We start from the raw sequence: 278,868 nt of genomic DNA on the forward strand, positions 1-278,868 counted from the left end.
CACTTTGTCTCATGTTATTAATTCTTGTTGTCTGAATGCAGTTTTTCCGTTAGTTCTGAAAATTCTTACCCAGTTTAGTTTTATGATCTTAAAGATATCGGAATCCTGTGCTCATCAAAAGTCCTTTTTGTGAATCTCCTTGAAGCTAAAACACAGTTGCAAGAGCATCAGGATAATAACTGCAATGACAAAAGACTCAAAAAATGGCCATGGTTAAATGTCTGACAACAGTCCCCTAAAATGTAGTTGACAAGGAAATGTGGTTATTTTTGTGACACACAACATTTAAATCAGTAAAATATCAAATAATGACATTATACCAGGACATAGTAAAACTTTAGGAATTTTAGGTGGCTTAGTCGGTTGGGCATCCAACTTCAGCTCAGGTCATGATCTCAGTCTGTGAGTTCAAGCCCCGCATCCGGCTCTACACTGACAGCTCAGAGCCTGGAGCCTGCTTCAGATTCCATCTCCCTCTTTCTCTGCCCCTCCCCAGCTCACACTCTGTCTCTCTCTCAAAAATAAAATAAAAACATAAAAAAAATTTTTTTTAACTTTAGGAATTTTATATAATGCAACAGCATTTACCCACACGATATAACATAAGGTTTATCATCATTTGTTTGACAATACTTCCCATGTAACTTAACAAACCAAATAAGCCTAACTAGTCAAAAAAACTTCATTTAGAATTTGTATTTGGGGGAAAGTTTGTTGAAAACCTCAGAAGGTTCTAAAGCATTTTCTTAAACAGGATTAGAGATTATTACAAAACTTAAACCTTAATTAATCTGTTTAACATAAGTGGCCATAAGAGATTCTAAAAGCAAATACAGATTACATAGTTGTTATCAAAATTTAGCTCTTTTAATATTGAGAAGTTTTAAATTTCTTAGTCAAAAATTAAAAAAAAACTAATGAAGACAGAACATAGAACTTTGTTTTTTCTGGGCAGATAAAGAGAAAAAACTTTGCTGATAATTTCTTATCAAGAGCAGGCCACCAATCCAAGAAAACTTAGTCCTTTTAACAGAGAGAAAAACCAAATTCCAATCTTGTACTAGTATGTATTTATTTATGTATGTATTTATTTGTTTATGCTAGTGTACTTTTAAAATTCATTCATTCCATGTGGTCCTGACCACATGTAAAATTCTTTTCCGAAGATTCTCCTTCACAAACCTTTTATAATTTTCTTTTTTTCATTTTGATTTGTCCTAAGTTTTCCCTCTAAATAACCAGCCTCATTTCAGAGCAAAATTACTTTTTTTCCCTCAAGAAAAATGTATCCTCATTCCTTATACCTTTCTTATAAATCTCCCATTTTCCTACATTCAGAGTTACTTTTGTATCATTTTCAAGTCTCAATCACATTTATCAGAATTTTAATTCTTAAAACCTTCAGTCTCCAGTGAAAACTAAGTCTCTTAGTCCTCTTTTATAAAACAAATCTAATCACAAGGTGCCATTAATTAGTCATTTTCCATTTGCCAATTAGAACACAGCCAGTTTTGTCCAAATATACCCAAAGCAGCAGCAATAACTAAACCAAATGAAGCCCAGAGTACCTCTATGGTCATTGATTCCTCACAAAATTGGGGGCTTCACTTATTGAACCAAATGGCTTTCTAGCTTCTGGTTGTTTAGTCTTCCAACTGGCTTTCTCTAACTGTGTGCCCAAGAAAACTAATTCAGACATGTCCAAAGAATCCCATTTGGGCCATCTGAGACTCAGGTTATCCTTAGTTAAAATTTTCCATATTTTAAGTAAGCACTTGCCAGTAGAGGCTCCATGCATGTTGTACATAGAAGGGTCATCAGACACTTCTGCTAGGCTTGCAACCACCTGAAAGCACCGTTTGGCCTGAAAAAGCAAGGGTTCCCTTCTCTTTGGAGCTGAGTGATTCAGTCTCTCATATTTCTAGCCAGAAAAATTTACTCAAGCCTTATATTGATAACATCAAGTAGCATACTGCCAAACTAAAATAACCAACCCATCGACTCTGACCCCTCTAGGTTACTCCTGCCTGGACAACATTAGCTGAACATCTCAAACAAACAGCTCAAATAAAATTCAGGACCATTAACTCCAGTTGCGGAGGTCCGGATACCATAACTCACCCAATACACATGCGAGGTGCTGAGAACTTGGAGAGGAACAAAGGGCCCGTGCTGGTAGAGGGCCGAGTTCCAGGGGACCTCCAGGTGATCTCACAAGAGTTGCTCTGATATCCTGCTGACTGCGCCAAAAAATGTTGATGCAAATTGAACAAACCTTTTAGAATTTCTAAAAGAAGAGAAAGAGTTTTATTTGAGCCCAAGTTAGGACAGCTGCCCAGGATATACAATCTTCACAAAGAAGATAGTGCTCTGGCACAGGCACATTTGGGACAGGATCATGTACATCTTCTACATTAAAAAGTTACAAATCATTAGACAAAAGACATTTCAGAAAGTGCAGACCATATTCTAACCTTCTAGCATATGCAAAGCTGTATGACTTTAATCTTTGGGGATCCAGGGAGGTTTTCTTCCATTTTCTCATCTGTATGTTTGGAAGGCTCCTTTTTAATTCTTTTTAAACAAATCAGATGTACAATGTGTGCTCAGGGCAGAAATGAAGCCCATACCCTGAGATTTTGCCAAGTCATTTTGACCTTAGTAAATGTTAAAGTATAGCTTCCCTGGGAGCCCAGGAGCAGGACCTACAAACATTAAAAGTTGAAAATTTCCTTTATTTTATTACCTTTAATCCAGGAACTTGCAATAAGCCAACACCTGAGGTCTTAGCAATGACAACAAATTTTTCCTGCTATGCTTTCTGATAAATCACCACCTCCTCAACCAATTCAACAACGGGGAAGTAAATCATTGGCAGAAGATCAACACCAAACACAAAAATTCCAAAAAAAAAAAAAAAAAAAAAAAAATTCCAGAAGCTCATCCCTTTACTAAGTTCCCCCAAATGCAGAGACTTGGGGAACATAAGGGGTTTTTGCAATCTACCAGGTGACCCACACACTAATCCTGCCTACTTATGATCTATCAGGAGGGTTATAAGGCAAGCATTTCACCTGGAAGAAACATACAGCACAACCCTGGAACTGGCAGAGCATGTGCCTGGGCAGTCTGCTTCAGTCGAAATCATGGGCAGAGACTTGGGAAGGTTTCTTCACTAGACACCCCTGTAAACTGATTCTAACCTTGCAAACACAAGGTTTGATTAAAAGAAAAGGAAAGCCATCACCACAAATACGCAATGGACAAATCCCAGTAGTCCAAGGACCTGGTGATCTGGAATGGGAATTGATTCCCAGTTTCAGTTAAGTCAGTTCAGGAAGGATGCTTTTGCCCTGAGGTTCCCCTTGTGGTATGTGAACTTCTGGCAGTCTCAGGAGATCAGCTTTATCACCCTCCATGGATGCGGCAGCCCCCACGTCTTCCATGATCCCGTCCCTCTCCTGCTGTCTGCTTCCCAACGCCCCTGGCATGAGCACCTAGTAATCCTTTATGGAGCCATCCTCTGCTGAGGGAGTCACGTATCCTCAGCTCAGAACCTTCTCTCAGCCATCAACAGGTAACCTCAGTTCCCCCTGGATGCTCTAGTGTGAACAGAGAGGTCCCCTCCAGAGCAGGCTTTGGATTCTGACTCAGGTCCTACATCCAGGAAGGTAAAGCTGTCCCACTCGTCTATGGCTTCTGGTTTTCTGTGTGTCCCCAGCTCCCCAGGACAGCTTTCTAGGTCTCCATGCACACCTTCTTCCTTTGGAACTGAGTTTATTCTCCAGACCTCATCAATTCTTGGTTCAGGGTGGCTTGGCCTGTTTCCAGGGTTCCCTAGCATTGGATAGATTGGTTTTCTTTCCTTACAAAAGGCAGGGCAGAGCAGAGCTCCTGCTCCCCACTCTGGAGTAAGTAGAGGGCTCCATTTGGGGGGAGTGATACATTTCTAGTGTCTGTATCTCAGGTACTCACATAACCGAGTGCCTTCTGACTGCTTGCACAGTGACCAAAATCACTGAACAACTGGTTGAGGCAGAGATCAGGAAGTAGCTGGTAGTCTTTGTCACAAAGATGAAAGTGAGCCTTGGTGATGCACTGAAATCCTAAGCATGAAAAGTAGGACCTGTCTGACCAAGAACCAAGTAGAGGTTATGATGGACAGAGCACTGAGCTTAGAGTCATGCCTCTACCTGCCCCAGGCTTAGTGCATCAGGAAGTCCCAGCTCTGCCTGGAGCCTCATCTCTCTTGTGCGGTGTGGAAAATAAATGACCTCAGGCTCAGGGTGAGGATGAAAGGGCTCTCTGTAAGGCAAAGAAGCAACTTGCACTTTCCACCATGGTAAAGAAGGGAAAAATAGAACACTATTACTGTGGATGGTATTTGGACTCCCTGATGACAAATATTAAGTTGTTGGTTGCAGATGAATGAAATCTATTTCCCAGTAAACATTTAAGAAGGAAAGCCTCAGCCCGTGTGAGGGGGAGAAAGCACGTGCAGAAACCAGCAGTCAGTCACTGGGACCTGGGGCCTTTTAGAGCCACAGCCTGAGGTCCTTTCTAAGTCTTTCTGAGTAGGCCTCCTGTCACCTGAGTCACTCTACCAGAAACCTCCCAGAGCCCCCATATCCTTCCCTTCAGTCTTCTCTCTTCCTTTTTGAGCAGAACTGCCTTTCCTTCCTCCTGTTGCCCTTTCTGCCGTGTCTGGCCTGTGCCACACTAACCTTCTGTGTTTGTGGTCAGGTGCCCCAGCTGCAGCTCCCAATCAGACTCCACAGATCCCTAGAGGCTCCAAGGACGGACTTCAGGAACCCCTGAAGCCTGGGGCCATAGCTCATATCAGTAGCTTTACTCTGGATGCTACTTATCCATAGCTTCTCCTACAAGTCACCTACATGTCTCTGCTCTTTGACCCTCTGTGACATTACCTCAGTTCAAAATCCCTCCAAATATCTTCACCACACAATTCAGGCCTTCTCCAGCCAGCCAAGCAGCCCCTGGGGACCCCAGTATAGATATCTGAGTAGACATGTACAAAAAGCTATTTATCTTTGAAGAGTGGATGGGTCTGAACACACAGGTGACAGCCACATGTGTTCCAGATAGCGTCTACTTTCCTAGGAGTTTCTACCACTGTGAGAGATGCTTTCATTTTCTCCGTTACAATGTAAGCCAGACTTGGTTCAGTCCCATGGGCTATGAAGCTTGGTATTTGCTGCTAAGTAATAAGACCTTAGGAAATGTGGATTGGTGTAGACCCAAATAAATGAGCAGGATGGGGGTGGGGGGACTCTGAATCCAGAGTTCTTTGCATTTTACAATGCTGTTCTTTGGATGTTTGGAACTAAGCACCAAAAAATAAAATAAAATAAAATGTAGTACAAGGAAAAAACCCACAGAACTGTAGCAGAACTTTCCCCAACCTTCTAGCCTTATGGATAACTTCTGATAACTCAACTGTAATAGTTCAATGTTTGGGCCTAAACTCCCTCTCCATAAAGGACTCACTGTATGAGAAGGAAAAGTTAAAGGAATTTTTAACAATCAATGTTTGTTGAATTGAATTACACATGAAAAGCACACTTCTCAATTCTGTAGCTTCTTTCAACTCTGATTTACTGTAAGAAGGGAAATACTCAAGCCCACAATACTTGTCCTATTTACTTGGAACTTTGGAGACCACAGTTCCGGTTTTTAACTTATTTGTTAAGCAAGGGAGACTGATAAATGTGTTAAAGCATTCAGTTCTCAAGAGGACAAAACTAATACACACAGTCCTATCTTATCAACAGTGCTAATTCCTTTCACCACTGTTGTGAGACTGGAACAAAGACTGGAGTGTTGGGTTTACATGAATAGTGAGGAGATAGCTGGACAGAGCCAGTGCACAGCAGAGAGAGAAATAATCTATAGCCCACCTCTTGGGAACCCATGGGAGAACAACCGAAGCACATTAAGGAGTGATATTATCAATATTAAGTCTTGAAAACAAATTTTTTTATTAAAAAATCGGTGAGTCCGTGCCAGAGAAGTTCCCTTTGTCTCATCGCGATATTTTAAACCATTCTGCATTTTTTAAGAAAATTGTTCTAGCTTTGTGTTTCTGGAGATAATGCTTTTTGTTCTCTACTCAGTTGTACTAATTAAACATGCTTCTGTTTACAAACCTTACTTGGCCATCAAGAATGTGTTTCTGGGCTCCTTCAGGAAATTACTGTATTTGCACAGTAATTTCCCCCCTTTTAAAACTTATTTGCAATTAAAAGAAAGGGTAGGAATAAGGCAGGGAAGGAGAGAAAATAATTGTTCTCAGTGAAACAATTTCAAGCTAAAGAATCTGAGTCGCAAGAAGCCTGCAGCAAACAGTGGACCAGTCTGAGAGTGGAGGACCTGAAGGCATTTTGATATTACACTCTCTAAGTCAGTATTTTGTTTCTTCTTCCTGCTAATGACCTGGGAGCCATCTATGCCCAGTGTTCACATGGCACGGGAACTCTATGAAGAATGAGTGGCCATGAGAATCAGCATTCCCAATATGGCTGAAAGAAACTGTTCTGGACTGAATGTTTGTGCCCCCACCCACCACACTAAAATTCATATGATACCAGTCTTAATCCCCCTGTGATGGTACTTGGAGGCGGGGCCTTCAGAGGGAATTAGGTTAACTGAGGTTAAGAAGTTGGCATCCTTTAAGAGAGGAAGATGAGATCTCTCTCTCTCCCTCTCCATGAGCTTGCACCAAGGAAAAACCATATGAGGACATGGCAAGAAGGCAGGATATATATAAACCAGAAGGAGGATCCTCACCAGGAACCTAACCTGCACCTTGATCTTGGATTTCGCAGTGTCCAGAACTGTGAACAGTAAAAGTCTTCTGATTAGGTTACCAGTGCACAGTATCTTGTTACAGCAGCTTACTGAGACAGAAACCTCAGAGTAAGCTTCTCTCTGATTCCCTTCCGTATATTTTCATAAGAATCTGTTTTGAGCCATAAGTGAGGTTGGAACTTCTCTTAAGATTTGAAGAATTGAAACCAGGCCTCCAATGGGGAAAGGACAACTTCATTTGCAACAGAACCCATAATGGGTGAAATTGTCCTCCTTGCCTGAGACCTCTCTGCTTTCCCTTCCTTTTGTCCTTCCACACAGCTCTTTTGTTTGTTTTTTTTTTTAATGTTACTTATTTATTTTGAGAGAGAGAGAGAAAAAAGAGAGCATGAGTGGGGAAGGACAGCAGGACGAGGGAGAGAGAGAATTCCAAGTAGCTTGGCATGGAGCTCGATCCCAGGAACCATGAGATCATGATCTGAGCCAAAATCAAGAATCAGCCACTTAACCAACTGAGCCACCCAGGCACCCCCATACCTCTTGTTTGTCCTCTTGATATACCTTCTGTCTTTAAATGGAGACCCCCTGGTTCCCTTTCTCAGTGCCTAACAGTACCACCATGTGACCAGTACTCAAGTTAGGAAAGCAAGGAGCCATTCTTAACTCTTCCCTTGCTTACCCTCTCTTGTACAAGCTATGTAAGTCCTCCAAGGAGCAGATACCAGGACAAGATTAATTGTACAAGAAGTTATTTGTGTATGTGTCTGTGTGAGAGAAAATAGGAAGGGAACTGTGTGAGGCTGGAAAGCTGGAAAAATCCCAGTAGGAGTCTGAAAAGCTTGGGTGGAAGTGTCCTAGGCTGATGGCTGTCCTTGTCTTTGACACTTTCACTAGTGTCATCAGGGAATCCTCAGAGCACTCAGCCATTAGAGGAGAGCTATGTCTCCCAGGAATGGGTCTACTTCAGGATTCTTGTGACATCAGTCACTGGAAGCCCATGGGAAAAGTGGCCTGGACACAACTCAGCAGTGCATTTCACAGAGCAATAGCTGGGCCTTGGTCAGTTATACTTCCTCTGGTTGGAGGTCTGTGAGGCACATCCTCATGGCTGCCACAGTGCACCCCATGAGCTGCACAGATCTACTTCTCACATAGTTTCGGGGAGCAGTGCTTCCATGGTTTCCACAGGCCTCTCTTCCTGGGGGTGGGAAGGAACTAATAACAAGAGGTTAGAGAGATGAACTACAGCCCCTGTCACTGTAGTTGACCTCAGGGCTACAACTTGTCCACTCCCCCTCCAACATCCATTCCGAATTCCCTTCACCCTCAAACATCATCTTGTCACATCTTGGTAACTTAGCTTGTTGGGCAACTCATGATTCTGTAGTGCCTGAATCCTGACAGTCATATCCTTTCTCAGTTCAAGGTTGCAGCACTGTCTGTTCACAGTTACAATGGGCAAAAGAGGACCAGGAGGCCCCAAAGTGGATCTCTTACTTTCCATACATACCATATTCCATCCTGCTGCTAGTGTATAAAAGCAGCCTGACCTCCTCCTGCTGGTCAGGGTCAATTATCTCCACCAACATAACTGTTCCTTTTAAGTTGCTGGTCCCTGGGCAAAGGAAGCCCAGCGCCTTGCAGCAGTCTATAATTCAGTGACACCCTTGCAGTATCACCTGGCAAGAACCTGTCCTATCTGGGATCAGAACCTCCAACACTGAAGAGCCCAAAGTTGCAATGACAGCACAAAACCCTCTGACAGGTCATTAGGAATGGTGACCAGTGGAGCCACTCCTATATACACCTCTTGATTCGTAGATCCATGGACTCTTCCTCTCCAGAACAGAGCACCATATACTGGTCTCTGACTGATATAATTATACTGTGTTTTGAAGGATGGCACCTCATTCTCTCCGTGTTTTTCCAAGCTAGCATTTCATCTGTGCCTTTGGAAGACTGTTCCACAAATCTCCCTCAGGATGGTGCAATATGTGATACAACCAATAGATCCTATGGTGATGGACCAACTCCGACACCTCCTTCACTGTAAAGTGAGTCCCCTGGTCAAAAGCTGTGGTGTGTGACATTCCATGCTTGTGGATGAGGCATTCCATAAACCCAGATAGTGCTATAACTGAAGATTTGCAGGCAAGAAAGGCAAACTCCTATCTGGAACAGTCATTCCTGTGGGGACGAACCATTGGCTTGTCCAATGCGAGGGGCCTGATATAATCAACCAACTGGGCACCAAACAGCCAGTTGGTCTCCTCAAGAAATAGTGCCATATCAAGGACTCAGTGTTGATCTCTGTTGCTGACAAGCTGAACAAACAGAGACAGCAGTAGCTAGATCAGTCTTGGGAAGTGGGGGTCAATGCCGTTGGACCAATACAGAACCTCTATGTTTGCCACCATAGTCATTTCATTCATGTGCCTAGCATGCCAGTATTGGGCTAGTGACCAATCACTAGACTGTCAGCAGTTCACCAGTGTTCCTGTGGGGTATCTCACTGTTGCTTTAGTTTGCACTTCTCTGATAACTGATGAGTTGAGAATTTCTTCACATATGTTAGCTGTTTGTTTTCCTCTTCTGTAAGTTGCTTTTTCATGTGCTTTGCTCATTTTACTGTTGGGTTCTCTGCCTTTTTCTTGTAAAATCTATAAATTCCTTATAGAATCTAGATATTAGTCTCATGTTGGTTTTAAACACTGCAACTTTGTTTTCCCAATATGTCATCTGGATTATTTTGTCTTTGGTATCTTCTGTCTAACAAATATTCTTGGTTTGATGCAATAAATACAACAGTTCTTCTGTTGAATGATTTGTGTTTGGGAGATCCTATCGAAGAAGACTCTCCTCATTCCTTAGTCACAAAGATATTCTCCTACATCTTTTTTCTCTTTCTCCTTAGAATTTCATAGCTCACATTAAGTTTATTATCCATTTTCTTTGTTCATGGTGAGATGTGAAGAATGATTTTTCTTTTTCCTTGTAGTGAACCAGTTTCCCCAACATCATCTGCAACACTGTTCATGCTTTTGTCATGGTGTTGTCATATCAACACTATCATATAGCAAGTTACCATATGGATGCCCCCATATTTCTGTCTCTGAGTTTTCTCTTTTGTTCCAGTGGTCTATTATTCTGTTCCTGTATCTGTACTTCTTTTTTTTTTTTAATTTTTTTAACGTTTATTTATTTTTGAGACAGAGAGACACAGAGCATGAACGGGGAGGGTCAGAGAGAGGGAGGCACAGAATCTGAAACAGGCTCCAGGCTCTGAGCTGTCAGCACAGAGCCCGACGCGGGGCTCGAACTCCCGGACCGCGAGATCATGACCTGAGCGGAAGTCGGCCGCTTAACCGACTGAGCCACCCAGGCACCCCGGGGATATCTGTACTTCTTAAATTCCATTGGCTTTTTAGGTAGGTCTTAATCTGTGGTAGGTATTGAAGGACCCACTCCCTTCTCTGATTTTCCCACATGCCTTTGGAGCAGTTGCACTGACAGGACAGAATGACCAGAGAAGCGATGATTAAATGCTTGTCCCTAGAACGGTACGATAGAAATGGAAAGATAAAAAACAGGTCAAAAGTTGTGGCTGGATGGCACATATTCTTGGGAAAATTTTTAAAGGAAAAGGAAGAGAAGGAAGAGGATGGAGAAAAGAAAGATACAGCCACAGCTTTCCAGGGAAAAACTGAAGAAGAATTTAAATTATATAGGAGGAAAAAAGACAAACTATTAGTGGAAATGATAGTCTAAAAGAAATCCATGATGTGGTAAGAACATAAATGTCTCAAGAAATTTCAGCAGGACTCTGGAAAAATGGCAACAGCCGCATAATTTTTGAATCTCTCAATCCCCACATAAAGCAGAAGGAACAACTAAATTGTTAAACCAAAATCCCACATGTACATTTACAACACAACTAGGTGAGAAGTATCCCATAAATCTCAAATATAAGTGGAGGGCAACAATCCACCAACAGCCCCAAGAACTCCACGGTCTCAGTTTTTGTGCTGGAGAAAGCAGAGAGAAGCAACCAGGTCCGAGAGCGGGAGAAACTCAAAGTATCCACCAGATATTTGCTGGGATGTAGCAGCACCAAGACTGGGAGGGCTTCATCCAGTAGTGGGTGAGGGCAAGGGACCCTAGTAAAACCCAAAAGGCCTGGAATAGCCTGAGCCTCTGTGAGCTCTGGAAATTGAACAACCAGACTTCCTCTCCACACAGAGCCTCACACTGAGGAGATACCAAGAGGAATGGAAACAAAATTGTACGAGTAAAGAATTCCACTTTAAGAAAGGCAGAGTACCAGAATCCTGTTTCTTAGCTGAAACAAAAAAACAAACAAAAACATAGCCAAAAAATACACAAAATGCACAAAAATGCATAACAAAAATAGACAAAATATGAAACAATGGTTTTCAGGATACTGTGCATCAAGCAATGCACAGTAATCCCTGAAAGATGGGAAACAGGCAAGGTGAGCCCTCTGGTTGCCACAGCTTCCTGTCGCAGGAGAATTTCAAGGCCTCAGTGTAGGAAACGAGGAGCCCAGGCAGAACCCAGACTTCTTGCACTGAAAAGACAAGCTGAGATTCTAGGTAGATTGAGGTAAGCAGAGTGCTGGAGAGGAGAGAGCTTCACAGAGTAAAAACTCTGAAGACCTACAGAGTCATCCTTGAGAATTCAGCAGAGAAATAATCAGAGCAAATGTGTGAGAAAATAATCTGAGGTTAGAGAAAAAGCACTGGCAGGAATTAGAGGAAGTATACCTGGGTCACACAGGACCAGAAATAGTGCCTGTTCCCACCAGTCAGGCTGAAAAACCTCCTGATTCATAGGATATTGAGTAGAGAACTCAGAAGGCTCTTGTCTCAGTATTGGGAGAAAAAATTAGCCCTTACACTAACACATCTCTGATACTGCCTAACAATCTTGAAAGCAAGACCTAAAAGCATCAAGTAACTTAGCTGAGTCCCAAAACAAGTCCAAGAATATTTATAGGAAAACAAAAATATCCAGCACAAAATTCACAATGTCTCACATCTGATTGAAAATTACCAAGCATGCAAAGGAGCAAAAAGATAACCAATAATGAAAAGGAAAAAAAACTCAATCAATTAAAACCAACCCAGAACTGAGATGTGTTAGAATTAGCAAACAAAGATATTAAAACAGTTACTTTTAAAATACTATGTATGTTCAAGACAGTTAAGAAGAGATGTGGAAGGATAAAAGAGACCCCAGTGAAACTTCTAGGATGAAACTACAATATCAAGATGAAAAATTTATTGATGGGATTAGTGACAGATTGGGCATTGCACAAGAAAAGAATGTCCTTGACATACCAATAGAAATGTTGAAGACATAATGGCAGAAACTAGCCGAAGTGAAGCACAGAGAAAAAAAGAATCTTTAAAAATGAACAGAGTATCAAGCGAGTTATGCAATAACTTCAAGTGCCTAATATATTGGTAATTGAAGTCCCCCAGAGGACAGATAATGGAGACAGAGAAAATAGTTGGAAAAATAATAGCCAAAATGTTTCCAAATTTGATGGAAATTATAAAGCCACAGATTCAAAAGCTCAGCTAACCCCAGGAACAGAAACAAGAAGAAAACTACCCCTAGGCCCATCATAACCAAATTGCTCAGATCCAGGAGAAGGAGAAAATACTAAAGGCAGTCAGAGAAAAAAAAAACAAAAAACAAAAAACTCATTACATAGAAGAACCAAGATAAGAATGATCCCAATTTCTTGTCAGAAACAATGGGAAAAGAAACAGTAAAGTAACGTGTTAAAGTACTCAACCACAGGGGCGCCTGGGTAGCTCAGTCAGTGAAGCATCTGAATCTTGGTTTCGTCTCAAGTCATGATATCATGGTTCATGAGGTCAAGCCCCACATTGGGATCCGTGCTGCCGGTGCAGAGCCTGCTTGGGATTCTCTCTTGCTCTCTCCCTCTCTCTCTCTCTCCTCTCTCTGCCTCTCTCTCAAAATAAATAAAAATTGAGAAAAAAAGAATTAAAATAATAAATAAAAATAAAGTACTCAAGCACAAAATAAAAACAAAACAAACACCTTTAAGCCTAGAATTCTATCCCCAGTGAAAATATCTCTCAATATTGAAAGCAAAATAAAGTTGTGTGTGTGTGTGTGTGTGTGTGTGTGTGTGTTTTGGTTATACAGAAGCTGAAAGAATTAATTACCTCCTAGGACCTGCACTACAAGAAATGTTAAATGAGGTCCTTGAGGCAGAAGAAAGCTATACCAGGAAATCTGGTACAAGGGAAGAAAGAATATCAAAAATAGTAACAACAGGGGACCCCTGGCTGGCTCACCCTGAATAGCGTGTAACTCTTGATCTCAGAGACTTGAGTTCAAGGCCTACATTGGGCACAGACATTACTAAAACAATAAATAAACTTTAAAAAATAGGGGTGCCTGGGTGGCTCAGTCGATTAGCCCTCCAACTTCAAGCCCTCAGTTCATGATCTCGCGGTCCATGAGTTCAAGCCCTGCGTCGGGCTCTGTGCTGACCGCTCATAGCCTGGAGCCTGTTTCGGATTCTGGGTCTCCCTCTCTCTCTGACCCTCCCCCATTCATGCTCTGTCTCTGTCTGTCTCAAAAATAAATAAACATTAAAAAATTAAAAAAAATAAATACATAAATGTATTTTAAACATGGTAATGACATGGATAAATACAAGTACTCTTCTGATTATTTCGACCCCTTTAAAATATAAGTCACTGTTTAAATAAAAATCAAAATAATATACTGTGGAGTTTGTAACATACACAAAAATAAAACATATGGTGAAATGGCATGAAGGCTGAAGAGGAAGCCATGTGAGTATATGATGTATGGTTCTTACACTATACGTGCAGTGGTATACTACCGCCTGAAGGTATGCTGTCATAATTAAAAGATTGTTGGTTCACAACCCTCTGGGGAGCATTCCAGGTGTAACCTGAAATTGGCCCCCAAATGCAGAGGGCAGGGAGAGCAAAGGAAGAGGCCATTCCAGGTTGTTATGTGGCAGTTTTGATAAGCAAAGGGAACTTACGTATAAGGCTTACCTTGGGCTGCTGCAATGCCAGGGGATCCCGGAATCTGCCTGCCACGTATTAAAAATTTATATGGAGGGAGGCCTTCCCTGGGTATAGTCACTTATACTGTACAGGTATTCTCAACACCATATCATTATCTCAAATCTATGTCCTTGGAGCAGCCACTGGGTGTGGGAAAAGCAAGCAAACCCACATTCCAAGGACACAGGAGGAGGTGAGGCACTTCCAATCACCTGGGTCCAGCTCACAGGTCAACTGGCGGTCAGGTCTTTTCGATGACCTTCCCCAAGAAAGATGTATACTAGAAACCCTAAAGCATCCACTAAAACAACAACAAAGTTGATGGCTAATAACCCAACCGAGGAGTTAAAATCAATCATTAAAAATATTCAATTCATCTAAAAGAACCAGAAAAGGAAGAAAAGGGGGACAAAATACAGATGGGAGAAATAGAGAAAAATTGTAAGAGGAGAGACTTAAATTCACCACATCAATAGTCAAAAACCCAAATGGGGAAAATCACATATATGCAAAAAACTGACTATTCTGAGTACTTGTATTACTCTGAGGTATGTGTGTATTAGAGATTAAAGTAAATGAGTGATTATAGGAGATTATAATTCTACTGTACCTTAGGTCCTTGAAATCAAAATTTCCAGTATAAGATAGGAGATATCATGTAATATAGAAGAGGTTGGGTAAAACAGCCTGTAGTCCTGCATTTTAATTGGAAATTTCAGTATGAACTCATGAAGTATTTTGGGGTGTGTGTGTTGGGGGGGGGGTGTTTACGTGTCTGTGTGTGTATATTTTTCCTAACTCTGTCCACTGAAGAAGTCTAGAAACAATGACCAATCCAGCAGCAATTAGCAGTCCTTGTACCCAGGTTGTGGTTTTGAAATATCATGTCTCACTAAGAGAAACAAGGACTTTTGGGGGGAAATGCTTCATTCCATGCCAGGGCAGAAAAAAGTACAATCAAGAATATTCTCACACTAGATAAAGAAAGCTACTAGATAATTTTCGTGTGAAAATTATTCAGAAACCAACGTGAAGGGGTTTCTACTGAACAAAATAGAACACTGTTAGCTTTAAAAGGCCAAAGTGGGACTGATTGAAACTCTTCAAATATGTTTAAATCCATAGGTTGCTAATTATTTAAAAAAAAAAACTGATTAGCCAGTTTTGGATTGTAATAGGGATTCAATTCACTATCTGAAAACTTGCAAGAGAAAGAATCAAATATTTATCCTATATTTCCCACATAAAATTGCACTATTGGTTATTGACTATAAAAACAGAATTCTTATAAAATACTCCATCTTACAAGTGTATATACAGTATCTCAAATAATAAATGAAAAATGAGTTATTGAATTAGAATATCATTATTTTGGGGGTGCCTGGGTTGGCTCAGTCAGTTGAGCATCTGACTATTGATTTTAGCTCAGGTCATGATCTCACAGTTCATGAGACTGAGCACCACGTCGGGTTCCGTATGCTGATGAAACGGAGCCTGCTTGGGATTCTCTCTTTCTTTATTTCTCTCTGCCCCCTCCCTGCTCATACACCCCCTCCTCAAAATAAATTAAAAACTTAAAATGAAAAGAATATCATTATTTTGCAACTCTCAGTAAACTAATCGTTCTAGACCCTGGGCATCAAAAGCTGCTAATATTACAAAAAGAAAGAACTAGACATCGTGTGCCTCCTGATGAAGGAACATAGCACCACCTATAGTCTTTTCAGAGGGATTTTATCTAAGTCTGATAAAGCATCTGGCTCCAGCTGCCAGTTTGCAGGAAATACAGAGGATAGAGGAATGTGTTCAACTCTTTCACCAAAAGCAAAATCTAAACTGTGGAAAGCTGCATATCAAAAGTCCTGAGGTCATAATCTAAAAAGGTATAAAGAAAAAAAAATAAATGCCCTTCAGGAGGGGCATCCTGAAGATTAAAAGATCCTTTAAAGACATTGTAATTTTTTTAAAAGGATAAGACTAAACTATAGTGTCTAGGATTGCCCACAAGTGAAAAGCTATAATGAAACACAAGAAAAGTGATTGCTATAAAAGACAGGATAATGGATACTTTTGGAGGAAGAGAGAGCCTGAAGATCAGAATGGGGCATTTAAATGGTCTTTATGGGGTAAATGGCAACTTTCTAACAACCTAGGTGATCCTGGATCAAAGGATCATAAACAACCTAATGTTCATCAGAAGGGATTGGTTTAACAAATTAAGATATTTTTAAGGGCACCTGGGTGGCTTAGTCGGTTAAGTGTCTGACTTAGGTTCAGGTCATGATCTCCCAGTTCGTGAGTTCAAGTCCCGCGTCGGGCTCTGTGCTGACAGCTCAGAGCCTGGAGCCTGCTTCAGATTTTGTGGCTCCCTCTTTCTGCCCCTCCCCTGCTCGTGCTCTCTCTCTCTTTCTCAAAGAATAAATAAACATTAAAAAAATTTTTTAAAGATATTTTTTTGGAATGCAAGCTGGTGCAGCCATTCTGGAAAACAGTATGGAGTTTCCTCAAAAAACTAAAAATAGAACTACCCTACGACCCAGCAATTGAAGTACTAGGCATTTATCCACGGGATACAGGTGTGCTGTTTCAAAGGGACACATGCACCCCCATGTTTATAGCAGCACTAGCAACAATAGCCAAAGTATGGAAAGAGCCCAAATGTCCATCGATGGATGAATGGATAAAGAAATGTGGTATATACACACAATGGAGTATTACTCAGCAATCAAAAAGAATGAAATCTTGCCATTTGCAACTACATGGATAGAACTGGAGAGTATTATGCTAAGTGAAATTAGTCAGAGAAACAAAAATCATATGACTTCACTCATATGAGGACTTTAGGAGACAAAACAGATGAACATAAGGGAAGGGAAACAAAAATATATAAAAACAGGGAGGGGGACAAAACAAAAGAGACTCATAAATATGGAGACAAAATGAGGGTTACTGGAGGGGTTGTGGGAGGGGGGATGGGCTAAATGGGTAAGAGGCATTAAGGAATCTACTCCTGAAATCATGGTTTCACTATATGGTAACTAATTTCGATGTAAATTTTAAAAAATAAAAAATAAAATTTAAAAAAAAATCAAAGAATATATTTGTATACAGTGAAACAATATGCATTAATAAAAAACAAGGAAGATTTTTATATATGGACATGGAATCATCTCCAATATATTAAGTGGGGGGAAAAAACAGTGAATAAGAAAATGTGTGGATTGCCACTATCTTTCTCAAAAAGAGGAGAAAAAGAAATTCAACTGATAACGTTGGTTGACCCTAGGGAGGGGAACTGGCTAAATGGCAGACAGAGACAGGACGGAGATCTTCATGTTATTGGATGTATCTTGTGTTATTGGAATTCTGTACCATGTGAATATGTAACCAATTCCCAAAAAATTAAATTTAAGGAAGAACAATTGTGTACCCCAACAATGACTGATGAACACAGATTTATGAAGAGAGTTCAGAAGTTTAATACATTAATGAGGAATTTGTGAAATCACTAGGAACTTCACACTTTGATGTTGATCCACAGACAAGTCCAAAGTTGGACAAAGGAAAGCAACGGAAATGTTTTGGAATTCTTTGAGATATGCGTTGAGATATTAAAAATAAAGATAGAGAGCACATCAATATTTCACAATGCTTTTTCTTGTTACCATACTTTTATATACTTTCAGGGACTGATTTTGAATCATCTTCATCATATCACTACTATAATTTATATTAAATTTAACTTTCCAGATTTAAATTACCAGGATTGGGGTTCATGTTTTCTCCTCGGTGGTTTGTGGTCACTGGTACTAGCTGATGGGCAACAATCACCACCTTTACAATGTTAAGCTATCACATCCAGAATCCTGGACTGTTTCTCATTTATTTAAATACTAATTCTTTCCCTTAATACAGTTTTAATTTTCCCTTTATTGAAGTCTGTGCATTTTTGATAAATTAATTTACAGAAACATTTTTATTTTTGTTGTTGTTGCATTGTTGTTCTGTATTATATTTTTCTTACTGGTTATTGCTATTTTAGAAAAATGCTACTGATTTTTAAGGTTCTCTTTGTATCTGGCAAACTTTCGTTGACCTTGTTTATGTCTGTGAATCTTTTTATTTTGCTTTTCCCTTTTTGTTTTTTAATTTTTTTTTCAACTTTTTAAATTTATTTTTGGGACAGAGAGAGACAGAGCATGAACAGGGGAGGGGTAGAGAGAGAGGGAGACACAGAATCGGAAACAGGCTCCAGGCTCTGAGCCATCAGCCCAGAGCCCGACGCGGGGCTCGAACTCACGGACCGCGAGATCGTGACCTGGCTGAAGTCGGACGCTTAACCGACTGCGCCACCCAGGCGCCCCGCTTTTTCCCTTTTTTATGAGTGATCTACATGTAGATGGCCTGCAAATAATGATGTTTCCTTTCCACTCTTGATATCTCTTATTTTCTTATTTTATAGCTTTGACCAAGGCCTCCAGTATTATATTAAACAATAGCTGTGAATCAAATGTCCCCTTGATTTGCTCCTATAGTACTATATTCCTCTCGTTTATCACACTGTAATAGTTGGGATTTCTTAATTATTGAGGTATTATTTTATTAATATTAATTTCCCTCATTGTACTATAAACTCCATGAAAGCTGGAATTATACCTGATTTTTCTCACCATTGTTTCCCTGGCATAGTGCCTGGGATGCATTTATCTCAATAAATATTTCTTGAATGAATAAATGAATGGCCTAAGCTGATAAATAAGAATTAAAGGAAATCATAATAGATAAGGGCCATAATTTTCTTATCTTGCCTTTTCCTCCCCTATTCCAATTACAAGCTCATTAACAGTCGGGAGCATATGTATCAGTCAGGGTATTTTGGTTGCAAGCACCAAAACTCTGGCTGGCTGAATTAAACAAGAGGGGAATTTACCATAAGGAGATAAGGTGATGGGGATTAGAAGATGAAAGGAATCCTGAAACCCTATGCTTCGAAAAGAGCAACTCTGAGGGTGTAAAATAGATAATAGAAACTACTCAACAGTCCTGTCAGAGTGCCACTGCTGGAACTAATGAGCACCAACGATTTTCATCTTTTTATCTCTTTGATCAAGGGGTGCCTGGGTGGCTCAGCAAGTTAAGCATCTGACTTTGGATTTTGGCTCAGGTCATGATCCCAGGGTCATGGGATAGTGAGCCCTATGTTTAGCCCTATGCTGAGTGTGGAATCGGCTTACTCTCTCTTCCCTTCTGCCCCTCTCCCTCGCTTATGCTTTCTCTCTCTAAAAATAAAAATTTTTTTAAAAAATTTAAAAAAGTGGCATAACTAGGTCTCTATAAAGAGTTCTTTATATTTTGTGAAAATATGCCCCTTGTCTGTGTTATGAGTTGCAAATATGTTCTTCCAGTTTGTCATTTGTCTTTTAACATTGTTTTTGGTGTTTTGTTTGTCATGCAAAAGTTATCTATTTTTGTATAGAGTCAAAATGTATCAGTCTTTCCTTTTTACCATGTCTGGATTTTGAGATACAGTTACAAAGGCTTTCCTCAATTCCAGATTATGAGAACATTTACCCAGGTTTTCATATGGTATTTATATGTTTTCATTCTGCACATTTATATCTTTGGTCTATTTGGAGTTTATGTATAGTATATAACATATATTACATAATATATGTAAATATTATAAAACTTTATATATCAATATATATTAATATATATAACAAGGGATTTTTATATTATATATAAATAATAATATTTTTATATAGTTTATCTATTTTTATAGTTTCTATCTCTTATCTTTTCTCTATCGGTATATCTGTGTGTGTGTGTGTGTGTGTCTCTATCTCTCTCTATTCTCTATCTATCCCTCACGGGTGTTTTGCTTCCATGGCATCCAATCCCTCTCTTTTTTTAAACACCCCTTTTTTTTCCTCAGTGTTAGGATGCCACTGAAATCATATACTAACATTTCATATGTTTGGGCCTACTGCCAGTCTTTCTGTTCCAGTGGTCTGTCCATTCATGAACCAATACACATTGCTTTAATTATAGGTTTTATATTATGTTTTAACAGCTCATAGGCTAGCATAATCTATTGTTCTTTTGGGGGATATTCCTGTCTGTTCTAAATTATTTATCCACATGAACTTTAAAAGTAACTTGCCTAGCTCTAGAAAAAGAAACAAAAAATAAAAGCATGTGCTGATATTTGATTGGGGTCATGTTAAATTTATGTATTAACTTAGGAAGGATTGGCATCTTTAAAATGTTGGGTTTACCTATCGAAGAATAAGAGAGGTTTCCGTTAGTTCAAGTCTAATTTTGCATTTTTGTGTGTATTTTAAGGTTTTCCTCATTACAGGTTTTGTACATTTGTTATTATTTCTTTTTGATATTGTTTGTATTGCACCAGTCAATGGTAATTGTGTATGTGAAACCTATTGCTTTGTAGGTCAATTTTTATCTTATTACTTTGCTGTATTAGTTTTAATTTTGATTTTCCTGTTTTCCACCTAAATGTTCAGTTCATCTCTATATAGCTGTCTCTTCCTTTGCAATCTTGATTTCCCTCACTGTTCTCTTTCATCTGTTTTGTTTTTGTTTTGTTTTGTTTTTTTTGTAAATTTGTATTTATTTTGACAGAGAGAGCTTGCACACAAGCCGGGAGGGGCAGAGAGAAAGGGAGAGAGAGAACCCCAAGCCGCCTTCTTGCTGTCAGCAAAGAGCCTGAAAGTGCTCATGAACCAGGAAGTCATGACCTGAGCTGAGATCAAGTCAGGCACTTAACCGACTAAGCCACCCAGGTGCCCCTTTGGTCTAATTGTTTTGCTCTTTACACCAACACAATGTTAAAATGTAACGGAGGTAGTAGGGATCCTGTCTTTTTCCTTGACCTTCTGCTTACTTTCCCTTGATGAGAACACTTACAGTGTTTCCCCATGAAACAAGATGTTAGATTTTACTTTTCACAAAATCAGAAATGGGTTGGAAGTTTGCCAAAGGCCTTTTCATCATCAATGGAGATAATCATGATGTTTGTTCTTAGATCTATCACTGTGTGAGTTATATCAACACATTTCCTATACTGAACCATTTTTGTATCAGTCATGCTTAAAATGCGCTATAAAATTGTTTGCTAATGTTTTGTTTAGGACTTTCGGCAGCAATAGTCATATGTGGGGTGTTTTTGTTTGCAATTATCAGATTTAGGTATCATTGCCATAGTTGCTTCATAAAAAGAAAAACTAAACGTCCCTTTATTTTTCTACATTTGTAGAGTTTACCTAACATTAGGGATTATCTGGCCTTTAGAAGATTTGGTACTGTTCCTCCTGAACCATCTGAGCCACTGCTTTTTCATGGGAGTTGATCCTTTGAGAACTTTATCTATTCCTTCTGTGGAATTTTTTTCACTTTCTACCTCTAATAGGATGAATTTCAGTAAATTCTAATTTCCTAGGAAAGTAATCATTTATCAAATTTATCTGTACCCAGTTATGAGAGTAACCCCATATTTACTTGAATACCCTGTTTTACTGGTTACTTACCTCTTTTATTTTTTTGGCATTTGTACTTTCATGATTAGACAAGCTAGAGGACTTTTTTTTATTATTATTTACTTTGAGAACCATCATTAATGAACTCTGTTATTTTATACATAATTAATTTCTGCTTTTATCTTTATTAAACAATCTCTAGCAGATCAAATTCAACAGCATATAAAAAGAATAATTCACCATGATCAAGTGGGATTCATTCCTGGGCTGCAGGTTTGGTTCAATATTCACAAAGTAATCAATGTGATACAACACATTAATAAAAGAAAGAAAAGAACCATATGATCCTGTCAATAGATGCAGAAAAAGAATTTGACAAAATACAGGATCGTTTCTTAATAAAACCCTCAAGAAAGTTGGGATAGAAGGAACATACTTAAACATCATAAAAGCCATTTATGAAAAGCCAAGAGCTAATATCATCCTCAATGGGGAAACACTGAGCAGCTTCCCCCCTGAGATCAGGAGCACAACAGGGATGTCCACTCTCACCACTGTGTTTAACATAGTGTTGGAAGTCCTAGCATCAGCAATCAGACAACAAAATGAAATCAAAGGCATCAAAATTGGCAAAAGATGAAGTCAAACTTCACTTTTCGCAGATGACATGATACTCTACATGGAAAATGTGACAGACTCCACCAAAGTCTGCTAGAACTGATACATGAATTCAGCACAGTCGCAGGGTACAAAAATCAATGTACAGAAATCGGTTGCATTTTTATACACCAATAATGAAGCAACAGAAAGAGAAATAAAGAAATGGATCCCATTCACAATTGCACCAAGAACCATAAAATAGCTAGGAATAAACCCAACCAAAGATGTAAAAGATCTTCATGCTGAAAACATAGACAGCTTATGAAGGAAATTGAAGAAGACACAAAGAATGGAAAAACATTCCATGCTTATAGAGTGGAAGAATGAATACTGTTAAATGTCAATACTACTGAAAGCAATCTACACATTTAATGCCATACCAATCAAAATTGCACCAGCATTCTTCTCAAAGCTAGAACAAACAATCCTAAAATTTGTATGGAACCACAAAAGACTCCAAATAGCCAAAGTAATATTGAAGAAGAAAACTAGAGGGAAGCATCACAATCCCAGGCTTTAGCCTGTACTACAAAGCTGTAATCAACAAGACAGCATGGTATTGGCATATAACAGACACATGAACCAATGAAACAGCATAGAGAACCCAGAAGGGGCCCCACAAATGTATGGTGAACTAATCTTTGACAAAACTGGAAAGACAATCCAATGGATAGAAGACAGTCTCTTTACAAAGGGTGCTGCGAGAACTGAACAGCAACATGATGAAGAATAAACTAGACCACTTTCTAACACATTTAAAAAAATAAACTCAAAATGGATAAGGACCTGAACATGAGACAGGAAACCATCAAACCCTAGAGGAGAAAGCAGGGAAAAAACCTCTGACTTCAGCCACAGCAATTTCTTACTCGACACATCTCCAAAGGCAAGGGAATTAAAAGAAAAAAATGAACTATTGGGACCTCATCAAGATAAAAAGCTTCTGCACGGCAAACAATTAACAAAAACTAAAAGGCAACCAACGGCATGGGAAAAATGGTATTTGCAAGTGGGCACATTGGATAAAGGGCTAGTATCCAAAATCTATAATGAACTCACCAAACTCCACACCCGAAAAACAAATAATCCAGTGAAGAAATGGGAAGAAAAGAATGGATGCTGTTCTACCGAAGACATCCAGATGGCCAATAGACACATGAAAAGATGCTCAACATCACTCCTCATCAGGGAAAAAACAAATTAAAACCACATTGAGATACCACCTCACGCCAGTCAGAGTGGCTAAAATGAACAAATCAGGAGACTATAGACGCTGGAGAGGATGTGGAGAAACGGGAGCCTCTTGCACTGTTGGTGGGAATGCAAACTGGTGCAGCCGCTCTGGAAAACAGTGTGGAGGTCCCTCAAAAAATTAAAAAATAGATCTACCCTATGACCCAGCAATAGCACTGCTGAGAATTTACCCAAGGGATACAGGAGTGCCAATGCATAGGGGCACTTGTACCCAATGTTTTATAGCAGCACTTTCAACAATAGCCAAATTATGAAAAAAGCCCAAATGTCCATCCACTGACGAATGGATAAAGAAGATGTGGTTTATATATACAATGGAATTCTACTTGGCAATGAGAAAGAATGAAATCTGGTAATTTGCAGCAATGTGATGGAACTGGGGGTATTATGCTAAGTGAATTAAGTCAGGCAGAGAAAGGACGATACCATATGTTTTCACTCATATGTGGATCCTGAGAAACTTAACAGAAGACGGGACGGGAAGGAGGAAAATAGTTACAGAGAGGGAGCAGGCAAACTATGAGACTTAAATACTGAGAACAAACTAGGGTGGATGGAGAGTAGGGGAGAGGGGAAAGTGGGTGATGGGCATTGAGGAGGGCACCTGTTGGGATGAGCACCAGGTGTTGTATGGAAACCAATTTGACAATAAAATTACATTAAAAAAATAATTTCTGGGGGGGAAAAACCTAAATGTCAGAACTATGGGATTCCATTAAATCAGTGATGAGGAAAATCTTTTGAAACTAAATGAAAACTAAATAAGTATTCAACTTAAAAAGGGAAAGAAAATGGATGGCAATAAAGAGAAATTGCTCCACGTTCTTCAAGTCAGAGGCTGACAAGATGGAAGCCAGTTGCTACAGCATTCTCCTAGGTTAATGACCCCTGGATTTGGACTGCTGTGGGATGACATCCCAGAATAGTTTTTTGGATTCATGACTCCTCATCCAAAGTGCAGGGTAACCATCTCCTCAGGTGATCCAGACATTTTAACCAAAAGACAGGATGGAGGGATAGTTTTTCCATGTGGATCTTTAAAAATACTTTAGTACTAGGGTGCCCGGGTGGCTCAGTCATTCAAGTGTCCGACTCGTGGTTTCAGCTCAGGTCATGATCTCAACACTTCGTGAGACAGAGCTCCACTTAGAGCTCTGCACTCACAGCACAGAGCCTGCTTGGGATTCTCTTTCTTTTTTTTGCCTCTCCCCTGCTTGCATGCATGTGCTCTCTCTCTCTCTCTCTCTCAGAATAAACATTAAAAATAAAATACTCTATTACTAACAAGCCACATGATCCAGCACGAGGGGCAGCATTTGTGCAATTCAATCCCTGATAGTAATTAATACTAAGATGAACTGTGTCAAAAATGACCTGTACAGTTACTATAGTCACCTTAAAATTAAAGCTAAAGCTAAACTATGCCAAAATCAACAAGGTTATATTCATCTCAACAATTAAATGTAAAACTTTATGTTTACCAATGTTTAGTATTTAAAGTAAGTTTATTTCCTGAAACCTTACCTACCATCTTCAATTTCAATTATATTTGACAGACATTAAGAGCAGACCAGGGAAAATATTTATAATAAATAAAATGAAAGCATACAAAATCGTACATGCAACAATGACTTTGCAAACAAAATATAAAGATGCCATATTTTATACACAAAAATATTCACAGTGGTAGTAACTCCTCAAAGGTAGAAATTCCGGTCTTACTCATCTTTATAGTGCCATTTTACAGAAAAGTGCCTGGTACAGAGTAGGTATCCCGTGAGTGTTTCCTGAAAATAATGAAAGTGAATGGTATAACGCCTTCAAAAAAAAAGGTACTCAATCAAGTAAATATATAAAATTTAATATTTTTATCTGAATATACAAAGGACTAAAGACAAAGTCAATACCTAACTAAAATTCTCTCATGTAACTTCATTATGACAAAGTTAAGTCTTGAGTGTCAAAAATCCAACTCTAAAAATATTGGTCTTAAAAATCACATATCTACATATAATACTAAGTAAATTGTCTTATGCTGCATCGTCATCATCCAACTGCAGCATAGATGGCTTGATTCCTCCTCTTAATTTTCTTTCTTTGTTCAGGTTCATGTTCGTCACTCAGCCTCTTCAGGGGCAACTCGGTTAAGTCCTTTCCATCCTCCGACTCCAGAGCCTCACCAGGCTTCCCCTCTCTGCCATCTGGGGAACCCAATGTATCATCAGAAGATACAGTCATGGAACCTGGCAAGATCCTGACATCAGAGAAGCTTGCAGAGAAGTCAGAAGCTTGATCAGAAGAAGGCTCTACAGACGGTGTGTTCATGTCACTGTGTGTACTTACGATACTATCCTCATCCTCCTCTTCTTCATCTAGCATTATTTTCATCTGGATTATAGAGGACAGGGCGACGTGTCTGTGTTATATTCACTACGGTCTTCACCAGAGTCATTACTCTCCAGGTCCTCCTGTTCTTCATATTCACCACACAAGTGATGTTCTTCCTTGGCCTTCTGCAGGCCTGACGTTTATGTCAGTGATGCCAAGCTGGGCACAAAATTCAGTAGTTTGGGGATTGATCCTATGCACCAACTGCATTTGTGTCTGTGGCCTGCTAGGGTCATAACAAGCAGCTGTTACGCTGAAGTTACATGGAAACTCTGAGGTCATGATTCAGTATTTCCAATACTTTGTTCATAGCTTCTTCTGTTGCACTATAATCCCACCTACAAAAGTCCAAAACGATAGCTTTTTACATTTATCAGCCTCAGACAACAAATGGTTAAGATCTAACTGTGGGACTTCAGGTGTAAGGATAAAATCTAAACCACATATAAAAATTCCGTTTAATAAAATTACAGTTAATTTACCAAAGGACCATTTTGAAATAAAAACAATTCTTAGAAAAGCTCTTCTTGGGGTGCCTGGGTGGCTTAGTTGGTTAAGCATCCAAATCTTGGTTTTAGCTCCAGTCACAATCTCATGGTTCATGAGTTCGAGTCCCATGTCATCGGGCTCTGTGCGACAGCTTGGGATTCTCTCACTCTTCTTCTCTCTGCCCCTACCCCATTCTCACTTGCGGTCTCTCTCTCTCTCTCTCTCAAAATAAATAAATAAAATTTTAAAAAAAGAAAAAGAAAAAAGCTGTTCTTAACTCAACACTCTAAAATAAGCATTATTTACTTTAATGTGTGAACCAAATCATCACCACATTATAGTTTTACACACGCTTTATGTGCTAATTTGGGTTGGGTACTCAATAGCCCATTTTCTTACATCCCTTAGATGGAAAATTTGTAGTTTTCCATACCAGTCAGTAACCCTTGAATTATTCTGACACTCATTAACAATAATTCCCTGATTTAAGAAAAAAAAAAAAAAGGTGGAGGGGACAAAAAATCGTGCATGCACCAGAGAGAGCAAACCCCTAAATGTCAGACCTTACCTTGTATGCAGGCCGTTATTTTCAGGGCATATTCCATAGGCGCCCCGTCACATTAATAAGATCATCAGTAGCCCTTAGAACAGTGAGCCACTCAATATCATACTCTAAGTACTCAGAAGCACTGGGTGTCATGTTCTATTTCTATTACCTATAGGAAGAAATTGATAATTTTAAGAAAAACATTTCTATTTTTAATATGCTAAGAATTTCAGTATAACAATAAAATTTAAAAGGAATTTAATTTAGTAGCTTAAAACACTAATGTAACGTATTCCAAATTCTCACAATACATAAATTATAAAGAGCACAAATAAATTCTGAAGGAAAAATTAATTTTTTTTTAATCATTGGAAGAGCAAAACTATATTGCAAAGTTATTTCATTTTTCTTTTTACCTGAAGAAAGTCTCTATGTGGTAAGCATTTGTCCAAGGCTAAAAATTTTGTTGCTTTGGCCGTCTGTTCTTTATCCTTGGCCTACAAATATGAACCATAATTTTAAAAAGAATGTTAAAATTTTTTTTTAATGTTTACTTATTTTTGAGAGAGAGACAGACAGAGTATGAGCAGATAAAGAGCAGAGAGAGAGGGAGACACATAATCCAAAGCAGGCTCCAGGCTATGAGCTGACAGCACAGAAACGCTACACAGGGCTCGAACCCGCGAGCCATGAGATCATGACCTGAGCCGAAGTTGGCCACTTAACTGACTGAGCCACCCAGGCAGCCCAGAAAGAATGTTAATCATCACAGTAATTCATACACAGAATAGGATGGAAAAATCTTTATTAACATACCCCTAAGTTATGTGTCAAAGCAACAACTGTCACTTTTCCAAAATAAGTTAGTTCTCCAACCACTTGTGTAATAACGGGCAATGCACTTAAACTCTCTGGGCTTCAACTTCCTTACAAAAGTCAAGCAGACACTAATGCTGATGATAATGCCAGTGCTAAATCAAAGTATATAATGCAAAGGCTAAGATAACAGAAGAGCTGAAAAGTAATCTGGCAGAGCTAAAACTATATAACTTTTAAAAGAAATTATAAGGAAAAATCTTTATAAACTTGGGTTAGGCAAAGATTTCTTAGATACAACACCAAAAGTGATGGGATACATTCACAGAATGAAATATTATTCAACAATAAAAATGAAAGAAATACTAATATTTGCCACACGAATGAACCTCAAAAACACACAAACAAAAGAAACCACGTGCCAATGACTATAGACTTTGATCCCACTTATATGAATTTCAAAGAGGGCAAATCCACAGAGACACAGAGCAGATTAGTGCCTGGGGCTGAGAGCGGGAACAAAGACTGACAGCAAACAGCACAGCAAACAGGCACAAGACATCTTTTGGGGTGCTGGAAATGTTCTACAACTGGGCTATGTGCTGTTTGCTCTGGAAACCTCTGGAACTCTGGATATATGCTAAAACTCACTGAATTGTACATTTAAATAGATGAATTTATGACATGTAAATTATATTCCAAGTAAGCTATTTTTTTTTTTTAACGTTTATTTATTTTTGAGACAGAGAGAGGCAGAGCATGAACGGGGGAGGGTCAGAGAGAGAGGGAGACACAGAATCGGAAGCAGGCTCTAGGCTCTGGGCCATCATCAGCCCGGAGCCCGACGTGGGGCTCGAACTCACGGACCGTGAGATCGTGACCTGAGCTGAAGTTGGACGCTTAACCGATTGAGCCACCCAGGCGCCCCCCAAGTAAGCTATTTTGTAAAAATTGAATTGGCAGAAAAGAAACATGGGCAGGGGGTGATGGACCACAACATGAAGGTCATATTGGATGAAGTACAAAAGTGACTCACTGAGAACAGTAAGGCCCACGTAGGAAAAAGGACAGGAAGCAGCTATGGGACACCCTGCTGTGGGCCAGGTTTCAGCCCAATGGTGGTGATGGACTGAGAGGTGAAGGCACAGAGAGTGCAGGCAGATCTTGGCAGTGGGGCAGTTCTGAGAGAAAAGGTGATCTTTGGTGTTGGTAAAGGGGCTGAAAGAGACCACTGGCAAAGGCAGTCGAGGTTGAGGAGCTAATTAAAAGGGACTGAACATATTCATTCAGAGACAGAACTCCCCGAGGCTGACAACTCAAGATGGAATGGGGGGAAAGAACCAAAGCTGATGGTTCAGTAAAAATCCAGGCCCTAGGATTTTGGGCATGTCATGAGCCCTAGGAGATGGGAGAGAATAACAAAGATGTAGAAAAGGTGACTGATCTGAATGGATAACTTGGACATTTAAAGAGGATAATCACCTTGGCAGTGGTCCAAAGGAAGAGAAAAGGAGTAACCTTGCCTCTTTCTCCCAATGAAACTGGGGAGTGAGGATAAGCCCACAACAGAAAGGGCCCACAGGAATGTTCCCAAACAGAATTTTCCAAACTGTACTTGAAGAACATCATTAAAGTGCACTTCCACCACGAAAAGAGTATGGTCAAGTTCAAGAAGCACTGCACCCCACACTACACTCACTCTTGGAGAAAGACGACGCCCATCAGCACATTAAAGACTCTCAAAAATTCTATAGAAGACTTCGAGAAGGATTTCTAACCTTGTTAAACCCAGCGTTTTCTAAATGTTTTCCCTATGGAATACTTTAGGTGGAAAGTCAGTCAGAATGGGAGGGGAAAAGTAATAAACAACTATCTCCATAAAAGCCTAAGTTGAAAATCTCTATTTATTCTCTACCTTTCATCAAGCACTATCACCCATGCAGCTACCCAAGGAAAATTCTGGAAGTCCCCCTCTATCACCAAATCCTGATGATTCTGCCTCCAAAATCTCTCTGGAAATCGCGTTCTCTGTGTTCCCTCCCTGCCACAGACTAGAACCTCATCTTATGCTTAAATAGCCTCTCTGCCTCCCATTTTACATTACTATGATCCATACACAAAAATGCTACCAAACTAATCTTTCTAAAATCAAAGTCTGGTTTCACTACTCCCCAACTTTCCCCATTACCTTCTGGTTAAAATCCAAACTCCAGAACATGGCCCAGCAGGCAGTTAGGATGTCCTTCCAGCCTCATCTCTCCCTTCGCCTCAGCTGCAGGGACTGCTGCAGCCCCCAGCGCGCCACGCATTCAGACCTCTAGCCTTGGCACACACTGGGCTCCCTACCTACACTGCCCTCATATTCTACTGCTTCCTGGCATAATCAATTCCTTTGGAAAACCTTCTCAATCTCTTCACCTCTGTGTCTACATCCCCAATTCACCAGAGTCTGGTGTAGGCACTTCCACAGCATCATGGCACTTTTCATCACAAACTTATTACTATCACTAATCACTAATAATAATACTTATTGCCTGCTTGTCTCTTCCCTGCCCAATGGATATGGAGTTACTCGCAAAAGCAAAGTTATCTTTGAGCTCTTTCTCTAAATTTACAACTGTGCCAACAGTGCCTTAGCCTACAGATATTGCTAAGTGTTTGTCAAATCAAAGAATGTTCTGGTTTCTACCTGATGCTGCATCAAGGCTGCAAACTTCACATGAAGGTGTGCGGAAAACCAGTAGGTAGGTTTTAAGTGCTCTAGAAGCTCTGAGGCAGCAGGACTTCCCAATGTGTTATTTTCCACTTCTTGTCGGAAAAAGATTTAGTCTTGAGAAGTTGCTTCTTATCTCCATAATGATATATGCTTCTTGGCCAATCGTGAGATAAGAATATGTCCATAGGTTGCTTCAGCTTTAACAGAAAAAGAAAGAAAACCCAAAAACAGATTAGCCAAAAGCAATCCCCTACACTTTCTCTCCACCACCACACAATTATTTAACCGCTTAGATCTTTAGATTTCTATGTAATTCATTCTAAGCAAACTTTAAGAAGGTCACAGAAATACTAAGAAATGCTAAACTCCTCACTCATGTAAGCAAGGAGAAAAAGCTTTCTCTCTACCTCACAAATCATCCTTATATTCCATGGCAAGGCAGGTCAACAGAGACATACTTTGATCTAACTGCCAACTAGCCATGGTCTTTAATATACGGTTTCTGAATATACAATAACCATTATTCTTGTCACTTTAGTAAAGGAACTGTTTTAAGATACAGAGAGACACAGATTTCATGAGATCTCTGATGTAAATAATATAGTAAAACCCAAAGATAAATCCCTTCTTTTTTTCTAATGGACTCATAGAGCATACACGTAAAAAATGATGTTTGCTACATAAATTATACTAGAGGTATTCAAGGTAGCTGGTGTCTTCATGGGGAGGCTACAAAATATACTCCATACATTACACATCCCCAGCACCTTCAAGTAATCGGCAACAAAACTTGGAAAACTAAATTAAAATAATTTATGTATTCAAGACAATACAAGATAAAGGATACGAATAATCGCTGAATAACTGATTCGGGCAGTAAGTGTGATGAAAATTCAGAGAAGAGTGATGGCTTTAAACTAGAAAACTGGTATCTAAGCTGGGTCATCAAACACTGGTAGGACTGAGATGGGTGAAAGGGAAAAAGGATTCAAGGTAGGGACCTGTTATGAGTAGGACATTAAAGAAACGCCCACGAGCATCCTTAAGCTCCTGCAGAGGCTGTAGGGCATGGTGGGAAGGGTCTGACAGCTTCAGGCGACGCCACCACCTAACTCCTAGGGAATTCCCTGGAAGGCTGCTTACCTATCTGAGCCTTGATCTCTCATCCTTAACGTGACAAAGTTAGAGTAATACTTACTGCACAGAATTGTGTGGCGATTACATGAAATGTCATGTGTGATAACTGCTTAGCCCAGTGTCAGGCATTTAATGGGTTCTCAAACAAAAACCTAGTGTCAGCTACTCTCTAGTTAAGCCAGTGTTCCAATACCACTTTCACAATTTTACCACATTCTCTATCTTCCTTACCATTATTTATTCCCTACTTAATACCATTATTTAAAATGAAATATTCTAGGGCGCCTGGGTGGCTCAGTCGGTTGAGTGTCCGACTTCGGCTCAGGTCATGATCTCACAGTCTGTGAGTTCGAGCCCCGCATCGGGCTCTGTGCTGATGGCTCAGAGCCTGGAGCCTGCTTTGGATTCTGTGTCTCCCTCTCTCTCTGCCCCTCCCCTGTTCATGCTCTGTCTCTCTCTGTCTCAAAATAAATAAAAACATTAAGAAAAAAAAATTTTTTTTAATAAAAAAATAAAAAAAAATAAAATGAAATATTCTAATATTTTCTTTAAAGTATCACTTTATTCCAACATATATTCTTTACCCTTATTCTAAGTAGTAATATACACAGTCATAGATTAAATGTTCTATTTTATTATTACTTCCTAAAATAAATGCATAACATTAGAATAAAAAAAAATGTTCATCTGTGAACCTCCTAAAAGCAACTCAAGATCCAAACTTTAGAAATACTGAAGTATCCTATACTGAAATATTTCTTGAAAGTGGTATACCAAAATGATCAAAACACATTTTGGTACAGAATGACTTTAACTAATTTTTTCAAGTATGCTGCAATGTAATTTTTACATACCTGTTTTAATTTATAGACTTCAATATTTCTCACATGGTATATACTCCTTATTGTAGCTGGATTATAAGGAGGGCACTCAAAATGACCTTGAATTAAAGAAGAGAAATAAGCTATATTCAACTCCCTTAAATACGGCAAATACAAATAACATACACACACTTTTCCAAAACGGAGGTCTGTCATTACCGTTTTGGTTCTTAAAAATTCTATGAAAACACTGCTCTTAAAAGGCTGGTATTAAAAAAAAAAAAAATGTTGGTATTTTCTACTAATGAGTGATCACTAACTATAAATCTAAATAATTGAGGGGCTTATGATTTTTTAAATTAAATTATAATTTGGAATATGTTGTTTATTCATATAGTTTAAAATTTAAGAGATATCATCAGAAAGGAATAAAAAGTAACCAGTGATGCCCAGGGCTGGGGTGGGAGGCAGGGATTAACTACAAAACTTTTGGGGAATACTAGAAATGTTTTAAATCTGGATGGTTGCACAACCCTACATAAATTTACCAAAATCACGACATTGTATACTTACAATAGTATGTAAGTTTTACCTCAACAAAGCTGATAAAACAATGGGAGGCAGGGATCCTCCTATTCCTACTAACTACTAACACTACCTAGAGGCAACTCAAGTTAATCAGGTTTTAGTATTTTATTCCAGGGACATCATCTATGCATTTAATACACAAACTTCTTTACCCTGTCTTTGTTTTTTACACAAATAGCAGCATAGTTGAAACATGTTCTATGCCTTGTTTTGTTTTGTTTTTCACTTAACTTGGAGTTCTTTGTGTATCAGTTACACATAGAGTTGCTTTCTTCTACTTTTTTAAAAAATTAGCTTCATAGCATTGCACTGTATAGTTTTTATCATGATAGAGTTATGTTAGAGTTAATTACTTCGTACCTTTTGCCATTACAACAAGGCTGAAATAATAAATGTGTACACATCATCTTGCATGTGTGGAATATATCTGTACATTAATTCCTGAAGTAGAACTCCTGGGTCAGAGTACTTTTATAATTTCCACAGATTACCAGCTGTCCTCCAAAGAGTGGAGGACAGTTTGCATTCACACCTGCCGTGAAGGAGACAACCTATTTTTGTACTCCCCTGCCAATAGTTTAGAATCATGGGGAGCAGGGCAGCAGGGAACAGATCTGTGATTTAACAGTTACACAGAGGATGTAAGTTTTAGCTGCCAACTTAATTCATAAAATTTTGAAATCAATGTGAACTCAAGCTATTCCTTTAAGATCAATTTTTTTTTAATTTTTTTTAACGTTTATTTATTTTTGAGACAGAGAGAGACAGAGCATGAACGGGGGAGGGGCAGAGAGAGAGGGAGACACAGAATCGGAAACAGGCTCTAGGCTCCGAGCTGTCAGCACAGAGCCTGACGCGGGGCTCGAACTCACGGACCGCGAGATCGTGACCTGAGCTGAAGTCGGCTGCTCAACCGACTGAGCCACCCAGGCGCCCCTAAGATCAATTTTTTCAGATACAATGGAATAAATGAGTGCACTGCCATATGCTTCTATAATAGAATACTATTCACAAATTAAAATGAATGTATCAACATGGATTTCAAAAACACATTAAACAATGAAACAAGTTGCAGAAATATACACACAAAATGATACATTCATATGAAATTTAAAACATGCTACATTGTACACTGTTTAAAGCTGTTACCTATCTGGTAATGACATAATCAAGCAAATAACAAACACCAAATTCAGAAGAGTGACTCGTGGTAAGGAAAGGGAAGGATAAAAGGAGAATAGGACTGAGAACAGATAAACTATGAGCTCTGACTGAATCTGTACTATTTCTTTAAAATCCTGACTGGGGTGCCTGGGTGGCTCAGTCTGTTAAGCGTCAGACTCTTGATTTTAGTTCAGGTCATGATCTCATGGTTGTGAGATCGAGCCCCACATGGATCCTGCTTGAGATTCTATCTCTCCCTCTCCCTCTGCTCCACCCCTGCTCACACATTCTCTCGCTCTCTCAAAAAATAAATAAAACAAAATAAAATCGTAACTAAAAGTGGCGAAACGCTAAGACTTGAAAAAACTAGATGGTGGATACAGAGGTAATTTGTTCTAGTACTCTCAAACTTTTCATATGTATAAAATAAAGTAGTCAGTTCGGGGTGACTTGGTGGCTCAGTCGGTTAAGCATCCGACTTCAGTCAGCACAGGTCATGATCTCGCAGTCCATGGGTTCAAGCCCCACGTCAGACTCTGTACTGACAGCTCAGAGCCTGGAGGCTGCTTCAGATTCTGTGTCTCCTTCTCTCTCTGCCACTCCCCAACTCACACTCTGTCTGTCTCAAAAATAAACATACATTAAAAACAATTTTTTTTGAAAGTAGTCAGTTCAGAGAAAAAATTCCATGAAAAGGTCAAACTATATATTATGCTTAAGTTAGTCTGAAGATGCAAGTTCTAAAATTTAAGAACAATTCTCAGAACAATACCTTTTCGATAGTCATGAGATTTAAAGATACCAGAGATTCCACCAATCCTTACACCTCGGTATTTTACTACACCAGCCAAACCTGAAAAAGTACACAGTTAAATAAAATTACCATAGGCAGAAGCAATCTCTTTACTAACTAAAAGAACAGTTTAAAGGCGTAGAACTCCATGCAGTCCTAAAATTATTTGAAAATTAAATATCAAGATGAAGTTACTCTTTCACATAGCAATATGCCAACAATATAAGAGGCAGACTAGGGATGAAAGGCCTAGAAGCAGATCAGGGAAGATACTAAGCAGAAAGGAAGGGCCAATGAGATTAGGTATGTTAAGAGAAAAATAGACATAATTTGGTACTTAGTCAAATATTACAGTGGGCTGGCAGGGAAATAAGGAAAAGTGTCTTATGATCGATTTATAGGTTATACATCTGAAAGTCAACAGGTATAAAGTATAAATAACCTGCAGTTTCTATATTTTATTTCTGATTGATCATCTTCAAACATCTTTTCATAATATTACAGTTGTCAAAAGATCAATCAGTAATGAAGTAGATAAATTATATTTCTGAAGTTATCATGTCATCATTAGAGCTGAAAACATTTAAGCGAAGAAAAGAATGGACTAAATAGTCTAACAGGACTAAAATTGAACCTGAATCTAATCCAGTTGTAAATCTAAACACAGATTACAGGTAATGCAGAGGATAAAAGGAACACGTTAAACAATATAAGGAATTCCAATCAGCTAAATCCAGAACACAGGAAATTCTACAAGAAAAAGTTCCGATTTTCTGCAACAAATAACAAGCATGGGTAGGAGAGAAAAGGGACACTTACAGCCTAAGAGACTTCAGAATCATGACAAGCAAATGAAATGTACAGGCCTCATTTGGATTCTATTTGAACAAGTCAAACAAAGTAAAACAAACATCTTTGTGATAATCACAGAAATCTGAACATGAACTAAGCAATAAATAATGAGGAATTACAGTTACTTAAGTAAAAGTTTAGAGGGGAGTGGGGTTGAAATAAGGACGGCAGAATAATAGTTGTTGAAACTGGTTAACACGTACAGAGATTCATTATACTATTCTCTATTCTTCTGTATGTTTAACAATTTCCACCATAATAAGTTTGAGTTTTCTCAATCAACAGAAAGAGTAAGAAAAAATAAAGGGATTGCAAACAGTACATAAGGCCTTTGCATTTTTTACTATGTTTTATTATCTATATTGCTTAAAATACTAGAAGCATGGACATATTTTCATAATTACCTACTTAAATTAATCATTCTAATTACAGTTTCATGATTAACTATTTAAATTATGAGACATTTCGCAAACACCATATATCTCAAGATGCTGCCTGTTATACAAATCCTGACAGGCACTTCCATTACAAACAAAGCAAGAAATTACCCAGAACACATACCTAAATAATAAATGTTTGGCGCTACCCAGCCACCATAGGGTAACTCTTGCAAATGATTTGAGGCTTCATGGTTTCCCCCAATGAAAATTGTGAGAACTGGGGCCTTTTTTTCACCGGAGTAATACCTAGAACGTAAGAGTAAAGTTGTCAGTTGGCATAGCAGAAATCAAGCATAGAGAAAAGCAATTAGGCATGCCCATGCAATCGGGCATAGCAGAAAAGCAAAATAAGGCCCAAAGGAGATATTTGAGCTCATTATAAAAAATTAAAAAGCTCTTTCTAAATGAATTGCCTATACTTGTTCTTAAGAATGAAGGTCTGCCACCTTGGGTTTAAAGCCAGTGTACGCTCAATGAACTTTGTCAGTTCTTAACCTTAGCTTCTAGAACGCGGACGAGCACAGAGGAGGCGTCCAATAAAAACTCTTGCATCAGTAAATAGACTAGTCCCAGAGTCCTATCAAGTGCAAGGTAGATTACCCTGTCAGCTTCTTCCTCCAGGTTTTCCCCTCAGGCTTCGATCCCTTCCGAAACAGATAAGACAGGTGAAAGGAAAAGAGAAAAGTGACATTTACGAAGCACCAGTTCCTAGACACAGCGTGAACAAAGAAGGTAAGTAAGGGAGACAGCGAGTCAGTGGCAGGGGGAATTCGAATCCAGTCCGGGTTCTCTCCCACTCACTCACTGCCGGCTGGTCACGCCTCGCACCGCTGGGTCTGAGGCCCGGACCTCGCTGCTCACCTGTAGAAGGTCTGCATGTGGCGGTACTTGGGCGGCACGGCCATGCAACGCAGGTCGGCCTCGTTGCGCACCGCCTGGAAGTCGCCGCAGCACAGCAAAAGGTCTATCGGCCCGGGGCCGCGCTTCTCCGCCAGCGCCAGCGTCTCATAGATCTTGTCCAGCTCGCCGTGGCAGCAGCCGGCCACAGCCACCCGCATCCTGCCGGCCGGAGACGGGGAGCGCTGCCCGCAAGCCCCTAGACCAGACCCAGCCTAGGCCGGCGAGCCAGGAGCAGACTGAACGCTCAGCTCCCGCCAACACTAACTGAGCACACGCCTCGCAGAGACGCCTGAAATAGAACCCACTTCCGGCTTCCAAATCTCGCGAGAGAGGATGGAGCAGGGCAAGAATTCCAGGATTTGAGACAGCTTTCAAATTGACTCGAGCTCTGTCTGTCTTCTTGGGTGTTTCAGTTTTAGCAGTCTGACAGATGATAAAAATCAAAACCAGAATAGTTTTGTTTTGTTTTTTAACACAGAAGTAGTAGTTCAGTTTGATAAAATTAAGCCAAACTAAAAAAGTGAGCCGGTGCGATTGGCTAATTCCTACGACGAACCTGTCAACGCAAAGATAATTGCCTAAGAGCAAATAAGAAATTAAAAGATTTTTGGAAAAAAAAAAAAACACATCAAACTGAAAATAACTTTTAAATAAAACTTAAAAACTTACTGACTATTTTAAAATTATCCCACCGAAGGGTTTCTAAAATTATCAGTTGTTGTTTTTTTTTTTAAAGGAGCAGGGGACTCTTATTTTCCTACCAAATAGGTGTTTGCATAACTAGACTGCGAGCTCAATGAAAGCAGAAGAATGTCTCGAAAACATCCAGGAGGGAAAAGAACGAAACTGACAGTTGAAAAATGAGTGGCCAAGACAGAAATAAGCAAATCAGTAACACCAAACACGTCTGGCAAATTTAACAAGAAAAGTAATCTAATCAAGATAATACAAAGAGTGGGGCGCCTGGCTGGTTCAGCGGTTGGAGCACGACTTTTGATCTTGACGTTGTGAGTTCTAGACCCAGGTGGGGTCTTAAAAATAAAATATTTTTTGCCTCAGAGAGGGCACCAAAAAAATAAAATAAAATAAAATAAATAAATAAATAAATAAATAAAAATAATTTTTTTAAAAAAGATAACAGTGACAAATCCAACTCTCATTTTAAAAAATTGCATAAAATAACATTTTAGGAACAAGGACACCAGAATTAATTAAAAATTAAGCAGATGATGTAAACAGAACCATGATAATAATACTGGAAAATTTAAATCCATTGAAGGACATTGTACTCAGAGTGAATTACAGGCAATTTCTTTCAAATTTACAAGATATAACTTTCATGATATTTAAACTGATCAAGAGAGAAGAAAATTATGGAAATCTAGTATTTCTAATTGTTTTTTTAATATTTTGTCTTCCTTCTGATTTGGATTTTTGAAATACATAAGAAGAGATGCTTTTGCAGTACTGCAAAGTTTAACTTTTTCCATTTATCTTTATTTTTTTAAGTTTATTTATTTTTGAGAGAAAGAGAGAGAGAAAGTGGGGGGGGGGGGGGCAGAGAGGGAGACAGAGAGAATCCCAAGCAGTCTCCACATAGTCTGTATGAAGCCCAATCCCACCTGAGCCTAAATCAGATGTTTAACCTACTGAGCCATGCAGGCATCCTTTTCCATTATTTTTAAGCTACAGGAATTGTCTTTTTCTGGATATTCTTTTCTTGCATTTAAAATATTTTATTTTAATTGAGGTCTAAATAAAGTAACATGAACAAATTGCATGAACATGCATTTTTACATGTGTAATTACCCATATAACCACCACCCATATCAAGATATAAAATATTTCCAGTACTCAGAAAGGCTCCCTTGTACTTCCTCACAAGCCCCTATCCCCAAAAGAAAAGCACTATTCTAACTTCTATCAACATAGATCAGCTTTGCTTGTTCGGTTTTTTTTTTTCTAATTCCAGTATAGTTAACATAGTGTTATAACACTTTCAAGTGTACAATATAATGATTCAATAATTCTATACATTATTCAGTGCTCATCATACATGTACTCTTTTTTTAATGTTTATTTGTTTTTGAGAGAGACAGAGGGAACACATGCACAGGAGTGGGGGAGGGGCAGAGAGAGAGGGACGGAGAGAATCCCAAGCAGGTCAAGAGATCATGACCTGAACTGAAATCAAGAGTCGGAGCCATCGAGGTTCCTCCATCATAAGTGTACTCTCTTAATCCTCATCATCTGGTTTACCTTTGCTTTGTTTTCAAACTTCATACAAATGTCTCTCTCTATATATGCGCTTAATTTAATGTCTGTGTGATTCATCCATAAATCTATATTATAGATTTATAATAGCATGCTGTTTCTTATTGCTGTGTAGTATTCCATTGTGAACACACCATCATTTACTTACCTATTTTCCTGCTGAAAGACAATTAGGTTGTTTCTAATTTGGAGCTATTGTAAGTAAAACCACCATGCACATTCTTGTAAAAGTCTTTTGGTGGACATAGCACTGCTTTCTCTTGGATTATTTCCAGGAATATAATTTCTGGGTATAGACTAGATATGTTTAGATTTAATAGGTCAGTTTCCAAAATGGATATGCCAGTTTACACTTTCCTGAGTAATATAAGACCATTCCAATTATCCCATATGCTCAACAGCCTTGGTATTGTCTGTCTGTTACATTTTAGCCATTTTGTTAGGCATACAATGGTATCTCCTTATAAGTGCCATGCAGAGTTTACAAGAAAATTTTAATGTATCAGTCAATTTGAATTTTCTTCTTTTGTGACCAATAGGAAACAATAACTTAATGCCATAACATTCAAACACTAGTGGTCAAAGAAAGAAATAGAAGATAATGAATAAGGATGAAGAAGTGTATTGTGGCTCAGCTCCTGTTTCCAACCCACACCCCATTTCTAGAGGCCATACCAGTGAGTCACCAAACTTTAGAATTCTCACTGACTTTCTTAAATGCAGAGAGAATCAAATTTAAGAGATATTCTCACCTCCCCTCCCCATTTTAAATGAGGAAAAACAGGAACATTGTTAGAGAAAAATGGATGGGGTGAACAATGAAGATAATTCTTTTTACAAATGTGAAAGGCCACTCATTGAACAGACAGGTACCCTCAAAATGTGTGTGTAGTCCCATGAGGAAAACAGACAGGTAGGTCTCAGATTTGCTGGAAAAGAAATTCCTTGGTTCTATCAGAGCAAAGACAGCATCTAGATAGAAGCACCCAGCAATGAGCAAGATGAAAAGAGACACCACATGTCGACAATGGAAACATGCTAAAAAGAGCATAACCTGGGGTGAGGCTCAGCATGTATTCATTTAAACTTCTTAGGGGCAACCAGATCTTGGTTTCTTTTTTATTTTTTTTTAATGTTTATTTACGAGAGAGAGAGAGAGAGAGAGAGAGAGACAGAGACGAGTGGGGGAGGGGCAGGGAGAGGGAGACACAGAATCTGAAGCAGGCTCCAGGCTCTGAGCTGTCAGCACAGAGCTGGACGCAAGGCTTGAACTCACAGACCTCAAGATCATGACCTGAGCTCAAGTCCGATGCTTAACCAACTGAGCCACCCAGGCGACCCTAGACCTTGGTTTCTAAAAAGCATTCTCCTCTAAAAGAAATCAAGTCTGCTTGTTGAAGTCGTTGATTCCAAGGCAAAAAAGGTACAAAATGAGAATGGATCATCTTGTGCAAGAAAGCAAGGATGTGTTCAAAGAATCTCAGATATCACGAGACATCAATTGAAGTTTTGCCACTGGCCAAATCTGAAACAATGTCAGCATGAAAATGCAAAATCATAGTAACAGACTATAGGCCACTGAATAAAGTAGGAATCTATTACAGTTGACCCTTGAACAATGTGGGGGTTAGGGGCAGAGACTCCTGCACAGTGAAAAACCCATGTATAACTTTTGATCCCCCTAAAACTTAACTGCTAAGAGCCTACTGTTGACTGGAAGACTTACTGATAACATAAACAGTTAATTAACACATATTTTGTGTTTTACATGTATTGCATAGTATATTCTTACAATAAGTAGACTAGAGAAAAGAAAACATTAAGAAAATCATAAGGAAGAGAAAACATATTTACAGTACTGTACTGTGAAAAAAATCCATGTGTAAGTGGACCCACACAATTCAAACCTGTGTCGTTCAAGGGTCAACTGTGTTCTATATCAATATAAATAAGTAATTGGGGAAATAGGGATTTTACATAAGAAAGCATTACATTATCCTCATTATTATCTTTTCAAGCAAGAATCTTCAATGGATGCTAAAACCACTGGGTAAAACTTTAGAGAGTAATGGGATACTTACATAGTTTCAATGTATCTATTATTTGAGACTACTTATATAGTCTCAAAGTATCTTTCCAAAACATACTCATTATAATACAAACAAAAATAAGAATTTTACACTAGAGAAATCTGGCAGACGTCACTTTAACAGAATGATCAAAGTTAATCTCATTAGGAATGAACCAATCTACATCAAGTGCCTCCTGATAGGACATATATTATTTCTGTGATATTCCTGCTAAAAATGCATAACCTGAATCTAATCTTGAAAAATAGCGGACAGGGGCGCGTGGGTGGCTCAGTCGGTTAAGCGTCCAACTTTGGCTCAGGTCCAATCTCATGGTTCGTGGGTTCAAGCCCTGCATCAGGCTCTGTGGTAACAGCTTGGAGCCTGGAGCTTGCTTCAGATTCTGGGTCTCCCTCTCTCTCTGCCCCTTCCCCGCTCACGCTGTCTCTCTTTCAAAAATAAACATTAAAAAAATCATTAAAAAATAAAAATAGCAGACAAATTGAAATTGAGAAAGACAATTGAAAAATAACTGGTTTGTCTTTTTAAAAAATATGCTCATGAAATAAAGGACAAACTGAGAGAGATTAAAAATTAAAGACTGAATTCATAAATATGGTGCTATAAAACATATTAGCAGGTCAATTGGCAAAATATAAATACGGTCTGTAAATTCAATAGTCTTGCATCAGAATTAATTTCCTGGTTTTGATAATTTTACTGTGGCTGTATAAGGAAATTCTTTGTTTTTAGGAAACTTACATATTATAGTTAGAGATATGGATACAGATATAGATATATTTAGGAATAAAGGAACACCATTTCTGCCACTTACTCATATGTATAACATATATTGTGTATGATAGGTATATTATATATATATATGCACTTTCCCTGCTCTCTGTGTATCTTTAGTTTCTACCCATCCACGTATTGCAGGGGCTAGAACTAAGAAACTATATTTCTTAGACTCCTTTGCCAGCTGAGGTCTGGATTCCATTTTGCAAATGAGAACATCTGAGTGAAATTAGAAGGGTGAAGAAAAGTAAAAACTCTTTCTATTGTCTTCTGGCTCTAGCCATGGCAGTGGTAGCTCAGCACCTCAAGCTCCTTCAGTGCTAGTGAACTTCCTACTGTTCCTGATCTGAAGTAAGATATGTTTCCTCCCCCACCCCCCATGCATTTTTAGCCCTTCCAAAAACGTTGTGATCTTTTTGCTTAAAAGACCTAGAATCGGTTCTATTTTCCTATGTGTTATACCAGCCAAGGTGTCATTCAAGTGAAAGGCAACAAACAGATGTTTTCAACCATAAAAGAACTCCAAGGAAACGATACCATGGGGGCCCCTTTTGAAGAAAAAAAAAATTATTTGAAAATGAAATCCAGACAAATGAGTTGGATAAAAATAAAGAACACAGGAAGAACCATGTTTAAATGATGGATGATTAAAAATAGAGCAGCTTGAGGGGATAGGAAATGCTGAGGTGGGGAGTACGGTACTTCGTGAATATAGTGTGGTTCTGGAAGACCATGTTGATAGGGCAAGATGGAGTAGAAGACTTTGTGATGTAAGGGAGTGAGCTATGGAGATATCTGGGCAATGAGTTCTCAAATCTGTTTATAATTTTTTTAATGTTTATTTTTGAAACAGAGAGAGACAGAGACAGAGTGTGAGCAAGGGAGGGGCAGAGAGGGAGACAAACAGTCCAAAGCAGGCTCCAGGCTCTGAGCTGTCAGCCCAGAGCCCAACATGGGGCTCGAACCCACGAATAGCAAGATCATGACCTGAGACAAAGTCAGACACTTAATTGAATGAGCCACCAGGTGCCCCTCAAGTCTGTTTATAAATAAAACATGACAAACATCAAGAAAAACATCCATCCTTGCTATCTCTATCTTGTAATTGAACTAGATGATTATGGCATTTACCACCACCTGGTGGCAGCACACTCAATTAGAAAACTAAGAAGGGAGCAGGTCTGTGGTGGTAAAACTAAACTGAAGAGACACAAACACCACAAAAGAATAAAAGTTCTGTGGTGTTTCTAGCCTCTGAATCTTAAATTTGTCATACACTTCATTGGACTTCCTGATTTCATTAAAAAAAAAACCACTAAGTAATATCTCTTGTTTACAAGTTTGGATAACTTCCAGTTTCCATTCATGTATTGTAAATGGTAAAAAGATCAGACTTACTTGTTACATTCACATCTTCATTTTCAAACACATCTGCCTAACATGGTCGCCATCGTTCAGGGTGGAGGTGTCTTTTTGTTACCGATATTTATTTTTTTATTTTTGAGGGAGAGAGAGAGTACACGAGCAGGGAAGGGGGAGTGAGAGAATCCCAAGCAGGTTCTGTGCTGTCAGCACAGAGCCCTACTCAGGGCTCAATCTCACGAACTGTGAGATCATGACCCTATCCAAAATCAAGAGTTGGATGCCCAACGGACCAAGCCACACAGGTGCCCCCAAAATAAATACATTTAAAAACATTATTCTCTAAATGAGTTCCTTTTTCATTGTTAAAGAAAAATAATTGCTTAATCCATAGCTACTCAATTTTTTTACATTTAAATTCCTCACTGTGTATTTATTTCCTGAGAACAAGGGCATTCTCTTTGTAACAAAAGTACAATACTCAAAGTCAGAACGTTAGCAATGATACATCATCTACAGATTTTGTTCAAATCTTGCCAAATTTCCCATTGATATCCTTTGTAGCAAGAGGGGGAAACGTGTTCTGGTTTTTTTTTTCCTCATCCAGAATTTAATTCCAGATCACAAATTGCATTTGGTTGTCATGTCACTTTACTTTTCTTTAATCTAGAACAATTATTTAGCTTTTCTTTGTCTTTCGAGACAATTTTAAAAGATGTGGGTGTGTTGTTTTGTGGAATGTCCCTCAATTAGGGTTTGTCTGATGATTCCTCATGATTACACTCATACATTTTTGGCAGGAATACCATGGAAGTGATGTTGTATCCTTATTAGTGCATCTTATCATGGTGTCTATTTATCCCATTAGTGATGATATTAATTTCGGTCCCTTGAATGAACTGATGTCTACCAAGTTTCTCTACTATCATGAGCAACTTGTGGGAAGATACTTTGAGACTGAATATCCTGTTTTTCATTATGTTTTCCCCAATTAGTTTAAGCACCCATTGATGATTCTTGCTTCAAACAATTTTAACTCATATGGCTGTCATGTGGTAGCTTTCAAATTCCACCATTTTTTTCTATATTTGTCAGTTGGAATTCTAGAACCATAATTTGGTTATAAAAAGAACATTTTTTTTTTAATTTTTTTTCAACTTTTTTTTTTTTTAATTTATTTTTGAGACAGAGAGAGACAGAGCATGAATGGGGGAGGGGCAGAGAAAGAGGGAATCAGAATCCAAAGCAGGCTCCAGGCTGAGTAGTCAGCATAGAGCTCCACACAGGGCTTGAACCCACAACCTGTAAGATTAGGACCTGAGCCCAAGTCGGACCCTCAACCGACTGAGTCACCCAGACCCCCAATACATCTTCTCTTTTTGATCCAATTAAAGAATCTCCTCTGTTTTCAAATCTTTCTTAAAGGTTCTTCTAAATTCCTTCTGAGGCCACTTTTTGTTTTACATCTATCTTGCTATACTTAATGCTTTCCTCTTTTTGCATAGGTTTGCTTCTACTTTCAAAAATATGTCTTTCTCTATCCTGGCAGTTGTACTTAGATATTTATAAATCCTTTTCAGATTTCCTTCTGGTTACTTTTTATTTTGTATTTCTATTTTTGTTTATTAAATTCACACTTTGTTGTCATTATTTTTTCCAAAATTAATTCTTCTCTGAGATAAGAGCTATGGGAGAATGAGGAAAATTTCATTCCTGTTTGTAGGTAAGTCAGTGTGGATATTTCCCTCTCCTCACCACAGTGCCCAAGTTACCTGTTTTGTTGTTGCTGTTATGTGGAAGCTAAATCGAAATTTCTTATTACCCCTCAGTTTCTACTCATTAATTGGCTTTGACGAGTGTACCTAAGGTTATTTAGCAGCAAAATTTGAACTAGAAATGAGATTCCTGGTCCTCAAGCTTAGAGGTTTGCTAATCAACACTTCCTTCCCATAAATTGGCCACGCCAGTCTTCTGGAAAACAATAGGAAAGCCTGAGTAGCAAAGGTGTTGCATGTTTGAATCACATTCCCTAGCTTCTCTCCACTTTGATTTCAGCCACAGTTGTAATGATGGTTTTGCTGCAAGCTCAGATTAATACTGTTTGTATCTCACCCCAAAAGTAAGCCCACAGATTCTGCTTTTCTATACCAGGTTAAGGAAGACCTCACTGTTCTGTGAAATCCAGGACAGTTAACAGCCCAGGGAAGCCCTCAACCAATACAGGATGGGAAGTGGTGGATAAATGCTCCAACCTCAAGAGGGAAATCCAGGGGAGCATTCTGTATGTTTTTCAGAATTCCTCAAGGAGTAAGCAGCGACTTCAATAATGGATCCTTATATTGACTTTTCCTTCTTTCTTTTCTTACTCTGCCTGACCCATCAATCCTGTTCTCTGGAAACACTTCCTGAATAAACTACCTGTACCCAAATCACCGTCCCAGGATTTGTCCTTAGTGTTCAAACTAAGTAAAAATTCATTCACTAAGCATTTACTAAGTGACTATTCTATGCTAGGTAGTGAGATAAAAGACCTAGTAGATAAAATTTCTAATACCTGCCCGAAGTGCATAATGGGGAGACAAATAAGTAAACAATCACAAAAAATTACAATATATTGTTGGAGATGCTATGCTAGTGGCAAGAACAGTGATGCATAAAAGCATGGGGGAGGGGTCACTTAACTGATACCTGGGGAAGGGGCTTCCTGGAGGATATATTACTTAAGTTAATGGATGAAGCATGAATAATACACAGCTATCACAACTGTATATGATACAAATATCAGCTGAAAATTCAATTGATACTTTTGTATGCTCTGTGCAAGGGTTATGCTCTGCTCTGCAGTGGTATGTAGTATATGACATGATTTTAGGTGGTGGATGGACATTTATACTTTTTTGTAGTTATTATGTTAATAAGGACTAGAATAAAATAAGTAGCAAAAAAATTTGATTTTACAGAGTATTATGGTTTAGGATGAAGCTAAAACTATTTAATGAATTGAAACTGACCTTAAAGAAAAATATTGAGTGAATAATAACATCTTGGTGCAGATTGACAAAGATTGCATGGGTGGTATACTGATTACTGAAGTTTGGGAAATATTACAAAAGGAAAAGTCTAAAACGAAATTCCTGCTTTCCAGAAACTCAACAGATTCTTTGGAAACACAAAACCATGAACAAGGATGATTAGGGCTACAATAAATTGGGAAACCAAATACAGATTTCCCCCTCTATCCAAAATTAAAGTGTTCTTATTAAAATTTTCTAAGTCAAAATGGCATAAAGAAGCAATTAACATTAATTTATATGGAAACATTTTTGAGCATTCCCAGACCTGAAAAACAACCTCTCTTAGGCATTTCTGATACCTTTCTCAGGCTCCCACAGCCTGATAGTGCCAGGCCAGGTCTGTTTGGTTTCTGTTGGCCTTTCTGCAGAGGGTGCCTATCTTGCTAACAGATGCACAAAACAAATGCAGATAAAGCACAAATGCTCACAGACGCAGTTCAAAATTATGGGCTTTGATACTGAGATATTCAGTGTAGTTCCTGGGGGAAAGAGCTTGGGGATGCCACTCTCCCCTGCTGTCTAGGGTTGAGGGCTGCCTTTATTAGGGCCCTGCAAAAACAAACTCTGACTTCTATTTTTACTTACTACCTTTTTTCATAAAAGTGAACATCCTCTTTGGATTTCTTTGGTTAGCAAAAGTAGGTTCTAATGTAGGGTTTTTCTGAAAGCAAAGGGGAACTTTGGCTTAAGGGGAACTTTCTAAAAAAGGGGGATACCTAAACAGGAAGAAGATAGGAAAGCAGCGAGGAGCAAAGTGAAAAGGCTAGAGGCTACAAGATCAGTCGGAAGGCTATTGCTCTAGTCCAGGGGAGAGGTAGTAACAGCTTGAATGAGGGAGTGGCTATAAAAATGGAAAAAAGAAAAGTAATGAAAAAGGCTCATTGCAACCATTCTATGAAAACCTTACTGGTTACAGGCAGCAGGAAGGTGAAAACTGTCAAGTCGAGGGCAGTTTTGTAGACACACACACATGAGCGGAGTGGGAAAACTGAACTAATCAGAAAATATAATTAGAAGCATATTTTTATTTGGAGAATTTTTAATTTTTATTTGAAGAATTTTAGTGTTAATTCTTCAGATATTTGTCCCCATTTTTTTTTTTTTTCTATTTGACTCAGAGGCTGGGGAAATACTAACACATATATAACACTTTCTACATTGAAGGCATGTTGAAAAAGCTTTAGTTGTCCGACCTCATAACTCTTATTTTACAGAAGAGAAAGCTGAAGCATAGGGAGGTTAAGTAACTTGCTGGAGATAATGCAGATGATAAATAGCAAAGATTAAACCCAGGCGTTCTGGTTCTAGAGTATCTTTTAACATCACACCAGAATAAACGGGTCGGGTAGATTACGCCGAAGACCTGGTTCTGAGACCACAGTCCCTCCATGTGTAAAATGGCGATAATAACAACGCTAGAAGTCTGGTGCAAAGGAGTGAGATAATGAATGTGAATGTGAACTTCAAATTACGTACGTGACTACACAAAGTAGTTTATCAGAATATGAATACGAGAGCTCCCGCGTTGTAACGAATCAACCGCGAAGTTTGCAGCGCCAGAGCGAGGCCCCGCCCCTGTGGCTCCGCCCACCGCGAGCGGCAGGTGGGGCTGGCAGATCTTCTTTGCGCATGCGGAAAGTGCTGCCTGCTCCCACCTCTAACCCAGGCTGAGAGTAGCTGCTGTTTCTGAGAGGACGATTCGAGGGGAGGCCCCTGGCGCGGTTTTCTTTGCCTCTCCCTTCCGCAGGCCCTGGCTGTACTTTAACTGTGCCTAGAGCGTGGTACGTTCTCGTCTACCTACCTGACTTTCTGCAGAAGGCGCCTGTCGTTGGCCTAATAGTTCCCTGTCGAAAGTGCCGGCCCCCGCGCCGGCACCGGCCGCAGCCGGGTGGGAAGGCTCAAGATGGCGTGCCTGTTGGAGACCCCAATCCGCATGAGCGTCCTCTCGGTGAGTGACCGCCGCAGCCGCCCGCCAGCTCGAGAGCTCGGGCCGGCCCGCAGCATTCACCCCAAACGCGGAGTGCCTCCTGGACACCACTCCTTGGGGTGGCTTCCCGGCTTATCTTTGGGCCGCGGAGAGAGAGGGTGGGCGGGCGGAATAGACCGGACCCCGACCAAGCCAGAAACGTCTCCAACTCCGGGAGCTCCCACCGCTGCCGTTTCTCAGGTGGCCTCTGGCGGACAGGGTGGTTGGGCGTACGGGCTGCTGGCCCGGTGGCGCGGCTTGGTCTTTGCCAGGTGCTTCACTGAGCCTTCCTCTCAGCTTGCCGCTTCTCCGGGGCCGAGCGCTCTACCCTGTGAGGCGCCCGGCTTGCCGCTGGCCTGGGAACAAGCGCCCATTTAGCCCCCCGTGGCTTTGGCTAGAGGAGGTGCAGGCACCTTGGCCCCCATAGCCTGAGAACGGCCAGGCCAGGTCTGTTTGGCTTCTGTCGCGTCCCGGCACGGGCTAGAGCTGCTTGCTTCTTGGCAACGGGGATTTCATACCAGCTGCAACATATTCTAGCTTATGTAGTTGCCTAAGCCCCTTTTCTCCGCTTTGCTTTGGAGGTCGCAGCTCAGGGTGTAGAGGAACCTGTGCCTGGCATTACTTTTTCCTTAAAGGGGAGTCAAACTTGGGGGGGGGGGATAAAACTTTCATACTATTGGAAGAAGGAAACGTATTGATCCGCCAGGAAGTAATACCTAGTTGTTAGGGGTTTTTTTGTTTTTTTGTTTGTTTGTTTTTATTTTTTCAAGTTAAAATCCAAAATACAACTTTCACCTTTCACTGTGTTGCTCTTGAGAACCAGGACCGGGAGTGAAAGTTGCTGAGGGATAACTTCAAAGGGTTTTACAATTTAGAGCTGTCCAACTCAGAATAGTCACTTTACCAATGGTCCATTTGCTGCTGTTGGAAATAGGCAAAGAATGGTTGGCTATCTTTTAGACTTGTGGAAGCTGATATTGAGAGGGTGGTTGAATTACAGATTACTTGGCTTGTCAGGTTCCTAGAATCTGTGACCCCAACTGGTTTCTTTATTCTTCTCTGACTTCTCCCTCAGAGACACTGGCCTATCTGGAAGCACTTAGGATCTTTGCTATGATTGAGGGTTGGAACCTTGTGGCATACTGCAACCTAGATAATTTGGTGGAGGGCTGTCACCAAATTTGTCCCTTGACTAATTTTAGCAGTCTTTTTCCTTATTTCATACTGCATTTTGGGGAAACACTGTTCATCTAAGCACTGAATAAGATTAGCCTGTTACTCTACCTCTAATACCCAGGAATGTTTTGTGGGAGAGCAGGTGAATGACTTTTCCCTAATTATGTTTTTTTTTCTTTTTTACGTATTCATTATTTGTGGCGCCTGTGTGGCTCAGTTGGTTAAGCATCTGACGTTGGCTCAGGTTATGATCTCATAGTTGGTGAGTTCAAGCCCCGGTCAGACTCTCTTCTGTCAGTGAGCCCACTTCAGATCCTCTGTCTCTCTCTGCCCCTTCCCTGCTATCTGTCTCAAAAATAAATAAACTTGAAAAAAAATTTTATTTATTTATTTTGAAAGAGAGAATGCACACTCAAGCAGGGGCAAGGCAGGGAGAGGGAATCCTGAGCAGGCTCCACGCTGTCAGTGCGGAGCTGGCCGAGGGCCTCAAGCCAACTAACGGTGAGATCTGAGCTGAAATTAAGAGCTGGAAGCCTAACCCACTGAGCCACCCAGGCACCCCTCCATCATTATGTTTTTTTTCTTTTTTTTTGAAGTATGCCTCTCAACTGCCCTTAATTCCCTTTAATTATCTTTTCTAGCCTTCATTTCACCTGAAGCTTCTTTAGTTTTTGTGCATTGTCAACTTGTGTAGTGCATACAGTGGAAATTTTTCATTTGTTTCACTCCCTCACTAAAGAGTATTTCCTGTTTAGTTTTTTAAAAAAATGTTTGTTTATTTTTGAGACGGAGATAGCATGCATGGGGGAGGGGCAGAGAGAGAGAGGGAAACAGAATTTCAAGCAGGCTCCACGCTGTAAGGGCAGAGCCTGTCTCAGGCCTGAAACCCATCAACTGTGAGATCATGATCTGAGCTGAAGTCGGATGCTCAACTGAGCCACCTTGGCGCCCCTATGCAGAAACTTCTTGAAGAGTATTCCCTACTCATAGTGGGGATTTGCTTTAGTTCTAATCTCATTAAGGGCTTATTTATTTATTTTTAAAGTTTTTTCACCGTTTCCAAAGTCTTGTCTGTCAGTTCATCAGTTATAGAGCCTTGGGAAATCAGACCCCATTATGGCACCACCTTTTGAAATAGTGCAGGTGGAACAGGAAATACTAATCACTAATTATCTTGAAAATAATTTATTTCTTTCATAGGCTGCTTACTGTGCACCAGTTATGTACAACACTCTGTAGTGTATATGTCTAGGGAATGCAAGGATGAGATCAGATATGCCCTCAGGGATCTCATGGTCCAAATGACTCCGTGGCTTGATAAACGTAATTCAAGCAAGGGCAGTTCAATGGCTTTAAGGGTTTCATTCAAGGCCCTATATACCTTCTTCTCTATGAGAGATCTCATTCACTCTTAAAACCTTAACTGTAATCAACTCACATATTACATTGCCAACCTTGACTTTTCTCCACCTGTTGTCACATCTTCAATTGTGTGGATGTTACCTAAGATTTCTAACAACGCACATTCCCTTCTAAGAGAACTTAATTATCACTTTGCATTTCTGTTTATGGTACTTTATTTCATCACTCACCGTTAAACCTTTTGAATCATCTTTGGCCCTTCCCCTTCCATGTCCGTTTATCTAATCAGTCCTTAAGGTCTGTTGGCTCTTAGTGTTTCACACATCTGTCTGTTCCCATGGCCACCCTCTCATATCATTTTGTGACTGCATTACTACAATGTCCTCAAAACTATTCTTACTGCCTCTTAGGCGTTACCCTTTCAGTTCAAATCCATTCTCCACAGTAATTTTCCTATAGAAGACATTGGACACACTGCTTTCCTGTTTCAGTTCTTTAGTGGGTTCCTATTGCCGAAAGGCTGATAATCCTATTCAGCTTTAAATGTAAGATTCCATATCCTCTGCATGAACCTTCTGTCCCATATAAACTGGCTTTTTCAAATTGAAGTGATCTTGGGTTCTTCCAAACCCAGTAACCCTTAATGTCTTCCTGGTTGTTTGTACATATGAATTATAGCATAGTATGCTTTTATTCATGTAATATATTCTGAGCTTCTGTCATTTGCTAGGTATGGCATTGGGTTTGGGAATGCAGTGGTGAGCTGCAGACCTGTCTCTGCCCTTAGGAAAATTTACCCTAATGGGGAAAATAGATGCCAAATCATTACACAGTTCTTTGATAGTGAATGGTGATTAGTGTTATGAATGAAAAACATAGGGTGCTGTATGGGCATGTGGTAGGGGAACCTGATCTATTGTAGAGGACATCGAGGAGAGGTAGGGAGGATTTCTCTGAAGAAGTGACAATGAACTAAAAGTTCAAGGATGGTTAAGAACGAACTAGAAAAACAAAAGAGCAAGTTCCGGGCAAAGGCCCTGGGGCTTTTAACAATTGTTCTATCTTGTCTTCTTAGTAAATTAATTCAGAGGTAAATGCTTGACCTTTTCTTTTTCTTAAGACCACTCCTATTTATAGCACTATGTCTTGCATATAATAGGCATTCAGTAAATGGTAGAACTATGTTTCGGGAAATTGAACAAACTCTTCAGTTGTCTTTCTTTTTTTTTAAAAAAATTTTTTTTTTCAACGTTTATTTATTTTTGGGACAGAGAGAGACAGAGCATGAACGGGGGAGGGGCAGAGAGAGAGGGAGACACAGAATCGGAAACAGGCTCCAGGCTCTGAGCGGTCAGCACAGAGCCCGACGCGGGGCTCGAACTCACGGACCGCGAGATCGTGACCTGGCTGAAGTCGGACGCTTAACCGACTGCGCCACCCAGGCGCCCCTTCAGTTGTCTTTCTAGGGTGCACCATGATCATCCCTATCCATCTTTGGTTTGCACTTAGCATTACAACATCACCCTTTGCAACAAATTTATAAATTCTCCCATGTTTCCCAAACTCTTGGATGGTTTTGCATTGATTGGATTGTTTAAAACTTTTAATTCTGACGTATAGATTCACGGAAGTTGCAGAGATAGTATGCTGTGTACACTTTACCCAGTTTCCCCTATTGTTTACATTTTATATAACTGTAGTACAGTATCAAAACCAGGAAGTTGATACTGATATATGTTTAGTTCTGTATCATTTTATCATATGTATATAGTGTAGCCATTACCACAGTCAAGATACAGAACTAGTCTATCATCACAAAAATCTCCCTTTTGCTACCTCACACCTACCCACACCCCCTGCCTGCTATCTCTAACCTCTGGTGACCATTAATTTCCATACCTGTGATTTTGTCATGTTCTATAATAATTGGCTTTTGTCATACAACATAATGCCCTTGAGATCGATCCAAGTTGTGACAGTAGTTTGTTCCTTTTTACTGCTAAGTAGTATTCCATGGTATGGATGTCACAGTTTAGCTACTAACCTATTCGACGTTTTGGTTATTTCCAGTTTTGGACTATTATAACCTGCAGTGAACAATCATGTTCAGGTTTTTACTTATTTTTTTACATTTATTTATTTTTTGAGAGACGTAGAGAGAGCACAAGTTGGGGAGGGGCAGAGAGAGAAGGAGACACAGAATCTGAAGCAGGCTCCAGGCTCTGAGCTGTCAGCACAGAGCCCGACATGGGGCTCGAACTCACAAACTGTGAGATCATGACCTGAGCTGAAGTCAGACGCTCAACTGACTGAGCCACCCAGGCGCCCCAATGTTCAGGTTTTTATGTGGACATAACTTTTTGTATCTCTGAGATTAATGCCCAGGAGTGCAATTGCTAAGTTGTATAGTAAATATATGTTCTCAAAGAAACTGACACTTTTCTAGAGTGGATGTACAATTTTACATTCCCAACAGTAAGGTACGAGAGACTCTTTGCACCCTTACTAGCATTTGGTATTGTTATTTTTTGTTTTAGCTGTTATAAATAGATGTCTAGTGATAATTCGTCATGGTCTTAATTTGCTTTTGTGTAATGACAAATAGTGTCAAAAATATTTTCATTATGTGCCATCCATATTCTATTGAAATATGAAGAAATATTTTAGTGAAATATTTCTTCATGTCCTTTTTGCCCACTTCTTAATCAGGCTGGTTTTTGACTGGTGAGTTTAGAAAGCTCTTTATAGATTCTAGATATAAGTCCTTTGTCAAATAGGTGCTTTGCAGATATTTTCTCCCAAGTCTGTAGTTTATCTTTTCATTTTCCTTTTTTTTTTTTTTTTTTAATGTTTATTGATTTTGAGAAAGAGGGAGCAGGTGTGTGCGCATACGAGCTAGGGAGGAACAGAGAGAAAGAATCTGAAACAGGCTCTGCACTGTTTGTACAGAGCCCGATACGGGGCTTGAACTCATGAACCATGGAGATCGTGACCTGAGCTTAACAAGTCAGATGCCTAACTTAATAAGCCACCCAGGTGCCCCTATCTTTTCATCCTCTTAACCATAGGTTAAAAAATGAACTTTGATCTCAACTTCAAACCTTATACAGAAATTAATTCAAAATGGATCATAGATTGTAAAACATAATTAATTTTGTTTTAAAATAAAACATAATTACCATTAATTGTAAAACATAAAATGAAACTTTTAGAATAAACAAGAGAAAATCTGCAGAACCTTGGGCTTGGTGAAGAAGTTTTAGATCTAACACCAAACACACGACCTGTTTAAAATTTTTTTAATTAAAAATTGAGTCCAATTAGTAATTGGACTTAACCGAAATGCAAATTTATGCTTTGTGAAAGACTCTGTTAAGAGGATGATTGCATTTTATTTTGGTCACTTCGTAATGATTTGAGAGGAAAGATAATAAAATGCCATTGAATAACATTGTAGGCTGCTATAGACAGCTAAGGCATCTATTTTAGTTGTCTTCTTCACAATGTTTTCCTAGTGCCATTATGCCTTCTTGACCAACGGCTGGTAGAAGTGTACAGGGTAGCCCAAGTCTGAGTATTCCTTGATTTGGTTCTGTTCTTGATAATTATAAACAATTGATTTGCTCTCTTACATGGGCAACTGACAATAGGAAAGATTTTTATGTGAAGGTAAGCCTGGCTATACTATAGGCATGAATTTGGCCTCTCTTGGTTTTTAGTAATAAAAGCAAAGTAAAATCTGGTCAGCACATTTTGAAGTTTGCCATTAATTCACTCCACAAAGCACCAGAAAGCTCAGGGTATGTCAGAAGGTGGTCAGTCCCAAAAGGAATTTAACAGGATGAACTTCTAAATCTTTAGTGGCAATGTATGAAGAATGCAGATGCTCATTTGTATGTTTCTGGGCATCTTGTATCTTTAAGGAAAGATTGCCACCTGAATTCAGTGAGTGCTCAAGAAGTCTTTTGAACTTAACCAAGAGTTAGAACACCTTTGTGTAGGGTCTTTCTATTTCACTTGGAGATCTAGCCTTCCTGTCTCCTCCCATTTTCATTAAGAGTTTTAAAATAGTGCCAAGAGCCAGGAATTTCAGTGGTTTTGACTTGTATCTTTTTTATTTCTGATTTGGCGATTGTTTTGCCGTACCATCTGTAATATTGGCTTCTGGGTAAAGATAGGGAGTTATTGACAAAGGAAAAGTCTTGTTAGCTTTTGGAAACCAGAGAACAGCGGTCTTCACTAAGCAGTGGTGCTATGATCCCTGGGACTATTTAGATGGGAGTGAAAGGAATTCCAAATAAGAGTTGTTTTGTAGAAACAGCCTCCAGTTGTCACTTTGATAAAGGAAAAACTGTTTTGACTTCCTTCTATAAAATTAGAAGAATAACGAGTTAGCTACATTCTCCAGTATATTCATAATACAGTTATTGGAGGAGGGGGAATGATAAGAGTATTATGCTGCCTCATGAAAATGAAAAGTTGTGGAGGCAGTAGGAAGAGTTTACAGTGTATAGGGTCTACTAATATTTCGTGGTCATTACCACCTGCAAAATTATTATAGAACACATGTTTCTTTTGCTTCAGGAGTATTTTAAGAATTTATTAGGCTTCCAAAAAGTTGTTGGTGAATGATAAGGTAAGGGAAGTGAGGAAAAGAGTCATGATTATAATCAAACGTGATTGACAGGACTTTTACCTTTACAATTAGGTGGTATCATCTACTGAGGATTAGGAGAGGAACATGTTAGGGGAGTATGGAGGAGAAATAAGTTTCATTTTAGATCTGCTGAGTTTGCTTTTTTTTCTGGACATCTCTTTAGAGGTGTGCAATAGGCAGTTGGATATTCTGGAGTGTTTTCTATACCAGGCAATTCTCCAGTTCTCTATGGACACCAGCTGGGTGTTGTACAATTTAACTGAATTCTGACACTACCTACCTAAAAATAGTGTCAGATCCCGCAGGTAAAAGGCTCAGTCTTACAAGACTGCCCCACCTGAGACACCAGTTGCAAGTCCAGGTTTTTTTGTGCCTCTGACCAACCAGCTATAAATCTGATGTTCTTACAACACCCTCCTTTAAAAAAAAAAAAAAATTTTAACGTTTATTCATTGTTGAGAAAGACAGAGTGTGAGTGGGGGAGGGGCAGAGAGTGAGGGAGACACAGAATCTGAAGCAGGCTCCAGGCTCTGAGCTGTCAGCACAGAGCCCAACATTGGGCTCGAACCCACGAACCAGAAGATCATGACCTGAGCCAAAGTCAGACACATAACCTACTGAGCCACCCAGGCACCTCAACCCTCCTTGGTTTTAGAATGGTTCACAAAGCTCAGGAAAATATTAACTTTTGTTTGCCAGTTTATTATAAAGGATACAGGTGAACAGCCAGATGATGAGGCACATAGGGCAAGATCCAGATGTGTCCCAAATGCAGTAACTTCTGTCCCCATGTAATTGGGGTACGCCACTTTCCTGGCACATGGATGCATTCCCCAGCCCAGATGCTCATCAAATTTTATTCAAGTGTTTTTATAGAACTTTAATCTCCAGCACCCCCACCCCGACTGCCACCCCCTGCCACTCCACCACCACCACCATTTTCCCCCTTCCCAGAGATTGCTGGGTAGGACTAGAAGTTCCAGCCCTGTAATCATATGGTCTCTCTGGTTACCAGTCTCATCCTGAGGCTCTCTTGGGGCCCTAGCCTAATCGTTCATTAGCATAAACTCAGGTGTGCTCAAAGGGGGATCCTTATGAATAACCACAGACACTCTTACCACTTAAGGAATCCCAAGGATTTTAGTAGCTTTGTGCCAGGAACTGGGGCAAAGACCAAATATATTTGTTACATCACAAACATAAAAATCTAGTGCTTAAACCTGGGGTGATCATTATTTGGGAATCATTACCATATTGATCAGTGGTTCTTAACCTTTTAAGGATAGGAGAATCAACACCCTCTTCCCCAGAAAAACCTGCATCTGTCTAAAGAAGCACATAATTTCAAGTGGTTTATGATTCTCTGAAACTAGCTCACACATCAGTCTTGTAATATTTCCTTTTTTTTTCTTTTTTACTGATCCCAAAGTCCATCACAAACATATATGGCAAAATTTAAAGGTCATTTATATTCATTTTTGAATGGTAAAAATTGTAATAATAGTAAGGTTTTAAAACTCATATAAAGTATCATGTGGCATGTGGGGACTTGGCTTGGAAGAACCATAATCTTTTGCCCAGAGTATGCCAGTGATCTTCTATAAGTACACCATCTCCACAGGATGGGTTTTGTATAGCAGATGAAGTAGCAGGCCTGGGAGAAAAGGGTAGGTTAGCTGGAGATCCATGCTGGGACAAAGTAAGGCACTTGGGGGTCTGGGCACAGGCAAAGTGGAATAGACAGAGATTACAAGTGGCCCATGATACTAGCCTGATTGTCACAGGCCACTGTGTGGATGATGGGTCAGACAGATCCTTAATGGTACTATTTAGTAGGAAGGCTAATGCACCAATTGTTGTAAGTGGTGGGCTGCATCTGAGTCAAGCACCATGGATAGCTCCGAGGCACTGGTGTTCTGTCTCTAAAACTCTAAAGCAAATAAGCCCTTTTTAAAAATCAGGAGACAGCCTGTGTGGACAGTAACACTTACAAGGTGTACCATGAAAGATGGTTACCCAGGATCTCTAAGCCATTATATTATTTCAATCTTGAATAACAACTTACAATATTCTTATGGTCCAGGACACTGCAACCATGACTGAATAGCCTTACTCTGTTATGTCAAGATTGAGAAGCATTTTAATAAATCTAGTGGATTTCCTGGGCTATTTTATCATCTTGGGAGGCATCTAAATGAACCTCAGCCAACCCAGAGTATCTCAGTCTTTGTAAAACCCCTCACAACCTTTGTCATTCCTATGCCCCAGAGATGGTTTTGCTTCCTTGGACTTCCAGATGAGGCTGTTCGTACCATAGATCTTTACTTAGTTCCTTTACTCTCTCTGGAAGGGTCTCCTCTTGGCTCCCGGTCTTCAGACATTCCCATCTACTTTGAAGAGTAAACGAATAGAATTTAGTAGTTAGAAGGAACCTTAAAGATCATCCAGACCCAAATAAGTCCTTGTGATTTGACCATACTTTAAAAGGATAAACTGTGCAGTACCTGATTAGAAAGAAGCATGAATGCTAAATTGCTTCCATTTCTTGTGACCACCAAAGCATGTTTATAGCAATTGTTGATATTATACAAGAGCTATAATAATATTTTATTACATTAAAAACTCACCACAGAAAAAATAAAGACTACTTTTCATATCCCTTTTAATATAACTGTGCTCTGGTTTTTGAATTATGAAAAAAAAATCCCTCTTTGTGTGAGTGTAAAATTACAGAGTCTTTGTGGAAGAAATCTGTAGATAATCTTTAGTTCATTCTTACCATTTTTTTTTAATTGGGGAAACTGAGAACTAGAGAGGCAGACTGTGCACTGTCATATGCTCTTATATAAAGTGTCAGAGCCAAATTTCCAAATACCCAATTTAAGACAGAAAAAAACTGTACAGTCTTACACATTTTAAAATTTTATTTTCAAAATCTGGGCATGGACTTATTTACTATTTATCTTAAAGTGTTTTCTTAACATGTAAAGTCCTATTTTGAGTCTTAATTATTGAGAGTTGAGGGTTGCCTCTTATCCAAGTAGATTAAGTTAAAAATGAAGTATTTAAGTATTTTCATGATTGAGTTTGTGAAATTAAAGCAGATTATATTCTAGGAGTCTCAGTTGTCATAATTATGTTACGTTCTACACAGATAGGACCCAGCCAAACTAGATTTCTCATCTGGGGGGAGAGAAATGCTGCGAACCTCTAGAAACACCAAAGTATGAATCCCATGATTAAAAAAAATAAATAAAATAAAAATAGTTGCAAAAATACTATATGACAGGTGTGAAAGAATTTGGATGAGAATCTCATTGAGTTCTAATGGGGCCAGAGGTTTACCAGAATTCAAAAATTAAAAGAAAACAACAACAAAACACCAAAATCTTTTTAAATAGTACTTGGGCTTTTTCTTCTTTTTTTTTTTTTTTTTTTTTTTTTTTTTTTTTTGATTTGGAGGTAAGTGGGAATTTTGGGATACATGGGAAGGGCATGATACCCATTTGCAAGGAAAAGGTCAGTCTTTGTTGATGATTTTCTTTCTTCTTCTTCTTCTTTTTTTTTTTTTTTTTTTTTTTTTGTATTGGCCCAGATGGACAGATTTTTTGCTCTCAAAATTAGGAAAGAATTGTCTATTTTTTTTTTAATGTGACTTTCTGCAATGATCCTTTTTTGGTAAAGTTCCTAACAAGACAAAGTACAACCTTTTCCTTATTCATATGGGAAAATGATTGTACTGTAAAATACAGAACATATTTTGTGTTTATATGCAAAATTGAGTTAGATTCTAGACTCCGATTTTTTTTAAAGCTGATTTATTTATTTTGATAGAGTGAGAGAGAGAACAGTGGAGAGGCAGACAGGAAGAGAGAATCCGAAGCAGGCTCCATGCTGTCAGCATAGAGCCCAACATGGGTCTGGAACTCTTGAACAGTGAGATCATGAACTGAGCTGAAATCAAGAGTCGGCCGCTTAACTGACTAAGACACCCAGGGACCCCTCAGATAATTAATTTTTAAAATTTTGTTTTGCCTACATGACTGCACAGTGGAAAGTCTTTTGGATGTGGGTCCATTGCCCCACACATTGCAGAACATCCAGCCAGCATCTTGAGTCCTTGCCTACTAGATATCAGTGACACCTGTTGTCATTTTGACAGCCAAAATCACTTACATGGATTTATAAAATGTATCTTAGGGAATAGTGCTGTTCCTGTTTAGAACTGCAGAGAACATGGGACTTTTTGAGTGGTGTGTGTATCTCCCTCTTTTTCTCCTGCCCTTTTTCCTCCCACCTGCTTGTGAGAGTGTATAGTATAAGGACATGGAAATAAAATGTGCTATTAAACATTTTCCCCCATATTGTGTATAGTCCTCTAATCTGTATCACTTATTTATTACATTCTTTGCTTTTTATCTTTCTCCCCTTGCTGAAGCTCTGCAAAGGTGAGTTTGGGGAGGTGTGTCTTTGTTTATTGCCTAGAAGAAAAGTGCCTGCATAGTTGTTTAAATATTTGTTGACTGAATTAAAGGGTGCAACTTCAGCTTTGTTTTGAATTCCCAAGTGTATACTATATCATAATACTAAATTGCATTTTTCGAACACACCATGTTCTCTTGTGCGTGTATTGTGCTCTCCACCTAGAGTTCTTGTATTATTTTGCTAGGTGAAAAGGGAGGAAAAAAAGACTAGTTTTTCAGATTAATCATCCTCACTGCTTAGACATCACCTCCCATTCCACCCCTAACTTCAGTACTTCAGTTAATTATATCTTCAACTTTATCTTGTATCCACTTATTGCACTGATCCTGTAAGTTACACTCGTAAGTTACATATATGTTTCTTTTCTGTACTGTGAATGCCTTTTGGGTAAGGGACTCTGTTTTATCTATTACCAGCACCTAGCATAATGCAAGGGTAAATTGAATATTTCATATATTGGATTTCAGCCTGAAATAGGTTTTAAATGGGATCTTTATGGAATTCAAACATCCTATATTTTTAGTTGTGTTTCTTTGATTTCTCCCCCAAACCAAGATTTATCCTTACAGTGCTGAATGATGAAGATTATGAAAGCAATTTTATCTTGAAGTTCCTGGTAGTTTGTGGGATAATTGAGATGTTAAATTTGATTGGCAGTTACTAGGGTTTTGTTTGTTTTGTTGGCAATTACTAGTTTAAACATTCATATGTTAGGGATCAGAATTTCCCTTTGAGAATCGTTACGTTTTAATTTCTAAAGATCACGTGATTTAAATGAGAAAATAGATATGAAATATTTTGTAAACTGTAACATAAACAAATAACAGGTATTATAAAATACTTATTTCCCTTTTTCTTCTGGGTTGGTTGTATGGGAGAAAGAACACTGTAAATTGATTACTTCTTGAACTATGTATTGGTTTTCTTAACTGTTATATTCTCTCTGAGTCCATCATAACACTTAAAGTTATCATGGAAGATTATTACAGATTATTACTTTTATACATTTTAATGGTTTTTAAAAATCTCAAATAATGAAAGTTTAGATTTTTAAGTTTAGCACTCAGATGCCTATTTCTTGCTGAGTACTTAGCGTGCTCTGGGAAAAAGGCATCAGGTAAAAGATATGTTTGAAAAGAAAAGAAAAAGGGTATCTTTGGATAGTTAGACTTTAATCATGAAGATAAATAATCAAGAGAATCATTAGTATACTTGTTAAAGCAATTATCTTTTTTTATATGAAAATAGAATTTCCCTGAAATCTTATTTGTGTGGTACCTTTACATTTGTTTCACACTCTGAGCTATGTCGTAATGTCACCATTTTATAATTGAAGAAATGGTCTCAAATTTTTATTTTTGCCCAAGTCATAAGGCTAGTAAGTAGTAGAATGAGGACTCAAACCCAAGTCTTCAAATGCCAGATCATTTGTTCTTCCTGCCACACAATGCTTGAGTATGTTAGAAATAAAGAACATTATATTTTAATGAAATGTACATACAGCAAGACTTTAATGAACAAAATAAAATAGCTTGATATTTTCTTATTAACACTGTTAGTCTTCATTGTTTAATAAACTCCTTGTTTTACTTCAAGTTGTAAAACAGCAGTGGAACAATTTTATTTCTCTTAATTTTTAAGTTAAATCCCGTATGTGGTAAGTCTGGAATTTAGTAATTCGACATTCAAAACCCTTCCTTAAGAATTTTTTTTTTCCAAGTGACGGGGATTTATATTTATTTATTAAGGCATAATTGGCATACAGTATTAATATTACTTTTTGGTGTACAACATAGCGTTTTGACATTTCTATGCATTGTGAAATGGTCACTACAATATGTCTAGTTACCATCTGTCACCTAACAAAATTAATACAGTGTTATTGACTCTATTTCCCATGATCTGTACTGTACATTACATCCCATGACATATGTTTTATTACTGAAACTGTGTATTTATTGATTCCCCTTAGCCATGTGGTCCCCTGTCTCCTCCCCCCCACCCCCCCGCCCCTGCCATTAATGTATGCTCTGTATCTGTGAGTCTTGGTTTTATTTTGTTTTGTTTCATTTTTTAGATTCCACATATAAGTGAAAACATGCAGTATTTGTCTTTCTCTGACTTCTCTCAGCATAATACCTTCAAGGTCCATCCATGTTGTCACAAATGCCATGATTTCATTCTCATTTGTGGCTGAGTAATATTCCATAGTATATATAGTTGACCCTTGAACAACATGAGGGTTGGGACACAACTGCCATGCAGTCAAAAATCCACATATAACTTTTGACTCCCCACAGACTTAATTACTACTAGTATAGTTTTGACCAGAAGACTTACTGATAACATCAACAGCCAAATATCACATGTATTGTATATATTATATACTGTATTCTTATAATAAAGTAAGCTTGAAAAAAATATTAAAATCATAAGGAAGAAAATACATTTATAGTACCTTAAATCTGCACATAAGCAGACCTATGAAGTTTAAACCTTTGTTGTTTAAGGGTCAGTTATATATACTACATCTTCTTTATCCATTCGTACATTAATGGACACTTAGTTTTTTTTCATACCTTGGCTATTGTAAATAATGGTGCAGTGAACATAGGGGTGCACATATCTTTCTGAATTAGTGTTTATATTTTCTTCAGCTAGATACCCAGTAGTGGAATTGCTGTATTATGTGGTAGCTCTAATTTTAGTTTTTTGAGGAACCTTTATACTGTTTTTCCATTGTGGATGCACCAATTTACATTCCCATCTGTACACAAGGATTCCCTCTCTCCACATCCTTGCCAACGCTGGTTATTTCTTGTTTTTTATTCTAGCCATTCTGATAGCTGTAAGGTGATATCTCATTTTAGTTTTGATTTGCCATTCCTTGATGATTAATGATTTTGAGTATCTTTTCATAATGCCTGTTGTCCATCGTGTGTATTCTTAGGAAAATACCGATTCAGATTCTCTGCTCATTTTTTAATTGGATTTTTTTTGTTACGGGATTGTATGAGTTCTTTGTATGTATTGGCTGTTAACCTTTGATAGAATATATGATTTGCAAATATCTTCTCATTTAGTAGGTTGCCTTTTTGTTTCCTTTGCTGTGTAGAAGCTTTTTAGGATGATGTATTCATATATGTTTATTGTTGATTTTTTTTCTGTTGCCTTTGGAGTCAGATATAAAAAATATTGCTAAGACCATTGTCAAGGAGCTTAACCACCTATGTTTTCTTCTAGGAGTTTTATGGTTTTAGGTTGTACATTTGAGTTTTTAATCTATTTGGAGTTGTTTTTATGTATACAGTAAAATAGTGTTCCATTTTTTTTTAATAGTGGTCCATTTTTATTATTTTGTATTGTAGCTGTTCAGTTTTCCCAACATGATTTGTTGAAGAGACTGTCCTTTCCCACTGTATATTCTTGACTCTTTGTTAGAAGTTAATTGACCACATAGAATTGGGTTTATTTCTGGGCTCTTTTCTGTTGATACATGTGTCTGTTTTTGTGCTGTTACCGTACTGTGTTGATTACTAAAGCTTTGTCGTATAATTTGAAACCAGGGAACATGATAACTCTTAGTTTCCCTTCCCGCCCCCCCCCCCAGGTTGTTTTGGCTCTTTGGGGTCTTTTGTGGTTCCATACAAAATTTAGAATTATTTGTTGTAGTTCTATGAAAAATGTCCTTGGAATTTTGAGAGATTGAATTGAACCTGTAGATTGCTTTGGGTAATATGGATATTTTAACAATATTGATTTTTCCACTTGATGAGCACAGAATACTTGTATCTTCAGTTTCTTTCATCTATGCCTTAAAGTTTTCATTCTTTTTTGATGCACTTATGATTGGGATTGTTTTCTTTCTGATAGTTCATTATTTTTATTACTTTTATCCCACAAGTTCACTGAATTCATTTATTAGTTTTAATAGTTTATTAGTGGAATCTATGGATTTTCTATATATAGTATCATATTGCCTGCAAGTAGTGACAGTTTTGATTTTTTCTTTCTAATATTATGCCTTTTATTTCTGTTTCTTGCCTAATTGCTGTGACTAAGACTTCCAGTACAATGTTGAATACAAGTGGAAAGAATTGGCTGTTTGTTCTGTTCCTGATCTTAGTGGAAAAGCTTTCAGCTTTTCACCACTGAGTATGATCTTAGCTGTGGGTTTGTCATGTATCGCCTTTAGTATTTTTGAAGCATGTTTCCTATATAACCAATATTAGAGGTTTTTTTGTTTTTTTTTTTAAATAAATGGATGTTGGATTTTGTCAAATGTTTTTTTGCATATATTGAGATGGTCATGTAATTTTTATCTTTAATTTTAATATGTATGACATTAATTATTGGATGTTGAACCATTCTTGCATCTCTGGAGTAAATCCCATTTGATCATGATGTATAATCCTTTTAATATATTGTAGAGTTTGGTTGGGTAATATTTTGTTGAGGATTATTGCATCTGTGTTCATCAGGGATGTTGGGCCTGTAATTTTCTTTTTTTGGGGTGTCCTTATCCAGATTTGGTATCAGGGTAATGTTGGTCTCATAAAATGGGTTTGGAAGCTTTTCCTCCTCTTGAGTTTTTTGGAAGAGTTTGAGAAGAATCATATTAAATCTTTGAGTTAAATCTTCTCAAATTCACCAGTAAAGCTCTCTGGTCATGGACTTTTGTTTGTTGGGAGGTTTTTGATTATTAATTGAATGTTCTTATTAGTAATCAGTCTATTCTGCTTTTCTATTTCTTCATGATTCAGTCTTGGAATATTTTAAATTTCTAGAAGTTTATCCATTTCTTCTGTGTTTAATTTGTTGGCATATAATTGTTCATAGTAGTCCCATGATTTTGTGTTTCTGTGGTATCAGTTGTAACTTGGCTTCTTTTCATTTCTAATTTCATTTGAATTTCTCTCTTTTTTTCTTGGTGTGTCCAACTAAAAGTGTGTCCATTTTGTTTATCGTTTTGAAGACCTGTTTCTTAATTTTGTCAACCTTTTCTATTGTCTTTTAGTCTTTGTTTCATTCATTTCCACTCTGATCTTTATTATTTCCTTCCTTCTGCTAACTTTGGGCTTTGTTCTTTTTCTAGTTCCTTTAGTATAAAGTTATTTATTTGAGATTCTCTTGTTTCTTGAGGTGGACCTGTATTGTTATGAACTTCTCTCTTAGAACCGCTTTTGCTGCATCTGATTGATTTTGATATGTTGTATTTCTGTTTACATTTGTCTCTAGGTATTTTTTATTACTTCTATGACCCAATAGTTGTTCAGTGACATGTTTAATCTCTATGTATTTGTAGTTCTTCCAGTTTTTTTCTTCTAATTGATTTCTAGTTTCATACCATTGTGGTCAGAAAGATGCTTTACATATAATTTCAGTCTTCCTGAAATTGAGTCTTGTATTGTAGCCTAACGTGAGCTATCTTGAAGTATGTTCATGTGCACTTGAATGTATATTCTGCTGCTTTGGGATGGAATATTCTGTATATGTCTATTAAGTCCATCTGGTCTAATATGTCATTCAGGACCAATGTTTTCTTACTGATTCTCTGGATGATCAATCCATTGATTTAAGGCAAGGGGAGGGGGTGTTAAAATCCCCTATTTGTATTGTTTTGCTATCTTTTTCTCCTTTTATTTATATTTGTATGTATTTTGGAGCTTCTCTGTTGGGTGAATATATATTTATAAATGGTGTATCTTCTTGTTGGATTGACCTCTTTATTATTTTGTAGTGCCTCTTTTTGTCCCTTATTACAGTCTTTGTTTTGAAGTCTATTTTGTCTAATAAGAGAATCACTACACTGGTTTTCTTTTTCTATTTGCATGGAATATCTTTTTCCATTCCTTCACTTTCAGTCTCTGTGTGTTTTTGTCCTTCTGGATTGAGTCGTTTGTTGGCAAGGTATGGATGTGTCCTTTAAAAAAAAAAAATCTATATAGCCACTCTATGTCTTTTGGTTGGAGAATTTAGTCCATTTACATTTAAAGTAATTATTGATAGGTATGTACTTTTTGCCATTTTGTTCATTGTTTTCTGGCTGTGTTTTAGTTCTTCTCTGTCCTTGTTTCTTTTTCTCTTTTCCCTTGTGGTTTGATGACTTTCTTTAGTGTTCAGATTTCTTTCTTATTTTGTGCATTAAAAATTTTTTTTTAATGTTTTATTTATTTTTGAGAGAGGGAGAGGGAACACAATTGGGGTAGGGTCAGATAAAGAGGGAGAGAGAGGATCCAAAGCAGGCTCTGCACTGACAGTAGAGAGCCCAATGCTGGCCCAAACGCACAAACTGCAAGATCACAACCTGAGTCAAAGCCATATACTCACCTAAGCCACCCAGGTGCCCCCTCATTTTGTGTGTTTACCGTAAGTTTTTTGCTTTGTGGTTACCGTGAAATTCACACATATTGTCTTGGGTATGTAATAGTCTATTTTAAGTTAATAGCAACTTAAATTTGAATACATTACAAAACTATAATTTTATTTTCTCTCACCGTACATTTTATGCCCCTTTTTACATCTTTTTATTTTAGTATCTCTTGACTAATTATTGTAGTTTTAGTTAATTTTACCAATTTTTATCTTAACCATCTTAGTTTTATAAGTGATTAATCCACTACTGTTACTATATGTTTATTTACCTTTTTCAGTAAGAATTTTTAGTTTTGTATGTTTTCTTGTTATTAGTGTCATTTTTTCTTAGCTTAAAGAAGTCTCTTTAATTTCTTGTAAGGATGGTTTAATAGTGATAAACTCTTTTTGCTTTTGTTTGTTTGGAAAACTGTCCTTCAAATGTGAATGGTAATCTTGCTGGGTATTCTTGGTTGGAGGTTTTTATCCTTTCAGCCCTTTGACTATATCAAGCCACTCCCTTTTGGTTTACAAAGTTTCTGCTGTGAAATCTGATAGCCTATGGGATTTCTCTTGAACATAGCAATTTGTTTTTCTCCTGCTGCTTTTAAGATTCTCTTTTGGGACACCTCTGTGGCTCATTCGGTTGATCAACTCTTGATTTGGGCTCAGGTCACGATCTCACATTGTGGGATCAAGCCCCACTCTGGGCTGAGAGCTGGGCATGGACCCTACTTCGAGTTTCTCTCTCTCGCCTTCCCCTGCTCATGCTCCTTTTGTCTCTCAAAAACAAAAAGGAAAAAAGATTCTTTATTTCTAACTTCTGATATTTTAATTATAATATGTCTTAGTGTGGCTGTCTTTGGGTTCATTTTCTTTGGAACTCTCTAGACTTTCTGGACCTGGATGTCTGTTTCCTTGTTTAGGGGAATTTTCAGCCATTATTTCTTCAAGTAAGTTTTCTGTGTCTTTATCTGTATTTTCTTCTTCTTGGACTTCCTATAATGCAAATGTTATTCTACTTGATGTTGTTCCAGAGATCCCTTATTTTCATTTTTTAAGATTATTTTTCTTTTGGCTGCTCTGTTTGGGTGAGTTCCATTGATTTATCTTCCAGCTCACTGATGTGTACTTCTACTTCATCCAGTCTGCTGTTTGCACCTCTCCAGTGTGTTTTTCAGTTCAGTTATTGTATTCTTTAGCCCTGTGACTTTTCTTTGGTGCTTTGGCTTTGTTGAAGTTCTCACTATGTTCATCCATTCTTCCAAGTTCCATGAACATTTTTATGACCATTATTTTGAATTCCTTATCCAGGTGGATTCCTTGCCTCCATATCATTAAGGTCTTGTTCTGAGGTTTTGTCGTCTTTTGTTGGGAACATATTTCTCTGTTTCCTCATTTTGTTTGATTATCTGCGCTTGTTTCTGTCAGGCAAAACAGCTACCTTTCTCAGTCTTGAAGGAGTGGTTTTATGTAGGTTCTGATCCTTATCCTTCAACCTTGATTAGCTCTTGGTTGTCTCTTGTACTTTTGTGATTGTTTAAACTGCCTGATTTATTCTTGATAAGCCCCGTTATTGAGGATGTGCCAAGACCTGTGAGCAATCCAAGAGAAGGAATCTCTTTTAGCACCTAGTTTCAGGCTGATTGGAAGCCAGACCTTCAGGCAGCAGTTTTTCAACTGTGCAAATATATGCAGTCCTGTGGGGCTACATTTGTAGTTCCTGTGGACCTCCAAACCATAGGATCTAGAGGTGTCCCTAGGGCAACAGTTGCAAAAGTCTGGGCTCCAGGCAAGTGTATAAACTCATTACTGGGGAGTTTTGCTGAGCCCAAGGCTCAGGTGGTGGACAAGTATGTTGTCTCCCTGGGAGTGCCTTTTTAGCCTCTAGTGTGTGGGAAATTTGATGCCTGGCCTTCAGGCTGAAGCTCTATGCCAAGCAAATAGGCTTTTTTCACATGAAGAGTGTTGTATTTGTCTTCTTTCTGTCTCTGCAGTGTCCTGGGGGTGGTGGCCTGCCAGGAGCTCTCTATCCAGTTGTATAGTCCTGTGCAGCTCTGGAAAGCCACCCTTCTTGGTCATCAGGGCCAGGCAATGAGATGTTCCCTGTGTGGATTGTGTGTCCGCTGGCTTCAGCAAGGCAGCTGGAGAGTGTGGCAGCTGGGTGGGGCAGACTGAAAGGCTTCAGAGAGGCAGCAGAAAAATGTCTTCTGTGATTACCCATAGGCTTCAGCAGTGCTGTGAGAAAGTGCCTTGTCTGTGTCTTATTCAGAAGGGTAATTAGAGACTGTTTTAGTTTGCCTTTTCAGGATTGTCTGGCCAGTTTTCTGAGGTATCTCTAAGTTTTTCTTCTTAGGTACTACTAAAGAAGGATTAAAAGTAGGATGATCGTACAGCCTACTTTGTTTCTAGCGCTCTTCATTTATGTTTGTTACTTTGTGATAACGAGTAATAGTGCTCTCGTTCACTGTTTAAAATTATCCTATTTTGGATGAAAAAATTGAAGGTGTATTATTTATTGTAGTGTGTAACAAATTACCCTGAAACTTAGCTGCTTAAAACTTATATTCATTATCTCACAACTTCTGTAGGTCAGGAATTCAGGTGTGGCTTAGTCAGTACCTCTGCCCCAAAGTTTCTTGAGAGGTTGCAGTCAGGGTGTTAGGAGGAACCATGTTTTACCTGAAGGCTCAACTGAGGGAGGATCTATTTCCAAGCTCACTCACATGGTTATTGGCAGGATTTAGTTCCATGTGGGCAGTTGCAGTTCCTTGCTGGCCGACGGCTAGGGGCTTCCTGCAGTTCCATTCCATGTGAGCCTCTCCATAGCACAGCATGGCACAGCACACACACACACACACCCCCAACTCTGAAATGACATCCCGTCACCTCCACTGCATTCTGTTGGCTAGAATCAAGTTACTAAGTCCAGTCTTCACTCAAGGGAACACATTTCACAGGGTTTGAATACCGGGAGGTAGGTATCATTGGGGGCCATCTTAGAGGCTGTCTGTCATAATAGGTCACCCTAATAAAAGGGAGATTGCTTTCCTTAGTACTTCTCCATAATGGAATGCAACTTATTACCTGTTTCTGTTTTTGTTTTCCTACAAAAAGAAATTTGCTTCAGGCTTCTCTTTCTTTTTAATGATTAATACCTGTTTGTACACACGGTGGATTCAACTCTTCTTAGAATTAACTCTGATTCACAAATTTGGTATCTACAAACTTTCTGCTAAAGGTACCCATGTACCTTTTCATGTAATATAATTTCAGGGAGTGCTAGTAAGTATAAAATGCAACAGGGGTTTTATATATACATTTGTAGTAGCTTTACTGCAGCTTTGAATGCATAAAATGAGTTCAGATCCAGCTTTTAAGGACTTGTTAGGTCATTTGTTTGAAGCCTTGTGCCAAATCGCGGAGGTCACAGTCTGACCCTGGCTAGCTTTGCTCTCCTTTATGGGCACAGACTGTATCCTGAGCTTTAGTTGGCTGCTTGGCACATTCACTCGGTCAGTTGGAGGAATGGAAGATTCACCATGTGTTTAGCTACCGGAAGTTACAGGAAGCAATTTAAAAGGGCATTGGTGTTTTGAATTGAAAGTGAAGTCACATCTTGAAAGGACAGGACATCAGAAACCCTCCTAATCCTCTTATCTCTATGGGCAGGAGGGAAGAAGGAACCCCAGTGCTTCTCCTATTTCTGGAGTAAATAAGGAGTGCCCAGATCAAACTGTCCCTCCCTGCACTGTTGTTGGCAAGAATGAAGAAGAGCCCCAAAGCTCTTTCCACTCCTCCCCAGTATCAGCCACACTTCTTTTTCCCTTGAGATCATCAGGATTAAGCTCTTTATATCTGTTTACATTAACTACCACAAAAAGTCCAGGTGTCTAGGGTCATTCCGTATGCCCATATAATTGTCTTTTTAGTTTTCTATCCACATCCCTTGGTCTTTCTCCTGCTGCTTCTCTGAACATTTCTTTCATCTTTTTTGTTTAGACTGACCTGGGAGTTCCTCTGGTGACACTTTTTCCCAGCTTTCTTTTGTAAACTTCAGCTGGTGGCTGTTTTTCCTTCCATGTCTTTGATATCCCTCTATTTCTAGAGATGGATATAGACTTGCTCCTCATTGCTCTTTTCAGACCCCTGTCTTTCCCTTTTCTCTAAATAGTCCTGATCTGTATCTTCTCTGACTCTACCTTGTTGTGCATCTATAGGCTCATTCTCCTTCATTTCTTTAAGATTTAGCTCGTAGCTCACGGTCACTTTCTCTAGAACTACTTGTGTGATGATTTATGGAAATATGAAAATTTCATTGCCTATGTAGATAATTTTTATTAAGCTGTAGGCTTCCCCAATGACCATATCCTCCATCCTGCCTTGAGGTACTTGTTCCCATGGCCATTTCCTAGACCTTGACTTGATAACTAAAGTTCGTCCATAATCTCAATTTCGGGTATCCTAGCCACCACCTTCTGTCCTTCCAAGCCACTCCTTCCACTGCACCATTGTCAACAATCCTTGAGTCCATTTGTTATCTAGAGTCTGTTAGTCCTACCATTCTTTCACTGGCCTTCAGTAGATCCATCATTACAATCACAACTTTGTATATATCTTCAACTCAGCTGACCCCTTCCCCTAGCTTTGTCATCCTTGTGTGATGAAATTCCAACCCTGGTTAAATTCAGCTCTATTTTTCATGCCTACTTCTGTACATTTTAATGTTGCTGGGGAAAAAAGAGCCATGCTGACTGGTCATACTTTAAATTCATAATTATGAACCTCAAGAAGGTTAGTGCTGCCTGGCAATCCTGGTACATTTTCCTGGCCCATTCGGTTTCTTATTCCTCCTTTCTTCAAACCACCCATGTCCCCACCCACTCTCACCATTTTTTACTCTCAAAAAATAGGAGTAATTAGAGACCATGTCCACAAGCGCTCACTGCCATATCCATCTTCTTAATTCTCTCTAGTTATTATACGTTCCATGTTCTACTTGGTCAGTAAATCTTGTTCCCTCTCAATTATTCATGAACATTGCTCCAAAAGTTCTCCTGCTGCCTCATTGCAGCATATTTTTTCTCTATTAAAAAAGTTTCCAGGGACGCCTGAGTGGTTCAGTTGGTTGAGTGTCCTACTTCATTCAGCTCAGGTCATGATCTCACAGTTCGTGGGGTTGAGCCCCACATTGGGCTCTATGCAGACAGCTCAGGGCCTGGAGCCTGCTTTGGATTCTCTGTCTCCTTCTCTCAGTGCCCCTCCCTGGCTGATGCTCTGTCTCTCTTTCTCAAAAATAAACATTAAAAATGTTTAAATTAAAAAAGATTTTTCATCAGTGAATAACTATGCTCTAATTAATTCCATCTTTAAAAAAAAATGGTCTCCTGACTCCACTTCTCCCTCTAGCTACTAGTCTGTTTCTTCACTCTCCTTTGCAAAATGACACTCCTTGAAAGAGTTGTATTTTCTCTAATTCCTCTTTTCCTGTTTTCCTTTATGCCCTCTTCAAGTGGTCATTGGCTTCACCAGTCTGCCTCTACTGCTCTTATCAAGGTTGCTGATGACTTCCATGTTTTTGTATCAGGCCCTAGTCATCATCTTATGCTGTACTTTATTCATATGTGGGATATTTGATTACTTTCTCCTTGAAACATTCTCTCATTTGGGGAATTCTTCTTGATCCAGGTGCTCCAGCATTCACTCTTCTGACCTTGCTTCTTTATCCATGGTAAAGTGAACTCCCTTAGTGAACTCATCCCATTAACAGGCTGGCACTTCCCTGATTTGTATCTCTAGCCCACTACTCTCTGCTAAATTCTAGATTCCTATATCCAGCTGCCAACTTGACATTCTCATTTGGATGGCTAATAAAATTCTCAAACCTAACATATTCAAAACTGAATTTTTGGTTTTCTCAAATCTGCATCACTTACAGCCGTACTTAGCTCATTAATTGACACCTCAAATCTTTCTGGATACTCTGGCAAAAAACCTTAAATGTTACTCTTGGCTCCTCTCTTCTTTCATAGCCCATATCTATTCTGACAGCATATCCAATTTGATAGTCATTTCAACTTCAACATTTATCTGGAATCTGAGTGAACTTTACTACCTTCAAAACTCTTGTCCTAGTCCAGGCTACCATCATCTCTCTGAAATAACAGCATTTCTGATACTGAAACAGCCTCCCACTTGTCTCCCTGCTTTTGTCCTCCATCCCCTTCCATGCATTTGTCTGTTTCTAAGATTGCAACCAGAGTGATCCATTTACTTATTTTTTTATTTATTATTATTTTTTAATGTTTATTTTTGAGAGAAGGACAGAGACAGAGTGTGAGTGGGGGAGGGGCAGAGAGAGAAGGAGACACAGAATCTGAAGCAGACTCCAGGCTTTGAGCTGTCAGCACAGAGCCCGATGTGGAGCTCGAACCCATGAACTGCGAGATCATGACCTGAGCCGAAGTCAGAGGCTTAACTGACTAAGCCACTCAGACACCCCCAGAGTGATCCTTTTAAAACAAGTCAGTTCATGTCTCTCTTTTCCCAAAACTCTAATGGCGTCCCAATTCAAACCATAAAAAGCAAAATCCTTACAATGACTAACAGGGCTCTATCCCAGCCCTATCCAGTGGAAAACTAATTTAAGCTACACATATAATTTTAAAGTTTTTAGCAGCCATGCTCTAGAAGTAAAAAGAAAAAATTAATGTATCTAACTTAAACCAATGTATTAAAATTTTATTTCAAAACACAACATAAGGAATTATTAATTAAATTATTTTACTTTTTTATCTCAAGTCTTCAAAATCTGGTGTGTATTTTATACAATTTGGATGCCAAATTTTGATTGGAAATACTTGATTGGCATTTCGGTTTCATACAGTTTACAGTTAAACAAGTAGATATACATACCCAAGTAGTTCCAGACATTCTTAAAAGTTTCCTAATAACCGAATCCAGTCTTGGTTTTAAAATTTTACATATTAATTAATTAAAGTTAAAAAATTTAAAATTCAGGGTACCTGAATGGCTCAGCATCCAACTCAATTTTGGCTCAGGTCATGATCTCAGTGTTGTGGGATTGAGCCCCACATTTGGCTCCTTGCTGAGCATGGAGCACACTTAAGATTCTCTCTCTCTCTCTGCCCCTCCTCCCCGCCCCCCCCCCCAGAAAAAGAAATTTAAAGTTCAGTTCTTAGCCAAATTTCAGATGTTCAATAGCCACATGAGGCCAGTGGCCATCATATTGGACAGTGTAGCTCTTTACCATCTGGCCCCTCTTCTCTGAACTTATTTTGTGTGGCTTTCTCCTTCACTCATTCTGCGCCAACCTATAATGGCCTCCTGTTGTTTGATCACAGAAGATACTTTCAATTTCAGAGCCTTTGCATTTGGCATTCTCTGCCTGAACAGCTTCACCCCTGGGTGGCTACATGACTTACTCCTTCATCTTCTTCAGGTCTTTGCTCAAATATCACCTTCTTAGAGAAGCTTTCCCTGGCCAGTTTGTTTACTATCTTTATCAATTGCCTTCTTTCCCAAATTCTTAAATTTCCAGGTTGCTTTTTGAAAGAGAAGAGGGCTGAAAGGGGAGAGGTGCCTAGTCTATAAAGGGAAGCAGTAAAATAAAAGAACTGTCCCATAAAGACAAATCAATGAATATGTTAGGCAAAAGCACAGAGTAAAATTGAATTTGTGACTATATCCCCTTAGCTCACTGCTACCTAGTTAGCTCAGAGGATTGTTTTGTGTGTGTGTGTGTGTACATGCCTGACACCCTTCTCGATTACAAGCCCCTTAAATGCAAGGTTCTGCTGTAACATCCTTTTGTGTCTTCTTTGGCACCTAGCTTAGAACTGTGACCAAAAGACAATCTGTACTCCAATTATGGGCCACCTGTTGGTTAGCCTTTTGTGTTTTACATTCTTGATGTCATCTATCCTCCCTTCTTTCTCACTGCTAGCAACTGGTATGTACTTGCTAATGGTATATATGTGTTGGCTTCATATGCACTATGACTGTGTTGGGACACTGATTCTTTCTTCCCTTGTCTTATTTGTTTGACAAAACTAACTCCTCTAAGAAGCCTTCATCACAGATTCTCCTAGTTTACTAAACTCCCTCCTCAGTGCTGCCTATATATGTTTCTACTTCTGTTTTATATTCTAGTAGGGAATATAAAGGTGTAAACACAATTGCAGTAGAGAATTAATTCTTGAGGGCAGGAACCATGCCATGCTAAATTTAAAATCTTCAATGCCTTCCTCAGTGCCTTGCATGTAGCAGGTATTCAGTGCTTATAAAATTGAATGAACCAGGTACAGAGTAGTAAAGAGAGTTGCTGTTCGTGGGTGAAACTTAAGTTTTTTAAGATACAAGTCTTAAACCCAAGCACCTTTTCCAAACCACATTGAAAGGCAAGAGATCCAGAGCTGTGAGAGAGAACGTGAAGAGGAACAGTAAAACTGAAGATCAGCCCCTGGATAGAAGGGAAACTAAGGGTCTGAGGTACTCAGAAGGACTTAAAATGTTGGAAACCCAGGGAAGCACATATGTTCAAGTGGAGTGACAAAACTCATTGTTTATATTATGGGAATACTATTTTGAGTTTTACTCTGGATTTTGCTCTTGATATATTATTTTTTGATGTATTTGTACTGTTGTTTGCATCCCTACTTAAACTTTGGTAATCTCACATCAGAGTAAAGATCCATCCCTCATTTGTTAGCTAAGGGATTGGAACAAATACTTATTAAGAATCCTTCTAACTCTCTGATTCTGTTATTTTCAGTAAACCAAATCCTGTTAGCAGGTACTTTAATGGTATCTGTTGGGCACAAGTATTTCTATCAGTTTTGCTTGTTTGCTGCCACTGTTTGTTCTTTATAAATGGAGCGCATACTAAAAGTAGGCATTTGGGTTGCTTATGAGGATATTTTGGTAGCAAGCTCATAATAGGAAAAAAATGTTTTGATTTTGAATTAATTCTACTATCAGGAAATTAGAGTTTATGCAGTTTTTCTCCAGAGATATTTTTGGTGACTCAGAGGTTTAAGCTGGCACTGTGTCTTGTCAATTAGCTGTTTCTGATTAGGGGTTCTGGGTAAAATGGAGCGGTATTTCTTCCTCTCCATGATAATTCATTGTGAATGGGTGGCAGTACAGGGGCATATTTCAGCAGCCATCAGAAAGAAACAGAAGGGACAAAAATCCTTTTTCTCTAGTTCTTAAACGTATGTTCTTTTTTTTAAAAAAAATGGGGTGCCTGGTTGGCTCAGTCAGTAGAGCATGTATATTAAAGTCACAATCTTCGTCTTGGAGTTGTGAGTTTGAACCCCTTGTTGGGTGTAGAGATTACTTAAAGAAAATCTTAAAAAGTTAAGTAATGAAAATTAAATATAAAAAATATTGCCCCCCCCAAAAGTATTACAGAAAATAATATAATAGAGGAAATTCCACAGTACAAATAAAAAGAGGTAAGTGTCTCTGCTTGCTCTTTATGTTTAACTCCCCCCTTTCTACATAGCCTCAGCCATCTCAGACTAGATAACTCTGTTGGACTTGATAAATCCCTCACAGAAAGTGTGACAACTCGTTTACCTTTGTTTTTGTTTTTGTTTTTACATATGTCTGCTTCCTATCATCGTAGCTTCTCTGCATCAGACTGGATGTCTTCCTCTTGCCTGTGAACTACCCTTCTTGGACTGTTTATCAAGTGCTTCCCCTTTTTTCCTTGCTGAGAGCCAGATTTTCTCTCCCTTTAGTGGGTACTGAACAGAAGCAATACTCCTATCTGTTGTTCATATGAAAGTGACATCCAACAGTTGATTAAGAAACTTACCTTGCTTCTTAATACTTATGCTCAGTTCTGTTGGCAAAGCTGGCAGGGATCGCCACAAAGATCTCACTGTCTAATTACGGTTTTAGTGAGAACTAGGTATCTTCTCTCTTCCCCATCTTATTTATCTTGTCACAAGCTTTTCTGAGAATGATTAATATAGTAAGTATTTTTATAGAAATTCTAATGCATCTGCCTTAAATTAAATAGCTGTTTGATGTGGGTGATGCTGTGAATTTGTGATTTGCATGGCTTCAGATGTCATAATTTTTCCCCCCACTTTCTAGGAAGTAACAGCTAGCAGTCGCCACTATGTTGACAGGCTATTTGACCCTGATCCCCAGAAAGTTCTACAAGGTGTCATGTAAGTAGTATGTATTTAAGAGTCTATCAAAAAGTCTTGTTTGTTTTTGTGTTTGAATTTGCCAAATATTATAATTCTGAAAATGCAGGATTAGAACTTTTTTCTTCCATTTTGGAAAGATCCCTTGGTATTCATAACTTTAATATTGTACTGTAAAGAGTTGTCTGATAGTTGTTAACTGACATCGTTAACTTTTTTATGGAATACCTGTTTTACCATTTTAAAACATGTTTGTTTTTTTTTTTTTTTTGGAGAATGCTTTTGTGACTTTAATATACAGCAAAAGCAAGGGAATAAAATTGATGATCTTTTATAATTGGAAAGGGCTGGGAGAATGTCAGTAGGGTTTTTCGTTTTGTTTTTGGTTAACTCATTGATTGTAAGGCTTGACTCTCCTACTGATGTTTTAAATCTCAGAATTTAGAAAGCAGTCATTAGAAAAGTTAAATAAATTCTTGATAAAATGCCCTTCTTTTCTCCAAAATTCCCTAGTGTTTAATGAGAGAAAACATTTTTAAGCAACATGCCCAAGGTTTTAATACTTAAATAAAAAGTTAAGTCAGACAAGTGTGATAAGATTGCAAGTGATTGAAAGATGAATTTTCTATCCCAAGAGTAGATAATTATGCTCTTAACACATGACTTCTAAAGAAGAAAGTCTAGCCTAAGACTCCTTTTAGGGTTGGCAGATATGGAGCGCCCACAGGCCTGAACTGTGGCCAGGGGAAGGAGAAAAGAAAAACAGGTCAGGACATTTGGGATAGTACACATGAATCACTTTATTCTCCTCTTACCCTGTTAGTGTTATCAGCCAAATAGTACTTTCAGTTTAACTTTTGCTCAGTCATGGAAAGACTAGGATGCTTTGTTTATAAAAATCTCTACAGATTATAATTCTCCCCCTACCTCATCCCACCCTGACCCCAACAAAAAGGGCGTTGTATAAAGCATATCTTGGGATGTGGATTTGTAAAGTGGGGGCAAGATAAAAGTGAGTAAGGCTGCTTGACTGTTGAAAATGAGCTGGAAAAGGTGAGAAGCTGGATGTAGACCCACCTGGCATACTTGACACTTTATCTTCACTTTTTCTCAGTTTACAGAAACAGGAGATTATAGTTCTTGTTTTCTCATTATGTTGACTTTGCTTTTGTCCCCTTAACTAGGAGACTTTGTAATGATTTAATCAGCCCCTTTGTAAACTAATTTGATTATTGCCAGGAAAAATGGTATTAAATCCATTTGTTAAATAAATCAGTTTGGGTTGTACCTACACACAGAGATTAGTTGTGGGGATAGGTTTGATTAATACTCCTCTTTAGGCAGATAGTTTCTGTATATTAGTAATCCTAGATATTATTTAGGGTTGTTCAGTAAGTAGTTTAGCTGAAAATATCAGACCAATTAAGTATTCTGTGAATGATAGAAGATGACGTTATTATCATTTTTATTATGATTGCTACAGTGGTTATTTAGGAGAAAAGCTAATCTTGTCAATCAAGATTTCTGTGTCTTTTATCTTGACTTGTATCTGATAATGAGTAGCTAATTTAGGTGTTAATTGTTACTTTGAGAAATTTCTCATTTATCAAAGAACACTATAGCTTCTTGAAAGTTGATAAATAAGGCATCAAATATTGTGGGAAGAGCATATTATAATGAACCACCTAAGGTGAAGCTTGATGGCCATAGTGCCTCTTAAAGTTATCAAGTCTTGAAGACTAAGGTGTTAGCTGAAATAGATGAGAAAGGTTTTTGTGGAGGGATCGTGGAGTGCAAAGAGTATGGTCTTTGGAGTTGGACAACAGGAGGTTGAATTCTTGACATTTCCTAGTGGAGGTCTTTCCTAGCTGTGTGCTTGGGCAAGTTACATAATTTCCTTGAGCCTCAACTTCATCATCTGTAAAGGGAGTGTAATATGCCTGTTTTGCCAAGTTGTAAGAATTAAGTCAGAGGTAAAAAATCCAGTGCCTGGTATGTTGTAGATACCCACAAATTGGCACTTAAGTGCTTAGTCATTATTGACTCTAATATAAAACAACTTCAAAAATAGGATGATTCTTTTCAAAGAAGAGAAAGAAAAATAAAAATACAAACATAAAAACAATTCAAACTAACAGAAGAGGGAGAGGGGCTAGGACAAGAGAATGCAAGTGGTAACATTCCAGTATACACAATTGCTTCTTAACAATAGTAAAATCTGTTTAAAATTTGAAAAGCATAGATTACCCCAAATCTTTTCACTTTATGTCAGAATAGAGCTGGCCTTATACAGATATGTGTAGGGTGATTTGATAACCTGTCCTTGTCTCCAGAGAGAAAATTTATGCTTTCTGACTCAGTTCTGTCCTAAACTTTGTCACTGTCTGAAAATTAATTGTACTTAAGAGAATAAAATGTGAACTCTTTTTAACATTTTATTAAGTAACCTTAATACCAGAATAGTACAATATTGATAGAAGAAAAGGGGAGCCAAAATGATGTTTAGGAAGAGAGAGGACCGATTTTTTCCTTTTTAGACACATTACACAGCCATAATTGAGTCATACAGAGACCATTACTAGACCAAAATAGATGGGTAGCAGAGAGGTAGCCACAGAGTGTAAATAATCAAAGGTAGCCTAATTTTAGGGAAGGAGAAGATAGAAGCTGAAGTAATCAGATTTGCGTCCAAAATAACCAGTTGGAAAGACATTCAAAAATTGACAACTAGCGGGGCGCCTGGGTGGCGCAGTCGGTTAAGCGTCCGACTTCAGCCAGGTCACGATCTCGCGGTCCGTGAGTTCGAGCCCCGCGTCGGGCTCTGGGCTGATGGCTCAGAGCCTGGAGCCTGTTTCCGATTCTGTGTCTCCCTCTCTCTCTGCCCCTCCCCCGTTCATGCTCTGTCTCTCTCTGTCCCAAAAATAAAATAAACGTTGAAAAAAAAATTAAAAAAAAAAAAATTGACAACTAGCTTTAGTGATAGGACAACCAGAGTTTTATTTTTCCAGCTTTAAATTTGATTTTTCTTAAGAAGAACTGTGAAGATATAAAACATACGAGCTGGAAAAAGAAAATTGAAGAAATTAAAGGCCAATGAGGACTTTTCATCATGGTGTATAACTAATCGACTCAGCTGTGTTAGAGCCATAGGCCCACCATACATATAGGGATCTTCTTTGCAGAAAACCCACGTCATAAAGGACCATTTTACATAGTTAGTGAATATGTCCTTTCTGAAAAATAGTATTAAGCAACAGAAGTGCTTAGTTTTCATTGTTGAAAAATGAAGAGTTCTCTAGAAATAACTGTTTTGTTAGTAGTACAATATTTAGCATAATTTTAAATGATCCTATTGTATTAAAGGTTTGAATACAGAAGCAAACCTTAAAAGAGCAAAGTTTGAAATGCCTAACTGAATAGAAGATCATTAGGTAGGAGTAAGATATGAGTAGAGAAAGCAGGGAGGTCAGTTATATATATCATAAATAGTAGCCTCTGCAACTACAACAGAGTAGCTACATCAAATAAACTATACTGGGTTGCAAGTTCTGAGTTTCCTCTAGTGTGGAGATCTGTTTATGACTTTAAAAAACAGTTAAAGGATATTTTAGTGTATTAGGTCAACCACGTTAATTAAATCTCATAGTTGAAGAAGAATAACTCGGGGCGCCTGGGTGGCGCAGTCGGTTGGGCGTCCGACTTCAGCCAGGTCACGATCTCGCGGTCCGTGAGTTCGAGCCCCGCGTCAGGCTCTGGGCTGATGGCTCAGAGCCTGGAGCCTGTTTCCGATTCTGTGTCTCCCTCTCTCTCTGCCCCTCCCCCGTTCATGCTCTGTCTCTCTCTGTCCCAAAAATAAATAAACATTAAAAAAAAAAAAAATTTTAAGAAGAATAACTGTTCAACTCTTTATGTAGGTTGTCAAAGCTGCTTAACACTGTGGTCTTTAAAAAAAAAAAAAAAAAACTTCATAAATAAGACCACCTCATCTGGTTTTTATAGTAAGTAGTGAATCTCCAGGAAAAGATCAGCAGATATCCCTACTTGGCCCTGTGTTGACAGGCAAAAAATGATATAAGCAAATTTGGCTGGCTTTGTAGTTTCCACGTTGAATAGAATAGGGAAACTAGACTGGATGTCTTGTTAAACTCAGTTGAGGGTACTGTGGAATTGTTGGGAGGTTTTCACCAAGTATTCACTTCTAAAAATTATTTTCTGAGGCATTTTATTTATTATCATTATTATTTTTTAAATGTTTTTATTTATTTTTGAGACAGAGACAGAGCATGAGCAGGGGAGGGGCAGAGAAAGAGGGAGACACAGAATCAGAAGCAGGCTTCAGGCTCTGAGCTGTCAGCACAGAGCCCGATGTGGGGCTCGAACTCACGGACTGTGAGATCATGACCTGAGCTGAAGTTGGACACTTAACCGACTGAGCCACTCAGGTGCCCCCCCCTTTTTAATTATTTTTTAATGTTTATTTATTTTGAGAGAGAGAACATGAGCGGGGGGAGGGCAGAGAGGCGGGGGAGAGAGAATCTCAAGCAGACTTTGTGCTGTCACCACAGAGCCCAAACAGGTTCAGTCCCACAAACTGTGAGATCATGATCTGAGCCAAAATCAAGAGTTGGATGCTCAACCAACTGAGCCATCCAGGAGCCCCTATTTTACAACATATTTTAATGTGCTGATGATATAAGTTTATTTTAGTAATGATTACTTGATTTTCTGGTTCCAGGAAATTATGTACCTTTGGTTTAGTAGAATATAGATATGTCCCATTTTCCTTGCATGAGCTAAAGATATGAGCTTTCATAAAATCAAGGCTTTGGATTTTGAGAAGTTTTTAATTAAAATATAAGTTTTAGGATAATTCAAAAGAAATAGTTCTGTTAGTGACTTTTAAAAGTGTTATAGACAAATAAAAATGACCATATACCAAATGAAATGGAATGACTGTAAGTCTTATTTGTTTAAACCTATGTATTTTGAGACCATTCAGTCTATTTAAAAGGTTGGCAAGTTTTTCCAGAAATTATTAAATCAGATGATACAGTTTTATGCACAGATAGGTAAGCTGTTTATATATGTGTTGTTAATTTTGAATATCAAGAATAGCTGTATATTTGTATACATATGTGTATATATATCTTGTCATATTTGTAGAACATTTAACTTACTGCTGCCATATTATAATGTTCTAACATTTTTGATGTTCTTTGGAATGATTACATGTGTTAAAAAGATTTATTATTATGCTCTAAAATCTGGCATTTATTTTAATGCAGTTATTACATTGCACTCTTCATTTTTAGAGAATGTAGGGTGATTTGTAACTACACACTGATAAAACAAAGAGTTAAATATGTTAACTTTTAATTTCTGAGCTAGTGAATTAGATTTGTATCTAATGCCATGTACATTCCAAAAAATCTACACAACAGGATAATTTGTTTATTAAAAAAAAAAAAAGACCTAAAGTACTGTCCATTTTCAATTCTGTTCAATTTGTATGTATAGCAGGTACACAATAAATGCCTCAGTTGACTTAAAATGGGAAGTTCACTGTAAATTTCTCAAGTGCCTCCTGGATCAAACCCTTACGTTAAAAATAATTTCAATTTGGATATTATCTAATGTCCCGTTATCTAATTCTTCTACAATTGGCAGTTCACATGTGGCACTGGTAACTTTAATTAGAATATGAGCATATCTCCCTAACCATCCTTGATAATGGAAAGCTTATTATACTTGGGTGTTTGCATGTTATATTCTCCAAAAAGTACATCATAATTATAATTACAGGGACAGGGGAGTATGTTTATAATTTTGCAAATCCAAATAATTTTGTAAGTTGTTCACCATGTCACCTTAGTCTAGCTACCCACAAATGTGATTTTGTCTTTATGACCAGGAAGTTTTCAGAAGGAGGTTAAAGTTTATATCAGTTTGTAGTTTTCAGTATCCAGTGTATTTTTTTTGGCTACTTCATACCAGTTAGACCAAGAATTGAGTGTACAATATTCCAAACAGGAGCTTCTTCAGGTAAGTGAAAAGTAATACTGGTTCAAAATGAAAATGATATACTTGATCCTTAGCTTGTGGTTTCAGCCTTCAATGATTTTAAAGATAATTTTCTGTTTTTAGGTATTAGGTTTTCATTTAAAATTTATGCTGTTTTGACCGATTGACTAAAACTTTCCCCAGCAGGTCTAGATCCCAGTTCTTTTAAAAATTTTTTCTTATTGTTTAACTGCAAAGTGCAGTGTTTACTTTCTCTCTTGGTTTTGATCACTATCCTAATATTCTAATTTAGACAAGTTCTGGTAGGCACTGTACATGTTGGTTTAATATTTAAACCTTTTTCTATTCCACACTGAAAATTAATCTCTTTCAGACTAAAGAAAGGAAGTAGAAAGGTTAACCTCCACGTAAAAGTAGATGCTTCTTGAGTCCATTTATTAGCGGGCAAATAAAAGATTCTAGGTAGATTTTAGCTAAGAACATACCCTAACAGATGCATTTTTGTAACATCTTAATATTGGCTTCTTCTCCCATCTTCAAAGAGTGGGATATTCCCAAGGCTTACCTTTTAGCTTTCTACCTGGATATTTTTTATCTCACCTCAATTCATTGTGTCCAAAATCAAGATAGATCTTTGTCTTGTTAAGGGACTTATTTTCCAAGCTTCCTACTGTTCTCTGCATCCAGGAACTCAGACTTGAAGTAGTCACTCAAGATATATATCCGATTTCCTGTACCCATCAAATCATCTTATTAACTGCTTCTTCAGAATGTGCTCTGTATTAATGATTCTCGTGGCTGCCATCTTAGTCTCACATAACCTGATATCTGGAAGGATTGTGTAATTCCTTCAGCAAACGTTTCCTGAGTGCCTACCATGTGCTAGGCATTGTGATAGGGTGAGAGTGTATACAAATAAATAATAAAGTCATTGCTCTGGAAGATCCAGAAGTCTAGTGAAGGAGTCAGATAGCTAAATAGACAGTCCACTATAGTTTGGTTAGTGAATGCTGTGGTAATCATAAGTACAGGGTAGTAGTTATGGGACCACAGAGGAAGGGCATCAGCCGTTTAGTTCCCTTTCTTGACTCTAGTATTATCTGCATTCCCATCCAATCCACATTCAGCTTACCTTCATTAGTCACTGCTTCCTTGACACGCTTTTTCTGATGGAAACTTGATTGCTCCTTAATCTATCCCTCTTTAGTTTGTCTCTTCTCCCTGTCACTTTTCTTTATGTTCTGCTTAGTATTCCCACTTTAAAGGGACACTTCTTTTTAATCTAGGCTCCTGGTCCTGCCCTAGAAATATGATGTGTTCATTTCCAATATGGTCTTCTATGAATGGCTTTTCCATTTGCCCTTCCCATTCACTATCTAAATCCTGGCCGTTTTCTGAAGTTCATTTAGTTCCTGCCATTGCCTAAAAACCTGGTAAGCTTGTCTGATCATCTATTTATCTCAGGCCTATAAACACTTGATTTATAATATAGCACTGCTTTACATTGTTAGTGTTATTTTTATCTCCCCAAGAAGATTGTAAACTCTTCAAACATCCCATTATGTGATGCTTTCATATTCTTCATAGAGCCTAACACAGTGCTGAGCTCAAAATTTAATTGTTGAATTTCAGTAGTATATAAGTAGGGCATTTTTTCCTTTGAGTATTAAAAGTTGGTAGATAATGAGAGCCGCCTGGGTGGCTCAGTTAAGCGTCCGACTCTTGATTTCAGCTCAGGTCATGATCTCACAGTTCATGAGTTCGAGCCCCCTCTGTGCTATCAGCACAGAGCTTGCTTGGGATTCTCTATCTCCCTCTGTCTGTGTTCCTCCACCACTTGGGCATGCACACACTCTCTCTTTCTCTCTCAAAAATAAACATTTTTTAAAAAGTTGGTATATATGAGATATATTCCTTTGATCTACTGGGAAAAGGATATCTTTAAAATGAGAAATGCTTTTATCTTGTATAAAATGTAAAATTGAAACACGGGAGGAAAAAGGAAATACATTAGCTGACTTCTTTTTGATCAGTTTGTTCTGATTGCCTGATATGCTGGAGGTAATGGAAAAAACACTTGACATAAAAGACATGGATTGAGACTGGCTCTATCATTTAATGTGGAGCTCTGAGAAAAGCCCCAAACCTGATTCTTAGCTTCCTCATCAGTAAAATGGGGTTAAGATTACTCAAGATTGTGATGAAGATTAAATAAAATAATAGATATGCCTTTGTAAACTGCCTTTGTAAACTTCGAGGCAGTATATAAGTTTGCATAATTTTTTTGTGCCCCCATCTTGGATGATAGTTGTGAGTTTGCATTTTACAGAAATTTCTGGATTTCTCTATGGTGCATTTTGTGATCCATTGATAGTAACCTCTCTGATATTTTCAGGTCATACTGGCTTTCTTGCCTCCCAAGAGGAAATAGACCTCTATCCTAACAAAATAATGAATGTGCTAGGATAGAGGGTAGCTAGCAGGGACACCTAACCCAGACCTGGGAGTTGTCAGGGCAAGCTTCCTGGAAGAAGTGACATGAATATCTATGATCAGACCTGAAAGATGAGTAAAGTTAGCCACAGGAAGGTGTGAGGGAGGGGATAAGGAGAAGAGAGAGAAAATAGCTACACTCTGGCTGGCTCTGAGATTTAATCTTATACCATATTTAGATCTGCTACAGATAAGTATATATGCTAATGATTATTTCTTTTGGTTGTAACTATTTCATAGAAATGATCTTCTAGTATCCCTTTATAGTTAACACCTGATGAGAATTTATTTGCTGGGTGTTAAGGTCTCTTCATTATGTACCATAGATACATTTTACTTACGAAAGCCACAGCAAGAATTATTTTCTTTAGACCTTGGTCCATTTTAATAATTGTATTCTCTTCAGTCTGCATTTACTCTGTAACTACCAGCTACCTCCTTCATATCTTTTTTGTGAACTATTAAGAGAACTGGAAAATTGGTTTTGGAGGGGGTTTTGTTTGCTTTTGTCTATAAAAACATTTACTTTTGTGAGGTTTCAGATACTTGGAACACATTTATAAGGTAATGTAAGGACACCTCATTTCTGCTTAGTTTAGGAAGAGTGGAGAGAAATCTGGGGAAATGTTCCTGTTGGGAATTCCAGAATAGAGAATGGTACCTGGCAAAAAATAGGCTCTCAATAGATATCTGCTGGACAAATGGATGTGCTACATTAGTATAGACAGAACACATTAAGAGAAGGCAAGAAGACGAAAGTAAATGGTAAACTGCTAAGTTAGTGTCTATAAGTTGATGATTGAGAAGTAAATCTCCATAAGGAGGTAGAAGCCTATGCTTTGTTCTGTGAGGCTTTGATATCCCATGATTTTATAATTGTCTATCAGAACTTGGTTAAAACCCTAGTAAGCTTCATTCAGCTTAGTCCCCATAAATGAAAAAATACTCTTACTTTTCCCCTGTGAACCATGTAGAAGATCTGAATGATGGTTTATAGAGAGAAACAGATAAGGCCCTGAAAAAAAATAGACCTACCTTCAGGCACTGAGCTACTGGGAGGAAGACTAGGCCAACAGTGGTTGGCTCCAAACTTGGGAAAATGCCATTCAAAAACTTGTGGCAAGAATCCGCTTTCAGCACATCACTGCATCATAGCAGTATTTTTCTGCCATAATTGAAGAAGGTAATTAAGGAGAAAAGGCATTATAATTATTAGGGTTTTTAATGCCGATGATTTTGGTTGGTATTGGAAACACATGCTGACTATAACATTTGTTGATTTTTTAAAGTAGCTTTTTCTCCCTGTTTTCCACTGTTTTTCTACAAAATCATGGTTTACCAATTATAGAATTTTTTAGGATTCTAAGTTTCAAAGTTGACAAAACATTTCTGTATATGTTAGAGCTCTGTTGCCTAGAAAGAGTCAAAAGAGACACTGTGTGGCAATGTAGAGGAACTTATTGGGGATATGAAAGAAATTGGTGAGCTAAGAACTTTGAGGCTCTATACTGATGGTCTTAACACTGTCAGACGTGATCCCCCCCCCCCCATAAATATTTGTTAATGACGCCTGTGCTACCCTGAAATTAAATTAGTAATAATAAAACTCCTCACATATATAACTCCAAAAATAATATAATGCCTTCCCTGCTTATAGTATAAGTGAAAAAAAATTTTAAGATAATTTATAATGTTTCCATATGTAAACATTTAGTCATGAATACATTAGAAAACTTCAGCAGTGTGAGTGCAAGAGCTGAAAATGTGGACTGATGTATGGTATTGATAACTCTAGTACTGTGAGTGGACACTGTGCTGGTGGTCTGATTTCCCAAAATGAAATAACTTACAATAAAAAGTATAATCTTCTTTTTATTTACAGGACAAATGCAATACTGAAAAATTCCATTTTCTTTAAAAGTATACAAAAAACACTTTCTGTCTAATTGTAAAACTATGGCCAGAAATTTCCAGACACCCTCATTAACTTCCAAAATGCCCCTATGGGGCTTTAATCCTCTCTTCCCCACTTTGAGAACCACTGCTGTGTAGAATCACTTAGCATTCTAATGTTTTATATTAAGATAGCACTACTGACTGATGAGGGTATTTTTTATTAATCATCTTATTAGTAGTACTCTGTTTACTTGGAGCTATTTATTTTTTCTCAACCTGTCATTTGGGACCAGTGTTTGTGAACCAATTGGTCATTCATAGAGATACTGTTCTTGTGGAATAGAGTTTTACTCCTGAGGAAGTAAAGATCTGAGTGTAGCTACAATAAAAAATATGGGTGAATATGTGGGAAATAAAAGTTTTTTTTTTCTTATTTTTTAATCTCTTTGAAAGGTAATAGGCTGCTTAACTAAAAAAATAGTAACAATATATTGTTATTTCTAACCAATTAAAAAAATACGTATGACAGTAATAGCACAAAGAATGGATGGAAAAATGGAAGTATATGCCTGCAAGGCTCTTAGAACACAAACGAAATAAGATAATATTCCTTGAAGACTGACTGTGATAAGTTAAAACATACATACTGTAAATTGTAAGACAACCACTAAAAAGCAACAAAACAAAACTCAAAGAAGCACAGCTAATAAGACAATAAAAGGAGATAAAATGGAACCATAAGAAACAATCAGCCCAAAGAAGTCAGAAAAATAGGAAAGAAAGGAACAAAATCATGATCCCTGAAGCAACGTTAGATATAATGTGTGGGCCTTTTCTGAAGAACTCAACAGTCTTTGTATTGGAAGTCTTCTATGAGTGCTCAGGGTATCTCCCACTTCCCCCACTCCCCTACTCTCCTGTATTACAGCCCTCAGGTTCACTCAGTACCTATCTCTGTTCTTTCCTTTGGTACTCCAGGTGAAAAAGGATCGGGGTTTCACTTTGTCACTGATATTTATACTTGTCAATCCAAGATGTTGCATAGTAAAGATAAAGTGCAAAGAATTGATCATTGATGTTTCTCTGAGGTCTCAACATCCCTTGCCCTTTTCTCTTCCCCTGAATTCAGAGACATGAAAAATGCTGTAATTGGAAACAACAAGCAGAAAGCCAATCTCATTGTTTTAGGAGCTGTTCCAAGGTATGTTTGCTATCAGCCCCTTTTCTGCTATTCATACTAAGTTTCTGATGTGTTTCTCATTCTCCTCTGTAAGACCCATCTTTTTTCTATGTTGTCTATTTTGTTTTAAAAGCCTCTTAATTTTTAAAATAAATGCTTTGAAATATATGAAGCATATCTTTAGGAATTTTTAAATACCAGAGAATGGAATATGAAGGAAATATATTAATACTTTTTGGAAATTTAGGAAGATCATTGACCCTATAATAAAGATGTGTTGGGTAGATAGACAATATATACCAGCCTGATTCTTCTCTGTCTCCTCAGAGCTTTGGCAGTTTTATATGATTGGATAATAATTTCTTAGGATTCTCAAAACCTTTTTATTTATTTATTTATTTATTTTTGTTTTTTTTTTAAATTTTTTTTTTCAACGTTTATTTATTTTTGGGACAGAGAGAGACAGAGCATGAACGGGGGAGGGGCAGAGAGAGAGGGAGACACAGAATCGGAAACAGGCTCCAGGCTCTGAGCCATCAGCCCAGAGCCCGACGCGGGGCTCGAACTCACGGACCGCGAGATCGTGACCTGGCTGAAGTCGGACGCTTAACCGACTGCGCCACCCAGGCGCCCCATCAAAACCTTTTTAAAATAAATTGACAAAAATTCCTGCTTGATTTTTAATCCTGCTTTTTTTTTAATTTCTAATTTTTAGAATTTGCTGTTTTTTAACTTAGAAAGTTTGATCTTTTTTCTGATGAACTAAATAAGCTTCTTTTTGGCAGACAGTGATAACTGTATAACTTTCTCTTTGCCTTTGGTACTCAGAACTAAGTTTTATATACAGTTGCTATAAGTTTTTTATTCAGAATTTTTAATACTTTGTTTTTTTCTTTTCTTCATATCTGTCTTTTGATGCAGGATTGATGGCTTTATTGTTTTTATCATAACTGACCTCAAATATATACTGTGGTAACCATAAAACTCTCAGCAGCCTTTCTTAGGGGATTAGTGTTCAGTGTATGTAAATATACTTTAAGGAATGTGTGTGTTTTACTGTAGAACATAAAGGAGATGGTCGTAAGTGGTGGATGATTAGAGTTTAGGGAATATTTGCTTGACAGGCAAGGCTGGGGTAGAAATGAGAGGATCTCCTGGTTCCCCAAATGGGAGAACTGGGGAAAGAAGAGTTTTCCTTGCTTGAAGAGTTGCACAAGGAGTCTGATTATTTCTTGTAGGCTAAACCTCTGTGATCTCTGAACTATACCTCTGGATAGTCCAGGTCCCTTTCTAGTCTGAATTAGGATCTGACAGCACTTGGCTTTGACTGTCCAGAGTCTTCATATCCTGGAGTGGAAGATAACATGGACTGTGGTGCTGCTCTGTCTACTTGTGGACAAATTTCAGAATAATAGTCCTGATAAATTCTAAGATTGTATGTAATAGTTCTTTGGCTCAAAATGAATAAACTCTCTTCTTGATTTTTTTACCCAAATATTCCTTTATTAAGTTAGTAATTGATATAAACAAATGACCATTTCCTAGCCTTCTATAAGCTCACCAACCATACTTTTAGTATGTGGATGTATTGGTAGCATTTTTCTGTTACATTACTTTTAGCTAATTTACTTGTGTTTAATTTTTTTTAGTCTCCTCTGTTTATCAAATTCCTTCTTTTTAGATTATTGTACTTGCTTCAGCAAGAAACCTCAAGCACAGAGCTGAAAACTGAATGTGCAGTGGTATTGGGGAGTCTTGCTATGGGTACTGAAAACAACGTCAAGTCTCTTCTAGATTGCCATATTATCCCTGCCTTACTGCAAGGTATGTAAGGAAGTCATTTTTGTACAAGTAAAAATTAGAATCAATTTGCAGTGTTTAAAATACAGATTGAAAGGAGGAGTCTCACATCTCTTGTTGACAGGACTACTGTCTCCAGACCTGAAGTTCATTGAAGCTTGCCTCCGGTGCCTGCGCACCATCTTCACCAGTCCCGTCACTCCAGAGGAGCTACTGTATACAGTGAGTTGTGGAAGTGTTTGAATCATCAGTTAGCTTTCACTAACAACCTACTTCTGCTTTACTCGGCATCTCAAAAGTCATCATAACTATGTTATAGGAAAATCTCAAGTATGTCAGTGTTTGCTAATAGGCAGATATCAGATGTTCTAGATCTTTTAAAGAAGTGGAAGATAGTATCAGACCTTGAGGAATTTATAAGCTGTTTAAAAAACCCATTTTGATCTCTTAATACCAAATTAAAGACAATATATTTAATGTACTTTAGGTTAAATCCAGCAGAGTCAGCTTTACAGAGAATTTGACCTGGATCTTGAATAATGGATAAGATTTAGAGAAGTGGAGAGGAAAGAGGCCATTCTAGGAAAGATCTGTGTAAGAATATGCAGGGCGGTGGGCAGAGTAGTCTAATGTGGGAAAGTCATCAGTGTTAGTTTCAACTGGAGAGGTGACCCAGAACCAGCCTATGGGAGGCTTGTTTGCCAGGCTAGAATCCGAACATGTGTGAGAGAATCTGGAGATCTTTGGAGTCATTCAATAGATTTCAAAAACCTCAGGGATTATTAGGGGGCGTTTATTTATCGATTACATGAGACTTCTTAATGAACATTATCCAGGCCAATATTTTTCAAACTCTCTGACCTATAGTCCATGATAAGAAATGCATTTTCCATTGCCACACTGTGTGTGTGTGTGTGTGTGTGTGTGTGTGTGTGTGTGTGAGAGAGAGAGAGAGAGAGAGAGACAGACAGACAGACAGACAGACAGACAGGGAGAGGGAGAGAAAGGGGATGCAGGACGGCGGGGGGTGGGGAGGTGAAGACAAAGAATATTCCTGTGACAGTCTTCACAAAACAATTCTATAAATGTGGTGCCCTCTGGTTTCTATTCTAACCTTTCTTGTTCTTAAAAATATACTGGTTGTGTTTCTCTGAGCCAACACAAAGAATCAGTGTCAAATAGGACACATGCCTGTTCTTAACTAGAATCACATTTTACGAATATTTCAAAAATATAAGCAGTCGAGGCATAGGCATAGCAAGCAGGGGGAGGATGGAATGTCATGAGTCTCTATAGTCCATCCTCCCCACATTGGACACATGCTCCTTTGGCCCATAATGATGCATAAGGTCTGTAAGTGAGGTTCGTGGGTCACTTCACACAGCAGGGAAGCTCTAAATTATGCAATATCTCAATTTTACACATCAGGAATTTGTGCAGTATTCTTCAGGGAGCTATTCTTCATAAATCGATACTGTTCAGTACAACAGTTCTTAGACTCAAGCATAGACCATGATTACCTGGCTGGTTTATTAAGCACAGATTGCTGGAACCTACTGCCCGACTTTCTGATTCAGTGAGTCTGGGGTAGGGCCTGAGAATTTGCTTTTCTAACAAGTTTCCAGGTTGCTCAGAGGCTGCTGGTCCATGGACCACTCTTTGAGAACTAATGATTTATGCTTTAAGCTGTCATAAATTGGGGACATCCTCCACAAAGCTTTATACAGAGAAGAGCTCTCCTCCTAGTAAATGTCAGTTTCCCTGAAGGTCTTATTTTGATGTTTACAAAGAGATTAAACCAATCACTTGTCTTCTTTACCCTATAAGTTTCTCTACATTCCCGGTAACAGTGAGGAATTGATCCTGGCCAGCAGTTTTAACTCCTTCTTCCTCATTTTCCAAAATGATTTTATGACCCACTAATGGATCATGGTACATAATTTGGAAAACTGGTTTATACCAACTTAACTTTTACATAAGAACAATTAGGCTCAGGGACATTAAGTGGCTTTCACAGTGAGAATGTCTAAATTATGAAACATCTCAGTTTTATGCCTCAGAGACAATGTAAGTCTGTGAAAAGTGTTGCATAGGATAATGACAGTGTTTTAGTTTAATTTATTGGTGTCTGTGATTTGGATTGTATAGAGCTAGCAGGCATAGCAACTCAGGCAGTAGACTGAAAAACAAGGCAGTCCACTTAGATGAGGACAGGATGTCTAGTTTGAAATCCTTTTTGTCAGATGGGTGCCTTTGGGCAAATTATGCAACTGTTGTTTGCTTTGTTTAATCAACTATAAATTGCAGATCTGTGAGACAATTGGCAGAAAGGAGGCAGGTGTAACAGGAAAACTGCGGGATGAGCGAGCAATGGAGGAAAGAAAGGAGGTGGAAGTAGTTTCAGGAGCTTAAGAGAAGCTTTTGTATCATCCTTTCAATTGCCTGTTTTCTTAGCTGCTACTTGTTTCCCTGTCTTCTATCAATGTAACCATTGCCCCCACCCCCCATAAAAACAGACATGTGCTTGACATTCTCATCTTCTCTCTTCCTTTTCTTTCTGTGATTTTCTTTGAAGTTTTCTAAATTTTTCATTTTGTTTTTAAACTGCTTATGATAATATAGAGGATTATACTAACAAGCCAAGGGAAAGATTCTACTTATAGGAAATCAGCAGGCTTCTATTTTCCTACTTAGCTGTTATATATCTTGGGCATTCTTTTTCTTTCTAAGGGAAACCCCAAATCTTGTTCATCCCAACATGCCAACATACTCTTTTAAAAAAAAGGTTTTTTTTAATGTTTTTACTCATTTTTGAGAGAGTGCTAGTGGGGGAGGGACAGAGAGAGAGGGAAACACAGAATCTGAAGTAGGCTTCAGGCTCTGAGCTGTCAGCACAGAGCCCGATGAGGGGCTGAAACCCGTGAACCATAAGATCATGACCTGAGCCAAAGTCGGGCACTTAACCTACTGAGCCACCCAGGTGTCCCCCAGCATGGTATTCTTAAGTTGCCTTCTTTGACCTCTGTTGTCTTTTGTCAAAGTGTGGTCTGTGGACCAGCAGCATCAGCTGCATCTGAGAGCTTAGATGCTACTCCAAACCTACAGAATCAGAATCTGCACATACTGAATATCCCCTGGGATTTTGCATGCACATTCATGTTTGGGATATATAGCTCCAGGACTCATGACAGCATTGACTAGGAGGCTTGAGCTAAGTCTCTTTTTCCATCTGTGGTTCAGTCCAAATACCTTTCAACTTTTAATTGCCTTTGCACCCTAAGAAAAAAGAGATTCTTGGAGAGCCCTGCAGCAGTTTGGGCAGATTCTCCTCTCTTCCACTGCTCCATCATGTATCTTGCTAAGTGTCAGCAGTAGGCAGAGAATATGCTCTAAGTGAGAAGTTGATATTTTATAAATTGTCTTGTGAATATTGAAATTAGGTAACTACAGTCCTCATAATTCTTACTAGTTACTGATACTGATTCTTGCTAGTTACTGATACTGCAACATCTCAGAGATCAAAACTGTCACTTGTTATTTTTATATATTTCCTCCTTATAGGCTATTTATTATTGTATATCTTATTCACATTTTGGTTTCAGAACAGATTTCTGTCAAGTCTTTTGAAATGATTTTGTTTTATTGTGGGGATGTAGGCTGTTTATTGGAGAGAAATTGAGAATTTCCCATTCTTGTATTTTGTTGTTGAGGATGAATATTGAAGCCCCTCTCCTTGTCCTTTACCTGAACAGTTTTGGGGACTGTGTTGTTTTTGTTTTGCTGTGTTCCTTAAAGAGACTTGATTGACTGGTTAAGCTGAGAAGCTTGCATATGTACCTGCTCATGGAAATAATTGGTTAGGTGTATTCACAATGCCTAAGTTGCTTGTTACCGTGCTCTCTTTTCCTTTGACTGCAGGATGCCACGGTGATCCCACATCTCATGGCGCTGCTCAGCAGGTCCCGCTACACCCAGGAGTACATCTGTCAGATCTTCTCACACTGCTGTAAAGTAAGAACCAGAATAAATGTTCTCTGTAGTGTAAAATCTTAAATGGTCTCAGAAGACGTGCCATCCTTGTGTATCCTCCCAGAGATAACATACATAGAGAAGCAGACCTATGTATATCTCTTCTTTCCCTTTTGGGACACAGATGGTAGCATTACATACATACTGTTCTGCACCTTGCATTTTTCATAACTTAAAACTTACCCCATGTCAGTACATAAGGAGCTCCCTCATTTTTTTTTCCAACGGTAGTGTAGTATTTTACTATATACAATATACACTGTATACAATACTATACATATATATACACTATATATATACACACAGTATATATGTATATGATGTATATATATATAGTATATATATACTGTATATATATGTATGTATATATACTGTGTGTATATGTATGTATATATGTGTGTGTATATGTATGTATGTATATAGTGTGTATATATATGTACATATGTATGTGTATATATACTGTGTATATATAGTGTACAATACTATATATATATACACACACAGTATACTGTGTATATATATATACACTGTGTGTGTGTGTGTGTGTGTATATACATACTGTGTGTGTGTATATATATATATACACACATATATACTGTGTGTATATATATATATATATACATATATATATATAGTATTGTATATAGTATGTCCAATATAGTAAAATACTATATACAATACTATATACTATATACAATAATTATATTGTATACACTATATAGTATATACAGTAATTTGTTTAACCAGTTATCTATTGTTGGACATTTGCCTTGTTTCCAGTCTTACATTATCACAAAACAATGCTGCAAAAATAACTTGTGTAAAGCATTTTATAAGAACCGGAATTGCTGAGTCAAAGTGTGTGCATTTGTAATTTTACCATATATTTACTGTCTTGTTTTGAGGTTGTACCATTTTATACTCCTACCAGTAGTATGTGATCATGACTATTTCCCCATACTCTCATTGTTGGAAATTGTTTTAAGTGATGTCCTTCCTATGCGGAGAAGTGGGAGATTCTTCTGTGCTAATTGTTGAGAGAAATTTCTGTTCCTAAAAGGGCCTGAACCTAAACTTAACAGTGTCATAAAGTGCTACTTATTTTGCTTACTAGTTTATATACTGAGTGTACTCTTTTGATAGCCATGGGTGATTATCTATTTGAGAACTTTCATAATTTCTACACATTTGCTAATTTCTAAACAAATAATTTTTTGTTGCCTGATGATTCTATAAGTTTTTCAGGACAGCATTACTCACCTACCTATATTTATAATACAAAGACAAAGTAAGGAGTTTGGGAAACTATAGGAAATATAGGAAAGAGAAGTGAACACCAACATATGAAATTAGGAAGATCACGGATCTATGCTATTTTAGATCAGTTTCCCAAAGAAATGAAAATTAAATCACTTGGTTCCATTATTATTCCAATAATAATTAGTATCATTATTGTTTGTTTAACCACTTCCCATCCCCAAATCTTAGCTGACTTTCACAGCTTATTCAGTTCTATTTAAGACATTTAGAATTTAAGAATTTTATCAAAAGTCTTTGAAGTTTACTTTTCAGATTGATTTGACAGTGTGTAAGCTAACTCGTAGGACCAGGGATATCAAACACTCCTTTAATCTCTTGAGGTGAGCAAAGATAGCCTTTGAGAAAAATGACAATTTTGTTGCAATTCATTTGCTAAAAAGGAGCTGAACTCAACAAGGTGTAGAATTTTCCAACAGTGAAATGAAGTCTTCTAGCTAGCCCGAGAAGATAGGTAAAGAAGGATACTCCAGAACTCCTGTGCCTTGTTAAAAATCTTTCTGTGATGAGTGCTTGAGAGCACAGCATCTACTAGTTATAACCACAGTAATCCCAAAGGGGCACTGAAAGTTGGACCTGGGGGTGTAACTACTACATGTCAAATTACTGTTACATCGTGAGAAGTTTGAATAATCCCATTCCAGAAGTTACCCAAATAGCTTTTACTTATCTTATTTTTTTTAAGTATGCTCGTTAATTTTATGAGAGAGAAAGGGAGAGAAAGTGCAAGTAGGAGAGGGGCAGAGAAAGAGGAGAGAGCAAGAATCCCAAGCAGGCTCTGCCCTGCCAGGCTCGAACTCATGAACTGAGATCGTGACCTGAGCCAAAATCAGATGCTTAACCAACTGAGCTACCCAGGCGCCCCTCCAATAGCTTTTAGAATGACTCATCAGAAACTTGTAAGTCCTTTTAGGCTTGCTCATCTAAAACTTCTCAGTGCTTTTTTAGCTGAAATCGTGGATGAAAGAATACCATTAAATCACTGGTTCTTTGGCTGGAAGAACTTACACTCAGCATCCTCATGCCACTGACAGAACTGAAGATGTTATCAGAGAAAATCACCTTAACTCAGCTTTCTTTTAGCTGATATGCTAATAATAATTAGCATTTGCCACTGTAATTAAAGGACCAAATTTAAGTGTTCTGAGATACAACTAGACTTTAGGAAATGTAATAGCATTTATAAACCCAGTGATAATTAGCCCAAAATAAAATGTTAATTTTTCTACTGATTAGTAATGTGAATCTTTGAAAATAATTGATTTGATGATCTCTGTATAGTCATTAACTATAAAAACCTTTTACTTTCGTGTTGTTTAGTTTATAGACTTAAGACTTACAAATTTGAATATACAGTTGACCCTTGGACAGTGCAAGGGTCAGAGGTGCCAAACCCTGCTCAGTCAGAAATCGGCATATACCCTTTGACTTCCTAAAACTTTGCTAATAGCCTACTATTGACTGGAAGACTTTCTGATAAGCAGTTGAGTATTTTGTGTTATATGTACTATATACTGTTTTCTTACAATATTTTGTGTTTTGTTATGTATTATATACTGTATTCTTATAATAAAGTAAGCTAGAACAAATAAAATGTTATTAGGAAAATCATGAAGAGAAAATACATTTATGGTACTGTGCTGTGTGTATTGAAAAAATCCACATAGAAGTGGGTCCGCACAGTTCAAATCCACTGTTCACGGGTCAGCTGTACTGGTCTCAATATTAAATACATTTACATACTTTGGGGGAGGGGGAGACAGAAAAAGGGATTATTAAAGCATTTGTCTTATAAGCTAATCCTAATTATATCTTTGAAATTCTCTCCCTGATTTATTAAGGAGCGAAAAAGAACTAGTAAAATGAATTGGAACTAAATTGTTGCCGCTCTCAAACAGGTTACTCCGAAACTTCTGAGACCTGTCTTTTGGAGCTTAAAAACTTAGTGACTTATTTGCTTCCCAACCTGTGGATGTTGCCTCACTAGCCCAGGTTGATCAAGAGACTTGATAAGAAACAAATGAAAGCTCTGTCTCTAGTTGGTTCCGTCACTAATTGCTTCCTTGTAATTATTTTTACATAATCCTATGTACAAGCACAGAGGAGGAAGAGCTGCTTTTGTCATCATTATTTGCTGCTATCCTTGGGGCAAAGAAATTGAAGAATTTTAAAAACTATGTCTTGTAGGCAGCAGGGACCAGTTATGTTAAGTAAATTGCATTGTGCTTCATCTTTTTCATAATATGGCTTCATCAGTACAGATATTGTATACATGAACTAGCTCTTAGAAAGAATGTGCATGGGGGCACCTGGGTGGCTTAGTCAGTTGAGCCTCTGAATTCAGGTCAGGTCATGATCTCATGGTTCATGAGTTTGAGCTCTGCGTAGGGCTCTGTGCCAACAGCTGCTTCTCCCTCCCTCTGTGCCGCTCCCCTGCTCTCTGTCTCTCAAAAAATTAATAAACATTAGAAAAAAAGTTCGATAAAGCATTGTTTTTAATAGTGAGACATTAGAAAGTACCTAATATATGTAATGTGGGTTTGCCTGAATAAAGTGTGGACATTATGTATCAATTAATAATCAGATATTAGGAGAAGTTAGAAAATGTATAGAAATTGAGAGAAATGACTGAAGTTTTTTTGTTTTTTAAAGGGCTCTTTTAATAGAATTATTACCTATAAAATAGAATATGGGTGTTTTGTGATTTAGGACAATGAATATTAATCTCCCCACTTCATATGATGGATGTTTTGGTCCATGAAAGACTGAGCATCTACAGGATAGTTGTTACTTGGCTAAAGAGTGGGTTGGAAAAATTGGCTTCAGAGTTTTTTTCTAGACTAGCAACTGGTTTCCTTTGGTGAGTCTAGGGAAAGCCAACTTTCCCAACTGTGTTTTTCTTTTCTGAATAATGATAAGCATGAAGTAGCATCCTTATCCTTGCTTTGACTTCATTATTGAATGGGTGAGTGGTACATAAAATCAATGCATAGGAGGGGTGCCTGGCTGGCTCAGTTGTTAGAGCATGTAACTCTTGAGCTCTGGATTGTAAGTTCAAGCCCCACACTGGGTATAGAGATTACTTAAACTTAAAAAAAATTATAAATTAGGGGCACCTGGGTGGTTCAGTTGGTTAAGCGTCCAATTTCAGCTTAGGTCATGATCTCAGGGTTTGTGGGTTTGAGCCCCGCGTCAGGCTCTGTGCTGACAGCTCAGAGCCTGGAGCCTGCTTCGGAGTTTGTGTCTCCCTCTGTCTCTCTGCCCCTCCCCCACTCATGCTCAGTCTTTCTCTGTCTCTCAAATAAACATTAAAAAATAATAATAAAATAAATTTTGAAAAATTAAAAAATTAAAATCAGCACATAAGAACTGTGGCAACCTCAAAGCCCTGCATAAACCTTTAGCTTCTGTCACTTTGAAGATCTTCAGTAAACTGCTTGGTAGAAGATTGTTGATGAAAAATAAAACCCCCGAATTTTCCCATTTCTTCACCTTCCTGTGCTAAGAAATGATGATTTAAGAAGAGAAATGAGATAGGGGCGCCTGGGTGGCTCAGTCGATTAAGTGGCCGACTTGGGCTCAGGTCATGATCTCATGGTTTGTGGGTTTGAGCCCCATGTCAGGCTCTGTGCTGACAGCTCAGAGCCTTGAGCCTGCTTTGGATTCTGGGTCTCCCTCTTTATCTGTCTCTCTCTCTCTCAAAAATAAATAAACATTAAAAAAATTTAAAAAGAAATCAGATAGAAACAGAAACCAAAACACTTGCACTTCTCAGTATGGAGTGCTTTGTTTTCCACCATCCATTACTCAAACTTTCCTGATGTATTGAGATGAGTTAAGCTTTGGTCCAGTTCTCCATGTACTTAATTAGTTTTAGAGTTCCTCTGATGAGCTCATCAGTCTAAAGTTGTAAGAATGATTACCACTATTTTCAGTGGACATAGTGGAAGGTTGTGCACATGAAATGTAGAATTGACAGTGATTCTGTTGCCCTGATAGTGTGTTATTTAATAATTGCAAACAGTGTGTGCCTATCAGGGTAGCTTCTTTGTCCCCTTCATTATTTGGGGCGGGGGGGGGGGTGGTGGGTAAGGAAGCAGCAGTTCTACAGAACTGGGATGACATAAGAAATGGCAGCCCCTTGTCTACTCTGCCTTGTTAGGATGGATTTATGCAAGAGAAGGGTAGTTGAGAATTCTGCATTGTAGCGGATGTGCTTTTCTACATTTAAGTAAATGTTTTGTTGGAATGAATCATTACTCTTTTTAATGTACTGTTAATTCTCTTCTCTTACAGGGTCCAGATCATCAAACAATTTTGTTTAACCATGGTGCAGTTCAGAATATTGCTCACCTACTAACCTCAGTATCTTACAAAGTAAGATGTTAAAAATTATGGCCAGATTTTTATACTTTACTTTTGGTTTCTAGAGTCTTCATCTAGGAGGCCCATCTATTTTATTGGTGCTTTGATAGATATTGTGACCAAGAATAACATTTTATCAATAAAATGTTATGGGGCATTGTTATACTACAGCATCCTCTTTAAAAAATTTTAAAAGCCACCCTTGCCTTTGCATTTATTCAGAATATGGTTGTGACTTGATTTGCTATTGATTTTTACAGTTTTCTCTGTTGTGATGTCGGTGCCAAAGCCACACATGAGGTGTTGCCTTGAAGTGTGTGGAAACAGTGGCTTGCTGTGTCAGAAAGGGCTTTGATTGAGCCACAGTGACTGAAACTTACAGTGTATACCCACATATATATCAACATTTAAAATGTGTTCCGTTTTGTATTTTAGGTTAAAAAGTCAAAGGTTTTCAGACTTGCTAATTAAATTTTCTTCACTCTTTTATATATAGGTAAACAGCATCACGTTATATAATCAAACGTTACGTTAAAACTTGTGTCACTTCATTGTTGTCCAACTAGTAAGTTATAGCAAATAATGGGGCATTGTCCTAATTGTGTCACATTAGTGCTGGTATGCCAAGAGTTTGTTGTAGAGCAGAGAGAGCAGTAGTCCTTTTTGTCTTGTGTCCTCTTGCACTGATTCTGATCTGCTCTTTTTTTGGTGCTTGGCTGTATTGCAGCCTGCTACTACCTATGTTCTTTCTACTTGAGAGATCCAAAGTTTGATCCTGGTGAAGCACTCACAAGGATAGGAATGGGGAATGGACCCGGCTTGAAATTAATCAGAGCCGGGAGAGAGCTGCTTCCTCTGCCCTGTGCCACATAGAAGCAGGAAGCAGTCAGCACTGGCACACGAAGAAACGATTGCTGGGGTGGCTACTCACTGCCCCTCCTCTTTGTCTTCTCTAACTCCCTCAATTCTCCCTCCTTTTCTTTCTTGTCTTTTCTGCACCAAGCTTCCTTATCTACTGTAACAGATATGGGTTGTGGAAGGAAAAAGGTTTTGGTGACATTGCTTTTTGTAACGTTTGCTCCATTGTCAGTATCACTGACATATTTTATGTCCCACATTTTAGGTGTGCACATGCTAGGGCAGCAGGTCATTGCCAAAGTGAGGGACAGGGCTTCCCCACACTTCAGCTGCCCAGCCTGCCAATCTTGAGTTGCACACAAAAACATCACATGTGAACTCAGGCTTGGAAGTGAGGATGAGACTGATGAAAACTGAACAGAAAGAGTGAAAAATAATAGCTCTCATAGGAGCACCTACAAATTGTAAAATATGCCGTATGTGGTCAAGAGTTTGGCCTCAGTAATCTAGTTATGAGGAATAGTAGCACAATTCATGGGTGTTGTAAAAACGAAATTAGTTTAGTCCTTTTCAAATTTTTACTGTAATTTTGTTTCCTCTCCTTCTGTTCTCTTTGCCCCAACCCCATCCCGTATATGACTGTAAGAGCACACTTTTTTTCATTTGTTCCTAGTTTCTCGTCTTCAGTTCTCTGGCTTGTAGTTTGGGAAGAAGTACCCTACTTGAAAGGCAGTTGGTGATTAATTGTTATTAAGTTTTCTTTGTCTTACTAACATTGGATTTTGTACATTGTTCTTTTATATTTGACTAGGAATTTATCTGAATTTTAGTTGCCACTTTTTCCTGTTCTTTTCATTCAAAATTAATTTCAGCTTTTTATAATTAAGTTTAACTTTCTCTACTCTTCAGATATACAGGTGTTATTTTTATTCCCTTGAGGCCTTCTGTTAGTATTTTGTTTTTTCAGAAGAGTTTAGATTCTGAGACATTTAAAATGCATAAATGCATTTTTTTTATTTATTGTTACAGGTTCGAATGCAAGCACTGAAATGCTTCTCAGTTTTAGCTTTTGAAAACCCCCAGGTATCGATGACGCTGGTAAATGGTAGGCTGGAACTTTGAATGGCATTTACATGATTTAATTTATGAACTTTGTAGATTTAAAGAATTCCTTAATTCTTGTTCTTTGCTTTATTTCTAGTTTTGGTTGATGGAGAATTATTACCACAAATTTTTGTGAAGATGTTACAGAGGGATAAACCTATTGAGATGCAGCTCACATCAGCAAAATGGTAAAAAATCAAGATAGTGTGGGAAGAATGACAGTGCTTTATCAATATGTTAAGAGTATTTTTGAACAGCCTAATTAGCTCGCTTCCAGTCCCTATCTTCTTTCAGGATTTTAGAATTTGCAAGTCATGGGATTGTCTCACATTTTATTAAATGGGCATGAATTTTTTTACTCCGCTTACTACTAGTAGCATGCAGAGTGGCAACACTCATTTAATTAATGGCTAAGACTGTCTACAGAAAATTACTTTGTTTCATTCAAGCAAATTACTTTGTTTCATTCTCCTTATTTGAGTTGAAATAAGACAGAATTACATCAGATTTAACTAACAGATTTATGGTAAGGATTAAGACAAGAAAATATAAAGATGTGAAAATATGGAGTGAGAATTAGTTGAGGTTGATAACCAAGGCATGATTTCATAAAATATGGCTTCCTCAAGTTTAGAAAAACAAAGCATAAAATTCTCATAGAGATGTGACAGTTTATAAGATAGTCAAGTTCTTATTATTAGCACATGTCCTGGCTCATATAAGTATTAAGTACATGTCAGTTCTGTAATTATCAATACGTTAATAGGTGGAGCACCTATTCTTTGCTAAATTAATTGTTTAGTTCCAGTATGTAAGAATTTGTGGCTCTCTAGTATTTTGGTGAGAGTAAGGAATTTTCAGTAAAATACTAATGGATCGTGAATTTTTTGTTTTTTTTTTAATATGAGTATACTATTTTGTATTTTTGCGTGTTTTTTGTCTTTGCAATTGAGCATTTGCCTCTTTATTTGTAAGGTGAATTCTCTCATGGAACTGGTTTCAAAAAACAATGTGGGTAACAAGTCTTAAGATAAACAGTTCAGTCCTCAACAATCTAAGTAAAAATTTTATTTTTTTTTTTAATAGCTTTCTGTAGAAGCCAGGATATTGAGTGTTTTAGTCCTTCCCCTGCCCCCTCAGCTTACTAAAGGAATCTAATTCAAAAAGGAAATTCATTAATTTAAGTTTCTGAAGTGCTCAGTGTTCAGTACCTGCTTAGGGAGGACCAAGTAATTTTATTCTTATTCAAAGCCAGATATAATGGTGAAGGTAAATTGTTTTTCAGTAGAACCAAATCATTGACCCAGTTCTCAAAACCATTGCTGGCAAGCTCTGAAGAGTTAGTAGTTAATTTCTGATAGCTAGCTCTGTGACAAGTTAAGTGCTTCTTCTGTGATACTTACACTACCTTTCTTGGAGTTAAAATATCCCAACTTCATTTAATCTTAGACAGTGTTAACTTTATATTTACTTTTAACTCTTTCCCCTTTATATTATGGAAAATTTTAACAAAACAGTATAGAGACAAGTATAAGGAACTCCAACGTGTCCAGCACCTAGCTTCAAAGCTTATCCTCTTATCCTTTATTTTTAAAACAATTTTGCATGTATTTTTGAAAAATATCTGGCTTACTGTCTAGATCTATCAGTTGTTTTTGAATTGGTAGACCCTCATATAAGGTAATGTGAAAACCTTCTCCCTCAAGATAAATAAGAATAGCTGTCTTATTTTTTTTTACCCATAATATTTTAAAGGTGGGGAGTTTTTCTTTTAGAGCTTTAAAACACAAGCAGAAATTTACTCTCTGCCATCTTATTCCAGTTTAACTTACATGTGTAGAGCTGGAGCAATTCGGACAGATGACAACTGTATTGTATTAAAGGTGAGCTAATTAATTCTAAACACATGTGAACATTACACAGTCCTAAGTGTTGAATATAAATATTGGTATTCCCTTTTTTTTCTCCTTTTTATACATTTATCACCATGGTTTGTGTGCATAGCATAAAATAACATTATTAAAACGTAACGCTTTTCTTTTAAATGAAATGCCATGTAATTTTAAATTTTTTAAAAAAGAATACTTAATTATTTTTGAGGGAGAGAGAGACAGTGTGAGCAGGGGAGGAGCAGAGAGAGAGAGAGAGAGGGAGACACAGACTCCAAAGCAGGCTCCAGGCTCTAAGCTGTCAGCACAGAGCCTGACGCGGGGCTCAAACTCACGAACCGTGAGATCATGACCTGAGCCAAAGTCGTACATTTAACCTACGGAGCCACCCAGGTGCCCCATATGATGCCATGTAATTTTCAAAAATTGGTTTTAGATGTGTTTTAAGAGTCAAAATGAAATCGTTCCTGTCACCTTTTTCATTTTTGTTAAATTAGGATATAGAAATTGTAAAAATAGGTAAAATTCAGGTGAAATAGAAAATATATTTTAATCCTTGATTTTCATTAAACTTACAACATAGTTTTATAGGCAAGCAGTTCACCAGCTCTGCAGATAAAGATTTTTTATCACCTTCATAGCAGATAATCAAAAGACATAATGAGAAAGAAAAGTAAATAACACATGAAAACCATCAACATCATTGTGACATGTCCAAAGCAACTAGAACTCAGAAAAACCCACATAAGAGACTGTCCCTAAAAGTTCTAAGACCTCGAGTCTCATTTCAGCACTCCTACCACCGACTGGCTTGGGTAACCCTGGACACATCCCTTATTCTTTTGGTGACTCATGAAAATGGAAGCAATAATTTTTGTTCGTCTATTCCACAGGGTTATTTTGAAGATAACAGTATGTTAAATATGTTAAATGTTTTATTAGCCACAAAGAACAATGTAAATAAAATATCATTTTATGAATGCGAGATCTCTCATTTTCAGTGTGCAAAATGAACCCAAGGATTAAAGAGCATTAAGACTAATGTTTGTTTAGACTTTGGTGAAGCAACTCAATTATTTTAATGAGATCTGAGGACCCCCTAAGTAAGCAACACTGTGTAAAATTCTAAGGGCTTTCATGCAAGTAACCTTGGTTTATTTATTCAAATGCTTTACCCCTCTGTTTCCTCCATATTGGTAAACTATGTTAATAGCATCTTCTTTGTGTAGTATTTGTGAGTGGTTAATTCAATAATCTGTGAATTTATGGATTGATAAATGTTAGTAATTGTTCAAAAGAAAATAAGAATAAGGCTTTCCTCTTGGAAGCCTGGGGTTGTATTATAAAGCACACAGTAGCCTGATAGGAAATCAATAGTGAACAATAAAGTGCTACACTCTGTGATAAAAATACAGTAGAAATTTAGGAAGGAGCAAAGCACAGTTGAGTTGACTACGATAATGGAGGAAAGCTTCCTATAATTAGAGCATTTCAGTTTCCACTTCAACGTTACTCTTTAAAGTGGGTTCATCAGCCTTAGAAATAGTAAATAGGGGCATGTGGGTGGCTCAGTCAGTTGAGCGTCCGACTTCAGATCGGGTCGTGATCTCATAGTTTGTGTGTTCGAGCTCCCCATCAGGCTTGCTGCTGTCTGTGCAGAGCCCACTTCCGGATCCTCTATCCCTCCCCGGCTCATGTTCAAAATTTAAAAAAGAAGAAGAAATAATAAATACATGGGATTTTTTTTTTCTTATCAAGGACCTAATGTAGATAAATTACCAAGACCAGAACTAAGATTTTTGAAGGACCTCAGGTAAAATTGGACTAGTAGATACAGTCATTTTAGGGAGTTACTTGGAAAACCTAGGAACTGTGATGGATGCATTTTACTCACTTAAAGGAAAACTCATGAAATCTGAGTAATGGTAAGATCACTGAATTTTTAAAGTTGTATTTTGATTTTGCAACTGTAGGTATTGATCCCCAAACAAAAAATAAAAGCCATCCCATCCATATTACTCGCTAAGGAAAAGATAGCATACTTTTTCTAAGGCAAAGTTGTTCCTGATTAAACTGCTGGATGTCTTTTAAGTAAATAAATACATAGGTGGAACAGAAACATCACACATGATTTATTAGAGATTCTTAAATGTCTTTTGTAGGTTGTACAATAAAGTTTCAGTTTTATCCATCACAAAGGCCTGATGGGAGTTTGTATTAATGCACTTCTGTTGTATGATTAGATTGGGTATGCCAGAGCAAATGATTAATATACACTGAACTTTGTTTTTACATTCTAAAAAAACCTTTTTATTCTCTGAAAGTACTTATTCAAACATTTGATAACAAACCTGACTGCCACTAAAAACCGTTGAGTTGATTCACTTATTTTATGCTCTCCATCAAGCTTTTGCCTTTACCACAAAGCCAATAATTAATTTCACTACCTTCCAGACACTGCCTTGTTTGGTTCGAATGTGCAGTAAGGAGAGATTACTAGAGGAGAGAGTTGAAGGAGCTGAGACACTCGCCTATCTGATTGAACCAGATGTTGAGCTACAGAGAATCGCTAGCATAACTGATCACCTCATTGCCATGCTTGCTGATTATTTCAAGTATCCCAGCTCAGTGAGTGCCATCACTGATATTAAAAGGGTATGTTCTGTTTTCCTTTTCAGCAGCTCAAGCCAAGGGATTTTTTAAAAGGTTTTCTTACTGCTCACAGCTTTGAACCAATTGATAATTACAGTTCAGAGCCCTTTTAAATAAAGGAATCTTCCTTTAAATGAAGGAATCTTTGATAACAAAGATGATGTTTTATGGGTTTTTGAATCCAGTCTATTTCATGTAATTACCAGAAATTTTTTACTAAGCAGGAAATCAGGAAGGAAGAAAATTATGTCCCTAATTCCCAACTAAAACCCAAAAATAATGGTGTATCTAAGCTGGGTGTTGACATTACAGCAACATCATCTAATCCTGTTTAAGTTCCCAGAATCATCTATGTTGCTATATTCTCATTCTTTAGGTCAAGGGTGTTCTTCTGTGACAGGTGACTGAGTGACCTTATTTTACTCTCTGCCATTGTCTTTCTCTTTCACTGTCTAACTTTTGTCATCTTCTCTTTCCTTGCTTCAGTTTTATATTGTGTTTTGGTCCTGCTAGTGTCAGCTAAAGTACTGTTTAACCTCTAGTTTGAGACCATAAAGAACCAAACTGTGCTTTTCTCAAACTTTTTCACAAACCGTAAGTTCCTTAGAATAGCTAGATAGGTCTTTTGACTTTGTTCTTCTCAGCCTGTTTGTCATATCCATTTCTCTAAGCATAGGAGAACAATATTCAATTAGAGAAAGTTTTTTTGTTTTTTGTTTTTTTTTTTTTTAAGGAGATCATGGTAGAAAAAGCATTGATTGTCTCCTAATTAGTAACCAGTACTGTTTCATGAATGTGACTGTATTTTTGATGCCAGTGGTCCCAATGGTAAATTTTTAAAAACTTTCCTCTTGACCTTTCTCATGCCCCTGAGTTTCCCAAAACTTCATTTGGCAGGCAACTGTTTATTTGGCATTTAACATTGAAAATAAAATGAACTCTTAAGGGTTTATGTTTTCTCTGTCTCAGAAAGGGCCCGAAGTAACCTTCACTGTTATTGGTATTAGTCATGTACACTACGTATTAAAGTTAGCGCCTGCTCTTCCTTTAGTGGTATTGTTTTTGCAGCACAGGTAATGGGTTACATTGAACCAGCTACCTTGTTTGTTTTCCCTTGTGGACTTCCTCACGCTGACACAGTATTTCACTGGTATAAAGATACATGAGCAAGTCCTAACTGTGGCCTCATGAACACCCTCAGTTGACTGTCCAGACAAGGCAAACGGGATACTCTGATGGACAGAAGAGTGAGGAAACATAGTTACAAGAACTTGTGGCCTATATATGTGTAAATCATTTAACTGGTATAGAGAAGATTATTCCTCTGTTTATGATGATGGATTATACAGTGGTTTCTGACCATAAAAATATAGACACTAGACCCATAGTCGGAAATTCTTGCATGTTAGTAAGTGCATGATTTTCATGGTATATGTTAATCCAAGTCAATATTCTAACTATATGTTATGACTAGAAAGTACTTACGACTTTAGATATTTCAGAACTTATACATCAAAATGAGTGTTGTATATTGAGGAGTTCCTCCCATAATCCATCAGTGCCTGCTTTGATCAAAATATTTTTAGAACTACTGTTGTTACTCTAAATGATGTTACCCAGCTGGATTTATTTCCCCATCTTCACACAGCACAGTCAGTAACAATTAACTTAAAACTCTTACTTGATGAAGATATATCATTGTTAGGGTTTTGTAGCTAATAAGCCACTTAGCTCTTCAGGAAGTTTCAAAGAAGGGTCTTAGAATGTTATAAATAACACATCATTGCATAAAGGTGAACCTTTCAAAGGCAACTCATTTGGAGTGGTAGTCATTTGGGTGAATTAGTTATAAAATTATGTACATTATTGATAAGCTTTATATACTTAACGATTTGTAGTCATTTAAAGTGTTGTGAGAACATGCTTCTATTTCACATCTATGGTGGTTTAGTGACAAAACAGGTGTATGGAAGAATTGATCATTTAAAAACTTTACATGTGTAAAGTTAGCATTAATTGTTTTCATACCAGTAAGTAATTTTAATAAATGTATCAAAAAAGCCTCCGAATATAAATCTCAGGTAATTGTAATAGATACATAGCAATCATTACCTTGGTGTATTGTTTATTAAGGATTTTCACAAAGGTTTCCCTCTTTTCTAAAATCTTAGTAAATACTGAAATCGGGCGAGCGCTGTTCTTCATGTTTAAGAAAACCTTCTAAAAGTACTGTAGCAGCACTCAAGTTTTACCAGCTGTATTCTGAGGCTAGAAAGGCCTGAATGTGCCTTGTTCTTGAGGAGGGCATTTCAAAGAGCTGGTGTGAGCAAGCATCAGTGCCACTAAAACTCCTCTCTAGGAACGCTGTTTAGGGGTCAGAGTTTCACAAAGGTCTTTCATATACCATTCCAGTGTCAAACGTTGTGTCCACTTTTAGACAGAAGCAGACTGCATGCATTCTAGGTCATATTGGCACAAACACAGGAGTGGCTCAGTCCTATGTGAACAGAACCCCAAAATAACCAGGAATTCAATGATAGCACTAATATCTTAATAGTGGTTAAAATTTTTTTCCAACTCAGATAGTTTTATTGAAAATTAAATATGTAGACTGAGTTGCAATATACCTTTTGTTTCCCCGTCCATAGCTTGATCATGACTTAAAACACGCTCATGAACTCCGCCAGGCTGCATTCAAGCTCTATGCCTCTCTAGGAGCAAACGATGAAGACATCCGGAAGAAGGTGAGTCTGGGAGAGGGGCGTCCCCCAGTCCTGACAGCCAGCAGGCAGGGAGTGACGTCAGCCTGAAAGTCGTGGTGAAGAGCACTAACAGTGACTGTTTGAATATAATAAAGCAGAGTGACTAAAGGCATAATTGAAGAATGAATGGGACCCGGATTTGGGGGGTTGTTTGTTTTTAGAACATAGAGTGGCATGGCCGTGCTGGAATGACAAATAACTGGCGTGCTTTTTTCTGTCATTAATATGAATTATTATGTTGCACATTTTTGCATGTGTTGATAAAAATCAATTCTAGCACTGTGAAGCTTCAGACACCTTGAAAGATCTAACACTAGAATTGTAAATGTTATTTATGGAAATACTTCCCAATGCCATTGAGAAATTCAAATCCTTATTGTATATTGTTCTTTGATATGTGGCTTAGTTATGTTTTGATTTTTTTTTGCTACTGTGCAAGTTTGATGTGAATAAAATCTTTGTGGAATAATGATTTTATGTTTAGTGAGTGGTCATCTGAATTTTCCAGTTCCCCAAAAATGTTTCACTGATATAGCACCTTATGTTACTATAGTCTAGTCTAACACTGAACTCCTGTTCTTCATGAGACTAGTTATAGGCAGGGACTAAAGTGTAGTAGTAAGCTCTGACCTGGCTGCCTCCACAAACTAAAAGGCTGGAGCTTCCCATTCAAAAAAAATGTAAGATAAATTTTACACATGGCTTTTAGGAACATCAGTAAATTAATCCACATGTTCTGTCTTGAAGAATTATAGCCGAAAGAGCAAATTGAGCATTGTTTACTGAACATGGCAGTTCACTAAATCTCCCATCTGTAGCCCTGTGAGAAAAATCGAAAAGTATTGGGAATTTACTGTGATTCAGAGAAGTACTTTGGGCTTGTAGAACGAGAAGTATGGAATAACTGTAGGTTTATTAAAATAAATTGAAAAGGAACCATTGCTGAAGAAAATTGAAATAATAGATGAGATATGTGAGTAGCTTTGATTTAAAAATCAGTGCAAAAAACACAACTAACCTGAATGTTTTCCATGTACTTCAATTTAGTTAACAAGATGTTTTTGACTTGAAGTGTTTTAGTAAATATCTATGAAAATTCCTTTTGACACTTCTACGCTTTCATTCGTCATCTGTTACTTCAAGGCAAATATGCTAATGATCTGATATTCCCTGTATCTAAGCATGATTTATGAATGTTGATGCTGATATGTTTCATTCAGTTTAGGTACATGATATATTGCAAGGGAAGAGGCTTTTATAGCAACTCCTATAGATAAAACATTTTTTAAAAATTGACATTGACTGTATAACTTAAATACGTAATGATTTGTTTGGGGATGGTTATTAGGCCCATTGGAAAGAGAAGTATTTTGCCTATTCTTTTAGCTCAAGAAGGCTGTGCCATGGACTGAAAGGGAGATAGATAGATGGACCATAATGGGGGAAAGTAGGATGTCCATTTGTACTTCTTTGTACTTTTTTGTTAATAAACTACTGTTTTGGAATTAATGACTTAATTTGTGATATCATGTTCTATAGAAATACTTGGAATACAATAGTCTGATTAGTAGTCTATTAAAGCTTGTATTCATAATGTGTATAATTTCCTGGCAAGGCTAAATCTTGATAATTTCTGTAGAAAGATGACAAATAAAGAATAAGTTATAATATAATTTTTTTGTGTGATAAAGAAAAGATACTGTGACATTCTTATGTGATGGGGATTATAGAGTTTTTAGGAAGATATTTAATCCTGGGAAATTAAGTGTTGGAATAATTTACAGTTTATAGCAACTACTGAAGAGAGAAATTGTCAAATGGAAAATATATAATTTGTGATAAAAATCTGCATGAAAATGGTTCTTAGGAGTGGAGAATCCTTATTTTCAGTGTATAAAAATTGGTAAATGATAACTCTTCCTTTGAATGCATTTATTTCTATTCCTTTTTTTTTTGTTGTTGAAATAATTATCTGAGTAGATTTTTATTTGCTTTCTTCATGAAATAGTTATTTACCTTTTACACTTATGCCTTATAAACTTTGTATCCTTTTTTTGTGTAGATTCTTGAAGTACAATGTTTATTATTGTTTTATCTTTTAATGCAATATTTTTGCTTGCCAAGGTGAAATTTCAGTTACTGAGTTAATTGAGTAGAGAATCTGTGAAAGAAATTCCGAGGACTGTAGCCCTGTTCTCCCCACTCCTCCAAACAAAAGCAACAAAAAGACTGTTTTAGGATAAAAATATGAAGTGTTAATTTGGTCTGCCTTTTAAATTAAAAATAGGAATGTAATTCAATAAATACAGAAAATAACCTATATCCCATTGCCATATAATGGCCAGTTAAAGAAATGAGGTAGAATGAAGAAGAGAAAAAACTAGAGCAAAGAGGTAGAGACAGTGAGAGGTATACATAGCAATAAAGGAGAAAGATACAGGCCTTCTCGCATTGTAGAGTTAGTCTATCTTATTGCTTCTAAAGACTTCTAAAGGCCTGCTTTTCTGTTTCTCGATCCTTCTCTCCGAGGTAGACCAAATTAAGCTAAAGACTGAATATGACCTACAGGTTAGAAATTTACCACTTCAGCTTTGGAGCAGTGTTGGTGGATTTCCATTAAAAGAAATCAACTGTATAATAGTCTTTGGAACCTAATAAGCACTCAATAAGTATTTGCTGAATAAATACAGAAATGAAAATACAGAAACCATAGACAGAGTGGCATTTCCTTTAATATGCTTGGATCTTTCTGTATCCTTCTGTTCAGAGCAAAGTTGGTATTCTGATTCCTGGCTCTGCGTTCATTATCACTCTGTGGCATACTGAAGTTTACCGTTTTCCCAGTGTCCTGTTAGAAAGTTAAGGAGGGTGGAAAAGTTCTGCTGGTGAGAGTGGAAAACATTACTTACTGTTGGCTGTAATATGAAGAGGGAGAAGCCCCAAGAAAAGATGAAGGACCACTGAGCATGACAACAGATGAGGCCTGGCCATAATGAACTTAGAATTGTAATTCAAGGATTTTGGTCAGAGAAAGCAAGGGCAGAGGCAGCAATTGAGAGCTCAGTGGAAGAAGGGTCCAGAGCACATTAGCAGGAAGGGTACTGACAGCAGGGCCAGGTAAAGATTAGCTGTAATCTCTGCCATGGACAGACAAAGTCTAGTCTCTAATGACAGCCTTTACTGCATATTAATGCTAAGAAGCATATGTTCATTTAATGGGACAGTAAAAAGGGAAGAAGATACCTAACATGATTTTAGGTATTGGCATCCCCAGTCAAAACTCCAGTCAGCAGTTAAGTCATGCAGAGGCAGTGCTGGCAGACAGTCCTGTAATTATGAAGCCAAATCCTTTATAACAAAAAATTGCTCTTATGAAGACTCTCACTTGATTCATACCTACTGATCATCAGTTAGGTTTGAAATTTAAAAGGATTGTCTCACTTTGACTCTCTTCAAGGAACTAGAGGAATTTATCATAAACAAGGTGTAAATTGAGGAAAATAAGTAGTAAATATAAATTAAATTCAAGGAAATTAATAAACTTAATAAGATATGATTTTTATTTTTGATAAAAATAAGACACATTACAAATGTTAAATGCAGTACTTATTGTAGCCTTTGCTCCTTTAAGGTATCTGACTAAGGGAGCTTTTGAGAAAGTTTTCCTCTTGGATTTTGAGTACTTCTATCTTAGTTGCAGATCCCTTTTGAGGAACTAGAATGTAAGCTCCATGAGGGCAGGGATTTTTTTATGTTTTGCTCATCACCATATTCCCAGCATCTACAACACTGTCAGGTGCGTAGTTTGTACTTAATAAATACTTGAAGAAGGAATGGATGACAAAAAAAATGGACAGATGGATGAGTAAACCATATTGCAAAATTGCATCATTAAGCACCCTTAATCCAATTATATATGGCCTCTCTGCATTAAGAATTTTCATAACTATATTAGCAGTTACACAGGTATATGAACAGACAAGCTTTAAAATACAGGAAATCTATATCTGATCATATAGGCAAGGAGTTTCACTATACTTAGCACAGAGAAAATGCAAGAAATTCCCATTTTTTAATAGGCAGACAATCCCAAGGGTGTATCTTCTCGTTTTGACATAGATCAAAGAGAACATGTTTATGGTGTAGTAGTTGTTTAATTTTGAAATAATTTTTACCATTATTTCTTAGGTTTTTTTTGTGTGTGTGTCTACATGTATGAGTTTGAAAAATGTATAGCATTCACAAGTATGAATCTGGACCAGTGTTATACATCTGTGTAAAATATCTCCCCTATTAATGAATGTCAGAGTTTTAATTCTTTCTGGATTGATTGAGCTGCCTACATTATATAAACATTACCCAGTGGGTAGAGGGAAGGGGAAAGCAGAGGTGAGGTAAACAGCAGTAAGACATAGCCTTAAAGCTCAGCATTTATAATAAAACCTCAGTAAGTCAGAGAAAAGTAAGAAATGGCTAGTAAGAATTTTCTAGGGGATGAAAGAATTATTGGGAACCAATTAAAATGCACATGGTGATATCAATATAACTATCTTGGAATCGATTTGGCAATTAATATTTTTATTATGTTTAATTTCTTCTACATGCCTTTTATATTCTCAAGAATTGAAAACATGAAATCTTAATTTTTTGTTCCTTGTGGGGGAAAAAAAAATCATCTAGTCACAGATGTTTGTATGTTACATGTGAAGAACGTAGCCAAGTGTGAGATGTTTTTTCTTTTTAAACTGAACAGTTGAGTTTTTTTGTTTGTTTGTTTGTTTGTTTGTTTGAAAAGGCAGAGAAAAATAAGAAAAGGAAAAAAATTTCTCTCTACCCACTTTTTCCTAGCAAAGGAAGTTGTATCTGCAGGGTCATTGTGGGGATGATATCTAATGTATTTAAAATATTTAGCATGGTGCCTGTAGGTGCTCAATAAATGGAAGCGTTTGTTAGAATATCTTAAATGATTTCATTGGAAGATTAAAAATAAACATTTTCAAGTGTATTAGAAAAGCTGAACAGCATTGGGGCATAAATTTTTAAGAGTTTACAATGAAGGTAGTGATTTTATGCTATAAATTTCCAAAACTTACTCTAGTAAAAAGAATATATTTCAGAAGCATAAGCCTTTTCTTTAGTTGTAATGATGTCTTTTTACTCTTAGATTTTAAAATACTGGTTTTTAAAACTTTTTCTTGGCATAGCTGTAGCATGTTCTCCAAAGCACCAAATATAATTTGTTTCTTGGAGTTAAATAGTATGTTACAGTATAAATCAATAATGGGTCAAAATCATAGGTAATAGATGTCTTGAGAAGAGTAAAGAGGCCAAATTCTACCTAACTTTGGTTATCTAAGTATTACTGTTCATGGTTGCCTTAGATGTCATTTCACCAAAGGGTCATCATTTGTATAAAATCCTAACCCAAATACAAATGTTCAAATTTTGAACAAATGTAAATTCTTCTGTAATTTTAAAGTTACAAGATTTTAAAGCATATTTATAAATATAGGTCAGTTTTTCTTAGTATCTTTCTGCTGTGAAAAACTTGCCTGAGCATTTCACTTTTGAATATTTTTATCATCCATTGTAGCTTGATTTTATTGCTAGTTTGTCTTCTGGGTAACAGTATGATTATACCATGAATTTATATTTTTAAATATTTTTTGCAAAGTTGAGTAATTTTAAATGGTCATTTAAAAGGCACAGTGTCAAATTTCTGTACTTGCCTCTGCCATGAAATTGGGCAGATGCAAGGAATTATTTCTGAGCCTTAGCCTGCGTGTTGAAGCAAACGCCTTGAACATTTTGAAGGTTTTCGACGGTACCACAGAAGTAGCACTCTTCAGGACTTGGCTCTGCTATTGAATAATAAAATTCATGCAGAATTCAGAATTCCTTGACTTAATCTGTGGTTAAATTGTTAGTTATCTTCTTAAGGCTAATCTACCAAAGAATTTTAAACGAACTCTGCAACATTCTTTCATGATGGTAAGTATTTTTAAAGAGTTAACTGGGACAGTACACCAGGTTTTGCCACTTGCCCACATAATTGAGACCGTTGGCCTTCAGCATACTGAAAGAACCAAACCTGGGAGTGATAATGCTATATACATAATAGAGGTATTTATAAAATGAAGTAATGAATTTTTATTTCAGAGTTTCATTAAATGGAGACATAAAATTGAGTGTTCTGTTATTAGTTGTGGTACTGTAGTTGCGTTAACCAATGAATTACAGTTCTTATTCTTAAAGTATGAACTACAAGTTGGTTATTTTGTTTACAGTCTAACAATTAAGGCATATCTTATAAACCAAGAAATGCGTTAAAATATCTTTATTAGATCTGTAGAGCTCTAAAATTAGTAACTTAGTTGGGTTTTCAGAACATTCTTCCTGGAAATGAATGAAATGTATGGGATGATACAATATTTGTGGAGTAGTAGACCTTAAGAAAGTCAAGTTTGTGGTAAGGAACCAGGACCATTGCTGCTACACTTTTCCCCAGAATTATAAATATAAATATAGGGCTTGGCAAACAGTAGCCTGTAGGTACTTATTACCTATGTAATAATTCTGTAACCTGCCAGTTCAGAATGGTTTTTACATTTTTATATGGTTGGTGGGGGAAAAAAATCAAAAGAAGAATATTTCCTGACATTTGAAAAGTCAAATTCAAATTTGTGTCCATAAAGGTTTTTTTTCTTTTTTTCAGTTTTATCGAAATATAATTGACAAAATATTCATAAAGTATTATTGGAATAAAACCATGTTGCTTTGTTTGTGTTGCCTATGGCTGTTTTCCACTACAGTGGCAGATTGAGTACTTAGTGACACAATCATTAAGGCCACAAAGCCTGAAATATCTGCTGTCTGGCCCTTTACAGAAAAAATTGGCTCACCTTATGCTGGTAATGCATAGCTAAATATAAATGACCATAAACTGGTGTGGTGAAAAACTCTGATTCCCATTTGCCTCTTTGTAATGGACTGTATAGAAAGATGGGACCATACCAAAGCCACAGGAGGGGGGAGAGGTCAGTTGTCTAACTTCCTGCAAAAGAGGCATTATCAAGTGTTGATGATAGGATATTGTTACTGGATACTTTCCTACATGTTGATTCCCTTGTTTGAATGATTTTGGCATATAATGGACCCCAGACAAATTGGATAATAGTTATGTAGGAAATGTTATTAGATTCTGTATATTGGTTAGCAAAGTTGCCTGAATAAGATTTTTCACCATCCCAAAGAGAAAAATAAAGATCCAGTTCATGCATTAAACAAACATCTATTCAGCCTTTACAACATATGAAGCATTATGTTACATGGTATGGGGGCATACAAAACTTATATAACTCACATACTTATATCAAGTGATAACCTATTTAGGAAACCTAATTTAACATAACTGCTACCATTTATTGAGCATTTACTGTGTGTTAGACACTGTGCTAAGCATTGGCATGTTATCACCCTTAAACCTCCTATGACCCAGTGAGATAGCTGTTGCAGATTAGGAAATCAGCAATGTGACCAAGGCCACCCGGATTGTTAAGTGATAGCACCTATATCATATCCCAGTCTCTGACTCCAAAGCCCATGCTGTTAACGATAACTTTATTCATGTACAGTTAAATACCATTACTAGAGCCAAATTATGGTATACAATGGCAAGAAAATTTACAGGAGAATGTGTGATAGTCTAAAATAGTTGAAAATGCTTTCAGTTGAGGGAACTTAATAGCTGGTATTAGCTGGTTAAAAACATCAGATTCAGAAAATGTGTCTTTTCTATCACATAGTTTTTGGTACAAACTGTGTAGTGAGATGCTTTATTTCCATTTATTCATCTGGCTTTCTTTGTTTGTTTTTTTGTTTTTTTGGAAGAGAGATAGTACAAGCAGGGGAGGGGCAGAGAGAGGGGGAGACAGAATCTCTAGTAGGCTCCAGGCTCTGAGTTATCAGTGCAGAGCCCAGTGCAGGGCTTGGACCCATGAACCGTGAGCTCATGACCTGAACCAAAGTCAGACACTTAAGTGACTGAGCCACCCAGGTGCCCCTAGGAGCTTACATTCTAAAGTAGTTAAGAAGATGAGACACTAATTGCTATGTAGTAATTCCAGTACCTTATGTGTGCAATAAAAAGCATTGTCTACATTGAAAGCCAATTTTATCATGATCAGTACAGCCAGATGTGATTAAGATACAGCTGTAATTAAAATAGCTATTATGAATGAATCTGGAAGAGTTCATCTCTTATATAATAGTCCATCTCAAATAAGGGTTTATTTGTGGGGAAAAAAGTTTATTTGAAAGCAGCTTCACCTTCCCCTTGTAAAATATTAAAATCATTTTCAGAAGTTGTGACCCACAGAATGAAGGATCTTCACATCTCTGTTCTACATCATTTGGAAATGTTTTTCTAAGGGCACTGTCTAGATGTGATCACATTGTAAACTAGCGTTCTAGAAAGGAAGCATCCAGAATTAATGTCAGGCAGGTACTGTTTCAGCTTTTATTTTGTAGATAGCTTTCTTATAAAAACTTTTTTTTTAATGTTTGTTTATTTTAGAGACAGTGTGAGAGAGTGCAAGCAGCAGAGGGGCAGACAGAGGGAGACACAATCTGAAGCAGGCTCCAGGCTCTGAGCTGTCAGCCCAGAGTCCGACACAGGGCTTGAACTCACTAACGGTGAGATCATGAGCTGAACCAAAGTCGGGACGCTTAACCGTCTGAGCCACTCAGGCGCCCCAAGATAGCTTTCTTATAGAACAGATTTAAACTTAAGGCAACTTGTATCTTCTTTTAATAGTTATCCGTTGTTAAGCTATAATGTTCGTAACTAGAATATAAACTCCATAGAAGCATTACCTGGCAAATAGTAGATGCTGTGCTTGTGTTTATTGAATAAATTGTGTATGTCTGGACATTAAAATTCAGCCAGCCAACCTATGGGATAATCAACACTGTTGCATGCATGGCTGTGTATATAGAGGAATAGGGGCTGAGCAGAGCCATCGTTTGCACAGTTCTTGGCAATCCATTATTCAGATCCATGGAAAACAGTAAAAGATGGAAAGGAAGTTTCTAGTTCTGTTATTTGAGAAGTAATTTTTAATGGTTTTATTTATGTACTGATATAAGTCAGCAGCTATTTATGTCCTTCCATTAAGTTGATGATTGAGCTTTAAAAATCAAACTGTTATATATAGAGAAATATTTTTCCATAGTGTTGATCTATTTTTAGACATCATAAGTATTTCTGACACACTGTGTTTGGTTTTAGGGGAAAAAGAAGTTGGGCTAAGAGAGAGCTCCCACTTCTTTCCAAAGCACAGAAAAGTTAAGAATTTTGAGTATTTCTTCTAAACATTTAACATAAGTGAAAGTTGCTCAGCTATTAAGAGAAAAAAGGTCCTGAGGTAGAAATTACAAAATACTACCTAAAGGGACTTAAAAGCAAGAATGAAATATAGAAGCTTTAGAATGGGCCCACCCTAAGAACCCCTTCCACCTTGACCTCACTCTTAAAGTGAAGTGCTGTTGTTCCCATTAGGCCTATAGGAGGGGTTAGGTGTTAATTTAGTTCACTGCCTTCCAGAGAAAGGAAGAAAATGAGCCCTGAGGATCAACTCTTAGAATGCTTTCTTTCGCTTCTCTGCCTCAGAGAAGATAACTATCTCCTGCCACTCCCTACCTCCTAAGATCATTAAGTTAGAGAAATTTGGTATAAATGTGGGAGTAGAGAGCAATGGAAGACTGAGAGAATGGAAGAAATACTTTGTAAAATGTTTAGTGAGACTCCAGAATATGTGTTGATCAGTGATTTGTCCTAAGAGAAGCTCTTGTAGAAAAAAAGCCTTTGGTAAAAACTACCCTTTATTTTAAAAATATTTGCTTGAGGAAAATGTCAGAAAATTGTACATTGGAGTAGTGGCAAAGATATCACAGAGAATAGGCTGTGGGTGGGAAGTCTACTGTTCTCATCTAGAACAAATGGAGCTTTTGGCCTGAGAACAGTAGAGTATTAGTTCTATTTAGGTAGTATCTGTGGAAGCTAGATCCTGATTCTAGAATGGAGATCACATCATCAGGAAATTGCATGGAAAAGTCAGTAGAACTCAACTCTTGTGGTTTCTTCACAGTGTTTTTTTTGGCTTATCTTTTCCCCATTGACTTCCATTCTCTCAACCTTTGGCATTTTTACCCCCAGGCAAGCTAAATTATTGATTTGTCATTTTCTTTCTTGAAGGCCCTGTGAATTGTACCTGTTCCCGCCCCCCCACCTTGGCTCTTCAGTTTATTAACTATGACCTCTTTTGTATAGTGTACTAATTTTTATTGGCCTTGGATGTCAGTATATAGACTGTAGTTTCCATATCACTGATAACTTTATGTATGTATTTATTTATTTTTAGCACTGATAACTTTTTAACTTCTCTTTTTTCCCCGGTTTACCAAGTCAGATCTCAATTTAGTTACTAAGGCTAAGCAAAAATCTCATCCTTAAGCACAAGTGGAATGGACCTTACACTAGAAGTAAGAAAACCTAGTGGAGCCCTAGCCCTGTCCCCATTTGCCTAGAGAACCTTGACCAGTGACTTAATCTTCCTGAATTGCAGAGACCTCTTTGATGAACTAAAGAAGTTGGACGAATTTATTTCTAAATCCTCTTCAGATTTTAATATTTTTCAACCAAAAAATTACCATACCTGTGTTTAATTCTTTCAGATAGTTAAGTCTGCTACTTTCAATGGCATTGAGAAGAGTGTAGTCAGAGAATTGGTTTCCCAGCTGAACCTGTTCAGGAGCAGGAGTTGCAGCTGCCCCTTGTTTGTTTCATGGGAGGCCATGGTGCTGTTGGGGTATGTGTGTGTTTTGCTCTTTTGTTTTAATAAAGGAATTGGTGAAGGATGTACTCAAGAATTAGAAATATTAAGTGCATTTCCATGATATGCATGGCATGATGTCTTTTGGTTAAGTGTTCTGTGGCAAAATCAGTATGGTCACTTCCTAAAACCTAGGGAAAGTTTGGTTTTCCATTTTTAGGAATGGATCCCTCTCCAGACCCCTGTTGATTCCACTCAGTCCACCAAATGAGCTGGTTGTACATGCTTGTCTCACTTTAGGGTCTATCTTGTCATCTCATGGCCCCTCTCCATCCTTCCAGCCTATACCCTGTTTCTAAAACGAGTCTCTTGATTTCACTGACGTTACAAAAATAAGTTTTAGGAGGGGCTAGACCATAAATGGTGGCCCCTGGGACTCCTCTACATCAACGCTTATTAGACGAAAGAGTCGCCATCCACACCTAATAGGTTCAGTGTCTATTGTAGATCCTTTTTCCTTGTCAGACCTACTCTTTCTTCCTGACCTCCATGTGCTGCATCCTGCTTGGCTGCTAGTCCCTGCTGCTTTAACTAGACTTTCTGGATTTAATAACATACTGCTTAGATCTTAGAACTGCCTCTTCTGACTTACAGAGTTTGATTCCAAGTCTTCACTCTTTCTGACCAGTTCTCTCTTGTCATCCTCTGTTAAAACTTTCTGGGATTTAGCCTACCTGGAATTGAATTGTATTTGCCTGGCCATTGTGCACATTAGCATAAATAATTGATGTTAGGAAAATGCCCACTTCACCATCCAACTCCCTTAACTCCATACCCACCCACTTTGAGCTGTCTAAGAAGTTTCTTGACACCACTAAGAATCTGCCTGTTTTTCGCATCCTCTGCTTGACCTGTTTCGATTACAGTTCAAAGTCCAATCTGAAGTCGCTAGTACTGGAAAATGCTTCATCCAGGGTCATGCTGGAAGAATTGTTGGGTCTTGTTTTTAATTCTGACTCTTGCAGTTCTTCATATGCTCTGAGGAAAAGATGGTATATGACTTGGCCACAACTAAAATGTGAGTTCACTAGAGCTCATTGAAGACTAGGGAATTTCCTTATAAGCCAAGGCCATTTTCATCTTATTAACATTCCCATGTGTTCCAGGAACCTTAGGATTATCTGGGTTCTGCATTTCCCCCATGCACCTTCTAGGCTGACTGCCCTTTACTCCCACAGGCCATAGGGTTCTCCTGTCCCAATAACAGAAGTGCCAGATCCTCATCTACCCCTGCAAGAGCCACAATGACAGAGAAAAAAAGCTTAGCAAAAGCATGTAGTCATGAAGACTAAAGACACCAGCAGAGAAATGTATAGCACCTGGTCCATTGACCTAAAACTTGATCAATTTAGAATGCAGCATTCTTTTATGAGTTAATTCTGTAGTTAAATTTATAACCCAGGCCCCTGAGAAGAGCAAAGAAAGAAAAATGGCACTTCCACTCTGAAGGTTCATCCACTACTTATATTCCTGGTCAGGCACAGTGTCTGTGTAACAGAGGCACTTCTCCCTCCTTTCCTTCCCTTTTTTTTTTTTTTAAGCAAATTCACAAGCTGTGCCATAGGGCATATTTGCTGAACTGTGGCTGGGGAATCTCCAGCAAGAATCATGAGGCAGAACAATTTCAAGCTTTACTTGGCATTGCTCTTATAGGCTGGAAAGACCTCCAATCCTTTGCAGGGGCTGGGACTTGGCTCTCCATCATTATCAAGGCTTTGTAGCACAGTACCGAAGTTGTTGAAAGGCACCATGGAGAACATGTTTTATTGTGCTTGGCTTTCTAACCCCAGGTCTGAAAAGTTATCTGATACTCTATTAGACCTTCATGGGGGTCAGAGTGCTATGGCAACAACCAATGCCAACTCCTTCCCAGGTGACCTGAAAATTTTGTCTCTGAATTTGATTCCAAACCTTTCTCTGCCTTATAATCACATTTTTATCTTTATTTTGGTCAGTATATTCACTATCATGCTCCTTTTATCCCTGCACAGATGACCTCAGTACCCTCAAGAATGCAAAACCATAGTTAGATCATGTTGCTCATTCACATAGGCTCTTAGAATACCTTTGTGGATCGGAATCCTAGGTTCACATTCTGAGTTTGCATTATTTTGCTCCTAGACTGATACCTTGATGGAGAAAGTAGACCAGGCATTCAAGTAGTGGGCTTTCAAGAACTTCAGCAGGGTTACTAAAGTCTCTCCACAACAAGTTTGGTTACAGATCCAGGCCTCCTACTGTAGACATTTGGATAGACTGTAACCTAAGAAGGGTCACCTTGTACATAAAAGAGAAGATACCTCCAAATAGTCCTACTATTTTATATCCTAACACAGGGGAAAGGTGTAGCAGCCAGAATATAGCTATTCTCCATCTCCAAAATACTGTTCACCACACCCCCAGGAAACTTAAAGCATGAGGCTCTGCTCTGATGGTTATAATGACTGCCTTGCTAACATAGTTCTCCACTGTCTGCTGGCCTAAGCCTCAATATTCTCGGGTAAGGTCATTGATGGCCATTTCCCAGCCAGTAGTAAAACATCCTAGTCTGAGAATGGATGTTTTTCCTCTCACCATTTGTAGATGCTTAATTCACTCTGTCTGCCTTAAACCGTATGGCTCCTGTCATCCCTAAAGTGCTTTTTGCTAACATAGTTTCCATAGATTCCATAGAGTGTCATAGCACTCATTAAATAGTTCATTGCACTTGCTTATCCTACATTGTAAGTTTGGTGGGAACAAGGGCTTTCTCTCCCTCACCATTTTGTCTTCAAGTTTTAAAACCATGTCTAGCATTCAGGTATTTACTGAATTAATAAGTAAATGTGAGCATGTAAATAGGAGCTGTGCCCTGTTTGCTCTTAATTGCCCGCTCCCTGATTTTGACCTCCTGTCTAACTAGACCTGTACTATCTTGTCTTTTCTACCGTACCTTGTTTCCCATGTCACTTCTGAACAATGTGATAACTTTGCCCCATCTAACGTGATTTTTGGGGGGGGAAGTCAAATAATCATTGCTCTCTTCCCTGATTTTACTGAAGGCCCAGGGAGGTCAAGTGAGTTGATCAAGATTATAGAGCAAATCTATATGCCTAATGATTGCTACACTTGTCCCTTGGCAGATTTACATCTTTGGCTGGATGTGGCCAGTAAACATTATCTAGAGCCTCTTTTTTTTTTTTTTTAATTTTTTCATGTTTATTTTTGAGAGAGAGTGTGAGTGGGGAAGGGGCAGAGAGAAGGAGACAGAGTCTGAAGCAGGCTCGAGGCTCTGAGCTGTCAGCAGAGAGCCTGACACGAGGCTCGAACTCATGAACCATGAGATCATGACCTGAGCCGAAGTCGGATGCCCAGCTGACTGAGCCACCCCGGTGCCTCTAGAAGCTTCTTTCAAGTCTTGCCCCTAATCAGGTTTCCTAAGCACCTGCAGCCAGTCTAATAACTGTTCTCCATCTCCAAAGTACCATCTTCAAAATAATCAGCTCTTGGAGAGTAATCATATGCTCCCACCCCTTGGCACCACCACTTTATTCTTGGAATAAAGAATGTTAGATGAGGGAATATCAAGCTGATTTTGAAGTCACATCCTTGTCATATACGTAGGATGAGAGATGGGCAGAGCCTTGGGACATGCGACCATTTCAGGGAGGGAAGGGGTGAGAGGACTGTAGCTTAAAGAGGTTAAAGTTTGGGCACTTGTGTCTTTTTTAAGTCAAGGTGGAAATGGGCAGTAGGGTAGCCAGAGAAGGATCCAGTGGGGTGGGGCAGAATAAAGATGCAAGAAAGAGGTGTGGAAAGTAGTTGCTGGATCAGGGTGGAAGGGCTTTGAGCTTGAAGTACCCCACTTCAACAAAGAGTGAAGAGAAATACTGGACACATATTAGAAGTAGGAAGTTGTGTCCCAGGAAGAAAGCAAGGTCCCTGCAAAAATGAGGTGGGCACAGAGGGAGTTAGGGCATGAGGAGGTGGGAAGAATTTGAAATAGGAAGCAACCATCCTAGGGGATATTGGAATCTCTTGCTGGTCAGTGCAGCACTGATGGACCCAGGAATGAAGGTCCTGCTGAGGTGGGATAGCATACACTGAGACCAGGCTGCCAGGTTTGGTGACTTCCATTGTAGTATCAGTGGTCTGGGATATGAAGCAGGAATGAGTGGTGGAAGGACAGTGAAACGGGGAATCTGCCTACTAAGTGGTATATCTGAGCAGGGCATACAGGTCAGGGAGCAAGGTCTGTGAGGGTCAAAAGTAGATAGAAGCTGAGGGCCTAGAAGGAACAGGACAGGGTGATGTGCATACAAGTAAGGGTGAGATTATATTTGGTCTGGGGAGAGGAGTAGGTCAATATGTACGTTTTCTTCTGTCACTTTGAAACCTGCAAATTGATACATAAAAAATTATTCCTCTTCCATAGCTAAAGTATGGTTCCGTGTTCTTAGTAGTTGGTATTTTTCTCCCCACTACTGTTAATTTCAACACTGTTTTCTCTTCCCATGTGGCTTGAACATCTGGAGATTTCCTACCCACTCCTGTTCTGAGGTCAGCCTTCTAACTCCTGTCATTTTGGTCTAGCTCAGTGATCCTTAGCCTTGGCTACGCACTGGACTCTGCCAACAGGTGCCTGAGCCCTACTCCACAGAATCTGATTTAATTGGCCTGAAGTTTTTTGTTTTTGTTTTTTAAGCTCCCCAGGTTGATCTTTCCAAGTGTTCTCCCAGCCAGGTGTTCTCCTAGGTGGGAGTAAGGACTCCCATTAATGTGTCACTCATGTTGGGGACAGCCTCGTGAACACAGGCACACTTCTGTAGCCACAGCCATATCACAAGCATGGCTAAGCATCAGGACTCTGGAGTCAGATGCCTGGGTTCCTCTCAGTTTTGTAATCCCAGGCAAACTCTATATCATCTAGAATCCTCAATTTCCCAATATGCTGATGAGAATAATCATAATAATGCCTGAAAAAGGGTTAAAGCAGATAATGTGATAAGCTTATTAGCACAATGCCTAGCACATAGACGTACTTAACGAATATTAGGTTTTTTTGTTAACATTTTTGTTGGGATTGTGTTAGTACTGTTTCTAATATATGGTTTGTCCATAGGACCACACAAGTTAAGTTTAATTTCTTCCACACAGTATTTATTTTGTATGTATACATTGCTTAAATGAAGGAAGATTGTAAGCTATCTTGTTTTTAAATCAAAAAACAAAAAAAGCTTTCTGACTGCAGTAACAGGACATAGAGTTACAGTAAAAAGATGGCAGGGGTTACTTTTCTAAATATTTAGTTTCCATTTGCTTGGTAAGAAAGTAGTCACAGGTTGGCTCTGTCAGAAACTTGCAGATCTCATAAAGGGCTGAGTGTGAACTACGATTTTTCTAGAATCTCACTCTGGCAGGAACCTGCCCAATGATAATTCAGTTATATCTTTTACTTTTTCTCAATACTATTTACGCAACACCTCTGCAATATTTATGCCATGTAGCTACTGTTTTCAGTGTTTGTAAAAAATAAAAAACCTGCCCCCTTAATGCCTATCATTCTGGCAGGTCCTTAGTGGGTAGTACTACCTTTCTGATGAAAGGTATTTCATCAGATATTTCTGATGAGCTAGCTGCCTGCCCCCACCACAAAATGATCGTTCCAGGGGTCAAAACTCTTGCTAGAAACAACATTAAACGTCTGATGGATATTAACATACTTGCATTTACAAGCAGTGAAATTTGTCGTCTTCATGTTGTTATTTATGCAGCATTAACCTTTTTCTCCAGATCATTGAGACTGAAAATATGATGGACCGAATTGTGACTGGCTTGTCTGAGTCTAGTGTCAAGGTGCGGTTAGCTGCCGTCAGGTATGAGCTTTAAATGGTCTGAATAAAAACCCTTTGCCGTGTGTTTAACCTGTTTCCTTTCCGGACCTTCACTGAGTAAGCGCAGAATCCAAATGTTACTCAAAAGTATTTTCAGGTGAACTCATACAGTGTGTAGCATCGTTTAACAGAGAAGCTAGCTTGAAAAGCCTGTGAAGCCCTGAAGTAGTTGAATTAACAATGTCTATAGATATACTTGAAGTGCATATCAGTAATTAGTGAAATGCCAAGCAGTGTGTTTGAAAAGTAAAAGTTTGAGCTTCTTTTGAAGCTAATTTTGATTGTTCTTTGTAGATGTTTGCACAGTTTATCTAGATCTGTGCAGCAGCTTCGAACCAGTTTCCAGGATCATGCTGTGTGGAAACCTTTAATGAAGGTAAGAAGCAAGCAGCAAGCAGCACCCATTCCCACAGAGTCTTTCGTGAGTTGAGGTAGCTGACCGCCCTCCCGGTCTAGGAGCATGGCTGATGTTTGTTTAAAACATTTTGAATATTTATCTCCTCAAATCTGATGTTGTAAGCATCTCAAGGTCTGCTGAACCTGTTTCCAGGGTCAGCATCTCAAGTGTGACAGGGAAACAGGTGCCTAGTTATCTTTTCTTAAACGAAAGTTAAGTTTTTCATCTTATCTCCTTGTATGTTTGGTATTATTACACTTTAGACTTGATCCAAAGTCTTTGTAATTTTTAATTATAAGAAGGAAAGAAATCAGCCATTTAGAGATATAACTTATTCCTAGTCTTTTGGGAATCCCTGGATGTTTTTTTTACCACAGTGTTATCTTCTGCTTCTCTACACCAATATCACTTCTTTGGTCTTATAGCTTTCCTTGAGGGCCAAAAACAAAAGTCATTCAGGCCAAATAAGTCTGAATCAAGACTTCAACTAGGCATCAGGTGGCTGCTGATGGCCGCCGCCGCCGCCCCCCCCCCCCCCCCCCCCCCCCGATATATTACAGAACCACAGGTCAACTTGGTCTCTGGTCCACCATTTTTTTTTTTTTTTTTTTTAAGTCATCATACACCTTGCATTTAATTGACAGAATTTTTTTTTATTTAAGTTTTTGGTTTTTGGTTTTCAGTACCTACTATGAAAATCTCTGGGCACACTACAGACCACTTGCTCTCATCTTAAAGCTTCAGGTTACAGTAGAGACATCATTGTGGTAGAAAAAGGGGAGGCTTCAGGCAGGAAAAATACGAAGTGGGGCTTTGAGGGGAAAAAAGGAAGGCGGGAGGATTTTCCAGAGGGAGGAACAGCATGAGCAGAAACACTATGTATGGTCCATGTAGGTAGGAAGCATAAGGATGTCTTCATACTGTGGTAGAGGGGTGGGGTATTAGCACCAGGTGAAAGAGTTGGACCAGTGCTCTCTTCAGGAAGGCTGTTTTGCGATCGGCACTCTTGTTTTTAGATGGCACCTTTTTCATAGTAGCATAATCTGGATTCATTGATTCTGTCCGTTCAAGATTTTTTTTTTTTTTTTAATGCTCTCCTGTTTCCCAAAATAATTCCCAAATATTTCCTCTGGAGCCATTTTCTCTAATTGCTCAGCTCATATGAATCAGAAGTGGAACAACATGCTGTTTCTAGCTAGTTCTACCTAGGCAAAGGTTTGGTGAGCCATGTAGAAGGATTTCGTTCACTTGGGTACATGTGAGTGTATCAAACTACTACTTTGTTGCACAAAATGTAATACTAAAAGCTTGGAAGTAAATCATTGATTTATTTCAGATACTTTTAGGTTTCTGTTCAAAGGCTGTTTGCATGGCTATTGATTTTTTTCCCCTTTTGCTTTGCTATGTTTTCAACTATTGGTTAGCAAACTATAGAAGAATAGGCATTTGATTTTAATTAAAAATTTTATTTGTTGTCATTTTTTGTCCTTATTTTGGTGAAATTCTGTTTGGTCAGTGTTAGATGTCTGCTTCTGAATTTCAGTGTTATATCTTACACTACATTGAGTAATGTTTTTAAAATTTTCATAGAATCTATCCTGTTTTTTATCATTGTTACCTCATTTGAAAATAAAACTCGATAAAAGTGCATTAATCTCTATATAACAACGAATAGTATTTTTAAAGTCAATTATTAAAGCAACTTTTTAAAGCCTTGGTAGACACTCACTTATTTCTACCAATGATTCTAAGTAGTATAATTTTTGCAAAATGATTGCTTTCCTTTTTTTTAAATTTTTTAAAATGTTTTATTTATTATTGAGAGAGAGAGAGAGAAACAGACAGAGCATGAGCGAGGGAGGGCCAGAGAGGGAGGGAGACACAGAATCCGAAGCAGACTCCAGGCTCTGAGCTGTCAGCACAGAGCCCGACGTGGGGCTCAAACTCACAAGCCTTGAGATCATGACCTGAGCCAAAGTCGGACACTCAACCAACTGAGCCACCCAGGCACCCCTGTTTTTATTAATTCACATTCTTTGAGCACCCCTTTTGTGCACTGCCATTCAGTTGATAGGGGCCAGGATAAATTAGACCATAGATAGATTAGTCCTTTAAGAAGCTTAAACTTGTTAATAGCAAAGGAGATTGGCATGGCTGCACAAAGAATTTGAATAGTGGGCCGTAATAAGGGTCCTAGGAAAGGTCAGAAACTAAGGCAGGAGGTGTTCAGAGGAAGATGGAACAGCTTCTGACTGGAAGGGCTTCAAGGGAGCTTGTGGAATGGGGACGAGCTTAAAGAACGGGTAGGGCGTGTACCTGAGGGATATAGGAAGGGAAGGATATGGCAAGGGAAGATACATAATCTCAGAGGGGGTTGTGGCAAACACAGAGATCAGGATGCATAGTGTATGAGATTTGATCTTCATCAACTAGGTAACGGTGCACAGGAGAGTTAAAATGCGGTATCTTAAAAGAACTATTTCTATTTTGTAATTCTTGCTTATTCTTGGGAACTTCAGACTTGATTTAGCTGAAGAAAGCAGATAACATGTTTAACTCTGAATTTTTTTTTTTGCGATGATCCATTTCCAGTTTGTATAACTAGATCTTCTAAGATTCCTTTTGGGACCATGAGTCCAATCCTGATCTGATCGCTGGTGCAGAGGATTTAGTTGAAGTGGATATTCCATATAAGTGGTGGTGTTTCTGAAGCCTTCTCTCTTAGAATCTAGAAACCACAGGTTCTGATAACAGCAATGGTGACTAACACTTGTCATTGTGCTTTGCTGTCTTCCGAGTTGAGTGGGAGTCCATGGCAGTTTGTTTACTTCATACCTGTTATAGGTGGATGATAACAGTTATGACAATAAATTAACTTTAAAAACTTGCATTTCTGTGTGCCAGTTACTGTTCTAAAATTTTTTCATATGTTAATTCTCACAACAATACCATTATCCCCCACTTTACAGCCAAGGAATTAGTATACTTACTTAGTGATGGAACTGAAGTTTGCATTCAGGAAGTCTGTGTTCTTTATTCTCATGTTGCTTCCCTTAACATTCACCGTATCACATTTAATCTTCAAAAGTCCTATGAAGGAAGTGCAGTTTTCCTCAATTCAGAGACTCAGAGAGGTTAAGTAAACTTGAGCATATTTAAGTAAACTTGAGCACATCTAGTAAGTGGATTAGGGTTGGGACCAGGGCTGTGATTCCAGTGCTGAAAACCAGTCCCCACATTGCCCTAGCTGTGTAGTAGCTTGACTCATCCATGCTCTTGGTCAAACAGGTCCTTCTAGAGACAACATACATCAGAACGTTTCAGGCCCTAGGGCAACTTTGTGGTTTCATAAGTGGTCTGATGTGATGGAGTAAATGGAGCTAACTTGTCCCAAAGCCATCCTATGGTGTTCACACTTGTCGTATAGAGCACGCCCTCCCTGACTTGTGTTTGTCTCTTTATGTGCAGCACCTGCCATCCTGGCAGTGGGGCTGTAGCTTCTCCTGCAAGATAGGTGCAAGGGTCTTAGTCATAATTAGAGCACCAGGTAAGGTTTGACACGGTATCAAGTGGATCTTTCCTAACTCTTTCTCCGATATGAAAAGTCACGTTACAAGATAAATTGTGTTTGGTTCTCATTTGTTCTTATGATCTCACCTTCATTGTTCCAAACCATTAATAGCATCCCTTTTTTAAATTCCATAGGTTTTACAAAATGCACCAGATGAAATCCTAGTAGTAGCATCTTCCATGCTATGTAATCTTCTTCTTGAATTTTCTCCAAGCAAAGAGGTTAGTATCAATTTCTCTTCCTAGGCTTTGCCCAGTCTAGAGCTTAGTCAAATAATTTTCACAGCACTTAACTGAAATTGCAGGATTGGGGTTTAAAAACTACTTCTGAATTGTTTGATGAGGGATGTGCATGCAAATTAAATCATTTTTCAAAATACGGTTTTAATTTCCTATTCTCCCTTTTCTGTCTGGCATATGAAGCTTATTTAAAAGATATTGTAGCTTACAGTTAACCTAAACTGCCCACAACTGCAAATGTAAGGAATAATTACAAAAGTAATAGACTGTTTTCAAACTGTATATACTAAAGAATAAATGAAGACTCAATTTTATAAACCAGGATTGGAAATGGTTTCAAGAAAATAACTGCTGCCATTGGAAAATCATCTTTTTAATGTTTAATGTTAATGGTAGTTGTTTGGGGAGGGATTGCAAGTGGGAATATTTTTTCCCTTTTGTACATTTTACAAATTACATGTGTATGTATTGTTTTTAGACTAGGGAAAACTACAATAAGCTTTAATAAAGGAGGGAAGGAGCCTTATAAAGTTAGTTTTATTATGTGAAAATATCTCTGGTCTGCCCAGTTGCGAGCCAAGGGTTAGCCACTACCCTTTATTTAGTAGTTCCATTTTTGTTGAGTTTCTTTTTGGCATTGCAATACCTGTAGGCTTTTGACTATAATTAGGAAGGCATTTAGTAACAAGGTGGAGGTTCAGAGACAGTTATTCAGCCAGCAGAAATCTTGGAACAAACGGGGAGAGACTGGGAGTTATTCTGAAGGAAGAGAAAGTCTAGACAGGATGCCATAGTTTCCATCTGTTTTTCTCTGCCCTGGTCCTGGGGTTCTTGGCGTGATGATGATCTGATTGCAGTCAGTACAATACCATTTATCATCCCAAACAGCTCTTCTGTTGCCTCAGATCTACCTTCCAAATATATAGTCAGGGTCTGGTTAGAAGTGAGGTAGATGAGCTCAGGCATAGGATCATTAATGTGATTGATTTTTTTTTTTTAATTAAAGAAAATTTTTTAAGTTTATTTATTTTGAGAAAAGGAGCGTGCATACACATGTGCACAAGCGGGGGAGGGGCAGAGAAAGGTGGAGCGAGGGAATCCCATTCAGGCTCCGCCCTATCACTGTGAAACAGGGCACGAACTTAGGAACCGTGAGGTCATGACCTGAGCCAAAATCAAGAGTTAACACTTAACGACTGAGCCTCTCAGGTGCCCCCATTTTTTTAATATTAAAAATAAACTGGACCCTGAACTGCAAGGGAAGGAAATGCTATAAAAGCATTTATTAGGCTAGTTGACAAAATTGACACACGGACTATAGATTTGATAAAAGTATTGTTTTAACGTTAATTTCTCTGAATTTGGTAACTGCTCTGTAGTTATCTAAGAGAACATTTTCGTACTTAGGAAATACATATTGAAGTATGAGGGGTATATGCTCTACTTTCAAATTGTTCGGAAAAAGGTAAATGTGGATATGGGCATACAGAAGGAGAGAGATAATGATACAGCAAATACAGCAAAATGTTAAAAATTGTTGAATCTGGGAAAAGAATAAGTGGAAGTACCTTATACTATTCTTGCCGCTTTGTGAGTTTGAAGTTACTTCCAAATAAAAAACAAACAAAACAGGAGGTGGGGAGATGGGCAAAATGGATGAAAGGGAATTGGGAGACACAGGCTTCTAGTTGTGGAACGAGTTAAGTCTCAGGAGTGACAGGTATTGTAATAGCATCATACAGTGATGGGCTGTACACATAGCATGATGTATATATAAACTTGTTGAATCACTGTTGTACAACTGAAACAATGTAATATTTTGTGTCCACCATACTCAAAAAAGGTTTCAAAAAGAACAAAACCAATTTGTACAAGTGGAGGAATGTGTACCCTTTTCCAAAAATTTTTGAAAAGCACTGCCCTTTTTTTCCCCTGTGTAAGTCTGAATTGCTTAAGACAGTTCTGGAACCCACTTGAAAGGTAGCCTTTTAAGCATTCTTTGGTGACAGTAGATCTTTCCTCTAAGGTGTGAATTTTTTTTTTTGAGAAATTATTAAACCTGTTTTCAGCCAAGGATCCTAAGTAATAAAGTATGCTATGTTAGATGTAAAATGTGGCATGATTATAAAAGTATGTGGCAGTTTTGTTCGTACCATTCATAGGTAGTCCTGACAGTAGTTCTAAAAGATGGGTTCTGCAGCATGTTTGGAATAACATTGACAATCTGGAAAGAAGAGTTTGGTTATGTAAGTTTCGTCTAAGCCACCATGTTGTCATAGTCCCAGCAGGTAAAGAACACGTGGGATACACGTGTGCAGCAGGCAGGGAGTGAGCATCTCAAATGACGGTGAGCATGAGAATGTGGAATTAGATAGTGGAATCATAAGGTCATGTGTGGAATGTACAGAAATTAAGACAACTCCGGAGTCTTTCAGAACTACATAGAAAAGAGAAATGACTGGGACTATTTTTAGTGTTGGAATTATTAAGAGAAGAACTGTTCTTGCCCTTCTCAAGGTAATTTTTGTATCCTTGTGAAAGTCGCTTGGAGTTGGGTGAGAGTAGGAAAGAAACCATAGAGCGCCAGGGTATATATACATTCAGTCGCAAACCTGACTTTAAAACTGTGCATTTTTCCTTTCCAATCATAGCCAATTTTAGAATCCGGAGCTGTGGAACTACTTTGTGGATTAACCCAAAGTGAAAATCCCGCTTTGCGAGTGAATGGAATTTGGGCTTTAATGGTATGTTTCGTTCTTTTATATATGTCATCATTTACAAAGAGAATGGAGCTGTTATCAAAGTAAAAACTAAAGAATGTGTAATTTGAAATGTCTGCAATCTGCTTTTTAAAAAATGTTATTTTGGCCCAGTTTTCTAATGACCGAGGACCTGGAAGACTGAGTAGTCAACTTTCAGATTTGAATATAAGCAAGTTGCACGTCCACTGGGTGTCACAGTTCTCCCATTTTATTATTAAGGAAAGTGGATACATGTTGAAACTGGACATCAAACATGGAGAAAGCCAATTTTCCTTATCATGAATATATTGATACCTGCCTTAAGCTGCCTGCTTTACAAAGCCCTTTCATGTCTCCTTTGCTCTTTGTAACAACTCTGAAATAAGATAAGCCAGGAGTATTCATATTTCACAGACAAGTAAACTCAAGCACAGAGTGATTAAGTAACTTGCCCAGTGTAACAGAACAATGCATAAGTGCTTAATAATTTCTTAACAACTTCTAGTAAATAATTTGTGATAATCTAAATTATAAAACTTTGTAATTATGAAGTCAATAATCATTTTTCCTTAAGAGTTACTAAAATAAAATTTGTTGAAATTGAAAATGAAAATCCTACACGGATTTCTTCAAATATAATTATAGTAGTTACAATTTAGTTACTATGCATCAGACACTAAGCACTGTGTTTTATCTCTAATTCTTGTTTTGAGTTATATTGGTTTATATCCACTTTATAATTGGGAAACTGGGACTTGGAGGGTAAATGAATCATCCAGGTTGTCGCAAGTAATAAGTGATGACAAAAGGTTCTGAACCTGTTTCAGACTCATATTCTTCTTCCTGTTCCACGTGTATCTGCTGTTTTTTCAGACAAACTTTGTGATAGAAATAATCATCTTCTAAGCAAACACCGAATCCAGTAGTTTCGGGTATTTTTCTCTTAAACTTTGCATCAGCTGTTAGGACTTCTCTTTCTTGAGACTCTTTCCCAGGAGTTAGCTTTGTTTTTTTTTTTTTTTAAACCTCACTTTCTTCCCAGCCACCTTTTTAACCTCCTTCTCAGGGAATGTTTCCCCAGTTTCAGTACCCAGGTTCCAATTCCCTTTACACTTGAGTTTCAGGGACTTCACCTACTCTCATGGTTTCACCGCCCCCTAATAGAAGTTACTTTGAAATATATATACCCAAACAGAATTGTCCCTTGTTTCCCAGGTCTATCACTTAAATGGCCTGTGAGACTTCATTTGTGGCCTCCCTGACAGGTACAATTTGTTGTTGAAAATTGAACTTATCCCACTCCTCATCCATATTAACTATCTTATTCTCCTTAGTCACCGTATAACCAGCTGCTGCTTTCTTCTCTGCCCACCAAATATCAAATCCTGGAATCATCTTTGGCTTGAGTCTTTCCTTTTTTTTTTTTTTTTTTTTTTTTTTTTTTTTTTTTTTTTGGAGAAACAGTGTGAGCAGGGGAGGGTCAGAGAGAGAGTGAGACACAGATTCCAAAGCAGGCTTCAGGCTCTGAGCTGTCGGCACAGAGTCTGATGCAAGGCTCAACTCACGAACCGTGAAATCATGACCTGAGCTGAAGTCAGTTGCTTAACTGATTGAGCCACCTAGGCGCCCCTGGCTTGGGTCTTTGTGACACAGCCCAGTACTCTTTTTACTCTGCCATGCCACCTTGTGTCATTAGGTAACTTCATCTTTCGCATGTCTTAGCTCCTTAATTAAAAATAAGTTCCTGTAGGGCAATAACCACGTATTATAATAAATCTGTAGTTTACAAGAGATTTTTGTACCAGAAGTTGATTTACGAGTTATTTGGAATTGGCTGTGTTTTTATTTTCTTCAGATGTTTTTATAGCTTCAGGTTAAGCTGGGGTAAGCCATAATTTGTGCAGGAAGGAGAAAAAGGAGCAAAATAGACACCAGCCATCTGCAGTTGCTAGTAATTTGGATTCACCTCCTACCCCTTGAAGAGCTTCCTACATAATATAGCCCAGCCATATCAACCCTAGCATAGTACTGTGAATATACTAGGTGTTTCAGGGCTGGTAAAGTTAACAAAATCCACTACTAACTTGAACCCATAATATGGAAGTCCTTTTTAGTTATTTTCAAAATGGGTGGCACAGTATAGTCATTAGCAGTAATTTTGTTATTGAAGTGCACAGAAGGCAATTTGATAACCAGAAAGATTTCTTGAAAGTAACCAAGCTCAGGGGTGCCTGGGTGGCTCAGTCAGTTGAGAATCTGACTTGGGCTCAGGTCATGATCTCACAGTTCGTGAGTTTAAGCCTCACATCAAGCTCTCTCTGCTGTTAGTGCAGAGCCCACTTCAGATCCTCTGTCCCCCTCTCTCTGCCCCTTCCCTACTTGCACTCTGTCTCTCAAAAATAAATTTAAAAATAAAAATTAAAAAAAACAAAAGTAATCAAGCTCATAGATACAGATAATAGATTGGTGGTTGCCAGAGGCAGTGGTGGGAGAAATGGGTGAACTGGTTTTTTGTTTGGGTTTTTTTCCTTTTTTAGTCTAAGTAAATTGAATAATTTTTTAAAACTAACAGTAGATTTTGTATTTATTTGACAAATCTTAAGACACTCAAATGCCCATATCAGGAAGTGGTCATATTCCTTATGCAGGAGGGTATATAGGAGTTATAGTTATCTTTCTCTTGATATAATTAATAGGTGATTAACAGGATTCAGAAACATAATGTGACTTAAATTTAAGGATTTCTGCAGCTTTTATTTTTACTTTGAAAATTATCAGAGTTACTATTAAAATATAATTTAATAAAGCAAATTATGCATGATTCTTGAAACTTCTTTAATCCTTTCAGAATATGGCATTTCAGGCTGAACAAAAAATAAAAGCAGATATTTTACGAAGCTTGAGTACTGAACAGCTATTCCGGTTATTATCAGATTCAGATTTGAATGTGCTGATGAAGACATTGGGACTTCTTAGAAATCTCCTCTCTACTCGGCCTGTAAGTAAAATCATCCAGGTTTCCAGATGAACTACCCCTGCATATGCAGTGCGAAACGTTGCCCACCCTCACTGTTCCCATCGATATCTGCCCAGAAGTGATTCAAATGCTGCCCCTTTCCAAAGAAGTTTGAAGTTAGTATCAATATCACTTGCATAGGTGTTCTGGGAGCTGCTTTACCATATAGCCACCTGACCCTCCAATCCTCCACTGCCTGTCCTGTCTCCCTCTCCTTACTCCATGCTAGATGTGAGCCGGCCTTGATATGTCACCTTATTCTTACTTGGTTTGCTGGCCAGAGTGGGTTTTCTCATCTGCCTAAATCACTTACCTCTGGGGCCTCTGCTTCTTTCCCTTTAAAGAATCCTTCTCAGTGCTATTCCATAGATAGCTCCTCACCCTGCCAACATTTACTGGATTGACCTCTGAAGATGTCAGCATGGGGAACAGTGGGTATATGTCAAAGCAGGAGAGGCTGAGCCTCGTGGGGTCCCTCTCCTTGTTCTCTAATGTTCCATGAACAACAGTGTCAGTGACATTCAGGTAGATGAACCATGATGGTTCCTTTGTGCCTCACTTGTTTTCTGAGCCTTATTTGTACATTTGTGCGCCAGGGTGTTAGTAAATCTGTGCCATATTTTCCATGTCTCTGGCTTCTCCCCCTTCCCCATACATTTTTAAAATTCCTTTTTCTTTAATATCTTTGGGCTTGAGGATCCCCAGTGATTGCAGTCCTGTATTCTATCAGGCCAAGTCTGTGTTCTCTTTATCTTCAAGTCATCCAGAAAAATGTAAAATATATATGTATGTGTGTGTACCTAATGTATATCTCTATATGTATATGTGTACACATATATAGAGAGAGAGGGAGAGAGAGAGAAGGCAAAATGCAGTTTTATACTATGATAAACACTATCCGTTGGTATCTAGTTATATATGCAGTTCTCTTTCAAGCAGTTATGTATTATATTGTTTAACTTTGAGAAGCTTTCTGTTCTTTTCTATGGTGTTTTTCTCTGTTCCCCGGATAATAATTATGGGTTTTCCATTATTTTGCAGCATATAGATAAAATAATGAGTACACATGGGAAGCAAATTATGCAAGCCGTCACCCTTATTCTGGAAGGAGAGCATAACATTGAGGTCAAAGAGCAGGTATGTGTCCCCCCACCCCCTTTTATTTTCCCCTGAGGAAAATCTTCCACGTGTGAATATCAAGAAGGATCCTCATTAGGAGTCTCCTGAATATTCAGATCTGCGAAAGATAGATTGCTGAGATCAGAGGTGCTGTAGAGACCAGAAAGATTTGAGAAGAAAGATCCTCCATCACCCCTGAAACTGTTTTCAAGAATTCTTCCTCCCAGAATAGAAGAAAACATTACCAGAGTCTGTAGTTTCACCCTCTGTGTCATGCACTGTGCACACTGTCCCTGTATATATAGGGATATCACCTTTGATCATACCAGAGTGAATCCACTCTCCAGGACTCATCATTTCCAGCTTTCTATATCCACCATGCACTGAACTGAAACTCCTGTAACACCCTGATAAAATAATCCCTTATGGTGGAGTCGTTTTTCATTTTTTTAACTCTAATACATCCCTGTTCTTTATTCCTATCCCATACTTCTACTTTCTGTTTTGTTTCAGTACAGCAGGTTTAGGGTAGGCATAAAAATACAGAGACCCTGCATTCATCAGGGGACAGTTTGGGAATTACTTTTCTGTATTTCCTGGGATTTATTATAGGATCTTTAACATAGTGTATGTTTTGTCATAAAAAGAAAGGTCACCTACAAACTTAAATTTCTAATACAAGATCTGAGGCAATGGTAATGTTCAACTCTCTGACACAGATGTTGGCTACATGGTGTGTTCACTTTCAAAATTCATTGAGCTGTACACTTTCATGCGTGGAGGAAACCTGCCCAAGGTCATCAGTGGAGAGTTGAACCTAGAGTCTAAGTGCAGGGCCCATGCTCCGCATTCTCTGTGTTCCTGAGTGAGAGTAATTCCTCAGGCTTCAGAACAATCCAGGAAGTAAGAGTGGTAGAATGTGGGGGCTGTGATTGAATTTGTGAGCAAAAAAGGCAAAAATATTTGACAAAGTGATTTTAAGATGGACATGGTAGCTGATTTCTCTTAAAATTCAATAATAAACAACTTTGTTCATTGATAAAAATTTAACACAGAAAAACTAATCTCATAGGCATCACTGAAATTAGGTTGAATGTGATCTGTTGAACACAACAATGAAGAAGATGCATTGTTCAAAATATTCTACCTGAAGAGCATAGGTGTCCATTTTGTCTATAAAAACGCCTCACCTAGATAGAATTCCTTTAACTTGAAAAGTGTAGCAAGGCAAAAAGTTGAGGCAAGATTTGGATGAGGGCCAAAAAAAAAAAAAAAGACCAATAACAGTACTGTGTTCTGTCAGGACTCAAATTATACTCTTCATATAGATCTTGGTGATGGTCTGGGAGTGGGTAGGTGATGATGGGAGGCTTAAACTATCTGGTTGTTAGCTGGAAGTTTAATTCTTCTCTGACATTATCTGATAATGTCTTTTTCTTTCTTGAGGTATATTGACATCCAATAAGCTACATATATTTGAAGTGTATACTGTGATATGTTGACATAGGTATATACCATGAAGTGGTCACCACAATCAAGATAGTGAGCATATCTATCACTGTCCTTCTATTGGGAGCAAGACAAGTAGTGAACATATCTATCACTGTCCTTCTATTGGGAGCAAGACAAGTATGTCCATTCTTCCCAGTCTTATTCAGCAGCCTCTGGAGTTGCTACCAAGTGCAATAAGGCAAGAAAAAGAAATAAAAGGCATGTAGATTGGAAAGGAAGAAATAAAACTATTCCCAGACAACATGAATGCCTTGATAGAAAATGCCATGGACTCATCAAAAAAAGTTAGAACTAATCAATGAATTAGCCAAGGCTACAAGATAGAGAAAGCTATCGTATTTTTTTTAATTTTATTTTTTTACTTTTTAAAATTTACATCCAAATTAGCATATAGTGAAACAATGATTTCGGGAGTAGATTCCTTAATGCCCGTTACCCATTTAGCCCATCCCCCCTCCCACAACCCCTCCAACAACCCTCAGTTTGTTCTCCATATTTATGAGTCTCTTTTGTTTTGTCCCCCTCCCTGTTTTTATATTATTTTTGTTTACCTTCCCTTATATTCATCTGTTTTGTCTCTTAAAGTCCTCATATGAGTAAAGTCATATGATATTTGTCTTTCTCTGACTAATTTTGCTTAGCATAATACCCTCCAGTTCTATCCACGTAGTTGCAAATGGCAAAATTTCATTCTTTTTGATTGCCGAGTAATACTCCAGTGTGTGTGTGTGTGTGTGTGTGTATACACACACCACATCTTCTTTATCCATTCATCCATCGATGGACATTTGGGCTCTTTCCATAATTTGACTATTGTTGATAGTGCTGCTATAAGCATGGGGGTGCATGTGTATTTCTATCTTTAGTTTTTTGAGGAACCTCCGTACTGTTTTCCAGAGTGGCTGCACCAGCTTGCATTCCCACCAACAGTGCAAAAGAGATCCTCTTTCTCTGCATCCTCGCCAACATCTTTTGTTGCCTGAGTTGTTAATGTTAGCCATTCTGACAGGTGTGAGGTGGTATCTCATTGTGGTTTTGATTTGTATTTCCCTGATGATGAGTGACGTTGAGCATCTTTTCATGTGTCTGTTGGCCATCTGGATGTCTTCTTTGGAGAAGTGTCTATTCATGTCTTTTGCCCATATCTTCACTGGATTATTTGTTTTTTGGGTGTTGAGTTTGATAAGTTCTTTGTAGATTTTGGATACTAACCCTTTATCTGATATGTCATTTGCGAATATCTTCTCCCATTCTGTTGGTTGCCTTTTAGTTTTGCTGATTGTTTGCTTCGCTGTGCAGAAGCTTTTTATTTTGATGAGGTCCCAGTAGTTCATTTTTGCTTTTGTTTCCCTTGCCTCCGGAGACGTGTTGAGCAAGAAATTGCTGCGGGCAAGATGAAAGAGGTTTTTGCCTGCTTTCTCCTGGAGGATTTTGATGGCTTCCTGTCTTACATTGAGGTCTTTCATCCACTTTGAGTTTATTTTTGTGTATGGTGTAAGGAAGTGGTCCAGGTTCATTCTCCTGTATGTTGCTGTCCAGTTTTCCCAGCACCACTTGCTGAAGAGACTGTCTTTATTCCATTCGATAGTCTTTCCTGCTTTGTCAAAGATTAGTTTCCCATACGTTTGTGGGTCCATTTCTGGGTTCTCTATTCTATTACATTGATCTGAGTGTCTGTTCTTGAACCAGTACCATACTGCCTTGATGATTACAAAAAGCTATTGTATTTTTTCAACGTTTATTTATTTTTGGGACAGAGAGAGACAGAGCATGAACAGGGGAGGGGCAGAGAGAGAGGGAGACACAGAACTGGAAACAGGCTCCAGGCTCCGAGCCATCAGCCCAGAGCCCGACGCGGGGCTCGAACTCACGGACCGCGAGATCGTGACCTGGCTGAAGTCGGACGCTTAACCGACTGCGCCACCCAGGCGCCCCTATTGTATTTTTAATATAGTGGTGTGAACAAGTAGAATTTGAAATTCTAAAAACAGTACCATTTATAGTAGCTCAGAAACCATGATATACTTATGTATAAATCTCACCAAATATGTGCAGGATCTCTATGCTGAAAACTTCAAAACACTGATAATGAAAAAAATTAAATACCTAAATAAATGGAGAGGTACACCATATTAAAATGTCATTATGTCTTATTCTTGACATATTTTGTTGGATTCAATTTACTGAAATTTGGTAAGAAATGCTTCACATCTATATTCACGAGAGATAATGCTGTATAGCTTGTGATGTCTTTATCTGATGTTAATATTGATATTTGATTATTGGGGAATGCTTGCCTCAGGGAATGAGGTGAAGACATTCCCTCCTCAGTTTTTGTAAGGAATTTGTGACGAATTGGTATTCTTTCTTTCTTAAATTTTGGTGGAATATACCAGTGAAGCCATCTGGAACATTGTATTTCTTTTGTGGAAACGTGTTTAGCTAAATTCTATTTCTTTTACAGAAGGAGGAATATTCATGTTACCTATTTCTTCTTGAGTGAGCTTTGGTATTTTGCGTCCTTCAAGAATTTGTCCGTTTCATCTTTTTCAAATTTATTAACATAAAGTATTTCATAATATTCTCTTATCTTTTTAAAGTCTGTAGTATTCTTTGCATTTTGTCTCCCCTTTTGTTCTTTTAGTTGGTGATTCCTTTGTTCCTGTTCAGTCTGGCTAGAGGTTTATCAACTTAATTGATCTTTTCAGAGAAGAAGCTTTTGATTTCATTGATTTTTTTTCCCCTCTATTTTCTCTATTTCAGGGGTTGGCAAACTTTTTTTTTTTTTTTTGGCAAACTTTTTCTACAAAGGTCAGGGTAGATATCTTAAGTTTTGCAGGTCATCCAGTCAGCTGTGCTGTTCTAGCCTGAAAGCAGCTATAGACAATATGTAAGCAAGTAGACATGGTTATTTTCCAAGAACATTCTATTGGCCAAACAGGGAGTGGGTTGGATTTGGCCGGCAGGCTATAATTTGCCAGTCCCTGCTCCATATCATTAATCTCCCGTTCACACGAGTATGTGTGTGTGCCGTGTGCACATGGACATCTGTGTAGCTTTCCTCTCTGCTCCCTAGCTTCCAGGTTAAATTGTTGGGCCCAAGAACTAATTGATCCTTTTAAGACTGTTACAGTGGGGATTGTGTGGGCTTCAAAACAGACCTGTAGCTCACTCTGCCATGCTGTCCAAGCCTGAGCATGCATGGGTGTATTCGTGCACTCCAAGAAGGGGAATCACTTGCCTATCTTGCTGAACTAGTCTATTCTGAGAAATATTTCGTGAAATCCCCCTTATATTTGTCTTAGTGGGTAAGAGAGGGGTAGGTAGTTGTTGCCTAGATAAGGCTAAAGGTGTTTGTCATTCTCTCCTCTTCCTGGAAATACCTAGGTCATGAAGCCTTTTAAATTGTGATCCATGGTTAAGAGTCCAAACCTATTTATCCCTTTCCCGTCCCCTCAGTCCTAAGAAATTCAAGGGTATTGTGCCTGCCAAGATTGTTGACAGGCTCACATGTTCCAGCTCACTTTGAAATCTGACATCCTCCTCAGAGCATCTCACATACTTCTGGAGCATATCAACATACTCTCAATCATGGCTTTCGTGCCCTGGAATAGACCTCGGTGCCTGCTCAAGCCTTGAATTATAAATTGCATTTTCTATGTGTCTTGTATCCCAGAGGCAAACTTTTTTTTCCTTTTTTTTTTTTCAAACCTCAGGACTCACTCCCTAATCTAAGAAGAATAAGATCACACACTCTTTATAGCTGAGGCTTTAGGCCATAGTAAGAAAACAGTCTCCTCAATTAGCTGTAATCTTCAAGCTTAATTAGCGTAAGTCTGCCAGAAGAAAGGTTAGAGTTGGAGAAAAGTATTTGAATTTAGACCCTATTCGCACTTCTCATCACTTTGTTTGAGTGGTTCTTCGCTGTGCTCCAGGACTCACTGTCACTTCCTCCATGAAGCCTTCCCTGACCATTGAAGTATCAAGCAAGCGCACGTCATGCTTTCTCGGTTCCATTTTTCCTCTGTCACATCACAGTGAGATGTAATTGTGTGATGGCTTCAAAGTCAGGTAGTGTGTGTTACTCCTGTCTTACCTGATGCCCTGCAGAGTGCACGCACATTGTAGGTGCTCAGTAAGTGTTTGTTGAATTGCAGATACTGACACTGACTGGCTCAGTATCCTTTCCACAGTTCTCTCACCTTTGCCTAACCCTTGCCTCCTGCTGGTCTGGCTGTGAGACTCCCAGCAGCTGACAGAAAGTCCCTTCCTCCACTGCCATTGTGGTGATTATCCTCAGGTTACCCTGACCTGCCAGCTGGCACAGGCTCCCTCCAGTCTCATTAGGCCAACCTGGACTAAGCTCCTTCACACATTTTCCTTACCTTTCTGTTCCTCTAGCCAGGTTTTTAAAAGTCAAGAGATCCTAAATGCATGTGTCTAGTGGACAAGATCCAGGCCCTCACCCAGAAGGTGAGGTAGCTTAGAGCTTGGGAGCAGGTAGCACTTGGAGTGGGCAGCAGGAGGGAGGTTGCAACACCTGTGACGCTCCCACCAAAGAGACCACTTTTTTGAAGAAACCTCATTGGGTTAGCAATAAGAGTTTGTTTTAGGAATGAAATTTTCAAGAAAATGATAACAGTTTTATATGAGAGCATGAACTATAAGACATGGCTGCCTTTGCCCAGTGATGGCTTATGCCCCAAAAGAAATTAATGAGATATTTGGGTTCTCTTTTGCCTAAGGTAGACTTACCTTAGGTGTGGTTACTTCATTGGCGATGGTGTCAGGAGAGAAGAGATCAGAGTGGGACCTGTGAGCGTCTGTGTACTTCAGGTGGGAAATTGCCTGGGCTCTTGAGAGCTTGCCTCTGGGACTACAGAGCTTTCCTGATCACCAGCCCTTTGTTCTTTTCCAGACACTGTGCATCCTAGCCAACATAGCAGATGGGACAACAGCAAAAGAACTCATTATGACCAATGATGACATCCTGCAGAAAATCAAGTATTACATGGTAGGCCTTTGTCCCTTTCACTGCTCCACGGTAGCTTCATCAGAAGGCAGGGACTATAGCATTGTTAGTGCAAAACAAATGGTGCAGAGATTAAAAAAAAGAAGAGACTACTCTGTAACAGATTTAAGGAGCTCTCTTTCATCCTGAAGAAAAAGAGACTGGAAGGCCTTGAAGCTTGTGCTGTTTGGCAGTATTACCACCCATCCATCACCCCACTCCCCACCCTCGTTGTCTCCTGATTGCCTCCTTATTCAGTGAAGACTTGGGCTCTTGGATTTCCTTCAGTGCCCCGAAACCCGTCTTACCTCTCAAGGCTTCTGTCTGATGTGTGTGAGCTCTTAAGCCTCCAGCACCCGTGGCACTTGTTCTTTGACCCGTTTGCTTGCAAACACAATCTGCTACCTACTTCCAAACACGTCGGTCACCTATTGCCACAGCCATCCCGTGGATCTTGTCATCAGCAGAAACTGCCCATTGCCAAAATCTGACAGTCTTTTCATTCTGTCAGTGTCTCCTAACAAAACCCTAACTGTGGGTGAACCTGTCTTCTCTTTGCCTGCCTGTCAGAGTCCACAGCTGCAGAGAAAGGCATAGAACCAGGCTGATTGGTTTCATGTTAATTTCACAGTTTACAACCAACCCACCCCCACCCCCACCCCCACCATGGGTACTCAGCAGTGTCTACTACCCCTCTGTGATTCTCCAGCAAGCTGACACCTCTCATGCAAAATGGGTTCTTACCTTCTTGTTCTTTAAACCTCACCTTTTCTCTCCCTCATCACTCATAGTGATGACTTCACCTTCTGTTCTATTATGAGAATAGAGGCCAGAATCCCTTAGTGGCTCCCTGTTAACACCTTGAATAACATCCATACCCACCTTGTGATGGCCTGTGAAGTCCTGCATGATCCGACTCATCCGTGTCCCCAACTCCTCTCACTTCCCTCTTTGCTTTGTTCATTACACTGACCTCCTTCTGTTCCTTAAAAAGGCCATGCATTTTCCTTCCTACCTTGGGACGTTTGCACATGCTGGCTCTGCTCTGCCTGGAACACTTTTTCTTCACACTCTTTGGTGTGCCTTTTAACCTCTCAGATCTGAGCTCAACTGACACATCTTGTGGGCTCTTATCCATGTGGGTTATACTTTGTTACCTTCAGAGCTGAATTACAGTGATACATAAAGTGTTTGTGTCCCTCCTAAGCTCCATGAAGGCAAGAACTAGGTCAGTTTTTTGTACATTTTCATATATATCACCTTGGACGATGCCTGGCCTTTAGTATGTGCTCAGTAAATATTTGTTGAATGAAGCAGTAATGCTTCAACCAGGAATTCCCTTATCTTTCCAATACCAGATCCACATAGTATCTCTAATCTTTTCAAAGTTTTTCTTGATTTCCCATATCCACCGAGGTATACCTGTTCATAGCCAGGCTTTATAAAAGTATCTTCTATACACGCTAACTCCTTCTTCACCTCTAAAATTCACTCTAACTACTTCATATGGCCTTTACTTCATCACTCAACTAAAACTGCTCTGCTTAAGGTTACCAATGACCTCCATGATGCCAAATCCAAAGTTTTCTCTCCTAATCTCACCTCACGTACAGCAGCCTTCAACACAGCTGACATTTCCTCTTGGAAACATTCTTTTCTTGTGTTTTCCATGACAGTATCCCTCCTTGCTTAGCCCTGGACTCTTCTTTTCTCTCCTACATGCTCTCCTGAGACCTGTGGTCTTTATTACACTATTACACAGTGGCATTTCCTAGGGAGCTTTCAAAGATTGTAGCCTTGTCCCTTTCCTTTCAAGCTTCTGATTTATTAGGTCTGGGTTGTGGCTTGGGCATCAGGGTTTTTGAAAGTTCCCCAGGTGATTCTTATGTATAGCTGTGGTTGAAAACCCCTGGTTTAGGGGGATCTCATCCACTCCCATGGCTTTTACCATCCTCTATATGCTTTTTTTGGTTTCTGGGCTCTGGTCTAGTAGTCTTGATAAATGGAATAGGCATTTATAGTATTTACATTTTCCATAGTATCCAACAATATAAAATACAAACAAAGTAATGGTTACTGGCCTTCAAAAGCTATGACAACAAGCTTTCCTGATGGTGCCTGCAGCTCTGCAAACGCTTGTTCTTTTCTTAATGTGGGCAGGGCGTAGAGGAGGGTCACATGGAGGATATACCTCCAGACTTGTTTTCTGAACTCTGGACTCATATATCCTGCCTATTCTACATCTCCATGTGCCTGTCTGATGCTTCCTGAAGGTGATGTTTAAAGATGAATTCTTGGGGCACCTGGGTGACTTGGTCGATTAAGCATTCAACATTGACTCAGGTCATCATCTCACAGTTTGTGGGTTAGAGCCCTGTGTCTGGCTCTGTACTGACAGCTCAAAGCCTGGAGCCTGCTTCAGATTCTGTGTCCCTCTCTCTCTGCCCCTCCCCCACTCACACTGTCTCTCTCTCTCTCTCTCTCTCTCTCTCTCTCTCAAAAAATAAATAAACATTAAAAAAATAAAAATTGGGTTTTTTTTTTTTTAATACTCTTATTTTAGAGAGAGAGCGTGAGCAAGGGAGGGGCAGAGAGAGGGAGACACAGAATTTGAAGCAGGCTCCATGCTCTGAGCTATCAGCACAGACTGGCCCGACATGGGGCTCGAACCCACAAACCATGAGATCATGACCTGAGCTGAAGTCTGATGCCCAACCAACTGAGCCACCCAGATGCGCTAGAAATGAATTCTTAAATATCTCCCCTAAACCTAAGTTTCCTCTCTCCTGATCTTTCCCATCTCAGTATAGTAGCTCTGCCCTGCTCAAACCTGGGAGCCAGTCTTGATTTCTCGAGCTCTTTCACCTCATTAATCCAGTTTTTCAGCAGGTCCTGTCAGTCGTTCCCCCAAAGCAAAATTGGATTCTTTTTGCTTCTTTCTATCACCACTGCCCTCACTCTGGACCAAGCCATAGCATCTCACGCCTGATTGACTATAATAGCCTCCTGGACACCTCTGCACGGTCACTCCTCCAGTCCCTTCAGCCCAGGTCAGATCTTCACCATCCACTGCTTAAATCCTTCGGGAGCTTCCTCCCAACTCAGAGTGAAATCTGAAGTCCTTTCTCTGGCCTACAAGGGCCCACAATTTAGCCACGCCCACTTCTCTGAAAGTTGCCCCGCTTTGCCTTCTCAGTATGCACAAGCTCGGTAGCTCCTTCTTACCTCAGACCTTTTCAGGAACTTTTCCTTCCTCTTGGTGCCCCTAGGCCCTTGCTCTTGGCACCACTTGTACCTTTCTATCCCTTAAGTCTCTGCTTAAACGTTGCCTCCTGTAGGGTGCCTGGGTGGCTCAGTCAGCTGAGCATTGGACTCTTGATTTCCGCTCGGGTCATGATCTCACAATTCATGGGACTGAGCCCAGCTCAGAGCCTACTTGGGATTCTCTCTCCCCCTTTCTCTGCCCCTCCTCCACTCAACACGCACCTGTGCTTTCTCCTCTCAAAATAAACATTTAAAACAAAAATCTTGCCTCCTTCAAAGAGATCTCTTCTTTGCTCTCCACCTAAATTAGATTCCCACCCCTTCACCCTGTAGTTTCCTCCATCACAATTTGTTTCCTCAAGAAATATGTATAGAATGAATGAACTTATACATCGTAAACATGTATTTTTGTACAGTATATCATTTCATTTATTCAACAAATACCCATTCAGGTGGGAGCAGATGATAAGTTTTATTATGTTTTGTCTTTGTGGAACCTGAACTGGGTATCTCTTTAAAAGTCTTGGCAGGTATGGGGTGCCTGGGTGGCTTAGTCAGTTAAGTGTCAGACTTCAGTTCAAATCATGATCTTACAATTTGTGAGTTCGAGCTCTGTGCTGGGCTATGTTCTGACAGCTCAGAGACTGGAGCCTGCTTCAGGTTCTGTGTCTTCCTCTCTCTCTCTGCCCCTTCCCCATTCATGATCTGTCTCTCTTTCTCAAAAAAACATTAAAAAAAAGAGAGAGAGAGAGTACAATTTAAAAGTCTGGACAGGTAAAAAGGGAAAAGAATCACCAGCCATAGAATTGTAGTGAAGAAAGCCACGTCCACTTCCTGTCTGTGCGTTGTTGAGATACAGTCCTACATGATGAGATAAATCTCTCTGCCTTCAAGAACTGTTGAGTATATTATGCCACTGGTATTTTCCAGATATGCATTTTATTTAAATGTACTGGGGACTTTTTTCTTAATTGATCAATAGGAAAATCATCTGTAATGATTGTTTTACTATTGGGTCCTCTGTCATGTAGGAGAAAGCAGTCTATATGGGTAAATGATCCAACTTTAACAAAAGTGGTTATACTTTGAGTACATGAAGAAAAATAAGAATTGTGTTTCAGAAGATGAGGAAGCTCCTTAATAGTAGAAACATTAGATAAAGCAAGTAAAGACTCAATCAAGTATTGTGGGACATCACCCCACAAATAAGAGTAATTTACTTTTAAGAGTAAGAGTAGTACTCTTAGGAATAAGAGTATTTGGGGCACCTGGGTGGCTTAGGTGGCTGAGTGTCCAACTCTTTATTTTGGCTCAGGCCATGATCTCACAGTTGGTAGGTTCATGCCCCACATCCGGCTCCACACTGATAGTGTGGAGCCTACTTGGGATTCTCTCTCCCTCCCTCTCTCTCTGCTCCTCCCCTGCTCATGCTCTCTTTCTCTCTCAAAAATAAATTTTAAAACAAAAAAAAGTAATTTGAAATAGATCATCAGTAGCCAAATACAAAAGGCACATTCATCCAATTTATTGACCACTGGAGACCTGAAAGTTTCCTAGTGTAGATAAAAACAGAGAGAGTGATAAATTGTAAACTACCCATAGAGCCCTGGAGGTGTTTTGTTTGGCTTACCAGAGGGTTTCTAAAATCTGAATGTGAATGTCTCTTGGCAAGTCTTCACTCCCCAGTTTACCAGATTTCCTACCATTCTCTGTTGTCTTAAGCCCAACCCATTCACCCACTGGAGTTTGAGAGGCCAAATTCACACTTTTAGCCTATTGGAATTGCCTGTGGTATGTTACAAAAAAGTACATCGAGTAAGATTACCTCCATATTGTTTTTTTCTTTTTCTGCATCAAATAGGGTCATTCACATGTCAAACTGCAGCTTGCCGCTATGTTTTGTATATCAAACCTCATATGGAATGAAGAGGAAGGTAAGAGATTGGTGAGATTTGTTCTGAAGAAAATTACGGGAGGGAAAGCAGCAGGTGCCCCTGAGATCCTAGGTGCAGGCCTCATTCAGTGGGTTCCAAGTACCCAGCGGAGTCACCTTGGCATGAGAATCAATGGGACTAGCCTGAGTCAGCTGGACAGCTAACACTGAGCCCCTACCTTGGAGTCAACGCTGTAGCGGATTACAGAGAATGGGGGTGGAGGAGCCCTTGAGAAGGCTGAGGAGGAGGTTGGTGGGAGTTACTTGAAGAAGATGAGAGGTGGGCAGATGGGTCTTTGATTGTGTGCAGAGGAGGTACATATAAGGACCCCAGGCAGATAAGCTTAATGGAGAAGTGGGTGCATTGGTGAGAAAGGAGAAATACACGAGTGCTGAAGCAGCCAGTCTGGAAAGTGGCCTCTGTGGATTGGAGGTTCTCCACCTTGACTGCATATTAGAGTCACCTGAGGATTTTTGCACCAGACCAATTTAATGGGGGGTGGGGGGGCAGATGATAGGCATAAGTATTTTAATTCTCCAGGTGATTCCAGTGTCCAGCCAAGGTGGCAGACAGATGTGGAAGAACAGTGAGTCTCAATGCTGTTGGCTGCTTAAGAATCACCTGGGGAACTTTTTAAAACGCAGATTTCTGGGCTATACACCAAGAGATTCTGCTTCACTGGGTATAGAGGAGGTCAGTGAATGAGTGAGTCACTACAGGCTCTTGATGGGGAGGAAAGACTCCAGGAGGAGTATTCTACTCAGCAGCCATGTCTAGAACAAAGTGGAAGGAAGAGAAATTGAATTCAACATGTAGGCCTAGACACCAAGCACCAGGGAAACAAAACTGCCCTCAAGGAGGTCCTAGTCTAGTTGAAAGGGAGGACAGTGCAGTACTAAGTTGGAACTGCCACATGCTAACCAGGAGACTGCAGGAAGTGTTGGGAGGTCAGAGCAGGGTGAAAGAGATTAGAAGGGGGAAAACAAGACCTGTTTGAACTAGGAAGAGCCTGGCTTTACATGTCCAGAAAGAGACGAAGATGGGGCCCGATGGCAGAGGGCCTTGTGCCAGGCTGAAGAATCTGACCTTGATGCTATAGTCCTTGGAGACATTACTCGATCAGCAGAATCCAGGATGGACACAGGAAGAAGGGTCAAGGAGCAGGGAGACCAGTTTTTGAGCATCCAAGCATGAGGGATCCAACTTCACTGGGGATCAGGGGTATGGAAGGATGGGGAGTAAAGGACCCTGGTAAGGCTCTAGATTGTTGATTGTACATCAAGGAAAGCAGATGCCTGGGTTGTGTTCCCAGTAACCTGTTAGCTTTAATCTCTTAGGTTCACAAGAACGCCAGGATAAATTACGAGACATGGGCATCGTAGATATTCTACACAAACTGAGTCAGTCACCAGATTCAAACCTTTGTGACAAGTGAGTATCAAAATAAAAGGGCCTTGCTTTGGGGTATGTTGGATTCTTTTATGAAAGGGTCTGGCTTGCTTAGTAATTCACATGGCCAAACTTAAAATCTTTTAGATTCTTGAATTCCCTTCATTAACTGTGAGCCACTGTAGGAATTTTGAGTAAGATAAACTAATAATCAGCAAATTTTTTAAAGATTCTCATCTTATTGAGAGTTAACATGAGCCTGGGCCATCTTAGTGGATATCTGGAGAGGATCCAGAAATCATTCTCTTGACATTAAAATAGAAAGGAAGGCCAATAATAAAAACATCCATTACCTCAAAACCTCATTGAGCACCTGCCTTGTGTCAGCCTGGCCTGGCTGCTGGGAATACAGCAGTGTCCACTGAGGGTTTGCTGTCCTCGCAATATACTCAGAGAAGCAAGAATCATAATCAGAGATCTGTGTAACGTCAAAATAGCCGCAAATGTTCTCCCTAGCTGTATACACTCTGCCACTCATGTTCATTCTCCACACTCTTGGACGTGGCTCACAAGTGCTCCATGGCCTAACTCTGCCTTTCTCATTCTCTGTGCTCCCCCTGCCCTGTACTCCAGCCACACCTTCCCTGTCACAGTATCACATCTTCATGCATCTACACATTCTGTTCCATCCGATTTGCTACCCAGTCCACTCTCCGCCTAATTCCCCATTCCTTTGGCAGAGAATTTTTTTCAATAGTAACCTCTACTGGGTACTGTTTTAGGCCTTGGAGATAATAATGGTGAATAAAATCGATGAAGTCCTTGCCTTTGTGGAACTTAACATTCTAGTACAGAAGACACCACAAACAAATGAATATGTAATATGATAGCAGGTAGTGAGAGGTACTATGAGAAAAACAGCAAGGTGAAGGAATGAAGTATAAAAAAGTTTCTTTTCCTATAGATGGGCCAGTAAAGTCCTCTCTGAGGATGTGACATTTGATCAAAGATCTGGATGAAATAGTCTGCCAGGCAGATGTTCAGAAGCATAGTATTCTAACGGAGGGGACAGTGAGTGCAAGGCTGTGAGGCAGGAATGAGGTTGACATGTTCAAGAAACAACAGGGAGACCAGTGGGACTGCAGATAAATAAATGAGGGCTGGACTGGTAATAAGTGGACTCTGGGAGGCAGCAGGGAGCAAGCAAAAAGCCTTATAGGCCATAGTAGGGACTTTGGATTTTAATCAGAGTTTGATAGAAAGTCATTGGAGAGTTTTGAGCAGAAGAGACCTTACCTGACTTGAATTTGTGCAAGATCACTCTGGTGGCTGCGTAGAGAATCACCTGGGCAAGCAGGGAAGGGAGAACAGTTCAAGGCTATTGTCATGTAGGTAAGAGATGAGATGAGGGTGGCAGTGGTAGAAGTATTGAGAAGTGGTCAGATTCAGGATTTAATCTAAAGATAGAGACAACAGGATTTGCTCATGGATTTAATGTAAGATTGTTAAAGAGAGGAAAGGAAAATGCCTAGAGTTTTAGCCTGAACAACAGAATAGGGCGTTGCCATTTACCAAGATAATGAGGAATACAAGAGAAATTTGGGTTGGGATAGGGAGAATTGAGGATTCTTGTTTGGACATGCCAGACTTTGGATGCAACTAGATAGTGGTGGATTATCTAATAATACATAGGTAGGTAATGGGGCTGAGGATAAAAACTAGGATGGTATATAAAGCACTGAAGCTGGATGAAGTCACCTAAGGAGACTAAGAGAGAGGAAGGCAGTAGGAGGGCTATAAGAACCATGCTGTGGGGCCCTCGAATAGTTAGGGGAAAAGAAAAAGATCCAGCAAAGGAAATGAAGGAACAACCAGTGAGGCAGACAGAGACCCAGGCACAGAAGGTATCCTGAAAACAAGGGAGGAGAATGCCCCAACAGTGGCCATTTATCCTTGAAAACTCATATCAGGTTGTCCCCTCCTCCAAAAGGTCTTGCCTGATCCGTTCTGCACCCTATGCTTTGTCAGGGGACCCCGTCTGCCAGGACCTCCCATAACACCCATAGGATATACCACACTGTCGTGGCTGTCAGCTTGCTCGTCTGTTCCACTCGAGGGAAAAGGCACTTGCTAATTGCTCCTCAAGTGAATGGCTGTGCCAGACTCTAGAGCACACAGAGCAGATGGGGCTCCTGCCTCCCTGAAGTTTGCCATCCTGTGAGTCAAGTAACAAATCCCCAAATAACTGCAGCTCAAGGCTGCTGCTCGGTGAGTATCACATCAAAGGCGAGTCAAAGTTAGGCACATGTTGAAGCCTTGATTTGAGCGGTACTTTAAGGACCAGCACCCTTGCCCCCACCTCCACAGCAGTAGTATGGCTGCTGACTCAGATGATAGGCTATCAGCCCGTCTGTCCTGGCTGAGGGCCAGATCGTTCCCTGGCTTTCCTTTCTCAGGTTTGTTTAGAAACAAAAATAATTCTGCTTAAAATCGTTTCTGGGATGACCTGAAACACTAAAAGAGTCCTCACCAGCAGGCTGTACAATAGGTTTTGGCCCTGGCCTACATTGCTTAGACCAGTCTGATGCTGTTTCCCATATATGTATGGCACGTAAGTTTTCAGCAGTTTTTAAACCCCACTGAAAGAATCAAGGTCTAAGAAAAAAAAAAAATCAAGGTCTGGGCTACCTTACCTAGTCCATCTAAGGAACCATGATCTTGCCTCTAAAACATCTGTGAAAGACTCCTTAGATATTAAGAGATAGCAGAAAGATGGTAAGGTACGCACTAAGGTCTAATATAACATAGACAGCCCCCGAGAAAGATTCAGGAGTCTGAATTGGCAGTTCTAATTTTAGTCAAAACCCTCATGTGGACATTCCTACCATGGCACAGACATCTGTCAGTGTCCTGTCTTTAAGGCTTTGTGATCCTTTGACTTTCCAACACTTAGAGATGAGGAGCTATTATCGGCCATCCCTTTCCACCTCAGGCTCAAAGGGCCTTGGGATTGTGAGGTGAGGTGGATGGTCATTAAAGGGCAGCTTGTGGCATCATTCATCAACTTGTTTCTGTAGGAAAATGACTTTGTAGAACCCAACTATTTCATAACTCGGAGACCTTGTATACAGGGCTTCCCATTTTGATGGATTGGACTATTTGCAGTTACTATATTTATAGAGTCTTAGATAATTGTAAGAACACCCCTTAGTTTCCACTTTAAAAACTGCAGGTCCCATTACTTAACCAGACACTCCATTTGTGTCGAGCTTACTGCATGCCCAGTCTACCTTGGCTTAATTTCATCAGCTAATTGTAACTAAACATTTTAGCCATTTCTTTCCATAACTTAGAAGGGGGAGACCATTGCTAAAACCTGACTTTGTAATTCCCACAATTGTAGCCTCTTGAGAAACTTTACCAAGTTCATGATTGCAGTAGTAAAGGAGGCCTACCTCAGTCCTAGCTCAAAGGAAGACACTTTAACAAGGATCAGGACGGGTGAGGCCACCGCCCACATCGTGTCTCTTCCTCTCCAACTCGCTGCCTTCTTTCCAGCCATCCCACACTGGTCTATACCAGCAGGCATGAAAAAAAGAATGAGATGAAACTGTAACCTCCTTCCTCAATTTGAAGGCATTTGAAACCATGAGTCAGCATTGGGTCATGAGCTCTAGGCCCCCCAGGCACCTTCTAATCAGCCCCTGAATATCTTTCCCTGGGTCAGTTTTCCTCCTAGCTTCCCAGAACCCTAAGTGTACCCCCACAGTGTCCTGGAGCACTAGATAAAACCTGCATGGCAATAGGAGAAAGTAAAGAATTCCAGATACGTCACACCTAAATGCCAGTGACCAAGGAAAAGTATAAAATGCCCCTGAGCTGCAACAGGTGTAATGACAAGAGCAGCCCTTTCTAAGAGAACCTCAGGAAGAGGAATGCAGCCAGCCTGGAATTGAAGTTACCCACTGACCGCACATCTCTGCCCCGTGTGGTAGTCGCCCAGCTGGGCTCACCCCGCTTCCCTTTGGGGATCTACCTTTTTAGACTCCACGTTACCATCTTTGAGCCACAGGGCTTTTGCCTTCATTCCACTTCTCAGATGATGGCTAACAGGAACTTTGTGATTTCAGGGCAAAGACGGCACTGCAGCAGTACCTGGCGTGACGGGAGCACCCTGGGCACCTGCGAGCATCCCACATCCTTGTTAAAGGAAGTACAGGAACTAGCCTCATTTGATTCCTTCTATTTGCACAAGTCACCTTGGACTGCAGGGAGCTGTTTTGCAAAAGCAATTTGGTAGGCTTAGATCTCAAATTCATCTTGAGAACATTTTTTTGAGGTAGTAATTTCCTCAGAGGACTATTGTGTTTTGTTTTGTTTTGTTTTCTGAGCTACCTGGACTCTTTGTTAGAACAATCAATCATTTTCCTTTGGACCTACAATTTTTTGCCTATGCTGCAGCCACTTTGTGAGTGAGGATGAATGTGTCTCTGCACACATAGGTGTGTGTGCGTGTGTGTGCACGTGGGTCAGAATGAATGGATGTGTGTGTGTGAGGGATACCTCAAATTTTTCTTTTCTTATTTTGTGTGAAAATCTCTTTTCTACAGATTTTCCAGGGTTTAAGCATTGCTTGCTGTATAAAAAACTTTACTGAATTATATACAGTTTGAATGAAATGTTATTTTAAAAACAAAACAATTGTTAAGTGTTCCATAAAGGTTATGTTGAATTTTGGTCAGATGAATATTTGTAAGTAAAAAATATATGCATTTCTGAACCTCAACTTACATAGATTTTCTTTATAAAAAACAAACAAACAAAAAAAAAAAAACAAAAACAAAAAACAAAAAAAGAAAAAAGGTTGGCTGTAGTTGGCCTGAATAACAGGCATGATATATGGTGCTGTGCAAAATAGTAAGCTAGCATCTTACTGCCGTCAATATCAGCAGGTACAGAGCCTCTTTTCAGCCTAATTCAATAAGCTCTCAGGCTTCCAAGTCAGATGGACAGGGTGGAGTGGAGTGAGGCAACAAATTCACAATAGGATTTTTGAACCATCAGGGGGAAATATAGCTACTGATAGTGAAAGCCCAGCCCTGACTCTGGCATGCTACACTTGGCAGGAACTGGGCACCAAGAGCCTCCCGACTGCCCTAAATCCTGTCATCGGTGTAGCAGTATCTGGCAGGATATAGAGCCAGTCGTGGAACCTTATGCTCAAACTAAAGTAGGTCATCACTTCCTGGAAACAAAGTCTGATCACCTTGTGCTTCCTGAAACAGCATATATCACTGTGAAACTAATGAATGCTCTACAGACTCACCTGTAGAAAGAAGCAAAGAACAGGATAGCTTAGAAAGCTGTTTTTCTCTTAGCTATACTCAGCTAATTCTACTAGTCACTCAGGACTGCTATTCAGTGTGCTTTTGTAAAATGAGATCAAAATTTGAGTAAGAGATGTGGCTGAGATTTTGTCCTGCATGAAGCCCAAAGCACTGAAGTTTGAGCGAGGGAAAGGGACTCTCCCCAGCGGATGGAAGATGGATTCTCTGACAGCGAGTGCTACTTCGCCCTGCTGCAGCCTTTAGTTTGGCACCTGGCTCCAGCTTCTGGGTCAGCTTCAAGGTGAACTCAACAGAGGTTGCTCTTGACTGTTTGGAGGAACAACCAGCCTTCCTTTTCCCTTTGCTAAAAGAAGTTCAGAGGCATTGCGGCCCGGAAGCGAGGTCTGTGACCCAGCCGCTTGTCATGAGTGTGTGCCACTGACAGAACCCCAAGCCTCCCAGCCACTCCTGATGGGGCTGCTCACACCGCAGCCACCCCATCACCAACCTGCACCTTCCTTGGAGGATTTAAATATGTTTGATTGCAAATGAATGTTTTTAAGTGTATTTAATGCAATTTTTCCTGTTCTCAACATGACCACCCAAGATTCAAACACAGAGATTGCCAAGTTGTTATTTTTTTCAGAACACCACCGATTTAAAAATCTGTCACAGCAGGGACTTGGGTTTTGTGCGGCCAACAGAGTGTTAATGTGAGAACGCCAGTTTAAAGAAAATCGAGTTTACTGGGAATAAAGCCTTATATAGGTCCACTCATTGACATTTCTAGTACTGAGAAAATGTCCTTGGTTGGCATTTGTAACACAAAACACTATAGAGTTGGTAAATATAAAGAAACCAATAACAAATTGCTGAGACAATCTTGAACCCAGATAGCGTTAGAAAGCTGAAAGCCCAATGAACTAACACTTTCACACTTAAACTCTGTGGATAAATCTTGCCTGTGGCTATAACAGATGGTCAGAGAAAAGTGCTTTACTATAATTAACTTTTCTGATTTAAATGAAGGAAAAATGTATTTATTAAAGCTGTTTGCTGCTTTATGCAGGTGCAGTGTTCAGTCGGCAAGAAAGTGGGAGGAATGGGGCGTGGTCTGTGTCTCCACCCGAGTCCTTCACTAAGCTTCTCGCTCTAATACTGCACTCTGTTTCTCCTTTTGTGCCCTGATTGTAACCCAAAATTTATGAACTAGAAAAGAATGTCCAGTTTAATAAGTTGCATTTTTTTTTCCTTAAGCACTTTATGCAGAACAATACATGTTCTTCTGGTAGTGTTTGGATAATATGATTTTAACACATGCTAATAAAAGCCAAGAAAAAATCATGGCAACTTCTAAAAAGGAGTCTGTTTTCCAAATGTCTAGAACATTAGGAAACATTAGAAGATACTGTGTACTGGCTTTTGGAACCTATGATTCTTGGTGAGTAAGAGGCCGGGAAGTGACTATATTTCAGAGCAGGGGCCGGTGCCCTGTGGGAGTTACAGCTACCCTACAGGGGCATCTGCAGCAAGCTGGGAACCCCTCTTCTTGCCTCCTGAAAGCAAGCAGACCCTCTACAGGTGGCCGCTCCCAGCCACCGGGACCTCCCCAGTGCTGTGTCTACTCCTTCCATCCTCTCCTCAGCCACATTTCTACTGCCACCACCCACTGGACTCAGGTCCCGAGCTTGGCGGATGACCAGCTGCGCTCTCTCTGCAGGGATGCCCAGGTGCTCTTTACTTACTGCACACTACTTCTTTTCCCCATCTCTAAAACGTAGAGAAGCATCTCCTATCTCTTGGGCTCCCTAGAAACAGAAAGCCAAGGACATCTACCCTAGAGCTTGGTGGAGGAATGGTGGTGAGGTGGTTGGCAGGGGAGGGAATTCCCTTGCCACAGGGCAAGCATGGAAGTGAGACCTGGGAAATGGGGGTCTGACCCCAGATTCTGATGGAGAACCGATGGGGAGAGGTCCCGACACCTTGCCACCTGGGATAGGGGCTGGTGCTGCCCCAGTCCTGCTCCTTTGCAGATTTCTCCTGCTTCCTGGGCAGAGAGGTGTGTGGGGGTTTCCAGCACGAGGCTAGTTGTGGCCTATGACCTGGCTTCTGGAGAAAAACTGAGGGAACCCCTGCCTCAAGGGCCATGTCTTGGCCTACCTAGCCACCTTTCCTGCTGTCTCTGCAGCCCTTGGCTCCTGGCCTTGGCTCTGCTGAGCAGTCAGCCCTCTCGCTGAGTGGAGGGCCAGAGCCAGTCCTTAGGTAGGAAGGAAGCTCTGTCTTTATTTCACGGGGCAGAGCCTGCCCTAGCGCTCATCCTGCATCCACTGGTTTGCTTCCATTGTAGGAAGCCAGGCCCAGGTCTCTGCCAAGGAGTTCCATCCTCAGTGTGGGCTGACGTTTTAGCCAGTCTCAGGAGGCTTCTCTCCTCCAACCCCACCCCCTGCCCCCATTCCTTCTGCCTTGAGCCTTCCAGACTCTGAGAAAAGAAATACTCTACCAAGTTCTAGATGGAAAGAGCACATCACCGGCTGTACCACTCTAGTGTCCCTTCCTGCCTTCCCTTCCCAGCCCCACTGCCCCCAGCTATTTCCTGGGAAGGCTTAAAGGTCATCTCAGACAACAACACACATCACCCCCACAGCCTCGGTTCCCCCACCTACTCATCTCCCCCACCTGCTTTTAGAGGCTTTGGTCACACCATTTCTCATCTCTCCAGTGATGGAAGATCCTTGGCTTCCTAGCTTCCGAGGAGACTTGCTACTCATTTCCTGCAGCCTGACTCATCCTTCTGTCCCCAGTGCCAACATAATATTGGCAAAAAGAGCAATGCACCTAACAAGAGTAGTCTTCTGGGAGCTAACTGTGCATTTAAAGAACTTCAAGTCATAAGCTAAGTCTTCTGGAGAAAACCAGCAAATGAGAAGGAGATCGCTAACATTTGTCTTGGGGAGTAGACAAACACAGCCTTTTCCTCAGCAAAGCGGATGCCTGGGCATAGTGAATTTACAAATAGATCACAGAGCAAACTAGCAGGAGGGAGTGGCTATCCATGTTAATATTCACGGGGGTAATAATAGTTAACATTCTCCTGAAAACCTCCAGTGACTGTCAAGGGCACACCCATGGAAGGATGGCTAAACCAGGTGATTTAGCGAAAGCTGGAGGCAACTTGGCTCCACTGGGAGCTCTCAGACTTTAAAAATTAGGCTGTAGCCAGAGTCAGAAACCAAAGAAATGGGGGAAGGGAGCGTCAAGAAAATGAGATGAACACTGGTTCCAAATGTAACTCCCAAGCATTGTTTTATGAACACGGCCTGATTCATGGAGAACCTCAGATGGGAGGTCAGGCGGCTTTGCGGGACAGCCTCTATGGCTTGGGCAGGCAGCGTGAAGACTAAAGCTGGTACCTGTCTGCCTCCATGTCGCTATGTCTGGAAATGTTGTAACCAATCTTTTTGTACTGTTTTCAAGTTGGTAGTTATCAGCTTGAACTCTAAAGTTATTTGATCTATAAATAGATTTATTATTGGGGAAACACTGTCCTGTGTAACTCATCCCCCAAGATGACACCCTGTCACACCAGGATACAATAACTGATGTCCATTTATTTTATAAAATCCCAGAAGTAGCAAAAAAAAAAAAAAAAAAGTATATGTTCTATATACTATTTAATAAGGCAGGAAAGTATATGTATTCTGTTTATTGTTCATGAGAGATGGCTAAACCAAATAAGTACTGGTGTGGAAAAGAGGTTCCAATTCTGGAGGTTTCCTTCTGTGCAGCTGATTGGAGCGCACAGACATTCCATCTTGTGGCCTCGTGGCCTCACCCTGGTCACATGCTCCAGAAAAGCTGCACAGCCGTCTCAGTCCGTGTCCTCAGGGAAGCGAAGCACCTCAGTGGGGCCCACCGCTCCTTCGGCCTTGTGGCCTGTGGGACGACAGATGTTCTGCAGGACTTCTGAAACCTAGCCCTGTCCCAGCCCTCTCTCCTACTCACCAGAAGAAGCAGGAAAAGGGGGTCTAACTACATCACAGAGGATGAAGTGAGGGGTCAGGGTGGAGGAAACAGCAGAGAGAGGCCCTAATAAGTATGTTAGGGACCAGGAATTAAAAATTAGAATGAAGGGCGCCTGGCTGACTCCGTCGGTGGAGCATGTGACTCTTGATCTTGGGGGTGTGAGTTCGGGCCCCATGTTGGGTATGGACGTTGCTTAAAAATCTTGAAAATAGGAAAATGAGTTATTTGTTGAGCATTTAATATGGGTCAGGCCCCAGGCTAAGAACTTGAATATCCTTTGTCTCCTTTCATCTTCACGACAGCCCTGTGAGGAAGATCGCTATTGTGGAGATATTACAGGGCTAATAATGAGTCTGTCATTATCTCCATTTCACAGATGAGGAAACTGAGGTCCAAAAAAGGTAAGTAACTTTCCCGAGGCTATTCATCTGGTAAATAGTGGAGCCAGGATCCAAACCCAGGACTGTCTTGTCTCCAGGGCCCTTGACCCCTGACCCTTAGCAGAGAAAGTGCCGGGTAAGTTGGAAAGCACACGGTGCTCCTGACGACTGAGGAAGCCTGGCCCATTAAACAAATGAGCAGAACATCAGCACCCTGATGAGGCTGCTTCAGAGTCCTGCTCCCAGGAGGCTGTGCACTTATTCCCACAGTGTGGTCTGGCTCAGACCCCTGGGTAATTGTCCCCTTTGCTCATCATCACTTGGCCCAGAAGTCAGGCTCATGATCTCCCAACACTGTCCGCAATCGCTCCGATGACTATTCCCCAGCCAGGCTGCTCTCCTCCTCCCCCAGACTTGGCCCTGAGTTAAACTACTTGTTTCCAATTACCCCCCAAAAGGACAGAGATGTGCCTGGCCCTGGACACCTAAAGGAATGCACCATGGGCTGTCTCTGAGGGTGGGTCCCTAGAGGAAAGCTGGCCCTAGCAGTGCCACTGTCACCCCAGTCCTCCTAGGAGGGGAATGGCTTTGCGTGTGTCAACCTGGGTCTGTCTGATCCGCCTAAAGCTGCACTTGGCCATGATCTCTCTACGCCCTCCACACCCAGCCTGTCCCTCTGCTGGCAGCTGCAGGGATTAAATGAGGGCTGGTGCTGGCCAGCTCCCATCCCAGACCACCTATGTTCTTACTCAGCCAGATTCAGATCTTGAGGAGACCGTGAAGATATAAAACACTTAGGTAAATATATTGGTTAAAAGTCAAACGTTTGTGTACAAGTATGTTGTTACCATTTCAGATCTGCACGCAGTCTTCTCCCAGGAATCCCACCCTCACGTCCTTTGCTTTTCCCAGGATTCTTAGCCCCTGGCCCCTTCACCTCAGGCTCAAACCACAGATACCCAACTCGGCGGCAGGGGCATTCCGAGTGAGGCCTACTTCTAGTTGTGGAGTGAGGTAAGTCACATGCACTCTGGACCCCTTGGGTTTCTCACCCAGATTTGGAGGTGGAGATGACCCCGCACACTTTTCCCAAAAAGTGGGGGCTGAGGGATGCAAGAGTCACAGCAGGCTCAGGGCCCTTCTGTGTAACGATCTACCACTCAGCAACCCTACCAAGGGTCTGGCGTGGGGTGTGTGAAACACACAGGAAGTGAGGAAGTGACATCTGGCCTCTGGCTTTGGAGCACAATTCTAGAAAGCTAGATAAATTTTCTCAGCAGTTTCCACAAGAAACTGCAAAAGTAACTTTGCAATGAAAATATGACTCCAAAGTAAGAATAGAGAAAAAAAAAAAAAAAAAAAAGTAATGCGGTATTAAAAAGCCACATCATTACAAAACAGATCAGGACTGCTACTGAGGTTATATAATGGGCCCTTCACCAGACAGGACCTTATTAGATTGAAGACCTGACTGCCACATAATCATCAGCACCCCCAGCTTACTTGCTGTAGATGTAATAAAGACCAAACTGCCTTGATGACTTACCCAGAGAGGCTTCTAGAACTTCGTCTGAAAACTTAAAAGTGGGGAAGAGCAATGCCAGTTCTCTGTTGGCGTCGTCTCTGTCCTGGCTTCCGTGGACTGCGTTAAAGGGCATTTCTGTGCCGTACTGAGCGCGGAGACTGGGAACATTGGCAAAATGCACAAGAAACATTTGTTTCATTTGAGGAGAAATGTTTTGCTCTCTGGCAACATGGTCACCAGCTACCAGTTAGCACGCTGCATTTCTGTGGAATGGCTTTCTCTCTTTTGGAAATGCCAAGAACAGCAGCAAGGATAGTAGCTGACATGTATTCCATTGTGATTTCTCTGCACGTTGCCAGGTGCTTCACATACATGATCCCATTTCATTTGTGCCACACTTCTATGAGGGACGCTCTGTCGTGATTCTCAGTTTAAGTATGCGTGAGTCATGGTGTAAGCTCAGGAGCTGCCATTTTGTTGATAGCACCACTCGGGACTAGCACCCTGCCAAGAGCTTAATGTAGGTGTTCATAGTTAATCTGTCAGTAACCCCGAAAGATAATACTAACATTTCTAGGGCTTCCTTTGTGTCAAGCACTGTTTTGAGTACTTGATATACATGTATATACACACATATATACACATACATATACTCTCACACACACATACACATTCAATCCTCACATCAGTGTCTGAGGCATTGTAGCACCCATGATTGAGATGAAGAAATTGAGGCACAGAGGGATTAATGCATGGCCCAAGGACGTGCTCTTTACAACACTGTGGCCTCCCATAATAGGCATCGTGATCCCATTTTACAGAGGAGACAACTGAGGCTCAGAGAAAGGACTTGACTGAATATGCAGCAACCTAGGATCTGAACCCTGGGCTGTCTTACTCATCCCACATATGAATGTTCATATATGAATGTTCTGGCCCTGACAACTACAAGGTACAACTGCAGCTACTTAGTCTCTTGCTCATTTCTTTCCTGTTGGCTGGGCTTCTCTTAGCTTCAAAGACAAGATGATGGATTTGGCATTGGCAATGCCAGGCTAAATACAGGGCCAAGGTAGCCTAGTGCAGTGTGCAGAACAGGGTGCTCAGACTCCAGGGAGCCTTAGGACACCCTGGGAGGGGAGGAAGGTAGAGGGGGTTGAGTCTGCAATGCCGACCCCTAGGTCCTGCCCAGAGTCTCTGACTTGGCAGGCTTTGGTGGGGCCCTGCAATCTGTATTTCCTGGATGAGTTGTGCGTGTGGTTCTGGGATCACACTGGAAACCTCTGGCTGCAGAGAGAACAGTGAAGACTGGATCAGAGGGAGAGGCCTCCTCAGGGCTGCCTCAAATGTGTAACTCTCAGGGTCTCTCCAAATATATATAAAGGGGGAATTCAGGGCTGAATAGAGGGCAGGGCTCTTGGCTTCCTTGGGTTCAGGTTTTAAGATGAACGAAAAGACCACAGCTGGTGACGTCACCTGTCAGGCTGCTCCCTCCTTGCCACATCAGGGTCACAGGGCCCCATGAGCGTTCGCCAGGCAGTGATCACATCCTCAGTGCCCTCAGTCCTGGTGAGTATCAGGAGGTGGCTCGGTCCACTGCACATGTGATGCACCAGCTTCTCAAATGCCTCCTAGCACAAGGAGAGGAAACAGTGACCTGGGTCCGGGGCCCTGGGGCCAACAGTGGGTCAGTGGGCCCATCCCTCCACAGGACAGGAGGGGTTCAGTGAGCAGCCTTGCCACCAGCCAGCATGCGCACGGAAGGCCCACGGAGGGGTGGTGGTGATGACCAACCACACCCAGAGAACCCAGATGAAGGCAAAGGCAGGACAACCCCGGCTGCCCGGTCAACCCTGGCTGACAACCATGACGCCTCTTCCCCCCACCCCCACCAGACACACACATCTCGCCTGAGAGGGGGGCTATGGCCAAGCTAGGTTGGCCAGGCCTCCCTCTCAAGCAGGGGAGTCATAAGCAGAAGAAAGTGTTTGAATCTGAGTTGTCCAACAGCAGCACCTAAAAGTGACTGTCCATGGAACTCCACTCCTAAGGTCTTGGTCCTTCTCCCCAACACCTTCTTATTCAAGTCCTTCAACTGTCTTCTTCAGTTCTGGGAGTTATGGAGTAGCCTTCCAGTAAATTCTTTATTTTATTACTTAAGTTAGAATCAAAATCTCTTCCTTGCAACCAAAGAACTTTAACCTGATACAGGCTATAATCATTATTCTGAGAGCAAATTCATATTCTTGTTCTTCGTAATACTCTGCTTTCTCCCAAACTAATATCAACCTATAAACATAATGTTGGAGAAAGAAAGAAATGAGATTATGTCGGATGTATGAAAGCAGATGAGCTGACCTCCCCAGCTTTGTGTTGATAGAAAAGTCGCATTTCTGCCTCTGTCATGGTTCTCTCTTCATTTGTTAGAATGTCAAAACCGGCTTCCAGGATCTGTAAAAAGACACATATATGATGAAAGGGTAAGTCAAGCCCAAATTCATATCTAAATGTGTTGAGAAGTAAAAGATAATGGGAAAGGTAACATTAAAAGCGGAGACCCTCTGCCTCTTCGTATCTGTTCTAAATGGATTTAAAATGTTTAACTTACTTAAGTGGAATTGTAGTTAAAGCTTCTCAGAAGCCTTTTCCCACCAGCACACGGCTGTACGATGTCCGCCCCTGCTTTTCCACCAGAAGAGAGACATGAGGGTGTCTGTCGGGAAGCTTTGTCTCTCTTACCTTCATAATAATCTCATCAGTCTTTCCGTGGACCACTGCGTCTGGCTTAATGATGGCCAAGGTGCAGGTCTTCCCCCATGGCGCTGCAAAAAGCCGAGGATGGTGCTCTCAGGTGCTGGGTTCACAGCAGCCATCTCTGAGGCTCTCACGGGGCCATCCGCAGGGACCATGCTGCCTCTGCACTCAGCTCCCGGGTCCCCCCACCCTCCTGGCCTCTTGACTGTGCCTCTGCACACTTGGACTCTAGTAGGGGCACAGGTCTGGCTGCAGACCTCAACCTAGCTACAAGGGACAGGAACGTGGTTGAAGGGGGGCTGGGAGGGGGTGGGGAGGGAGGAGGGGAAGAAAGTGGGGAAGAGATCAGAGACCACTGAGGAGCAGAACTCCAGAAACAACTTAAAGAGATGGCTTGGAGTCCAAGACACCTGGAGTCGAGGTCACACAAGCCTGGCCTCCGTTGTGCCTTCCTGTCACCCTGTGACACCCTGTCACCCTGTGGAAGAGCTGCCTTCCAGCAACAGCCCTTCTGACTCCTGCTTTCCATTCTGTCAGGTCAAGTTGTTCTCTCATAGTAAAGGTTCGGGAATAACTGTGAGGCCCAGGAGTGTGAAATCTATGAGTTGATACTTGGTGTGAGGTTGTGGGGTGAGAAGGTGTTCGGTACAGCTGACTTTTGGACATTTTAGAAGAAAAGGTGAAAATACGAAGTGAGCTCTTTAGCTCAAATGAAGACCAAGGCAACACCAGCATCACTGCTTGAAATTCTACCCTCCATTTTAGTAGGTGGGACTTTTCCTGATGCATGGTAATTGCCTTGAAAGTCATACTGATTATACTTGAATGATCAGCTGAAGTCCGAGTGGTGCTGAAGATGCCAAGAAAGGGCAGAAGGGAGATCTGACAGTGTGTTTGAAGTCAGGTGATCGGAAACAAAATGTTTCATGGTTAATCTTCCCAGAATTCAGATTGCCCAAAACACTGATGACTGATAAGGTGTTTTTTTTTTTTTTAAGTTTATCAATTTTGAAAGAGAAAGAGAGAGAGAGAGTACAAGGAAGGGGCAGAGAGAGAGAGAAGCCCAAGCAGGCTCCGAGTTGTCAGCGCAGAGCCCGATGCACGGCTCGAACCCACAAACTGTGGGATCATGACCTGAGCTGAAATCAAGAGTCGGACACTTAACCGACTGAGCCACCCAGGCACCCCTACTCATAAGGTTTTTAAAAACTCAGATTTAAATATCTGAGTCTGCTTTGCCTTTTCACCTTGCTTATTGGCTCTATACTCACCCATGTCCTCATCGTCACCACTGTCCTTGTCACAGGTGAAGCATCCATCTTCATCAGACAGAGCCTCGTCTCTAATCTAGGACAAATTGGTCACAAACAGAAAGTAGTTAGCTAATTAAAATTACCACAAAGACCTTCAGAAGCCTACAGAAGCCAAAAAAGTAAAGGCCCAAAATGCAGAGCCAAAAAAAAAGGAGGTCAAGATCATCAGCCTTGGAAACTTTACAAGATCCTTTTTAGTGGCCGGATGATGGTGGGGGTGAGGGTGTTCAAAGACAAAGAAATCTATGCTGATCTTAAGGTTTAGATTCTGTCCATTTCCACAAGCGCCAAGTAGAAAAGATGAAATCGAGAGTTGGCAAGAAGACGAAGGAATAATCGACACGCAAGGAAATATTAAGCAATTGGCTGCACCATGCAAGGAAGTAGTAAAGACAGAGATCATTCTCTCTCCACAGGGAAAATGCGTGATTTTCTGGGGAAAAAATATGATTGATTCTAACCCACTCTATAAAAATAGGGGTTTGCTACTTGGAATTGAATATGAAAACTTGAAAAACGAACACTAAGCTACGTTAAGGCTCGTTGGACAGAGCTCAAAGCACCAGGAAATACCTCTATCTAAGGTGGTGTTGATTTTCAAAGGCAGCCACTTATTTGTGAAAAACTTGTAGTCTGTGTTATCGTGGAAATTATCAAAATCACAAGCTATGCTGATCCTATTTCTCATGTGAATGACAGCTTAATTTCTAAACTAAAGAAACAAACCCTCGGGGGATCACAAGTAAACCTTTCAGGAATGGGAGGTGAAGGCAGGCCACCAGGGGTGAGTCACCCTGAGGCTGACTTCTTCTATCCACTACTTGACTCCATAACTTTATTTTCATTTCTGAACTCATTGTGAGGGTTCTAGAAACCCCTGTTAAGAATTGAAGTGGGGGATGAGAGGGACATAGATAAATGAAGATCAAGTGTTTTGGAAGAAGGGGGCACCTTTTTTAAAAGAAATCTCTCAGGGGCACCTGGGTGGCTCATTGGGTGAAGTGTCAGCTGTGCTGTCAGCTCGGAGCCTGGAGCCTGCTTCGGATTCTGTGTCTCCCTCTCTCTCTGCCCCTTCCCCACTCGTGCTCTCTCTTTCTCTCTCTCAAAAATAAGTAAAACATTTAAAACAATTTTTTAAAGAAGCCTTTAAAACCCATGCCAATGCTTCCCCCTGAGCCCTCAAGGGCCCCCAGAGGGAGGCATTTAATGAAGCTTTCCACTGACAGCTCCAGGAGAATTAGTGGGGGAGGGAACAAAAACATGGAGTTTGCCGCTCTGGGAGTGCTCCTTACCACTTTCCGTTCGCAGCCTTCAGCCAGCACCTTCTTTTCAGCCTCCAGCTGCTCCAGGATGGTTTTCTGCAGTAGCGGGGCATTTGCTCCTCTAACCACCGCCACCAGTGCTCCGCCCTAGAACGTGGTACACACGCGCTACTCAGACCACTTGACCTCGTCTGCACAGATCTCACTCTCTTCCAAGAGACTGTGAGTGTCCAGGAGTTTTGCTTAGGAGCAAGCCCAAGGTCGAGGCCGCCATCCGCTTCTCTGCCCTCTACCCCGTGTCTCTCCTTTCAACTTCCTTCAGGGAGGGACACCTGGGCGGCTAAGCGTCCGGCTCAGATCATGATCTCACAGTTCTGTTCGAGGGATCAAGCCCCACATCAGGCTCTGCATAGGGCTCTGCACTGACAGCACGGAGTCTGCTTGGGATTCTCTGTCTCCCTCTCTCTCTGCCCCTCCCCAGCTCATGCTGACTCCTGCGCGCTCTCTATCTCAAAAATAAATAAACATTAAAAAAAAAAAAACTTCAGGAAAATGCCAGGGGAGGGGGAGAGTTAGTTAAGGGAGGAGCAGGGCACACTAGGTCGTGAGTGATGAAATGTGGCCTATACGTGGCTTGTCCACTGGACAAATGTCTACTGAGCACTTGGTATGCCAAGCACCAAGATAGAGGCAACAGATATGAACACTAAACCTGAAAAGCTTAGTTGCCTCAATGACTGGGAAGTCAAGGGGTAGAGAGGTGGTGATACCAAAGAAAAAATTACAATAGAATACGATCATTGCTTTAAGAGGGAAATGTACAGGGGGCGCCTGGGTGACTCAGTTGGTTAAGCGACCGACTTCGGCTCAGGCCATGATCTCACAGTTTGTGAGTTCGAGCCCCGCGGGGGCTGTGTGCTGACAGCTCGGAGCCTGGAGCCTGCTTCAGATTCTGTGTCTCCCCCTCTCTCTGCCCCTCCCCTGTTCATGCTCTGTGTCTGTCTCTCAATAATAAACGTTAAAAAAAAATTAAAAAAAAAGGGAAATGTACCGGATGCTTGGCATTCAGGGCAAGAAGGGATTCCCAGCTCCACCTGGGGTGGTCAAAGGAGACTTCACAGTGGAGGTGCCATTTGGGGTGACATAAGTTCCCTGTTTTGACCTTTTTGGCAGTCTCTGCATATTACTCACAGAAGCTAGCAGAAAGTGGGCCTCCCCCATTTCCACCCTGCCCCTCAGTGGCCCTCAAGAGGGTGAGAGGTTGGACCCTGCTGCCTTCACACCTGTTCCCACAGTCCGATATGATTTATGATTTACACCTTAATCACTACAGGCTCAAGCAAACCCCTGTGACAGATCCCATTTCTGCACCTGTGCTCCGCTGTCACTTTGGCTCCTTCCCACTTCTCCCGCCATCCCCACCCATGTTTCAGCACATAACTGTAGTCTTCCATCAAAAATCAACGCTCAGCGGGGGCGCCTGGATGGCTCAGTCGGTTAAGCGTCCGACTCTTGGTCTCAGCTCAGGTCATGATCTCACTGTTGCATGAGTTCAAGCACCACATCAAGCTCTGTGCTGGCAGTGCAGAGCTTGCTTGGGATTCTCTCTCCCTCTCTCTCTCTCTCTCTGCCCCTCCCCTGCTTGCACTATCTCTGTCTCTCAAAATAAATTTAAAATCAGTGCTCAAATAATGTTTACCATAAGCTTCCAATTTGGAATGCTTACAGCGCTGAGCACAGGAGCCCAAAGGTTTCCAAGCTAAACAACCCTGTCCTGGCTGTCAGGAGATGGGAGTGGGTTGGCCTCAGTTCCCCCAACTGTACAGGGCAGGGGCGGGAGTCAGGAGTAGCCTACCAATCAGTTGCCTTCAGGGCCTCAGCTAGGAAGCCAGGTGTGAGGTGGTGGGCCCTGAGGGGCGTGGGGCCAGGGCACGGATGTCACACCCAAAAACATCCAAATTATTTTTGAAAACACTGAACTACTTGGCTTTCCACAATAGTCCCTTTCATTTCCGAATTTCTGTAAACATATCTTCACATCTTATGGTTACATAAAAGTGAATGCGGAGGTTGTCTACCCCATTAAAGGAGTACGTTTGCTGAAGGCTCCTCTCTTATAGAGCAGAGAATAGAAATCTTGAAACCCCGTGCTCTGATTGTGAAGCATCAGTCAAAAGTGTCCATGAGCCAGGAGCATACGCATTTGAGTGACTCCCGTTCTTTCCCACGTACAGCCAGTCAGGAAGGCTGCTGAGCCCAGAGTGACCATCAGGAGCTGTGTCTTCCCAGCCCCCTCCACCAACGAGCAAGGCCACCATCCTAGGCAGGGACCTGCATTACCATGACTTAAGTACATCTATCCTCACCCCAAATAACAAATGCAGTCAAGGAGAAAATGCTCACTTGTCTGGATCAGTGAAGCCACTTGGTGACTTTCAGTGAGAAGCCTCCCTCTGAACCCTAACGATCTGCACAAGTTCTGGTTCTGGTTCTGAAAATATACTTACTGCATAAAACAGAAAGGTCGGCTCACATCTCCCTCGGTATTTTTCAAGGGCATCAAGACAGTCTGCTTCTGCCTAAAGAAAACAAGCTGTCAGGAGGGCTCTGGGGTGCCAGGGACGCAGGGGCACGATGGTGGGAGAACCACACAGGACAATAGACACACAGGCACACACCCCATATATCCCCATAAACACACACACACACACACACACACACGCACACACACACACACAGAGGCCATGTATATATACACACATATCCCCCACACACACACCACCCCACACGTAAACACTCATATACACACACCCTTCCCTCCACTCACATACACACTGTGACTGCCCCTACCAGGTGAGGCCCTGCCTTGCTCTCATGCCTTTCCTTCTAAGGTCTTTTCATCAGAATAACTTTGCTGTCAACATATTGGTAAAACTTGTTGACGGTGTGCTTTTTTGAAGAATAACACAAGGAGGAAGCCAGGGTTTCTCTTGCTCCCCAGCCAGCTGCTGCTCCAAACCAGGGGGCTCCACTGCCTGACATCCTACTACTGCCAGCAATGAAAGTCCCCAGACTTTGCCTTCGGTGTCTGATAAACCCTGTGCAGGGGCCTAACACTTCCCCATGCAGCCATCTCCCTCCCACACTCTCTCCAGAAGTGTCAGAAGGTCAGTGTGTACAGAGTATATTTTCTCCTGCGGTCTGCCTATGCACCTCTAATCCATGCGGCATATCGATCGTCTCTTGCACACTTTTCTGGAATGTATTCCCATTTCCATACGTTCATCCAAGCGAATATTTGCTAGAAGTTCCCCATGATGGAGCAGAGCACAGAGATCTTCAAATGCCGTGCTCTGGGAATAAGACTTCAGAGTCTACAGTGTTGATGAGCCAGAAGGAGCACACGTGTTGAGTGACACGGACCCCTTCCCTGTGCACAGGGTCAAGAGATGCCCAAGCCCAGAGTGGTTGTCAGAAAGGCGGGGGTGGGGGTAGGAATCTTCATCTCTAGAGAAACTGTAAGCATCTATGACCGATGACCAAAAAATTCATAACCGATGCCTTTTCAATGATCTGGAAAAAGCAGCTCCTGATTCCTGTTCCTGCTTTTAAGTGTTTAATTATTTTACAGTGTTGTATGATGCTCTGCTGGGGGAGGATCTTACTAAGGCAAAATGCAGAAGGTCCAGGCCAACCTCGATCCTCATCTTCTGGAAGAGGCTCACCACGGGTTTGCAGGGGCCACACCACCCTTGATAGACGTCGACAACTACATGGAACCAAGAAGCAGGAACGATCAGTGGGCACCAGCATTCACCACATCAGGCAAGATTTATACCTGCAAATTCTAACTTCTCTCCAGTGGACATCTATTTGCAGGGTTCTTTAATGGTCAAGGGATTCATTATCTTGTTAGAGTAGAAGCAAGCATGGGGACGGACAAACTGCCCCTCATTCTTACGAACTCAGTGTTTTGAATTCTAAACATGATGGAGTAAGTGTGGTAGAAAACAGTTTTCTTAACGTGGATCCTTTACCTGAAGTAATTTTCAGGCTTCTTTCAAGGTCAATCAGGCCCTCCATAAATATTTGAAGTGTACTAACACTGTATTTTTTTAAAGTTCATTCATTTTGGAGAGACAGAGAGAGAGTGGGGAGGGACAGAGAGAGAATCCCAAGCAGGCTCTGCATGTCAGCACGGAGCCTGACGTGGGGCTTGAACCCACGAACCACAAGATCACGGTCTGAGCCAAAATCAAGAGTTGGCCCCTCAACCGCCTGAGCCTCCCAGGCACCCCAAACTATTTATTCTAAAAGAAAGAGGTCACTGTAAGTGGCCTGTCAGCATACAAATTACTCTTAGCTGCTTTGATAATAAACACAGTTGAGACATTTTCCCCTGATGGATTAAAAGCCACTTGTTTTGGGTAAAGGAGAGTTTTATTTACTTTATAAAAATCAACAGTGTTCTCCTAGAAAGTGTACCTGATAGATACCTAAGGGAAACTTGCATACTTTTTCGGTCGTTTGTCCCACCCAGTCTCTGGAGTGTCAGGACTGGGTGTGAGGGAACCCTCTTGCCTGACTGCACTAGGCCACAGGGCCTGTAAGGAAAGCTAAGCAAGCTAAGCCAACACATGTGCACCAGATACATGCGAGACATGCCCAGCCCGATCATGACACAAAAAGTGCTAGCTTGTGTGAAGTTCAAAGAGATGAAGTAACTAGCCCAAGGTTTAAAAAAAGAATAATTAAATCTTCAAGCAGTAGAACCTAGTTTTTTCTTCCCTCCAAAATGTTTATTTATTTATTTTGAGAGAGAGCGAGAGACAGAGGACAAGCAGGGAAGGGGCAGAGAGAGAGGGAGACAGAGAATCCCAAACAGGCTCTGTGCTGCCAGTGCAGGAGTAGAACCTAGTTTTGAACCCAGGTTTGTCTGATGCCATATTACATGCTCTTTCAACTACTCCAGGAAATAAACAAGATGCATGAATTCAGGAGCATCAGTTTCAGCCAAGCAGCATTGTTTTGCAGGGGAAAAGCGAGAACCAAGTTGGGTGTGGGAGGGATGAGGAAGCCAGGCTCAGAGGGGGATCTGGGGGTGGGAGGAAAGGAAGGGAGGAATCCATGAGACTTGGAAAGGGAAGGGAAAGATGGATGGTGAAAGTCACCTGGGCATGGAAAGGACTCCACCTTGGAGCCTGGCAGAGGAAAAGAACTGGGTGGTGGCAGGGAGAGACCATTTGGGGGAGGGAGAAAAGTGAACTAGATTCTAGACATGCTGGGTTTCCAATATGAACCAGAGAATCTAAGACCAGTGGTCCCAAAGGCAACCAGACACCAGCAGGGGCAGGAGACAGATTTGGGCCTCCTGGGCACCCAGGTGGAGGATAAGCTCTGGGTTTCTCTGAGGACAACAGCAAACAGGATTTGCACCCATGGTTCAGCTTCCCAGCTCCTCTGGCACTCCCTGGCTCTCTGGGCAGTGGTGGCGACAAAGGCACGCTTCACAAGGTTATGAGGGAGACCAGGACTGGAGAGGAAGTATAGCAACAGTTTGAGAGACAGGAAGGAAAACAGGGAAGACATCTGGAAGGAAAGAAATGGCAGAGAAAATGAAAAGGGGTGTGTGTGTGTAAATCTGAATAGACTTGCATGTTTGAAGGCAGATGAAAATGATCCAGCAGAAGGCAGGACTTCCAAGACAGGGGTTGATTTTGGAAGCAAATTTCTGACAGCTCTAGAAAGAAGGAAGAGCCTGATAAGAAGGGAAGGATGAGCCCCTGCTGCCTCCAGTCAGCACAATTCCCTGGCACCGCTCAGAGCAGGGCTTGACAGAGTCCACACCCAGCAGACGTCAGCTCTGATCACGTAGGGTGCCTGGAACATGGCAACTTCTTAAAGAATGATGAGAGGTAATGCTTGTTTTGCCCTAGAGCCATGTTCTGGTTGTACAGACGAGACACGCACACAAAATAGTTGAGACCTGGCACCATCAAAAAAGCTGTGTAATCCCTCAAGTAGTGGAGCGTGGCAAGACTCACACATACACTCAGCGAGATTTAGCACCCACTCTGCACCAGGCCTGGGCAAGTCGGCTACGGACCGAGATGAAAAAGACGATGCCCTTAGAGATTAGGGGGAAAGCCACCCGTGCTCCTCCAGACAGGGGCCACACCAAGCTGGATGTGTGCGGGAGGGTAGAGACTAAGACAGAGTCCCACCCTGGAGCCCAGGTGACTCCCAGGGGGAAGTGACCATGCAGAGGTTCTGGAAAAATTGCATGCAAGGCAGCTGCTTTGGAGCTGGGCCTGGGAATGAGGGTGATGTCTCCAGGTTGTGATGGGGCCATGGCATTCCAGGGAGTAGGAACAACATGGATAAAAGTAAAGAAGTGGGGAGACTTGTGGCATGTTCAGGAAACAGGTGGGAGCTCAGGGCATATCTCAGGGAACAGTAGGTGAAGGGACTGGAAAGAAAAATTGAGTCATGGGAGGGGGGGAAGGGGCCTTGAATGCTGAAGTCACTTGGGGCAGGTGGTGCTGGGGACAGATGAGAGCAGAGACAAGCCGGCTGAGCAGTGTATTTATAGGTAGAAGTGAGTGGATACACAGAGAGAGGGGAGCCCAGAGGTATGCATGGTAAATGAGGAAGAGAAAGGAATAGTAGGGGCAGTTGTGGTAGGCAGCTTCTCAGATGTCACCAGGGATTCCTGCCTCCTGGGGTTTATGCCTTTGTGTAACCCCCTGCCCTTGAGTGCAGGCTGGACCTAGTGACTGGCTTCTAACAAACGGAACAGGGCAAAGCGATGGGATGTCACTTCTGAGACTCAGTTACAAAAAGGCTATGACTTTCATAGGTCTCTCCCTCCTCTTCTCTCCCTCTTCCCCTAGGGAAGAAAGTTACTGTGTTGTAAGTAGCCTGATGGATAAACTGATAGCGAGAACTTGATGTCTCTGGCCAATAGCCAGCAGGATCCTGAGTCCTGCCAATAGCCACGTGAATGAAGTTGGAAATGACTTTTAAAGATCTGCCAAAGCCACATGACGGAGCTTGGAAGCAAACTGGACTCTAGTTGGGCTTGACATTCTCTGTCTCGCTCTTTCACTGCAGCCTGGTGGGAAAGCCCAAACCAGAGGCTAAGCAACACCTGGATTCCAAATCCACAGAAACTGTGGGATAATAAATGTTCGTTGTTTTAAGCTACTAGGCTTTGGGGTAAATTGTTGCACAGCAATAGATAACATACAGGACAACAGGGACGAGGAGGCCCAGGGATGGTGGCTCTGCTGTTTCCTAATGACTGTGCAGTCCCCTGGTTCCCATCCCTTGGGAGGTCTAGCTCTCCTACCAGCCCCTGAGTTCCAAGAGATTCTCACATTCCTAACCATACATTCCCCTTTGTGCCTCATGTAATCGGAAGAGGTTTTCAGGGGCACCTGGGTGGCTCAGCTGGTTAGAGCATCCAACTCTTGATTTGGGCTCAGGTTATGATCATGGTTCGTGAGTCTGAGCTCTGTTTCAGGCTCTGTACTGATGCAGAGCCTGCTTGGGATTCTGTCTCCCTCCCTGCCCCTCCTTCACTTGCTCTCTAACTCTCTCTCAAAACAAACAAACAAACAAACAAACACAAACAAACAAACAAACTTTTTTTTTTTTTTAAAAAGGTTTTCGTTCCTTAACACTAAACAGCACTTGGGTCTGACAGTCAGCTTTAAAACAAGGGAACCCTGTTTTCCGACAGTACTGACTGCTTTCCTGAACTGACAGATGATCAAGCCAGATATATATACACACAAAGAATTTAACCTCGTCCTTTATCTATGAAACTCAAGATTATAGGAAATGGCATTCATTGCAGCCTTTCTCTTCATGGTTCAATATGCTGTTTAGCAATTTTGAAAAGGATGGATCTCAAAAATTATCTTAAATTACCAGTTAGTCCTTTGGAACTGAGCATTTCCTCCCAAAGCTCCTGGGTGCTGATGTTAACCTACCATCAAAGAGAACAAAGGCTGTATTAGTGAGGGCATAGATGGGGAAATGATTTGATGTATTTATTCCAGATACCTACCTACTTCTCTCTCTCCCTCTGTCCCTCCCTTTCTCCCCAAAATAGGTACAAATACACAGCTCAAGCTGTCTTCTTTCCCCAAGCTACCTTTCTCTTTTTCTCTCTTCCTGTCTCCATCTCTAGGAATCACCACTAACCTAAGAAAATCTCAATTTATATATATATATATATATATATATATATATATATAGAGAGAGAGAGAGAGAGAGAGAGAGAGAGAACACACAAGCACACATGCACGTGCATCCGTGAGCAGGAGAGGGGCAGAGAGGGGGAGACAGAGAATCCCACAAAGGCTCTGAGCTGTCAGCACGGAGCCCAGCTCAGGGCTTGATCCCAGGAACCATGACATCATGACCTGAGCCAAAACCAAGAGTCAGGTGCTTAATGGTCTGAGCCATCCAGGTGCCCCTCAGTCAAATTTTTTTTTTTTTTTTTTGGTAAATAAATTTTTAAATGTTTATTATTTATTTATTTATCTTCATCTATTTTTTTAACTTTATTTTTTATTTTTTAGAAATTTACTTCCAAATTAGTTAGCATATAGTGCAACAATGATTTCAGGAGTAGATTCCTTAGTGCCCCTTACCCATTTAGCCCACTGCCCCTCCCACAACCCCTCCAGTAACCCTCTGTTTGTTCTCCATATTTATGAGTCTCTTCTGTTTTGTCCCCCTCCCTGTTTTTATATTATTTTTGTTTCCCTTCCCCCTCAGTCAACTTTTAAAAATAGCTTTTTCTTGTTGCTTGTCCAAAAAACAACATATAGAATTGTATTGTGTCCATAAAATGTCCATAAATAGTACCATACTGTAGATATCTTTTTGCAACTTTTGTGCTCACTCAAATCAAGTTTTAACATTTATGTAAATTTATACACAGAGAGGGATTCATTCATTTTTTTTTCTTTTTCTTTTTATGTGCTCTTGAGCTATAATTCATGTACAGTGAAATGCGCAGAACTAAAGAGTTACAGTTCACCAAGTTCAGGCAAATGCACTCACCCAGGTCTTTCCCATCACCCCCAAAAGTTCCTCTGTCTTCTCCCAGTCACCCGTGCTCCCCACCCCAGGTGAACCCTGATCTGCTGTCACAGTACATTTGTCTCTTCTAAAGCCTCCTATAAATGGAATAATGCAGCATGTATGGTTTTGTGCTGGTTCCTCTCGGTGTATTTGGGGTGCATCTGTGTAGTTGCGTGCCAGTAGTTCATTTTTATTCTTGAGCATATTCCATCGTATGACTGTATTGTAATTTGCTTGAAGGACATTTGGGCTACGTCTAGTTTGGGGCCATTATAAACAAAGACTTACAACTTGTTACACCTTTTTGGACTCATGTTCTCCTCTGTCCTCAGTAAGTAGATGCTCAAGGAGTGGCGTGGCTGGGACATAGGGCAAATGTATGTTCAGTTTAGTAAGAAACTGCCTGCGCTTTTCCCAAAGTGGTTGTACCCATTTTAAATTTTCATCAGCAACGTGTAAGAGTCCTGGTTGCTCCACATTCTCACCAAAATGTAGTGACGTCATTCTTGTAAATTTTAGCCACACTAATGGTAATGTAGCAGTATCTCATGGTGGCTGTAGTTTCATTTCCCTGATGACTGATGGTGTTAAGCGCTGTAAATTATTAGATAATGCTTATTAAAAAATAAGCATTTATTAAAATAAGCACTATTTAGTGTGCTTATCATTTATGTATCTTGAGAAATGCCCACTGGTCTGTCCATTTTCTTTATTGGACCGTTGGCCTTTGTATTATTTGATTGTACTGTATATCTATATCACAAAGATGCTCTTACATTCCAGAAGCTTTATAATTTAAGCTTTCACATTTAAGTCTGTGAGCTACCTGAAATTAATTTTTGTCTGGATTGTGAGGGAAGGATTGACGTTAATTTTATTTCCACGTAGAGGTACATTTGTTTCTGCAAAACTTTTATTTTTCTCATTAAATTGCTTTAGCATCTTTGTTGAAAAACAGTTGACTACATAAACATGGGTTTATTTTGGACTTTATTCTGTTTCATTGACCTATTTTCTATTCTTTTGCCAACACCACCCTATTCTGATTACCGTAACTTTGTAAAAAGTCTTGGAATCAGGCAGTGTGGGGCTTCCATATTTGTTCTTCTTTCTCAAGATTGTTTGATTATTCTTGATCCTTCACTTTCCTGTATATATTTTAGAAATGTCCATTTCTACAAAAACTCCTGCAGATACTTTATATGGGATTGCACTGAATCAATTTGGAATAAAATAGATCTTAGCAACAACATTGAGTTTTCTAGTCCACGAACATCATGTTTCTCATCACTTATTAAATCCTCCTTAATTTCTCAGGCAATGTTTTGTGCTATTTGGGTGTATGTGTTTTGCACATCTTTTGCTAAATATATCCAAACATCAACATCAGAAATAATTAGCATTTGAATTTGTTGCCATTTCTTCACATTTTTCTCTTATCTATAAAGTATTCTAGTTTCCATCATAAATGAAAGTCAAGGAGAAATACATATTATGTTATACATAGTACATTATTAATAGTGTACATTTTTATATAATGTCTTTATTTGGAAACAATTTCAAACTTATAGAAGATTTGCAAGGGCAGTATGAAGAACTTCTTGAGGGGCGTCTGGGTGGCTCAGTCAGTTAAGCCTCCAACTTTGGCTCAGGTCACAATCTCACGGTTCATGAGTTTGAGCCCTGTGTCAGACTCTGTGCTGACAGCTCGGAGCCTGGAGCCCACCTCGAGTTCTGTGTCTCCCTCTCTCTCTGCCCTTCCCCTGTTCATGCTCTTTCTCTCTCTCTCTCAAAAATAAATAAACATTAAAATTTTTCAAAGGAACTCATTGAATTATTTAAATTATTAAATAAGTTGAATTATTTTGAAATTATTTGAATTTAAATTACCAATCTTATATATCAAGATCCCTCAATACGTTACCCTATATAACCACAATACAACCATCAAAGTCAGGAAATAAACACTGATATAGATTATTAATATAAAAATCTTCAGATCCCATTCAGGTTTTACCAATCATCCCAATAATGTCCTGAATTGCAAAGGATCTCACTGGAATCATCTGCTGGATTAGTCTCTTTCAGTCAGGAAGAGTTCTTCAGTCTTTCCTTGATTTTCATGACCTTGACGCTTGTGATGACTATGAGGGAATAATGTTGTAGAACGTCCCTCGGTTCAGGCATGTTTGATGTTCCCTGATTAGATCCAGGCTGTGCAGCTCTGGGTTGGTTGGAACTGGTTAGATGGGCTGGAGCATCAGAAAAGCAGAAGAGTGTTCTCTCATGGCATCCTATCAGGTGACACACAAATTCGATCTGCCCCCTTCTTGTTGATATTCACTTTAATCACTTAAGGTGGTCTGTGAGTCTTCTGCACTGTGAAATTAATCTCTTTCCCTTTGTAATTAGTAAGTTTTGGTAGGGCTAATTTAAAACTATAAAAATTAAAAGACCATGACAATTACTACTCATTCTTAATATAGGTATGCTCAGGTCTTTGTCCCATTAAAAGAGCTGGAAACATGTAATATCTGCAAACCTTTTACTAAAGATCCATCTTTCTTTTCTTCTTCTTTCTTCTCCTTTCTTCCTTCCCTCCTTCCTTCCTTCCTTTCCTCCTCCTCCTCCTCCTCCTCCTCTTCTTCTTCTTCTTCTTCTTCTTCTTCTTCTTCTTCTTCTTCTTCAGAGAGGGAGAGAGAGCAGGTGAAGGGCAGAGGGAGAGAGAGACTCTTAAGCAGGCTCCACGCTCAGCAAAGACCCCGATGAGGGGCTCAATTCCACGACCCTGAGATCATGACCTGAGCTGAAATTAAGAGTTGGACACTTCACTGACTGAGCCACCCAGGCATTCCTAAAGATCCATCTTTAAAGAAATCATATTTCCATGCTTTTTGTTCCTATGAAAAACAAAAAAGAAAAAAAAACAGAAGAGTTTCTTTATGCCTTAAATGACCTAAGAGAGCTGGACTAACTCATCCTGGGCTCCCAAATGTAGTCCTGAAAAGGTGACCGAGGGTTCAGAAGAGTCCCCACCCCCACCCTCTCTCATAACAGTCTCTTCCAGAGGCTCAACTGTCAGTCACTAGCAACTCTCTGTGGTGCGCCCCTGGCATGGAATGAGCCACACCAGCACAGGAGCCAGGACCTGAACAGTTAGAGAATCTTGTTCCCAGGAATGGGGCAGGAGCAGAACAGTATGGGAAATGTCTGGACTTGACTAAGCCCTGTATTTGGTAGGGGATGAATAGGGAACGTGTGGCACACTCGGGCCAAACTGTCTCTTGATGTCCTGCGATTTCTGTCTCAGTGACAGAAGGAGCCCTACATAGTCTTACCCAGAGAGAGGACAGGGTTCCTGGGCTGGCAAACCCTAGGGCATTGCTTTCAAGGAGCTTGCCTGGTGGAGGCAATGCTTATACATATATCCCCATGTACTCCCAATCACCCTCCTCCTCAGCAAATGGGAGCCCTTACTCGGAGTACGACATTGAATTCAGAGCTCTGGGAAATAACATTTTTTTTGAAGTCACCAAAAAATAGTATTAGCCCCAAAGGGGACATAGGGCATAAACAGATGAAAAGACAATCATATAGGGCAAAAATCTTAGAGCCACCATAGGCAGCAATCAATCCAATCAGTTGTCACAACAACTCTGCAGGCTATCTATTATCCTGTTTACAGAAAGGATATGGAGTCTCAGAGAGGCTGAGGAAATCGTTCACAAAGCAAGAAGTGGTAGGACTAGGTGCTTAGAATTTATTTACAGACAGAATGTCCACATGTGAAAAGTTTCATAACTCTGGAGTATTACAGCATCAATGCTGGAAAGGCCCTTAGGGATAGTGCACTGGACAGCCTTGTTCTACAGATGAGCAAACTATAGCAAGAGAGCCTATTTGATCTATCTCCAGTGTCAGTTGCCTATGAGAAGAGTCAAGAACTATCAGGTCTTCAGACTTTCATTCCAAAGCTCTTCCCACCCTCTCCTCGTACACGCTATCCTTACACTGACATTGATTTCTCCCTTTTTAAATTACTAGGCTTTTGAAACACATGCTCATGCCACGAAGGACAATGAAAGGGAAATCAGGTGTCTCAAGGTCACTGCTACTTTGCAGGAAGTGCCTGTAGCCTGAGCATGTATCCAGATGAGCTGAACTAAGAGACACTGTAAGTTTGCTTTAAAATGTGCACATATTACAGATCATCCACATGATCTGCTTATGACAAAGCACTTTGTTTTTTAATTAGAGAGAGCGAGAGAGTGCAAGTGTGGCAAGGGCAGAGAGAGAGGGAGAGAGAGAGAGCGCGAGAGAGAGAGGATCTTAAGCAGGCTCCACTCTCAGTCCGGAGCCTGATGTGGGGGCTGGATCCCACGACCCTGGGATCATGACCTGGGCCAAACTCAGGAGTTGAACGATTGAAATACTGAGCTACTCAGGTGTCCCACACTCCTTCTTGCTTAAGACCAGGAAAAAAAAAAAAAAAAAGCAGATGCTGGCTTACAGATTCATTCATTCCAGGTGCAAATGAAATAAAGTGCTCTGTACAATGAATGTGTAGCACATAAAATATCAAAACATATTTCTTGAATAAGCAAATGATAGTAAAAAGCAGTGGTGAGAACTGAGTCTCCAGAGAGCATGTAGTTACAGAAGCATGCCCAAACTCAAAAGAACTCTACATCATATTCTCACGGCAAGCTGCATTTATATTTCAACAAAAATATGTCAGCATCGAATTGCATTTGTTCACATTTTCTTGCCTTTTTAGTTTTATTTTAATTCATGTTTGGGTTAGGTTTGCATAAGCACTATAAACATAAAAAGCTTATACCCAATGTTATGTTTACTTATATTTTAAGGGCACAAAAAGTTGTCTTTTTTTTGTGGAGATTTTTTTTTTCCTTTAAGATGGAAGGGTACAATATTCAAGTTTGAGAACACTGTCTATCACTGCTGGCAAATAACATCATTTTTATACATTTCTTCTCACTCCACACCATCCTCCTCGATCCCTAACCCCCACCAGACGCTGGAAGCAAGCTCCCCTTGAGGCTTACCTGCAGGGCAATTTCCTTCTTCTTGCTGCTCATGGCTCTGCAAGGAAGACAGAAGCCCTGTTACTAAGGGCTCCCTCTGTTTCCAACAGCAGCCTGGAGACAAACCGCTGCGAAGACCCACAAACCCAGAGGTAATTATAAGTGGCAGCAAAGAAATGCCCTGATGCAAAATGAACACCCCACGGGGAAAGTGGAGCCCGCAGCCCGCAGGGTCGTGGCTCTCCGGACGGTTTTCTGCCAAGACCCCTCCCCGCATGGAGTCGGGGAGCCTGCGACACAGCCCTTCAGGCATCAGAGCTCCTGGCGAAGAATTCAGGCAGGAAAAGGCCACGGAACCCTGTAATCCTTACTGCTGCCGTGTATTCCCGGGAAACTGAGACACCGCGACGATCTCTCGACAGGTACACTGTCCTCCACGCGCTGCAAGCGAGTTTCCAATCTAGTCTGTTGCGACCCAGCCACAGTCGTCAGGGCAACAAAGCGTAAACGTCCAGGTAGTAACCTGGCTTATACGTAAGCCACGCCCACTGTGGGCCCCGCTGAGAGGCGGGAGGCAGCCCCGCCCCCTTGCTGTCTGAATTGTTCTGTAGGAACACTCCCATTGGCTGAAACGTTTGTCAGTGTCTGGGGATTGGGATCCGCCCAGCAGAGACCCTGGGCACTCCTGTACTTTATGGTTGAGTCCCCAAGCCGTGCATCCCTCCTGCCCAACCAGAGCTGGTGTGCAGCGTTTCTGTTGGTACGTAATGCATGCCAGGCAGGGGGGGCTCCAGGTTTTGAGGAATCTGAAGGGATTCCCTTTAACAACGAATACAAAATTACAAATGCAAAATCATGCATGAAAGTCAAGTGGAACAAATGGAAAACAGTTACAAACAAGGTGTGAGTAGTCTACACCAATTAAAAGACAGAAATTGTCAATGGATAAAACAGCAAGGCCCAGGGGCGCCTGGGTGGCTCAGTCAGTTCAGCTTCTGACTCCAGACTACCACTCAGGTCACAGTCTCAGGATTGGTGAGTTGGGGAGTCTGTCACCTTGCGGGGCTCTGTGCTGAGGGTGGGGAGCCTGCTTGGGACTCTCTCCTCCCCTCCCCTGCTCTCGCTCGCTCTCTCTCTCTCTCTCTCTCTCTGTCTCTCAAAAATAAACAAACTTAAAAAAAAGAAAAAAGCAACACCCAAGTGTGTGTTGTCTATAAGAAATTCACTTTAAATATAAAGACACAGATAAGTCAAAAATAAAGGAGTGGAGAAAGCTGTGCCATCTTAACACTAACCAAAAGAAAGCTGGAGTAGCTATCTTAATTTCAAGCAAAGCAGACTTCAGAATGAGGAAGTTTATCAGGAATAAAGAGAGGACAAAACATAATGTTAAAGGTGTCACTTGCCTAGGAAGGCATAATAATATTTAATGTGTATGTACCTAACAGTAGATCATCAAAGTATATGAAATAAAAATGTATACAACTGTATAGAAAAAAATAGACGAACTCACCATCATCACCAATGACTTCAACACCATTTTTTAGTAATAACTAACTCCAGCAGGCAAATCCAGCAAGGATGTAGTTAAACTGAACAACAACGTCAATCAACTTAATCTGACATTTATAGAATACTTCATCCAACAACAGCAGAGTACAGGTTCTTCTCAAGTTCACATGGAATATTCACCAAGATGGACCCCTTTCCAGGTCATAAAACATACCTTAACAAATTTAAGAGAATAGAATTCATACAGAGTCTATTCTTAGACCACAGTGGAATTAAACTAGAAATCAATACCAGCTGATGAAAGAAATCAAAAGGATTTAAGTAAATTAAGAGCTACTCCATGTCTGTGGATAGAAAAAAAATCAATATTCTTAAGATCTCAATTACTCCCAATGTGATGTGTAGATTAAGCACAATTCCAATGAAAATCCTAGCAAGCTATTTTGTGGATATCAGCCAGTTTATTCTAGATTTTACATAAAAAGGTAAGGAGGGGTACCTGGGTGGCTCAGTTGGTTAAGTGTCCTACTCTTGATTTCAGCTCAGGTCATGATCTCAGTTTGTGGCTTCAAGCCTCACATGGGGCTCCTTACTGACAGTACAGAACCTGCTTAGGATTCTCTAACTCCCTCTCTCTCTCTGCCCCTCCCCAAAGACTCACATGTGTGCTCTCTCTCCCTCTCTCTCTCAAAAAATAAATAAACATTAAAAAAGGTAAAGAGACCCAGAATAGCCGACACATAATACTGAAGAGTAACAAAGTTGGAGAACTGATGCTACTGAACTTCAAGACTTACTATAAAGATGCAGTAAGCAAGACAGCATGGTATTAGTGAGAGAATAGATACATAGATCAATGGAACACAATACAGTCCAGAAACAGATCTATATAAATGTGGTCAACTGATCTTTGACAAAGGGGCAAAGGAAAGTCAATGGAGAAAGGATAATCTTTTCAAAAAATGGTGCTGGAATAATTGGATCTGGACACAGATCTTACATTTTTCACAAAATTAACTCAAAAAGAATCATAGACAAATGTAAAATACAAAACTATAAAACTTCTAGAAGAAAACATAGGAAAAAATCTAGGTGATCTTGGATTTGAATTTTTAGACATGACACCAAAGGCATGATCCATGAAAGAAAAAATTTGTAAGTTAGTCTTCATTAAAATTAGCGATTTCTCATCAACTATACTCAAATTTTAAAAAAATCTTTTAATGTGTATTTATTTATTTTGAGGGAGAGAGAGAGAGAGCACACAAGTGGGGAAGGGAGAGAAAGAGAGAGAGAGAGATAAAGAGAGAAAGAGAGAATCCAAGCAGGTTCTGGGCTGTCAGCGCCGAGCCCAATGTGGGGCTCAAACCCACAAAATCGTGAGATCATGACCTGAGCCAAAATCAAGAGTCAGATGCTCAACCGACTGAGCCACCCAGACACCCCTAAATTTTTTTTAAATAAAAAATTTAAACATGTGCTCTGCAAAAGACTGTTAAGAGAATTAAATAGAAATGCCGGAAACTGGGAGAAAATATTTGCAAAACATATCTGATAAAGGACTGTTATCCAAAACACACAAAGCTCAATAACAAGAAAATGATCAACCCAATTAAAAAAATGGGCAAAACATGTGAACAGATACCTCACCAAATAAGATATACAGATGAAAAGTAAACAAATGAAAACAAAATACTCATCCTCATTTGTCACTAGGGAATTACAAATTAAAGCAATAATGAGACATTTCTGCACACGTATTACAATGGCTAAAACCCAAAAAAACTAACAATAATCGTTCACAAAAGTTGGTGAAGAGTAACAGAGCAATAGACACTCTCATTTGTGGCTGGTGGGAATGCAAAATAGGATACGGCCACTTTGGAAGACAGTTTGGAGGTTTTTTTACAAAGCTAAATATAGTCTTACTATATGATCTAGCAATGATGCTCCTACATGTTTATCCAACTGATTGGAAAACTTAGGTGTGCACAAAAGCCTGCATGTAATGTTCATAGCAGCTTTATTCACAATCACCTCAAGTTGGAAACAACCAAGATGTCCTTCAATAGGTGAATGGATAAACAGACTATGGTACATCCATACAGGGGTGTCTGTAAGACACAGCATTACAAATTGGGTCTACTAAATGCAAGTAATGTGTGTTGCCACAGAGTGGTGGTTGTTGAAGCTCTTGAATGGTTTGAAATCTCCCTTAGAACTTCATTTCCAAAATAAAATTCAAATCAGATGCCAAATTCCTGCCAGCACACTGAAAGATACTTTTTGTTCTTTTTGAAAGGGTTAGATGTCTCACTACTGGTTGGTCTCTATTATAAAATGTAGTCACATCTTTGCCAAGTTAAACCGCAGGACAAATTTAGGGCAACATGTCTTTATACCCCGACGTTATGCCTGCTGTCCTGTGCAATTATTAATATCAACCCTTTTTACTTTCAAAATAAAGTGTACAGTTTGGACAATATATGGCCACCTCAGTTTTTCCCCAAATGGATCACCCCAGCTTTTTACATCTTGATTTAATTAAATTTCCATCTTTTACATATTTTATGATATCCATCAAAGATTTGATTGCTTTGCCCAAAAGTCCTGCCCTAAGGAAGGCACTTTGTTTGTGTTGCTCTGTTTAATGCAAAAGCTTCTAACCTTAAAGGTTACTGCTGTGTTTTGGCATCTGAAAGAAAGAAAAAACAAACAAAAATTATTCTTACTCCTACCGGTTATGTTCATTGCCACAAGATGATGGTTTGCTCAAGGGAAACCCTTCTGTGATCCAATTTGGATACCAGGAGCATTTTCTTTATTAAAACACTGAGGATTGTGTTGTGACTGTGTAAAACAAGAATGAACTTACTTTAAGAGAAAATCACAAACCAATGCATGTATCTCCCCAGGTAGCTTCCAGTTTTTCACATTAGATGATAAAAGCATAGACATATTCACACCTCTCTGCTTCCAGATATTATGGTTTCTTTTGCCATAAATGACAGCATGTCTCTAGTGTGACTGGCTCTGAGGAAAGCAGCTAGGAGCATTAAAATCTAATAGACTTGTGGGATGCCTAAGTGGCTCAGTTGCTTAAGCATCTGACTCTAGATCTCAGGGTTGTGAGTTCAAGCCCTGGGTTGGGCTACATGCTGGGAGTGAAGCCGACTTTAAAAAAAGTCTAACAGACTTAGGGTGGGTCCTTGGACCTACCAGCTGCTAGCTGTGTGAGTGCGGGGAAGTTATTTCAACTTCCTCAGGTCCAGTTTCCTAGACTTTAAGATGGGAAGTAGAGTACTCAACTTTCAGGGATGTTGTGGAGAGAGACAATGCCTCCTAAGTTTTCTTGATAGTATAAAGCCATTACTGTTGCTGTTGTTGAGCTGCCATCCTCTCTCCTCAGTGTGGGGCCATCGCTGGGAGGTGGCTTCCCAGCCAAGGATCACAGTGGCCACCGCCATTCCTGGCAGCCAGATGGAGCCATTTGATTACTTTTTCTCAGCCAGGGTGGAGGTGATGAGCGCTGCTCCTGAGCCCAAATGGTGAAGTATCAGATGTGGACTCCCCCAGACTCCGTCCCCCATCTGCCAGCGTGAAGTTACCGTGATGACTTTAATGACCAGACATGTTTTTAATTTAGTGAAATTTGACTTATCAGTTTTAATTCTATATTTATTGTTTTCTTTGCCTTGTTTAAAAAATCTTTTCCTAAGGAATCTGCCCACTCCCATGTCATGAAGACAGTCCCTTATTTTCTCCTGGGAATTATAAAAAAGTTCTAATGAAAGGAATTATTAAAATTTTACATGTAGGCCTATGATCCATCTCAAATTTATTTTTAACTGAAGCTTTTATTGAGATAACTGCAGAATCATGCACTTGCAAAAATAGTATGAAATCCTTTGTACATTTTGCCCAGTTTCCCCAATGGTAACATTTTGCAAACCTGTAGTATAATATCACAACCAGGATATCGACATTGTTACAATCCACCCCTCTTAGTCAGATTTCCCTAGTTTTGGTTCCACTTCTGTGTGTGTGTGTGTGTGTGTGTGTGTGTGTGTGTGTGTGTGTGTGTGTCTATAAAATTTTATCATCTGTGTAGGTTCATGTATCCACCACCACAGTCAGGATCCTGAACACAAGGATGCTTTGTGTTGCCCTTTATAGCCACACCCATCTCCCTCCTCCATCTCTCTCCCCCTTAGTCCCTAACTTCTGGCAACCGCTGTTCTGTCCTTCATTTCTAAAATTTTGCCACATGTTAGAAAATGATGTATAGATCATACCACATAGCATGCAGCGTTTTGGGATTGGCTTTTCTTCACTCAGCATAATCCCCTGGAGAATCTTCTGAGCTATTGCATGTATCAATACTTTGTTCTCTTGTTGTTGCTACATGCCTCATGAATGGGTGTGCCCATGAATGGGTTTGCTTCAAGTTACTTTTTGGGTGGGATGTGAAGTAAGGGTCAAGTTTGTTTCCTTTCCTCCCATATGGATGCAAGTACCATTTAGTGAAAAGGCTTTGCTTTACCCCCTTGGGTTGTTTTGCATGTTTGTCAAATATCAGTTGGTTGTAAGTGTGAGTTTCCTTCTGGACTCTCCAGTTGATCCCACTGATTTATTTATCTGTCCTTATGCTGGTACTTCACTGTCTTGATTACTGTTGTATAGTGTTATGGACTGAACGTTTGTGTCCCCTCAAAATTCATATGTTGTAACCCTAATCCTAATAGGATGGTATCTGGAGGTGAGACCTTTGGGAGGTAATTAGGTCATGAGGGCAAAGCCCTCATGAATGGAATTAGCGCTCTCCTAAGAACAGGACAGAGGGCTAGCTACCTCTCTTTCTGCCATGTGTCTTCCTAAAATTTGTCTGGAACCACAAAAAACCAGAATAGCCAAAATAATCTTGAAAAAGAACAAAGCTGAAGGCATCATGCTTCCTGATTTCATATTATATTACAAAGCTATAGTAATGAAAACAGTATGGTCCTGGCATAAACACAGACACAAATCAATAGAACAAAATAGAGAGCCCAGAAATAAACTCATGCATATATGGTCAAATCATTCATGACAAAAGACCTAGGAATATACAATGGGGAAAGGATAGTCTCTTCAATAAACGGTATTGGGAAAACTGGACAGTCACACGTGAAAGAATGAAACTTGACCACTATCTTACATCATACACAAAATTAGCTCAAAATGGATTAAAGACTTGAATGTAAGACCCGAAACCACAAAACTCCTAGAAAACAAAACAAAACAAAACAAAACAAAACAAAACAAAACAAAACAAAACACATAGACAAGGGCATCTGGGTGGCTCAGTCGGTTGAGCATCTGACTCTTGGTTTCAGCTTAGGTCATGATCTCAAGGTTCGTGAGTTTGAGCCCTGCATCAGGCTCCATGCTGGCAGTGTGGAGCCTGCTTGGTATTCTTCTCTCCCTCTCACTCTGTCCCTCCCCTGCTCACGCTCTCTGTCTCTCTAAAATAAATGAATACACTTAAGAAAAAACATAGACAGTAAGCAACTTGACATAGGTTTTGGAATTTTTTTTAATTTGACACCAAAGCAAAAGCAACAAAAGCAAAAATAAATAAGTGGAATGACATAATAAAATGGTTCTGTACAGCAAAGGGAACCATCTGAAGGAGAGAAATGAAAAAGCAACCTACTGAATGGGAGAAGATATTTGTAAATCATGGATCTGATAAGGGGCTAAAACCCAAAATATATAAAGAACTCATACAACTCAACAGCAAAAACAATCTGATTTTAAAAAATGGGCAGAGGATCTAAATTGATATTTTCCACTGACAGCTCAGAGCCTGGAGCATGCTTCAGATTTTGTGTGTGTCTCTCTCTCTGCCCTTCCCGTTTATCTCTGTGTCTGTATCTCAAAAATAAATAAATATTGATTTAAAAAGTTTAATTGGTATTTCCCAAAGAAGATATACAGATAGCCAATATGTACATGAAAAGATGCTCAACATCATTAATCATCAGGAAAATGCAAATCAAAATCACAATGAAGGGGTGCCTGGGTGGCTTAGTCAGTTAAGCATCCAATTCTTGATTTCAGTTCAGGTAATGATCTCATGATTGTGAGATCGAGCCCTGAATCGGGCATGAAGGCTGCTCAAGATTCTCTCTCTCCCTTTCCTTCTACCCCTCCCCTGCTCATGCTTTCTCTTTCTTCCTCAATAAGTAAATACATACATACATACATACATACATACATACATACATACATAAAATCACAATGAGATATTACCTCATACCTGTTAGAATGGCTCGTATGAAAAAGACAAGAAATAACAAGTGCTGGTGATGATGTGGACAAAAGGGGACCCTTGTGCATTGTTGATGGGAATGAAATTGGTACAGCTACCATGAAGATATTATGGAGTTTTCCTTAAAAAAATTAAAAATAGAATTACCATATGAACCAGCAATTCCGTTTCTGGGTATTTATCTAAAGAAAACAAAAACACTACCTTGGAAAAAATATCTGCACCCCCATGTTCATTGCAGCATTATTTACAGTAGCCAAGATATGGAAACCAAGCTAAGTGTCCACTGATGGATGAATGGATAAAGAAGATGTGGTATACATATAATGGGATATTATTCAACTCTAAAAAAGAATGGGATGAAGTGTTTCCATTTGTGACAACACTGATGGACCTCAAGGGCATTTTGCTAAATGAAACAAGTCAGACGAAGACAAATACTGTGTGACCCCTCTTATATGTGGAATTGAAAACAAAACAAAACAACCAAACAAAAAAACAAGCTCATAGATATAAAGAACAGACTGGTGGTTGCAGAGACCAGGAATGAGGGATTGGAGAAAAAGTTGAAGAGGGTCAAAGGGTAAAAAGAAAAAGAATAAAAAGAGGCCAGAGAGGTAGCCATGCGAGGACACAAAGAAAAGTCAGCAGTCTACAACTAGGAAGAGAGCCTTCACCTGAGCCTGTCCATCGTGATCTCTGACTTCCAGCTCCCAGAACTCTGAGAAAAGAAATTTCTGTTGTTGATAAGCCTCCCAGTTTATAGTGTTTTACTGTAGCATCCTGAGCTGCTTACATAGTAAGTCTTAATATCAGGTCGACTGAGTCTTCCTCTAACTTTGTTTTTTTGTTTGCAAAGTGCTTTGGCTTGGGGTTCCTGGGTGGCTCATTCGGTTAAGCGTCCGACTTTGGCTCAGGTCATGATCTCACGGTTTGTGAGTTCGAGCCCCGCATCGGGCTCTGTGCTGACAGCTCAAAGCCCTGGAGCCTGCTTCGGATTCTGTGTCTCCTCCTCTCTCTGCCCCTCCCCTGCTCATGCTCTCTCTCTGTCTCTCAATAATAAATAAATGTTTTTTAAAAAAATGTTTTTAAAGAAAATTGCTTTGGCTATTTTCATGTAAATCTTAGAATGTCACTTAGTATTTTTTAAACAATCCTGTTGGAAATTTGATTAGGATTGCATTAAATCTTAACTGGAGGAGAATAGACATCTTAATAATATTGACTCTTCCAATTGTGAATATGGGACCTTTCCATTTATTTACTTTTTCATTTCAGCAATGTTTATAGTTGTTGGAAGTCATTTGTATTTCATGTGTTTTTTAAAGTTTATTTATTTATTTTTGAGAGAGACACAGAGAGAGCGAGTGAGGGAGGAGCAGAGAGAGAGGGAGAGACAGAATCCCAACCAGGTTCTGCACTGCCAGCCCAGAGCCTGATACGGGGCTCAAACTCACCTGCCTCATGATCATGACCTAAGCTGAAACCAAGAGTCAGACACTTGACCAACTAAGACACCTAGGTACCCCTGTATGTCATGTTTGTAAATGCTATTATTGCAAAATTGTTTTTATGTTTTTCATTTCCAATTATGTGCTGACAGTTCATAGAAATACACTGGGTTTTCTATCTATATATTTTTTAAATTTATTTATTTATTTTAATGTTTTTATTTATTTTTGAGAGAGAGACACACACACAGAGAGAGAGAGAGAGCACAAGCTGGGGAAGGGCAGAGAGAGAGGGAGTCACAGAATCTGAAGCAGACTCCAGGCTCTCAACTGTCAGCACAGAGCCCAGTGTGGGGCTTGAACTCACAAGCTGTGAGATCATGACCTGAGCCAAAGTTGGAGGCTTAACCAACTGAGCCACCCAGGCACCCCTACTTATTTATTTTTGACAGAGAAAAGGCACAAGTGGGGGAAAGGCAGAGAGAGAAGGAAAGAGACAGAATCCCAAGCAGGCTTCCACCCTGTCAGTGTGGAGTCCATTGTGGGGCTCGAACTCACCAACCAGGAGATCACGACCTGAATTAAAAGTCGGACGCTTAACAACTGAGCCACCCAGGTGCCCCTGGGTTTTGTATGTCGACCTTGTATTCTGAGACCTTGATAAACTCACCTATTAGTTCAATTGTTTTTTGTGGATTGTGAGACTGACTTTGAAAACAAGCCTTTGAGCCACAAAATGGAAACAACCCGTCTCTGAGGCCACCAACCTGCATCAGACTCTTACAATTTTTCATGTTGTAGCAGTCACTGGGGAGTCCCATCTAACTGCTGTCTATATTGTGAGTCCCTGTAGGGCAGGCTGTCCCAGCTACTTCCTAGTGACTCTTACCATAGACCCTCAGGTTCTGCTCATGAGCAGGACTAATGAGCCCTGTGCTACCTACCACTCAGGCTTATCCAGAGGTTAGAGGAGACGGCAAGGAGACATCTGCACCACGAACAGCCATCTGATCCCAGGTTCCTGTCAGTGGCGTTCCTCCAACTGTCTTTCATGTTGCTGCACACTTTGCAAGCAGAGGCACTCACTGCCCTTATTCTCAGATTTCTTTTCAGGAACATTTACACAGTGAACATCCTTGAAAGATAGAGAGAGCATCTCCTTCTAAAACAAAGGGCAGGTTTGCTTATAGCCTTGGAAGGTAGAGGTCACGTCTCCATCTATAGCAAGCATATTTACTCTCCACTTAAAAGCTTGTTTCCTGAAGCTCAGGGTTCTTCTATAACACAACCCACTTCACATGCAGGTGTACCTGGCCCTCTTTGCATTGTCCTCTGAGAATGGAGGTTCTGGAATCCTGTGCAAAAATGCTAATATCCTGATGACTACTATAACTGCGAGGAGTAACCTAGCCTTTACCTCTGACCCAGGAGTTTGATGTTTTCTGTCAATATCCATGCGGCAATGGAAAGATAACGTGTTATCTTCCAAGTAGGTTAAAATCTCAGACCTTCATACTTCCTGACACCTCCAAAGAGGTAATGAGTTTTGCCCCTTGATTGTTTAGGCTGTCCTGGGAGACTAGAAAGCAGGACCTATTTCCTGTCTAACTTCTCATTAGAACAGAACTCCTTGCCCATCTTTTTGGGCAGACAAAAGAAGCTTGTGAGGCAGATCTGGATCTCAGTCAGCCACACAGATCTCAATACTAAAGACTCTGCTCCTTCAGTGTGTCCCCTGAAGCTTCGTGAATGACTGTCCCAGTGAGGGCATACTGCTCAACGCCCTTCTGGGTTCTCTAAACTTTGCTAAGATTTATTTTAAAGATGTGTGCATATTTTCAAAGACTACATACAATATCCATATTTGTTTTAATATGCAAATAATGTTTTTGGGCTCCTGGGTGGCTCAGTTGGTTAAGCATCTGACTTTGGCTCAAGGTTGTGATCTCACAGTTTCTGAGTTTGAACCCCACACTGGAATGTCTACCATCAGCACAGAGCCTGCTTTGGCTCCTCTCTCCCCTCTCTCTCTCTGCCCCTCCCCCACTTACATTCTCTCTCTCTGCCCCTCCCCCACTTACATTTTCTCTCTCTCTCTCTCTCTCTCTCTCTCTTTCTCTGTCTCTCTCTCAAAAACAAATAAAACGTTAAAAAAAAAACAGTGTTTTAAAATTCTCACCATCAGGGCCCCTGGGTGGTATAGTCAGTTAAGCATCCAACCTTGGCACAGGTCATGATCTCCCAGTTCATGAGTTCGAACCCAGCGTTGGGTTCTGTGCTCACAGCTCAGAGCCTGGAGCCTGCTTCGGATTCTGGGTCTCCCTTGCACTCTGTCTATCGCTCTCTCAAAAATAAATAAACATTAAAAAAATAAAGTAAAATAAAATTCTAACCATCAAGGATTCAAATGTTTTTGAATTTGTTTGTCAGCAAGGGTAATGGTAATTGGACTTCAGAAAATGGGGCTAAATGGAAATGAGCAAATCCTGCCTTCCAGGTTCAAAATCCAGGCAATTTGTGTTTCTCTGACTTGGTGTCACAATGTTTCAAACACGAAGACACGTGAAAACGTGTGGCTACAAAGGATGATCACTTTTCGACTGTTTGGCAAGCTGAGGTTGAGTGATTCATGAGGCAAGATGCTCAGGATGCTGGTCTCAGGCTCCTAGGTGCAGAATGTCTCCTGTTGAGAGGCGAGGCCATAGCGTTGGTGTAGTGGGGCATGGCTCTCACCCAAGCTCAAGTTCAGCTTCTCAGCTCCAGGACATGTTCATAAAAGGATTTTTCTCACTGAAGAAAGGTATCTGATGCTTAAAAAATTATTTTTTACCTGGTTTTCAGCAGTTTAACTCTGATGTGTCTACATGTACTTTTCTTTGTGCTTGCCCTTTTGGGATTCACCAATCCCCCTGAATCTATGAATTTAATGTCTTTCACTGGCTGGAAACTTTTTGCCATTATCTCTCTGACTGTTGCATCTGTCTCATTCTCTCTCTCCTCTCCTTCCGGGACTCCAGTGATATGAATGTTAGACATCTGACTATGTCCTGCTTATCTTTTATGCTAATATCTCTTTTTCTCTGGGTCTTTTTTCCTCGACTTTTGTTTCAGTGTAGTTTTAAATTTGTCTTCAAGTTCAGCAATCCTATGCTCAGCTGTGTTCATCTATGTGTCTGTTTCTAGCGTCTGTTTTTTCTGTTGCTTATTGATTCTAGTCTCCTGCCTCTTCACTTGATTCATTATTTTTTACTATATGCAGACATTGTGTGTAAGAGGTATAGAGACTCTAGATGATATAACTTGCCACAGAATGTTCCTTCTTTCCTCCATTAAGCAGATGGCCATGAGGGATGATTGTCTCAGTCCAATGAAGGATTAAGCTAATTTGAGGCTGGATTTCAACTTTTGCAAAACAATCTCTCTCTGTTTACCCGCATTCCTCACATGTGGATTTTGACTGAGAGCCTTGCAGGTCCCCTGTACCCTCAGGCATGAAGGACTGTGGAGATTCAGTTCTGCCCTTCAGAAGTTCTCAAACTGACCATCCAGACTCCGTCCCCCTGCAGATTCAAAATCTGGCAAACGTCATGAGATAGGAGCTGGCCTTGTGTTTGAGGCAGGCCCTTTCTTCTTGGGAAGCCTTTGTTTTCTAAGTGCTGTGAGACTGTGGAAGATTTCACTCTGCTTTTTAGATGCACATTCAGACCAGAATTCGGCAAATGCTCTGTGGAGAAAATTGGTTGTGTTTCTAAGGCCTCCATGTCCCTTTTTCATTCTAGTCCCATGTAGCCACTACAGCTTTACAGGTTTCTCTTTCCTCCATTAGAGGTCTTTCTTTTAGGCAAATCTTGATCATTAGGCAGTGCCCCAAACTGGCAAATGTCCAGGGAGAGGAGTGAGGGGACAGCTGGAGAGCCTCATCTCATCTTGTTGCAGTAGGAGCACTGGCTCCCACAACCTACTACATCCTGCCCAGAAGAGGAAATCTCCTAGGCTTTTGAGTCTCAAAACTCTTTTATTTTCAAATTTTTACCTGTTTTAAAATCTTAGAGTTGACTTTTCTTTCTTGCCAAATATATGCTGTAATGTCACTACTTGAGGCTTGGAGTATCAATATATCTGGTTCAATGCTTCTCAAACTGTAGGTCACAACCCATTAATGGGGCATGAAATCAGTTTAACAGGCCCTGATAGCATTTTTTAATGAAACAGAATAGAATAGAATAGATCAGAGTGTGTCGCATATAGTAAAGATCAGTATTGTTTCCTTAAATTTTTGTTTCACTTGTATGTGTACATGTTTGGTTTTCCATGTAAAACCTATATGTTTCTATGGGTTGTGGCCAAAAATATTTAAAAGCCACTGGACGTTAGTTTAAATAGAGGAAGGGCCAACGGAGAGAAAAACAAATGATGAGAAACAAACATATGAGTTGAGTATGGACAAGTTTTTGGAGAAGTTTGGCCATGACTCGGTCATGGATTGACTGAAAGCTGCTCTTCTGGCCCCAGGGAGCCGGAAGTCCATGTGAGGGATAAAGCACAAGCATCAGGAACCATAAGCATCAGAGAAGAAAATCCTAGCTTCTAGGATTGAGGCCTAGCTTCTAATGGGACTGGGGCAGGAGGGGGTGTACCAAGGGGGCAGCAGGGAAAGCTGAAGATGAGACACAACCGAATTTGGATTGGTACAAGCCATGAAAACCCTGAGAGAGGAGCATGTAGTTCTTGGTGCCATATCATGGGTGGCCCAGTGAATACAAGCCTGTACTTGGCCCAGAGGAAAGGTCAGCTGAGGGGATGAATGGGTGGGGGTGGGAGGGTGGCGTGAGGCTCTTCTGCTAACCCATGGTTGGTGCTTCAGGGTCAACAAAAGATCTAACTGTAGCCACAAGCCTGAGGAGACTAGTATCTTCTCCACCTTTTCCCTGCTTTCCCAACACCAGACACACACACAGTGGACTGCCCGTTGAGGCCACTAGAGATAAGGGAAAGAGTACAGGCTCTGTGGTCAGAAGACCTTGACTCTCAGTCTACTGGCTGGATGGGATTGGGTTTGTGCCTCCTTATGTCCCAAACAGGGCAGGTAAGACCTTCCGCACAGGTTGTTGGGAGGTATACAGACTCATCATTGTGCCCATGTCTGGGGCCCAAAGTGCTCGGGGGCCCAGAGCTGCTTTAATCCCCAGGGGCCACACTGGGGCAGGCGGTTCTGGAGGAAGGTTGCACCACAGTGAAGTGGCTGGCTCCTGGCCCTCAAAGTCCCCAGGCCTCCTAGGTTTGCCCACTGAACCTCCAGGCACCAGCCTGGGTCTGGCATGGCATGGCATGCAGCAAGCCTTGGGGCAGAGAGGACAGCACAGGACACTGCAGAGGATGTGGTACATTTGCTTGTGTCTCTGAGCAGGAAAGTTCTTCTCTGGGTCAGCCCGGTGGTTCTCGTCTTCGTCCTATTGGGGGAGCTGGCTTCTGGCCCTGTGGCTGGCCTTGGACATCAGGGCCTGAAATTTGGGCCTGAGTCCAGCCTGGGTTTTTGGCCAGAAGTCTGGCCTTCTACCATGCTGCAAACATACCTGGTCAGCCACGCGGATCTGCTGGAGGTTTTGGAGAGTTCATCTCAGTGATATCTCGGCATATAAAGGTTTCTCTCTCCCTTTTCAGCCTAGCTGAGTGTTATTTGTCCCTTGAGCCCTGGCTCAGTCATCACCTCTCACAGAAAGCCTTCTCTGGGCACCCATGGTTTCCCCACATTGGGTTAGGTGTCCTTCCTCTGGGCTCCCACAGGCACTGGTACCTCTCTCTTTCACACCACTTACCCTTGGATGGCACTCTGAGTTTGCCCGGAGGTGGGTCTCTGCCACAGCACTTGGCACAGTAGGTCCTCTGGCGGCGTTTACTGAATGAATCGACTATCACACTCGGGCCTCAGCGACCCTGTTCTCCAAAGCCCCTGTTTCCCATTGACTGAACCATACTTTATTTTAGGGTTCAAAGAGCAGAGGAGACGGCCCAAATGGGACAAGTGCCCTGTTGTGAGCTGAGCCCCCAGTCACAACCTGCATTAGAGAATTCCAGGTACCTGTGTGTGATTGCTAGCTGCTTAGGTTCCATTTCTGAGAAGGCAGATTTTTAAAGATTTGTATGTGAAAGTGGTATAAAAACAAATCTTCGGTCGTATGCAGGTGTTGTCTCAGCTCAAGCTGAGGGCATTTCTGCCAGAGTGCTGTGCCAATCAGGGCCCGGGAGAGGACGTCTCTTGACAGAGGGGGCCCAGGAGGGGCTGGCAGACAACCAGGACACACAGGTCTCGGCCAGTCGCCCCTAAGGCCTGTGGTAAATGGAAGGGAGAGGAAGAAGCAGGTTCAGGGTAAAACCCAGCCAGTCAAGATGAGCATCTCTCCCTCAACCCCCTCCTCAGCCAGTTCTTTTACTCCCTACCAAGGTGAGATACATGACGGCTCATAATCCACATGCCCCCCATGGGGACTCCTGGGGTCCACAGGGACTTCATTCAGAGCAACAGGTGGAAGCAGGGGACACAACAGCTCTCACCAAATGGCTGCACGGTACCTGGGGTGCCAGTCAAAACCCGCATCGGATTGGAAGCCCCAGTATGGCATGAAGGACTCTGCAGGAAGCTCTCAAAATGACAAGCAGATGGGTTCCCTGGTTGTGTCAAGTGGTTCCAGGTCATCATCAAGGTCCACCCACAAAAAAAAAAAAAAAAAAAAGGTCTTCAAAATTTATACCAATCATCAAAATGACATTGAGGTACCACCTCACTCCCCCTAGGATGGCTATAATCAAAAAGACAATAATAAGTGTTGGTGAGGATGTAGGGACATCGGTCCTCTCGTCATCCTTGCTCGGAATGTGGTGTAGCTGGTCTGCAGAACAGTTTGGGGGGCCCTCACAAAGTTCGACATAGCTAAGCATATGACCCACAATTCTACCCCTACTTCAGTTCTACTCAGTTCTACCCCCAGGTTTATCCCCCAAGAGAATGGACAACATACGTTCATACAAAGACTTGTACACGAACGCTCAGAGGAGCTTCATTCACAATAGCCAAAAAGAACAACCAACCTTACTGTCCGTCACCGGAAATGGATAAACAAAACGCGGTGTCTACGTACAATGGAATATTTTCTGTCCAGAAGAAGAATGAGCTGCTGCGTGCCGCGTCATGGATGAACCTTGACAACATAGTGCTGAGTGAAAGCAGCCGTCACAAAAGACCACATGTGGTATGATTCCATTTCTATGAAATGTCCTGAATAGGCAAATCCATAGGGACAGAAAGTAGATTAGTGGTTTCTAGAGACTGGGGGGGATGGGGAATGGGGAATGTCTGCCAATGGGTGAGGGGTATTTTTTTGGGGGGGGGGGGGAGGATGAAAATGTTCTGGAATTAAACAATGGTGACGGTTTCACAACTTTGCGAATCTACTAAAAACCACGTCATTGTACACTTTCAAAGGCGATGTTTCAGGGTATGTAAATTATATTTCCATTTTTTAAAATAAGGAAAAAATGTCGTTGATGGCGAGGACTTAGCCGAACTGAAACAATAAAATGGAGCGCGAGTCCTGAGCCCGTCGCATCCATCCCAACGAACTTTGGGCCCAGGAATGGTGCACCACGAGGGCCTGCGGGAAGAGGCGCCGGGTGAGGATCTAGGAAGAGACACGTCCGGGGATTCGAAGCGAAGGCTGTGGAGGTGGCGGCCGGGATCGCTAAGGACTGGGGAGGCGTCCGGAGGCTCAGAAGTTGGCCCGGCCGGAGCGGAGACTTAGAGGTTGGGGCGCAGAGGCTCTTAAAGAGGCCCGGGCGAATTCCCATTCCGCGTCCACCTTAACGCCAGCCCCGCGGCGCCGCGGGTCTGACCGGGTAAGGGCGCGGGGGCGCGGGGGCGCGGGGAAGGCGGCGGCGCGCCCCCCCTGCCCCGCGCCGAGCCTGCCGCGGGAGTCGGCGCTAGTGGCCGGGACTGCGCTGGCCGCGCGTCCCGGGGGCCCGGGTGCGCGCGGGGGCGGCGGGGTCGCGGCGCGGCCCCCCCACCCCGCCCGCAGCGGCGCTCTATTTTTAGCAGGCGCTGTTGCAATATAAGGAATGCGCGGCGCGCCAGGCGCTCGGGGCGCGCGCGGGCTGCGCGGTCGCTTTAAGGAGGCGCCGGGGCGGGGACGGGCCGGAGCGGCCGGAGGGCCGGCGGGCCGGGAGCCGCCAGTCCGGCTGCAGTGGGGCCGGGCGGGCGCGGCGCTGCCTCCTCGGCCGCGCGAGCATGGAGGCGGCGGCCTGAGGGCCGGAGCCGAGCTGGGGCTGGAGCGCGCGGTGAGTGGTCGCAGCCGCCGGGGCGGGGAGGGGGCCCGGCGCTTTGTTCCGGGCGGGAGGTGTGGCCGCCCCCCGGGCCCTGCGGCGCTCCCCACGCGCGGCGTGAGCCCTGGGACTGGCGGGGAGTGGCCTTTTGCTCCCACCGCAGGCTCCGGCATAACGCTGTGCGAGCGAGAAATCCGCCACAATAGAGACCCCAGTGGGGAGGGCCTGTCCGCCGCCCAGAGAGCCCCTTTCACGGAACCACACTAGGATTTCTGGTCTGCCTGGGTGAGGACCCGCGGGGAGGTGGGCGGCGGGGGTGGGGGGGGGTACTCTTTTTCCCCCTTTAAAATGGCGTTAAGCAGGGATCTGCCAGGGGTGTTGTCAAATTTATCTCGATAATAAAAAGCAGCCTGCTGCACAAACAACCCTTCCCTGCGCCGCGGGGCTTGGGACTGTGGTCACAACTGAGGCCCGGCTCATTCATTGACCGGACCTGGCTGGGGTGCCCACTGTGTGGGGCATAGCGCCTGTTCCTGCTCTGCGGGGAAGGTAAGGGTAAAACATGAGCGACAGCTCAGTGTGCTCAATAACGGGATTAGGGAGGCTCAGGGGTTGTGGGATCAGACAGTGTGGAAGGCAGGGAAGGCCTCCTAGAGAGGTGATGCCTGGTAGGAGCACGGGCACTGGACATCCAGTTCAACTCTGTGGCTGGAACTGAGGTCTATGCTGGCCGTGGAGAAAGCCGAGTCTGGAGAGAGAGAGACAAGGGCCGCCTCTTGGGTTGGCAGAGCTCTGGGATTCCCCTTCCTCCCCCCATGGGCCCCTGCTTGTACCTAACCTCCGTGGGTTAAATGGTTCTTGCCTCTCCAAGACGCACACTCTGTCCTGGACCTGACCAGAGAGAATGAGTGACAAGGCTCAGGATTCTAGCCTCAAAAGAGTAATAAGGAAATCTGACTTAAAACCCTGAAGCCCCACTGCAATAGTAGCAGCCAGCAGGGCTCACACAGACCAGGCACTTGACCAGGGTGTGTTTTCTCATCGTTTGACAAGACTCTGCCTGAGGTTTTATTGTAATCCCCATATGCTCATGAGGAGCTGTGGCTAGAAAGTTATCAGTAACTTGCCCAGGATCCTATCTAGAGACCATGTGGCTGTTCAGGCCCCTCTTCTGAGGGTCTGGCTGTCCCCGGCTTTAGGGCTCCAGGTACAGCCTGTTGCCAAGTACAGGTTGAAGTGTGGGGTGGTGAGTTGTTGGTATTAATAACTGACACGTGTCAGGGGCTTTGCAGTGAGCACAGTACTTCACCGAGACAGTTCTTAAGAGTTTCTCCTGCTTCTCTTCCCAGGGAAGAAACTCCAGCTGGCCAACATTTTATAAATCTCCTAATTTCCTGTAAATTGCGTGTCCCTGCTGACTGGGGCTGAAAATGTTTGGGGCCATGTTTTTCAACCTTGAATCTGTTCTCGCTCCCAGCAGCCAGTGAGTTTCTCTGTCTGCAGTTTATGGTGTAGTTTTGTACTTTCTCTGCCAGGTCGGGAGGTATTAGGCTTTGATGCTCTGGGGTTTTCAAGGATGCCAGGTCTGCCAGCCTCTTTGAAGGCCGGTGGTGTCGAGTATGCTGGGTGCTGGAGCAGAAACTGCCCCCACCCCCACCCCTGGCCTCAACATTTCTTTCTGGAGAGGAGGGTCAGAGCTCCTTGCTGAACCCTGGTGAGGCTTCCAGGCTTGCCTGCTTTGCTCTGGAAAAAGGCACTTTGCATTTTCCACAACTCATACTTTCGCCTACAGAAGACATTTTTGTGGCAGGTATAACTTTTAGTCTATTATTAGCTCTAACCATAGGTATTTCACACTTTGAGTTGATCTGAGCTGCTCACAAAGTGACAAATCTCTGGGGCTGGTGCCCGAGTTTGAGTGATCACCTGGAACCAGGGAGGACTACCGGACTGTGATGAACTACACTAGCTCCTGGGGTGACTGGTCCTCATGTCAGTCAGATTTGCATGTTGACCAGCCTGCTGGATCAAGTGAGTTCTCAGGAAGTGTGACCTTCGTTTTATATTTTACGCTGCCTGTAATCAGTTCTGCCCGTGAAACGCATGCCCCGATGGAGTGTTCCTCCTGCAAGTGATTGAAAATATACCTGTCCGTGAGCGTTGTATAGTTTGTACAAATCATACTTATGTGAGCTGAATGGGAACACGTGCATGTGCAAAGCTGGAATATTCTCAAGCATCAAGAGTGTGCACTGAGTCCCAGAGGCTCTGTCCCTGCCAGGCTTGGGGCAGGCATCCAGCCATCTAAGATGGACAGCTACCTTTGTCTGGGGATGGGGAAAAAGGGAGGAGCTGGGTGAGCTCCCTGTACCCTGGGGCGTCTGGCAAGTATCCATTGTCTAGGGGCTGAGCAGAGAATTCAAGTTCTGAGAGGAATTTTGTCCTTGCCAACCCTCCCAATCTTGGGTGTTGCCACTGGCCTTATGGTACTGGGGTCGGTGGGGCTGCTTTCGGCTGCAAATAACAAAACTCAAGGAAAGTAATAGGCAGAGCTTAGATCTTCCACAGATTCTTGTGAAGTCACTATACACAGAGATGGACTATTAGTGCCACTTTCAGCAAGCTTTTGACTGGGAAAGGCAGCCAAGAAGGCTGAGGGTCTGGTGTCCAGAGCAATGGTTTTTTGCCTTTTTGGGTCACAGCCTCTTTAATATGCCAGTGAGAAACCCAGAGAAAAGTTGCTTGGGTGTACAGAGTTGGGCATACAATTCAGGGGATTCATGGGTCTCCAACAAGCCCTGAATTCCAGGTTAGATCCCCTGGTCTAAGCCACATTGTCTCACTATTGTTTACTGAGGATCTACACTGCGGCTCTGCCCTCCCAGCCAGGCTATCCGGCTGTGACAGTAGAGTCCGGGGTCAAGAGTGAAAATGAGCGGGCAAGTTTTTAGTGCATGCTTCAGACAACAGAGCTGATGTTGAGGTTGAGGTGACAGTGTGTTGCACCCCTTGGCGCCTGACATGCATTCCTTGGTGCTCATCTCCAGTCTTCTAGGTGGTGTTCCTGCTGCGTATGATGAGGTTGGTCTTGCCTGCTCCCAGAGACTGCACCCCCTGCCCCCACCACTGCGCCTCTAGGGCCTTTTAGCAGGTTGGCATGATCCAAGACAGCTCCATGCAGCCATCCCTCTTGCAGGGTTCATGAAGTAGCAATGTGTGTTTAACTCTTTAATGTCCCACTCATTGACCTTTAGGTGTTTTTGGTAGCTTTATCAGGTGGGGACTACCGAGGGCCACGTGGCCAAATGACAGTGTGGGTCATTGCTGGTTGCTGAAGTGACGTTCTCTGTCTCAGAGGGGCGTATTTTCATCTCCAGAGCTTGGCATCTGGCCACCTAGATGGATAAAACACATCACAGATGATTGACATCTGGGTTGTGAAGCTAACGGGCGAGATTTGGGAGAGCACCAGGGATGGATCTGGCTGTGCCCTAATGTGCTGGTAGAATGAGGAGAGGATGGAGAGTTGGGGACTCTGTGCCCCGGCTCTTGTCCTCTGTCTAGAGGGCTGTGGGCACATCTCATGCTGCAAGGACCCAGGCCCCATCTGTGACTTTGCTGCCTGCCCTCAGGGTTGTCATGGGATTAGATGAAATACACGCATGAGAACATGCTTGGGAGACCAGAAAGGGCCATAAGGATTAAGAGCATCCTGTGCTGCAAGGACCCAGGCCCCATCTGTGACTTTGCTGCCTGCCCTCAGGGTTGTAACCGCAGATAACAGAATCATAGACACAGCAGGGGCCCCTGGAGCATGGTTAGTCTAGATTCAGATCCCATACAGCACATTTCTCAGAGTGGTCAGGGAGAGAACTTTAGGTGGGACACATACAGCATCATTTCATTTTAATACACTTGTTTATATGTATTATAAAACCCAGGCATGTGGTGCATGGGTGGCTCAGTGGATTAAGCATCTGACTCTTGATTTTGGTCACAATGTCACAGTTTGTGAGATCAAGCCCTGTGTCAGTTTGTGAGATCGAGCCCTGCATCGGGCTCTGCACTGATAGTGCAGAGCCTACTTAGGATTCTGTCTCTCCCTCTCTCTGCCCCTCTCCAGCTCACTTGCTCTCTGTCTCTCTGTTTCAAAATAAATAAATAAAAACTTTAAAAAAACCCAAACATCACATCATATCCATTTTTTAAATGGATATTTTGTTCAAATTAAAGCTAGAGAGAGATTTTAAGTTAAAAAGTATGGGGGGGGGGTGGTGCCTGGCTTGCTCAGTCAGAAGAATGTGCGACTCTTGATCTCAGGGTCTTGAGTTCAAGCCCCATGTTGGGTATAGAGATTACAAAAAAAAAAAAAAAAAAAAAAAAACCACCAACAACAACAAAAAACTTAAAAAAAAAAAAGAAGTATGGTGATTTTTAGGTAAAGATTAAGCCAGTAATAATTCACTAGTAAATAAATATGGCCCAAATGGGAAAGTGCCCCCTTGAATAAAGGCTGGGAAATGTTCAACAGGGAAGTCCCTTCCTTGCAGCCTGTGAAGGGTGTGGTGGGTCTTTGGCTTCAGCTGGACCCCTCTAGAGATAGGGAGCTTGCTGCCCCCAAATCCATCCACTTTTCCACTTGGGAATCTCTTGTCCTTGCAAAGTTCTTTCCTTTCTCCCCTTAACCTGCCCCCACTGGCTCTGTACCACATGAATCTCTGACAATCCTGCCTTTTCTCCAACACCAGCTCCACTTTCTTCAACTGCTCCTCGACTTGTATGGTTTAAAGACCATCAGTCTCTCTTCATTCCCTCCCCTCCCCCTTCCTTTCCTCCTTCCTCCTTCACTCCCTTCAGCAAAGACTTGTGGGCTGGTCCTGGGCTAGACACTCTTATACTAGCCACGTCTAGGCCTCACAGCAATTGCTGTTGGCCTTTTACATATGTGGAAACTGAGACTCAGGGTGGTTGAATAGGCCACCTCCAGTCAAGGCCTGAGGAAAGCAGAGTCCAGGGATCTGACCAAGGTCCATCTGGTCCCCAAGCACATGGTCCTTCTGTTAATTACCCTGTGCTGCTCCCAGAACTAGATAGACCAAAAATGACACGTCTTTTGTTTCCTGGTGCTCATGGGGCATGTCCCTCGGGGGTCTGGCCATACATGGTCAGTGCTGCGGTGGAGCAAAGGCCCCATGCGTGAGGAGAGGGGGCAGAGCAGCCTATGCATGAGGATGTTATGAGGCAGCTGGAGCCACAGAGGCACAGAAGCAGCTGGTTGGTGCAGGGAGGCAGAGAGAGCCTGGGCGGCTGTGGTTTTCCCTGACTCCCATTAGTCTTATTGTCAGCTGCGAACCCCTAAGTCATCTGTGCACTTGGTTTATTTTTTAATTTTGAAAAATAAAAAAATGAAAATGTAAAGGATCACACGACAAACACCATGTGCCAGTACCCAACATGAAGACATGCAACCATTTACTGTGCACTGACTCCATCCTTTGCATGGGAAGGCAGGACTGCAGCCGTTTCCCTGGTCACTAGGCCTGGCTGGTTTGGGCCTGTCCTCAGCCTGAAGCAGACTTTGGAGCCTGGCTCCTGAGTTTCTGCATACTGGCTCTTTCAGCTTCCTGTCCCCGTCTAATTCAGCAGGTGCCCCCTGGGCCTCCATCCAGGTGGCTGATAGCTGGGGAGAAACCACCAGGGAGCAGGGCGAGTGGGTGCTCCTGGATTTATCCCTTGCAAAAAAAGTTGACCTACTCTCAGAAGCACTTACCTTGACCACTGTGGGTTCAGGCCAGGCTGCAGAGCACGGTTTGGTCCCGCCTGCCCAAAGCAAATGCCATTTAAATGGTAGACATATATATTTGGAATAGAGAGAGAAGAAACATAATTTTCTTTTTATAATTAGATGGCAGTGATTTGCTAAGCAGCTCATCTTACACAAACCCTAGCAAAATTCATTTTCTATTCTCAAGTGTAGAATTACTTTAAAGTGCAGCGTGGTACCTTTCCAATCCCTGGCTTCGCCCCTGCAGCTGCCACAGAAGGAGGGCACCGGTGCCTGGGCCTGGGCCCTGCTCTGCTGGCTGAGTGAATAGGGAAGGGTGGCTCTCCCTGATGTGACAATGACCAGACAGCCCCTCACCGAGCTGTTTCTGCCGTCCACCCCTGCGTGACTCCCATGCTGGATCCTGAACCTGCATCACCCTTCGAAGCTTGAACTTTCGGTGACAACAGTTAGCAGAGTCACACTTTGGAAAGCTTTGCAGAAGAGATTCAAAAACTTCCAGAAAAACCTTCCACACCCAGGCAGATCCCATTTGCAGGGAGTCATGATGGGAGATGAAGATTTGAACTAGTTTCATGAGAGAACATGGGGACCTGAGGTGGCCCCCAAATCCTCTTTATTAAGTGGTAAGAATGGATTGAAATGTTCTCTGTCCCTGAGTGGCCAGTAAAGAACAACACTGCCTGCATTGCTTTCCCTCACTTTGAGGGAGATGCCACAGGAGCCAGCCGGGAGCTCCAGGACCTCAGAGGGACCTGCTCCTTGGGGTTTGTCTTCTGATGAAAGCAGCCGGGGACTGCACCAGTGAAGGCAGTTAAACATGGTCTAAAACAAGTTCCTATTTGGTTATACAGAAGTACACATACATGTTATGTTCATAGGCCCATGCCTCTCTCTCTTTTTTTTTAATCTGATGACTTGGATTATGTCTAATTAATTCTTTCCCTTATTTCTGAACATCTCTACTCTGGCTCCGGCCTTCACATCACTCACTTAAATTACTGCAATATCATTCTGTTTCTCTGTTCTAATTTTGCCCCCTGTAAATCCATCTTAAATTTTTTTTTAATGTTTATTTATCTTTGAGAGAGACAGAATACGAGTGGGTTAGGGGCAGAGAGAGAGGGAGACAGAATCCAAAGCAGGCTCCAGGCTCTGAGCTGTCAGCACAGAGCCTGACACGGGGCTCGAACTCACGAGCTGTGAGATCATGACCTGAGCCGAAGTCGGACGCTCAACCGACTGAGCCATCCAGGCGCCCCTCCTATAAACCCATCTTAAAATGCAAAATGAAATATCAAAATCAAATCTGAGCATTTTACTCCCTTGCTGACAGACCCTTAATGAGAAAGGAGAAGGGGCTGGTCTACCAGATACTAAAATACTACAAAACTAGGGTAAAGTGGTATGGCCCTGGAACAGGAGTAGATAGGTCAATGAAACAGAATAGAGTACCTTCCCTGAAGTCCTATCACCTCTCCCCCAACCCCCCCACTCCTGAAAAAAAAAAAAAAAAAAACCTTTTTATTTGAAATGCAACCCGCTTTCAAAAGAAAAGTTCTGGTTTCTTAAGTATCTGCTATATATATTTGGTATAGGCTGGCCCTGCTATACCAAATACCCACACTGTACCCAAGTCCTCAAACAGTGAAAATGTCTGTGGGCATGTGGAGCCGCGTGGAGGTTGCCAGAGGGTTGGTGGGTGGAGTTGGGAGAGGCCCACCCACCCCATTGGAACTAATCATTCTCACGGGGTCAAGGGAAAAGTTCTTGCCTCCCCAAAGCATTATGTATTCATTTCAAAAGCAAAAATAATTTTAATTCCATTTAGGTTTCTTTTTTTATCCTTTACAAAATTGCATCATACCTTCTTGAAAATTCCCCTTCTTAGATAACCCACACATTCACCCTTTTCTATCTGAATTCTGCTGGAAATGTAGGGCCCACGGAGGAGATAGAGGCGAGCCCATCTTTCTTGGCAAGGACCATTCTCTCACAAGTCGGCTCAGCTGCCCAAAATAGCCTCTATCGTGTTCTTCTTTCAATGCTGGCTTTATTGTAACTAGAGATGATGGAAAAGGGTGGAGCCACTGTCCCAAAGCCTTGGGGGCATATATGAAAAAATAACTGTATGAGATCTGTCTTCTCAGCCATCCCTCCACACCCACATTCCTCAGGTTGAGGTTCTTTGGGCAGAGGAGCTGGGAAGGCCTTGTGCTCCTCACATCCAGCCCTTCTCCAGGAAGCCAGGCCCCAGGTGCCCTCTGGCCTCCCAGGGAGCTAAGGTCAGCTGGCATCAGAACCTTCCCGTCCACCCCCATTCACTGACCCCCGACCCCGCCCGCCCGCAGTGGACAGCGGCCTGAGTCCACTTATCTGGGACTGGGTGGGTGTTTCCTGCATGTTTGAGATTTTACAGAGGAAATCAAAATAAAGAAACAAAGCCTTTGTTTTACTTCTGGACTCAAACTGGGGATGGCTGGAGGGATGGAAAGGGGGAGCAGGAGTAGGTCACTTGGCAGTCCAACAAAATAACCATTCTAATAAAGCATTTAACAGGGACTTTTTTCTATTTAGGGTTGGTGTGAGTGAATAGGAAAGACAGGGTGGAGGGCTGGGAGAGCCTCTTTGTGTGGAAGGAGAGAGCCCCAGGCAGGGTCTCTGGCAAGGGTCTGGGACCACCAGCAGGGCTGCAGAATTGGCAGCCAGAGGGGCCACAGATAGTCTCAGTCTCCTTTCCCACCTCAGAAGACCCACAGGAGAGCAGGAAGGGACAGGGACTGCAGGGCCAGAGGGCCCTGGCTCCAATTTCTGCCCCACTACCTATCGTCATGTGACCTAGGGTGGTTCCCCCCCCCCCCTCCCCCATCAGTGTGAGCCTCCCTTGCCTGGTCTCTAACAGGTAACAGTGAAGATGTCCCAGCCACCCCATCCCGTTCTTCCTGATCTAGCTATGCTGGATCAGGCCTTCATCCCACATATGTGGAAATGGGGAGGTGCTCTCCCCAGTATTTCTTCATTCTCCCCAAAGGATTTTCTCCTTGTAGAAATTCTCTGAGTGTATCATTTATTTTTCTTTAAAAATTACCCAGGTGTTGATGAAAACTCTCCCTATCTGCAGTATTTCTGAGGATTTCAGAGTGGGGACCGTGTCTGCTGGCCATCTGGCCTCCCTGGTCATCTGCCCCACTTTGCCCCACGCATGTATACAATCAGCTTGGCTTCCTCATTCCCTAAGCCCCACTAAGCCACAGCCAGTGTGTGTAACAGGCTTTCGCCAAGGGTTCGGAAGAAAGGGGGTTACCCATTGTTCAGAACAGGGCAGGAGTTAAAACTGAGTAGTAGACATCCTCCTCTTGCCTGCTCACCCTTAAAGGATTTCTCCCTGCCTGCCTGTCTCCTCAAGCCTAGTTTACTGCCATTTTCCAGGGACCGATTTTCCTGGACACTTTCCCCAGAACTTCTGAGGACTCCAAATTTCCATTACTTTTGGTTGCAAAGCAGTAATGACATCTGTCCCAGACTAGGCTGCGAGCCTACACTTTGGCCTCAGAAGAGAGCCACCAAAGAGCCTGTCTAAGCCAGAGTTCTGCACCCTAGCCTTACACCATTAGCTAGGTGTAAGCTAGCACCTTCAGTATGCTTAAATTAGGGCTTCTTTCCCAATGACCAGAGCGAACCCAAGTGTGAATTTTTTTTCCTTCCTGTTACAGCATCTTGCAGAATCGCCGTGAGGATTAGAGCTGATGTAAATCAACAGATATTTAGTGAGCACCTACTCTATATCAGGCATGTGCTGGGCACCCGAGGGACGGTGGAGAATAGAACAGAGGACAGGCCCTGTGCTCATGGAACTGACACATTACATAAGTAAGGAATGCAAAGGGCTGTCAAGGACAGCTGAGTGTCTGGAAGAGCGTAACAGTAATATCTCACCTAGTCTGGGGTGTGGTAGGGCGTGCTCAGGGGAGTAGATGTAGAGTGCTGAGGATGTTGTCAGGACTTAATAAACAGGCATTATAATGCTCCGTCCTGGCCACAGGACCCAGCCTGATTGCACCTGCAGCTGGTTGCTGCTACTACCAACAATAGTTTTGCATAGAGGGGTTTATAATGTTTTCCAAGGTTACAGGCCAGTACGTGACACATCCAGGATTCAGCACTGGACGTGTCGGACCTATTTCCATGCTCCTAACTTCTGCTCTGTCTTCGGCCGTTATGCCCCTGGGAAAGTCCCCTGACGGTCCCCTGAGATGGGCTGTAGGGCGGGGCATAGCTCTGAAGCTTTCCTCTTTCTCTGCATCCCTGAAACAAGTCAGCATGGGTTGTGGATGCTGGTCATTCCTCCATCATCAGAAATAAAATGTGCTTCCTTGTTAAATCCTGGGTTGGCCAAGCAGCAGGAGTAGTAATACCTCAGTCCATCTCGGGCTGGCATCTCTCTGTCAAGTGAGGAAACTGAGGCACAAACAGATTGAGCAGTGGCCTAGGGCCACATACCTAGCAGAGGGGCAAATGCTTTGATGCAGGACTTTTGATAAAAGTGCTGTACATGGAAAAAACAGGTGGGAGGCCGGTGGTGGCTCCTGGGTGGGTCGCACCCCTTGGGAATGGAGCTGGTCTGCCAGCAGTGCCCACTGCCCCCTCCCCCACCCAGGCACAGCTGTCTGGCCTGGCTAGGCTGGTGAGGAATGGGAGGGAGAAATAGGTGGGAGAAATGCACCAATGTTTTGCACTTGGAGAGTGAGATGTGAAAAGTTGCCTCCTGCCTTTCCAGCGGGGTGGGCTTAAAATCGGGACTTTGAGAGGGTCCCTGAAAAGTTACCACCCCACTTCCAGCCCTGGTGCACCCCTCCAGAGTCAGGCTACTGGGTCCTATTCCTTCCTCGTTTCATAGGCCTTTGCAAGGAAACCCCCACAACCTCCCCAGCTGCTCATTGTCATGCCCACCTCGTTTTCAGGAAGTTTCCCTTTTATTTTGCTCCAGCCCAGATCTCTACAGTCTGGTTACTCTTTTAAAATGGAGATTGGATTGCTTCTTCCCACCTCAGGCAAGAGCCTGGACTATGTTTCTTTCTCATTTTAGCTTCAACTAAAAATTTTAACATTTTTCATGAATGGTGCTTGACATTGTGAATATAAATGATAGAAACAAATCAAAGCAACGGTCTTTCTGCCCTTTACCTCCCTGGGTTCTGAACACTCCTCGGGTGGGCTGTATGCCCTCCCCCTAATGACTGTGCCCCTGCAAAGTCTCTAGGCTGAGTAACCCCTGCTGCTGTTACTCCTCAGTGTCATTTCCATGTCCTTTTTTATCATGCCTCTTTGTGGCCGAAGCCAGGCCAGGGCAGTGCCGAGAGTTGTCGGCTCCCACTCAATGTGGGCATGCTGAGGCATGCTTGAGGTGGCCAGGGCTGGGGGCAGGTGCCCCTGTGGGCCGGAGCCACCCAAGGGTGATTCGTTTACCTTATACAATGTATAAAACTTTTTAACAGGTAGCTAACGTCAAAAACTCAGTCTCATGTAAAATTCGGATTCCTGGCTACTCTTAAACAATTTAGGCTATCTGGCAACCCCTTTACAGATAGGTTCATGTTGGAGCAGTCGGTGGAGGGTAACAGCAGTCTCTGATTTGCTGCAGGCTCCACTGCTCCCTGCTGCCTGCACTCACCTGCCTCTCTCATTTATCGACCTGGCCTCTGCGAACACATGAGGCTGGGATGTTCAGTTGTCTCCCACATGCCTCTTTCTGCTACTGCAAGGGAAAGCAGTTCAGATAGTGGGTCAGCCAGGATTGGAGGGCTGAAGTTCAGCCATAGTCAGGCCTGGCAAAAGTGTCCATCTCCTGGCAGGGGGGCTGCTGACACAGAGCAATGACTGTCCCTGGCCTCGAGGCCTTCCCTGTGCTGTCTGGCACCATCCTTGCCCTTCTGCTGAGCCACTTACTTCCTAGTGTGCTAGTGTGAGGCCACGGTTCCATGAGACAGGCAGCTCTGGGCTGACACAGTTCTGAAGGACAGTCTGTGAAGCTGTGCTCTACACACACACACACACACACACACACACACACGCACACTACTCAGGGGAAGGACAGTACCAGGAGATTTGCCTTGCTGTCACCAGCAGGCTCCAGGGACAGGGTGTGGCATCCCCAGACCAGCAGGTGGAGTGTCAGGGAGCTGGGACCTGGGAGCTGCAGGGGGCTCGGTGTTTTGGAAGTGTGAGTGGCAAGTAAGGACTCCCTCACAGTCACCTACTTCTCCTGATGGGCCGCTGCCCATGTGTGTCCAGTGGAACTCCTCACGTGATATGTCCCTTATGAGAGCCACCATTCACTACTCTGGGACCCAGCTGGCCCATCGGGTATAGCGCCCACACCACCTCTGCCCTACCCTCTACCAGAGCCAGAATTCTGGCTTCTCCCAGTGTCAACCCTGCATTGTGGAAATGCCGACAGCAGACCCCTGCAGTGTCTCTGTGCAGAAAGCTGTGCCCAGGCTCTAGAGAGGTAACGAAGATGAGGTCCGGCCCTCAGACCCCAACCGTACCCTAGTGGGGGAATCTGACAGGGAAACAGCTCCCCAGCTCCCAGATTTGAAGGGAGAAGGAGGGGGGGCTTGTTCCCCAGAAGAGGTAGAACGGCCCTGTGGCCGAGCTGGGAGCTTTGTGGTCAGACTCACAGACAGACAAGCCACAGAACCTCTGTGACCTCAGGGTTGATCACTAACAGGTGCTAAACGGCACCTTCTTGGCTGTGAGGAGTCAAATGGCATAATGGCCGCAGAGCACCCTGCCACCTGTCATCTGGCCAGCACTCCCCAGACACAAGCGCGGTGGCTGCATGGATGGAGACCTGGAAGGCAGGAGATGGCTGGGGAGGAAGAGATCACTTCAGGATGCTGGGGAAAACAGGGGGGCTTCTCCGTAGAGAGGGAATGTTTTCGCAGGCGGAGGGAAGGTGAAGAGACAGGGCAGGCAGAGAACTTTCATTGGCAGACTCCGAGGTGCTCTGCCAGGGGCCGGAGTCCCTGTCCTCAAGGATGCCACACTAGGAATCATCAGAGAGGCTGCATGAGGAGGCCAGTGGTGCTGGGGGCTGTTCAAGGAGGGCCTGGAATGCTCTGGTCAGTGGGAGAGCTTCCGACGCCGGTGGGCGGTTTTTCGGGGAGGAGCAGTATGCTCCAGGGCTGTTTGAGGACCGATAGTGCTGGAGGGGTGGGAGGATAAGGGGGGCAGAGCTGAGCCCCTGAGGTGCACCTGCCATGAGTGGCAGACTTGCTAGGCCTTGGCCTTGGATCTGAGGGAGGAGAGGTGTTTGAGCTGCTAGGGGAGGAAGAGGGCAGGAAGGAGAGACAAGGGGTCTCGAGGGGGGGTGGTTGTTGGCTTTTTAAAAAATTTAATGTTTAAAAATTTAAAAAAAAATTTTTAATGTTTTCTTTATTTTTGAGAGAGAGAGAGAGAGAGAGAGAGAGAATGTGAGCAGGGAAGGGGCAGAGAGAGGGAGACACAATCTGAAGCAGGCTCCAAGCTCTGAGCTGTCAGCACAAAGCCCAACGTGGGGCTTGAACTCACGGAGTGTGAGATCGTGACCTGAATGAAGTTGGATGCTTAACCCACTGAGCCACCCAGGCGCCCCTGGCTGAGTCTATTCGGAGAAGGGTTGAGCCTGAGCAGCCCCCTGAGGAGCTGTGAGGAGGCTGCTGCGGCAGAATGAGGAGAGAATAGGACGGTGGCGGCCCGCCAGGGTCTGAGGGTCCTCACTTTGGGGACTCCCAGAGTGCGCAGAAGCCACCCCTCCCCGGTGGGGTGACTGCCAGAATGACTTTCCCAGTGGGCATGCAGGCTCCCATGTGAGGCTGCGAAGTTCTCCTCGGCTGAGGAGAGACTGCCCCAGCCCCAGCCCCAGCACTAGGTACATATTAATAGGCCCCTGGGGCTGAGAGTAAGAATTCAATCGTAAAGCCACTTCCTCCTCTCTGCCCTAGCTGCCCTGAAGGAAGCTGTGACCCAGGTGGCAGCCCTGCCCGCACCCCTGGAGTTCACTGCCACCCTCCCTGTGGTGGTAGGACATGGAGACATGGTGGAGGATGCTGGGGTGGGAGCTTGGAGATTGAGAGGCCCGGTGTCAATACCCCGTGAGCCAGAGTTGCCGTGGGGGGCATGTTGTTTTGAAGGTCTATGTGGGCCTTAAGACACTGGGGCCCTCGCTAACGCCTCTGTTCCCAGAGCCTCAGACCTACCAGGTGCCCTGGTCTAGCTGGGTGCTGAGCGAGGCAGAGCTTTAGTTTTTAGTTGCCAGGTCCCAGCTTTCCCTGTTACCACGCTGTTCCCCTGGGCAAATGTCCTAACATTCCTGACTCTGTCTCCCCACTGGTAAAATGGGGAGACTGAATGCCACCCTGCATGGTCCTGCCTCATTGTGCCGGCCGGCCGGCCTGCATGACCTTCCTCTTCCCACTGGACCCTGTATTCCTTCCCCATCTGCTTCCCTCTCCTCAGAGCTTCTGGAATATTCAGAGTTTCTGCCCTGCGGGCTACCCAGTCTCTCCTGGCTTTTCTTGTTGGTCAGCCTCCCTAGGGACGGCAGAAAGAGTTGTGGACAGACAAGATGCCCCCCCAGGGCAGAATGGGGGGGGGGGCTGAGGCCATACACAGCCAGCGTGAGAACACACCCCAGAAGGAGTGGTGAGGGCTGAGTTCTGTTGAGTTGTCAACTGTGGGACCAGCCAGTTTGCAGGGCATGAGCTCGGGCAGGACTCTGGAGGGAGGCAGGAGGGCTTCCTGCAGGAGGAAGGGCTTGAGATGGGTTTTGAAGAATGTTGCTGATGGTAACAACTTGATGTTTACTGAGCGCTTGCGGTGGGCCAGACACAGCCAAGCAAATCAGTGTAGCCACTGTGCCCACCTCTACAGAAGAGGAAACCAAGGTGCAGAAGATAAGTAACTTGCTTAAAGTTGCAGGCTGCCTGAGTCAGTGGCTCAGGCTCTGTGATGAGGGGCTCCAGGGGAGGGGCCGGCCCCAAGCTGGGTAGGGACCAGCTGGTGTCCAGGAGCACGAGGAGACAGGCTGGGCCCAGGGCAGCGACCAGCACAGTGGAGAGGGGCCCAGACAGAGGTGCTGGAAAATGGGTCTCAAAGCTACCTGGTGCTCCCACAGGGTTAGCTGCCTGATCCCCCAGCCTCCTCCCTGGTCCTGAGGAAAGGAGCATGTGGCCGGACACTGTTTGGCACACTTTGTCCCAGTTGGGAGTCGGGGCGTGCCTGTTCCTAGTGACTAGTATCTGCCCTGGGTGCCTCTTGGGCCCTGACCTGCTCGGCCGCCTCCCCCACAGGAGCAGGGATGTGGCCTTGGAGGCCTCTCTGACTCAGACATCACTCTCCCGGCTCACTGCTGACCTCTTTTCCAGCACTCCTGGATCTGCTGCCTCTGGCCTGGCCTGACCCTGTACCCACTCACCATGTCGCCAGCCATGAACAAATGCCTAGGATGATGGACTGGCCACGGGCTCTGGAGCCATACTGTGTGGTTTCAGAGCCTAGCACTGCCCCTTTCTAGCTGGATGACCTCAGAAAAGTTATTTTACTTTGTTGTACTTCAGTTTCTTCAACTATAAAATGGGGATAATCAGAGTCATTCCGTATAGGGCTCTTGTGAGAATTAAATGAGCTAACGTGGTAAAATCTTCCAACAGCATCAGACACATCACTTACATTAATTAATTAATTAATTAATCATTAGTTGTTTTTAGCATTGACCACTCTTGTAATTATTACAGTAGGTATTTCTACACACCTGCTCTGGGACTTACACTGCTGGGTCATAAGTGGCTCAGCTCCTTGGGGCGCCTGGGTGGCTCAGTTGGTTGAGCGTCCGACTTCGGCTCACGTCACGATCTCACGGTTCGTGAGTTCGAGCCCCGTGTCGGGCTCTGGGCTGATGGCTCAGAGCCTGGAGCCTGCTTCCGATTCTGTGTCTCCCTCTCTCTCTGCCCCTCCCCCGTTCATGCTCTGTCTCTCTCTGTCCCAAAAATAAATAAACGTTAAAAAAAAAAATTAAAAAAAAAAAAAATAAGTGGCTCAGCTCCAGGCCTTGTCAGGAGTCACTCTCGGGCTAGTGGGTAAGACCCAAGTATGAGCAGTGATACAAGGAAGCATATGGGACTTGGGGGTCATGAGTAAGGCCAAGGGCACTGCATCCCTCCCCTGGCTTACTTCAAACATTGGCCTTTGCCTGGATCTCTGGATCCCTATCTGACCATCTCTGCCAGCAGTTCAGGTATGGTCCCGGCAGAGGAGTTTGGATTTGATGGGGTAGAAAAGCAGGGGCTGATGTATTAGCACAAGACTTGGGTAATAGAATTTTCCAGAGACAACCAGGCAGGCTCCCCCTAAAGGTCCTGCGCGCCCCCACCCAGAACAGGACGGCCGGTACGTGATATGTTTTGGAGGGAATCGGAAGAGTGGTGGGTTAGATCTGGGGTGGCAAACAAGTTTCCTCTCTGGATCAGTCACCTGGTTCTGGCTGCCAAGGTGCTGCATCAAAAAGGGTTCAGAACTGAGCCAGAAGAGGACAGTGGTCAATTATGATGCCTGCGTGGCTCTGGGGACAGGAGGAATGGCCCCTGCGCCACATACTCACCATCTAAAAGCCAGTGGTATTTAAGGTCCTTTATCACACAAAATTATGCACATGGTTGGATGGGTGGTTAAGTCTTAATACTGGAGTGAGCTGAATGCACTGGCTTCCTGGAGGGTTGAGTGGTGCAGTGACATGGCTGGGCTGGGATTAGCAGCCATGTGAGACAACAGGCTGGAGCAAGGTCTGAGGGAGAGGAGAGTGAAGTCCTAAGGGATACACCAATGGCCTAGACCCCTGGTGGGACGGCACACCATTTATGCTCAGCCTGCAAGGCAGCAGCCCTGGGGAAGCTGCCCATTTCTGGGAATTGTGCAGAAGGGAAGGGCAGCTCCTGGAATGCAGAGCCATTTCCTCCACACGGGTGGGGTCACTCCCCCCAGCGTGTCCTCATCCCTGAGCTGGGCACACCCAGACATCATGGAGATGAGATTAGCTTCCCAGAGCTGATTCAGCTCAGTGGGATGGAAAGTCCATTTGCTCTCGCAGCAGCTCCATTAATAGTAAGTGTTCCCCCTCTTCCAGCTTTATTTATCAGACGACTTGCAGTTCAACTGATAAGGTTCCTGGGGGGGGGGGGGAATCTTTAAAATGTTTAGTGTAGAAGTAGAGAGGCAAAAAGCAATGAAAACTAAACTTTCAATAAAGTTAGCAGCATCTTTGCAGAGACTCTGGGTTGGCCACTGCCCCAGCTCCAAGAATCTGTGGTCCTTTAGTCGTGTAGCCAAGGAAGCTACGGACAAGGATGAAGAGTGCCCTGTGGGTTAATGAAGTCACCGTGACAGTCAAAGAAATGCTGTGATGCTATAAAACTAATCACCCAAGGAATTGAAGGCAGTGTGGTGTGACGGTTCCCAGGATGACCTTTGGTGTCCAGCCAGCCCACCGCAGCTGCCCACTGAATGGTGGGGAGTGTAATTGCAATGGAGTCTCTCCTGGGCATCAGTTGTTCTGGCCAGGACTGTATGGCATTGCTTTGGAAGTGGTGCTGGCTATGGGGATGGGGTGCACAGAGAGGCCAGGGAACCTGTGGACCCCTTGACAAATGTCTGCAAGGCAAGCTATTTCTTTTTGTTTGTTTGTTTGTTTGTTTGTTTTATTTATTTTGAGAGAGAGAGGGCAAGTGAGCATCAGTGGGGGAGGGGACAAAGAGAGCGAGAGGGAGAGAGAGAGAGTGTCCCAAGCAGGCTCTAAGCTGTCAGTGCAGAGGCTGACGTGGAGCTTGAACTCATGAACCGTGGGATCATAACCAGAGCTGGAATCGAGAGTCAGACGCCTAACTGACTGGGCCACCCAGGCGCCCCCAGGCTACCTCTTTTTTGTGCGCCCACTTAAAAAACGGGGAATGTGTTGGGCTATTCTTTTCGGAAAAAAGCCCCGTAGAAGCCCTAGAAACTGGCAATCTGGGAGAATGCAACAGACTTGGTAAAGGATCCTAGCCACCGGACACAGCCATTTTGGGGGCTGCTGGAGCCCTCTGTTGTCCCAGGCATTTACATTGGCTACTGTAATGGGTCCTCCAGTGGCCCTGTGCAGTGCAGGCGCCCTTAGGGCTGTGGATGCGGCCGGCAAGTGGTCCAAACCACTGGAGTCTACCAGGTTGGAGGGAGACCAGGGGTCCAACCACTTCACCTGTCAGTACAAATATGCCCTTGCTGAGGGCCCCTTGGTCTTTTTCACAGGGGCCTCACAGGAGCGTCCTGTTCTCCTGTTTTATAGGTGGGCAGACAGGCTCCTGGAAGTTAAGAAACTTGTTCCAGGTCACACAGGGAGTCCATATCAGAGACACAAATAGAACTCAAGCTGCCTGGGGATGCCTGGGTGGCTCGGTCGGCCATTTAAGTGTCTGACTTCAGCTCAGGTCCTGATCTCACAGTTCATGAGTTTGAGCCCCATGTCCAGCTCTGTTCTAACAGCTCAGAGCCTAGTGCTTGCTTCCTATTGTGTCTCTCTCTCTGCTCCTCCCTTGCTTGTGCTCTCTCTTTCTCTCTCTCTCAAAAATAATAAATAAGCAAACATAAAAAAAGAGCTCAAATTACCTGAGTGTAGGCATAGGCTATTAATGACATCCCTGCCCCTAGTGTCCCCCTGCGAACCAAGGGAGGCTTTGTACAAGACTGTCCTCAGGAGTTCTTAGAACCCTCCAAGCACACTTTGAAATTTGCTGGGTGAAGAGGTTATTGTGGGGTCATCTGTCTACCTAGCCCCCCACCTCCTGGGAGCATCACCCCTGCTTCTTGGCCTAAGGGAGAGCTGGGTGGGTAGAAGGCTTCACTGGGGCAGTATCCAGCAGTCAGTCAGTGAATAGACCTTGAGCCTCCTGTGTTTCGGGCCCTGCCTGGCCCCGTAAAAGGCAACGGAATAAGGAGATGTGGCTCTTGTCCCGGTGGAGCTTCTGAGCTACGTGGGGAGATGAATCTGCCATTCAGGAAACAACTTCAAACCTCGCCAGATGGTGCTAACCCTGAGAGAGAAAGGGAGCCAAAGACAGCAGCCAAAAAAGCTTATTTCTCTGGTTAGAGATGCCCGAAGTTTTTGTATACGTGTTATTAAAATTGTCCAGGCAGCACTACTGTCTTTTAGGAAGAAGTTTCCAGTATGAACGAAGGTTTGGGTTGCCTGTGGACTGGGAGGGGCTGTAGGAGCAGTGGTTGCCATGGGAACCAGTGCTCAGCCGCCAACGCCCGCCCAAGTGGCTGCTGTTCCAAAAGTTGGTTTCTGAGTGGAGGGGGCTGCCTAGAACCTCAGAGCCATTTCCCATGGAAACAATGTTCTAAATGATGGGTGACGATCCCACACAGGCCTCTGGCGGAGCTGAGATGGCAGCAGGGCTCTGATGGGGGAGCCTCTGAGTGGACAAAGTGAGAGGGGGAGGGAAGAGAGACTGAGGGAATCTCTCCTGGGAACAAAGTCAACAAGGTGCAAAAACAAACATTTAAGCACCTTCTCTAAGCTGGGAACATTTCATAATTTTAATTTCATGCTTAGAGCAATCTTGCAAAGTATTTTCCGATGATTTCAAAGTAATTTTCTAACCCATCCCATCTTACAAAATAGGAAACTGAGGCTGTGAACAGTAACTTGCCCAAGGTCCCTTGCCTGGTCAGTAGGAGAGTATCCAGCATAGAAAACTGGTGGAGGAGCTTCAGAGAGAGACCCTAGGTCCACCTTACACTACCTTCCCACCTCAGAGGGGCTATCCATGATCTACAAAAGGTAAAGAACTGACATTCTAGAATGATCTCTAATCTAAAAAGATCTAGAAAGAGCTCTGATCTTCTAGTCGGACAGGCTGGAGAGGAGGGGGGGGGGTCTTGTGAATGTAAGCACTTTGCTTCTTAACCACCAACCAATTTTCATCATAGCTTGTGGTGACTTGTAAAAAAAAGTCTTTCTCTTCACCACTCGAGTCCAGCTTATTTTGTAGGAGTGTGGTGCATGCACTTACAAGGACATCATTTAGTCAGGGATTATTTGGGGGGAGGTTGAAGGCTGGAAAAACATGCCCATCAGGAGAAGAACCTTTAGAATTGGGGGAGGGGGAGTTCTGGACTCACTCTCATGCCCCTGCAACACCTTCTTCCCTTCCTGGGCCCACACTTGCTTTCAGAAGGGCTTTTTTGTGTGATTGGTCTGACCTGGTAGAAGGAGGGAGACAGTCCTAACTCCTGGCTGGGAGGGTTGCCCCTTAGCCCCGTGCATGGTCAGGGCCAATGCTGTGGCCAGTAGGTGGTCTGATAGTTGTTTGGAAATGCCGGCATTGAGCCTCTAATTCCTTCAGCTAGACTTACATCCTTGTTGATGCTCTGCTAGGCTTTGGTGACACAGAGAGGGACAAGTTGCAGTCCCTGCCTTTTGTGCACATTTAAGTGTGGATTTCAAGCTTGTTCGTGCCCTCTGCACAAGGAATTACAGGGCACAGACCAGAAGCTGATGCCTCCCATAGGAGGGGATTCCTGGGCCCAGGCCTGACCTGTGAAGAGGTGTATGCTCCCCGAGGGGGGCCCTGGGTATCTGCAGAGGACTCTGTGTGACCACAGAGCACACTGGGTGAGCACAAAGCTGGTTGAGAGAAAGAGAGAGTAGAGTATGAGAGGTTGTGGCATAGCTACCACTGGAGAGGTCAGCAGTGGCAACCAGTGCCAGCCTCGAATGTCAGTGAAGGAGCCGGAACTTGGCCCATCAGCTATGAGCAGTGCTAAAGGGTTTTTCACCACAAGGGATCCGGTCCAAGTTTTGTGCTAACTGTGCATTCTGACCTGCTTCCATTGAGTCTTAGTTGGGAGGGAACCCCGAGTTGGCTGCCTGTGGTCTCCTGGGAGCTAAACCCCTGAGTGCAGGACTCTGTGAAAGGAAGGAGCCCTTCATCTGACCGTTTCCTGCCAGCTGCCTTGCTTGGCAAGCAGGTCCCCAGGTGATTCTCCTGTGGGTGGTCTGAGCACCACCTCAAAGATTCAGTTCGTGTCCTCTATCATACTTACTAGTGTATTTCTTATCTTGTTTTATTTTGAGAAGAAAGTCAAGAGAAAGAATTTTCTTTCTTGATACCTTTCCACCCACTGAGTACTTTTTATTCATGTCGTTGCCAGCAGAGAATGGAAGGGAGCTTTAAAAAGAGCCTCTTTCACAGGCAAATATGGTCACCCTGGCCCAGTGTCCCTGTCCACCCACGGCCAAGATGACGGGTAAGGAAGGACAGTGAGGGGACCACACCAACATCTCGCTCCTCAAAACCTGAGAGGCAAAGGAGAGAGAGCTAGCCCTGTTTTCTTCCAACTGTCCTGCAGCCCCTTGGATTGTCATCTCTCGTCATGTGGGAGAACTCAGTTCACCAAGGCCTCAATGTGTCCCCACCTTTATCCTGCTTAGGGAGGTGCAGCACCAAATGGACCTGATATCCTGCACCAAAGGAGCTTAAATCCCCCCTGGAAGGACACAGAGTCCTACATTTTCAGGTAGCCTGAACCTTTTATTTGGTGGGAACATTTAAAAACTTTGTTTCTTTGAGGATAGTTGACACACAACGTTACATTGGTTTCAGGTGTACAACATGGTGATTCACCAACTCTGTATGTTATGTCATCACCGCAGGTGTAGCTGCCATGGGTCCCACACAACACTGTTGCAATACCATCTACTCTATTCCCTGTGCTGTACCTTTTAGTCCTACGGGTGGGAATATTTTAATGTTGTTAAGCTTTCCCAGGATACATATATAATACTAGCTTGTTGTAGCCAGTTGAAAATTGAGCAGGTACCCCCAAATGTGCCAGTCTTCTCTCTGCCTAGAACCACATCTAGACATACAGATTCATAGATGGGTGACTTCATGGACGTGCAATCATACGTATGTGTTGTTTCGCAGCTGTTTGGGTTTTTTTTTCATACCTAATATAAACTTTTTCTAGGTTAGTGACCGTCATCCTTTTTAATGGCTACATAGTATTGCATTGTGTAGATAAACGTTTTCTTTAACCCCCCCCCCCCCGCAGCATTTAAGTCATTTCCATGTTTGCCCCTCTTCCTAACATCTTCGTTCACTCATCTGATTATCTCCTTAGCATAAGTTCTCATATATCATATAGGTCCAAGAGAAGGTATGTCATTTTACATTTTGATATATTGATGCGAGTGTGTTCTCAGTCTGGTTAGGACAGACGTATACGCCACCCGCAGGGTATAAAAGCGCCTGTACTTCCTGTCACTGCAGAGAAATCCTAAATGTCAACACCAAGCTTCCGTAACTGCACAAGGTTATGCAATCACTCTCTCCTGTAGCCCCACGCGAATCAGTGTGGCCACATAACCTACATTTGTGTCTAACACCTTTTGTATTGAAATCTAGAGTTGAGGACTCTTTTAGAGCTGCAAATAACTGTAAAAAATCCAGCCCTTTAATCTGATAGGTAAGGAAATGGTGGCTCTGCATGGCCTTCCCAACAAGCAGCAGTGCACACGGGACTCCCAGTCCATTGTCCCCTGACCCTTCAGTGTCCCTGTCACACGTTCCACCGTGCCTTTCTGCCTCCCAGTTGCACAGAGATTGTTGCTTTGCTGGTACACCGAGGCAGGATCAAGCTTGTGCTCCCCTGGCACCAGGTCTGTCTCCATGCTGCCTAGGATTGCCAGAACGGGAGGTGGTATTGCTTCTCCCTGGCCCCCTGGCGCGTCCGCAGGTAGCGGCTTAAGTCTCTGGCAACCACCCTTGGCTGAGGGCTCCTTCCATGCTCCCTGCCTCTCTCTCCTCCTTGTCTCTCTATGACACTGTTTCCAAAGATGACTCTTCACTCCTCTGCCATCACCTCTTCACAGTCAGTCCTTATCTGTTAAGGCTCAGTTATTCTTTGGAATCCTGGCGCCACATTTCTGGCTCCTGCCTGGTCTCCTTAGCTCAAGGTTTCTCGGCCTTAGCACTACTGACATCGCAGGATAGATAATTCTTTATTGGGGGAGGGGGGCTGTCCTGTGTGTTGTAGGAGGATGTGTAGCCGCAGCCTTGGCCTCCACTCACTAGATGCCAGTAACACCCACTAATAAGCCAGAATTATCTCCAGACATTGCAGATGTCCCCCAGGGACAAAACTGCCCCTGCTTGAGAACCACTGCCTTCGCTAGACGTGACATCATTCTCCACCCCCCTCCCAACTAAAACAGGTTGACCAGATGCCACGAGATTCTAGCACAACTTTTTTTTTTTTTATTATTAGAGAGAGAGAGAGAGAGCGCGCGCACAAGCTGGGAAGAGGGGCAGAGGGGGAGAGAGAGAGAGATTTTTGTTTTGTTTTGTTTTGTTTTTATTTTGAGAGAGGGAGGGAGAGAGAAAATCCCAAGCAGGCTTCATGCTCAGTGTGGAGCCCAGTGCGGGGCTCAATCCCATGACCCTGGGATCATGACCTGAGCCAAAATCAAGACTCAGATGCTCAATCAACTGAGCCACCCAGGTGCCCCACCAGCACAACTTTCTGCATGACCATGGGCAAGGAGACTGAGAGAAAGGAGCCAGGATCACTAAATTCTAAGAGCGGGGGGTGGGAGGGTACTAGGCTGCTATGCCCGTCCTTTCTGTAGTTTGGGGGGCCTCAAATCCTCAAGCACAGCAGTCCTGTGACTAGAGTTGATGTAAAAGGTGAACCTCTGTGCCATCCCTGCTCAGACTGGCACGCACATGTTCACCTGTACATGACTAGGGCAGACTTTAGTGATGGAAAAGCTTCTTTAACACGGCTTTTTTGGCTTTACTCGTTAAAGACCTCATGGCATCTAGTAGTGCTACGTCTGCAAGACCGGGTGTGGCACATAGTTGATATTCAATAGATGATTGAATAAACATATAATTGGGAGTATTCACTACTCTATAAGGAGGGAGGAAAACTCATGAATATTTTCCACTCAAGGTCAGAAAGGAAAAAGCCTCCTGCCTCATTACGCATGTCTTGCCTCCCCAGGTCTGACCTATCAGAAACATGGCAACCAGTGCCGTCCCCAGTGACAACCTCCCCACGTACAAGCTGGTGGTGGTGGGAGATGGGGGTGTGGGCAAGAGCGCCCTCACCATCCAGTTTTTCCAGAAGATCTTTGTGCCTGACTACGACCCGACCATCGAAGACTCCTACCTGAAACATACGGAGATTGACAATCAATGGGCCATCCTGGACGGTGAGACACGGATGGTAGCCCTGCATGGGGGTGGGGCACGTGACGCGGAGGGTCAGAGGAAGTTGACCAACTTCCCTGGGGCGGATAGTGTCTTTCACGTTGTCATTATGGGATGGTCGGTGTCAGGCCGTGTATGTTTTCCAGGGTGAATTCTGAATAGCTTTGTGGCAACGAAAATGCGTATTCAACAAAGAGGCTAGCATCGTGCCAACCCAGTGATGTCATGTTTGTTATTTCTTGCTGATCTGAAGCTCTGATTAACATTTACAGATGTCTCTGGCTCCTAAAAAAATGGGGAAGAGACAAACTATTTTTTAGCAAGCATAGTTTATTTCCCTTTGAGAGGGGGAAATCTTGCATTTGACATTGTTTCTAGTGTAGTCTAAATTGGTCTAGATTAGCAATTCTCAAATTGTGGTATCCAGGCCAGCAGCCTAAGATTACCAGGGAGCTTCCCAGAAATGAAAACCCTCAGGCTCTACTGGTTCAAATTCTGAGGGTGGAGCCCAGCAATCTGTGTTTTAACAAACCCTCCAGGTGATGCTAAAGTAGAGAACCGCTGCTCCAGATTCTTACTGGTTATGACTTCGTACTGAGTCTCTCTTTTAAACAAAGAGCCATTAAGGATAGACTGTAATTGTAGGAAGTGAGCTTTGAAAGCCACTGGGATGCACTATCAGATATGTGATTTGCAAGTATTTTCTTCCAGTCTGTGACATGCTTTTCATTCTCTTACCAGTGTCTTTCAAAGACTAGAGCTTCTAATTTTGATGGAAGTCCAGTTTATCAGCTTGTTCTTTTATGGATTGTGCTTCTGGTCATGTCTAAAATATTTACCTAACCCAAGGTCACAAAGGTTTTCTTCCTACATTTTCTTCTAGCAGTTTAATGGCTTTAGGTTCTGTATTTAGCATTAGGATCTACCTTGACTTAATTTTTGTATATGGTGTGAGGTATGGAACAAAATTGTTTTTTGGCGGGGGAGGTTGGGGGTTTGTTTTTTTGTTTTTTTCGTATATGGAGATGCAGGTGTTCCAGGGCTATTGGTTGAAAAGTTTCTTCTTTCACCACTGAATTGCCTTTGTACCTTTGGTGAAAATTAGTTGCCCATATATTCTGTTTGTTTGACCTATCCATCTGTCTTATCACCAATACCACACTGTCTTGATAACTGTAGACTGATAACAAGTCTTAAAATCATGTATTGTTAAGTCCCCAAGTTTGTTCTTTTTCAAAGTTGCTTTGGCCAGTCTAGGTCCTTTGCATTTCTATATGAATTTAAGAACCAGTTAATACGTGGCAATGAGAAAAAATGAAATATGGCCTTTTGTAGCAACGTGGATGGAACTGGAGAGTGTGATGCTAAGTGAAATAAGCCATACAGAGAAAGACAGATACCATATGGTTTCACTCTTATGTGGATCCTGAGAAACTTAACAGGAACCCATGGGGGAGGGGAAGGAAAAAAAAAAAAAAAAGAGGTTAGAGTGGGAGAGAGCCAAAGCATAAGAGACTGTTAAAAACTGAGAACAAACTGAGGGTTCATGGGGGGTGGGAGGGAGGGGAGGGTGGGTGATGGGTATTGAGGAGGGCACCTTTTGGGATGAGCACTGGGTGTTATATGGAAACCAATTTGTCGATAAATTTCATATATATAAAAAAAATAAAAATAAAAAAAATAAGAACCAGTTAAATTCTAAAATTCTAGATTTTGATTGAGATTGTGTTGAATCTAAAGATCTGCACATTTGAGAAGAATTGACATCCTCATAATGTTGAACCTTTCAACCCATGAATGCAGTATTTCTCCATGTACTTAGGTCTTCTTTATTTTTTTTTTTATTTATTTTTTATGAGAGAGAGAGAGAGAGAGAGAGAGCATGAGTGTGAGTAGGGGAGAGGGGTAGAAGGGGAGAGAGAAAGAATCCCAAGCAGGCTCAGCATGGAGCCTGACTCGGTCTCGATCCAACAACCCAGGGATTGTGACTTGAGCCGAAATCAAGTGTCAGACACTCAAGCTCAATTGACCAAGCCATCCAGGCACCCCTAGGTCTTCTTCTTCTTTTTTTTTTTTTTTTAATTTTTTTTAATGTTTATTTATTTTTGAGACAGAGAGAGACAGAGCATGAATGGGGGAGGGGCAGAGAGAGAGGGAGACACAGAATCTGAAACGGGCTCCAGGCTCTGAGCTGTCAGCACAGAGCCTGACACGGGGCTCGAACTCACGGACCGTGAGATCATGACCTGAGCTGAAGTCGGACGCTCAACCGACTGAGCCACCCAGGCGCCCCATCCCTAGGTCTTCTTTAATTCTCTCATCAGTTGTTTTACAGAATTGATTGCATAGGTCTTTTACCTATTTTGTCAGATTTATATCTACAATCTGTATTATAAATGATATTTTTTTATTGCAGTTGTCACTTGTTGCTAATATGTAGTAATGCAGTTACATTTTGTGTATTAACTGTAACCTGCAACCTTGCTAAGTTCACTTATTAGTTCTGGTGGCTTTTTAGTAGATTCCTTTGGGCTTTCTGCAGAGATGGTCATGTCTGCGAGTAAAGATAGTTTTACTTCTGCGTTTGCAAACTGGATGGCTTCTGTTTCTTTTCCTTGCCTGATTTCACTGACTAAAAACATACTTGTCCTGTTCTTGATCTTAAGGAGAAAGGTTTCAGTCTTTCAGCAATAAATAGGATGTTAGCTGTAGGTTTTTTATCGATTCCCTTTATCAGGTTGAAGAACTTCCTATTACTAGTTTCCTGAGAACTTTTATGAGGTGTGGATATTGGATTTTTGTCAAATGCTTTTCTGTGTCTACTTAGATACTCATATGGTATTTCATTTTTAGTGTGTCATTTTGGCAAATTATGTTAATTTTTATAATGTTAAACCAATATTGTCTCCCTGGGATAAATCCCACTTGGTCATGATGCTTTCTTCTTTTATGTAATGTTGGCTTTGACTTGCTAAAATTTTGTTTAGAATTTTTGTGTGTATGTTCTTGAGAGCTATACTGGCCTGTGGTTTTCTTGTCATGCCTAGTAATGCTAGCTTTATAGAATGCATTGAGAAATATGCTCTTCTTCAATTTTCTGGAGGGGTTTGAACAAAATTGGTATTATTTCTTCCTTAAATATTTAGTTGAATACACCTACGAGGCACTCTGGGGCCGGAGTTTTCTTTGTTGGAAGATTTTTTAACTACAAATTCAATTCCTTTAGTAAATATAGGGATATTCAGGTTATTTGTTTCTTCAGTGAGTTTTGGTAGTTGGTGTCTTTAAAAAAGTTGTTCAGTTCATCAGAGTTACCAAATTTATTGGCGTAAAGTTGTTCATGATATTCTCTTATTCTCCTGTTAATGTCGGTAGAATCCAGAGTGATGTTTCCCCTCTCATTCCTGATGTTTTTAATTTGTGTCTTCTCCTTTTCCCTAAACAGACAGTCTAGAGATTTATCGATATCATTGATTTTCACAAAAGAACCACCTCTTGAGTCCATTGACTTTTCCCATTTGGTTCCATTGATTTCTACTCTTAGCTTTATTATTTCCTTTTGTCTGCCTACTTTGGATTTAATTTGTTCTTCTTTCTCTAATTTTTTTAAGTGAAAGCTTACATGATTGATTTGAACATTTCTTCTTTTCCAAGATCTTCATTTGGTGCTATAAATTCCCCCAGACTACTTGGTTAGCAGCATCCCACACATTCTAATACACTGTGTTTTCATTTTCATTCTGTTCAGAATACTTTCCTATTTCCCTTCTGAGATTTTCTTTGACCCATTGGTTATTTAGAAATATTTAGCTTTCAAGTATTTAGGAATTTTCCAGAGATCCTTCTGTTACTGGTTTCTATTTTAATTTCACTGTGTCAGAGAACATAAAATATATGATTTAAATTATTTAACACTTACAGAGGCTTATTTTATGACCCAGGGTATGTTCTCTCTGGTAAATGTTCCATGTGCACATGAAAAGAATGAGTATTCTGCCATTGTTGGGTGGAACGTTGTATGAATGTCTGTTATGTTGTTTGATCTTTGGTTGTTTCAAGTGAGACGATAAATCTGGTCCTTGTTACTCCATCTTGGCTGGAACCAGAACCAAATCATCACTTCATTTAAAAAAAATTTTTTTAATTTTTAAAGTTTATTTATTGATTTAGAGAGAGAGAGAGAGAGAGAGAGAGAGAGAGAGCAAGCAAGTGCAAGCAGGGGAGGGGCAGAGAAAGGGAGAGGGAGGATCCCAAGCAGGCTCCATGCTGTCAGCACAGAGCCTGATGTGGGTCTCGAACTCACAAACCATGAGATCATGACCTGAGCCAAACCAAGAGTTGGATGCTTAACTGACTGAGCCACCCAGGCACCCCCTGAATCACCACTTAAAAAAAAAAAAATGTGACAGCTTTGTGTGTATACTGAAATGTGTACTTTAAGAAGGGCGAGGGGCACCTGGGTGGCTCAGTCAGTTAAGCGTCCAACTTCGGCTCAGGTCACGATCTCGCCGTCGGTGAGTTCGAGCCCCGCCTCGGGCTCTATGCTGACAGCTCAGCGCCTGGAGCCTTCTTGGGATTCTGTGTCTCCCTCTCTCTGCCCCTCCCCCACTCACTCTGTGCCTCTCAAAAATGAATAAACATTAAAAATTTTTTTTCTTAGGAAGGGCGAATATTATGGTATTTGAATTATATCATAGTTTTAAAAACCACCATCCTTCAGGGCTTTGGCTGTAGTCCTGAAACTGAATCGTTCCCCAGGAACCAAGCACATTCCCGCCTCTGGGACTCTGCATTTGGTATTCTGTCTAGAACGTTCTTCCTTCAGCAATACATTCTCACCTTTGTGTAGGTCTCCACTCAAATGTTAAGTTTACCTAAGAAGTCTTCCCTGACCAAACCATCTGTACCAGCAGCCACCCCACCCCTGTCATTCTGTCTCCTTGTTAACTCTTTTTCTTTATTCTACCTTTTACTGGTAAACATATATTTGCTCCCTATATTTACTTGAGTTTTTATTGCTTCCCGATAAAATATAAATTTTTGAGAGCGGAGACTTTATTTACTGCTATATTCTCGGTGTCAAGACGACTGCTTGGCTCATCGTACGTCCTCAGTAAATGTGTGTGAAATGAATGTATGACTAAGTCCTGAACAGTATATGTGCAGTCACAGGTGTGAAGTGCTAGCTGTGTTATATAATAAATATCTATAACCACTAAAAGTTAAAACTTACATTTATGCACCTGCTAAAAATCATCTCATGCGTCACCCATTCGACTATATGCCGCATTTTGGGATATACGGAGTTAAAGAACTATAAGCAGTTTCTTTACTGTGGGACTTAAGAGAATCTTCAATATACAAACATAATATTGGAAATGTATTGGTAGGATAGGTTGTCCTTAGGGTTTCCCAAAGGACCGCTGTTAGCACATCATTCTGGACTATTTCCACAGAAAACATCCCGAAAAACATGGCATAATACATGTAAGAGAGCAACATCATTGCCTGGTGCGTAATTGGGACTTAATGAATATTAGTTCTCTATACAGCCGTGTTGACTTCTCTAACTTTTTCTTAAAGTAACTTTGGGTATTAGATTCGTTTCTGAGGGGAAAAAAAGTTCCCAAGGGTGATTTTTAGGAAGATTTTGTGATAATGTTTATTATCACAATAAAAATATTTATTATTTCAGCAGCAGCAGGGAAAAGGGAAGCATGGCCACAGCACTACTTTATAAGCACAAATTTGCAAAGCTTGTGTTCTGAATCTCCTGGGCTCCCCTGGGATGCTGTGCCTCTCAACCTGCCCCCTGAACCCAACCTAATTCAGGGCATTGCCCACCCAGGGCATCCTCAGGCACAGATGCTAGATTGCTACATTTCTCCACTGAGTTAAGTCTTGTATTAAGAAAAGAAAGGCAGGTCAGGGCACCTGGGTGGCTCCGTTGGTTAAGCAGCTGACTTCAGCTCAGGTCATGATCTCATGGTTTGTGAGTTCAAGCCCCGCATCAGACTCTGTGCTGACAGCTCAGAGCCTGGAGCCTGTTTTGGATTCTGTGTCTCCCTCACCCTCTGCCCCTCCCCCACTCACTGTCTGTCTCTCAAAACTGAATAAATGTTAAGAGAAAAGAAAGGCTTAAAACATTCCTTTTAAATATTAATTAGTCTGGCATTTAAAAAGATGCCTACCCCATGTTTTGGGAGTTTTAATCAAAGGCTGGTTATATTTATGCTTGAGTATAATTCTGACCCCTTCTGAGTCTAGATTCCTCTAGGGTAGATTGCAGCCCTGGGATGGTCAGGACTTTCCTCGGGCATCCAGAGTCCTGACCTCCTGCTTCCCTGGAGGCCATACCATCCTGGGGGGCGCAGTGCTAAGCCTGGGAAGCCTTCCAAGGGCTCTGAATTCTGGGGTTTGCTCTTCTTCCAAATTCAAAAAGAGCAAAAACATGGCAGCTTGATGAGGAGGAGGAGGGGGATAATTATGAGGGCAGTAATGATCTTTACTGAGCAATTACTATGTGCAAACTTCATGCCAAGCACGTTGCATATGCTCTGTTTTAATACAACAGTACTGTGCTAGCTACTGTTGTTATCTCCCTAAAAATAAAGCACAGCAAGATTCACACAGCTAGCAGTGGCTTGAACTCCCCTTTGTCTCCTGGATTCTCTGTTAGTCTGATTGGGTGGGAAAATCCTCTCCCACCTCACAAGCTGATCCCTGGACCTCTGGGAATGGACATTGAAATCCTGGGAAGAGGGGAACGTGGCCTGGATTATCAGGGTCAAAAGACGTATTCACCTGTCCCGCTTGCAACTTGCCCAAGGCCCTTCAGAGGGCCAACTATTCTTCCCAGGCTTGCTCAAAAAGCCTTCTCTGGTTGCCACACAGGATTCTCAGAGGCTTCTGCTTACTTACAGACTTGTTTCTTGCTCTCTTTCAAGGGACCTCATTGCCCTGGTTCTCCCAGAATCTAAGACACAGGAGACAGCTGACCTCAGGGGCCAGCAGCTGGGGTCCCCAGTGTCTAGGACTACTAGGCTTTGGAGCAAGCCTGCTCTGGGTTCTTTCCCACAGGTCCTATGGGACCCTGACTTCACCTGTCATGTCATTGTTACAGCCCAGTTCTGGGAACGTCTCGCCGCTGCCCGGTGCCCACCTCTCTGCTGTGCCCACCTCTCCCGGCTCTCCAGCCTTCTCTCTCGGTCCTTGACTTTGGTCCCCCCCTCACCCTGGCTTTCAACTACAGGACTCACCATATCCCAGTTCTCAGGTTTCATGAATGAGGAAGAACCAAGCCTTGGGCAGAGCCTTGAGGTTTTGTATGTATGTATGTATGTATGTACATCTGTATGTACGTATGATTTTATTGTGGTGAAATAGACATAAATCTTAACATTGTAACTGTTTTTAAGTGTATAGGTCTGTGGCCTTAAGTCCATGCATGTTATTGTGCAGCCGTCGCCACCATCCCTCCGCAGACTTATGTCCAACTGATACTCTGCATCCAGCAAACAATAACTCCTACTCCCCTTCCCCCGGCCCCTGGAAGCACCGTTCTACATCCTGTCTCTTTGAATTTGACTACTCTGAGTACCTCATATATGTATGTGGACTCATACAGCATTGGTTCCTTTGTGACTGGCTTATTTAACTTAGTGCAATGTCTTCAAGGTCCATCCACCCACGTCGTAACATGTGTCAGGATTTCATCTTTTTTAAGACTGAGTGATATCCCACTGTATGTATATACCACATTTTGTTTGCCCATTTGTGCAGCAGCAGACCCTGGGACTCTTTCCACTTCATGGCTCTTGTGAATAATGCTGCTGTGCACACGAGCGTACAGATATCTGTTCCAGTCCGTGCTTCCAGTTGTTTTGTCTTGGAGTTCTTGTGAGCCTATTTTTTTCTGTTAGGCTAGGGCTGGCAGGCTCCTGAACTCTATGGTATCACCCCCCTCACTATATACCTAAGGAAACTGGTGCAGACGGAGAAGTGACTTGCCTAAGTCAAGCTAGAGGCAGAGCAGGCCCAGGGCGTCTTAACTCTGCTGAGCACATCCCCCTTCCTGTCCTGTTTGCGCCTAAACCTTGGCCCTGCAGGGAAGGGTATTGACCGCATCCTCCGCAATCCTACCTACAACAGGGATGGGTGTCACTGGGCTTCTCAGCTGTACAGTTCCCAGTCCCACCCTCTTCCCAGCCTTGCATCTTTCTTCCACCAACGGAGAACAGCAGCGGCCCTAACTCTCCCGACACCTCTTCCCACTGTGGGCTCCCGGGCCCAGCTCTGCAGCCGCCCTGGCCCCCTGTGTCCCCATTGACAGTTTGGTCTTTGCAGAGTGAAAGCTCCAGCCCTTCTCCTGCACCCTCAGAAGCTGGGATGTTTCCACCCTGGCTTCTGCCCAAACCTCAGACACAAGTGCTGTTGTCTTCTCGGAGCAGCCTGGACCTGGCTTTTCCCTGAACACTTGAATCCACATTCTTTCTGGGGAGGAAGAGGGAAGGAGGACATTGGAAGGGCAGCGAGAGGAAAAGGAACATTTATTGAGTGTATTTTTCTGAGCTAGAGCTTCAGAGTAAGCACCGCCCCGTGGCCCCCCAACTAAAAGTGGGGTACAGCCAGAGCTGGCCTGTCGTTCCACCTTTCCACCCATCCTCCTCTTTTCCTGCTGGCAGTGATGTGGGAGGAATTTCCCTCTTTTTCTTTATGAGGGAACATGGCCTCAGATTATGAAATCCAGCCCTGCAGGCCTCTGCCTGACTCTTTATTCTGGTTCCGCCAGCCATCACTGCTTGAATGCTTCCAGTAACGTGGGGCTTACTGATCTCCAAGGAGCTCAGGGCAGTGCCTCCTGGTGCACTGAAGCCAAACCCTCTTTCACAGTGGCTCCTTCTGCTTCACTGCAGTGGGAGCAGTTACTCCTGACCAGACTTTTCTGGAAGGCCAGAGCCTGTGTTAAGGACCTTGCAGGGATTGTTTTATTTCATCCTCATAACAGTTCTGCTAAACTGAGGTTAATGTCTCCACCATGCCGGTGAGCACAGCTGCTCCTTAGCCAGTACCCACCAGTACTGCCATACTAGTTGATAAAGTAGTGAAATGCTTCCATAACATTGGGAAATTGCTGCTGTTGCTGTCCCGTGTCCCTGGGGACCCAGACCTCCTGCTCCAGCGCCTGTCCAGCCGTCCTCCGATCGGTAAGGCCCCTGCAGGCGGAGGGAACCAAGATTCAGAGAGGGGAAATAACATGTCCAAGGTCACACAGCTCATTAGAGCCCCATTCCTCTGACCCCGAATCAAAAGATCTTACTCTTGCTCTGTGTCAGCTTAGCCCACTAGCCGGCCTGGGAGCTGAGGTTCACCCCATCAGGCAGTGACCTCGAGTCAGCTCAACAAGGCTGTGTGATGACAGTGTGTATGCAATGTATGCCCCTCCCCCTTCAAAGTCACAGCAGAGCCAGGATTCAGTCCTGGGGTTTGTACCCTAAACCTCAGGTGGGTTTCCTCTTACATTGTTGACAGATCCTATACCCCTGCAGTTAATTTACGCTTTTGCCCTGATTTCAGAACTTCATGTTGATTGCTCTTAAAAGTCACGTGACGATTTTGGACTAGGGCACCGCTGAAGGCGGTAGTGAGAAGGAGTTAGCGTAGCTTCCTGTTGTATTTTGGAGGAGGAAACAACAGCATTTGTAGATGGAGTATATGGCATGGGGTGGGGGTAGAGAGAGAAAGCCTTCGGCCTGCACACTGGTAGAATGGTTAGGTTTATCAAGATTAGGAAGACTGATGAAAAGCAAGTTTGGGGGGAAATCAAGAGTTTAATTTTGGACATGTTAAATCTGAGATGCCTTTCTCATATACAGATAGAAGTCATGCAGGCAGCCGAATGTCTGAATCTAGAGTAAGGGGAGATGTATAGGCTGGAGATGGAAATTTTGGAGTAGACATGTAAAGCCATGAGATGAGAGGTGGCCAACAAAGTGAATTGGGGGACTGAGTGTGGGGACCCACCAGCATTTAGAGGGTAGAGAGATAAAGGGACAGAACAGGACCAGTCACTGCAGTAGGAGAAGAACCGGAGAGAGCAATGTCCCAAGGCTCTTCAGAAAGGAGGGAACCATCAACTACTGGCCTGAGTGCACGAGCCAGATTAATGTCAGATGTCAGCAGGTGGCCCAGTGGGTTGAGGACTGAGAAGTACCAACTGGATTCAGTGACATGAAAGTCATTGGTGACTTGACTAGATCAATTTTGATAGAGTGGTCAGGAATGGAAGTCTGATCATAGTGGATTCAAGAGAGAGTGGAGGAGAGGATGAGCAGGCAATGAGAACAGACAAGTCAAGGGGTGTGGCTGTAAAGAGGAACAGAGAAATGGACAGCAGCCAGAAGGAGATGTGAGGTCAAGGGGCAGGGTTTTTACTTGTAATTTTTTTGACTTTAATTTTTTTTTTAAGGTGAGAGAAATTAAAGTATGTTTACATTGTGGTGGAAATGAACCACTAGAGAAAGAAATGGATGATGCAGGAGACAACAATAGCAGCAGTGCCCTTGTATAGGTGGAAGAGGACAGGATCCAGTGTCCATTTGGAGGGGATGGGCTTGGACAGGAGCAGGGCCAGGTCATCCCCGTAGTAAGAAGACAGTGGGAGTGTGCGTTTCAGAGAAAAAGAGAGGGGGTCCCTCATACATTTTTTTTTTAATTTTTTTTTTCAACGTTTATTTATTTTTGGGACAGAGAGAGACAGAGCATGAACGGGGGAGGGGCAGAGAGAGAGGGAGACACAGAATCAGAAACAGGCTCCAGGCTCCGAGCCATCAGCCCAGAGCCTGACGCGGGGCTCGAACTCACGGACCGCGAGATCGTGACCTGGCTGAAGTCGGATGCTTAACCGACTGCGCCACCCAGGCGCCCCCCTCATACATTTTTTAATTGAGATGTAACTCCATGGAAAACTCCCTCCTTTAAATAGTATAGATATACAGTTGTGCAGTCACAACTGCTGACTGATTCACAAATCAGCAATCACTTGGATCACCACTGATTGTTCAACATTTCCACCACCTCCCCCTAGAAAGCTCACTCCATTAAGCAGTCATTCCCCATTCTCCCCCACCACCTCCCCCAGTCCCTGAAACCACTGACAGACTTTCTGTCTTTACAGATCAGCCTATGCTGGACATTTCATATAAATGGCACCATACTCTAAGTAGCCTTTCACTTAGAAAGTGACTAGGCTCTTTCACTCAACGTGCTGTTTTTAAGGTGCATCCTGTTGGAGCTTGTATCAGAATTTCGTTCCTTTTTATGTGCGAATAGTATTCTAGTATATGGATATGCATCACATTTTCTTTATCCACTGATCCATTGCTGGCCATTCGGGTTGTCTCCACTCTGGGGCTTCAATGGATAGTGCTGCTTCAGACATTCGTGTGCGAGTTTTTGTGTAGATATGTTTTCACTTCTCTCAAGTGTGTCCCTGGCATGGACTGGCTGGGTCCTATGGTAACTCCATGTTTCACTTTTCAAGGAAATGCTAAACCATTTTCTGCAGTGGCTGCGTTTGCCTCCCCCGCAGTGTGTGAGGCTTCCTCGGTCTGTAAGGTGGGTTGATTTGGAAGCTTGTGGAATTTAGCTGATGATCTCTGTTTCACACCTGTTTCACTCAGCTGGGGATGGAGATTGGAGCAGAGGAGGCCGTGGGAAGCTGTGGCCCAGGAGTAGGAGAAGACTGGATGGGGACACGTTTAGATTTGTTGGGTGCTTTAAGGGCCCCGGAAGTCGGTGCTAGGACTTTAAAGGGAGCAAGGAGCACGGCTCTGAGTTCTCTCCTCCCAGCTATGCGTGGCCACCCAGGGGCAGGTGTGAGGTAGGTGGAAGGTTGGGGGTAAGCAGATGGGATGGTGTTTTCCGTCTCAGCAGACCTCGGTGCTCTGTCCTCACCCCCTCCGTGTAGACCTGTGCCTCTTCACAGGCCCTGCGGACATTGCTGGCTGCCCAGTCAAAGACAGGCTGGTGCCAGCAGCAGAGCAAGGCTTGGCTCCAGATGGTCTGGTGTTCAAATCGTGCCTCTCCTGCTCGCCAGCAGTGGGAACCTGGGCAGGTCATCGCCTTGCCCTGCTTCATTTCTTCACCTATAAAATGTTGCCCCCCCCCACTGGTTGTGAGTGGTTGTGAGGAAGAAATGGGGTTGTAGGCCAATGTTTTGCCTCCCTGTTCCTCTCCATTACCAGCACCCCCCTGCCCTGCTACCATCTGTCCCTGGGATGTTCCTGGTTACACAGCTGAGACCCACACCCCTGCTGCCCTCTTCTTTCCCTGAGAGGGGTATTTGTTTGGGGTAGAGGTGTTCCCAGCTCTTCTAAGAATTCCACAAAACCATAGACCATCTCCCTGAGAGAATGTGCACCCACACATGCAATATGTTCTCCAGGTCAGGGAATTTAGGGACCCCATGAAAATGTATTCCAGGGCTTCTTCCCGTTCCCCCAGCTGCCATAGTGTGGCCTCTCGAGCAGTTGTCCCCTAAGGCTGGTGGCCAGCTTCTGTCCTGTCATCCTTAAGTCAGTGAGTTGAGGTTGGGGCCACTGCCAGAGGGAAGCTTCCACATCACCAGGGAGCCAGCCGTATGTGCTGCAGGATCTTGCCCCCTCCCCCTTAGAGAGTCCCAAGTGGCCTGGCTTTCCACACCCTGCCAGCACTTTAGAGAAGAAAGCAGCCCTTTTTCTGGGAACAGTGCATGGTGGATGGGTCCAGCCCTTCTGCCTGACACTCAGCCCACTCCATGTATACCCTTACCCAGAAAGGGGAACACAAGTAACATAGTAAAGAGCCCTCATCCCTACTGATGCTCAACTAGGTGGCATGTATTTGTTGGAGTCTTCTCCTGGGAAGGGCACAGGCTTCCCCGCCTGACTCCCGTGTGAAATAGGCATGATCACTCCTGCCTCCCACTACGGGTCTGTGGATTAGAGAAAGGTAGAAAACAGCAGGCATGGTCCTTGGAGGCGTATTATCTCTAGAAATCATCATCTCTGTTGTTTTATATTCCAGAACCCTTACTTCACCATGAAGGGTGCGTTACACAAGTTAAAAAGTCACTTCTTAGTGATTTCCCTTAAAGCTGGCCTGGGCTGATCGAACACAGTAACTGCATTTCCTATGGCATGCATGTGATCTGTCTAGTCATTCTGTAAGTATTTTTTTGGACCTGCATTGGGTGCTGAAGCTTTTGAGACACCCAGGGAAATGAAAGCCAGGCTCCCCTCCCACTCGCCCTCTGGAGTTCCCCTCCCCCCGCCCCCGCCGTGGTGGGGAGCTGAGCCAGGCCTGGAGGCACTGACTAGGAGAGACCCACGGAACCCATAACCCAACAGGAAGGGTTCAAAGACACAGGTCAGAGGCTTGGGCTCTCAGGAGAGGAGGCAGACTGCAGCCATGCGGCGGGATGGCTGGGGTAGCTGGCGGAGAGGGTATTCTGGTTCATTTGTGCAAGCCTTGTGCAAAGGCTTGTAATTGAGACACAATCCGGCGGGTTCTGGGTGGCCAGACCCGCACCCTCTGGTTGAAGATAAAAGACTGGATGAGTAGGGACAGCTGGGTCTTGGGGAAGTTGGAGTGGCCTCCTTCCCAGTATGCAGCCTTGAGCAGATCCCTTTAACATTCTGGGCCTCAGTGTCTGCATTTGTACTAGGCCATGAAGAGGACCCAGAGGGCGTGTGTGCATAAAACCCCAGCAAAGTGCCTTCTGCCAGTAGGAACATGGTGGGAAGGACTCTTGTCAGCCAAAGAGCTCAGACTGTACCCTGGGCTGCCGCCAAGGTCAGAGCCCTGAGCCCATGGCAGGGTGTGCCTCCCACTGAAAGCCCTGGAGGAGGAAGAAGAGGAAGAAGAGAAGAAGGAAGAGGAAGAGTGGGAGGGAGATGAGGAGGGAGAAGGAGGAAGGCTCAGCTGGGACCCATGCTGACTGCCCACCTGCGGGGGTGGGGGGCCCCATGCCATGCCCACACGTGGGACTTGGATTCTGAAATTCACAAGATCTAAGAACAGCCCTGGGGTTTCCACTTAAACCCTCCTCAGCCACACTGCTGGCCCCATTATCCTCTGGATGGGAAGACTGGGGCAAAGCAGACAGAGGTACACAGCGCTGACCCTCTCTGTCTCCAGAATCTTTATCTCTTTTCCCTCCTTCTGCCCTGGGTGCCTGTGTCTCTGTCTCTGTCTGCCTCTCTCTCACACACACGCACACACATGCACACACACACACACACACACACACACACACACACACACATCGGCAAAACACCTCTTTTCCCACAGTGACTAATACTTTCTCTGGAATCCTCCTACCTTCATGACATCAGGCATGGGAAATGCAGGCTGAATCGTAATTTCTGAAATGCATAGCTGCCCATTATCTTCAGCCTCTTTTGGAGGCAGAGCTACTGACAAGGGGCCTGTGCCCCTTCCAGGTGTATGTGTGTGGAGGGGAGGGATGAAGCCCAAACCAGACCAGGCCCAGCTCAGCCCCCATCTGCTCCTTCCTGGTTGCATCTGCCCTTCTGGGGCCCTAAGGTTTAGAATTTCCAAGGCGCCCTCCACTCTCCTCTTTCCCCTTGGCCCCCATTCTCTATGTTCTGTGTCTTCAGTGTCTGCCCATTCATTTTTTTCTCTCCACTTCAAACACATCTGCCTTCGCTGACACCCTGGTTGCCTCTGCCCTGGTCCCTCCTTCACCTCTTCACAGCTTCCCTCTCCAGTCCCCTCCCTCTTTGGCTGCCAGACTTACCCTCTCACTACATCTCTCCCCTCTCTGAACCTTCGGTAGCTCCCCAGCACCCACTGAGTTCAAACATTTTAGTGTAGGATCCAAGGGGCACAGCCTCTGGTCTCCTCGACCTCTCTCCCATCACAGACCTTTTATGCCTGCACACCAGCCTCCCCACGACTCTTTTCTTCCTAGCCTTCAGGCCGTTGCCCATGCTGATTCTCTGCCTGGAAGGCCTTCCCCAGGCCCTATCTTTTTTATGTCAAATGCTGTTCTTTTAAGGGCAGAATAAGTATCCCTTCTTGGCTAAAACCTTCCATTATCCCTCCAAGCTGAAGGGACCCCCCCCCCGCCCCTTCCCTAGATCTCCAATAGTATGTATCACTTTCTGTCCTGTATTATTTTTCTTCAAGTGTCAGCCCAGCTAGCCTGTAAGTACCTTGATAGTGAGATGCAGCTTTCTTTTTAACCACCTGAAGTACCAAGCAGAGTGGATGGCACTGCGTAGGTGCTCAAGAAGTAATTGGCAAATGGATGACTGACTGAATGCACCTCTTAGAGTCCCATGTGCAGGCTGCTCCTGTTCCCCAAAGGTGGGGCAGGCCTGGATGTTACCACACAACCATGTGCCATCCCTGTCCGGTTTGTGATTAGGACTATGCTAGGCTGTTTCCATGAGCTGGAAAGTTCTTTATTTTCTGGGCTCTGGAACAGTTTGTCCCTAATAAAAAGAGCTTTGTGCCATTCATGGGGGAGATTTGTCTCTTTAATTTCATGGGTAATTATTGACCTATTCAGATTTTATATATTTTCTTGGGCCAGTTTTGTTCATTTATATTTTCCTTAAATTGTCCATTTCATCAAGAATTGAAAATTTATTGCTATAAAACTGCATATAGTTTTCTTTCATAATTAAATATATATCTAGATCCATAGTCATAGGCCTTTCCTCAATCCAAAGGCTTATTAGTCTTTTTTCTTTTTTCTTTTTTTTTGTCTGATAAGAATCACTAAAGGCTTTTTTTTCTTTTTCTTTTTTTTTTTAATTTTTTTTTTCAACGTTTATTTATTTTTGGGACAGAGAGAGACAGAGCATGAACGGGGGAGGGGCAGAGAGAGAGGGAGACACAGAATCAGAAACAGGCTCCAGGCTCCGAGCCATCAGCCCAGAGCCTGACGCGGGGCTCGAACTCACGGACCGCGAGATCGTGACCTGGCTGAAGTCGGACGCCTAACCGACTGCGCCACCCAGGCACCCCAGGCTTTTTTTTCTTTAATTGGTCTTTTCAAAGAATCAGATTTTGATTTTTAGATATCTACTACTTTTACTTCCTCTCATTTTCTTAATTTCTACTTTCATTGATGATTTCTTCTCTCTTTGGTTTTATTTTTCTTTTCCTAGCCCCTTCATTTAAATGCTTAGTTAATTTTCAGTCTCTTGTTTTTGGAAGTGCATTTAAAGCTGTAATTTTCCTCTGAGTACCACTTTGGCCTCAAACCAGGGGTTTTATTGTTGTTTATTGTCATTAAATTCTAAATCGTTTGTAACTTGTACTTTGCTTTTCTCTTTAACTAGAGCATTTTTGAGCAGTATCACTCTTTAAACTTTGAAGTGGATAGTTTCTTTTACATATGTGTTGCTGTTAATTTCTGATAGTTTTGCGTTAGACAAAAAGATAGCTGCATATGACATCTGCTTTCAGAAATTTGTTGAAATTTTTATTGATGGCTTAATATATGGCCAATTTTTGTGACAATTTCCTGTGTTTGAAAATGCTTATTTACTGTTTGAGTGTAAAGTTTGTTCTCTCAGATGATGTTTTTAAATTTGGTATTATTGAGATCATTACTTTTGAGGGGCCAGGTGATCTGTCTCTAAGACAGGCCTGTTCAGTTCTTTTTTTTCCAGATTTTTATTTAAATTCTAGTTAGTTAACATATCGTGTCGTATTGGCTTCAAGAGTAGAATTTAGTGATTCGTCACTTACGTACAACACCCAGTGCTCATCCCAACAAGTGCCTACTTAGTGCCCATCACCCATCTAGCCCATCCCCCGCCCCACTCCCCTCCAGCAACTCTCAATTTGTTCTCTGTATTTAAGAGTCTCTTATGGTTTGCCTCCCTCTGTTTTTCTTATTTTTCCTTCCCTTCCCCTATGTTCATCTGTTGAGTTTCTCAAATTCCACATATGAGTGAAATCATATGGTATTTGTCTTTCTCTGATTTATTTCACTTGGCATAATACACTCTAGCTCCATCCACGTTGTTGGAAATGGCAAGATTTCATTCTTTTTAGGCTGAGTAATATTCCATCGTATATATATACACACAACATCTTCTTTACCCATTCATCAATCGAAGGACATTTGGGCCCTTTCCATAATTTGGCTATTACTGATAATGCTGCTATAAACATCAGGGTGCATGTACCCCTTTGAATCTGTATTTTTGTATCTTTTGGGTAAATACTTAGTGGTGCAATTGCTAGGTCTTAGGGTAGTTCTTTTTTTTTTTAAGTTTGTTTATTTATTTTGAGAGAGAGAGTGAGAGGGAGGGAGAATGCGTGGGAGAGATGGAGAGAGAGAAGAGAGCGAGAATCCCAAGCAGGCTCTGCACTGTTAGCATGAAGCCCAGTGTGGGGCTCGATCTCAAAAACCATAAGATCATGACCTGGGCTGAAATCAAGAGTAGGACGCTTAACCCAGTGAGACACACAGACGCCCCTTTAGTTCTATTTTTAACTTTTTGAGGAAGCTCCATACTGTTTTCCAGAGTGGCTGCACCGGTTCATTCCCACCAATAGTGCAAGAGGGTTCCCCTTTCTCTGCATCCTCGCCAACACCTGTTGTTTCTCGTGTTGTTAATTTTAGCCATTCTGACAGGTGTGAGGTGGTATTTCATGGTGGTTTTGATTTGTATTTCCCTGATGATGAGTGATGTGGAGCATCTTTTCATGTGCCCATTGAGGCCTGTTCAGTTCTCTCACAATGATCATGAGATTTGCCAATACCTACTATATTTAAAAATCAGGTTTTTGGGGCGCCTGGGTGGCGCAGTCGGTTAAGCGTCCGACTTCAGCCAGGTCACGATCTTGCGGTCCGGGAGTTCGAGCCCCGCGTCGGGCTCTGGGCTGATGGCTCAGAGCCTGGAGCCTGTTTCCGATTCTGTGTCTTCCTCTCTCTCTGCCCCTCCCCCGTTCATGCTCTGTCTCTCTCTGTCCCAAAAATAAATAAACGTTGAAAAAAATTTAAAAAAAAAAATCAGGTTTTTGTACATATGAATCTTAGGCAACATTCTTATGTGCTTATGATTCATGACTTTGGCACTCCTTGATGCTTGTACTTTTTCCCATTATAAATACTCTGATTTGTCCTGTCCAGTGCGTTGGCCTTGAATCCTGTTTTGTGGATGCATGGGGCTGGCATATCCTTTTTTATCCCTTCATTTTTCATCCTTCCTGTGTCATTTTGGTTTATATGTGTCTTTTGCAGTAGCAGACAAGTGGATTTTGTATTGGGTGTCTGCCTTAATAGGTGGGTTTAGTCCATTTGCATTTACTATTGTTAGGCATAGTTAGAATTACGTCTGCCATCTTCTTTCATGTCTCCTTTTTTAGCTTTCATATTTTTGTGTAGTTTATTCTTGCCTTTTGTTGGATTGGTCCCATTTACTTTGTTCTGTTGGGTTTTTTTTTTCTTCTGATGATTAGGAACTTTTGAGTTTTATGTCTAGTGGTTATTCTATGTACAGACATGTGTTGGTGTGTGTGTGTGTGATTATATTTTTCTGTTAACATCTGGATGTAATTATTATCTTTAGTCTATTCCTAAATGAGGCAAGAAATTTAGTAGTAGCTTACTTTTCCCCAGCCCCGCCCCTCACAGATGGATCATCATAGATTTTAGTTCTAAACTGTCATTAATTTACTTCAAATCCTAAAATGATGTTTATTTAAACTTAACTCTTATGTTTTGCTGTATTCCTTGCTTATCATTATTTATATTCTTTCATGGACCTATTTTTCACTTTGCTGAAGTATTTCCCCCAAGAATTCTGTTAGAAAGCATGGATATAATATTACTTCTACGGCAATCAGTGTGTGAAACGACCATTTTTCCTTTCCAGAGGGTCCATTTCGATTTTCAGCTCCCTATTAAATTGGGGTTTCAAAATTCTGAACATATTTTTTCACTTATCCTAGATCTCTAGTTTTTTTGTTTGTTTTTTTTTTTAATTTTTTTTAATGTTTATTCATTTTGAGGGAGAGAGAGACAAAGTGGGAGCAGGGGAGGAACAGAGAGAGAGGGAGACAAAGAATCTGAAGAAGGCTCCAGGCTCCACGTTGTCAGCACAGAGCCCGATGTGGGGCTGGAACCCACAAACCACGAGATCATGACCTGAGCCAAAGTTGGATGCTTAACCGACTGAGCCACCCAGGCACCCCTAGATCTCTAGTTTTTGTTTTGGATAATACACACCTTCAAAATCTGTGAATACATTAATTACATACCAACTGAATGTTGGGCCTTCCCATCCCTTCAGCCAAACCTGTGATGTTTTCATCTGTTTTGTTGATGGGATTTATTTAGTGTCCTCGATCCCTACCCAAAATTACACCAACTCCCATCAATTACCTTCAGCTGGCTATATTGATCTTCACAGTATGTACTCATCCCCACCAGATGTTATATTACCCATTCAGTTGTTTGCCAGTCTCCCCACTAGATTATGAGTCCCAGGAGAGCAAAGATTTTGCCTCATTGATGTTGCATCTACAGTGCCTACAACACTGCCTGGCACATCGTAGGCTTTCCAATATTTCTTCAGTGAATGAATGAACAAAATTGAGTAGACTTCACATTCATTTACTCATTCAGCTACTATTTGAGTTCTGTTTGTGCCAGGTTCCGAATAGACCAGGCCCCTGCCTCTGGGAGGTGACAGTCCAGGTGGGGCCTATGAAATGGGCAGCAAGAACAGTATGCCATGAAGGGGCTATACAGGAGTGGGGAGAGTCCCGGAGGCTCAGGCACGAGAATGCAGTGAGTCAGAGTCAGCTGGCCAAGGCAAGGGGAGCAAGAGAGGAGGGATGGTTGGGGGATGGCACCCCAGGTGAGGAAGACAAGCTCGAAACAGACACTCCTCCAGAGCTTCTTTGTGGCAGGCGTTGCTCCAAGGGTCTAAATATTTTCACTTAAAACAACGCTTAGCATCCCCATTTGAGGAAACGAAGGCTCAGAGAAGTGAGCTTGCCCTGAATCACACTCTAGGAATGAAGAATCAGACTCAGCCCAGAATCTGGCTCCAAAATCTATAACTACCTACTCCACTGCCTCCAGGGAGAGGGCAGGTGGGTCTGAGAGTAGAGTGAGCTAGGAAATGGGAGAGGCCGGATGGTGAGCAGAGACTTGTGGGATGCTGAGGGGCTTCAGGAGGCCTAAGGGGGTCAGGCCTGTGCATCTCAGAGGAGAACCCCCAGCAGTGGCTGTCACCCCTCTGAAACAGCCTGGGGGTGCGCATTTAACTAAGCAGCAAGGAAGCTGGAGGGGAATTGGCTTGAGAAGTCCATAGGGTGGAGGGAAGGAGAGGGGATGGATGGGTTGGGGAGAGACCCTTTGCCGAGATGGTGCCCTGCTCTGTCTCCCCAGCCATTCTTGTTTCCTTCCCCAGCTTCCCTTCCCATCACCCCTGTGACAGCCCCATCCTAGGGGCAAGTGATCCTGGCTCTCAGAGGCCTCTCCTTCCCCATGGCCTGCCTGCTGTCTGTCCATACCGGAACTGAGGACCCTTCCTGACCTGGGATGGCCTCTTCAGGGCTTCCCCAGCGCATGTCCTGGGCTCTCCTCCCAAGGAGCTACAAGGTGGAAGCGTTGTGTCTATTTTACAAAAGAGGAAAGGGGGTTCAGAGAGTCAGGTAACTTCCCCAGAAATCAGTCTGTAAGGGCTGCAGCAGGATCCAAGCCCAGGTGTGGGGACCCCAGAGGGGTTGTGTAGCAGAGTTGATCATGGACTTTGTGAGGTTTTTCTGTAGACAGGCTGTTAAGGCCCAGGGAGCACAGTAGGTTGGAATCAGCAGGTCCACAAATGAGTCTCTTAGAGCCTCATACTTTGAAGTGTCTGAGGCCCTGCTGGGTCCCTTACACCTCAGCCCAGGGAGCTCATGCAGCCTCTCGTGGGGACAGCTTGTCTGGAGCCACCCTGGGGATGGCAGTGGCAGCATGGGGGTCTTCAGGCCAGGAGGGCTCCACAGTGGGGGGTGACAGCCTCTGAGTGGCCTCATCCCACTCCAGTTCTGGACACAGCCGGGCAGGAGGAGTTCAGCGCCATGCGGGAGCAGTACATGCGCACAGGGGACGGCTTCCTCATCGTCTACTCGGTGACAGACAAGGCCAGCTTCGAGCACGTGGACCGCTTCCACCAGCTCATCCTGCGTGTCAAGGACAGGTAAGGGCAGCTGGGCCAGGACCTCCCAGCCTCTGGCTCAGAGCAGGCTCTGTCTGTCTCAGTCTCTCTCACTGAGGCACAGAGGGGCAGAGGTGAATTCAGACATTGGTCCCTTGGGCTCCTACCCCAGTTCTTTCCATGGGGCCAAACTGCTTTCAAGCCTTAAGTCAGCCCCTTCCCATCTCTCCTAAACTGTCCCCACTGATGCCCCCAATTTAACCAAATTTTATCATGTTCAAAGAAAAAGTGAATTTTCTCTCCCATATGCATTGTAATTGGCTAAATCACATTTGACTGTGGGATTTACAAGCACCTGATTAAAGGCTGGTTTTTTCCTTAGCATTATATGGAGTAATTAAATAATTTGTAGTTTCTTTTCAGCCTAACTGGTGTTTTCAGTTAATTGGCTCTTAAAGAGGCAATGCAAAGAGAGTAAAAGGACAAATGAATAGGAAATGAGCAAGCTTTGAACAAATCTCAGTAAAGTCAGAAAAGTCTAGTTCACACCAACTCCAAAGGCAAAGTATTAGTAACTTTTCCAGGGAAAGGGATACACACTCACACACACTCACATATACACATAAAGCTCTGAGACGTAAATGTGGGTTAAGCTCCTGACTGTAGGAATTTCAAAAGAGAAAACATAAATGACTCTGATATGGGAAAATATTCAGCCTTTTGGCTAACCCAAGAAATGCAAGAAAAATAATAAAGTAGTATTTTTTACCTGTGAAATTCTAAATTTTTAAAAATGAAAATGCCCAATGATGTTGAAAATGCTGTAAGACTGACATTTCTTTCACCTTCAGGCAGCAATGTGGCCACGTACGTCAATGAGGATCTTTATTTATTATTTTTTTAAATGTTTATTTATTTTTGAGAGAGAGAGACACAGAGTGGAGGGGTGGGGGCAGAGAGAGAGAAGGAGACACAGAATCCTAAGCAGGCTCCAGGCTCTGAGCAGTCAGCACAGAGCCCAACAACAGGGCTCGAACTCACAGACCGCGAGATCATGACCTGAGCCAAAGTCAGACGCTCAACCGACTGAGCCATCCAGGTGCCCCAAGTCAATGAAAATCTTTAAGGCAGACATGCCTTGTGATCCCACTCTTCCTCTCCTGGGAGCCATCTTGATTTTGCAGCTGCCATTTATTGAATGCCAGCTGTGTACCAGACGCTGGCCCTGGTGCTCTTCCCGAGCCACTGCTGATGGCCACAGCTGCCCTGGATGGCTGGTGCATCAGTGTGGCCAGGAGATGGAAGGGAGCAGGTCTGGGTAGCCAGCCCTCCCCCGCACAGCAGTCTGTCAGGGCCCTCACTGATGGTATTGAGCCAGGAGCTTCCCAGGAAAACCCTTTTCCTCTCCCTGCAGCAAGCCTCCAAACCAGCAGTCCTGAGCCCCCCTTCCCCTGCCTAGAGACGTGGAGAGAAGGACTCTTGAGTCGACCCCAGGACAACCAGGGAGGCAATATGGGCTGCACTGTGCCTGAGGTGCAGCTGTGTTCCCATCACCAGGTGTGAGAGCCGTGAAACTTCATGAGCTGCTGTTCCTTTATTTCCCAGAGAGTCATTTCCGATGATCCTCGTGGCCAACAAGGTCGATCTGATGCATTTGAGGAAAATCACCAGGGAACAAGGAAAAGAAATGGCGACCAAACACAATGTAGGTTTTGTGTGTGTGTGTGTGTGTGTGTGTGTGTGTGTGTGTATGCATGTGTGTGTGTGTTGGATGGTCAGGGATGTATACAAGTCCATGCCCATCACCCCTGTGGTACCTCGGGGCTCCTGGGTAGTGGGTAGAGGGCATATGTGATAAGGGATATGTTGTGAAACAAAATAGCAGACCAGAGAGAAAGCACTCTCTTCAGTCATAAGGGGCTCTGATGCGGGGACCAAGGGCCTTCACAGTGGCCTGTGAGCTGTGGCGTTCAGGCCACCTCCTGGCCTTCAACACAGCAGATTCATCATTGGGCTGTGCAGGGATTGGCTTCTGTCCTGTTCTCTGAGCCAGCCGCCTGATTATGCTCAGAATCATCAGACGAGCTGCAGTTCACCGAGCCCCGTTCTATGACAGGTATTATGCCAGGAGAGAATTTAGGCCTCATAGCCGCATGTTGAGGTAGGTATCGTTATGCCCATCTTACGGCTGGTCATGCTGAGGTTTGCCCAGGCCACTCCGTGAATATCAGCAGACATATGTGTTTTCTTTTTCTCAGTTCATTGTGATGCCCCTTTGCCCTCTGGATGTGCTGGGGAGGGGTCACTGGGCTTCGTCCCACCCCTCCCCACCACAGGCACAGCCCAGGCCCCTGGCCTCCTTGGTCAGTTACATAGAAGTCCACTCTGCCTGCTGGGAGGTCTGCTGCAAGGTTGCCCCTTCCCCCTGCCTGGTGGGCCCAGCTGTGTGAGTAGAGGAAGGGGGCTCACTGCAAGTTACTTCTGCTTGTCTGTGCCTTCTGTGTTCATTCACATGTTCACTTAACTGTACTCTAGGCCCTGGGAAACAAAACCCCTTGCTTTATGGTTCTTACGTCTAGTGACAAGAGAAGATAATAAACAAAGCAAATTACAGTGTGTTGGAAGGTGACATGTACTATGGAAAAAAGTAAATCAGGGAAGGGGGTCAGGAATGTGAGGTGGAGGAGGATGCTTTTCCAAATAGGGTAGTCAGGGAAAGCCTTGCTAGGGAGGGTGCATTTCATCAAGGACTTACAGGAGGTGGGGGAGTAAGCCCCACAGACCTCTGGGGAAAGAACGTTCCAGCTGAGGGAATAATCAATGCAAAGACCCTGAGGTGGGAGTTTGAGGATCGGCAAGGCCAGCTGGAGCAGGAGTGGGAGGGGTGGGTAGCGGGAGGTCAGGTCAGAGAAGGGGTTTAAGGCTTTATGGGCTTTTACTCAGAGGGAGACGGGAAACCACTGGAGGGCTTTGAGTGATGAGTGATGAGGTCTGGCTTATGGCTGGACAGCTTCTCTCTGGTGGCTGTGTTGAGTAGGGTTGGTAGGGGCCAATCGTGGGAGCAGGGAAACGAGTTAGAGGCTGCCACAATAATCCAGGTACAGGTTAACATGGCCCAGGGTGGGACTCGTGAAAGTGGCAAGGAGGTGGTTGGATTCTGGACATGTCTCTAAGAGAGCCAACAGGGTTTGTGCACAGATTGGATATGGGGTGAGAGAAAAAGAAGGGAATGGCAGGTGACCCTGTGGTTTGGGCGTGAGCAACTTTCAAAAGACAGGAGTGAGAGTAGCTGGGCAGAGGAGACAGTAGGATTAAGTGTGTGCAAGACAGGAGCTTGCTTGCATATCTGTGTCATTTACGGAGCTGAGCAGATGATCAGATGGGAATGCCAAGACATCAGTCAGATATAGCATCTGGGGTAAATATTGGCAATCGGCAGCATGTAGATGGCATTTGAAGCCATGAACACCAAGGGAGTGGGTGTAGGTAGGGCAAGGGCCCCAAACTGAGGGACCCCCCAATGATGTGGGGAAGTGAGGAGGAAGCCATAAAAGGGCCTGAGTGGTCAGTGACACATGAGGGCCGAAGCAGAGCATCATGAGAGCCAAGTGAAGAAGGTGCCTCAAGGAGGAGGGAGTGATTGACCAGGACAGGGCTGCCCTGAAGTCTCCAGAGGAGAGCTGGTTCAGCAGCAGGACATTCTGAACAGAGACAGGCCTGAGGAGCTGGCTCCATTTCACAGCCTTGGGCTCCATACACTGGCCTGAGGAGGCTTCCTTAGGGCTTTCACCTTGTGTGCATCCCTCCCAAGCAGCTGGGTGGGTGGGTGCAGAGGGGAGGGTGCTGTGCAGGCAGCAGGAGCTCCATTCTGCAGATAAGCAACGCACCTCCAGAACCGGGTCTCCCCTCTCTCAGCCATCTTTCTCCTGCAGCCAAGTGACTTATTTGACCAAGTGACTCTGCGAGCTACTCTCGATAACATCCTATTTTAGAGCTCATAAGGCAAGTTCCTCTTTAGCTGGCAAGGCCGGTGCCCCACCCTGTGCAGGAAGATGGCATTTCTTAGCCCTGTGGCTGAGTCAGAGCGTACTACCGTTTATTACAGGGTTTCCCTTAGTTTGAGTCTCCTTGCTCCTGAAACCCTAGAATTCTAAGAACCCAGAAAATGCACATCAGCCTTTTTTTACTGGTAGAGGCAAGACGCCCAGAAAGAAGGAGGGGGGTGCCTGAGGACCTAGGGGATGCTACAAGTGATGTACTTCTGAGTGGTGCAGGGGAACAGCAGGCAGCAGTGGTCTGGGGCCCCCGGATCCGTGGACTTGCTGAGCTGGCAGAGTCACAGGATGTGAAGGGGTCCCAGTTAGGTCCCGGGCCCCACTACTGGCACCTTCCCGCTTCCCCTCTCAGTGTGCACATAGAAGTGCCTTGTCCTGGCCTCACAGGGTGCCACGGGTCTCTGGCTTCTAGGTGCTAACAGGGGTGCCTGCCATGCTTGGAAGAGGCTCTGCCAATGACCTCAGCACCCCTACTTGTCTGTGGGAGGCCAGGCAGCAAGTGGAACATGCATCTGTTTCAAACCTTGATTCTCTGCTGGCCTCTGTGTGGCTTTGGGCAAGTGTGTCAGACTCTGAGCTCAGTCTCCCACTGCACAATGGAGATACTTGCTCACCGCAGACGGTTAAGGGGAGGGTTCAGTGAGGTCAGGGATGTTGAGACCTGGGGGGCGAAACAGCCCACAGTCGTCTCAATCAAACAACCTACAGTGGAGGACAGTTTTCTTTCAGTGTTTTCAGAGGTTCAGAGATTTGTTGGATGACTACTTCTAAAGTCTGAGCAAGCCGTGCTTCCTGTGCCCTGACCTTGGGGTCTGGGTCAACTACGAGATCTCTGTCTGAAGCCACAGCAATGTGTGAAGATAGTTTAGGGTATGTTCTGGGCAGTCGTTTATAACACATTCTTCCAAAGTAACAGCTTACTCTGTCACCCCCTTACCCAGGCACTTGAACTGTTGATCATTTTTATTTTCTTCACTGGGCTTTTCTTTTTTGAAAGTGTTACAATGAAATGCCTTAGTTTTGTAACCAGGAAAAAGTGATGAAATTTACCACAGTTCTTGAGTCTGGTCACAAGCTGCTTACCTCTCTGGCCTGGGGAAGCCTGTATATTTTGTACAAACCCTACACCCTCTCCACTGATGGAGGAGTGGGCATGAATGCTTCCTGCCTTTGTGGGGTCCCTGCTACAGGAGAAGAGGTGTGCTCAGGACTGTGTCCTGACCTCATGGAACCTTCGTTCCCCTCCATGTACCGGCCCGAGGCTCAGTGTAGACATGGCCCTCAACACCTGTCCTGTGGGGCCACCTCAGCCACATCTCTCCATGTGCTGACTGCCTTTCAGGCGGATGATGATCCCTCAGTATTAAACGTGCAGGCACAAGCCTTCTGTAAACATGGCTGAGCTCCCAGACTCATAGATGCTGGGGGCGGGGAGGCACAGACCGGCTAGGGGTCACCAGGGTGCAGAGTCCTGCCCATGGCCCAGCTTCGCCTCGGCCTTTCCCGCCACAGTCCCCTCTAGAGAGGGCCCAGGAAGAGGCAGAGGTCCCTTCACGGTGGAGAAATGGGCCTCAGAAAGAAAAAAAGAATGGCCTCAGATCCTATTTTAGTTTGATAAATGAAACAGTCTTTAGTCCTCAAGTATATAAAAAGATCACTTCTTTTCTATTTTTGGGGGGCTATTAAAGATCTCTATGACTAGAGAACAAGAGAGAAATGGAAAAGCTGTTGGTAAAATTTTCCAGCCGTAAGGAACAAGAAGCTACCAAAGGGCTTGAGGTTGTTGGAGCTGGGGTTCTGTGGTGGGGGGAGGGTGTCTAAAGGCAGGCAGTTCCTCAGGACCTCTGAGATTTTGCAGTTTTAGGGAACAGGGCTTGGTGGACCCCCGAGCCACTTTTACCAAGTCGAGCTTTGCCTTCCAGATTCCATACATCGAAACCAGTGCCAAGGACCCACCTCTCAACGTCGACAAAGCCTTCCATGACCTGGTGAGGGTAATTAGGTGAGCATGGCACGCCTCCCTAGAAGCGGGGCCTCTGCGGCAGGATGGGGACCCGCAGGGCTGGAGGAACGCAGCGCTTGTTCCAAGGCCCAGGATGCACAGTTCTGGGCCTGCTTTGGATTTCTTGTACCTCCATTCATTTCTTTTCCCTGCCCTTCCCACCTGCCTTCCCACACCTGCCCTCACTCCTACTACCTGTGGGGGAATCCAGAAGCCTTCCTGCCAGTGGTGCTCACTCAGCCTCCTCCTCTCTGGCCTCCCCTAGGCTCTGCAGCTCAGGCTCCCTGAGGGCAGCTCCCTCCCCCTGTCTGGGGTTCTCCCCACACCACCGCACCTGTCAGCACCACTGACAGGTCTGTCTCTTCTTTCCCACCCTGACCCCAGAGCACCCTGGGACATGTCACCTGAACAACCACCGTTCTAATTTCTAAAGCGAGGCACATGAGCCTCCTTTCCAGACTGCACACACTGCCAGTCTGCAAATATTATCGGAAATCCTGGTCTGTGGTCTCGCTTGCATTCCTTTGCTTGGTCAGGGTCCAAGCCCTAACCACCTTGTGCTTAGAGGACTGAACCAGCCTCCTGGCTGCTCCCCTGTCGCCCATCTGCCCACTTCCGAAATCTGCAACATGCAGAACAGCCTACCCAGTGGCCCTCAAATATCTAGCACGTAGTGTGAGGCCATGTGCTGGTGAGCTCGAGCTACGAAATCACACGTGGGGCTCTGACAGAGTACTCCCCACCTGCTACCTCTCAGCACCCCCAGGATACACATCCACGTGCATGCACTCACACACGCACGCCTTTTGTCCTCATTCCCCAGCATGGACTGTGATAGTACAGCCCTTACTTTCTTCACGCTTGAAAAAATTTTCCCATGGGCCTCCAGTTAGGATATGCTGCCACACCATGGGCTGGTGATGTCTTGGTTAGGGACCTGTCGTTCCAAGGGCAGGTTGCAGACATAGGAATGGTTACCAGAAAACATGTAAAGAGCTTTTGCCCTCAGCTGACCCATCATTTTTTTAAAAATATGAAACACAAAAATAGAGGCCAATACTGTATAACATATAATGTAGTTTATGATTTAAATAATTGTAGCCACAGCATGATGTCAGGAATTCTCAGCAGTAGGAGGACAGGCTTTGCACTGCCCTCTCTGCCTTCCACTCTCTTTGTCCCAGAGACACTCTCCAGGCCAGGCCCTCCAGCAGCATCCAGAACAGGCCCGCCTGGTGCACAGGAAGGTGGGGCAGGGAGAAGCTAAGCCCATTCTGACTTTGTTTTTCTGCCTTTCACTGTCTCAAAAGGCAACAGATTCCGGAAAAGAGCCAGAAGAAGAAGAAGAAAACCAAATGGCGGGGAGACCGGGCCACCGGCACCCACAAACTGCAGTGTGTGATATTGTGACGGGCCTGAGACCCTGGCCACAGTGACCGTGAACTGGCCGGCCCTCGGGACCCTCCACTGCCTAACCGCACTGAAAACCATTTCTAACCATGACCCTTGGCCCGAGGACCTGGCACGGGAAGGGAGAAAGGGAGGGTGGGCAGGAAGGAGATATGCTCCGGCTTTGCCAAAAGGGCACAGGCTTTCCCGTGTCTCATAAGAGACAGGGAAGCAACGCTAAACAGAAGCAGCACCCAAGCCCCTCACGTTGATTCAACCCGGTTTCTCCCCGTCTCTCTCAGTGGCTACGTTGTTTCTTTGAAGTACACAGTATTGATTTGACATTGAACGGTGTACCTCAGACAAAGTACCAAACAAGCCATGATCAATTCCCCGCCGGCTCCAGCCTCCAACCCAAAGTGTCTGAGCTTGGGTGTCTTTTTTAGATTTTTAAATTATTTTAGTGATTATTATTTTATTAAAGGGGTCTGTGCCCACTGACTGGTGGAGCTTTAAGTCTTCAGCAGGCCTCTCTGAGAACATGTCTGGAATATTGTTGTTGTTGTTGTTGTTGTTTTTAACTGAGTTTTCCCAGCAGTGCCAAAACTCAGCTCAACATGGAAGTGGAGGGACCGAGAGCCTGGAAGTTAATGAGGACTGTGGCTGGAGGCCTCAGGATGAACACCCCACTCGTAGCCTCCAAGCTGGAGAGAAGAGAGATGCATTCACCCAGAAGGTTCTGCTGTGTTTGAGGGTGTAGGTATTAGGAAATGGAATTTTATTTTGCTGAGTGGAGAGGCTGGCACAGGCGTGTCAGTTTTAAGAAGGTTTTTTCTTATCCTTTTTAAATGTATAAATTAAGCTGATTGGCTTTGCAGAGGGGTTCGTTTACTTTTCAGATAGTGCAGATTCCATTCTGTGCTCTGAGGGCTCTCCCGAATCTGTCTCTTCCCGCTTTCTCACGGCCTGTGCTGCCTGGTGCCTCTCGGATACAGACACACTGACATGGGCATGTACGTTTCAACACGTCACAGTAAGCTAATGTGGGCGCCATGCAGAAAACTCGAGTTCGTGCTGAATCTTAACCAAAAACGATCCAATACTGTTATTACTAAAACAGCAGCAAGACCTGAAGCCATTTTCCCTTTGAGTCCACTGACTGACTACTACTTCTTAAAGCCCAGTAAATGAGCAAACCCCTCGAAGCATTTGCAAACTTAAGATTCGCTTGCCTTCCTGGCACACACTTTTCTTAACCTCTCGGATCTTAACTATAACGTATAATTAAAGGAGAAAGGAGGATTGGGGTGATGCCATGGCTCCCATACACCTATGTCTGCAAGGGGACACTCCCCCAGCATCCTGACAATGCCACTTCCCTCTCGGGTGCTTCTGAGTGATTCAAAGGCTGGGTTTTCCCAGCCAGGGTGCTTGTAGAGACAGCAAGAACAGCAGCGCACCGCTGAGAGGAGGTCGAAAGACCAGGCAGCACAGCTAACGACCTTCTTTCCCCTGTGATACAAGTCAGATCACTAGGCAAACTAGAACAGCCCCAGCAGGTGGCCTGGCCACTCTGTGGAGGAAGAAACCTGGGAAAGTGAGCACCCAACTGGACATGAGACACCTGGATTCTTCTCTGGTTTTGAAAGTGTGCTGAGTTCCTAACTCAGCAAGATCACCAGCCCCAGGGGCCCACCTGAGGAGTGATTCTGTGTAGAATAAAATAATTGGGACTTTTGTTAATTAGAAAATCAAACTCCTTTATTTGTCTAAAGGGGCCTTTTTGGTCTGACCCTAAAAGGAAAGATAACAAAGAGCGTTCCAGATTGAGCACTTCAGAGTGTCCCAAGATCCTGTAGTGTTAATGGACATTTTAAACACTAACAGAACAAGGCTCTTTCCAGCCCTTATGCTCCTCTGAGCCGAGTCCGCAGCAGCCCCGTGTGCGGACGAGACGAGGAGGCGGCAGCAAGATGGGGGGAAGAAGTAAGGACGGAGATGCTCCGTGGCGAAGGGGTGGTGGGCAGCGGCCGCTGCTGGAAAACTAGCGGGCACGGACCACCTCTAGCACACCCCTGCCCCCTGCCCTCTGCGGATCCTGTGACCCCGCGACTGCACTGAGTGGGGGGTCCCATTGGAAGCTGATCGGCTGACATAGAATGAATTCCTTAGCCACGAAGGTCACCAGACAAAGGGGTTCCATCTGCTTCTGATCCCAGCAGTGCTCCTGCCCACCTGGCCCCATCTTCCAGAACATCCTTCCTGCAGTCAGCCCACAACTCAGCTCTGTTCTTCAAGGGGGAAACTGGTTAAGGAAAGGCCGCCTGCTGCTGAGTCTGGGGTCAGCCTTCATTGTCCATGACCTCGTGTTGCCCACAGATAAATAACACTTTTAAAAGACAGGTCTGTGTTTTAGAGAACTGTGGGCCTTTATGGCAGTGAGGGCTTCCAGATAGGCCAGAATGGAGTGTACCCTGGGGCATCCCCAGCACAGTACCTCTCCATGGCCACATGGCAGAGTCTGTCGGAACATCAGGTGGCCATGCTACTCCGTGACTGAGGAGCCCAATGGGGCTCATCTTTGGTGACATTTTGGTGTTTCCACTGGTTTTCCAGACCACCTGAATAGTGCTACCTTCACATCTGGAATACACCCTTCCTGAACCTCCCCACCCCATGCCTTTGCCCCTGTGTGCTCTCAGATTTCCTCCTAAAATTTTGACAACCCCAATTAGAGGGCTACTTTTCTCTCCAGCAGGTAATCTTAGCCATCTTCCCGACCCCTATAGCCTGGGGCTCTGGCTACTGGCTTCTCCTGTACTTTGCCACACAGGGGTCACTTGGATGGCTTTTCTTAGGACTTGGACCCCACCTCGTGTTGCTTGCTGTGGAGAGTGCCTGGGAGCCGAGTGTGGCCTGTCTCACTTTGCCAAGAGATGTGACCCACGAACACATGGCAGCTCTGACCCAAAGGCCCCTCAGACATGTGACAGTCAATCTGGAGCCACAGACAGAGTCCTTCCATTAGCAGCCCATTGGGTTAGAAATTCCATGTTGGGTTTACTTAGAACAAAAGATACTTGAATTGTTGAGCGCCCATGAGCGCACAGCTTCTGCTACCCAGTATTACCGGATGGCCATTGTTGTGACAGGAGAGTGATGCCTGAGGGTCTCGACGATGCTTGAGCCTTTTATGTAACTTTTTATCAAGTCTTTGTGTAGCTCAACCCATTAATAAAGAAAAGAAGAGCAGTTGTCTTATTTCCTCTTACTCAGATATTCCTGAAGTTTTGCTGAGGACATTATAAGTTGCCTGTGTCTGGCCCAGAGCACATTCTTACAGAGCAAACCTAAACTAAGGAGGAGATCACTGGTGGCCGTGAGGAAGTGTCTCCTTCCTACCTGGAGCCAGAGGATGAGGGCAAGTGAGTGGGGTGATTAGAGACCTAGCCTCTTGATGTCTGGCAGCCTTGGATTCGAGTTCCGCCACTGACCTTTTGTGCCTTTGAGCAAGTTCAATTGCAGTTGAACTTCAGTCTCCAGCTGCCCTGCCTGAGAATGGGATGATAGTGTGTACCTCCTGAGTAGACCCAGGGCTGAAGCGAAGCTGTGGGACGGAGCTCTGAAATGGCACTCTTTGTAAAGGACACTGATTGGGGTGTCTGACATGGCTTTTTGTGAAAACTGACCCCTGCCCCCATCCACAAGATCGCAGTCTTTTGTGCAATGTGATTTCATTTCCCGGTTGATTGAACCTGTTGGTACTGAGCCTCTCTGGGTCCTTTATCAGGGACTAGAGGCCAAGAGACCAAATCCCTCTTTTGGAATCCCTGTGGGGGACAATGGCTGCAGCATGTAACCCAGGGGCTCCTCACACCCTCTGGGCTGGGAGCAGACTAGAGTAGGAGCGGTGGTGTGGCGGCCACCGGGCCCAGCTGCCTGCCCATCCATTCATTCCGCACGTATTTACTGGGCATTGGGCTGGGTCCTAGGTACGTGGTAGTGAGCAGGGCAGAGGGTCTTCTGGTAACCAGATCTCCTTTACTCCTGTATTGGTTTTCTGTGCCTGTTGTAACAAATTACCACAAACTTAGTGGTTTCAAAGAGAAATTTATTCTCTCACAGTTCTAGAAGCCAGAAGTCCACACTCAGCATCTGTGGGCTGAAGTCCATGTGTGGGCAGGGCTGCACTCCCTCTGGGGGCTCTGGGGGAGAACTTCTTCCTGCTTCTGGAGCTGCTGGCATCTCATGGCTTGTACCCATTTAATTCCAGTCTTCAAGGCCAGCATCTTTGAATCTCTCTCTTCTCTATCCTCACATAGCCTTCTCCTCCCTGTGTCAAGGCTCCCTCCCTCTGAGCTGATGCTCACTTTTTCACCGAGAAAGTTGAAGCCAGCTGAGCAGAATTTCCACAGCCCCCTTCCACCATCTCCACCCACCCCCAAGCATCTGCACCCACACACTCTGCCTTCTTGGCTGCAGTAGGTGAACCATCTGTGCTCCTGACTGAAGTCAGTCTCTTCTCTAGAACACATCCAGGACCTTCCTCTGGCTCTTCACCTCCCTCTCTTCTGCATCATCAGTTCTCTCAGATCTTCCCCATCTTGAAAAAAAAAAAAAAAAAAAGAACAAAACTTTCCTTTGATACACAGCCTCTGTCAGATACCGCTGGCTTCTCTGCTGTCTTTTGCAGGAAGCCATCTTAAAAGGGTAATTTACACTCAGTCCATGAATTGCTCTCATTCTTTTCTCTTTTTTTTTTGTTTTTTAAATTTTTTTTAACGTTTATTTATTTTTGAGACAGAGAGAAACAGAGCATGAATGAGGGAGGGTCAGAGAGAGGGAGACACAGAATCTGAAACAGGCTCCAGGCTCTGAGCTGTCAGCACAGAGCCCGACGCGGGGCTCGAACTCACGGACCGTGAGATCATGACCTGAGCTGAAGTCGGCCGCTTAACCGACTGAGCCACCCAGGCGCCCCTCTTTTCTCTTTGAACTGCTCTAAACAGACTTCCACCCATCATTCTGCCACCACCACCCTTCTTCTCAAGGTCAGCCATGGCTTCCATCTTGTGAAATTCAGTGACTGGTTCTCAATCTGCTCACATTTGATCTCATAGCATTGGCACAGTTGATCCCTGCCTCTTCCTTATTCAACTTCCTTCCATTGGCTTCTAGGATGTTGCCATCTCTTCATTTTTCTCTTTCCTCATGGTCACTCCCTGATCTCTTTTGCTAGTTCTTCCTCTTCCATTGGAGCACCCCAGAGCTTGGTCCTTGATCCTAACATCTCTCTTGGTGATTTCGTCCAGTCTTGACACTTAAATGCCTTCTATGTGCCAGTGACTCCCAAAGGTCTATCTCTTCCCAGACCCCACTCACACCCAACTGCTTACTTGACATCTCCGCTTAGATGTCTCAAGTAGACTGTGTCAAAGTATCTCCAATATTGAGTTCCTGGTCTCCCATTCCTGCTTCACCCAGCTCTGTTGATGGCATCTCCATGCTTCCAGTTACTCAGGCCCAAAACCTTGGAATCATCCCTAATTCTTCCTCTCTTTTCCTCACACCTCATAGCCAATCCATCAGCAAATCCTGCTGACCCTGCCCTTAAAATGTACTGCCCATTTCTCATCACCTCCACTGCTAATATTCTGGCCTGAGCCACCAAGATTCCTGCCTGTTTCACTTGTGTCCTCCTACGCTTCTTTCTCAGCACCACATCCAGAGGAATCTTGGTAAAAGGGAGGAAGTCAATGTCTCCACTCTATTCAACCGTCCCCACCCCAAATGCTCCCCTACCTCATTTTCACAGTATGTCACAGTGAGCTATGCCACTGAACACCTAGAAGTGAGCTGATGTTCATTACCCACAAGAGAAGGGAAGTCAAATTGTTTCATTCATTCAGGCACAAATATTCATTGGGCTCTGAGCCAAACATCAGGGCAACAGAGGATGTTAAAACCCAGTCACTAGAAATAACAAGTATTGGTGAGGATGTGGAGAAAAAGGAACATTTGTGCACTGTTCGTGGGAATGTAAATGCAGCCACTCTGGAAAACAGTATGGAGGTTCCTCAAAAAATTAGAAATATGATCCAATAATTCTGTTATTGGGTGTTTATCCAAAGAAAACGAAAACACCAATTCAAGAAGATGTAGGCACCCCTATCTTATTGCAGCATTATTTGCAATAGCCAAGATATGAAAGCAACCCAAGTGTCCATCGATAGATGAATGGAAAAAGAAAATGTGAGGTATATACATATACACATGCATGTATATATGATATATATATACACACATATCACACATGTATACACATATATACAGACACACACAGTGGAATATTATGCACCCACAAGAAAGGATAAGATTGTGCCATTTGAGACAACATGAATGGACCTAGAGAGTACTATGCTAAGTGAACTAAGAAAAAACCAAATACCATATTATTTCACTCATAAGTGGGATGTAAAAAAAAACAACAGCAAATGAATAAACAAACAGGAGAATCAGACCTGTGATGCAGAAAACAAACTTTTATTGGCAGAGGGATTGGGCAAAACAAGTGCAAGGGAGAGGAGAGGGAGATGCAGGCTTCCAGTTACGGAATGAATTAGTGATGGGAATAAAGACAGCATAAGAAGTATAGTCAATGATACTGTCATAGTGTTGTAGGGTGACAGATGGTAGCTACACTTGTGAGCACAGCATAATGTCAAAACTTGTCAATCACTAAGTTGTACACCTGAAATAATAGAACATTGTGTGTCAGCTGTACTTTGTGTTTAAAAATATTTTGTTTGAGGTCATCAAAACATCCCAGCCCAGACACTGTCTGCACTTATGAGTATTGTAGTACTCAATGTGGTGAGCATTGAGTAAGGTATAGAATTGTGGAATCACTGTGTCGGACACCTGAAACTAATATAACACTGTTCATCAACTATACTTTGATTTAAAAAAAAGTCTCCATGTCACAGGGGTTCATGCCCTAATGGGGTGGTGAACTATTATGATCTGTGCATTCAGAGCAATCCCTCAACCTGGGGGAGCCAGGAGGGGCTCTCATAGACTTTGTACCCAGTCAATGAGGAGGTTGTGCACTGACTAGATGAGAATTTCAGGTACAGACTGGGTCCACTTGTTCCATTGCTTGTGAGGATTAAAGGTTTCACTGCCCAGGTTCTCAGGACTATCTAAAATAAACTCCACCTCTGTCTCCACACACTTGTGAAAAGGCAGTGGAGAAAAGTTCCCAGGTGTCACGGATGTCAGCATCGGCATCACCTAGGAGTGGGGGTCCTGGCCCGACCTACCCAGTCAGAATCCACATTTAGCAAGACCCCTAGGTGATTGATGTGTGCATCACAGTAAAGTTTGAGTAGCACTGCCCTAGAACATCACCCCAGCATCGGAATGATATCCAGCCCTGGACTCACTGTGCCTCAGGACCCTGTTCAACCACATGCAACCAGCAGAAGCCTCATTGGCATTCAACTTGGCAGTTAAGAGTTTGCTCCTCTGCCTGTAACTGCTGCAAGATTCTGCCTGGCAAGGCAGTATGCTCAGAAGTGTCCTCCCATCAGCATGTGGTGCCCTTAATTAAGAGGAGTTTTTACACTAAGGCCCGTGGGACCCCAGTTTGCTTCTCACACACTCTAGTATTTTTGTTCAAATGTGGGTAGCTATGTTCAATGCAAAGAACAAGAGAACTCACAATCCGAGCTAAGAAAGCTGAAAGGCTCTGGGTTCTTCAGGCACTCTGAAGACGGGGTATTCTATGCAGGCTGGAGATATGCTTGTTCCCCAGGACTTTCGCTTTGCAAAACTCCAACATTGTGCCAAATAGGTCATTACCATGCTAATGTGAAAGTGTAAACATAAAAAAGAAAGTTGAGTTCACACTGAGCCTAGCACTGATGGATGCTTTCAGTAGAATGTACATTCTGGCGATGATGTGGTAAACCGTTAACTCTGACTCAAACTCAGCTTCCTAGTCAGTCCTGGGACCCGTGCCCAGTCCGATGAACAGAAGTAAAATAATTTTATAAGTGGTTCTCAAAGTTTGGTCCTCAGACCAGCAGCTTCAGCACCACCTAAGAACTTATTAGAAATGCAGATTATTTGGGGCGCCTGGGTGGCGCAGTCGGTTAAGCGTCCGACTTCAGCCAGGTCACGATCTCGCAGTCTGTGAGTTCGAGCCCCGCGTCGGGCTCTGGGCTGATGGCTCAGAGCCTGGAGCCTGTTTCCGATTCTGTGTCTCCCTCTCTCTCTGCCCCTCCCCCGTTCAGGCTCTGTCTCTGTCCCAAAAATAAATAAACGTTGGAAAAAAAAAATTAAAAAAAAAAAAGAAATGCAGATTATCTTGGGGAGCCTGGGTGGCTTAGTCAGTTGAGTGTCCAACTCTTTCTTTTAATTTAATTTTTAATTTTTTTAATTTGCATCCAAATTAGTTAGCATATAGTGCAACAATGATTTCAGGAGTAGATTCCTTAGTGTCCCTTACGCATTGAGCCCATCCCTCCTTCCACAACCCCTCCGGTAACCCTCAGTTTGTTCTCCATATTTATGAGTCTCTTATGCTTTGTCCCCCTCCCTGTTTTTATATTGCTTTTGTTTCCCTTCCATTATGTTCATCTGTTTTGTCTCTTAAAGTCCTCATATGAGTGAAGTCATATGATTTTTGTCTTTCTCTAATTTCACTTGGCATAATACCCTCCAGTTCCATCCATGTAGTTGCAAATGGCAAGATTTCATTCTTTTTGTTTGCCAAGTAATACTCCATTGTATATATACACCACATCTTCTTTATCCATTCATCCATCGATGGATATTTGGGCTCATTCCATACTTTGGCTATTGTCGATAGTGCTGCTATAAACATGGGGGTGCATGTGTCCCTTTGAAACAGCACACCTGTATCCCTTGGATAAATGCCTAGTAGTGCAATTGCTGGGTCGTGGGGTAGTTCTATTTTTAGTTTTCTGAGGGACCTCCATACTGTTTTCCAGAGTGGCTGCACCAGCTTGCATTCCCAAGAGGGTCCAACTCTTGATTTCGACTTAGGTCATGACCCCGGGGTCATAGGATCGAGCTCTGCATCGGGCTCCACACTGAGCATGGAGCCTGCTTAGGATTCTCTTTCTGTCTCTGTCTACCCCTCTCTCCCACTGTGCTCTCTCTTTCTCTCTAAAAAATAAAATAAAAATTGATAAATTAAAAAAAAAGAAATGCAGATTATCTGGCCCCATCTCAGACCTACTGAGTCAGAAATTCTGAGGTGAGACCCAGCAGTGTGTGTTTTAACAAGCTCTCCAGGAGATTATAATGCTCCCTCAAGTTTGAAAAGCACCGTATTAATATAAGTAAGTAAAAATAAAAACTCCCACCACATGCGGGTAAGTGGCAACTTATCCTGTTCTCACCTGCAAGACAGCAGTGGGCAATCTGGGGAAGTTGTGCAGGGCCTGCCCCTCCCCTTTCAGCAGCTGATTAATGAGGTTCCTTCAAGGTCTGGAACCCAGGGACTATGGTGCAGGGGTTAGTAACCTTGCTTCCATGGGGTGACAGTGGGGTGGCTAACCCTTCCCCCTCCCCCAAAATCATATGTAAAATTGTCTATACACATGCACTCTTCTGGAGAGACTATCCTATGGTATCAGATTCTTACTGTACTGCTGTGTCTTATCCAACAAAAAAAACTGGCCCCTTGAGCCTCCTTTTCAGACTTCAGGTCCTTCTGGTAGTTTCACAGCCACTCAGAGCAGCAAGAGGAAATGAAAGGAGCAAAGATCCATTGACCCTTATAAGAAGCTCTGACAAAATTCTTCATCTGGTTGACACATCCCTGAACCCGCCTCCACAACATCCTGAGGGAGGGGGCCGGCCACCCTTCTCCCAGTTCCCCCACGTGACTAAGTGTGTGACCCGCACATGACTCACTCACCTCCCCCCACCGGGGTTTGTACCACCTGCTGCTCAGGCCCCAGCACAGGTCTAGAATTGGTGAAATGGGGAGAGGACTTTCAGGGTGCTGGGACCACCACTGGGGTGGAAGCCCGGCCAGGAAAGGGGGCAGAGGAAGGATGTAAGGTGTGTAGCAAAGGCACTCAACATCCGAAGCCATTTCTCGAATTCATAGCCACCTAGGCTAGTGGTCCGCAAAGGGCTGTGTGTTAATATTAGAATCACTTCTGGAGCTTGGGGGGGAAACCCCGGTGCCCGCACCACACCCCCAGAGAATCTGGGGCAGTTGACTTGGGTTGGGACCCAAATGTGGAGATTTTTTTAAGTGCCCCAGGTGATTCAGTTCGGTAGCCAGGGCTGAGACCACTAGCTGTTTCCACTTGATTCTGGTCCCTTGAATCCTGTAACTTTTTAGTGAAAATTAGTGAATAAAAGAAACAGCTGCCTGGAGTTGCCGATGTCTGAGGTTACTAAAGGACCCCAGTTTCCCAGCCCTTTGTAAACAGACACTTGACCATAGGGATTCTTCTCTTTCCATTACAGCAGGTCCTCTCTGAGCCTGGCTTGACTTGTTGATTCATCTGGTCACAGTCCACAAGTTCACATCCCTTCCATTTTTATATCCCCAAGTCCAGGGGGATGTGTGGTAATACAAAGTCAACATTTAATGTTTATTGTTTTTTTAATGTGTATTTATTTTTGAGACAGAGCGAGTCTTTTTGAGCAGGGGGAGGGGCAGAGAGAGAGGTAGGGACAGAGAATCCAAAGTAGGCTCTGAGCTGACAGCAGTGAGCCCAACGTGGGGCTTTGAACTCAGGATCTGTGAGATCATGACCCAAGCCAAAGTCCAACGCTTAACTGAGCTACCCTGGTGCCCTGACACTTAATGCTTATTAAATGAGTTAGTAATTACTATAGATATCAGCAGGGGCCTTCATGCCTTAAACCTAAGTCAGATAGACTCATACCACTCTGAAGTTCAGCCCCTGCCTCAGTTTCCACAAGGAAAGCTCACTCTCAGCAACCATTCCTGAATTTTGCTGAGGACTTGGGATGGGGGGGAGGGTCCCAGGAACGGCCCCTCTGCTTTCAGGGCCTCTCAGCCCTTGCCATGCTAGACCTTCCAACAACCCTACTCCTCCCCCAACATCAGCACGCCCCTCAGTAGGCTAAACACCCACCCCTCAGTTTCCCTCACCTGCGCCTGGTTTGTTTTATTTTGCCACAATCCCATCATCGCTTCCAAGGGTGTAATATTCCAGTTGTTAGTAGGGTAACTAAAGGTTCCCGTCTGTGCAGGACTGAGGGGTTTCCTAGAACATGGGCCTTTCAGTGCTAAAACCAGAACATTTGGTCACCCTATTGGTAAGAATATCATTTTTCAGCTCATTCTATAAGAGCAGAACTAATAACTCTAAACTAGGCAGTGGTTCCCCAACGTTAGCAACTATCATAAGCACCTGGGAGGCTGGTGGAGACACAGGATCTTCTGATTCACCAGGTTTGGGGTGCGGCCCAATGATCTTCCCCAGGATGTGACGTTGCTGGTCTGGTCGCACACTTGGAGAGCTCGGCACTAGCTAATCCACATCCTTCAGCAGAGGGCTTGGCATGGACTTCCATGCACCACAGATACTGGTTACCAGCAAATGTTTTGTCGAGTGCCTCCTGTAAGCCAGACCCTATGCTATTTATACATATTATCTCATTAGTCCTCACAGGCACTCTGCGAGGTAGGTGCTATGATGCTTGTTTCACAGAAAGAGAAACCGAGGTCCAGGGACAGCCGAGTGACGGAGCCTGATTTGCACCCAGTTCGGTCTGGCTGCAAAGCCGTGCTCAGCTTACCACCACCCCCGCCACGCTGAAGACAAGCTGCTCCCAGCTTGCTACACCACCCTTGTTAATGTAACTTGCTTGAGGGAAATCTTTCAGTGTATCTCCCACATCCCCGCCTTCTTCCAAGTAAGCTAAATGCAGATCAACTTCCCCTGGGTGACTCAGCAGCAGCATTTTGAACCTAGACCACTGTCATTTTCCAGAACTTCTGCCCTGGGCCTTCTCCCTGAGACACAGCCTCTAGTCCTGTCCCTACCGCCTCTTTCTCCAGCCTCTTCCTGAACCAGGCCAGCCCAGTCTAGCCCAGCAGAGGCCTCAAGTCTGAGGGCCTCCGACCTCCAGCCCAGGGATCCCCTGGGACCCCTCCTTGGTCCTAACTCTCTTGAAGGCTGTCCGAGGGAGCCCTTGATGCAGGGCACCACAACTGGCTTTTTTTGTGACTATAAGAGCTCCTCCCCACTCCCAAACCCCAAGTGAATCAGACTTTTGTGTCCCTACTTGTGGTTGGTATTGCTGAGATTCCTGGTCTTATAGGTACTCAGACTCTGTGTGGGTGGTGATAAGAACACGGCTGTCCAAGTCTAGCCCAGCTATTTTGCCACCTGAGGACCTTAGGAGGTTGCCCGACCTCTCTGTGCCTCCATTTCCTCATTTGTCAAATTGAGTTGATGATAATATTTGTACTTCTTAGGGCTATTAGGCTATCAGCTTTGAATCAGATATACCCCCTTAGAATAATGGCTGGCACACAGAATCTCTATGTAAATGTTAGCCAAGATCCCAGAATCCAATCAGTAAATGCTTTTGGAGCCAACTAGTCATTACAGCCACCAATTACTGAACACTTAGCAAGTATCTGTCATTGTGCTTTGTATGGGTCACTTAAAACTTGGAGGATCTCAGTCACTTGCCCAAGCACGCAGCCCCAGTAAGTGGGGTGTGAGGTCCTCAGTCTAAGCCAACCTGCCCTGCGGGGGGGGGGGGGGGGGGCTCTGCCTCCCATGTGCATATCAGCAGGGAGGCTCAGCCTCACCTCCATTGCCCTCCTTCCCTTGGATGGCCAGCCTGGAAGGCTCTGCCCTTCACCCCTATCCTCTGGCCACAGCTCCTGCCTTCCCACCTCTCCCCTGTCTGCCTCATTCCCCCTGCTCAGTCCTCTTCTGAAAGGCAGCCGCCACACTCCACTCATTCTGCCTGTTGTCCTCTCCTTTCCTGGTCCCACGGCTACTCTGAGCCCTGCTCTGACCCAGCTCTTCTTGTCAATCAGCAGATTTGAGCTTCATGAGAAGCAGTTTGGCCTCGTGCATCCAGAGCCTTAAAACCCTCCATCCTAAAAAGTCCACTCCTAAAGAAATCCTCAAAGATGCAAAGAATTACAGAGATGACCTTTGAATTTATAAGCCAATTTGGAGATGATCTAAGTGAACAACAATTGGCAAATGATTAATAAATAATGCTGGATCCACAGAATGGAGTACGACCCAGCAATTAAAGAGAAGATGTGTGAGTCTGTGTAAAAACTACACATTTCCTGCCCTTTCGCCAGCCCTGGGCGTTATCTTCTTTGTCAAAATCTTTGCTTGGTGGAAGTGTGAAGGAGATAGCATCTAATTCCTTTTATCTTCATTTCTTTGACTATCACCAGTAAGGTTGGGCTTTTTAAGATTTTTCAACTTGTATTCCTTATAAATTGCCTATTTATGTTCTCACTTCAGTTTTCTATTGGAGATTTTATTATTCTTACTTATTGGTTTCCATCTGTTAAGTGTACTGGCCACTTATGTGTCATACTTATTGCAAATTTTTCACTAGTATGTGATTTCTTTTAATTTGATTTATTTTTACACTGTAGACATTTTAAATTTTAAATGTTCAAAGCTATCATTTTCTCCTTTATGGTTCTTGTCTTTGATGTGATGCTAACAGGATCCTTACTCATCAAATATTATTTTCTTCTAATGCCTTTACATTTTTTTTAATGTTTATTTATTTTTGAGGGAGAGAGACAGGGCATGAGTGGGGGAGGGGCAGAGAGAGGGAGACACAGAATCGGAAGCAGGCTCCAGGCTCTGAGCTGTCAGCACAGAGCCCGACGTGGGGCTCGAACTCACAAACTGCGAGATAATGACCTGAGCCAAAGTCAGACACTCAACTGACTGGGCCACCCAGGTGCCCCTCTCATACCTTTAAACTTAACACCTTTTTGTCAGATGACTTCCTATCCATAAAATAATAAAATGGAATTATCCACACCTCATACCATTATAGTGACGATTAAAATGAGCTAATTCATGGAAAGCTCTAGAAACAGTAAGTGGCACATAGTAGGTACTCATTGTTAGCTATGATTAATTTAAACTCTAACTCACTGGAAATTTTTTCTGGAGTTAGGTATGAAATAGGTTAGAGTTTTGTGTTAAGCCAGTGTTGTCCCAACACTATCGTGTGCTATACATTTTGTGCTCATCAAAAAGCCTATGGCTGAAATGCAATCTTTGTGTTAACCCCAAAGTTCAAGGGGAATTCCCTTTACAAAGCTGTGGGCTGGGAATGAGGCCACTCCAAAGCTCCCTGCTCACCTTCTCACCGGGTACTCTCCCCATGCCAAGGTCAAGTCCTGTGTCACGACAGGTTTCCTAAGTAGGGTGCAGGCCCAAGACATGCTCAGCTTGCCATGTTCTTTCCCAGCCCACACTCAGCCACATTGCCTCAGTCTTTCCACAGATCCTCCCCTCGCTTTGGTCTCTGGGGCCAAGGAGACTCCTGTTTTCTCTAACCATGCTCCTCCCACAGTCCACTGAGTCTGCTCAGCCAAAGTGCTCATGGCCCCTATCCAGCTGACCTGCCAGGTAGGAGCTGAGGAAGGACAGGAGGGGTGTCCTGGAGGGGTGGCAGTGAGGAGGTGAGGGGTGCTGTCCCCTGGGGGTCACCGGATCAGTCTTTCTGGCCACTGCTGATTCCAGGGTCCGATAAGGGCCAGATTTCCTCTGTCTGAGGCTCAGTGTTAGTCTCCCTTCTTATAATTCACCTCTGCAAGGAAGTTCAGTGACACATATTTTCTCTGAGAAGCATAGTATCAAAGGTTGGGGAAGGAATTGGGATTTTGTAACAGAGATGCCTTTTTTTTTAGGCAAAGAGCTGAAATGCCGCTTATAGAGGGCTCTCTGTGTCTTGGGCGGTACCTGGCAGTCGCACAGCCCGGGAAGCACACGGGAATTTGTGTGAATGGCGCCCCCTGGCCTTCAGAGCAACCAAGGCATGTGCTGAGGGCTTTTACCATCACTTCTCACTGCAACCGCCACCAGGTGAGGAGGACGTTGAACTCCTCTGAGGTGAGAGACTGAGAGAGGTTAAATAACTCTCCCAAGGTCTCACAAGCTGAGCAGCAAACCCGTGACTCTAAGCATGTCCTCCACACACACCCCCAACTGGGATCAGAGGCCACTTCCTCACTATGCAGCTTTGTCAAGTTATTACAAATCTATGGGCACGGATTCCTTCATCTGAAAAAGTGAGTTCTCAGGAGTACTTGCTTCACTGGTTGTTGAGGATTAAATGAGTTGATGCATTCAGAGAGCTTAGAATAGTGTCTGACGCACATAAAGAAAGCTCTAAAATGCACAGTTGCGATTTTTAGCACTACTAGCATTATTATTGTGATAGGAACAGCAGGAGTTGGTATTATCCCCATTTGAGGTTCCCCTGGTACCAGAATGCCTGGGAAGCCAGACCAGGGTCCCGCTTGTCCACCAGGTGGCACCATCGCAGAGCAGATGGGCGGCTTTCCCCACTGCCTCCCTTCAGTATGTTTGTAGGGAAGCCTTCTGGCTTCCCAGAGGGCACTCTCCCCTGCTCTCACCCCTGCCCTCTGAGACTTCCTCCCTCTAGGGCTGCTTGGACCCAGATTAATGTACACCCTGGGGACCTGGGGTCTTGTCTTGAGTGTAGCAAGTTCACCGTACCTACTTTGTACCAAATGGCTCACACAGGGCCAGGCCAAGAGGCCTTCTCAGGAACTGTTTGACGATCCCCTCTGGGCCTAAACTTCCCCACCAGAGGCCAGGCTAACTCCCTCTGAACACTCCATGGTGAAAGCCAAAGCCAAACCCCCTCATGGCTGACCTCAAATACCCTCTAGGAACTGCTCCGTCTGCCTTAAGTTTTCCAGGTGGACACAAGGAAATGTTCTCACAAGGCTCCACACACATTCATAGCCCTACCAACTTGTCGCCAACTTGGGAGACGCTGAGTCCCTGGCCCTTGGCCTCTGACCTTCGGCCTTTCACTCTGCAACCAGCATCTCCCAGGATGTTGTATGAGGACCGCCTGCCTCACATCACAGATGGAGCTTGTTAACAGGGAAGAGTCCAAAGCCCCGTGTTGGGCCAGTGATTCTCCAGGTGTGGCCCCAGGACAGCTGCTACAAATCACCTGGAAACTTGTAAGAAACGCATATCCTCCCCACCCCAGACCTACTGAAGCAGGAACTCCGGGCTGGGGCCAGCAACCTGTGCCTTCACAAGCCCGCCACGTGATCCTGCTACCTCGGGAAGTTTGAGACTCTCTGGCTTCCGCTCTCCCCTCTTCTGTGGCCACAGGATTTCTCTCCACAAACGTCGCCAGATGGTTCTCTCCAGAACTCCGGTGGGTCTAATTCATCATTTCCAAGGGGCTGAAGTGTTTTGTCAGTGATGTGATTGTTGGCTTGTGTGGTGCACCACTGACACGGTTGTGATAGGTGTCTTCCCATATGACGGTGCTCAAAGTTATCGTGGTTTTCATTTTCATCTTGATGAAAATGTGCAATGTTTTCGTTACAGTTGCTTAGCAAATAGAACCCTGACTTGTGACAACCGGCTTCACAGATGGTCAGATTTCATGATCTATCTTGTTTCCAACAGCTATAGTATTTTTCTCCTCGGAGGCAGGGGGAAGGTTGCACAGAGACACTGAGGTGGCCCTGTTCTAGTGTGAAGGGGGAGGAGGTACAGGTCCCGCTCCCACCCACCCCCTGTGATATGGAGAGCCCTTGCCTGGGGAAGGTCCGGGCCTGGGATGGGAGCATAATGATGCCTGGATGAACAAGAGGTACAGACCCATTCTTTAGGAAGCTCACAATCTCAAATAGACAAATAATCTTTTTGACAGAAAGTGTGAAAATTTCATTCCTTTCCCTCCAAGTGACATCCAAGAGAGGAATTTCCTAGAACTCAGCATTGCCATCCAAATCCCCACACACACATGTAGAGAGAGAGAAAAGATAGAATTATTTTCCGTGTAAAAGGGGCCGTTGGCCTATGTAAACAAGGCTCTACTAATGATGCTCGAAGACTCCAGAAAATAAAGATTTTTTTTTCTAATTACAAGTAAACTTGCATATTCCTCCAAAACTCTCAACCCAATTCTCATGATTCTATAAATAGAAGTAGAGTGGATTGAATAGTGCCCCGCCTCAAAATATATGCCCAAGTCCTAACCTCCAATAGTTGTGAACATGATTTTATTTGGAATTCAGGTCTTTGCAGGTATAGTTAAGTTAAAGACCTGTGGATGAGGTTATCCTAGATTTAGAGGAGGTCCCTAAATCCAATATCTGGTGTCCTGGAAAGAGAAAGGAGATGACATCAGGCGCACACAGAGGGAAAGATCTTGTGAAGATGAAGGCAGAGAGTGGAGGGATGTATCTAGAAGTCAAAGAATATGGGGCACCTGGGTGGCTCAGTCAGTTAAGCATCCAACTTCGGCTCAGGACATGATCTCACAGTTCATGGGTTCAAGCCCTGTGTCAGGCTCTTTGCTGTCAGCATGGAGCCTGCTTGGATTCTCTGTCCCCTCTCTCTCTGCCCCTCCCCCACTTTCTCTATCTCTCTCCCTCTCTCTCTCTCCCCCAAAAAATAAACATTAAAAAAAAAATAGAAGTCAAGGAACACCAAGGATTGACAGCCACAAAAACCCAGGAGGAAGAGTATGAAACAGACTCTCCCACAGAGATTCCAGAAGAAACTAGTCTTGTCAACACCTTGATTTCAGACTTCTGTCCTGTAAAAACTGTGAGAGAAGAAATGTCTGTTGTTTTAAACCACCCAGTTTGTGGTCATTTGTTACAGCAACCCAAAGAAACTAACACAAGAACATTATGTGCTACTTTACTGCGATGAATTTGAAAAGTCTAGAAAGACAATTGATGACTTTCTGACAAAGTTTGTATTGCCAAATATGACCCAGAAAGAGGTAGAAAACTCGAACAGTTGGATAACAATAGAAAACGTGGACAAGTTGTTAGGGATATATCACTTTATAAAGCACCAGGCCAAGATTGTTTTACAGCTAAGTTCTATTTAACTTCCCAAAATAATTCCCTTGTCACTCAAACTACACAAAGCTACAGAGAAAAGTCCCTAAATCATTTCATAAAACTAGAAATACCTTAATATCAAAGTCTGATAAGTGGAAGAAAAAATTTTCCCACATGAAAATAGAAGCAAACATTAAAAATACACTAATAAATCTGCTGTGTATGATAAGAATGCTATGCTCTTCACTATCATCTGGAGGATTTATCCCAGTGGAAGGGATAGTAAAAACAGCACTTCCTGATATCTGAGTTTGGGCAGAAGCCCGCAGGCCCAGAACAAGAGCAAGGTTGTCAAACACCTCCCTTTCTTGAGGAAGACACCTGACCCCTACCACCCAACTAGAACCCTCCAGACCATGAGGTTCCTTGAGAGGTTGAGGAGTAGGAGTGAGGAGGTGTTTGGAAAATGTTGTCAATGAGCTCACCCCCCACTTAGCCTTCTACTTCAAGTCAAAGAAGGAGCTCCTGACACCTGAGGGTTGTACCAACCAATAAAGACTTGGGGCGCCTGGGTGGCGCAGTCGGTTAAGCGTCCGACTTCAGCCAGGTCACGGTCTCGCGGTCCGGGAGTTCGAACCCCGCATCAGGCTCTGGGCTGATGGCTCAGAGCCTGGAGCCTGTTTCCGATTCTGTGTCTCCCTCTCTCTCTGCCCCTCCCCCGTTCATGCTCTGTCTCTCTCTGTCCCAAAAATAAATAAACGTTGAAAAAAAAAATTAAAAAAAAAAAAAAGACTCAAGATGAGTGACTGTGGTTGGAGTGGCCCTTGTCCGTAGCAGATATGGGTGAGGACTCTCTTAAGAAAGGCCTGCAGGGGCGCCTGGGTGTCTCAGTCGGTTAAGTGTCTGACTCTTGATCTTGGCTCATGTCATGGTCTCACAGTTTGTGGGATGGAGCCCCATGTCGAGCTCTGTACTGACAGTACGTGGAGCCTGCTTGGGATTCTGTCTCTCCCTCTCTCTCTCTCTGTCCCTCCCCCGCTCTCGTGCTCTCTCTCTCTCAAAATAAATAGATACATTTAATAAAGAATTATCTCTAGATATATAGAGATAGATATGGTTTTGTTTCTCTGAAGAACCCTGACCAGTACTTTGGAAAGAAGTGGTGCCCCGTCCCCACCACAGATTTTCCAGTCTGAGGGAGAGCTAAGGGAGTGGGAAATTTAAATTAGGTAAGAGGCTAGAGCTTAAATATTGGATTGAATAGCGTCTTTTTATGACTAAAACAAAACACTTCTTAGACTAAAAAAGGGTGGGAAAAGCTACACAAGCTGCCCAAGAGGCCATGAAGAGGGAGGGAGGGCGTACCGGGCCCACGGGCTTGAAGGGCAGTGGGAAGAGGTTGCTTTCTGCTTGCACCTTACTGACTAGACGTCCGTGCGATCAGCTGGTTCCACTGGGTGTGCACGTATAGCTCAGGAGTAAGGCAGTTTAAAACCACACAGTAAAATCTGTAGATTCAGGGAAGCCATTTGATAAAAGCCAGTACACATTCCCAATAGAAAACACTTGATAAAATAGGAATAGAAAGAAACTCCCTACAAATTTAAAGACTATATGCCTGAAGTCCAACAACTAATATCTATTTTTATTTTTATTTTTTTATTTTTAATTTTTTTAACGTTTATTTATTTTTGAGACAGAGACAGAGCATGAACGGGGGAGGGTCAGAGAGAGGGAGACACAGAATCCGAAACAGGCTCCAGGCTCTGAGCTGTCAGCACAGAGCCCCACGCGGGGCTTGAACTCACAGACCGCGAGATCATGACCTGAGCCGAAGTCGGACGCTTAACCGACTGAGCCACCCAGGCGCCCCTTTATTTTTATTTTTAAGTAATCTCCTCACCCAGCGTAGGACTTGAACTTATAACCCCAAGATCAAGAGTCGTACGCTCTACTGACTGAGCCAGCCAGATGCCCCTATTTTTATTTTAAAAAATTCGGAAAAGCACAAAGAAAAATCATTCATATTGCCATCACCTAGAACTAATAAGCTGGCAAATTTGCATACCGTTTTTTTTAAAGAATGATTATTCTGCTGCATAAAACATGTTTGTTAAAAACAATTGAAACAATACAGAAAAGTGCAACAATAAAATTTTTTTAACCACCAACCAGAAACAATTATCATTAATATTAGCTAAACATTATTCCTGGTATCTTTCAGAACATGTTTGCACATAGAAGGTTACAGATAATTTACAAACACACATGGGGTCTACAGTTTAATTTCACTGCCATTTGTATCTGTGTTCATGGGAATATTGGTCTGTAGTTCTCTTTTCCTACAATGTCTTCATCTGTTGTTTTTTTTTTTTTTTTTGTAATATTTATTGATTTATTTTGAGAAAGAGAGCAAGAGTGGGGAAGAGACAGAAAGAGAGGGAAAGAGAGAATCCCAAGCAGGCTCCTCACTGTCAGTGCAGAGTCCAATGCGGGGCTCGAACTCATGAATTGCTATTTAATTTACCAATATTTGGGGTTTTTTTTTATTGTTATTAAGCTCTAATTTAATTCCATTGTTTTCAGAGAATATATTCTTTATAATTTCAGTCCTTTTAATTTTATGTTTAGCATATGGTAAAGCACATACAAAGTATGTAGTTGGCCATTTTATGGCACAGTGTCCTTCAAATATCAATTAAATCAAAGTGTGATAGTTTTGTTCTGATTTTATGTCTAGTTTTATCAGTTGCTGAGGGAAGGGTGTTTAATCCTCCAATTATGATAGAAGAACTGTCTATTCTGCCTTTGCTTAATATTTTTTAATGATACAAAAGGAGAAAAAGGGACAAACACCAGACGGAACAAATTGAAAACAAAGAACAAGACAGCAGACTTAACCCGAAACATATCAGTAATTAGCTTAAACACAAAAGAACAAATGCTACAATTAAAGACAAAGATTGTGAGGTGCCTGGCTAGCTCAGCTAGTAAAGCGTTAGACTCTTGACCTCAGGGTCTTGAATTTAAGCTCCACATTGGGTGTGGAGCCTACTTAAAATACGATAAAAAGTAAAAATAAAAAGATTTGCTGACTAGCTTTTTAAATGACCCAACTTTACACATATATGGCACACTTTAAATATAAGAACACAGAGGGGTGCCCGGGTGGCTCCTGTCAGTTGAGCCTCTGACTTTGGCTCGGGTCATGATATCACAGTTTGTGGGTTCAGGCCCCCACATTGGGCTCTGTGCTGACAGCTCAGAGTCTGGAGCCTGCTTCAGATTCTGTGTCTCCCTCTCTCTGTGCCCCTCCCCCAACTCTCTCCCTCTCTCGCTCTCGCTCTCTCTCTCTCCCTTTCTTTCTCTCTCAAAAATAAACATTAAAAATATTTAAATATAAGAACACAGATAAGTTGAAAGTAAAAGGATTGAGAGATATATTGTATCAGTAGTAAGTGCAAGAAAGCCGAAGTGATCATATTCATTTGAGGCAAATTAAGATAAGGAGAACCATCAAATATAAACGGAGACGTTTTATAAAAATAAAACAGTGAGTTCATTAGAAAGACATAATTATAAATGTGTATGTGCCTGATATTAGAACTTCAAAATACATAAAACAATATTTGACAGAACTAAAAGAAGAAATAGACTAACCAACAATTATAGCTGGAGATTTTAACCCTCCTCTCATTAGCTTATGGAATAGCTGGACAAGAAATTAGTAAATATATGGAAGTTCTGCACAATACCATCAATCTTCTTGATCTAAATGACACTTATAAAATATGATACCCAACAATTGCAGGATATACCTTTCAAGCACACATAGAACCAAAACAGACTATATGCAGGGCCATAAAACAAGACGCAAAACATTTATGAGGGTTGAAATCATACAAAGTGTATTTTCTAACCACAATCAGATTGAATAAGAAAATAATAAACTGGAAAAACTCCAGCTATTTAAAAAGTAAACAGAATTTCCAAATAATCAATGGGCCAGAGAAGAAGTTGCAACAGAAAATAGAATAATTTTTAACTAAACAGATCAGGAATTATAACCTATTGAACAAAACCCTGACATAAGAATAAGTAAATGTCTGGGGGCGCCTGGGTGGCGCAGTCGGTTAAGCGTCCGACTTCAGCCAGGTCACGATCTCGCGGTCCGTGAGTTCGAGCCCCGCGTCGGGCTCTGGGCTGATGGCTCAGAGCCTGGAGCCTGTTTCTGATTCTGTGTCTCCCTCTCTCTCTGCCCCTCCCCCGTTCATGCTCTGTCTCTCTCTGTCCCAAAAATAAATAAACGTTGAAAAAAAAATGTAAAAAAAGAATAAGTAAATGTCTGAATAGTCACTAGTGTTAGTGAAATTATATCAAGAAATTTCCCACAGAGCAATGATTTCACTGGTAAATTTTGCCAAACATCAAAGGAAGATATAATACCAACTATATACAAACTCTTTCAGAGCACAAAGGAAAAAGAAAACTTCCTAACTTACTTAAAAGGCCAGCATAATCCTGATATCAAATATTGACAAGGAGAGAAAATTATAAGGACAGAACATTTCAGAACCATATTTTTCATGAACATAGTTGCAAAAATTCTAAACAAAATATTAGCAAATCAAATACATAAATGAATTAAAAGGAGGAAATACCTAATGACCAAATGGGTTTTATTTTAGTCATGTGGGGTCAATTATACATCCATAAATCAATCACCATAATTCACTGCATCAACAGAATAAAGGGGGAAAACTATACGATCATCTCCACAGATTCAGAAAAAGCATTTAATCAAATTCAGGAAACTTATATAAAAGGGGGAAGTTCCTTAATCTGATAAAGGATTTATTTTAAAAAATTACAGCTAAATCATGTATAATGATAAAAGATTGAACACTCTTCATCTAAGATCAGGAACAAGGCAAGGATTTTGCTCTCACTCCTGTTCAACATTGTACTGGAGGTCTTGGCCATTCCAAAATGGCAATGACAAGAAACAAAATATATAAAGATTGAAAACAAAGAAGCAAAAAAATGTGTTTCTGGGCAGATAACATGATTATATTTTTGGAACTTTCAGAAGAATCTATAAGCAAACTAATAAGTTAATTTAGTGAATACAAAATCAATATAGAAAAACCAATTGTAGGCTGGTCTGAGTGCAGTGGTGTTCACAATTAATTGATCACAGTGAGTTACAGATTTCTTTGCTCCCTCTCCATTCCCACTGCTTCACTTGACTAGCCTTAAAAAAAAAAAAAAAAAAAAAAAAAAAAAAAAAAAAAACCCAATTATATTTCTATATGCTAGCTGTAAAATACTAAAAAAATTTTAAATTAACACCATTTACCATAGCATCAAAAATATTGAAAACCACGGTTCCCAGGTGGCTCAGTTGGTTGAGCATCAGACTCTTGATTTTGGCTCAGGTCATGATCCCAGGGTCATGGGATCGAGCCCCCCATGGGGCTCTGCACTGGGCATGGAGCCTGCTTAAGATGCTCTCCCTCTCTTTCTCTGCCCCCTCCCCTGCTCACACGCTCTCTCTCTCTCTCTGTCTCAAAATAAAATAATAATAATCAATGGCAGGGGCACCTCGGTGGCTGTCGGTTAGGCACCTGACTTCAGCTCAGGTCATGATCTCACAGTTCATGGGTTCAAGCCCCACATCGGCCTCTGTGACGACAGCTCAGAGCCTGGAGACTGAGCTTCGGATTCTGTGTGTGTGTCTCTCTCTCTGCCCCTCCCCCACTCATGCTCTGTCTTTGTCTCTCAAAAATAAATAAACCTTAAAATTTTTTTAAAATAATAATCAATGGGAAAATTAATGATTGTTCCCTGACCTTTAAAAGTATTTAACAGCTGGGGCACCTGGGTGGCTGAGTTAGGTAGGCATCTGACTTTCCGACCAGGTCATGATCTCACAGTTCGTGATTTCGAGCCCCACATCAGGCTCTGTGCTGACAGCTTGGAGCCTGGAGCCTGCTTCAGATTCTGTGCCTCCCCCTCTCTCTCTGCCCCTCCCCAGCTCATGCTCATACTCTGTCTCTGTCAAAAATAAATAAACTTAAAAAAAATTGTTTTAATAAAAAATAAAAGTATTTGACAGGGGCACCTGGGTGGCTCAGTCAGTTGAGTGTCCAACTTCAGCTTAGGTCGTGATCTCCCAGCTCGTGAGTTCAAGCCCCACATCTCCAGGCTCTGTGCAAACAGCTCAGAGCCTGGAGCTCCCTTTGGATTCTGTGTCTCCCTCTCTCTCTGCCCCTCCTCCACTCATGCTCTGTCTCTCTCTCAAAAATAAACATTAAAATTTTTTTTAAATAATAAAATAAAATAATAAAATAAAAAAGTATTTGACAAACATTAAAAATTCCCTGTCAACTATAGATATATCAGGTAATTAGAAAAATAGTAAAATTCACATTTATACAATGTAATTCTAAATATGAGAAATACTGGCAATATCTACTAAAACTAAAAATTCACATATCCTATGGCAAAGCAAGTAATTCCACATAAGACCAAGAGAGCGTATGTCCACCTACCAATATGTGCAAGAATTTTCATATCAGTTTTATTCATAATAATCAAAAACTAGAAAACGTTTTAAATTTCCATCTTTAGGAGACTGGATCAACAAATTGTGGCACAACCATGCAATGGAATATTACATAGCAATTAAAAAAATCTTATATGTGCAATAATATAGGTAAATACTGAAAACACTAAACTGAGCAACAAACCCAGACACGGAAGTGTACATACTGTTGAATTACTGTTGGATATAATTTACATGAAGTTCAGGAATAGGCACATTAAATCAATGGTAACGGAACTCAGATGAGTGGTTACCTCTGGACATGGATGTTAACTAGGAAGAAGCATGAGGAAAATTTCTGAAGTGATAAACATGTTTCATATCTGGATCTGGGGACTATATAGATGTATATATAACTGGTAGAAATTGGTCAAGTTGTACCTTTAAGATTTGTGCGTTTTAATATTTGTAAATTATATTTACAAAAATAAATATACAAATAGAAAAAGCTTATAAAGCTTTTAATACAGTGCTTAACATACAGTATGGCCTGAATAAATATTAGCACTATGCTATGAAAAAGCTTGTAGGATGCAGCCATTAGCTGTACTTAGAAATTTATAGCACTAGATGCTTATGTTAAAAAGGAAGTTGAAAAGTAATTATCTTAATTTCTATCTCAAGAAGCTAGCTAGAAGAAAAAAAATTGCAGCAAAGTAAACCCAAAGAAAGTAGAAGAAAGGAAATAAATATGGAAGCACAATCATGGAAATAAGTAGACATACAATAGAGAAAACAACTGAAGCCAAAAGCTCCTTATTTAAAAAGATTAATAAGATCGATAAACCCGTACCAAGACTAAAGGGGACAAAAGGAGAAAACAAAGTATCCATAACAAGAATTTAAGAACATCACTATAGATCCCACAGACCTTTTTTATTTTTATTTTTTATTTTTTTAACATTTATTTATTTTTGAGACAGAAGGAGAGCATGAACAGGGGAGGGTCAGAGAAAGAGGGACACACAGAATCTGAAACAGGCTCCAGGCTCTGAACTGCCAGCACAGAGCCCGACGCGGGGCTTGAACCCACGGACGGCGAGATCATGACCTGAGCCGAAGTCGGACACTTAATCGACTGAGCCACCCAGGTGCCCCCCAGAGACCTTTTTAAAAAATAAGAATATTATAAAAATACCTCCAATTTTAGATCAGATTGAAAAATTCCTTGAAAACAACCTCACAATTAGTTTTAAAAACACAACTGATTAAGAAAAGAAAGAAAATCTTACAGTCCTAGAATTATTAAAACAATGTGATGGTGGGGCGCCTGGGTGGCGCAGTCGGTTAAGCATCCGACTTCAGCCAGGTCACGATCTCACGGTCCGTGGGTTCGAGCCCCGCGTCGGGCTCTGGGCTGATGGCCCAGAGCCTGGAGCCTGTTTCCGATTCTGTGTCTCCCTCTCTCTCTGCCCCTCCCCCGTTCATGCTCTGTCTCGCTCTGTCCCAAAAATAAATAAAAAACGTTTAAAAAAAAAACAAAAAAAACAAAAACAATGTGATGGGAAATATAGAATGGTTGGAGCCGAGGGGCTGGGGGTGGAACTGCTGTCATCATGGAGATGTGTGTGCAATTGGACAGCCTGCTAGTTGTCCAAGGGCAGTAAGGACAGAGAGGATTGTCCGTTTCCCATTTGGCCCTTGGCCCCGAAGAGTCAGGCGTGCACCGTAGTCAGCACTGGCATTCATTGCTCGGCGGTGATTGCCTCAGCTGTGACAGATCTCCAGGTGGGCTGAGCTGCAGTGTCAGTGTGGACTGGCTTTTCTGTCACTCCTGCATCTGCCAACCCCAGGAGGACCTGTGGGACACATTCCTGCAAGCCAGATGTCTTCCAGACAGTATCGATGAGGAGAGATCTGCAGCTGGGTAACATGATTGGCACTGACAAAAGATCTCGGATCAAAGAAAAGCAAATGAATGTGAAACAGTTTCTGACACTACTGTGTGAGAAGATTCTAGATAGAGATCCTCTACTGATAACTAGGACTGGTGTTTGAAGTCAAAAGACAGAGTTTGCCTTCTTCTAGTCATGGGAAGAAGAAACTCAAAAGTTATATTATGTCCCTAAAGAGGAGAGTGGAAGATGTTAGGGAAAAAAAATATGTATTAGCTAGCCAACTAAGCTAGAAAACCAAAACTAGGACATAAGCTTCCCAAAGCAGTTTTGTCTGTTTAATTCACTGCGACATCTCCAGTGTTCTAAGCAGTGCCTGACATGTAAAAGGCCCTTGATCAATACTTGTTGAATAAATGAATGAAATAGCCAAAGACAAACGTAGAAAACCTGGGACAGCAATTAAACACCAGATTGAAGGATGTAGACCTCTTTTTGCACAACTAGAAGAATCAATTTTTTCAGAGGATACAAGATAAAGGAAAGGATATTATGCACAAGTCAAGATCAAATAACATCAACACTTTCAGCTCATGTTTCCACACTAAAAAATCTAATCATTATAAGTGTATATGGTCAGAACAGGTATAAAGAACGAATATTCCCTTACTCTTCCCAATTAAGGAATGGTAGTTGCAGTTTTCCTTCATACTACAATGGCCTGAAAGAAAATTCTCAACACATTTAAGGCTGATCTAATTATAGATTCTAAAATAAAACACCTCGTCTACTGTCCCTGAAAATATATATGTATACGTGCTTTTGGAAAGATAAACTTTTCTTGTAGTCAGAGATTTACTTGCTCCATAAGTGATGACATTCATCAGGGATTTCTTTCAGGCAGGGGGTGCTACTGGGCCCTAGAAGTGGAGACACACATGAACGGGTTGGGGGATCTTAGAGACTCTCTTCCCAGAGTTGAGGAGAGGCCTTCCACACAACCGGCTGAAGGCTGGTGAACTCAAGGGTAGGATCAAGAACGTCTCACTGCAGTAGCCACTGTGACTTCCTTCTACTAAAAGAGCTCTCCTTACCTTTCCCGGCATTTTTCTGGACTGTTGTGTTGGGTGAGATTTCATTTCGCAACTTGAATGACAGATTTCATTTTCACTTTTACAGAAAAAACCAGACCTTTATTCTCTGCTGGTCTTGTTTAAAATTCA

The 278,868-nt window shown here is 42.2% G+C and overlaps 4 protein-coding genes across 14 annotated transcripts; 2 read left to right on the forward strand and 2 right to left on the reverse strand.

Moving 5' to 3' along the window:
* Positions 1-25,186: 25,186 nt before the first annotated feature.
* Positions 25,187-37,260, reverse strand: DBR1 (debranching RNA lariats 1). The gene is given in 15 exon segments (XM_030330132.1): positions 25,187-25,393; positions 25,395-25,752; positions 25,755-25,860; positions 25,862-25,996; positions 25,998-26,067; positions 26,787-26,812; positions 26,814-26,912; positions 26,914-26,934; positions 27,182-27,262; positions 30,271-30,404; positions 30,407-30,494; positions 32,289-32,374; positions 34,780-34,860; positions 36,214-36,338; positions 36,954-37,260. Coding segments are annotated over 15 exon segments (1,629 nt in total). The 5' UTR covers positions 37,151-37,260; the 3' UTR covers positions 25,187-25,371.
* Positions 37,261-48,230: 10,970 nt separating this feature from the next.
* On the forward strand, positions 48,231-156,300 carry ARMC8 (armadillo repeat containing 8). Of its 3 annotated transcripts, XM_030329424.1 has the most exons (23): positions 48,231-48,517; positions 76,698-76,774; positions 88,293-88,364; positions 90,025-90,167; positions 90,268-90,365; positions 94,062-94,154; positions 99,786-99,866; positions 101,742-101,817; positions 101,914-102,004; positions 103,639-103,699; positions 106,160-106,360; positions 109,006-109,101; positions 125,784-125,866; positions 126,179-126,260; positions 129,987-130,073; positions 132,743-132,835; positions 135,681-135,830; positions 136,890-136,985; positions 143,229-143,315; positions 143,398-143,493; positions 148,616-148,688; positions 150,026-150,119; positions 154,208-156,300. In XM_030329424.1, the coding sequence occupies exons 1-23, from the start codon at positions 48,473-48,475 to the stop codon at positions 154,239-154,241; spliced, it is 2,109 nt and encodes a 702-aa protein (XP_030185284.1). In that variant the 5' UTR covers positions 48,231-48,472; the 3' UTR covers positions 154,242-156,300. The 3 variants fall into 3 exon arrangements, with proteins under 3 accessions (XP_030185284.1, XP_030185282.1, XP_030185283.1); XM_030329422.1 differs by lacking the exon at positions 143,229-143,315; XM_030329423.1 differs by lacking the exons at positions 76,698-76,774; positions 143,229-143,315.
* Positions 156,301-159,272: 2,972 nt separating this feature from the next.
* On the reverse strand, positions 159,273-181,304 carry NME9 (NME/NM23 family member 9). The gene is made up of 12 exons (XM_030330315.1): positions 181,177-181,304; positions 180,827-180,863; positions 174,597-174,654; positions 170,327-170,430; positions 169,169-169,240; positions 166,692-166,808; positions 165,358-165,433; positions 164,072-164,154; positions 163,691-163,783; positions 162,809-162,963; positions 161,354-161,490; positions 159,273-159,337 (listed from the first exon to the last, which is right to left on the reverse strand). The coding sequence occupies exons 2-12, from the start codon at positions 180,857-180,859 to the stop codon at positions 159,273-159,275; spliced, it is 993 nt and encodes a 330-aa protein (XP_030186175.1). The 5' UTR covers positions 180,860-180,863; positions 181,177-181,304.
* A 16,600-nt stretch (positions 181,305-197,904) lies between these two features.
* MRAS (muscle RAS oncogene homolog) lies at positions 197,905-254,358 on the forward strand. 9 transcript variants are annotated; one of them, XM_030329182.1, is made up of 8 exons: positions 198,283-198,409; positions 200,258-200,425; positions 222,261-222,471; positions 243,540-243,693; positions 245,257-245,356; positions 249,629-249,708; positions 251,019-251,102; positions 251,696-254,358. In XM_030329182.1, exons 3-8 carry the CDS (start codon positions 222,279-222,281, stop codon positions 251,847-251,849), a joined length of 765 nt encoding a protein of 254 aa, XP_030185042.1. In that variant the 5' UTR covers positions 198,283-198,409; positions 200,258-200,425; positions 222,261-222,278; the 3' UTR covers positions 251,850-254,358. The 9 variants fall into 9 exon arrangements, with proteins under 9 accessions (XP_030185046.1, XP_030185042.1, XP_030185044.1 ...); XM_030329183.1 differs by lacking the exon at positions 198,283-198,409 and adding an exon at positions 199,770-199,877; XM_030329186.1 differs by lacking the exons at positions 198,283-198,409; positions 200,258-200,425 and adding an exon at positions 197,905-197,971.
* Positions 254,359-278,868: the final 24,510 nt, after the last annotated feature.

Source organism: Lynx canadensis, chromosome C2, assembly GCF_007474595.2.
Source record: "Lynx canadensis isolate LIC74 chromosome C2, mLynCan4.pri.v2, whole genome shotgun sequence".
Classification (NCBI taxonomy): Eukaryota; Metazoa; Chordata; class Mammalia; order Carnivora; family Felidae; genus Lynx; species Lynx canadensis.

What these genes read in the sequence shown, in the direction of transcription:
- ARMC8 (XM_030329424.1), top strand. Translation starts at nt 48,473, where the DNA reads ATGGCGTGCCTGTTGGAGACCCCAATCCGCATGAGCGTCCTCTCG. An exon ending in CAGAGGAGCTACTGTATACA is followed by an intron (nt 90,366 to 94,061) that starts GTGAGTTGTGGA and finishes CTTTGACTGCAG; the next exon opens with GATGCCACGGTGATCCCACA. An exon ending in CAGCTCACATCAGCAAAATG is followed by an intron (nt 102,005 to 103,638) that starts GTAAAAAATCAA and finishes ATCTTATTCCAG; the next exon opens with TTTAACTTACATGTGTAGAG.
- NME9 (XM_030330315.1), bottom strand. Translation starts at nt 180,859, where the DNA reads ATGAGCAGCAAGAAGAAGGAAATTGCCCTGCAG. An exon ending in AGAAGGAAATTGCCCTGCAG is followed by an intron (nt 174,655 to 180,826) that starts GTAAGCCTCAAG and finishes CTTTGATGGTAG; the next exon opens with GTTAACATCAGCACCCAGGA. An exon ending in AGGAGGGAGCAGCCTGACAG is followed by an intron (nt 161,491 to 162,808) that starts GTGACGTCACCA and finishes CAATGTTCCCAG; the next exon opens with TCTCCGCGCTCAGTACGGCA.
- MRAS (XM_030329186.1), top strand. Translation starts at nt 222,279, where the DNA reads ATGGCAACCAGTGCCGTCCCCAGTGACAACCTCCCCACGTACAAGCTG. An exon ending in TCAATGGGCCATCCTGGACG is followed by an intron (nt 222,472 to 243,539) that starts GTGAGACACGGA and finishes ATCCCACTCCAG; the next exon opens with TTCTGGACACAGCCGGGCAG. An exon ending in ATCCTGCGTGTCAAGGACAG is followed by an intron (nt 243,694 to 245,256) that starts GTAAGGGCAGCT and finishes TTTATTTCCCAG; the next exon opens with AGAGTCATTTCCGATGATCC.